The sequence below is a fragment of the Trifolium pratense genome, linkage group LG2 (assembly GCF_020283565.1).
Source record: "Trifolium pratense cultivar HEN17-A07 linkage group LG2, ARS_RC_1.1, whole genome shotgun sequence".
Lineage (NCBI taxonomy): Eukaryota > Viridiplantae > Streptophyta > Magnoliopsida > Fabales > Fabaceae > Trifolium > Trifolium pratense.
The window spans coordinates 525,570-813,927 of NC_060060.1; the positions used below are offsets into that span (position 1 = coordinate 525,570).

The following is a 288,358-nucleotide window of genomic DNA, read 5'->3' on the forward strand; positions in this document are numbered from 1 at the left end:
AAGGTGGACGACGTCGGCGATTATGGAGGACGATGTGAAGATGAGTGGCGGTGAAGAGGAAGAGAAAAAAATACGCTACTTTCTTTTGTTCTTTTATTCTGTTTGTCTTTTTTTTTTTTTTTTTAAGTTTTCTCTTTCCCTACTATATATATATATATATATATATATATATATATATATATATATATATATATATATATAGAGAGAGAGAGAGAGAGAGAGAGAGAGAGAGAGAGAGAGAGAGAGAGAGAGAGAGAGAGAGAGAGAGAGAGAATGTCTTTTATTTAGCTTAGATTTGATACTTCATACAATGCTTCACATGCCATATATGCATACCGTAGAGTCTTTCTTGGCAACAAATGAGAGTAATTAATCGTATTTTACAATGCACTTCTTTTAACTTTGGGTTTATAACTTGTTTTTAATAATATTTAAGCGAGCTAGAATTTGCATGGAAAAATCATTTTGGCGAGTTAGGATTGTATGCAATACAACCATGCATTTATATTTATTAAGATTAAGATAAGATTATGATATTGACTAATTTGAAAGGTGATAATTCTACTTAGCATAGATGATATTTTTAGGCACCAAATTCATTCCATATAAATAAGATTATGATATTCTACTTATAGTCGCATCTAATTTTATCTTAAAAATAAAAAAAGAGGATTATTATTCTAGTGTTGCACTTTTGCACTTCTACATTTTTTATTTCCCATAACTTTTATACGTCGAAAGTAATACGTGTGTCTTATAAAAAGAGACAATTTTTTTTGTCAAACTATATTTTATAAAAAGTGATGGAGGGAGTAATATAAACTAAAAAGAATTCTTCTAAAAACAATAGAATTGTAGTTTGAATATTTTGGTTTATTTTTTTTTAGGATTTAAAAATAAAATATATGTTTGGGGCCATACTACTATGTGCACCTTTTTTTTTTTTATAGTTTACATTTGCTATGTGTTGGGCCATACTACTTTTGCACACATTTTCATGGGTTTCTTTTTGCACCTTTGTTTCCTAGTATTTACTATTGCCCTTGCCCCTCTTCCAATTTTGTTTTTTTAGGAAGCTAAACGAAATATATATATTAAATGCTTAGAATGAGAAAAAATAATATATCCAGTTCAATTACAAGAAAAACAAGTAAAATGAAAATAGCACAACAACCGCATCACCAACATAAATTCCCAAAACATGCAAAAACGTTATTCCACCACAAAATAGGTTTAAACACAAATTCGGTTGTTTCACCTTAGGCTATCATCACACCATAATTTTTTGCGAAAATTACACTCACCTCCCCTGAAATCCTTTCGTATAACACTAACATTCCCTCTAATTTTTGACTCAACACCAACCTCCCTTATTATTTTTTAATAAAAGTGACAACCACCTCCCTTCTAGTATGAACCTTAAAATCTGATCACAATCTTTCATAGTTGATCTAAAAGAGAAGGCAATTCACCAATCTTGACTCAAAAAAATACTACAAAACCATTACATCGAAACTCCACACCTAGAGAACAACAAAATCCAATAAAAGTAATAAGAAAATCCTATTTTCGACTAGCATCCAAAATCATCTACGGACGTTATTATGAAGGTGTTTTCTCATGAGCATTCTCTATTTGATATTGGTGATGCTTTTGGTTGGTGTTGGAGTTGGTCTTTGGTGCACAAACGTAAGTTAACTAGGATTCTAACGGTGTTAAGGAGACGGGGGGGGGGGGGGGGGGGGTGAGTGTCTAGTAAAAAACGGTATTAGTGTTATATGAAAGGACCTCAGGGTAGGTCAGTGTAATTTGCCCTAATCTTCATCTTCTCCTTCAACTGAACCTGAGTTTATTCCTTAATTTTATTTATCAAAAACTCGAAAATTAGTCTCGTAAAGACCCAAAGGGTCTAAGCCGTGAGAATACTTAAGGATGTACTACTCATCTCTACCGTTGAAGGAACATAATATATGTAAATGTTTGTGTAGTCAGTTATTTTTAATTCTAATTTTTTTTTTTAATTTTAAAAAATGATATTTGCTTATGCGTCTATCTACTCAGAGCCGAACTCGACCTTGGTGGAGGAGTCTAAAGGGGTCTTACATGTCATTGACACTCCAAATCACCCCGACTAGATGCTCCTTGTCTCTATAAATGTTGATGGCGCACTCTCTTCCGCTCACAAGGAAGTTATATGTATCTAGATGCACCGATGAAGTAGTTGTAGCTCAAATCTTGCATTGAATAATCAATAATGAATGACATGTCTTGCATTTTTAAACATTATGAATGTTGTGAATTGTGAATTTATACATTAGGCTTGTGTGTGCATCATATTTGTTGATTCCTCTACCTATTATTTTTCTCAAATGGCTACCCATACACCTCGTGTATAGTTAGATGCAAACACTAAAAAATAGTGTTGCAGCTTCACATTAGATATAGATCAATGTTTTGACTCTAGACCTCTATCTTTTTTTTTTTTTTTTAAATTGACAAAAACTCTCCCAACCATTAACCAAAAAAAAACCTTTTTCTATGATTCATCTCTACCCCATAAAAATTCCTTTCTAATATTGATTCTTATTCTTTGATTAATTATATTCCCATTGGATAGGCATAGAAGTGAACCACTCAAAAATTGTGAATATCTTACTACCTAAGCTAAGAATAAGAATGAACTTTTTCTATAGTGATATTATTATTAACATTAATATTCTCAACGAATAAAAAAAGTTTATGATCAATTGGCAAGGACATTACATATAATATGTAGGGATTAAGGTTCGAACCCACTTATTCACCTTAAGAGTAAAATTCTAACTACTGGTTCGAACTCTAGTACTCCTACTTATTTGACTTAAGAGTGAAATTCTAACTACTGGACTAAAATAAAAAGTTCCTGATCAATCATGTATAGAAAGTTGAAAGAATGTATATTGAAATAAATACTCCAAACTTTATGCAAGTGACATAATAATTTAACAAAAATAGAACAAGTGCATATGTCCTATTTTCATTCATGTCCCTTTTTTTTATTTATTTATATAAAGTGAAAGAAACCTCACAAGAACCAAAGCAAAAATCATCATAATGCAACGGTTCAGCAACAGTGTAATAGGATTCTTAAACTTTTTCACACTCTTAGCATCAATACCAATAATAGGAGCAGGATTATGGCTTTCAAGAAGCACAACAACATGTGAAAATTTCTTCCAAACACCACTTTTAATCATAGGATTTATTGTTCTTGTGATTTCACTAATTGGTTTTATAGGAGCATGTTTTCATGTGGCATGGGCACTATGGGTGTATTTAGTAGTTATGTTGTTGCTAATAGCAGCAATTTTTGGTTTGACTATATTTGGATTTGTTGTGACTAGTCAAGGTGGGGGTGTAGAAGTACCTGGTAGAAATTATATGGAATTTCATCTTGAGAATTATTCAACATGGTTGAAGAATAAGATTAAGGAACCTCAATATTGGAGTACTATGAGGAGTTGTATTATAGGGTCTAATAGTTGTTCTAAACTTGCTTCTTGGACCTCTCTTGATGTTATGGAGAAGGATATGTCTCCAATTCAGGTACACCAATGATTGTTTTCCCTTCTCTATAAGTTTTTTTATTAATTGAAGTTATATTAATGACCATTTTACAATTATCTCCGATAATTTGACCTCGACACCTTGAGATAACAAGGCCAAATTCTTACCAATGAACTAGTACCTTAAGTGTAGATTCATATATATATCATTTGGGCTTTTCTTGTTTTTCTTTTTTTCACTTTGTGTGTTCTATGTATGGGAGCTTTTTTCTTGATACCATTAGTTATAGATCGGACGATCACTTTATACAATCTCAACCGTACAATTTAAATCGGACAATTTTGATCTAACACAGTGTAAAAACAGTATTAAAAACTACAACATGGAATCTGTTTCCCTGAAAAGTGGATAAGGCCCAACTAATAACACATTAAATTCACTAATCTCTCAATTAAAAATAACATTATAAACAAAAAGATAATTCTAATTCTAATACTTATAATTTATGAATCAACGTCACATACATGAACACCAGAAACAAAACGAACAGTGACAATTCGAAAAAAAACATAATTCAATGTAATTTATCAGACACGGGGATACGCTAACGTGAGTGTTTGTGCTTCATAATTAATTTGGTTTAATTTTTTTTATTAATTTAATTTGGTTTAATTTTTTGTTAATCAAATTGTTGAATAAATTTGCAGTCTGGATGTTGCAAACCACCAACAGCATGCAACTACAACATGGAAACAACATTAGTGACACAAGATAATGATTGCTACCGTTGGAACAATGCACCAAATTTACTATGCTATGACTGTAATTCATGCAAAGCTGGTGTTCTTGAAAACATAAGAAGAGATTGGCACAAAGTCTCTGTTCTTAGTGTTGTTGTTCTTGTTTTTCTTATAGGAATATATTCCATTGGATGTTGTGCTTTTAGGAATGCAAGAAGAGCTGATACTAATTATCAACATGGTGAAAATCGTATGAGTAAAATTAGACCAAGATGGGATTACCATTGGTGAGTTTAATTCTAATCTTATCAATTAGTAAATTACATTACACCCCTTTTAATTAAGGAATTGTATGCGGTAAAAACTGCATGCAGTCATCCTGATTAAGATCAAATATTTTAGACATAAAAAAATTATTTTATATTTAGATGGTCATATTTGTTCCGACTAGATAAATTCTTTACTTTATGGACTAAAATTAAATGTGTTTTTTAAGTTTTTTAATTATGATTCTTTGTTAATAAGTCTCACGTCAGAAGTGAGATGACATGTGTATAAATTTATAAAGTAGAAGCAATTCTCACCTTACAAGCTGATTTTGTAGAGTTGAGTTAAACTTAACTCTCGATTCTAAGATGGTATGAAAGTCTCCTCCACAATTTGTTGAACTGTCCGCTATCAGATTTCTGATCGGGCCATCTACTGTTATAATCGCCCCCCAAGCTCAATGTGTGTTAACAAGTCTCAGATCGATTGCGAGATGACATGAATATATGTTTATCAAGTAGAGACAATCCTCATCATACAAACTTGTAAGTGAGAATTGTCTCTACTTTATAAACTCATATACGGGACATCTTACATCTGATGCGAGACTTTTTAAGATTCTTAACTTAACTACTAGCACATTCATAATTTTTTTTTAAAATCTATAAAATATTTTGAAGTTGCCCATGTGAAAACCATATGAAGATGCCGAGGTCTTTTGACTGCTAACTAATGCTTTGATCTGCTTTTTTTTACTGCAGCTGGAGATGGTGGCATGACAAGAAGGAGCAGCTTTTTTAGAAAAAAGAAGAAGCAATGGTGTCTATCATGACATTGTGTGTGCTCTAAAGTTGTGACATTAATTAACTACTTTCTTGGTCCATATGTTCATCATGTAAAAGAAATTTAAGACCTTTTGTTTTAACTATGATTGTATATTGCTTTTGTACAAATCTTAATTTTGCTTTGTTTCAAGAATTATACTAGATCTATGCTTTTCCAGCTTTAATGTTTCTTTTCTTCCATGGGTTTTGTTTTATTTTTACTAAAGAATTCTTGAGTTCTCTTCACTTAATTTAGTGTTCATATTTGTTCTTTACTTTCAAAAAAATTAAATGAAAAATTTGAAACTTTACTTAAATTTGAAAATTTTGAAATTTGAAATTAAATGAAAGATTTCTTTGGAAACTTCACGATAATTAATTATTTATATTTGACATTTTAAGTAGATGATGCTTCAACACATAGGGACATGTTCTCTTTTCATATTGTTCTCTTTTGTTTATAAGATTATTATGTCTTTCCGAGTTACTTGGGAAATATATATCAAGCATACATAATAACTATTGTGTCATTCTTAATTGAATGGAAGTTGCGTCAACTCTCTCGTTCGGTCTGAATTTGGCGGTATTATTAGAAATGCCTTCGGCCATCTTGTAAGCTTCTCCGGCTTCATTCAAGGGTCATGTGACATTTTACTCGCTAAACTGTATGCTATCTATAAATGCCTCTTACTGGCCAAAGACATGAGTATTGATGAACTTGTCTGCTATTATGATTCTTTACAGTGTGTTGATCCAAGATATAAAAGAGTCACTCTCAAACCAATGTTTCTCTCTATTACACTTAGAGAAGGGAATCAATGTGCCGATTTTTTCACTAAACTTCTCCTCAAGAAGACATTTGTAATTTTCTTAAGAATGACGTAATAAGAACCTTCTTGCTTTGTGAAATGTTAAAAATAACAATATCTCACTAATATATATTGATAATATGTCACTAATAAATATATTGACACATTAAAAAAAATATTGACACATAAAAAAATGAATTTATTTCTTCATTAAATTATTCTAACGAAAATAATTTAACACCCAAATAATAATCTAAAAATTAATAAGATAATAACACATGGGATAGAAACAATTTACATATATAAACCTAGTGGCTTACATGTAAATATGTTTATATCTATGAAAAAAATATATTATCACATCACATATAACATAACACATGGGTACAAATATTTACATGAAAATATATTTAAATATTATATTTTTCCAACAAAATTATTTTTTTATGATATAAATTTTATTAAAATGCTTTCAAAAATTTTATGTCATAATAAAAAAAACAATATACATTTTAACCCATAAGTAGATTAAAATTTAACAATGAAACAAGGTACCCGGGCGGGGTGGGTAATAAGGTACTCGTACCCGCATACATACCCACTCATTTTATGGGTAATTACCCATACCCGTGCTCATACCTAAAATGTGGATTTTTATTCTACCCATTATGGGTATTTTTGTGGGTATTCAATGGGTATGAGTCAAATTGTCATCCCTAAAAACAACAATGTCATGCTTACATATACAAAATAAATGGTTGCGATCATATCAACAATAATGCACCGGATTCCATCAAAATTTTGCAATTAAGCATGCAAATTAATCTGGAATTATCGTAGGACGGGTGACATCTGGGAAGTTATTGTGTTTGTCTAGTGTTTGCATCAGTCCTAGGTTTGATCCTCGTTGACAATATCATAAACAAAGATAAATAATAAACACTAATAAGCCTTGCCATTAAAAAAAAAACACTAATAAGCCTTGTCTGTTATTAGGGTTTTATTATAATCCACCTTCCTTGCACACAAACAAACCCACCGTCAAAACAAAACATATTGACTCGCTTTCGCCTAAAGACATTCAATAAAATTATAGATAATTTTTCTCAAGTTTAGTGGATTTCAAATTATTCTTTATGGTGGATTCCGAAAATCTAATGAATTCTAAAATCTTATCTGACAGGTTTGTCGCTTACGAACCTACGTTCCAATAATAGGATTAGCGTTTATTATTCTTCATGCTTCCGTTCTGCGTGAAACTTGCCTCCCCAGCTGGACTAGAGTGACGCTGAGAACCAGATTTTCTTTACACAATGGCCCACGTAATTTACTACTATACTATTTTTCCACGTTTCTTTTTGTGAAATTTATGGTTTTCGCTTCTATACTGTTTTTCCATGTTTATTTTTGTGGAATAGGGTAGTATTGGAGTGATTGTGAATTTGTGATGTTCGATGTGTTAGTGTGAAAGCATTGTTTGTTTTTTCTCCCTTGGAGTTGCTTGTTTTTTAGTGGAATTGTTTTAAGATGGTAACATGTGTTTGTTTGGGCCAAATTAAGACCTTCCCGTGGTATCTGAGTAAACCATCAAATTAGTCTAACTCGCTCTCAGCTAGGCTCCTTACTCTTTCAATATCTCGAATTAGTCTATATATGTGAAATGTTTTTCAATATGGTCCCTCTGTTGACATCAGTTTTCTAACACTGTTAATTGTATTGATATGAAGTGTTAAAGTGTCACGCGGAGTCGCGGACAATAACAAAAGGGATAACTTGATAGACTATTTCATGCTTTTATTAACTTGATTCTGTTAACATTCTTGCTTCCATATTCTGAACAGATATGATCCGGCAAAGCCCCCAATGCAATGGATAGCTAAATTAAGTATCTGCGACACTCCAAACAATAGGTTCTCCTAAGTTATTTAGGGACATTGCCGCGAAGATACATGAAACAAGGCTGCTTCAAGCTGGAGACGTGGCTGAGGGTAATGGTAACCCTCAACCACCACGTAACTTACAAGAAAACTTTGGTGGAGAAAGTAAACCCCTCGTTGTTCAAACTGTTTATAATGTTGCAGCTAATTAATGATATGGCTGATGATGACACGAAAACCTGATTTTTCATCAGGTATACTTTTATTTAATTTTTTATCCGCTACTTAACTGGTGAACCAGCTAGGCCACTCCTGGTTCCGCCACCTCTGCTTCCTTCCCCTCTTAACTTTCGAATAAATACATAACAAATATCTAATTATTAGTTCATATAAATTTTTGTACACTTGTATAACATTTTTGCCTTATCTCATTGTCACCCTTAATCAGCATATTGGCTGGTTATGCATTTCATGATTATTCTTTTATTTGTTATTAAAAAGTGCACAAAACAGAGTCTGTGAATGATCATTCCCGAGGAAATTCAAATTTTATCTTTAAATAAATTAATTCACTTTTTTATTTTTATTTATTTTTTATTTTTTTATGTTTTAGTAATAAAGAACTTTACATGTTTTTATAAATTGGTCTTATATTTAGAGGTTTATTTTTTGGTTCTTCGGTTATGAAAATGATAAAGAGTGTCCCGAACACTAGTTAATGATATAAATATAAAAAATTTATCTCGTAAATTGTGTATTCAATATTTTAATAATATAAAAGTTATTCTCTCTCATTATTAATTTTTTCATTTGTTTTCTTTTATAGTATACAAATAAAAAGGTGTACGTCTTCATCAACAAAAATAAAAACCAAAATGGGACATATTCAGGGGGTGGATCTATGCCTAGGCCTAGTAGGGCCATGACCACACCAAAATTCTCAATTTTTTTTATGGCAAATGTTATCATGTGCACCTAAGGCACATGTTAAGAATACAAATATAGAAATATTTTCTCGAAACACGTGTATTATATCTTTTAAGCATTAAATTCGTTTATAATATTAAATGCAAATTTCTAATTATAGAAACCTTAACATGTGCCCTATATGCACATGTTAACAGCACCGTTTTTTTATACATACATACATTAGGTTTATATGTGTATAGAGTTAAATATGTTTTGTCTCCGTAAGTTTAACTCAGTTGGTTGAGACCATATATATTACTCAGAAGTTGAGGTTTAAACCCCGAACACTCCAGTTATTCACTTTTAAGGTGAAATTTCTATCCACTAGGCTACTAAACAAAAAAAAGGAGTTAAATATGTTTTTGATCTCTATAAAATAGTGACATTTTAAATTTAGTCTTTACTTAATTTTTATTAAATTTTTAATCCCTAAAAAATTATCATGCACTCAATTTTGATCTCTACTATTAAAAAACTTGAATTTTTGAATGATTAAAAGTATAGTATTTTGGGACCTTGGTGAGTCGCTGTGTGTTTTCTTTGGGATCATTTGTTTGTTTCTTGTGAGTTGGATTGTGAGTTTGTGGCTCCACATGGTATTTTAAGGCTTTTTGATAGCATTTTGGGGTTGTGTGTGTTGGTAACAAAGTTAGGTTAGGATGTTTGTTATTGTGTGTTCTATCAGAAACTCCCGTAGTTAGTTAATTTTTTTGGAGGGTATCTTCTCAGCCGATTTTCTAGTAGATAAGTTGAAATTTTTCTCGTAGAAGTGCTATCTAGGTAAAAATTATGGTATTTCCTGCTCCTTTTTTTTGGTATTCAAATTTTTCGATTTTAAGCTCAAACAAAATTGCTCAATTTAACAATTTTGACATTCATCTTACAAACTATCGGACACTACTTGACTCAAAAAATAATCTTATCGGTCGCTTTTTAATACACAAGCGGGTCAAGGCAATTTGTTTTCGTCAACAATTTGTTAGTTTTCATCACTTTCATCAATAATAATTTGTAAAGGGTCATGTTAACTTGTGTCTTAAAGACATATGTTAAACTACCTAAAAAATAGAAATATAACATTTAATTATATAAAGAATTTAATGTTTTCAATAATTATTTTCCATATTTATCTTGTTAACATTGTTGATTATACTCCTACTTTTCAAGACAAATACATATTCCTGAAGGATTGTACTTTTTAGAATTCAATTTATTTATCTGAATTTCTCAGACCGTTGAATGGAAATAAAATGAATAAAATGTGGGTTACTATAGATAGACTTTTCTATGGTCTTTTTAATTTAAAAGAAGTGCCATACATGACTTTGACATCATTGCTGGCCTATTTTTAGTTTTTATTTTTTATTTTTAAAGCAGACATTAGAATATCCAACCATTTTAACTATCGTGACACTAAAGCACCAAAAAAAATTACCCAAAATTACATGCATCACACCAATAATAATATTTGCCTATATTTGGTTTATGAAAAAAAATATATAGAGGAAGGAAAGTAAGCAAAAAGAGGATAAATGAATGGAAAATGAGAAAATTATTTTTTTGCTTGGTATCAAATGAAAAGAAAAGAGTGAAAAGAAAGAAAGAAGAATAAGTATAAAATGACTCTCTTGTGTGCCAACGAGAGTGAATCTGGTTACTCGACGGGTTTTATCTCTTACAGCTTACATGTGTGTTTTTGGATGTGGTGAGGCTGAGTCGGCCCATCACTTATTCATATCATGCGGTATTGTTGGTTCTCTTTGGGATTTAGTGCGTTCGTGGATTGACATTCTTTTGGTGGACTTCGCTTCTTTGCGTGATCACTTTATCCAGTTCACATCTTCAGTAGGTGGATCTCGAGCGTGTAGCTCATTTGGCTTGCTTGTGTTTGGGTTGTATGGACGAAGAGAAATCATCGATTGTTCAAAGGCTCGGCATATATGCCCCATATTTTGTTGGACAAGATCAAGCTGTTTTCATTTAGGTGGTCGAAGTCGACGAGTATTACGTCAACTTTAAACTACCATAGCTGGTGGTCTAGTCCTCTATTTTGTATATGTTTTTGATTGTTTGACTCTCTTGTAAACTTTTGTAGTCTACCTCGGTACGTCTTGTGCTAGAGAGGCTGATTTAGTTAATATATCTCATTTTGGTTTGTTAAAAAAAAAAAAAGTATAAAATGATCTAAATAACCCTAAGCAAAATTAAATTTGAAAAAGAAATAAAAAAAATGAGTTAGAATCAGTTAACATTTAATGTCAAAATAGGACTAGGTCATTTTTTTTTTCTTCCATATAATATGTTTTTTCAATTCTTCTCTACTATATTTTTCTTTGCTTCACCTAAAATTTGTAGGCTCTTCTAGTTCCTTCTAAATTTTTATTTGATGAATATATTTTTCTTCCGCAGCATCCCTTTTCATTCCCCTTTCTTTTTCATTTATTTACTCAATTTCTATTTTACATAGACTATGTAAATTTGTTGACTCTTTCAATTGCAAATTATTCTTCATTTGCATTATTGAATAGTATGCGATAACATCTTTATTTTCTTTAAAAAATTCTTAACAAATTGTGACGTGTTTTTTCTATGTCTTTTGCATTAAATATTTAATGGATTTTTGTACCGTAGTGGATTTGATTACTTGTTGTGGAAATTAATAGTGGAACAAATAATACGTGACAACTAAATTAAACATCAAAGTTTTCTAAAAAAAAAAATAAATTAAACATTAAACATTCAAAGTAAATATGAACTAGAACAAATTTAAAATTTATGGGAACGTATATTTTTATATTTCTTGAAATAAAATGATAAAAAAAAACATTTATGTGTTTGTTACAAGTTTATTAAATTTTATTCCCGTGTACTTATTTCTGAGAAAAAATCCCAATAAAAAATGGTGGTAAAAAATTCTTCACAAATATGAGAATAAATTCGTGTATAATCATCAACTAATATATCTATTATAAAGGTTCCCGAGAATATTTAAATGTTAACCAAACACTTTTTTTTTAAAATACCAAAGAAAAAAAATTTCATCCTTGTATTCTCGGAAAAGTTATTTCCAAGAATAAATTTAGTAAACTTGAGACAAACACCCCTTTGTGTAGATCAAACTACAAACAAATAATCAATTCAAAGAATAAAATAAAAAGAGCAGATGAACAAATACACCAAGATTGTTTACATAGTTTGGCCCAAATTAACCTCCATATGGGAGAGAGCAGCTCGTCAATCTACTATCAATGAGTCTTTTCACAGATGCAAAAGAGTTACAAAAATTTAGCTTCAAGAGATAATTAATAACTCAAAAAAGTTACAAGAAATTTTCTTTCTCTCGACCCTCGAAGATAATTACTCACAAAAATAAGAGAGACAACTTAGATCCGTTCTCCAATGAATCCTCGCTACCGAAAGTGTTAAAATGTGTTTATGAATCCTATAATCACTCACCAATCACCAAGATGCACATTTTTGATTTAGTGAAAAATTTACAGAGACATGAGATGAGCTTTGAATTGAACCATGAGTTTTACATTATCATGTATCATTCTTTTTTATAAAACATTATCATGAGAGAAATACTTTTGTAGGCACAACTACAAATCTTTTTTGTTTAGGCACACTCACATCATCTTAAAAAATTAAAAGATAAAAGAAATAATTAATATTAATTGATGTGACTATTTTATTTAACTTTTATTTTTTCTCATTTATGTATGTGTGCCTAAATGTATTTTATTTGGGTTTGTGCCCATCTAAGAGTTCCTCATCATTAGTCGATTAGTCTCATAAGATGGGAGTGAGATATTGTTATTTTAAAGAATCTCATAAAAATAGTCTCATAAGATGGGATTTTTTTTCTCTTACATCATGATTGTTTCATTTTCTGAGCAAACCTAGTCTTACATCACTTATTTATTTATTTATTTACACCCTATGAGGTTTTATCTCCTCATCATTGTGCACATGTAAGGAAAACATCCAACTTTCTATGACAAATTTGGCAACATCTCATTTTTGTCTTTCTAGGAATTGGGTTTTTCATCAACCAGCTAGGGCAAATTTTGTTTGTTCATGGTTCTTGTAGTTGTAATATAGCTATTTCCCTCCCATATATATATTCAACATTGGCTCTTGTTAGAACATCAACTAATAACAGAAGATATAAAAAATGAGTTTAAAGAAGGTCTGTCCAAATTAATTATCGTATGGACCTATTACTGGTATTTTCGCCATGTGTCTCACCTTGTAGCTCCGTTTTGAATAGTATTTACATGTCTGGAAAACTAATGAAATTATCCTTGTTGGCATTTCAATTTCATCGAATTTGGAGTTACGATGTGTTTGGTAGACGATGTTGAATTTGAAGGTCAGAAGCAGATTTCTGCAGCATTAGTAATTGGACATGTCTGCACTAAATCGATAAATACTCTCCCTCTGTAACTCCAAATTTAGTGGTGCCTAATTCTATGAAAAGCTAACTCGATTATGGTCATTTTAGTACCAATTTGGTGAATTATTAATCAAAATTGAGTTTTGTGCGAAGCTTTGAAGTTGAGCCTCAGAGTAGATTTTGTGTAGAATTTGGGAAGGGGGGGGGGGGGGGGGGGGGGGCAAAATCCAAAAAATTATAAAATAGGGGGGGTAAAATTCAGGATTTTAAAATAGGGGTAAAATTACGAATTATAAAATAGGGGTAAAATTTCGATTTATTCAAAATATGGGGTAAAACTGCGTTTAAGCCTAAATTTTTTAGAGTTTGCCTTAGATATCTTGTTTAATAAATTAAATAAGTTTGCAACCAAACAATTATTCATAATTGTTGTATGGAAAATATGTGTCTCCCTAATCTTGTAATAATCTTAATAAGTTGATTGTTGACTTATTTTGTAGCTATCCACGCAAGCAAATGTGGAAGTTTGACCAACCATTTATATATGAATATGTCAAATTATAGTTAAGTCTTCCATTCTCTTCATATATACTACAAACCAATGCATAATAAACAAAAATCATACCCTTAATTCATTTTCTTTAATACTACAATTCTACAAAAGAATTTGCATAACCATAGTCCTTAATTTTCTATAGATATATAGCTACACAATCTTTTCAAGTTTCTCCTTCTACCTTCTTTTGATTGTTGCAACAATTCCAAAAGGAAAAAAATGGCTTCAGAGAAAGTTAAAGAACGAACTTTGGAAGAAACACCAACTTGGGCTGTTGCAGTTGTGTGTTTTGTGTTACTTGCTATTTCAATCTTAATTGAATATATTATTCATGCTTTTGGCAAGGTAAGCTAAGCATGGTTCATTCTATACAAAAAATGCTCAAATTAATATTAACAATCTATGAAGTACTAATACAAACACGAACATAACACATACACATCGACACAGATAAAAATTTGAGAAATAGAAGTAAATGAATGAAATTATTTGTGTATGTGTCATGTTGTTGTTCATAATTTCATAATTATATTTTAAAAATCAAACATGTCTTTGATCTGAAGTGTTCGTGTCATAGTTAATGGTCTTGTTCTAATTGCAGTGGTTCAAGAAGAGAAATAAAAATGCTCTTTATGAAGCATTAGAAAAAGTCAAAGGAGGTACTTAATTATAATTGTATAATCCTTGTTAATTTTTCCATTTCAATGTTTGGATTTTGGAGTATAATTAAAATAACTATTTGTTCTTTTTCAGAGCTTATGCTAATGGGATTCATATCATTGCTTCTAACTGTGTTCCAAGATCCTATTTCCAAAATTTGCATATCAAAAGAAATCGGAGACTCTTGGCATCCTTGTTCCCCTTCAAAGTTAAAGACAACGACAAAGACTATACCTAATAATGAAATCAATGATAGAAAACTGTTGGAATATTTTGATCCAACACCGCGGCGAATTCTTGCAACAAAAGGAGAAGATAAATGTCATGATAAGGTACGATTGAAATCCTATAGTTTTGAACTAAAGTTGTTGTTAAGAAGTCTCACATCGAGTTAAAACCAATATGAGAGTTACTCTAGCTGAATTGGTTGTTCTAACAGCAAAAGACACTAGACTCTCCAATGTGGCGCCTGGCCTATATTTTAGCCACCAACTTTGCAGTAGTCCTTCCACGAGTTAAAACCAATATGAGAGCTTTGTAAGGCCGGTAAGGATTGTCTCTACTTCATAAACACATATTCTGGTTATTTTGGTATCAGAACCTCCTCCACGATCCGCCGGTCCGCCTACTATCAGGTTTCTGATTGGGTCATCCACCATTTATATCCGCGCCCCAAGCCCAACGGTGCTGTGCACGAGGGGGTGTGTTAAGAAGTTTCACATCGGTTGCGATATGGTCTGAATATGTATTTATAAAGTAGAGGCAATCCTCACCTTACAAGTCAGTTTTGTAGGGTTGAAGTCACATAGCTAGGTTGTATTTAATTGTCTCCGCAATATCAATGATCACTATATGACCCCATAACTGTTACTCGATAACTAGGGTCTTAAATCAAGATGGTAGTCGCAGTTGCAGTAGTTGCGATTACAACTATTATGTGTTGTAGTGGAAGTTTGTGTGTTACTTTTGAATGAATTTTGGTAATTTTGATGTAAGATTTTGCATTTTGTAGGGTAAAGTTGCTTTCATTTCTGCATATGGAATTCATGAACTCCATATATTCATTTTTGTGCTAGCAATATTTCATATACTACAATGTAATTAACACTAGCTTTTGGAAGAATAAAGGTAATTTCCATGCATTTCTTTTTCCAAATCTTCAAAAATATATTTATTCACTATAAAGTTTATTAATATATATTTACTATAAAGTATATTACGTACAAGACTCTTATTTGTTTGTTGTCTCTACCAAAATTAACTGTCTGCTTCAGATGAGGCGGTGGAAGACTTGGGAAGATGAGACAAGAACCGTTGAATATCAATTTTATAATGGTAACACTTCCAAATTTCTTAGCTCTTCATTAATTATTATTTTAATTAAGTTAATTAGAACGATTTTGTATCAACCACTAGCCAAAAAAATGTCAATGATGACATACTCTATGTTTATACTTTGAAAGCAATTAGGAAAAAATATATGTTATCATATAAAATCAAAATTGACTTGCGATTTATTTTTATTGGTCAAGTAGTTTAGTGGCTAAAAAATTCACCTTAAAGGTTAATAAGTGGAGCGTTCCGGGTTCGAACCCAAGCTCCTACACATATAGTGCAATATTCGTACCAACTGAGCTAAACTTATGAGACTTGCAATTCTATGTTATTATATGATTTAAATTTAATTGGTATGTATTGTCAATTTAAAATATTTTTTCATCTATGCATGCATGTAGTTGATGCGAAGGAAAAAAAGAACAAAACAAATGAAAACAAAAACTGAAGTTGACTTTTGAGTTAAAAAGAAAAATAAGAACACAACACATGGGAAAAAAATAGTCATAGGCTCATAGCAAAGAAAATTAATTTGATGTAAACAGAAAAAGAAAGGAAGAGAAAATTCTAGAGAAAAAACTGAAAATTTTATCATTCCAAGTGACCAATAATTAGATAGTTCAATAGTGATTTATGCTGGACTTAGTCAAGAGAATCACGTCGATTCCCGTAACTGTGATCGGAAGAAGGCTGGAACTACTTGATGTTAGAACTAACCTTGAACCAGATTAAACAGTTCAATTAGCCGAAGGTGACAAAAAATAAAATAAAATAAATCATAGGCAAGTTGATGATGGAAAAAAAATGTGAGAAACTCTGCACATATTAATTTGATGACGAGGCTGCGTTGTCACAATTTCACGTGCTTAAATTTTGACTTGTATTAACTACTGATTAATAATAAGAACTAATTAAGAAAAATTAACTAATCCGTACAAGAAAAATTTTAAACACTAATTAAGAAAACAAAATATAATAATACAGTTATAAAATTTATATGTTATCTTTTCAAAATATGAAGAATGTTATTTTTAATATAAAATTTATTTTTTAAATTGTTTTAATTAATGTCCCAGTAATACTAATTAGCAAGACTCCTAAGATAAACTAAAGGTTTTAAAAATAAAGTTGGATTTGTATGTAATTCAGTTAACGTGTGATTTTAATATTCTAATATATTTTTATTATCAAAAAAATTAGTTTTTATTTTTAAAATTGAAATAATGACTTAATTGAAACTAGTTTCACTAAATATAACAAAAAATAAAGATGTAACTCGTGATTTTTACTTTTTTAAAATATTATGAATTATCGTTAGAATTTATGATAATTTTAAATATTGATCCATAGTGGACATCTTCTTAGCAATAACATATTTTACATTATACAAAATTTGTGTTTGTGTACATGCAGATCCAGAGAGGTTCAGGTTTGCAAGGGACACAACATTTGGAAGAAGGCATATGAGCATGTGGACTCAGTCACCCATTTCATTATGGATTGTAAGGGAAAATTTGTTTATCACACAATATTAATTACAACATTAATTAAATGATGATTAACATAAACCCAGCAATTAGCTACAATCTTAATTCTCAAGTGGTTAATTAGTTATAGTTCTTATTAGTGACATGTATATATTTTGCTTTGATCAGGTTAGCTTCTTTAGACAGTTCATTGGATCTATTAGTAAAGTTGATTATTTGGCTCTACGTCATGGATTTATCATGGTAAGTTTCTTTCTTTACTAATAACTACATATATTAACTTTAATATTGAAATGTTTTTGTTAAAATTGTGTTGAGTCATCCACAAATCGTAGCTCAACTGAGAGGAATGTTGAAATTATTAGGTTGAACGTAATAACTGGGTTCGAATACCGGTCCCTCCACTTTGTGTCTGACTCAACTTTATAAAATCGGCATTTAAGATGAACAATGTATCTCACTTACAAACTCATATTTTAGTTCATAACCAATCTAATATGAAACTCTTAACTTGTCCCTCTCACGTTCAGAATTGAACATCTAGAGCGTGACTCTAGAGTGATCTAATATATAACGGGGCAGTTCAATGAATATTTAATAGGATTTGTAACTATTTTAAAATTTGAGTTCAACATAACTAAACTCTACGAACCGGCTTATAAAGTGAAGGATGACTTCCAATATATCTCATTTCATCTTTTGATGTGAGACTTTAACAATTTTTCTTAAAATATGATTAATTTATTAGACAACTATATTGGCTTTACCACAAAAACATAATTAAGCATTAATCATTAAAAATGTCTTCATGAGTCATCTTATATTTAAATTTCTACATTGGTTTTGACACATTTTTGTTGATATAAGACATATACCAAATTATAAGACTTTATATGTAATTTCAGGCACATCTTGCCCCAGGAAATGATGCACAATTTGATTTCCAAAAGTATATTAGTAGATCACTTGAAGATGATTTTAAAGTTGTAGTTGGAATAAGGTGTGATTTATGATCTTATATATTATCTACTTCTTTAATTTTTTTCAATAACTTAATTATAATCTAATAAAGTCTAAACTTAACAATTATTTGTAACTTGCAGTCCACTTATCTGGTTCTCCGCAGTGCTACTTCTGCTTACTAATACTCATGGTAAGCCATATTCATGTTTTATTGGTAAAATAAAAGTTTTATATATTCATGTGATTATTCATAGGTTCTAGAAGCTTGCTAGCTTTCCTCCTCTCTGCACTTTTTGGAAATTTTGTTAGAATGCATTTTTAGTTTAGAAGACTAATTATAGTTTAATTTTTTTTTGTTCTATTTGACAGGATGGTATTCTTATTATTGGATTCCATTTGTCCCATTAATTGTAAGCATAAACCATTAATTGTCTACATTTCCTACTTGATTAAGGGTTGAAAATAGAGATTTTCTTTTGCCGTCCTACCTGCTTCTCGCGCGCTCTACGCGTTTTCATTTTTACCCGTTCGTTACTTAAATAACAAATGTTATAAAAATTAGAATTTTTTGAAAAATATCGAATTTGTAGGATACACGAGAAAATGGCTAGAATGTCAAAAGAAAATCTCTTGAAAATATGGTTCTAAATTACAGCATCAGTTGCATTTTGCTGCAATATAGGGCAGAGCCTGTTTATTTCAGCTTTAAAAAAAAATGGATTTTTAAAAAAAAAAAATCTAAAGCTATTTGCCGTTTGTTTATAATTATAAAAATCTATTTTTTTTAAGATTGTGATGGATGATAATTGTCTAACTTTTTTAACAACAGCAATTTAAAACAATTGTCGAAATAACAAATAATAAGTTATATATTGTCAAATTTACAGATAATATTATTAGTAGGTGCAAAGCTACAAATGATCATATCAAAAATGGGACTAAGGATTCAAGATAGAGGGGAAGTAATCAAGGGTGCACCTTTGGTTGAGCCAGGAGATCATCTTTTCTGGTTCAATCGTCCCAAACTTCTTCTCTTTCTGATTCATCTTGTTCTCTTTCAGGTAATTTCACCATGGTTACCAGTATCTTACAATACATGTCAGTTTATTTCGATTAAATTGAACTTAGTTGATGCTAATCTTGTATATATTTGAACATGAATCTCATCTTGAATCATGATTCATTATGATGAATCTAAATTCACTCTAATGAATGATTACCTAAACTTAGGCTGTTTAGCGGATAGTTGATAAGTTAACTTACAGTGGATGAGCTTATAACTAATAGCTTATAAGTTAGCTTTTAGCTTATAGCGAATAAGTTAGCTGATTGAATTCGTAGTGTTTGGTAAAATTAGCGGTTTGACTAGCTTATAAGTATGAAATGGCATACAAAAGATATATTTAATTATTTCAAGTAAGATGGCAGGGGTATAATTGGAAGAAAAAATGATAAACTATAAGCTCATAAGCTTCTTAAAATAGCGTTTGAAAAATAAGTTATAAGCTAATAAAATAAGCTATAAGCTCTCTTTGAAAAACGTTTACCAAACAAGTATTTTTTGTCATATAAGCTATAAACTCAAAATCTGACCTTACCGAACAGAGTTTTAGTGTGTGGCCAACTTTTTTTTTTTTTGTCAACTTTGTATTATCAATCACTTTTCAAGCATGAGATCAGCTTATAAATTTGTTATTTCACTAGTAATTACTTAAAAAGTACATATTTTTAATGGCTATCTTACAATTCATAATAAGATTTGATTCATATTTTTTAAAAAAAGTCATTTGAATCTCAATTTGTTAACCATGATTTTCACTATTTTTTTTCATTGGATTATGGCATGAAAATAATTCTTGTTCAATGATAAAAAAAATTATGTTTGTTTCTATGATGCAGAATGCCTTTCAACTTGCATTTTTTTCTTGGAGTACAGTAAGTCTATCCATCTTTGATCAATTTTTCTGTTTTATTTTAGGAATCAAAATTAAAAATTCTAACTTTTCCATAATTTTCTGTTACAGTATGAATTCTCTATAAACTCTTGCTTCCACGAAACAACTACAGATACTGTGATTAGACTCGCACTAGGGTAAGTTTCATTTCTGTTACAAAATTACACATGCACTATATAGACTCACACTAGGGTAAGTTTCATTTTCTGTTTTAAGAATTATATATATATATATATATATATATATATATATATATATATATATATATATATATATATATATATATATATATATATATATATATATAACTGACCATGATGTGGCAATTTTAATTTGCAGGGTTGTAATACAAATTCTATGTAGCTATGTGACTTTGCCTCTTTATGCACTAGTCACACAGGTAATTCACTTAAGCATTTTTCTTTGCGTTGAATTTTATCAATTAGATACTAGTATTTCTATTTCAGAAAATAATATATTGTTTAAAACTATTTAACACTGTTAATGTATAGTTATTAGGCTAAATTACATTTTGATCCTCTAAATAATTTTTAGGTTTCACGTTGATCTCTTAAAAAACAAATTTGCTCAGTTTTGTTACTTTAAAGTTAAAAATGTTAAGACACTTTTGTCGGTTTTCCATTTGTGTTTGTCGGTTTTTCTATTTGTGTTTATCAAATATTTCTTACGTGACATTACATTTTGGTGATTAAGCGTCTAACATATTGCATAGAAAATATATGACAGGCTCAACGGAAAACTACCGGAATGTACTAAAGTGTCTAACATATGTAACTTAAGAACTAAAATGGAACGAAAAAAAACTCTGTTTTCGCAGGTATCGCCATGTGGCTTAATCCCGAATGGAACCAAAGTAAAACCTAAATAATTTAATAGACCAAAAATTGTAATTTAACCTAATATTGCATAATCAACAACTAATTTCATACTGTTTTTTCTTTGTCTGATATTGCAGATGGGTTCAACCATGAGACCTACCATTTTCAATGAAAAATTGGCAACAGCACTTAAGAGCTGGCACCGCACAGCCAAAAAGCGTGTAAAAGACAGCAGACATTCAAACAACAGTACACCATTCTCCAGCAGGCCATCAACCCCAACACATGGCATGTCACCGGTTTATCTGCTTCATAGACACGCCGCCGGCAACAGTGACAGTTTACAAACTTCTCCAAGGACTTCTAACTATGAAAATGAACAGTTGGATGTTGAAGGAGGATCAATTTCCCCAAGAAACAACCAAACTGGAGCACATGGGATCCAGATGCCGGTTGTTGAGTCGTTTTCGACAATGGAATTGCCGGTTATCACTAGACATGAAATCAGCATTGGTTCAAAAGATTTTTCTTTTGAGAAGCGACATGTCAGTAACGGTTAGAATTGTAGATATTGGTGCTAACAAGTTCAATGTACAGCTTCCATTGGTACCAAGTCAGTAGATTTATGCAGATGAACATAAACAAATTGATTTGAAGAATGGAGGGTAATTTTGTTGAGGTAGCATGATTTGTGAATGAAATTAATCATGAGTTTGTGAAAATGTATAACAATATATATTTATTTTTTTGGCTTTCACCACCAGTTTATTCTGGTTCGGGGTCAGTCATCAAGTGGTTTCAGTCCCTTCCCGATCGCAGTTGCAGGGGATCGAACTATAACAATATATTTTGTTAACTCTGTTTCTTGTGCAAATGATTAATACTTGGTTTAATAAATTCATAAGATGACAATGACCTACTTGCATGATACTTCAAATGTCAAGACTCTTCTTCAACCGTAAGGTGCGGTGCGTATAAGTGTTAACTAATTGATCGTATTAGTGGATTTGTATTCGACTAACGGTCATTCTAATGGTGACTGGTTTTCGTTAGATGAACTATATTAGTGATGACTTCTTTTCCTATTGGTGGTTGCTCTGATGGTGAGTTACGTTACACACCTTAAGCACTAGAAAGAATCCGGAAATAGGTTCACCCCTTAGATCGATCTTCCCCATGTTAGTTATGACTCGCGCTAGTCCAACACTTTGTCCCAAATGCTCTGGCCTCAGCCTACCTCCCTGCTGGCCTTATCTTCGTTCTAGATGCCTCGGCCTTGTCTGTCTCAGAAGCAGTTTAGTTTTACGATTAAATATTTTGGATCTCCAATATTATAGGTTTTAAGCTTCCAACTGTGGTTTTGAGAAGAAAAGACCTTACTTTGATTGCTAGCCAAGAAATTTCTATCAAGCTATTCTATCAAGCTATTGATCAATCCAGCTATCTGGCTAAACTATCTTGTATAGTTCTCTCTGACTTCTCCAACATCCTTAAGTTGCCTTCCCAAATAACTTCGATACTATGTTTGATTATCTTATTTTATCTCCCAAGATTAACTTCTAATTTTAGACTATCTTAAGATTATTTTGAAGAGAAGCAGAAGCTTTTGATCATAAACTAGAAGTCAGATTCTGGTTTGAAGTACTAAAATCTGAAGAAAGCCAGAAGCTAGAAGGCCAGATTCTAAAGAGTCAGAGTCTAAAGTGAAGCTTCTGATGATCTCAACTTCTAAAGGACACGTCAACATTTGAAGACTGTGAAAGGTCACTATCAAGCTCAAAGTCAACTTTGTCTTCTTCTGATCACGTGCAGAAACAAACAAAAACTTCACAGACAAATGGAATGATACGGTAAATTCCTAATTTTTTAGCAAAGGGATTTCAAATGTCTTTTCAACTGCATTAACCATGTCAAGGAAGATTCCAACGTCTATGATCAAACTTCTCAAAGGCTCGAATTTATCTTCTTGATAAGATCACCATCACCCCAAAACAATGAACATTGCTAGCACTTGTCTCAGTCTTTTTCAAAGACTGCTCCACCTGAACAATTTCCCTTAAAATTCCCATACATTCCACACTTCCAGCACGGAAGATTCTTTGCATGGATCTTCTTCCCATTAGCCCCACTTCTAGTTAGCAACATCGAGGTTGATGAAGTGTTTTCATCACTTTTCATCCGTCTTTCTTCAGAAATAATTTTAGTTGCAACTTCTTCAAAACTCAAACTTTCATTCTCATACATCAAAATATGTTTAAGATGGTGGAAGGGTCAAAATGAGCCTTAACGATTTATCTTCATCATCAATCTTAACTTTAATAAATTCCAGCTCATAAACAATGTAAACTATGATGATCAGAAATTTTTGTACCCATCGATGCCCAAATTGTGGAATTGCTCCTTCAGCAACAACCGATTTGAGATGTTATTTGCCTGATGCAATCCTTCGAGCTTTTTCTATAGTTCCTTGGCTGATGACAAATTCTGCACATTCGCAAGAACAGTCTATGCCAAACACGGACGAATTGCACTTGCAGCTCTCAAATCTAGTTCCTCCAACTTATTGACCTCCATGTTGGAAGTGTTTCCCGTGCCTTGTGTAATTCTGATTGTATCATCACATCCTTGATTTGTGCTTTCCACAAACCAAAGTTGATTCTTCTATCAAATTTCTCTATGTCAAACTTCATAACGCTTGAATAAGATATAGCAGAGCCCCTTCTTCAGCACCGTCAGAATGCCGAACCAAAGCTCCAAAACCAGAGAAAAAATAAAGCTAAAGAAGAAAAATAAACACAATCACAACACAAGAATATAATGTGGAAACTCTAAAACCAGAGGAAAAAACCACGACAGTTGTCTAAATCGACAACTAGAGAATTATCACCATGTGAACAAAATTACAACATATAGACTTCTCTCACTCTCACCCTAATGCTTCAATACAACCACACTCTCACAAAACAAATATTTAAAATATGTCAGATATAAGCTTAAATGTTGCTGACCAGTGCATCTAAAAACAAAGAACCTAGGTTAATATATAGCCTTGGTCTCCCCCTTGCTTCACCACACTAAGCGATGTGAGACTTCTCCAATAGTTAATTTTTTAACCTCCTTTTTTATTTAAGAAACTGCACAATATGAGGCTTGACAATCAACCTAACTATAATTAAAAAAGTTGAACAAAAATGAAGAATAGCTTTGGGAATTATCGAAAGAATAAAAAAGGCCTTTGGGAAGATGTAACACTTGAAATTAAATTGCATAATTCTTTCATCTACTTACTTGTTTGTATTGTTTGAAGCATAGTAACCATGTTTTATGATGAGGAAGTTGGTGAAATTTGGAAAATGATCATAAAAAATGAGTGTAGCTGTAAAATGTGTAAAAAATACATTGCAAACAAATAAGAATATTATATCATACTTGACCAAAAAAAAAAGAATATTATATTATTATGTATAACAATAAATCTATTTGTGTACAAAAAAAAACAATAAATTTATTTCTGCAAGACGTTTTTTTTCTCCTTTCCAAACTATAACTATTAATGTGATTCCATGAGCTTAATTTCAGGAACTGAATTATGACTGTTGAACTTCTGAGGTAAACCTTAAAATTAAGATATCATTGAAGAGACCCCAAATACATAACCGTAACTTTAAAATAGGGGGATAGAGGGACCAAAACTGTCAAATTTTAAAATAGGGGGACCAATTCTATAAAATGGAGAAAATAGGGAGATTAAAAATATAATTAAGCCTAAAAACTTTTATTAAACAGTGTTAAAAATCTTGTCATAAATAAACGAAATAATCAATTTCTGATTTAGTTAAAAATTTAGAGAGATATGTGTTAGAAATAATATAAAATCATTGATGTAGCTCTATCCTAATAGCTTAAGCTTTTGCGATAATCGGCTATCTGACATGGTATTAGAGCCACATCAATGGTTTTATATTATTATGGTATCAGAGCCTCTATGACTAAGTGGTCTAGAGTTCGATCCCTGCTCCCTCACTTTCTAATTAAAAAGTGGAATTTGCATATGGTAGGTGGGCTTATGCAAATTCCACGCTTCAAGCCCAAGTGGGCTCTTGCGTGAGGGACGTGTTAGAAATAATATAAAATCATTGATGTGGCTCTGTCCTAATTGTTTAACCTTTTGGGATAATCGGTTATCTGACAATATGGTATAAACTTTGAATTGAACCGGCACTTTTAATATCATGTATCATTAGTCTCATAAGATGGGATTTTTTTCTTCTCATCATTGTGCACATGTAAGGAGAACATCCAATTTTTGCAACTCTCCTTTGTTTGTTTTCCATGACAAATTTGGCAACTCTCCATTTTGTCTTTAGGAAGGAATTAGGTTTTTCATGAACTAGTGCAAAGTTTGTTTTCCATGACAAACTTGGCAACTCATTTTTGTCTTTATGAAGGAATTTTGGGTTTTACATCAACTAGGGCAAAGTTTGTTTTCCATGACAAATTTGGCAACTCCTTTTTGTCTTTAGGAAGGAATTGGATTGGATTTTTCATCAACTAGGGAAAAGTTTGTTTTCCATAGCAAATTACTTGGCAACTCTCCTTTAGGAAGGAATTGGATTTTTCATCAACTAGGGCAAAGTTTTTTTCCATGACAAATTTGGCAACTCCTTTTTGTCTTTAGGAAGGAATTGGATTGAATTTTTCATCAACTAGGGAAAAGTTTGTTTTCCATGGCAAATTACTTGGCAACTCTCCTTTAGGAAGGAATTGGATTTTTCATCAACTAGGGCAAAGTTTTTTTCCATGACAAATTTGGCAACTCTCTTTTTTGTCTTTAGGAAGAAAGTGTAATTATGGTCGTCAAAATCGCATGTTCACAAGTAATATCATCTGGTTTTATGAGTTTAGTTATGGAAATCGTGTTAAACCAGTGGTAAATAAATACTATGATCTAGATTACAACAATACTATTTCGCCTCGCTCACTCACCCTCTACCCACTTGTCACTGCCTATGACCCATACTCAACATTTTTTATTAGTCGTCTCAAGAATATGCATGCCTAGTCGCGACATAGTGTTTGATCAATTCATTAGTCTGCAACATCTGACTAATTAAACTAACTAACTTGAAAGCGTTTAAATAAGATGATACAATTTTTTTTCCCGGCTCATAAGTTCAACTTCAAATTCAAAATTGCGGATGTTTTAAATTTCTTAGAGAGAGTTCACATTCAATTTAATATGAGCTATGCTATTTTTTACTATGCATAGATACAAGAAACACAAGAATTACACCTAAGAAACAAAAAAACAAAAATAAAAGCATATAATGCTGGGATGTGGGAGAATCATGGAGTGAGTGGTTGGAGATAAATTCAATGGCAGTGATTTATTCTTGCATTTCGTTTAGCGCTGATTTGTAAAATGAAGTATTTTCCATTTAATATTCATATTTGCACTTAGATATCTTATTTAATAAAAAATAAATAAGTTTGCAAACAATTTTTGGAAATGTATAAAGAGGAAGAATAATCTTAATAAGTTGATAGTTGACTTGTTTTGTAGCAGTCTTCCATTCTCTTCCATATATATATATATATATATATATATATATATATATATATATATATATATATATATATATATATATATATATTCCCCTTTTATTTTACTTAGATTAGATACACACCAATGCATAATAATCAAAAGAAACTGCATAAACCATAGTCCTTTTTCTATATAGATAGCTTAGCTACACAATCATTTCAAGTTTGGCCTTCTTTTGATTGTTGCAACAATTCCAAAAGAAGAAAAAAAAAATGGCAAAAGGGGGAGTTGATGAACAACGAAGTTTGGAATATACATCAACTTGGGCTGTTGCAGTTGTGTGTTTTGTGTTGCTTGCTATTTCAATCTTAATTGAACACATTTTTCATGCTATTGGCAAGGTAAGCTAAGCATGGTTCATTCTATTCAAAAAAATGCTCAAATCTTAACAATCTATCAAGTACCGACACAAACACGACCATAAACACTGACATATCGACACTGATAAAAAATTTGAGAAAATATAAGTAATTGAGTATAAAAAAACTACATATACATATGTGTTGTGTTGTTCATTTCGTATCGGTGTCAGACACAATTATGTTTCAATTAATTTGTTATAATTATGTAGCTATAATTATGCTACTGTTCTATTAAACACATTTTCGATCTGAAGTGTTCATGTCATCTCACATATTATTCTCTCTTTGTTCCTTCCTAGTTAATGGTCTTGTTCTAATTGCAGTGGTTGAAGAAGAGAGACAAAATTGCTCTTTATGAAGCATTAGAAAAAGTCAAAGGAGGTACTTAATTAATTGTGTAATACTTTGTTAATTTTTCCATTTTAATGTTTGGACTTTGGAGTATAAAAATAACTATTTGTTCTTTTTCAGAGCTTATGTTGATGGGATTCATATCATTCCTCCTAACTGTGTTCCAAGATCCTATTTCCAACATTTGTATACCAAAAGAAATTGGAGATTCTTGGCTTCCTTGTTCCCATTTAAAGACAAAGACAAAGACTACATCTGATAATGAAATCAATGATAGAAAACTCATTGAATATTTTGATCCAACACCACGGAGAATTCTTGCAACAAAAGGAGAAGATAAATGTTATGCTAAGGTACGATTAAAACCCTATAGTTTTGAACTGAAGTTGTACTTATAGTCAAGTTTTAGAATAAAGTTCTTCGTTCGTCTACATGGGTTGTATTTAATTGTCTCCGCGATATCAATGATCACTGTATCACCCCAATAACCATTACTCGGTAACTAGGGTTTTAAATTGAAATCGTTGTTGCGGTTGCAGTAGTTGCGATTACAACTCTTGTATATTGTGGTTGTTGCAGTGTGACTATTTTATATTAGTATCAAATTTTATAATTTATATTTTATCTTATATCTCACATTTAAATCAACTATCCATATCTATATAATTTATATTTTTATCTAAAAAATTCACGTCTCTATTTCTTAATCAACTATCTGTCACTTCTTAGAATGGAGAGTTGTATCTAACTCAACCCTATAAAATCAGCTTGTAAGTTGAGATTGTCTGTTACTTATAAACTCATGTTCAGACAACTCACATCTGATGTCAGACTTCTTAACACACTCCTCACGCTCAACACTATTGGGTTGTTGTGTGGATATAAATGGTGGATAAATCAATAGAGGGTGAACCAATGAATTTTTGAGAGACTCTGATATTATCTTAGAATTATGAATTGAGTCTAATTCAACCCAATAAAACTGACTTTGTAGCGAAAGCTCGAATGAATATATTGGTAATTTTGATGTAAGGTTTTGCATTTTGTAGGGTAAAGTTGCTTTCGTTTCTGCATATGGAATTCACCAACTCCATATATTCATATTTGCGCTAGCAATATTTCATATACTACAATGTATATTAACACTAACTTTTGGAAGATTCAAGGTAATTCCATGCATTTCTTTTTCCAACTCTTCAAAGATATATTTATTTACTATAAAGTTTATTAAAAATATATATATTTACTATAAAGTGTATTTATTACGTGCAAAATTAACTGTCTGCTTCAGATGAGGCGGTGGAAGACTTGGGATGATGAGATAAGAACCGTTGATTATAATGGTAACACTTCAAAATTTCTTAGCTCCATTAATTATTTTAATTAAGTTAATTAGAACAATTTTGTATCAACCAAATGCCAAAAAAATGTGAATGATGACATACTCTGTGTTTACTTCAAAAGCAAATAGGAAAAAGCATATATATGTCATATAAAATAAAAATTGACTTTCGATTCTATGTTTTTTCGATTCTATATTATTTTGATTCTATGTTATATGATTAAAATTTAATTGGTATGTATTATCAATATAAAATATTTTTTCATATATGCATTTAGTTATTCTTTTTTACGGATATATGCAATTTAGTTAAATCGCATCATATTAATATTTATGGAGATCTTTTAGTAATTAACATAATAAAATAATAAGTCGGGATCCGTTGACACCTGATGTTAAAATTTAGTTTGACATCAAATCTCCACCCTTCATTCTATTTAATCTAAAAGCCTAAATCAATCATATATATATATATATATATATATTCAAGATATTACATATGATCGAAAGGTAGACGGACAACAAAATAATTGTTTCTTACACGATAATTTTTTTTTGGTTTTTAAACTTCTCGTTCCAGAGGAAGGAGGTCTGGTAATCTAGAGTTTGACCGCAAGGTAAGTAAAGTTTGACCAAGAATTATTTTCACAAGAAATCAAACTCAAGGAGCTCGTTAATCACTTCAGTCAAATGTCTTAATTTACATTTTGATTTGCATGTTTGTTTGGTTCAACTGGATGGAGAGGGGGAAAAATCTAATAGAGGGGAAGAGAGGAAAGGAGAGAGAAGATATTTTAATTAAATATTTGGCTCAAAAGAAGATAAGAAAAAGATAAAATTTTAATGGTTCACAAAACTCAAAAATCATGAAATTGATGTGAAGACATCTCTCTTTCAAAGAGGCCATGGGAATTCGACTTCTCCTGAGAGTAGGGTACTATGAAATGAAATGAATCAGAGATTATCAATAAAAACAAAAATAGAAAACAAAAACTGAAGTTGACTTGACTTTTACTTTGAGTTCAAAAGAAAAATAAAAACAAAACACATAAAAAAAAGGTCATAGTAATGAAGAATAATTTGATGTCAACAGAAAAAGAAAGGAAGAGAAAATTCTAAAGAAAAATAAAACTCCAACATAATAGAAAAAGAAAAGAACAATTAGAAAGAAAAGCTAAGATTGTCTAAAAATATATTTCAAAAAGATAATTTAAGATTATAACAAAAAAAAAGAAGATAATTTTATTAATATAACAAGTTATTTTCAAACAATTTTCCCATCCTTTCGAGTCCCTCCAATTTAAAAGAACCAAAAATTATTCCATGAAATGTTCGGATCCCTACTCTCTCTTAATGAGAGTCTAATACTCTAATTCTTTCTTAAAAAATTAAACCAAACAAAATTGATTTAAACAAAATGTCTTGCTAACAAGTGCTCTTAGAGCACTCTTTAAGTATTCTATTTAAAGAAATTACTCCCTCCATTTTAAATTACTTGTCGTTTTTGAAAAAAAATAAAAAATTAAGAAAGTGTATTTTTGCACCTTATTTTCCTATTATAACCTTATTTTAATTCACCAATAATTTCTTTTTTATAAGAATAATTTTTTTTTTGCACACACTTTCTCTTTTCAAAAAAAATTAATATGTTTTGGACCAAAAAAATAAAATAAAAAATAAAAAATTAGTTTTTCAAATATATATTACGGAGTATTATTTTAAAAAGTGAAACATTTCAATTCTGAAATGATTGACTTCATATATTTTCATAAAAATACCTCGTAAGCACTCATTAGTATTTTCCTTTAAAAAAAATCTTTTGATGATAAAAGAAAACTAAAGCCTAAAAAGAATAAAACATGCAGAGCTACATAAATATTTCTAGATATACAATCCACAAAAAAGTTATTAAAAAAGGAAACTTAAAATTTCACTCGAATGTATCTCCATAACATTTCCCTTAAATTAATTGTCGCCTTCCTCTCCTCCAAAAACACATCAACATACTTATGTGGATAATAATAGTAGTACGTAGATGTGTTGGTTACACGACATAGGAATTTTCGTTATATAAGGGCACATGTTAGCTTTCTCCAAAATTAATATTATAATATATATATATATATATATATATATATATATATATATATATATATATATATATATTCAAGATATTACATATGAACGAAAGGTAGACAGACAGCAAAATAATTGTTTGTTACATGACAATTTTGTTTTGATTTTTAAACTTCTAGTTCCCAGAGGAAGGAGATCTAGTAATCTAGAGTTTGACTGCAAGGTAAGTAAAGTCTGACCAAGAATTATTTCCACCAGAAATCAAATTCGGAGAGCTCAGCTCATTAACCACTTGAGTCAAATGTCTTAATTTGTTACACGACATTTTAATTTGCATGCCTGTTTGGTTCAATACGATGGAGAGGGGGAAAAAATTTAATAGAGGGGAAGAGAGGAAAGAAGAGAGAAGATATTTTAATTAAATATTTGGTTCAAAAGAAGATAAGAAAAGATAAAATTTTAATAGTTCACAAAACTCAAAAATCATGAAACTATGCGAAGACATCTCTCTTTCAAAGAGGCCATGGGGATTAGACATCTCCTAGAAGTAGGGTACTATGAAATGAAAATGGATCAGAGATTATTAATAAAAACAAAAATAAAAAACAAAAACTTCACTTTTAGTTCAAAAGAAAAATGAAAACAAAAACACGTAAAAAAGGGTCATAGTAAAGAAAAATAATTTGATGTCAACAGAAAAAGAAAGGAAGAGAAAATTCTAAAGAAAAATAAAACTCCAACATAATAGAAAAAGAAAACCGAAGATTGTCTAAAGAAATATTTCAAAAAGATAATTTAAGATTATAACAAAAAAAAATTAATATAACAAGTTATTTTCAAACAATTTTCCCATCATTTCGAGTCCCTCCAATTTAAAAGAACAAAAAATTATTCCATGAAATGTTCGGATCCCTACTATCTCATAATGAGAATCTAGTTCTTTCTTAAAAAATTATACCAAACAAAATTGATTTAAACAAAGAGTCTTGCTAACGAATAAGAGCACTTTTAAAGTATTCTATTTAAAGAAATTATTATTTTAAAAAGTGAAACATTTCAATTTCGAAATGATTGACTTTACATATTTTCATAAAAATACCCCGTAAGCACTCTTAGTATTTTCCTTAGAAAAAAAAAACTTCCAATGATAAAAGAGAACTAACGCCCAAAAAGAATAAAACATGGAGTTACATAAATATTTCTACACATATGATTCACGGAAAAATTATTAGAAAATGTGACTTAAAATTTCACTCGAATGTATCTCCATAGCATTTCCCTTAAATTAATTGTCGCCTTCCTCTCCTCCAAAAACCCATCAACATACTTATGTGGATAATAATAGTACGTAGATGAGTTGGTTAAATAGGACTTTTCGTTATTAATATTGTGATGAAAATAAATTTCTAATGTCAAATCATAGGCAAGTTGATGATGGAAAATAATCTGAGAAAATAGGCACTGCACATATTAATTTGATAACGAAGCTGCGTTGTCTCTATTAGCAATTACTTTTTTTTACACGTCCAAAACATTGAATCTCGTTTAAACTTAAAAAGAAATGGAGGGAGTACCTATTTGATTAAAAGAACGAAAAATAAAGATATTACTTGTTTAGACTGACATCAATTCTAATATAAAAATTTAGTCAAAAAAATTAGAAGAGTCATGAATTTTACTTTTTAAAAATATTATGAATCATCGTTAAATTTCTAATTTTGTAGCAATAACATAATTTACATTAATACAAAATTTGTGTTTTTGTACATGCAGATCCTGAGAGGCTCAGGTTTGCAAGGGAGACAACATTTGTAAGAAGGCATATGAACATGTGGACTCAGTCACCCATTTCATTATGGATTGTAAGGGAAAATTTGTTTAATTACACATTAATTAAATGATGATTAACATAAACCCAGCAATTAGCTACAATCTTAATTCTCAAGTGGTTAATTAGTTATAGTTCTTATTAGTGACATGTATATATTTTGCTTTGATCAGGTTAGCTTCTTTAGACAGTTCTTTGGATCTATTAGTAAAGTTGATTATTTGGCTCTACGGCATGGATTTATCATGGTAAGTTTCTTTCTTTACTAATAACTAAATTATTTTTAATATTGAAATGTTTTTGTTAAAATTTGGGTTAAGTCTTCCTCAAATAGTTATAGGTCGGACGTCAGAAATGGGGTTCAAATCCTGGTCCCTTCATTGTCATTTCGTTTATCTACCCAAAAAATCAAAATTGGTTTGAGTCTAACTCAATTTTTTAAAATCAGCATTTAACGTGACGATGTCTCTCACTTATAAACTCATTTTTAGGTCATAACTAATCTAACGTGAAACTCTTAACTCATCTCTCTCACGTTTAGGATTGAACGTCTAGAGTGTGACACAATGTTTTTAAAATCGGACCTAATTTGCCGGTTCGACCGTGAACTAGTCTTGTCACCAGTTAGGACTACCTTACAGAATCGTTAGTCCATTGAACCGGGGAAAAAACTGCCTGAACCGGTAAAAACCAGCCAAAACCGGAAAATTCAGAGAATTGGTAAACTAGCCGGTTCAGTTCTTTCTTTCTTCTTTTTTTTTTACCAAAACCTCATTTTATTTTATTTTTCCTTGAGACTTATTAATTTAAAAAGTTTAGATCCTTTTCCTTTCCTTATGCATATGGTTCTTGCATAAAAACTTTAGATCCAAAAAACCACCACTTTCATCCAAATGACTAAAACATGGCTTCCACCAACAATGATTTGCTTATTTGGACATTCAAAAATACCTTCTATTTTATGATCAATATTCTAACTTCTTCAACTGCCTTATGTTCTTCTGTCAACAACCACGCCTTAAGATTCTTAAGTTTTTTCCTTTGTATATTATAAGCAAGTCAAACAATAGATGAAGCATAAGTTTGAAGAAAAAAGAAGAAATGAAACACTAGGTTGATGAAGAATAGGATATGGGTGAAATTGAGGAGAGTGCCGTTGTGCACTTGCTTTTTTCCATTCCATTGGCATATGACAATGTGTATTTATATTTAGGGTTAGTGTAATGGTCTTGGACCATATTGTTTTGAAATGAGGATTAGTGTAGATAGACATTTGTATTTTTTTTTATTGAAATGTGAGTTTGGTGTTGAGATGTGTATCTTTTATTTTATGTTTTATTTATTTAATATCAGGTTCTATAACGGTTGAACCGGATAAACCGATTGAATCATGAACTAAATGTCACGCTGGTTCAATATTTGGTTCGGTTTTTAAAAGTGAAGGATAACTTCCACTTATAAACTTATTTGCGGGTTATATTTCATTTCATCAGACCTTTAACAATTTTTCTTAAAATACAATTAATTTGTTAGACAACTATATTGGCTTTACCACAAAAATATAAGTAAGCATTAATCATTGAAAGTGTCTTCATGAGTCATCTGATATTTGAATTTCTACATTGGTTTTGACACGTTTTTGTTGATATATGACATATACCAAAATATAAGACTTTATATGTAATTTCAGGCACATCTTGCCCCAGGAAATGGTGCAGAATTTGATTTCCACAAGTATATTAATAGAACACTTGAAGACGATTTTAAAGTTGTAGTTGGAATAAGGTATGATTCATGATCTTATATACAATATACTATCTGCTTTTGTTCAAAAAAACAATATACTATCTGCTTCTTTAATTTGTTTTCAATAACTTAATGATCAATCTAAACTTAACAATTATTTGTAACTTGCAGTCCACTTATCTGGTTATCCGCAGTGCTACTTCTGCTTACTAATACTCATGGTAAGCCATATTCATGTTTTATTGGTAAAATAAAATAGGATTAAATAGTATTTATCCCCCATAATATTAGCGAATTTTGATTTACCCCTTGTAATATATTGTTTCCCCCATAACAATAAGTTTTATGATCGTCTCGAAGGGGATTTGAATTCTATCCATTTAAATTATGAGATTTACTTTTACCATCATACCCAATCTCTCGTGCGCCTTACGAAATTACCAAAATACCTCCGTCCGCTAGTTAAGTAGCGGACACCCAAAAAACACCATACCTTTATAACGTCTGCTACTTAAGTAGTGGAAGGGTAAAACGGGAAACGCGTAAGGCTATGTGCGCTAAGAAGTAAGTACTGGATTGCTGACTTTTAGTTGTGTGATGACTCGTGTTATTATTCATAGGTTCTAGAAGCTTGCTAGCTTTTCTCCTTTCCGCACTTTTAGGAAAGGAAATTATGTTAGAATGCATTTTATTTTTGGTAAACCAAAGGTATCCTCCGCGCGTAACTGCAGAGACTAATCCCCTCAAGGTAACTGAGATTCATTTAAAGAATTAACTTCTCCCAACAAATGCTTCTGCATTCCGTTTGTACTACTTGCTTTTGGATTATTGATTGAATTAAACTCTCTTTCCTTATCTTAATTCTAGAGGAGGTTTCTCTGTCCTATAACAGATAATTCCATTATTATCACTTTTACTACTAAGTTAATGTTTGTGTATAAGACTTTGTATGATCTAATCAAACTTTTATGTTATTTTGCCTTAAATTGATAAAGTTCAGTTATTTTAAGAGGCATATTTGATCAGGTCATATAAATTCTTATTTTTAGTTTAGAAGACTAATTATAGTTTAAATTTTTTGTTCAATGTTGACAGGATGGTATTCTTATTATTGGGTTCCATTTATCCCATTAATTGTAAGCAGAAACTACCCATTTCCTACTTGAAAATATGGTTCTAAATTGCGGCATCAGTTGCATTTTGCTGCAATATAATGGTTTGCAGTGTAACAACAACCGCAATTTAAAACTATAACTGAAATAACAAATACTAATAAGTTCTACGATCAATTTTACAGATACTATTACTAGTAGGTGCTAAGCTACAAATGATCATAACAAAAATGGGATTAAGTATTCAAGACAAAGGGGAAATAATTCTGGGTGCACCTTTGGTTGAGCTAGGAGATCATCTTTTCTGGTTCAACAGTCCCAAGTTTCTTCTCTTTCTGATGCAGCTTCTACTCTTTCAGGTAATTTCACCATGGTTATCAGTATCTTACAATATGATGTATCTTACTAAGATTTGATTCACGATTAAAAAAGGTCTTTTGACTCATGATTTGAATCTCAATTTGATAACTATGAATTTCACTTTATTTTTTCATTAGATTATGGCATGAAAAGAATTCTTGTTCAATGATAAAAATTTATGTTTGCTTCAATGATGCAGAATGCCTTTGAACTTGCATTTTTTTCTTGGAGTACAGTAAGTCTATCCATCTTTGATCAATTTTTTGGTTTTAGGAATGGAAATTATTTTATTGGTTAACTTTCCATAATTTTTCTGTTACAGTATGAATTCTCTATAAAGTCTTGCTTCAACAAAACACGTGCAGATCCTGTCATTAGACTCATACTAGGGTAAGTTTTCATTACTTCTTTACTTGTATTTAGAAATTAGAATAGAAGACCATAGTATATTAAGAACCATATATTATATTTAACTGACCATGATGAAGTGGCAATTTTAATTTGCAGGGTTGGAATACAATTTCTGTGTAGCTATGTGACTTTGCCTCTTTATGCACTAGTCATACAGGTAAATTGTTTAACTAGATAATTCATTTAAGCATTTTTATTTGAGTTGAATGACTGAAATGACACTTAAATTTTTTTCCCACAAACCTGCAATCATATTTTATCAGGAGATACTCATATTTCTATTTCAGAGAATAATATATTATACAACATCATGGTAAGATATGAAAATGAACATTTTGGTCCCTTTAGTTATTTTTAGGTTTCACATTGATCCCATAAACTTATTTCTCTCAAATTTATTACTTTAAATTGTTTTTTTCGTTCTATTTTGGTCTCTTATAAAGTTAAAAATGTTAAGACAGTTTTGTCTTTTCGGCAAGAAGGAGAAGGAAACATGTAAAATATATGACTAACTCAACGAAAAACTATCGTAATGGACTAAAGAACTAAAGTGTCTAATGTTTATAGCATAAGAGACTAAATTGAAACGAAAAAAAAAACTTAAAAGTAACTTAATAGACCAAAAATGTAATTTCACCTAATTATTAAACTCTTGTACCACATACTGCACAGTCAACAACTGATTTGATACTTTTTTTTGTCTGATAATGCAGATGGGTTCAACCACGATGAGCCATAACATTTTCAATGAAGGATCGGCAACAGCCACAGCAAAAAAGCGTGTAAAACACAACAAGCATTCAAACAACGATGCACCATTCTCCAGCAGGCCATCAACCCCAACACATGGCATGACACCTGTTCATCTGCTCCATAGACACACAGCCGGCAACAGTGACAGTTTACAAACTTCTCCAAGGACTTCTAACTATGAAAATATACGGTTGGATGCTGAAGGAGGATTAACTTCCTCAAGAAACAACCAAACTGGAGCACATGAGATCCAGATGCCAGTTGTCGAGTCGTTTTCGACAACAGAATTACCGGAGCAACAGGTCGGTAGAAGTTAGAATTGTAGATATTGGTAATAACAAGTTCAATGGACAGCTTCCATTGGTACCAATTCAGTACATTTTTGCAGATGAACATAAACAAATTGATTTGAGGAATGGAGGGTAATTTTGTTGAGGTAGCATGATTTGTGGATGAATTTAATCATGGGTTTGTGAAAATGTATAACAATATATTTTGTTAATTCTGTTTCCTGTGTGTAAAAACTGAATATATTATTATACTAGTCTCACACCCGTGCGATGCACAGGTGTTATGTGGTATTTTATATTATAATGTTGAAAAATTATTCGTATAAATTGTAACAATAAGTATTGTGAAAATGAAAATAATAATAATAATAAAAGTGATGTACTTATCACTTCCTCCAACCAATATATTTTCAACCTTATATGTTGATACTTCTTCAACCAATTTTTTTATCTTTGAAACCAAACCCTTTCCCACAGTAGCAAGAATCTTATCACACTGGATGATCAAAGTAAAAAAAGGGAAAAAGTCAATAATAAAAAAAACATCAATAGAGATTTTGTGAAAATGTGAGAAGTATATCAAGATAGTACATCACTTTTTCATCAACAAACAACATATTCATAGACGTAACCTTGGTTTGTTTTTGTCTGTTACATTCCACATATGAACTATTCGAACTTTCAACTTTAGATTTGCTTTTCCAGCTACTATAACAGACACATGAGGGTAGATAGGAGCTATGGTTTGAAAGAGTGATTTTTTTTTAACTAAAAACTAAACTCAATAGAAATGTATGCATGGATAAAGAAGTAACTATTATACTAATTATATATACCTATATGTATAGAGAATGAGTAAGGACCATCAAAATTGAATGAAATATGATAATGATAATGGTTATATATTTCAATCTCATAACCTAACTTTTCGCATAACCTTCACTCTTCTCTACAATTATAATGTAATTAAGTCAATAATGTATACACACTTCGTATTTTTTTGTGTGACTAAATTATAAACTCTTTGTTGTTTCTATGAAAACGGTTGACATTTAAATGGGATAAATGTTGAAAGAGAATCGAACTATGCTCATCTTCATTGTCACTAAGGAATGTTATAATCTATATATAATGTGTGGTACTAATTATTATTATTATTATTATTGTTATTATTATTATTATTATTGTTTTGGGTTATTATCCATTTTAATTTTTTTTATTATTATTTTGTGTATTTTATTGTTTTTTGTTCAAAATAGTTAATGTTTTTGCTAATAATCTTTTGTCCATTCTTTATTTTATTGTTTTTTGTTAATCAAAACTGTAACATCTTGTGACATCAATTTTTGGATAATTAGAGAAGCATAATTCTTTATTATTTATTATGAGATTGATATAATATAAAAAAAAAAATAGAGATGAGAATGATATAATATAAGGAAGTGATGTGGCATTATTGTGTGATTTAATTGGATGTAAGTGAGTGATGTGGATTAGGGTTAAGATGGATAGTAGGATAACTATCTAGGAATTAACCTTTTGTCCATTCTTTATTTTATTGTTTTTTGTTAATCAAAACTGTAACATCTTGTGACATCAATTTTTGGATAATTAGAGAAACATAATTATTTATTATTTATTTTGAGATTGATATAATATAAAAAAAATAGAGATGAGAATAATATAATATAAGGAAGTGATGTGGCATTATTGTGTGATTTAATTGGATGTAAGTGGGTGATGTGGATTAGGATTAAGATGGATAGTGGGAGAACTATCTAGGAATTATATATATAGATTTCAAGTTATGAATAATGAATAATGTTCAATCGCTAATGTGTTTATATAGATTATTCTAACTTAATGGGCTCATGGGCCGAATACATATTACTAATAAAAATAAAAGATTGCTCCTAATAATAAAATATTTACTATTTATTTACAACATTGTGCAAATGATTAATACTTAGTTTGAGGGGATGTACTCTTTAAACTAGCCAAGCACAAAGGATACATTATTTTCCTTCCTTGAATTATGTGTGAGTTGTGAAATATACTTCAGTCTTTGTGCAAATGAAGAGTTTGATTATTCCACAATTATTTTATTATTTGTTTTGCTTGAAAGAAATTTTTTATTAATTTTTTCACCAGAGAACTACACTAAATGCAATGAGATTTAATAAATTCATAAAATGACAATGACCTACTTTGCATGATACTTCAGATGTCAAGACTCTTCTTCAACCGTAAGGTGCGGTGTGTAGAAGTATTAACTAATGGATCATATAAGTGGATTCGTATTCCACCGACGGTCATATTAGTGATTACTGATTACTTCTTTTCCTATTGATGGTTGTTCTGATGGTGAGTTATGTTGGTTATGACTCATGCTAGTCCAACACTTTGTCCCAAATGCTCTGGCTTCAGCCTAATTTGATTGCTAGCCAAGAAATTTCTATCAAGCTAATGATCATTCCAGCTATCTGGCTAAACTATCTTGTAGTTCTCTCTGACTTCTCCAGCATCCCTAAGTTGCCTTCCCAAATAACTTTGATACTATGTTAGAATATCTTATTTTATCTCCTGATATTAACTTCTAATTTTAGACTATGTTAAGATTATCTCTAATGATTATCTCTTAAGATTATTTAGGATTAGGAGTCTTATTATATAATATGTCTAATAAATTCAGCAGAAATAATTGTTTAGAGTTCAGAGCGAACTACGGACAGGAAAATAAATGTAAGTCTATGACTAATTGTGTTTACTCTTCCTAAAATAATAAAAGTCTTTTGTGTCTAATTGTGTCTTCTGAACCTTCCTAAATCAAATGATAAAAGTAAATAAATAGGTGTATTGACAAAAAAAAGTCCAATCTTTCATCCAGAAAGTTGCATGACATAAAGTCTTCATATGGGGACAGCAATTCTTTGGATTCTATGTATTTGGGTAATTACATCAGCAAGTCAATTATATTTTTCCAACAAAAGAAAGAGAAGGCTATTGTTTCCTAAGCATCATCGAAGTCCAAGTCAAAATACACATCAAAATCTTTCTTACCCTAGAAAAGAAAATTCTGAAATACTGTACGTTCGCAGAAAATTTCAATCTTAATAGTTTCATATTGACTGAACTAAATTGATCCAAATTTACAAAAGCTAAGGAATCATACATTTTCCTCAGCAGTACGTGCAGCAGCAGCAAGCCTCTCCGCAGCCAATCTTTCTTCCAGTGCTCGAGCACCTCTTTCTCTGCATCAACATTATCAGTAGTACTAGTAAGTTATTTTGTGCAAAACATTGGCTACAAGAAAAGATATCGCTGAGACAAATAAAATCTGGAAATAAATTTAGAAATGAATGATGGAGCATTACTATGTTGTTTGATCCATGTACCCAACCTCACCAAGTGCGATATAGCTTGGTTGGTGTTGTAAATGTACAAATGTAGCCAAGACATGAAAATAATAGGGAAAGTGCTTGTTGATACAAAAAATGATTCATAACTTCTGTACAAAAATAATTTAAACAAGATTAAAATCATTTCCCTCAACATGTCAACAACCCTTCTCCCTCTTTCTTTGATAAACAGGATTAAGGAAGAAAACTGTCACTCATCACTTTAATCAGATAAGGAGTAGTATTATAGCTTTAGAATCCAGAAGAAAAATTCAGGCAATAGTGCTCCGCTATTAGTCTGAAAATGCTTAATCCACATTTCATTGTAATTTTATGGTTGTCAAAGTTTTCTTGCAATAGCACAAGAAATGGTTTGAAGAGAATGCTTCTTAAATTGATAAACCCAACAAACAATATCAATTACATATCCAGATTCCCCTGCAACTTAGATCTAACTAGTTTGGCAAACCCAATGAATTTTGTTAATAAAAAACAGGTTTCATTTTAGGTAACATTATTTTTAGACTTTGACCAAACCCAACAGACATAATTGTGAGATAAACCCTAGGACCAGGGATGATAATTAGGAAAAGCCTTCACAAAGTGGTGATTCAAGGTTTTATGAAGTTTGTTTAGGATCGGTCTACATCCACTGCATCAAACTACTGTCATGTATTTTTTTTTTTTTGACAAACCACTGTCATGTATTTTAGATAACACAGAACAAGAAAAAGAAAAGACAGGGAACATATTCATTGGAACAACTTCACTTTTTTTCTTTTATCTAAATAATTTATCTTAAAGAAAGCCACTAGAAATTCTATTTGACAACATATAAGACTCAACTAAAACTTAACAATAGCTATGTTAAATTACCGTCTCCTAGATGCCTCGATTGAGTCAGAACCCGGTAATGGTTCACTTCCCAGAGTGTAATCTTGACCATCATCAGAAGTATCAGACCTTCCACAGAACAATCGATGAAATATTGATGCAATAGGGTCTATAACAGGCCTACAAGGCAGAAAACAACCAAATAAAGGTTAAATTATACAGTAACTCATAGATTAATTTTAAAAATAAAAAAATTGACAAATAATTTTTTTTAATTAAGTTCATCTAATTTAACTATTTTTAACAAAAAACTCATTTTTAAATAATTTTGATAAATGTTCATTATCAAAATAGAGATCTATCTGTAACCAAAAAATAGAGATCTATCATAATTTATCAGAATAGAGATGTATCGTAATTTAAAAACTGAGATAAATGTTCAGTATCTCTATATTAATAATATAGAGATCTATTTAAAAACTTAGATAAACTATAATAATTTTATTGAAGGATTACATAGCTGAATTACTCTTTAAACTTCACCCAAGGTTTTAGATATGTTCATATAATTTAGTATAAATTCACAAGAATTAATGATTAGGGATCTATTTAAAACTTCTCAGAAGTATGAATATTCCATCAAAAAAATTTAAACTTTAAGAACCTAATTGAAAATTTTAAAAAAATAATAAGGACTTAAACCATAAATAAACAGAAATTTCTTAAGTTTAGAAAGATTACAGGAACCTACAAATAATCAATTAGTTTAGCTGCAAACTAAAAACATAATTTACCTTAAAAATTCTGGGAAAAATGTAGAGAAAGCAAAATCCTCACTAGGGTCACCCCTAAGTTTTGTTTCTGGTTTCATCTGCCAGTATCTAAGGTAGATCCAGCTGATATATGCGCCAGATACAATGGTTGGAAGATATGTCGTAGCCTCTATTGTCCAGAAGCAAACAGCAAATGAAAGTAACAATGTCATAGATGGCAGCCACTGAAGAGATATGGAAAGGGAAACAACATTAGGGATCTGCGTATGATCTATTGTCATTGATAATAAAAAGTGAATTAGAAGAAACAGGGAACATGTGTCAAACCTTTGCTTTAATCTTGAGGAAAGGAAGCTCTTGATCGGGTATAATTTGCTTGATGCCAACCAAGAAACCAAATATAACTCCATGAAATCCAGAAAGTGGCATGTAACTACAACATAAAATAAGTATAAGCAGATGGAGGAAATTTGAATGTGGAAATGGAAAATATAATGTCTCTTAAGATTCAATAGATAGCATAGTAAACAAGTAAATTAAAAGCCTTTGGCAGCAAACATAACAGTCTCCTTCCAATTACTAATACATATGTTTTAGCCGAAACTCTGAACCAACAATGTGTTAGCGACGGGGATTTCCCAAATCCCGCATCGAGTATTATCATGGGATGTTTGGTGAAGTATTTAGTGGCTTGGCTCTTCTCCCTTGATATCTATCTTTTAAGGGATGGTATCCTAAGTGCGCACATACTTATGAATTGATATCAGAGCTGGTTGTTGGTGGCTCAGAAAAGGCTACTCACAGTGGGGCTGATCGAAAAGGCTAAGTAAAGCATTGTAGAGTGCAACCATCGGGACGTCGACTCTCAGAGGCTGTGCTATGATAGGGACTTGGGTATTCTAGGGTTGTCCAAGTCCCACATGGAGTAGTATGGGATGTTCCGTGAACTATTTAAGCAGTTTGGTTTTTCTCTCTTGATAGCTAGCATTTTAAGGGAGGGTTCCTAAAGTGCTTCGATACTTATCACAATGTTTGCATGTTAAAGACAAAAGAGCATAAGCAATCAAGCTTCAAGTGGGTCTCCAATCAGTTTTTCATTGAAGTTAAGATAATAGAGAGCCAAACTTCAATTCAAGGTAGAGAAAAGGGGAAATTTAATACACCTAAAGAAAAATACTACAGAAAACAGCATGAGCAATAGATGGAAAATATCATATCAGATAGTAATGGACTTACAGGTAATTCTCCTGCCTTGTAATGTAGTACAATGCAATAGCAGTGATGAATACACACACTGAAGTCAGAAAATTAACGACAAATATGAACTTGATGAATTCCCTAGAACCCCATACTGGTTCAAGCAGCTTCCCAATAAACAGGAGACTGAGTGTGCTGACCACTACCTATAAAATTGTACAAACTATAAAGCATGTTAAATGCAAATGTTCTTTTAAAGGACGGATACAGTTCGATTAATGTAAAGAATAGCGTACAGAAACACGAAGCGTACCCCATATACAGATTGTTCAACATAACCAGCCGTAATAAGATTCCAAGCAAAAGGGATTGTCCTGCAAAATGAACCCCATAGAATAATATGTTTGTAAACCAAAAATAAATAAATGCCAAGCTATTATGGAGCTAGACCACCGACTGTGGAAAGTAACCCACAACCTATTTGAATAGTTTTGACCTTAACTGACTATCATCCTCTACCACTTGACTCTCAATCCGTGTGTCATCAATTCAATCTAGTTTCTTTGTCAATCTCTGATCATCATCAGTCTCAGTACATTCTCGGTCTCACACAACACCTGTAACCCAGACCTCAATTCATCATTGATCTCTTTTACAGGGTTTGTATCCTAACTTACAGTATATCATCTATCTATAACACCCATGACTCACTTCTACTCCTTCTGGCTCTCTATTGCAGGGTGAATGCTTTGAGTTTGACCTCTATTGGGTGATAACGTCATACTAACCCATACTCATCACATTCACCCGGGTGAGTGGTTTGTGTTTTTTTTTTAGTTGTAATGACTTATTATTAGTTCCTTGATCTTATCTACTGTGAAAATTTAATCAAGTATAAGTACTACTAGTGCAGGTGCATTTGCTTCTCTTTCTTTCAGATTTCTTTTAGTTTTATTATTTGTAATTAAATAATGCATGTCAGTCATATCATATGAAGCACCAACACAAACACCGGACATGACACTAACACATCAGCACCAATAATACTTTAAGAAAATAAATTAATTAAATATAATCACATATGTCGGTATCTGGTGTCAGACACCAAGCAAACCTTCAATTTAAAGTGTCAGTACTACAAAGATCATATATTTGGCTTAAATTATGATTTAGACATAAAATATTCATAATAATTGTTGAGCACTAACACTTCATGTTAAAGACGTGTCTGGTGTCAGTGTCAGACGCCGACGAAATCACTACATTTTAACTTTCAAATTATTACCGCTGTCTAAATGTCTACGTTTCCAGTGTGTCTGAGTGAATGCTTCATAGCATTGTTGACATTGCAAAATGAATTCAACTTAATTTTGTAATATCATAAAAGTTCTAATCGAAAGGTTTATAGAAGAAAATCAAAAGTTACTATGATTATTATTATTATTATTATTACCTATGGAATCAATTGGGAGAAAGTAACTAATTCAGAAGCTGAAAAATGGAAAACCCTAATTTGAAGAAAAAAGGTACCAGGCGGGAATAAGGGCGAGGTAGTTAAGAGCTGAAGGGAAAAAGTTGATGAGAACGTGAACAGAAAGAAGCACCACAGCAAGGCCTTTGCAGAGGCGAGTGGTTCCGGAGAAGAGAGGAAGCGGTGGCGTACTCATGGACTCCGGTGATCGCAATCTGACAGAGAGAAAATGATGAAGGTTGATCGACTATGGTGGCTTTGTGAAAAACCTTGATTACAAAATTATAACTAACACCATCTCCGACGGTGTACTTATTAGGATACTTATTAATGTACTATTGGAACCATACTCATTATAATGATTATAATGATATATAGTTATTGGTGAGATGTGTTATTAGTAGTGTGAATTTTTTAAAAGATGTTGGGTTAGAAGTATCGAGTACTTATTAGATACTATTATTAAAAAATTATAAATGAGTGATGTGTAGACGTGAAGGCCAATTAAGTACTCAAAAATGAGTATCTCCATTGTGGATGTTGTAACAACGAGTTTAACGCAATTTATTTCTAAAGGGGCAAAAAAGTCATTGTAGTCTCTCAACAACGTAGAATTGTCCTCATCATTCATCTTTCTCTCTCTATCTCTTTTTTACCCTTCAATTTTCTGTTATCTCTCGTTCATGTCTTTGTAATGTGCAAGAGAGTATCGAGACACTTAAAATTGGGACCATGATTTGCTTCAATTTTCACGCATTCACGTTTTTTTTATGCATTCACGTATTTGAAAGATTTGTAATCGTTTAATTAATTGATTGGTTCAGATTTAAGATCGATATTTTAAATTAAAATTTGTTTTATATGAACCATTTGATCAATAAGAAAGACATTCTCATTCAACTTAAAACATTTTAAACACAAGTGATCAAATTGAAACGTTTAAAACATAAGAGACCAACTTAAACTTAAAATAAATATAAGAGAACAAATATACAATTAAATCTAAAACCTAAAATAAACATAAGAAAACAAATATACAATTAAACCTAAGAAAAATTATAGACAGTTATTTTAGCATAAAAAAGTTGTGAACAGTATTTTCATTCAACTTACACTTATAAGTTTCTTGCTCTTTATACTAAATAAATTATCATTTCTATTTTTAACTGCTGTTATAAAAAAAATTACCATTTCTATTTATTTTAATCTTTATTTAATCTAATTCTAGAATTACATGTGCATGCTAGCTATCCAATTGCAATGATAATCATGACTCATGATAACACCAGGAATTCACTTCATTTGTTCGGTATTTCTTTCCAAAAAAAAAAAGACTCTTAGTTTCTCTGTTTTTTTTTTACTCAAATATTCATTCATTCATTCATTCAAATTTATAGGGAATACATCAATCGAAATTATTATAAATTTAATTTCGCTAAAAACTAATAAGAATGAATCTGCAACCAGGCTCAGAGAAAAAAGAAATTTAGGGTCGGCTGGTGTTCTTTCCGATCGTTTGCAAGCAATAAACCACTTGATGTTTAGTATTAAAAAAAACTTGATTAGTTAAATGGTCTTTTAAAGACATTTTAGGTTTTACAATGGTCCCTTAAAAAAAATGTCTGGATTGATCCCTTAAAGACATCTTTGTTAGTCATTTTGATCCCTTCCGTTAGTTTTTGGCAAAAAAGTTAAGGGTGTGTTTGATTTGCAAAAATATAGTTACTGGACAGAACAGTACAGAAGAAGTGACTGAGTTACAAGACAACTTTTTGTACTGTACTCTGTTTGATGATCAGTGACATTAAATTTTGTACTATACCTTGTTTGATATGTTAAGCACCGGACAAAATAAATATAAATGGTGCATGTGTGTCCGCGCAGGATGGTTAAGTGTGGTCGGATCCCTGATGAAATATACAAAAGCAAGTATTTTCGTTATATCGTATCCACAAGGACTAGTGTGATATCGAACGATGATTCGCAATTTCCATGATTTTAAGTGCGGGTTTTTATAAGATTTGTTTTTAGAAACATAAAAGTGCGATCAATTAAAAGGATATAAAACTTTCGGATAAAAAGAAGTTGTCGGGACTAGACTCGTTATTTCGTTAACATGTATCAATCAACCATCAATACATATATTTCATTCACCAATCATTATTATCACATATCACGCATCGAACGTATCCGTGTCCGGATTACGCCGTGAAATCTATTATATCTATTAACGTTCGATGTCTCGAATCATTAATCGACATAATAGCATTAAGATCTGATATTTGAAGTGATTATTAAACTCAAAATCTATGTCTAAACCTTTAAGTTTAATAAGTGATTATCTTTACTCTTGATTTTAAACAATATATGTTTATACCATTCAAATCTAGAAATAAACAATTAAAACAAGATAACACTCATAATGATTGATAAATAAAACATATATATCAAGATTGAATCGAGTGCATGATCACAAAATAGCTACATCTAATCCCAACAACAAGGAAAATTAGCTAGACATGGTTGTAACCAACTTACAAGAATGAGGAGTAGAAGGGATGAAGAACATCTCTTGATTTCTCAAGTATTGTGATGAATCCACCTTAAAAACTCCTCTAGAACCCTAGACTAGTGTTTTTTCTCGTATTTGATCTATTACAAGTGAGATGATATATAGAAAATGACATCTGAATGTTATTTATAGATTTTCAAGACAGTGTAGTTCGCTGAGCGAAGTGTTGTTCGCTAAGCGAACAGGTTACTTAGGGAAGGGGTTTCTTGACACGTAGCAAAATAGCCTGACTCATCATTTGTTCGCTGAAGCTCGCCATTTCTCGCCATCAGATCATAACTCTCTACCTCTGTTCGCTGACTCTCGCTAACCTTCGCTGAGCGAACGTTCATTTGTTGCTCTGTTCGCTGAGGCTCGCTGATCTTCGCCAAGGACCCTTAACCCACTGGTTTTGTTCGCTGCAGCTCGCTGAGGCTTCGCTGAGCGAAGGCTTCAAAATCTTGCCTTTTCTAGCCATTCCTAACAAAATGTCTTGGGATTAATTCTTTCTTGATCATTACTATATTTACATAAAATAGGGGTTTTAATCACAAATTCTTAATAAATGAGTTGCTAAGTGCCCATAATTTATGATACTTTTTAACTCAAATTGGGCACTTATCAAATCTCCCCAACTTAGGACTTTGTTTGTCCTCAAACAAAAGGTAGTATCTCAAAATACAAGCTCAAAATCTTTAATCTCAGGAAAGGTTTGTAATCAATCAAAGTTTCTGAAATTTCTTTTCCAAGGCATGAGTAAAACAATGCCTACTCAAGACTACTCCTCAAAATATTCAAAAGAACAAAGCATGATCATGAATTGATTACTATGCCTAAGCAAGATTCTCAACATTCTTATCAAACAATCAAGATTCAAGTGTTATCATAAAATTCTCACAATTATATCACTCGAGGGTAAGTGTTTCACTCAATCCAAGCAATGTGCATGCAACAATTCAATTCAAACATTTATCCAAGCAATGTCACAAAACATGTTGTCAATCGTGGATCACTAAGGACTTTATTAAGCTTGTAACGGGGCTGGGCTACAAAAATTCATTGTTTTTCTTTGGAATTCAAATGGCCTCAAGGATAAGAGAGCAATAACAAAACTTAAAGAACTTCGAAAAATTTACATTCATTTACTCCCTTTCTTTTTCTTTTCTCCCCTATTTCATTGGTGATTATTTTCTTTCTTTTTTACAATGACACTTTTTTTCACAATTTTTTTTTCTTTCTTTTCTCTTTTCATTTGTGTCAAACTTTTATTTTTCTCACACATTTTAATCACCAAATCAACTACTTTTCCAAACCATTTTATTTTTGTAATTGTTGTAACCTACTTCTCCCCAACTTAAATCTTAACATAACCCTAATTGGAATACAATTGCTCTCCTATCCTAAGACAAGGGTAGAGTAGTTGTTTTTCTTTTCTTTCGGTTTCAGGGTTCACAAAACAAACAAATTTTCAAAGATTTAGGCTCAACAGGGGACGCAAAAGATCACTTATCTCACAAGGTAGGTTAAGTTTGGCCAAGTAGTTATCACTCAAAAAAAAAGAAACAGAGCCTTGATCATATCCACAACATCAAACACATTAGTGACAGCAAGATTAAGTTAAAATCAAATGAGCACACACAATTGCCGGCTCTCAAATATTTATGTAAACAATGGAAAGTTCACACATTCTCACCCGGCTAGGTTGATAACACAAGCTTCAATCATGTTCGACAAAAATATTGAAAATCATCTTAGAACAAGCAACACAATTCAAAACCATGTTGGGTTCCTAAGCCTATTTCAAAGACTAATCAAGAAGTTTTGACATAAAGTTCTACAAAACACAATTAGCATGCTTGATCATTGATTTACCACAAACCTAACTTTAGATTTTTCCTAAGCATGTGAGCTTGTTTGCAAAAAGCTATTCACAATATTCACACTACTAAAACTTATCACCAAATATCAAACATTAACATTAAAACTTAAAAAGAACATTGTCATAATACCACACCACATGTTCAGAATACAAAATACAAAATACTCAAAACAACACAAAACACGGATTGAAATTATTCACAAAATAACCAACTGATTAAACCAACTATTGAAAAAGAAATAAATGACTGAAAGCTTATAATTTTTTCACTCATTTAGGTGAGCTTTCAGTCATCATCTGAACCTGCTACATCTTCCTCCTCCTCCGCCATGCTTGCATCTGAACCACCCTCGCCACCATCACCTTCTTCTTTATCATCCTCATTACCAGCTTCTTCATTGTCACCAGCATCAGCATCTGGTGCCATCTCCCCTCTAAGAAAAGTAGGCCTGGCCTCAGGCCAATGAACATAAGTTTGGAAATCTTGAGGGTTCATCACCGGCTGCCCAGTATGTGTCCGATAGATGGAATCATGGATAGCCGTCATAGCTCTATAACCTGCATCATTCTGATCATATAAGTGAGTAAAGAAATTGTAAAAGTTCTGATCAGAAAATGCCGAGGTGGCTGGTTGAGTAGGTGGCTGTGGTGGTGGTGGTGGTGGTTGTTGTGCCCTCTTCTTCTTCTTTGGCTTGCAATAGCGGTCCACATAGTCATCATTAATTGTTGAAATTTCCTCATTCCCAATTTGAGGAACAGTTAGTCGGTTGGCCGAGCACAAACCCATAATAAGACACGGAAAACCCAGAGGACTCTGCGCCTTTACCTTGGCTGACTTAAGTTTCTTATCCATATGACCACTCAAAACAATCTCTTTCATCCACCTAGAGATTATTCTTGCCACATCAATCTCTAATCCTTCATTGATGTAATGGATAAGGCCCATGATGTTCATTGTGGCATCTGAAGGGTGGGAGTTAGGCTGTATGTTATACAAGACTAGGATAAACAGCAGCTGGGTAAAGGTTTTCATATCCTCTCTCATTGCCCTCAAGGGTGTTTGGGTTGCATTGTAAACAAAATCGGTGTTTGCCCTAAGTAACTTCCTCCTCATAGACTGAGCATCCCAGGTCCCTCTATTCCTTTGTTTTTGGAAGGCACAAAGTGTCTCATTGTTTGGCAATGTGAAGGGGTTTCCGAGGTAGGCATTGATGGAATCGCGGTCAAACCGAATTACTCGACCACGAACCATGGTGGTATATGAAAAAGGTTCATCACCCTCCGGGATGGCATTAGCATAAAACTCTCTTGCAGAGGCGATGTGTAAATACTATTAGATACTATTATTAAAAAATTATAAATGAGTGATGTGTAGACGTGAGGCCCAATTAAGTACTCAAAAATGAGTATCTCCATTATGGATGTTGTAACAAAGAGTTTAACGCAATTTATTTCTAAAGGGGCAAAAAAGTCATTGTAGTCTCTCAACAACGTAGAATTGTCCTCATCATTCATCTTTCTCTCTCTATCTCTTTTTTACCCTTCAATTTTCTGTTATCTCTCGTTCATGTCTTTGTAATGTGCAAGAGAGTATCGAGACACTTAAAATTGGGATCATGATTTGCTTCAATTCTCGCGCATTCACGTTTTTTTTTATGCATTCACGTATTTGAAAGGTTTGTAATCGTTTAATTAATTGAGTGGTTCAGATTTAATATCGATATTTTAAATTAAAATTTGCTTTTTATGAACCATTTAAATTAAAGGTTTGTAATCGTTCTAATTGACTGTAATCACGTATTAATTACGTTACTCGTGTGTTGTATTTTAAATTAAGTTAAGATGATTTGTACCATATAAATTATTTAAATAAATTTTGTTTTTATTATAAAAAATTAAAAAATAAATTGTTAAGTGTTTATTATTTTAATTTAATTTTAATCGATAATTGTAATTTTATGTAATCATAAAAACAAAAATATAAATTTAAATAAGAATATAAAATAAAAAGTGGTGGGGTAGAGTGTTGAATTATTAGGTGGAATAAAGAGAAAATAATATGGAGTGTTGGAGATTGAAAAAGTTGGTGTTCAATTATTTAACCATTGTAAATGGTCTTAGACACACTCACAATAAAGGTAAAAAAATTAAAGAAAAAATGATTATAGTAATGTGGATTGATGTTACTATTTTTTTTTAAAAAAAAATTATAAATTTATGTGTGCGCGCCTAAATTTATGTTTAAATCTCTTGTGCCTAGACAAGAATACCTCTTATTGTGCTAATTGAAACATCACCACCGGTCTCTAACTTGCGACAAGCAACACGAGCCATGCTTATAAAAAAATAAAAAAAAGCAACACGAGCCCTTAAAGAAGAATCTAAAATACTCATAAGCTTCATAATGGGAACAAATAAAGCTTTAAAATAATTTTTTAAAAATAATTAAGAAATCAATATAATTCATTTAATTAGAAGTTTTGCCGAGATAAAGATTAACACTGGAAAGAAAATTTTGGTATAAAAAAACATTGAAAAGAAAATTGATTCATATGATGTTTTTCTTCTTTTTCTTTGTTGATGAAATCCGGAACCACCAAAAATGAATTCTTTCTTACCACTTTTTCTCTCTCTCTCTCTACTTACATGGTTTTTTTGTGTTTTTTGTATTGCGCAATTTGGTGGAATATATTTTTATTTTTATTTTTGTTGTTCAAGGTAGTGTTTTTTTTTTGTTTTTGTTTTAATTTTTTTATAAACATAAGAAAATGGTAAATTACCTCCAAAATCACCCCGCCAAAATGACAACAATTTTAAATTCCCTCCGATTACACAAAATTCAAATTAAATTATTTACCTAAATAAACAAAACTAAACTAAATTCTCTTCATTGAATTAAAAAAAAATCTGAAATTTCCATGGCGGAATGTGAAGCTCCATCATTCTCTCTAGGGTTCGATCTCGATCTCCACAACACGCCTCCAAATTCTCCCAACCACAACATCACCAACCTAATCGTACCCGACTCCGAATCCGACCACGAAACCCGACCCGATCCCCATCGCCGTATCTTCAAACGTCTCCGTCAAGGTCTCCCTTCCCCTTCCGTTCAACACCGAACTGAACCGCCTTCGTTCATCGACGCCGCCGAGGATCATGATGATGATGATATCGAAGAGTTCTCCTCGCAAGATGAACCTGTTCAAGGTAGGTCAATTTTCTTTTTCTTTATTTTGGGAATTAATTTTTTTATTACTGTGTATTGTGTATTAATTAATTATTATTTTAGTGTTGTTGTTGGATGCTGAAAGAGGATATGCTTACTTATTGTAAAGTTTAAATTTTTATTACAAAAAATTATCTATTTCTTTATGTTGATGAATATAAATTATAAAGAAAATTCATTTTGATTCTAAAGAATTTGAGTTGAAGTTGGTTTTTAATAAAGAAACTTATTTCTAGTTTTGGTTAATTTGAGCTTAACTACTGACATAAGCACTTGTTGTGACATTGTTTGGGAGAATTTGTAAACATAACAGCGCGTGTTTGGTAGAGGTGATAAAAATTGAATTTGAGTGAATTGATTTTGACCAAAAGTCACTTGAATGTAAAATGGTTTATGTTTGGATACAAGGATGTAAAAGTGAGTTGAACGATAAATTTTAGTGTTAAAATTAATTCTAGAATCAAAAGCTCCAATTTTTAGCTTTCAGTTAAAATAAATTCTACTAGAGAGCAACTAGCCATGTCAAAATCAATTATACATTATCTCGAATCAACTTTGGCTCCTCCAAAGTGAAACAAACATACCCTTATACCATCTTCATAAGCTGTTTTTAGCTTATTTTCTACAGCCCTTCAGGATAATTTATGAAAATGGCTTATAGATATATGAAAGTAGTTTAAATTTATTTTTTCATTGTGTTATAGAAATAACTTATTCATAAGCGTTTATATGATAATTGCTTGTGATATGAGCTGCAAATTAATTTGTTTATTCAAAAAATATGGCCATCTGGAGTTATTTTGTATGTAGCAGCTCAAAAGATTTATAACATTGTCAAGTTTTATTTTTTTATTAAAAAAGTTATCCTTTTCTGCTCATGAATTTTAGGTAATTTGTTTACTGTTGATAATTTGTAATTTGTTTATTTTGATTGATTCTGAAGTAAGTGTGTTCATTTTGTGATATTAATTAGTATCTGCACCTTCCTCGGTTCGGAATCGTTCTGTATGTAGTAGCTCAAAAGTGTCATTGAAAGGTGTTGGAGTTTTAATTCCTCATTCATATACAAACCCTAGGAAGAAAACCAGAAAGCAGGATTTGGAAGTTCCAGCTTCTGTTGGGTTGGAGACCAGCCAAAGTGGGACGGTGTTTCGCAAGACAGCGGCTAGTCCTCTTCGCAAGTTTCAACTGATTGATTCTGATGACGATGATGATATTGTTGGTGAAGATGTTAATTGTGGAAATAAACCCAGCCCCTCCACGTCAATGGGGCCAATGTGCAACCGAAACACACCTGTGGCTTCTTTTGAACAAAATAACAAGACGCAAGTTGATGATTTGAACCGAAATCAGGAGGATTTATGGAAAAATCTTTCCCCGGTGAAGAATTTTTCCATTCCTATGGATATTCAAGCTTCTGCTGGGTTGAAAACGGAACAGAGTGAGTCGGTGTTTCCCAATCCTAAGTTAGAGGCCAGTCCTCTTCGCAAGTTTCAATTGATTGATTCTGATGATGATGATGATGTTATTGTTATTGGTGAAAATAAACTTGGCCCCTCCTCGTCAACAGGTAACCAAGCCACACGTTTGAGTTCTTTGAAACAGGATAGAAAGGTGCAGTTTGTTGATGTGAACCAAAACCAGAAACATCTTTCCCCAGTGAAGAATTTTTCCATTCCTACACCTGCCTTCAATGATGTGTGCGAAGAATACTTTCGTTCTGCCAACAACACACAAGTGCCAAAATCAAATAACAACGAGACACATCATGGGGTAAATTCTGAATGCCAAACGGATGAACAAGTATGGGAGGCGGCAGGTCCTCTTCCTCCTGCTCATCACTATTATTTCCATGACGATCCAAGAGTTCAAGAATTGGTTCTCAGTCGCCTATGTAACTTTTCTCTATTAGGCGTCAACAGACTTGATCAGCAACAAAATATTGATTACATGTAACCTATAAACAATCTTTCCATCACCATTTTTATCTTTTGATAATAGTTACAAAGTATCTCATGAACTTATGTTTTGATTTCAGGGGACAATTTGACAGTGGAGGTTCAACAAGCAGAAGAAGCAAATCAAAAAATTTGAATGGTTCAGAAGGTTGGGTAGATCCCAAAATCATTTCTAGTAGTAGTAGTAGAAAGAAAGCAACAAAGAGAAACAGCACTAAGAGCAGTGCGAAAAAAAGTAAAAAGAATGAAACAAGCAAATTAAACTCTTCAGATGCTTCTGCAAATTGGGTGGAACCAAAAGATGCAGGTCAAAGGCGTGTACATGCAAGTGATCAATCGACAGGTCATTGGTATACAGGGTCCGATGGAAGAAAGGTATGTTAATTTCTCAAGAATGTTTAATGTTATTAGCTTGTTCAATTTATGTTAATTTATTTTTATTTACTCTTGTTCAATTTTTTTTACTCTTATTTTGTTAAAGAAAAATGGTACAAAAACCACCCTAGTTTTTTTATAGTGCTATTTAAGTGTTTTATAGATGCAGATTAAATTTAAATTATGATACCCGTATGTTTTGCCATTTTTTCCCTTTTGAGGAAATTTGTCATATAATTCAATAGGTCCCCAGGTTTCCATCTTTCTAATGTCGCTCTTGATACTTACTTTTATGCCAAAATGAACATCACATGCCATCTAGATGCATAGTTAAGGTATTATATCAGATATTAGTCGTCACAATACAAACATCTGTCATATTACAACATTGCAACAACTTCTTAACACAGAAAATATCAGTGTTTTACATCTCGTGGTAGAAATCAAGGATTTAAAGCTGTTTTTGGTGTGCCTGGATTTTTAATTGACCAAGCAAATGGAAATTCAGTTTGCGAATCCTTTTATCTATGTCTAGCAATGAACATAGAATACCAATATTGCAAATAGCTGCTGGCATTTGCTCACCTTATTGTCATACATGCAATTCTCCATATGATTCACCCGGACCTTTTGTTATTTCGGCAAATTGTATCAATTGATCAGAACTTGAATCTTTATCTTCACATTGTAGGTTTATGTCGACAAAAATGGGAAGGAGTCGACTGGCCGGAGTGCTTATAGACTTTACCGGAAGGTACATTCACTTGCAAATCACTTTGGTGTTGTTTTATGCTCTTTCTGGATTGAATATATATGACACTGAATTCCCTTGACGGTTACAGGAGAGTGGAGCAACATTCAAGAAATCCAAAAAGAAAACAAGCGCGAAGAAGGGAAAGAACTAAACATTTGATGCAAGTATGCAACACATTGTTCCCTGCCAGGTCCACATTAAGTTACATTTTTGACAGGATACTGTAAATTACTTGTTGATACACTTATTAACATTACTAACATGTAAAGAGAGCATCAGAGAAAATGCGTCGTCTTGTAAATAAGATAGAGAAGACTCTTTTGTTCTGCACTTTTTTGAATGCGCAAAACATGATTATTCATACAATCTAATCCTTTTCTTGTCTTTTCAAGTTTCACTTCAGTTTCATCAACAGGCATGCAATGTTATCTATTTTGGTACTCTGCTAATCTTCGAATTTCCTCTATCAATTTCTTGACTGACATGCAACAACCAATTATAAGTTGGATCACTAGTGAGATAATTGAGAAATTAAGTTACATTATAAGCTTTACTAATGGAGGTGCAATATCTAACATTAGAAATTGAAGATCATGTATCAAAGCAAAAAATAAGTCACTAGCAAATTTAGCAGGCTTAATTATTTATTTTGTCCTTTCACTTTTTTTTGAGGTTTAAGCACATGGCTTAATTTATATAAAAAAGTATCACTTTACTCCTTTAACTCTTTTTTTTGTTGATAATTAGTCCTTTAACTTTACCTATTAACCCATATTGGTCATAAACACAAAAATCATGATATGTTACACACCTCGACAATATTATAAACTCAAGAGAAATGCACAAATGGTGGGGTGTAAGCCATTGAAAAGAAAGAAAAATCAAGAAAATTTAAAATCGGAGAGATTAATAAAAGAAACTACTGGATTACGAAAAAAAAATCCAAAAAGAAACTATTACGAAAACTTATAATGTTTTTCTTTTTTAGTAAAAAAAAAAGTTTTTCTTTTGTTTTCCTTTAGTCTTGTAACCAAAAAGGAAAAAAAATCCATACTAAACGATTAACGATGTATCTATATCACTATATGTATATATCAAAGGAATATTTAATTTTGGTGTAATATTTTTATTCTGATTATACCTTTTCATTTAAGCTATTTTATTTATTCGTTTTGTGATCTTATTTAAATCTTTAATTAAAAATATCAGTTTATTCTTATAGGTACAACTCAATATTCACTTCTTTATTGGTTAAATTCTATTTGAATAGAAACAGAAACAACCTCACTACAATAGAAAGAACTGGACAGTATAAATAGAGCTTATTTGTCAAAACTAATTAATAGTAGTATGTGGCAAAAAAAAAAAGTTACAATTAAGCGCAATAGGAAATATATAAAAAAAATTACAATGAAAAAAAAACTAATTAAATCTTTTAAAAGATTTTAAAGTGAAGATTTATTTTAGTCTTTTATAAATTTTTAGAAGGTTCAATTAGTCTTTCGGACATTGATAAAAATAAAATTTAAATTAGTGTTTGACAATACATTTTAATATCATGGACAAACTAGTCACTAGTTCATAATTAATTTTTTTCTATTATATAACTAATTTAAATTTTATTTTTGTCAGAGATTAAATTGAATCGTAAAAAAATTATTAAAAATCAGAATGAAAATTCACTCATTTTTTCACATCCACAAATTTTTGAATATACTATAAATTACTACCTTCCACAAAAAAGATTCTACCAAGTAATATCTTATTGATTTTTTATAGTAACATTATGACATGAAAGCTCCACCACAAACAAGGTTTGTAAGATGTCCACAAGTGATTCCAACTCAACATTGAAATTGGATGAAAAACTTCCAACGTGGACCAATAATAACTCATAAGCTAACATCATTACCCAATGGAAATCTAATTTTGGATTTGCTTATATCCACACCACTCTCCTATATTCTTTCCATTCATTTCATTTCATTCACATTCACAACATTCACAAAATAATAATAATAATATTATTGCAAGAAGTGCATTATTATACTATAGTCTTTCTTTGTGTGTGACAAAGAATGGCTTGTAACACATTGATGAGTTCAGCTATTTCAGCTTTTCCATCATTTCTTTCTTCATCAAAATCAAGATTTGTAACTTCAACTTCATTTTCAAATTTTGCTTCTTGCAATGCATCTTCTTCTAAATTCAGCATGACTGCTGATAATTGGATGCCTGGTCAGCCTAGACCACCTTATCTTGATGGTTCAGCTCCTGGGTATGCATTCATTTATTTCCTATTTTTTACAATTATCCTTGTAAAAATTAAATAAATACCCGCCCTGTTTCAAAATATAAGCAAAAATGAGTCGGCCAAAAGTTAATATATCTCGTCTAAATTTTACACTAAATTTTATTGATCAATTTTTAATTATATTTTAGGATGGAGGGAATAAAATATAAAATTGTATTATTTAGATTGATGAATTCAATAAGGTTTAAGAGAGTTCAAATGTTGTAGTGGCATTTTAGTTTTAGTGATTTTAATTTTGTTTGAGAAAATTGTACTCTTAAATATTCTAAAATGTCACACATGCAATTTATATATACTAGCATGCAAATATTCTAAAATATTATGATTTATGATTAAAGTTTTGAATGAAATTCTATTATTTAGTACTGTTATTTTAATTACTATATTTTTGTTTTAATTTGAATTATGATTAGTTTAGATTGGTTTAGTATTAGAGTTGATTTAAAATTTAATTGGGATTAGATCAAATTTGACTTGATTCAAAGCTAAAATTAGAATTAAGTTCAATTATTTGATTAATTGATGAAGGATAGAATTTTATATATAAGAATTTAAAAAGTGTAAAAATGATAGGACACTCCTTAGTTTAGACGTGTCTAGATGTTCGACATGTACATCCGTAAAAGTTTTTACCTTATTATATAGTCGAGGAGGTAACCTTAATATCTCCTTTTATGTTTTGGTGATTATGATTACATAAATGTTATTTGAACAACAAAATTATCGTCTGACTCTCTCGATCACATCAATAGTTATAAATAATGCATTTTTAAATAGTATCGAAATACGATTAATAAATGAACGTTGTTGTGGTTTTGTGTTTCAGTGACTTTGGATTCGATCCTCTTCGTCTTGGCGAAGTACCAGAGAATCTTGAGAGATTCAAAGAGTCTGAACTCATTCACTGCAGATGGGCAATGCTTGCTGTTGTAAGTATCGCTCAATCAATTAAGTTGTTTAGTGTTTTCTTCGCGCATGTTTAGATTGACAATAAATTAAGTCAAATAATGGTGACACAATAATCTTGTTGAAACTCCAAATAATACAAAATCGCGGTACCACTCTTAAGTCACTTATCTAGACACCCTATATGTTATTTTACTAGTATTGATTACCCGTGTGTGCATGGGGAGAAAATTAGACGAGTTTTACACGGATGTTCAAAGAGAATCTAATATTTTGCAGTTATTTTTAAAATACTAAGTTCTTATTAGATGTCAGTGTAAAACTAATTTACTGAGACGGTGCATACTATTATAATTTACTTAAATTTGTTATATTTTGCAGCCAGGGATTTTGATACCAGAGGCATTAGGATTAGGAAATTGGGTAAAAGCACAGGAATGGGCAGCACTTCCTGGAGGACAAGCAACCTACCTAGGCAACCCTGTTCCATGGGGTACCCTACCTACCATTTTGGTCATTGAATTCCTTTCTATTGCTTTTGTTGAGCACCAAAGGAGTATGGAGAAAGACCCTGAGAAGAAGAAATACCCTGGTGGTGCTTTTGATCCTTTGGGTTACTCTAAAGACCCTAAAAAGTTCCATGAATACAAAATCAAAGAAGTTAAGAATGGTAAGTAATTAAACTTGTTGTGACATAACATTTCTAAATTGCCCCAAGTTTAATTGTTCTAAATTGATGTTGAAATAACATTTCTGAGTATATAACCAAGACATTGAGCTCAAATGGTTAATGAGCTCTCCTTAGGACGAATTGTTCGGGAGAACCCGAGTCCGGTTCCTGATGAAAGCAATTCTTTGCCAGGATTGACTTACCTCACGGCCGAACTCTGGATTACCGGCCCCCCTTTCCCTGTGAACCAGAGGGTTAATTTATCGTGACAGTTGCATGTTATTGAATATAATTTGCATGTTCTAAATTGATCAAATGTGTTACTAATGACTTTGTGGAATGTTTGTATTATTAGGACGTCTTGCTTTGTTGGCTTTTGTTGGAATCTGTGTTCAACAATCAGCTTATCCAGGCACTGGACCTTTGGAGAATTTGGCTACTCACTTGGCTGATCCATGGCACAACAACATTGGAAATGTTCTTATTCCCCCTCAATAGATTTCTACCTCTATATATTAGCAGTTCTACTTGTGTAAAACTCCACCAAATACATTGTTTTGTAATGAATCATATCTATCTATGGTGTTGTTTTCCATGTCTTTGTAATTAATCTTTGTTGGTTTTTTTGGTATGCTAATATACCTGTTTTGGTATCAAATGAGTTAAACTTTCAAATATGTGATGGTTATTAGATTATTGTGGTATGAATGAATTTCAATGTATAATCCCTTTTTAGAAGCAAGTGGAAGTATGTTGAGAAATTAATATAGCAAGTATTCCAACCTATACACAAAATCTCAAAGCATTGGCAGCATTTTTTAGTCAGTGCAGTCAAGTTTCTGTTGATTGGACTAACAGAAATTCTAGTCAGCATTGTCATGTTAACGATTACGAGACAAGCTCGTTCATTGTCTTGGAAATTTTAACCGGTTCCTCGCTGATAGAGTTGTTTGCAAAAGCCACACTCACCCCTCTCGCACCACTTTGCCTAAGCTAAGGAAACCGGCATCACCCTCTTCCAAATCTTCTAACATATAGTTGACATATCTGTTTGTTTTATCAGCGAATATCCATTCAACTACTTACCTCGTATCTGTTACAGGTTTTATCCGTAGATATAGAATATTATTGCCGGCATCACCCTCTTCCAAATCTTCTAACATATAGTTGACATATCTGTTTGTTTTATCAGCGAATATCCATTCAACTACTTACCTCGTATCTGTTACAGGTTTTATCCGTAGATATAGAATATTATTGCCATCTTTACTTGTAATATAGAGCGCACATGTTTTCAGAAGTGTATTTTCAGACGAAATAAATTGTCTAAATGAACAACACAAAGGGGAAAGTTTACCAAAAACCCTACTAGATTGGTATCCTCTGTGAGAGGGATAAACAAGCAATATAAAAGGGAAATGTCCCAACATCATGCAATTCCTATAAATAGACACACACTAGTATGATAACATTTACCTTAAAAAGTTAAACCAAAACCATACATGATAGAAAATGAAACCATATCACAATAAGACTTGGTTTGAATTGCACAAGAATGTATTGTTTAAGAATTAATATATTCTACCGCAGAGAGAGAGAGCGGTAGCTACTTCAGTAGATGTAAAGGCCGGTTAATCATAAGGGCAATACAACATCAGGCAAAGGAAATACCAATCTCAGAACACCAAAACAATACCTTCCTAGAAGCCGATCGGCTAAAACAACACTAAGAAACACCCCGAAAAGCCTTTCATCGCCTCGCACGTGAAATACAATTAGTTTAGTTGTAGATTTAACATTTTTGAATTAGTGTCACGGCCAATCATTTCCGTGGCTATGAATGTCTGTTCTCTGTGCTCAAACTGCTGCTACTTCCACCAACACGATTCGGTTCTCCAACCCTGGCTGCCAAAGCAAGAACTTCGGGAGACATCTCCCAGCTTCCACTTTTTCTTCCCCAGCTAGATCTCCTAGGATGTACTCCAACACGCTCGCCGCTCGTCTCATCTACCGTTGTCCTAATTTCTGGTGACAAATCATCAAACTCCCCATCCTTTACAGCTGTACGATTGTGTAACTGACCTTCACATTGATCGATGCTGCTGCCCATTTCACTCCAGACTGTTTTCCTTCCCATCTCTATGTCGTCAACAGCTTTTCCCATACTTGGACTCATAAAGCCACCACCCACCGATCGAGCAGGTAATACTGGTTCAATTGGCACCTTTGCCCTGAAATTATTCTTTGATGAGGGAATGCTGGTGAAGAATATCTCTTTGAAATTATCGAACACTCCTTTGTTATAAGGGTTGGCCCGTCGATCATATCGGTATCTGAAGTTCTCATATGTAGTCTGCAAGAACAATGAACACAGATATGAACTTATAAGTACTTAGGATTGCTAGGTTATTTTTAAAGCATATATAACGGTGTTTTAAAAACCAAATCGGACGGTTCAACTGGTTGAACCATGGACATGCCATTATTACGGTTCAGTTATTTTGACTGTTCAATCGCAGTTTCATCTCAATTCGAGCGGTTTAAAGCAGTTGAACCATCCAGAGGTGTCGCCGATTTGATGTTCACTTTGATTTTTAAAACATCGATATAAACATTCAAATTGAATGAAGTAATTACCTGATTTGTACTTATGAGATATAAATGAAAGGCAGTAAGGCCGCCAACGAACCACATGCAGATGAAGGTGTAAATGATTAAGACTATCGAGGCTGGACTTTTGATCATTGCCTTCCAAATTGTTGTCTCCTCAGCCTTCATAATTCTTCTAATATAGACCCAACAAAATGCGAAAACATATATGCAAAGCAGTGTAGCTGAGAAGACAAACATGAAGAAGAAGCGATAGTTACGCTGCACAACAATTTGCACAGATTCAGATATACAGAAAATCAAGAGTGACATGTAACAAACGAAAACTGAAAAATCACCAGACCAGAAATACAAATAAAATTGAAAGGAGGACTAAATCATCATGAAAAAAATGCTGAAATGCAAACAGTGAAAAAAAACTTCAATTGAATTACTTTCTAACTTAAACTCGATGAATTTGCACTTGACTCAAGAAGCCTAACCTAAAGTTTAGAAATAATAAGTTGATTATTATCGAACTTTCGACATTTTTCAGCGGAGCCCTTGTATACAATACGAACCATTTCAACAAGTTTTATGCTGATTGCTGACAGAGAATCGACCATCGTTTTTCCTTACACAGCTAATAGAAACAACTCACCCTAGAGCCCTAGATACCATGCAAACTCATTATTGTCAAACAAAAGGTCCAACTTACCAGCCCAATGCACTGCCCAACCCAGGGGCAGTGATGATCAAACCTCTCTACACAGTTGTTGCAAATTGAGCAGTGAGAACATCGAGGAGGCCTGTAGAGCATGCACGTATCACAATACTTGACTTTAACAGAAATTCCATTGACCTCAACCTCCTTGATGCGAGGCAACCGCAATTGAGGAGTTTGACCAGCACCAACATCTACACTTCCTTCAAGACCTTCTGGCTCCGGAGGATGAGCATTGCGCGGGATTATGCCAGGGTCACGGCCAGATGTTGAGAAGAGAAGAATTAAGACCTGACAAAAGATTATAGCATCAGCATATGGTTGGATATAAATATTTAGAGCGCATAGTACAGAAGATGACCATAGCTCTCTCATACATTGGTATATTAGTGTCTCAACTTTACGACAAAATTGCCCAAATGATAATTAAACGGCATATAGAATGTCAATGGTCGTGAACCATATTTCTTGGAGCAGTTTATCTCAAATAAATCAAAAGGTTTTGACAATAAATTTTTATTTTGATTATAGAATTATGGATAATGTCTAATCCAATGTTAGGAAGCTGACTCAAATATCGGCATACTCAATACGTTGACAACTGTATCAACAGTTAGTTATTGGACTATTTGATCTCATTCCGAGGCACGGTTAGTAATCAGCAGTCTAAAAAACCCTAATGTTTATTGCAACATATACTATTTCAGGCGCTATACCAAACCGCTATGCTGCTATAATACACACACGCTATTTGACTATGCTATTTTTATGTTGATATAATGTTCAGGGCTGTTTCTGCAAAACAATCTATCCGTTTACCCTATTTCTGGTCTAGTTCTATCATCCACCTATCCATTGTAACTTTTGTTCCTTTAAAAAATTATTTTCTTTAATTTAATCTACACAAAATGACACATCCATATTTTTAGGATTTAAATTGTGTCACTCGCATAATCACATTAGTCCAACATATTAGTCTCACTATGATTATGGTTAGGTTTGTTTTAGTTATCCAGAAAAATAAAGGGCATGAGCCAAGTTGTAATTCGTTAAGAAGTTCATCAAATTCCAGCATATCTAGCTTGGACCAAACAAGTGTGTGTGTGTGTGTGTTTCAACATAGAGCAATGCTTCTCATGCTTATAAACAAAGTGTCTTATGAATGAATACAGTTGAAGAATGTAGGGTGAAAGGAATAAATTATATGTTTGTGCATGAGAGAGAGAGAGAGAGAGAGAGAGAAAGAGAGAGAGAGACTGACATAAATTGTGAAGACAATAGCAACTGCCATTATGGATACTCCCCAGTGATCAGAATAATCATCGAAAAATTTTCTGGCAACGTAGACGCAGAACACTACAACCGGAGCAACAATAAGAAAAATTGTCAGGCCCAACGATCTTGCATCTGGTCCAAATATGAACCGTCCTTGAAGAAAAAATTTCTGCAAGAAAGGGATTACAACAATTAATACGTAACAACATAATTATAAATTGACTAGAATAGTAACATATTCAAAGTAAAGTGCTAGTATTTATTTAACACAGGTTCAATTTTCAGATATTAGTCGGAAGACAATGCTGGCTCGAGAGAATACAAGGATGACATATTTCAGTTTTTATCAACTACCATTGTTTCAACTTTCACAGAAAGTATAGCTTTGAAAATTATTTTCCAGCAAAGACACATTCAAAGACCAAACTAACTAACAATATACACAGTTGAGGACCAAATTGACTAGAAAAAGACACATTCGGAGATATTTTGTAGTCTAAACATCCACTTTGGTCCTTCAAATTCAACGTGTGAGACTATAGTCCTTGAATCATGAATGTATCGAAATTGCAAACACATCCTCAAGTGTCTCTTTTGTTAGTAATTTTATGGACTAAATTGACTAACGAGAAACACATTCGATGACTAAACTAACTAAACACGCATTCAAGAACCAAAATGACAAACAAAAAACATATTTATGTATGTTTTTGTAATTTCGATACACTATTGTGACAACGCCTCACACATTCAACAACCCAAATAGTTGTTTACCCTATTTTCGTATTCGAACCCGCCTCACATATTCAAGGACCCAAATAGTTCTTTACTCCCTACAAATTCATACTCCAAATTCCAAAAGAAAAAAAAAAACTAAAAATAGTATCTTTATCTGAGTCTAAAAATAGTAGCTACTATAAGGGAAAAAAAAATCTAAAATCTAAAATAAACAGCATTATATAATCATCACTTAATTAATTCTTAACATAAACAAAAAAAATAAAAACCATCACTAATCCTTCTAAACCCATCTGAATTCTAAAACAAAACCCTAAAATCACTAATCCTTCTAAACCCATCTGAATTCTAGAACAAAACCCTACAAAATGTGAATTCTGAGATAAACCCATATTTCTTAACATAAATTAATATATAAAAAAAATAAAAAAATGCAAAAAATTGGAAAAGAGAATGAAAGTGTGTGACATACATTAGAACCCTTCCAAGCTTGATAAACACGCAAATCAGCAGATCCTGAACCCGGATCGGATCTCTGAGGTGGAGGAACAACGTACATATCTTGTAATCCTTAAAAATACAAACTTTTTCCCAAGTTATATCTATATATGTATCTATCTATTTGGAAGTTGAAGAAAACAAGACATGAAATGAAACCCAGCAAGGATTTAAGAATGGAAGTTTCAGGTGACAAGGTACGAGATGAGGGTTTGGTTTTTGAGAGTAAAAAGGTTGCTTTTTTTTTTTGTTGGTGCTGTGTTTTGGTTTTTTGGTTGCAAAGGAATTGATTCTCTTTTACTGTCACACACTGTAATCTATGTCTCTGCTTTACAGCATCTATACATGATGACATGGCATGTGTCCTTTATTTTTTTGTTTAAAAAAATTACAAAATTCTAATACAAAAAATAGACATGAATGGTCGCATACATGCCACTCAAAAAATGTATCTCTTTGTAATCAAAATTGATCGAACAATTATTAAGATGTAAATTAATTTTTTTTACTTCTCTCATTCTCGCTCAATCTCGTATATTTTGTTGATTTTATTCATCTTTAATATAGGAGAGAAATATTGACGAAGGAGATGCAAAATATATATTTATACTTTTCTTTTATTTGATCAATTATTTTCTTTAGATCTACAAATTTGAAACAATGTAACATCATCTCACCCTCTTTATTTTATTTTTAGTTCTTCTATATTTTGTTACATATTGTACAAGATATTGAACTATCTCGAAATTAGAAATTTTTGGATAATGGAGTTTTAGATGTAAACAAAGTTTCAATATAACTCGTAATGACCGACTCGTTCTACCCGCCACTAGTACGGCCCGCGACCTGAACAAACCGAATATGTATACGGTTGAAATTGGGTCAAAATTAAAAAGTTTTTTATGATTTTTGTGATTTTCGACCCGAACCCGACCGAAACCGACCGATGTTTAGGTCAACATTTGAGGAATGAACAACTTTTCATCTTATAATAAAGTCTATTTGATTTGCGAAAAATAACATCACATGAGAGTCATAACAACAATAAGCAAATTTTTAATGTTTGACCAATTATTTTATAATTCCACTCTTAAGGTGAATAAATTTGATGTTTGGAGTTCGATCACAAACCCCTACATATATAATGCGATGTTTATACCAACTGGGCTAAACTCACAAACTAGCTTTTTTTTTATTCTTATAAGATATTTAGTGGACACAAAGTTATTTTGATGGTTAAACAACTTTAACTTCGGACAAAAAGTTAGAGCCGTCAAAATCGGCTAGCCCGTATGGGTCGGCTTGTCAAGCCGGAATAAATGTAGGGTTTAGGCCTTAAAATATTAGCCTTATTTTAGGGATTTTTTAACCCGGCCCGAAAAAGTCCGAATTTAGATATGAACTTTTTGGCCCGGTCTGATAAATCTGAAACCCATATGGGCCGACCTGTTTAGGGTCGGGTAGCCAGTTTTGACAACTCTACAAAAAGTTATCATGTGGTTTAGTAATAGACAAATTTTTTTTAATATTTTTTTACTGACAATGAACTGGTACAAGTGGTAAGGGTCTTGGTCCCCTTAAGCATGTGACCAAGGGTTTGATTCCTGGCTCATGCGTATGGAGAAAATTCGGTTAGGAGGGGAGAACCCACCTTGTGTGCCCACAGGTTCCCTGACGGAGATTAATTATCGCTAACGCCGGTGAAAACTTCGTACTAATATGATGGTAATCCAAAAAAAAAAAAACATTTTTTTTTGTTTTTAGACTAAATTGTAGTTTTGGCACCCTTTCACAAATTTGTGATTTTGGCCCCTTAACTTTCAAAATATGATTTTTGACCCCATAATTTTCATAAACTTATGATTTTGACCCCATACTAAGTCAACACGCATGTGGCAAGTATATCTTATCACGTAGACAATGATTTACATGACACGTCATTATAGCGGCGAATACATATATTATTGTGATTGCTTTATGATAGCCCATGTTGTTTGCTTCAACATTTATAACTCCTCATTTTATTTTGCAATGTGTCCCATTAGTGCTAATGTATATATATATATATATAAAAGTAATGTTGGTGAACTTAGTTGAAATTGACATTACATTATATGTAGGGGATTGGGGTTTGAACCCAGTCATTCCATTTATCCATCTTAAGAGTGAAATTTCTAGTCACTAGGCTACTTGAAAAAAAAAAAACATAAGTAATATTATGTATATTTATAAATTAAAAATTTGTTTTTAGTACTTGTAATTCGATATCCTATCCGCCTGATTGCAATTGCATGAATAATTGCGCCACAATTATTTTAGAAAATTCTTTAAATTTTTGGCAGCTAAAAATACGTCACGATGTTGATGGATCGTGATACGTTTTTTCCAAAAATTTCACTTGTTTTTTTTTTCGTCAAACTCTTTGTGATATCTCAACTCTACTATAATCATCTCTAAACCATAAATTTATACCTAAAAACTTACTAAAATACTATAAATTTGTTATTAAAAACATAATATGATTGACCGTATGACTTAGATTAGCGAAAACGATATATTTTGACATTCAACATTATATAAAGTTTTAATAATTTTACTCATTTATCATTTGTAGACAATGTTACAACTTTTAGGCAATGAATCTGACTATTATGTGATGATACATATGATTTTTTTTATAGAGTGATGATACATATGTTCAATATTTTCTTTCCTAGCATTATCGATTCATGAATATTTCTTTCTTTAGTAAGTTAAACGCGATTCACACCATTAAGTTGCATCTCTACACAGTTGTTTCAAATTGAGCAGTAGTGAGTGCATCGAGGGGGCCTGTAGAGCATGCAAGTATCACAATACTTAACTTTATTGGACTATTTGATCTCATTTCAAGGTACTGTACAATCTTAATGGTTTTGTTGGACTATTTGATCTCATTTCGAGGTGCTGTACAATCTCGTCGCAACATATATTATTTAAGGCGCTATGCCAAACCAATATGCTGTTATAACGCGCACCCGCTATTTGGCTACGCTGCAGTACTATATTATTCTTATCCTCTAATTCTGTATTATGTTGATATATTGTTCAGGCCTGTTTCTAGTTCTATCATCTACCTACCTTTTGTAACTTTTGTTCCTTTAATAAAATATTTTCCTTAATCTACACAAAATGACACATCCATATTTTGCTAGGATTAAAATTGTGTCACTCATGTAATTAGATTAGTCCAACATATTAGTCTCACTAAATAAGTCTGTTACGTCGATGTAAAACATGTCCTAGATCTTTGTAAAAGAACTACTGGAAGTGAAATGTAATATATTACAAGCTAGTATAATATATTTCTCCGATACTAGTACTGGTTAATATGTTATGCGAATCAAGCGCACCCTTAGGTTTTCAAGGCAACAATTTGAGCACTGAATTAAGCTCAACAAAACAATGATCACAATTGTACTTTTGCATTTTGAAGCAAATAAAAAAGAACACAATAAATAATTCAAAGAAAAAATTATGATAAATTTGAAGTGATTGAATACAAGAGAGGAACTCGCCCTAAAAGCTAATAAATAAATTACATCCAAATGACAAAAATTCCCCCCAACCCTTTAGTTTCTTTTACAACAATTAATAATAATAACAAATATCAATCACTAGAGGAAATTAAACTTAATTCACACATGCAGAACCTACCTAATGTCATACATACAAATTCCAAATCACACACACACAAGTGTGTACTTGTTTGATATATCAGATGAAGTGTTTAGCATAAACCAGACGATAACACCGTTAAGGTTGTCTTGTCGATCTCATACTTTCTTCCTGACCATGGCTTGATGAGGATTCCCAGCAAACAAGTCATCAATATAATTCTCTATATCCTCAGCTTGAAACTTAATATACTTCTCAGTTTGTCTCCCGGGATCCAAATACTGCGAAAACCTCCCCAAAAATGATCTATAAGCAGGAATCACAAGTGCTGATATTGAAACTCTAAGCTCAGATTGAAGTTGTTCATCACTCACAACCCATGTGCTTTGTGTCTTATGTATCTCATCGAACAATGTGTTGAAATTCTTGAACCTTTCTTTCAACACTGGCTTCGGAACTTTCCCATTATCACTCAAACCTTTTGGACTTAAACAAGTCAATATCTTACTCCAGGTTTCTACTTGATAGTTTTTATGGTAAGTTCTCAACTCAGTTGATCGCTTACGACACCAAGTTTCGCCCATCACTTCGTAGATTTCAGCCGAGCCTTTGATTTTTTGAACAATGTACCTTCCATTGTTCATCATAAAGATGCAACTTAATGGTACTTCTTTGTAGAGTTTGGCTTTTCCTTCAAGATTTGCGTCGAGTAATTCCATTACACGTGTTAATTGTGCCGCAAATGGTGATGTGTTTTCTTTCTCTTTAGAATGTTGATTATCAGTTTCGTAATGTGGCCTGCTTGTTGAATCAGAACGCTCAATTTTGGAGTGCTCTCGAAAAACCTCTTCCAATGTGTCTTTATACTCGCATGCAAGTCTTAGATAGTTGACTATGTAGCGAGTTAATGGATGAACTGCGCCACCGGCGACTGGTGTTTTTCCACAATCAGATTTGATCGAGTTTTCAAGTTCACAAAATATCAATACAGCAACCTCCCCGAGCCTATTCTTGGCCGAAGTCATTTCAGCTTTGATATCATCAACAATGTTCTCCGGGTAGAGTTTCTCGAGATTTGTAATGGTATCTCTTATTGCCTCATACATGTCAAGATACTTGAAGAGCTTCTCTGCAGCTCGTTTTGTCATCGCGACACTTTCAGCAAAGTTGAGAAGCTGAAACACCACCACACGTGTGAGTTCTGTGTAGAGTGTGTCAGCATCTGATGGATGATCAGAGAAAATTGATGCAGCAAGCTTCCTTTCACCAGGGAACCACACGGTGGCGCATTCCTTGAAAGTATTGATCCACGATGGAATCTCTCTTTCCAATGATTCCCATTGCATTTTTTGTACCTCATCCATGCTAATCCTTTCGTACCCAAGCTTGTATAAACCGTCACTAAAACCGTGTTTTCTAGAAACTGTGTAGATGTGGTAGCACTCCGAATCATAACCCGCGAGTAACATCTCACATGCTATCTTATTCAAATTTGTAACTACCTCCTCTTTAAAACCCGGGAAATCCATAACCGTCTCTGTCGATTCATTTTCCGATGCCTCTGTTGTTGCCACTTGTTTCCCTTTCGACGAGTCATTGTTCTCTGTTTTGTTTTGGTTTCTAGATTCTTCCATTAACATACGAAACTCTTCCTCCAAATACGACATGGCCCGTTGTTGAATCGCGCTAATGCGGTTCACCAATGTTGATTTATCCTTTTTCTCGTCTTTTTCTTTTTCATTTTCCTTTTCTGCTGCATCTTCTTCTGCTTGTGCTTCTCCTTCTGCTTCTGTTACTTTTTCTCCAGATTGAAACTCTATGATCATCGTGCTCAACAATTTCATCATCTTCGTAACACGATTCACACCTTCCAACAACGATGAATCTTCCTCCACGACTTCACCCCATTTTGTTTCACCGGAATCATATTTCGCAATTTTCTCTTCCAGGAGATCCAAAAACTTGTCAACACATTCAGGAATCTTCTCTTCGTTGGGATTAACATTAACATTGTTGTTATTATTCTCATTTGTAGTTGCTAGGAATCGATCAATGTCTTCTAAAACCTTCTCCAAGTTAGGAGGAGGAGTTTCAGGTTGCGTAACCTCAACAGTTATGCCTTCCCGACTCTCCTCCTCCTCCTCCTCCTTCTCCTCTTTTGGCTCTCCCTCAACATGATCGACATCATCCACCTTTTTAGTTTCATCGTCGGGTTTGACGTCTTCGACATTATCTTTGGTCTCCGGCAACGACGATTTAGAGGTATCATCAATATTAGTGTTGTTTCCCTCATCTTCATGAGGGATGGATTGTTCATCAAGATTCTTCTCCATTGTTGTTGTGGTTGTTTGTAATTATGGTTATGGTTTCCCAACTAGAAAACAAAAGGGCACAAAATATGTTTCACACTGTTAAATGGTGAGACAACATTGGAGAATTATCCGCTTTATTTTTTCTTTTAATTTTTTCTTATTTGTTTTCTTATGTGTTCTATTTTTGTTTCTATGGTTATTATCAATTATTTTTTCTATAATCTCTTTTTTAGAAATATTTTTAGAGGTTGGTATTGATCTTATCCTTATTTGAGGAAGAGAATGAGAGAGAGATGAATGGATAGAAAACTCCAAAAAAAAAAATTACGCATAAAAGAAAATATGTCGTTTACAAATTTAGCAATGGAAACAAATCTATTAAAAGATTAGTTGACCGTTGACTTTGATTTTCTAAAACCATCTAGTATTTGTTTTCTTTTTGTGTGTATTGCACCTTATTTAGGCACACTAACATTATATCTTGCTTATGGTATATTCTTAAATTTTTTAACTTTATAATAAAATTTTATTTGAAAATTTATGAAAAATAACATTTGAAGTGATTTTGATAAATATAAATACAAAACATTTTCTTTATAGAATTTAATTTATTATGTAGATACTAATTCATTGAGTTGGCTAGGATCCAATGGATAAGAATCTAAATTAGTTCATTGATTTAGTTTCAAATATCGGTCGAAGATTCAGTCTCTAAAATCGGTCACAAATTCGGTTACTAATTTTTGGTCATTGATTCCACTGTCAATAGCTAGCGACTAGTGGATCATCAACTAATAAAAATTGGTCTTCAATTTGACCGCTAAGGGTCTGTTTGGTTCAAAATAGGAGGAGGGGAGGTGAGGTATTTTTACAGAGGGGAGGGGAGGGAAGGGAAGGGGAGGGAAATTTTTTAATTACATATGTGTTTGGTTCAAAAGAAAGAAGAGGAGGGGAGGTGAGGTATTTTAATTAAATATATGTTTAAAAACAATTTACTTTTTTACCCTTAAAATCTTATAACACTCATATTTTTAAAAGTAATAGTTTCACAATTACTAATTCGATACATTATTTCTTCACGCACCCTTTCTCTCTCAGAGCTCATACTATAACTTAATTTTCTCTTACGAGACATCCGAACATAATAATAAACAATTGCACACATAAGTTGAGCTACAGCTCTTCGGCGCAAATCAAACCATCTATTAATAGCAATTTCTCGTTCTTGATGATCCATCTAATTCAATAAAATATTTTTAAAAAAATAAATTTCACATATAATAATTTAACAAACTATCAATACTCCAAATTGACAAATTGACATATGTATATATTTTTTTCTCAAAAAAGAGAAAAGCAATACACACATATATAAAGGCAAATTTGAGTACGTGATATATATGTATGTACAGCAAAATATAATATATATGTATGTATCACACGAAAAGCAATAATGTATGTACAGGAAAACATAATATATATGTATGTATCACACGAAAAGCAATAACAGATAGAAACATCTTATATATGTATGTGACGAGCAGCGACGGCCGGCAAGTAATCATAAAAAACAAACAAATACATACTTGATTAACGAGCAGCAATGGCACCACACAAACAAAAAGAGGTAGACAAGGAGTATGGGCAATACAGAGTACAGACAACAAAAACCTAATAATAAAAATAGTAATAAGGATAATATTGGAATTCTAAAATATATTGAGGATAATTTTGTCAGTTTAATAAACTTTAAAAAAACTTCCCTCCCCTCCCCTCCAAATCCCCCCAATTTGGGGGGAAGCAAAAATTGAGTTTAGGAGGGATTCTGCTCACCTCCCCTCCCCTCATATCTCCTCCTAAAAATTGAACCAAACACAAAAAAATTAAAATATTACCTCCCCTCCCCTCACCTCCCCTCCAAAACCCCCGAACCAAACAGACCCTAAAGCAAATAGGGAGAGATTTTCATGCTATAGTAGTGACGAGATTTTTAATAGTTGGCGGCAAAGCTCACCCTCAAAATATTAAGGCGGTTGCATTTTATTTTTTTGGATAATAAAATGGTCGAAGCCCCAAAAAAAAAAATTATCGTATCACAATTCGCGGAATCGAAATACCAATATGATCAACTAGCTATATTTGCCAACGCGTCAGCACAACTATTAGATTCTCTAAAATGCTCATCCATGCTTTTGTGCCCCCTTTGTCGTAGTGATAAAAGGCTGTTGCATTTCTAAAAGAAGTAATCATACAACTTTTAAATCATGAAAAGATAATATTCAATCCAAATATTGATCATTGATTAATTTTAATTAATGGTTGTGGTTAATTACTAATAACTCTAGGGTAAAATTTGTCTACTACTTCTCACCGAATAACTTCTGTGAGAGAAAATCAATGATACCTACAAACAATGGCAATACGGTGTGATACGGTAGAGAAAACAATTGATACCTACACTAATCAATCATATGCTTTCAATAGTTAAACATATAAATAAAGAAATTATATCTTGAAATTTGTGCATTTAATATCGATATTGTAAAAACTTATCTTATCAACATTAATTTTTACTTTCATTTCTATTTTTTGTATGTTTAACAAGTGTCCTAAGAACACTGTTTAGCATGACCCTTTTTTTAAATCCTACAAATCACTTTGTGCCCACAAAAAGTAACTTAGTTTATCCACTTAAAGATGCTCTAAGGATGACTATTAAAATCTTATCATGAGAAGTATTAGTAACTAATCACAACCATTAAGCATCCACAATGGAGCTACTCATTTTTTAGCACTTAAGTGGGCCCCACATTTACACATCATTTATTTATCATTTTTTTAATAATAGTACATAATAAGTACATAATCTCTCCAACTCAAAACCTCTTCAAAAGTTCTAAATTGGTCCCACTAGTAACACATCTATCCAATAACTCAACATCATTTTAAATGGGTCCCACAAAAATTATTTAGGTACTATGTCTTATTGTAGAACTAGTACCTATTAGGTACAATTTTGCTTTTGCTCCAATGGGAGTACCTATTAGGTACTAGTACTTAAAAATATAAGTACCACCATTGGAGGTGGTCTAAATCTTTTCATGAGAAGTATTAGTAAGTAATCACAATCATTAATTAATATTAAAATCAATGGTCAAAATTTGGAGTAACTCAGTCCCATAAGTCATAATTTAACTGACAAAAAATGTCGAAATTGTTAGGCCGGACGTCGTGACCCAGGTTCGAACCCGGAATCTCACAATTTTGTGAGTTTAATTTCAGTGGATTTACCACTTCATCTATGTACCGGGCCATGGACCAGGGTGTGATTTGTTAAGGCCCAATACGAAAAAGCCCAATGGGAGCATCTAAAGGAGAAGCGTGAAAACAACCATGAAAAACACATGATAAGCATGATCCACCATGACTTGGAGAAGAAGGAAGAAACTTGGAGAAGAAGGAAGAAGCTTGGAGAAGAAGGAAAAAGCTTGAAGAAGAAGGAAAAGTAACCGCCCACTACCCATGAATTCCTCTCCAAGCAAGGCGGTTATCAAGCAACAAGAGGGAGATGTTTTGTCTATAAATAGGATCTTCTTCAAGAGAACAAGAGAGGCTCTCATTCTGAGAAACCACCATACTTTCATTCTTGTAAAGACACAATTCTTTCAATCTTGTAAAGAGAAAATATTTTTTCCTCTAATCATACTTGTATCCATTATCAATCTTGAATAATACAAACCCCCTATGTTTTTTACCAGAACATTTTGGCGCCCACCGTGGGGCTGCGGTAAAATCATTTGATCCCAGCCTACCACAGCAAACTAGACAAAAATCAAACATCTCCACATGGCTGGAGAACACGGAAATACACGACAGAGAAGAAAAAACCAAAGAAAACGGTGTTACTGACGCAGAGAGAAACAGTCGGTTGACAAGAGGTGATGCGAACCAATTCCGCCCAGGTGCTTCCAATCCTTTATTTTTGTTTGCAATGTCTTAAAACTATACTATTCTGACAAATGTTTGGATTTATTTGGCTTCAATTTACTATCACCGATTAAAAGTTCTGTCTTCATCCTTGAGTAATTTGAAGTAATTTAAGCCACATGAAATTAATTATATGGAGGCCAATGAGAAGACAAGATTAGATTTACATGCTGATGTTATAGCTTTCATCTTGATAAAGGCTAGTTCTACGCTTGTTATCAGGATACTGATTTGGATGTTTTAAAACAAAAATAAAAACATAAGAGATTTAACATACTTGGTTTGATTCTATGGTGGTTTCTAATTCAATTCAGTTCATTCATTTGTTGCCTCTATTTTTAATTTGATTCATTCATGTTTAATTTTGGGTGATCAATGGCGTGGATTTGAGTCTGCCGTCTCGCCGAACTGTTGTCGCAATCCAACGTCGTCGTCTCGCTGCCAAATTGTCGGTGGCGCAACTTCACTCATCATTGTTTCAAATATGGACGTCACTATCAGCGAAATTATGCAACTATGAGAATTGAACACATAAATAAAAACAACATCAGTTCATTATCCAAGTGATATCCATACAAGCTCTGCACCTAGTTATTGTACAAGCTGATTATATTTTATCTGTGGACAAATACTATTTGATAAAGCTTGGAATAAGAAAAGGTCAAATACAACTTCGAAGATCAGATCCGTCACGTTTGAAGTGAAATGATGTCGCCGTAGTCGATGTGAATCTAAATTCTCCAACTCGCCGAACTGGCGCCACAACGACTTACCGTCCAACATCGTCATCTCGCCGTAGAATTGTTTTTCTTGCTAGGCGACTCCCGATCCAGGTGTTAACGTTCTTTTCCTCTAACTTACAATTTAATCATATAGTTCTCGCTCTCTCTATTGTGATAATATATTATTTGTGTATATATATGTTATCAGTTTTATTAACATAGTTAATTTATAGTTCATGAATCACATTCTATCGCCATCTATAATAATAATAATAATAATCTCATCAATGAGTAAAAGAAAAGAACATCGGTACTTATGTATTTCAAGGTTAACAATCACTAGAATGAGACTTGTTTTTCTTTTGGTGTGCCACTTTACAAGATCTAAATTCAAGAATCGCTGTTCTATTTGGTTCAAAACTGTTTGTGCTTATTTGATATGTGATATCTTTAATCCTGCTATAAATTATTCTAGCACACGATAAAATATTTTGTGTGATTGTATGAACTAACTTTCTTAAGACCTCATGTAAACATTTCCAACATGAAAGAACTTTTGCATGAAAGAACTTCAACTCTGATAAGTAAGTCAACACTTTAAATTAAAATGACCAAGACAAATATAACCAACAGAGAAAGTATAAAAATTTTCATATGTTTATAACATTTTTTCGGTTAAGAACTAAATCAGTATTCTTCTTACAAAGTATTTTGCTTTTTACTTATAACTAACATGAATATGCTTTCTCTACATATCACATTTTTATTTGTTTCGTTTATCGATTAATTAAAATTAGTCATACATGCAAAACTAATGGAATATATGAGACTTATTAGCCGACCTGTTTTTAGTGCAGATACTTGAAGCACTTGCTATAATGTCACCTTCTTTGAAATTTATTCTTTTGAAATCTTGATTAGGAAATTTAGTTTATTCATCTATGATTTCTATTTTGATTCATTGATGTTAATCATAGTGCAGGACAACGAACAAATGTGGAAAATTAACATGAAAATTCAATAATTATCACTCGGCGAGATAGAAGCCGCCAACTAATATTTCAGGTTGAAGCATATTCTGCGATGACTACCGCAAAGGAACTCAGTCTCGCCACGCCAAAACATAATTATTTTTTCTTACTAGGCGAGGAACGCCGCAACAAACCGCCCATAGCGGTATCATTTTCGTTTGTTTTATTTTTCTTATATTATTATTGTTGAACTTCTAATGTATCAAAGCTTATTTGCAGCAACCTGATTAAGTCACGGGCTCTGAATAAAAAGAAGAAACAAGGTTGCAAGGCCTTGGCGTTACCTGTAAGTCTTACGAGTTGGGTACGTCAGAAAAAGAAAAATCAAACAAGGTTGCAAGGCCTTGGCGTTACCTGTAAGTCTTACGAGTTGGGTACGTCAGAAAAAGAAAAATTAAACAAGGTTGCAAGGCCTTGGCGTTACCTGTAAGTCTTACGAGTTGGGTACGTCAGAAAAAGAAAAATCAAACAAGGTTGCAAGGCCTTGGCGTTACCTGTAAGTCTTACGAGTTGGGTACGTCAGAAAAAGAAAAATTAAACAAGGTTGCGAGGCCTTGGCGTTACCTGTAAGTCTTACGAGTTGGGTGCGTCAGAAAAAGATACAGCAAAGAAAGGCGAGATTATCAACACCGCCAGAAGAAGCTTACACACAGTCAAAACAAGGCGATTCATTATAACGTCAAGTCATAAAATGTTAAAGGCGAGGAGGACACAACCAAATCGTTTGTAACGCCAGCAGAAACAGTCTGCATGCAGCGAGACAAGGCGACATATCGCCATATTAGTTACAATCGCCAAAAAGGCAACAGGTATAAAGTTATTCATAAATAATATATAATTATATTCAAAGAGCTAAAGACATTGCAGGTGCAAAGTTAAAATTTTTCAAAGGCGAGATTATTTTCAACACCAGACACAAAGTATAGTGGAAGGGCGACTCCGAGCAGCGCCAATTCTTTTTAAATCGCCAAGAAGTTACAAAATAAGGCGTGCAAGCCTGGCAGTACGAAAATCAACTACAACAAAGAAGTGGCGAGACAGATTACGCCAGAATACTTACAATCCTCAAATATAGAGTGTCAAAGAAAATAAGAAACTCATGTTGAGTAGAAGAAGCAGAAGTACAGACCAACAAAGCTACTAGCCTCAAAGTTTCAATTTGATTTCAAGAAGACAAGGAGGGACGAATCACGAAAGATGAAGAGGCGAGATTGGTGACAACGCTAGCTTGAAAATGCAAATACAATGAAAAAAGAGGAAGGGCGAAGTTGCCAAGAAACAATGACAACAATATTCAAAGCCACAAATGGCGTACATCAAGATATTCAAAAGTCATAGAAGGGCGCACAAATTATCTAAGAAATATCAACAACAAAAGGAAGGACAAGACGACAAGCACACAAATAGTATGAGTCAGCAACAAATAGGCGACATAGAACCACGCCGAGACATAATAATCGCCAAGTTACTTCATTCAAAAGCACTTCGCCTTCTTGAAGCCTCGTGCTTGGGGGGCTGTGTACCGGGCCATGGACCAGGGTGTGATTTGTTAAGGCCCAATACGAAAAAGCCCAATGGGAGCATCTAAAGGAGAAGCGTGAAAACAACCATGAAAAACACATGATAAGCATGATCCACCATGACTTGGAGAAGAAGGAAGAAACTTGGAGAAGAAGGAAGAAGCTTGGAGAAGAAGGAAAAAGCTTGAAGAAGAAGGAAAAGTAACCGCCCACTACCCATGAATTCCTCTCCAAGCAAGGCGGTTATCAAGCAACAAGAGGGAGATGTTTTGTCTATAAATAGGATCTTCTTCAAGAGAACAAGAGAGGCTCTCATTCTGAGAAACCACCATACTTTCATTCTTGTAAAGACACAATTCTTTCAATCTTGTAAAGAGAAAATATTTTTTCCTCTAATCATACTTGTATCCATTATCAATCTTGAATAATACAAACCCCCTATGTTTTTTACCAGAACAATCTAAAAAAAAAAAAATTGGAGTACCTCTTGGAGTCAACCGATCTCCTCTCTATGTATAAATAAAAAATAAAAAAAAAGGAAAATGTTAAATAGTGCACCCGGTGCATTAATTAAATACATAAATAAGATAATTTTGTCTTGAAACTCGTGCATTCAATGCATTGAAAGTGTAAAAAATTATTTTTATTGACATTAACTTTATGTTTAATTTCTATTTTTGGTATGCTTAACAAGTACACCGGATGCACTGTTTAACATGACTCATTGGGTCTTGCTAACGAGTGCCCTGCACTCTTTAAATATTCCATTTAAAGAAATTTTTTATTCAAAAAATTAAACACTACAATTTTCAATACATTGACTTTATACATTCCCATAAAAAATTTGTAAAAAACTTACTATTTAAATTCTTAAAAAGTACTTCCGTCAAAAAAAATTCTTAAAGAGTACTTGGAGCACTTGTTAACATTTGTAAAATAACATATAGAATTGTTCATCCTATTTTTATAACAATATTGTTCATCCTATTTTTTTAACAATTTAAGCCTAGTATATTTACAATTTTTTAATTTGGTAGTTATCGCACATTTTCTCCAATTTTACAATGACGTGATTAAATTGAATGACATAATATCTCTACTTTTGCCAGAATGTATATTAGCAATTTTAAAAAATAAGAAAAATAAAAGAGCACATGATCCATTGACTTTCCTTCTCTTTATTTTCTTATCAATTTCCCCAATTCTAAAGAAAGACTTACGGTCCGTTTGGTTTGAGGATAGAAAATAGGAGGAAAGAAAATTACGTAAATCAATAAATGAATTTGAACTAAAGTTAGTCCAAATTCTTTCATTGGTTTGCGTAATTTTTTTTCCTCCCACTTTCTCTCCCTCAAACCAAACGAACCCTTAATTGCCGTTTAGTTAAGTGAAAAGAAAGAATGAAAAAAGAAAATTACGAAAAGAAATTAATGAATGAATTTGGAGGTTTCTGTAATTTTTTTTCTCACTCTTTCTTTTCACTCAACCAAACGGACCCTAAGAGAAACAAGAAAAACAATACATTGAATTCAAATCTCTAATTTGTAGAAGAATATGGAAACTGAGATTTATAAGATGGACGCTGAGAGAGAAAGAGCTTTTGATAAGATGCAGCCATGTGGCTGGTTGCGATTGGTTGACTGGATTTTTATCCATTTAATACTTTGAACTCAATTATTTCGTTGTAAATTAATTTTTTTTATTTATTTTTTTTAACCAAAATTCATGATTTTTTTTTGTCTATAAATAGAGACTTGGTTCATTTAATTTGGACACAGAAAAAAAATCAAGTTTTTCACTATCTTAATAATAATTTCAACACCCAAAATGAATTCCAATAATAATTTCAACACCCAAAATTCTTCTAATCCCAACAATTATCAAAATCCCAACAAGTTTCAAAATCCCAATAATTTTCAAATTATTTGTATCGTATTAATTACGTTACTTGTGTGTTGTATTTTAAATTAAGTTAAAATGATTTGTATCGTATAAATTATTTAAATAAATTTTGTTTTTATTAAAAAAACTAAAAAATAAATTGTTAAGTGTTTATTATTTTAATTTAATTTTAATCGATAATTATAATTTTATATAATCATAAAAACAAAAATTTAAATTTAAATATGAATATGAAATAAAAAGTGGCGGGGTAGAGAAAGTGGTGGGGTAGAGTGTTGAATGAAAAAACCATTGGAGAGGGTAAAAGTTGAATAAGTGTTTAATGAATTGGTGGAAGAAAGAGAAAATGATATGAAATATTGGGAGTTGAAAAAGTAAGTATTGAGTGTTTAAATCAATGCAGATGGTCGTAGAAGTAAATGGATAATGAATATGAATAGGAAATGGATGTACATGAAGCTTAACGATTAAGAAACCTACCTGCCCCACTCTCTCTTTCTTTCTTTGTCTTCTTCACAACAATAACATGTCCCACAATTTACCTCCATATTCACTTCTCTCATGGTATTTAATAATGTAATAAATAATAGATAATTGTTGATTTTGATTTTTGAATGTATGAGAGATATATCTTTTTTTTATTGCCATGATAATTGTATAAAATTTCTACTTTATTGACTATAATTAATTTTTGTTGAGGAATTTGTAGGACATGTAAGCTGAACTCTTATCTTCAAATTAAATTTTTTCATATACATTTGTCAGAAATTAAACAAGTGACCACATATATTTAAGAAGATTAATACTCTTATCACTTGAATTAATTTATTGAAATTAATGTATAAGAGATTATTATCTAGTTACTTGAGAGGTTATCATTATAGTTATAGCCACTAAAATGTACTAAAATTTTGTATAAAAAATAATAATTTAAATTCATTTATTAAATTTCGTGCATATAACTTGATTAATAGAGATAAATAGATAATACATGCAATATGTAAAGATTAAAATTCGAACTCTAATATCAACAAAAAAAAAAGTTCGAACTCTAATACATCTATTTTTTTTTTGTTACGACGAAGTTTTCACCGTCGTTAGTAATACCTAATCTTCATCGAGGAACCTATAGGATATACGAGGTGGATTCTCTCATCCCAACCGAATTTTTTCATACACATTAGTCACGAATGAAACCTTAACTACATGCTTAAGAGAAAGAAGATCCTTACACTTTGGATTAATTCATTGTTGGTCTCTAGTATATCCATTTATTTATCTTAAAATATAAAATTCTAGTTACTATACAGTAACTTATACAGACAAAATAAAATTTAATTTGCTTATGATTAATAAGTAAGAAATTGATTATTTATTTAGGTAGATTCTAATATGGACCACTTCATCAAGTGGTTTATGGTGGACCAGTCATGAATAACATTATAACGAATACAAATTTTATAAAATCTACTGTTGGATTGAAAGTTTATATCATATAGATCATCCATAGAAAAATTTGGAAAAATTGAAAATCATTTGATATGTTATTGATTTTCAAAATTTTTTTAAAAATTTATGGATGATCTATACGATATAAACTTTCAATTCAATAATAAATTTCGTAAAATTCATATTCGGTAAATCACTTGTCCACGATAAATCACGAAGATAAAATAATAAAACAATTGAGTTACACGTTATAGTCGCGGTTTGTGAAGTCTTCAAACTACTAGAAGAAACCACCATCATCGCATTCAATTTCTCTCTCAACACATCACTCACACAGAACAGATAGAACAATTCTCTCAAATTCAATCCAATCCAATGAGCAATTACCCTCCACCAGGTACTTATATATTTTTTCTCTCTTCAATTCTTCATTTTCTTTAACAAATTTCTAACAATTTCATTCAAAATTTGAGTTTAATTTATTGAATTTGATTTAATTTAATTCTTGAAGGGTTCGGATCTCCGTATCCACAACCAGGACCACCGCCATCTCACCACCACCACCACGAAGGCGGTTTCCCTCCACCGGGACATCCGGGAGGATATCCTCCTCCACCACCACCGCCATCTCACCACCATCATGTTCATCATCAGCACAATTCTCCACCGTATGATTCCTACCAGGGCTATTTTGACAACACTTATCCACCACCGCCTCCTGCTGCTCCTCAGTATCATTACCAGCATATTGATCATCACCGCTATGATGATGCTGGTTGCTTTTCGTTCTTCCGTGGCTGGTATGCTTTTTTTTTTTTTGTTTACTTCAATCTTACTTTAAGTCAAGTGTGTTTAGGGTTTCACTATTGGTTACTAAGAGATTGATCGGGACAACTCGAGTTGTACTGTGTTTGAGTTTTACCTCGACCGGACAAATTGAGGGCAAAAAACTGGACAAAAACTGAAATCACATAACTTTTTTGTTCTAAGTATAAGTTGTGTGAAATATTAACATAACCTTTTCCCACTAAATATTGTACTTCCTCCGTTTTATATTTTAGATGACTTGTATTTGATACTTCTTTGACCATTTCACATAGTTTAAGAAAAACTTAATAATTAAAGAGAGAGAATGTGATTTTTACTTAGTTGTGTTTAAAATATATTGACGACTTATTTGAGACTTGAGAGTTGTGATAGTAGTAATGATGATTAGAGAGTATACTTGTAAAATATTGCATCGAAAATTGAATAAGTCAACTATTTTGAGACAAATTTTTATTCAATTTGGGTCATCTATTTTGGGACTAAGGGAGTACAAGACAAAAAGTTGTTCAATACTTTAAAAATTTTATGTCATGTGTTGTTCTGTCGTGTACTTATCTTTTGCAAATCAAACGAACCCTATATAAGTCAATTTAAAGCTTGTTTCCTAACTTTGATTTGACTCAAAATTTGGGTAATAATCGCTATAGTTTTAAATTGTGGTGCATAATTGGACTGTAAAGGTTTTAGAGATCTCTACAACAACATTTTAATTGTAATTTTGATTGTATCAGACATATTTATCCTTAGGGTTTCACCCAAAATCTTATGACTTAGGGAATATGGATCCCCACAATGCGCGGCACTTGTTAGGGAGTTCAGGAGGGTGCTGCAATATAAACAAAACTAAGAACTAATTATTAGGACCGCCAAGAAACTTTGGCACCAGATATCTACCCAAGATATTAAGGCTTTATTTGCAAATTGGATTTTAGAGGGTTCTGTAGGGCCAAGTCTATATTTTGATATATAGTTAATATTTTAAAATAATTGAAATAAGAACATAATAAATGATCATATAATATTTCAATCAAACTTAAATCATTTTATAGGTGTTCTTATACCCTGCTCCCCCCCCCAACAAAAAAACAACCTGCAAACGAAGCCCAAAAGCCTTGGGTATACGAGTCCTCTTATATATCTTTCATTCATTTGTACATATTCTGTCTGCCACAATATCAAGGTTTGTAGGGTATTTGCAACTTTAATTCGAAACCATGAGAGGCACAATGCACGAGACTCTCCCCAGATAGGTTCTGGGAAGGTGTGTGCAGCCTTACTCCTACAAGCAGTCATGTTTGTTTTCAAGATTTGAACATGCGACCTCCGGGTTACATGGCAATAACCATATTGTTGTGCCAGACTTGCCTACTCCTTTTTTTTTTACTACAAATGGTTTGAAAATTTTATGCATTTTACATGAAATTGAGTTAACAGAGTAAAACATCCAAACATTATCTGCCTAATCAGACTTTCTCTGCTTCTAGTAGAATCGAAATTATAAGTGCCTGCGAGAGGCTCGTACATCGAATGATTAAATATATATTTGTGGCATGTCGCAGAATGGTACTTTTAACATAAGAAGTGGACTAGAAACTAGAGACACCTTTAAGTTTAACATATCAAGTTCAAGTTACTAAGTTAGCTTTTGATAGACAGAACATGATAAGAGAATTTATAAGTTCTGTATATTTGGAGCATGTTAAAATATAAATGCTAACCAGTGAATAAGCAGAAGGATGCAATTCAGTCCCATAACAAAATGTTTTGGTTTTCGTTGTCCTCCTAATTTGGAGAGATTCTGTCTTATACAAGGTGCGCAACTAAGTTATGTGTTGGACCACCTAAGAGCGCTTAGATGAGATGGTACAGGTCTCTTCTAGTTTAAACAAGGTCCTGAGTTCGATCAGTGACTTGGGCATGCAACAACGTTAAAACTCTTAGGGAGAGTTTGCCGTCCATTTGGGTCCTACAAAGGCATGAGGGATTAGTCTCTGCAGTTGCGCGGAGATGATATCCGGTTTACACTAAGAAAATAAGTTATGTGTCGGACCTAATCGACCAATAGTAGGTTTAATACTCACTAATTTCAAATGCAAGATTATGACAGAAATTACTTGTTTCAACTGTCAAATCAAATATACAGCTAAAGAACCTTGCATATTACTATAATTTGTATATATGCTCTTTACTTTCAAATTCACTATGTTTTCAATCATGAACCGAAGACATTAAATAATTGATTCCTTAGTTAAATTTATCAATCCTGCACTAAACTTGTTTACATTTACATTGCAGCTTGGCGGCACTTTGTTGCTGTTGTGTGCTAGAGGAGTGCTGTTGCTTTTTCTGATAATCACGCCAAAACAAAAGTTGCTTCTTTCGTTCGGAGAACTTGGTTATGTCCCTATGTAAAAAATGTTGCTTCAATTCTTGATTTATAGTGTTTGATATGGTAAGTGTTTGTAATATTTGTTACTTGTTCTTCTCAAGCTACATACAAGTCCTGGTTTGTACACAAGTTATGTCAATGTGTGAATTTATTTGTACCAATACTATATTAGAATTTGTAAACCATTTCTTATATGGTTTAACATATAATAATATGGTTAAAATAAATATCAAATTACTTAGCATATGAATTCATCCTATAGTTGCATTTTTATTTTAGTCGTCTCATTCCATTGAAGTGAGTACTTTTTAACTCCATTTTTTTAAGCTTATTTAACATTTTTTCTTATAAATTTTTTTAGTTAATCTTATTTTTATCTGTTTTTGTCTTATACTAAGTGGTAAACACCACTGAAAATTACACATATAACTATGAAGTCTCTGGTGAAGTCGTCCCGACACTTGTCAATTGAGTTAAGATTTGTGACCATGTTATAATTTTTTTTTTTGTTATAATTAAAAAAAATTTGGTTTTTATTTATTATTTTTGTCTTTTATCTCTCACACGTTACCCAAATGTTCATTTTTGTCAATTCCGTTAAATCTAGTATGTAGCAGGTATTCATTTTCAGGATCCACTCTGGTTCATTATTTTTATTTTATTTGCATAATTCATTTGAGTATTTTATCTATTATAAGATTATCTTATCACCACAAAAAAATCTATTGAAAGACTATTTTAATCATTTATCTTTCAAACGTTACACAAATTGTTTTGTAAAAGATGTTCACAGCCCTTGTAATAGTCAAAGAAGTGTGAGGTAAGCTCTTAAACAACAATCAACAATGGTTGTAAACACATACGTAGTTAAATGAATCCCACTTTTGGCCCCGGCATACTTGCGCACTCCTTGATATTCCGAATTTACCCCTCTCGCTATTTAGAAAGCGAGTGTGTAAATAGCAAAAATTAGGGGGGGTGTTGACAAGTTCGTTTTTTAGAATGCAAATTCCTTTTTCATGATTTATTTTCATTCTAGGGTAGGGGTGGATACGTTGGGTTTGAGCTAAAAATATTGACACTCGATATCCTTGAAAGCGAAAGGTCAGTTTGGTCATTTCAGGGGTGACTGAGGTTTTCTAGGGATGCGAAAAGTTGGATTTTAGTTAAATACTCTCGGGTCCTATAGTTGATCAAATTTTTCTCCTCATTACAAACTTTTCCTCTCATTTAGAGTATTTAAAGTTAAATAATTTTTAAGAAATTAAATTTTGAAGGTCGATCTTGATCACAATCCTAGTTACACGTGAAAAAATACATGAAGTTACGTATTCAAATTCGCTAAAAACTAAAAAATACGGATTTACAAATAAACTCAACATTTAAGTTAATAGTATAAAACAACTTTTTGTTTAAGCCTACAATTGATATGACAAATTCAAATATCTGGAATAATTGAGCATCAAGCCTCTAAATCTACAACACCCGACGAAAAATAATAAAGACAACAATTCAAATTAATCTTAAAAATATGTAAAAAACTTATTTAAATATAAAAATAATAAAAAAGATACTGGTCATTCTCAATCAAAATTGATCCTAAAAAAGAATTATTATTTTCTTTCCAAGTGGCAGTTCCACTACGGTTTGGTAATTTAGTTCTTCTTTTACCCCAAGTCTAGGATGAATAAACCAATGATTAATTTGTGTCAAAAAAAACCAATGATTAATTGAATTAATTTAGTAAAATCATAGTAATTCTTTTGTCGCATCATTTGTATTTTATAGAAGAAATTTATCATTATAATTTCTTTATAAAAAATAAAAGAAAGAAGAAATTTCTAATTTTTTGCTGATGTTTTACTAAGTAAAAATATTCATTCATTCAAATTGATAAGAGTACGTCGATGCAATACAAATTCAAAATCGCTAAAAACAAAAAGGATGAATCTGCGAACAAACACACAACATCCGTGTTAATCGCATAAAACGCCATATTGAATAAGCCTCCATATTTGACTATATTGAAGTTTTCGAAATATCCATGTCTTCAGATTTATAGCGTTGATGACACAAAAATGATTGATTAGATCTGCACTAAATCAATCTTAATCGTTCCCCCTTAAATTTCTAATTTTTTGCTGATAAACAATAAAATATCCATGCAATAATGAAAGTAATCTTGACCAAGAAAAAAATGAAAGTAATAAATCACTCACATGATGAAAGTACAATCACGTCTCACATGAAATGGAAACAACAGAATAAACCAACCCAACCCTCTTTCAGCATCCAACGTGGACTTTTCATTTCTTCATCATATATTCTACGGTCCTATTTGAATCTTCATTTCAACCATACACAAAAAATTTAAAAAAAACTTCACAATTCATTCATATTTTTTTTTTGAAACAACGTTTCTCTCTCTAAATCTTCTTCTTCATCACCTTCATCAAGAGAGAGAAAGAGAGAACGAATCCGCGAACGTGATTCGGGTTCGGATCTCTAATCCCTCACCGTTCCGTTCCCTACATCTTTCTCTCGCCGCCACCATCGCCGTCGCCGAAGATGATAGCGATTCCGTATTTGACTGCACTTACAACGTATTTTAGCTACGGTTTGCTTTTTGCTTTCGGTCAATTTAGAGATTTCTTCAGAAAAATCTTCGACTGGTGTAGCTCCAATAATCTTCAGGTTCATTTCTGTTTTTTTTTTTTGGATTTTTGTTGTTTATGTGTTTAGATTCAACTTATTAAGCGTGATTTTCAGGGTTATGCACCGATCTGTTTAGGACTTGAAGATTTTTATATTCGCCGGTTATACCTTCGAATTCAGGTAACGGTTATTCAACGGCGCATTGATTTGTGTTTCTTAATTAAGCATTTATGTAGGTGCTTATGTATTAGCTATTTCTGTTATAAAAGATAAAGTAAAGGTTTAAGTGTTTTCATAAGCTATCCTGGAGAGTTGATGGAAATAAGGTAAAAACATCTTCGGCGACGGCGATGGTGGCGGCGAGAGAAATAGGTCTTGTTTGGAAATAAGGTTTAGAGTGTATTGCTGCGATTCACGTGTTTTCATTAGCTTATACATGTTATAAGTTTTTACCATAAGCTTTCCAAAATAGGTCTTGTTTGGATACACAATTTATTTATATCTTATAGCATAAGTGCTTATGTATAAGTTATTTTTATAGCAAAAGATAAAATAAAGTTAAATTGTTTTTGCATAAGCTATAAGATGTTTTCATAAGCTATCTTGAAGAACTTATGAAAATAAGGTGAAAACATCTTATGACCATGCTGTTTTCACGAGTTCTGCCAAATAGTCTCACAAAACTTATATTAGTAGATAAGCTTAAATAAGTAATCTATACAGGCCCATAGTCTTGCAAGTGCTTATGCCAATAGAAAAGCTCAAATAAGCAAATCCAAACAGTTCCCTAGCAAACACAAATTTGCGCTTATGATTATTTTATTTTACTTTAATAATTAATGATAGGAAAAAGCTAACATATGCCCTAAGGGCACATTTTAAGGCATTCATATAGAAAATTAGTCTCAAAAGTTGTGCATTAAACTTTTACAAAGTCAAAATCTTGTTTTTTTCAATACAAAACTTCCATTTTAAGCTCTTTAACATATGCCCTTAGGGCACATGTTAGCATGACCCTTAATGATATTATGATATATAGTATTTGTTTAACCAAGAGGTTTGACTCAAGTGGTTATTACCTTCAGTCCAGGTCAAATCATTTGGGTGGTAGCCAAGTTCAATACCTAACTAGAACAATTTTTAGTCAAATTATACTTACCTTTTTGTTGAACAATAGATTAGCTAGACGCCTTTCATCTGAGGAACTTTGGAGAGTTAACACCATGGGGAAAATATATGTATATGTTTTTAAGTGATTATTTTTTATGTTTTGAATTTTTGGCAGGACTGTTTTGGGAGACCAATATCAAGTGCTCCTGATGCTTGGTTTGATGTAGTCGAACGTCACTCCAATGATAATAACAAAACACTAAAGTAATTTTGCTTCTTTTTAGAGATTTAGCATAAAATAATTTATGTGAAGTATTATTTTCTTATACTGGTTCCGTTAATGCAGACGAACCAGTAAAGTAAGTAGATGTCTTAATTTGGGATCATACAACTATCTTGGTTTTGCTGCGGCTGATGAATATTGTACTCCTCGAGTAATTGATACGCTTAAGAAATATTCTCCAAGCACTTGCAGTACTCGGGTGGATGGGGGTAGGTGTTTTAGCCATTGAAACAAACTTCTTTGTTTGCTTGTTTGTCGATGCATGTGTCTTATCAATTTTCCTTAATTTTGGATTTTCCAATAGGCACGACTGCACTTCACAATGAATTGGAGGAGTGTGTTGCTAGTTTTGTTAGAAAGCCAGCTGCTTTGGTTTTTGGAATGGGCTATGTGACAAACTCTGCTATTCTTCCAGTCTTGATGGGGAAGGTTGGTAAAATTTGGTGGTTTTTTCTTTGTTGATAGATACTAATATTTGTGCGATTATTCATTAATTTAGTACTTTTACAGGGAAGTTTGATTATTAGTGATTCACTAAACCACAACTCAATTGTTAATGGTGCTCGGGGATCAGGAGCAACTATTCGTGTTTTTCAACACAACAGTGAGTACCTATGCTGTTTGCCAGAATAAGTTTTATGAGTTAGTTATTGAGGGGTCAACTTTCGATTTCCAGATACCGTTATTAAAAGAAAGGTTAAATATTAGAATTTAACTTATATACACCAACAGTATAAAACGTTTTTACACACATCCAATCCAATTACTCCACCATGTTGCCACTTTTTTAGGTTAGTTCCTTAAATATCCCTACAAATATCTACATGTTGGATGCATGTGTAAAAATGTTTTACACTGTCAATGTATAAAAATTTATATATTATTAAATTAAGTTTTTTTAAGATCTCAACAATGTCACATCATAAAAAAAGTCATGTGGCACCTGCTACATGGACTTTCGTTAGAGATGTGCCACTAGTTAAAAGGTGATGACTAAAATTGATAATGGGAAATATGTGGGTGACAAAAGTTTGATGGAAATTTTGTAGGAATTAAAAACGAAAGTTGATATATTTATATGGATGAAAAACACATTTAACCCTAAAAGGAAAGGTTTTTATTTCAATAAATGGGCTGTAGGTGTTGGTGGCAGCTATTTTGCAAGGCATTATTTATTTACTAAATATGTATAGGACAGTCAACTTTTACACTATGACTTCGTTTCTGCAGACAAATAGAATCAATATGAAGGAAAGCGTAACTGAACTTACATTTGATTACTTTATGTATATATGAATTTTGAATGCTTGGTGTCCGTGACGTACTTCACTACCTACTGGATTGCATTTTTTCAGTTTTTCTATCTGTTGGTGTGGACATGATGTTGCTCCCAGAGCTCATAGCATTTTTTATTAATTTTTTCGTTGGCTATCTACTTGCAGTGCCAGCACATTTAGAAGAAGTTTTACGAGAACAAATTGCTGAGGGACAGCCAAGGACACATAGGCCTTGGAAGAAGATCATGGTTATTGTGGAGGGGATATACAGCATGGAAGGAGAGCTTTGCAAACTTCCAGAGGTCATAGCTATATGCAAAAAATATAAGGTTGGTTAATATGGTAATTCTAAAACGCTACTTATTTATTCCCACATGAATTTTTTCTTTTCTTTCTCCATATTTTTGGTTGTCGAGGAGGGGGGAGTGTTTAAGTTGAGTTCAAAGTTGTAAATATTTAGAGAAACCATAACTACTTCTGTGACTAACTTTCTCTGTTTAGTATATTCTGCTTTCATTGCTTTCAATAGAGTACAATTACATCCTTATATAGCTTTGCTTAACCTACACTCTTGGTGTAGGATAGCACTAACTGCGTAACTAACTGTTAACCTACACCCAGTGGGTGTAGTATAACAACAACTAACTGATCTGATTATTCTTAGAACTAGCTACAACTACAGCAGTCACATGACAGTTGGTACAACTTCCTATACACTCTTATAAAAGCTCATAGCCTGTGAATAGTCTATACAAGTGAGGTTTCCTGAAAATTTGCCAAATGAACTCTTGTAACCTGTAAATGGTTCGAGTCCAGGAACATTATGTATTCGCATTTTATTTGCTTAAGCTAATGACTCACATGGGACCCATCATGTAAAAGAAATACTAAAATGTTTCACCTCTAAAAGGGATTTTTTATGGAATGGTCGTGGATAGTCTGCTGTAACAAATTTTAATGGTGCTACATTTAAAAAAATAAAAGTCTTGTTGAGAGAGGGGGAATGAGAGGGCCACAATACTGGAGGTATTCCTTCATTTAATGGTCCATTTCCCTTCTGAACAAGCACTAAATTGGATATTTTTATTAACTTCTTACTATCAGGTTTTCTTTTGCCATTTTACTTTTCTGAATTCTTCCATATCTCTATAGGCATATACATATTTGGATGAAGCACACAGCATTGGAGCCGTGGGCAAGTCAGGAAGGGGTGTTTGTGAGCTCTTGGGTGTGGATACTGCGGATATTGATATTATGATGGGAACATTCACCAAATCATTTGGGTCATGTGGAGGTTATATTGCAGGATCTAAGGTATGAACATTTAAATATGAAGCACCATTCTTTCGGCATGTCTTCTTTCATTGCTGAAATTTCCGTGTAGCCCCTTCTACTTAGTCATTCTTATATCTTCTGACTGGTCATGGGCTTTCCTTTCTTAACTTAAACGTTCTTAGTTTAAGACCAATGACGGATCTAGGTGTGTGTGGTGGTGGGGGTATTTGCCTCCACAAACTTTTCAAAATAGTACTAATACATATATTATTATATAAAATTATTCAAGTTGGTTATCTAATATATCTCAGTGATTATAATTTACATCATTTTTAAGTTTATTCATTAACAAATGCAAGAGTTGGTTTTCTTTGTCTAGCATATGTAAACTCAAGATATTCATTTTCTGAACTTGATAAGTTGATTCATTTTGCTAAATTTTTTCTGTTGAACTTTTGGCATTAGATAGTGATGGGTTTGTTATTGTTAGTTAAGAAGTTGTGTTAGTTAGTTAATGGGTGTATTGAGATATAGTTAGGCCAAATAAGACATGCGGCTCAATGTTGGTAGTTTTGCTAAATTTCTACTTGTAGATTGCTTTTTGTTTCACATTTGTAAGTACACTCTATTAGATTTAGATGTAGGGCTCTACCAGTTTGCGTTTGCCATAAAAAAATCTATCATATCTGGGTATTGGTTGATTGAAACTCAGTTTCTTATGTTGAACTTTTTGATTTACTATCAGGAGCTTATCGAATACTTGAAGTACACTTGCCCAGCACATCTTTATGCAACTTCAATTTCACCCCCAGCTGCACAACAAATAATATCATCCATAAAAGTTCTTCTTGGAGAGGATGGTTCAAGTCGAGGTTTGGCTGGCACTTGATCACCTTTTTGCATAGCATCACTTGCATCAATCAAAAATAACATTTATAAACTTAATATACTTTGGACTGAATAAAATTGTTTCTATGTAGGTGCCCAGAAACTTGCAAAAATTCGAGAGAATAGCAATTATTTCAGGTCAGAACTACAGAAGATGGGATTTGAGGTTCTTGGGGATAATGATTCTCCTGTAATGCCAATCATGCTTTACAACCCTGCCAAAATCCCTGCCTTTTCAAGGGAGTGCCTCAGACAGAATGTGAGAGCATCAATATTTTACTATTTATGCTCTTTGTTGATGCCCTACATCGTAGACATGAATAAATTTCTCAGTTAATGTTTACATTTTTTTTTGTTTCTGTACTTTTTTTAGATTGCTGTTGTGACTGTTGCATTTCCAGCAACCCCATTGCTACTGGCTAGAGCACGTATATGCATATCAGCTTCTCATTCAAGAGAAGACCTTACCCATGCTTTGCAGGTGTGTATTTTGTTCAATCATTATTTTCTCAAAACGCATGATTTAGTGGTTAAGTAGATGTAGAATTTTGTGCAACATTGTTGCAATGTGTTTTCAATTGCTACTAAGAAAATGATTATTTTCTATTCTACCCCCCCCCCCAGCTTGTATCAGATATCCAGGTTAATATATGTCTTGTCTTTTTGTTTGTACCAATATCCTTTTCTTTTTTGTTTGTATCAATATCTTTTTGGGTTTTTTGACAATATCTTTTTGGTTTTTTTTGTTTGTACCAATATCTTTTCGGGTTAAATGCTTTTAGTCCCTACAAAATTACAACCTTCAATTTCATTTCTCAAAAAAAAATTATTCACCTTTAGTCTCCATTTTGGTTTCTATAGGGACTATATTTTCTTTTGGACACAATACGGACTATATTGAGGGTTTTAAAACATCCATTTTTTGTAATTTTTTTTTGAAAATAGGGACTAGAAATGAATGTAAATTCTTTAGGAACTAAACTTGAAAGGTCGTGTTTTTTTAAGGATTAGAATCATATTTAACCGTATCCTTTTTGCATGATGTTTTTAAAAGTTCACTTCCACGTATGATTTATGTCTAAACTTGCTGTGATTGTGCTCCTTTTGTAGGTTATTAGCAATGTAGGTGATCTAGTTGGTATAAAATACTTCCCTGCTGAACCAACGAAGCAGCAACAAGATGGTAAAACTGTGAAGTTTGAATGAAAGAATCAAACAAGAAAGAAAAATGACGAACAAAAACTATTGGAGATAGAGCTGTAGTTATTGTAAGGCATTTTTGTTTCGATGGTGGTTTCAAACTAACTGGCATGTATAAATTTGTTGCCATCTTCAAAAGTGAGGTCTTGGCTTAAAACATCAGATTCAGATCCATACAATCTTTTGTTTTCAGATACAAGTCATGTCTCAAGGAGGAGGGAAGTCTCTATTTACTTATTTTTCCCGGTCATTAGATGATGTGTATAGTCGCAGTTTGGTTATTACTTATTTTGAAACTGTTGTCTTTTGTTTGAAATTATAATCAAATTGTAAAATTGAATTGTCAAAAAAAAGTTGAGCATTTTATATTGTTTGAAATTATAGGCTGGATACAAGATGATGGACAAGGATCATTTATGTTTAGAGTGGAAAACAAGTTTAAAGATCATTGTTATGAAACTAGTTGGGTTATGATGCATTTGGGAGAAAAATGAGTTTACACCTAGGCTTAAATTTGATTGGTTTTCATTTTGATAGCTATAATATATTCTGTTAGAAACCAATCACAGTAAAACAGAATTTGGAAATAACAGGGCAAAATAACAGAGTTTTATTGATTCAAATGGAATGGAGTGTTACAGATTATAGGAAATGCGAATGTAATATGAACTACCAGAGCCAAGCTCAGTAAAGCAAGCACTATGCTTGCTTCCACATTCTCAACAGAAGAATAATCAAAAGTACCTTCCCTTTTCCTACACCTTCTCCTTATAATTTGGAAACTAACTCACCTGCCCCCTTTCTCTCTCTCCCACGTCATGAGAGTCTAACTAACTTTTGGCATCTTCCCTCTTCTAGAATATACCTTCCAAACTCTAGGGCCCACTGATGATTGCACTAATGATGAGTCATTATTATTGTTGCTAACAGACTGAGTTCTATCAATACTCCCTCCTGTTTGAACTGCCTTGTCCTCAAGGCTCAATTGAGGAAACTGACTTTTCATCATGACACTATCTTCCCATGTAGCTTCCTCAATATTCTGCCCTTTCCATTGAACCAAAACCTGCTCAATGGCTTCATTCTGCACTTGCACAATTCTTCTAGCCAACACCACTTCAGGTTCAATGACAATCCCACTTTCCCCCTCTAAATCTGGTAGCTTATCTTCTCCATGGTAGTTGCCCACAGCTTTCTTCAATAGTGACACATGGAACACAGGATGAACCTTAGAACCTTCTGGTAATTCAAGTTTATAGGCTACTGCTCCCACACGAGCTACCACTGGGTAAGGACCAAAATATCTTGCTGCTAGCTTAGCATTTATCCTGCAGACAACAGATTGTTGTCTATGTGCCCTTAACTTCACAAAAACCCACTCACCCACTTCAAAGGACCTGTCACATCTTTTCTTGTCAGCAAAATGTTTCATCCTATCTTGTGCCCTTACTAGCTGCTCTCTGAGCTGTCTGAGAGCCTCATCTCTGTCTCCTAACTCTCTTTGCACAGCAGCTACCCTTGTCTCTCCTTGAACCCATCGTGTAATGACTGGTGGACTCCTTCCATACACAATTTCATAAGGTGTTTTTCCTGTAGCTGCACTATAACTGGTATTAAACCAATATTCACTCCAAGACAACCAATTAGACCATGTCTTTGGTTGATCAGAAATGAAACATCTTAAATAAGTTTCCAAGCAACGATTGACCACTTCTGTTTGACCATCAGACTCAGGATGGTAAGAAGTACTCATTTTTAACTTAGTGCCCTGTAACTTGAATAATTCCTGCCAAAAATTACTCATAAATATGGGATCCCTATCACTGACAATTGATAATGGAATTCCATGTAAACGAACCACCTCTCTGACAAAAACTTCTGCAATAGATCTAGCTGTATAAGGGTGCTTTAAGGGTGTAAAATGAGCATATTTTGATAATCTATCAACAATCACCAATATAGCTTCATATCCTTTGGATCTCGGAAGATTTGTAATGAAATCCATGGATATATCCTCCCAAATTCTCTCAGGAATGGGGAGAGGTTGTAATAACCCTCCAGGAGAACTAGTTAGGTACTTCTGCCTCTGACAAATGTCACAAGCCTTCACATATTCCTGCACAGTGTTTTTCATACCCACCCAGTACAGGTTTGCAGCCAACCTTCTATATGTTCTATAGAATCCAGAATGACCTCCTTGAGGGGTGGAGTGAAATTCAGACAACATAACAGGAATTAGAACAGATTTTGCAGACAGAACTAACCTGCCTTCATAAAGTAGCACTCCTTGCTTATATTCATATCCTGGTCTAGAATGAATATCAGCTTGTAAGTCTCTAATGATTTGTTGTAATTGCTCATCTTTTTGATTTTCAACTTTTACTATCAACTCATCTTTCCACTGAATACAACTGATTCCTTGACATAGTTCTCCTCCTTCATCAATTCTAGAGAGAGCATCTGCTCCCCTATTAAGCTTGCCTGGTTTATACACAATTTCAAAGTCATAACCAAGTAGCTTAGCAGCCCAGTTCTGTTGATCAGCTGTCACCATTCTCTGCTGTAGCAACTGCTTTAGACTCTTCTGATCTGTAGAGACAGTGAATTTCCTCCCAATGAGGTATGGTCTCCAATGTTGAATAGCTAACACCACTGCCATTAGCTCTTTCTCATAAGCAGACTTAGCAAGATTTCTGACCCCTAGAGCTTTACTGAAATAAGCAATGGGTCTCTTTGACTGCATCAGAATAGCTCCAATTCCACCTCCAGAAGCATCACATTCAATAATAAACTCCTTACTAAAGTCAGGAAGTGCCAAAACTGGAGCAGTAGTAAGGCTCTTTTTTAAAGATTCAAAAGCCTTGTATGCTTCATCACTCCACACAAAAGCATCTTTCTTTGTAAGTTCTGTCAGAGGCTTAGCTATCTTCCCATAATTTCTGATGAATTTTCTATAATAACCTGTGAGTCCCAAGAACCCTCTCACACCTTTCACATTCTTTGGAATGGGCCAATTAGTCACACTCACCACTTTATTAGGGTCTACTGCTACTCCTGTACCATTAATCAAATGACCCAAATATTGTATTGATTGTTGACCAAATTGACACTTCTTTTTGTTAGCCACCAGTCCATGCTTCTGTAAAATCAGTAATACCTGCTCCAGGTGCATCACATGTTCTTGCCATGATTCACTATATACCAATATGTCATCAAAAAAGACCAAAACAGTCTTTCTCAATAAAGGTTTGAAAACTTCATTCATTAAACTTTGAAAAGTAGATGGTGCATTCATGAGACCAAAAGGCATTACCATAAACTCATAATGACCTTCATGTGTGCGAAAAGCTGTCTTGTGCACATCTTCCTCCTTCACTCTCACTTGATGATAGCCTGACTTTAAATCAAGCTTGGAAAAGTATTTGGCTCCATGTAATTCATCAAGTAATTCCTCTATAACAGGAATAGGAAATTTGTCAGGTACAGTAGCTTTGTTCAATGCCCTGTAATCTACACACATCCTCCAGCTCCCATCTTTCTTTTTGACTAGAATGACAGGACTTGAGAAAGAACTAGTGCTAGGCCTTATGATCCCTGTAGTTAACATTTCCTTCACTTGTTTTTCAATTTCATTCTTGTGATGGTGGGGATATCTATATGGCCTAACATTGACAGCTTCATGTCCATCTTTCAAGGCAATCTCATGTTCTTTCAACCTTTTGGGAGGCAATCCTTTAGGTTCCTGAAACACCCCTGCACACATACTCAACAGTTGTTCCAGTTCCCTTGATTGCTCCTCATCTAAGGAATGAAAGACACCTCTATTTACCTTGTTCATTTTCCAATCCACAACCTCATTCCTCCATGGCTTACACACCACACTATGTAATGTCTCCATATTGCTCAACTGACTATCCACCCCCTTCATAGTGATCCATTGTTTATTGTACCAAAAGCTCATAGTTTGCTTTTGCCAGTTTACTATCATGTCTCCAAGGGTACGGAGCCATTCAATTCCTAACACCACATCAACACAACCCAAGTCAAAAATCTGTGCATCCACCCTAATTTGCAGCTCATCCATCGCAATTTCCAACTGGGTGCATACCCCATTAGTTTTGGCACATGAGCCATCACCTAATTTGATACTCATTGCAGGACCATCAATTCTTTCCCAATTCATTTTTTGAACTAATTGTTGAGAAATAAAGTTGTGTGAAGCTCCACTGTCAATTAATATCACCACTGGAACTTCGTGAATGGAACCTCTAACCTTTATCACTTGCGGTTTCGAGCTTGGTTGATGGTTAATTTGGTGCAGTTGTCTCAACTCCAGTACACTCATCTCACCATGAGCTTCTTCTTCTTCACTGTCTACTTCGACAGCTATTAGCTTCCCTTCTGATTCATCCTCATCATCATCAATCACCAACACCTTGAGATGACGTTCAGGGCATTGATGCTTGAGGTGATTCGCTCCACCGCATCGGAAGCAGAGTCCTTTCTTTCGCCGTTCCATGATTTCATTATACGAAAGAGAAGAGTATCCTCTGTCGCGATTTTGGCTGCGTCGTGGATCATTTGAATTGGGCCGGTCTTGCTTAGGCCCACCTCCTCCTTCCTTAGATCCATCACCCGATCCATTTTTAACAAAGACCCAATCAGACCGGTCCTTTTGCGAACCACTAATTCCGGTTCGGTTGGACCCATGAACCGGTTTATGTGGTCTATTAAACCCTGGTCCGTCTTTCTTCGTCTCCCTTTCAACGGCACGTGCAACTTGCAGAACCTTCGATCTCGTTAATTCTCCCACAACCGATAAACTACGCACCTTCCCTCTAATTTCTTCCTTCAATCCATGTAGAAAATAGCCCAGAAATTGTTTATCTGGTAATCTCGGAATCTGAGCGGTGAGATACTCAAAGTCGTTGATATAATCATCAACGCTCCCTTTCTGACGGAGCTCTGTCAACTGTTCGTAAACGTCACCTTCTCCTTGTCCACCATATCTCTCCAACAACTCCTGCTTCAACGTCTCCCAATCCAATTTTTCATTTTCATTAATCAATGAATTGAAGAAGTGAATCGTTCCTCCTTCCATACATAACTGCGCCAAGTTCACCTTTATCTCCGGTCGAGTGTTCTGAACACGGAAATACACTTCTGCTCTTGAGATCCACCCAGCTGGATCCTCACCGTTGAACATCGGTAACTCAACCTTCTTCACCGATCGACGAAATTCAGCTAAAGAATCGTCATCGAGATGATTACTGCCCGAGTGAGATTGGCGTCGCATCGATCCCTCAATGGATTTCTTTGCTGGATCTACTGCGATTTCATCTTCGACAGCAATCGATTTTCCAATACTCTTCTCAAACAGCGCTATGAGTCGCGCTTGATTCTGCTCCATATTGTGTAGAGTTGTTTTCACTCCACTCAACTCTGCTTCTAACGAAGCGATCTTCTCATCCATGTTTCGAATCAATTGAATCTGGGTTGTATTCTTAGGCATTCACTGATCCTCTTATCACGATCCGGTAGGTCGGACCAATTTGTTAGAAACCAATCACAGTAAAACAGAATTTGGAAATAACAGGGCAAAATAACAGAGTTTTATTAATTCAAATGGAATGGAGTGTTACAGATTATAGGAAATGCGAATGTAATATGAACTACCAGAGCCAAGCTCAGTAAAGCAAGCACTATGCTTGCTTCCACATTCTCAACAGAAGAATAATCAAAAGTACCTTCCCTTTTCCTACACCTTCTCCTTATAATTTGGAAACTAACTCACCTGCCCCCTTTCTCTCTCTCCCACGTCATGAGAGTCTAACTAACTTTTGGCATCTTCCCTCTTCTAGAATATACCTTCCAAACTCTAGGGCCCACTGATGATTGCACTAATGATGAGTCATTATTATTGTTGCTAACAGATTGAGTTCTATCATATTCAATTTTTATTTTAATCCAAGAAAATATTTTTGTTTCATTTTGGTATGCGATCGGTCCTTTGAAAATAAAAGAAATTGGTTTATATGAAATTTTGATTTTAATTGTGTTTGGTGTCTATAACATGACTATTTTATTGCAAATTGGATCCTTGTCTCCAATTCTCTACATCTCTCTCTTTCTCCTCTCTCTCTCTCTCTCTCTCTCTCTCTCTCTCTCTCTTAAAATCACTCTCTCTTGGTTTGTTTATTGTTTTTTGTTGATGAGAGAGATTGAAATTAAGAGAGAGATAGAGAGAGGAAGGAGAGAGATGTAGAGAATTGGGAAGGAAAAGATTCAAGGAGGAGTTTACGGGAACAACATAAGGACAAGGATAATAATGTAACAAAATATATTTAGTTACAGTCTACGTACATTTTTTTGTTGGTAAATATAGATATATTCTGAGCGCAACTGCAAAACCCACAATAGTCTTGCTTACAAAATGGCTGCTGATATTGCTATCGAGGGAACCTATGCTACATCCTTTTATTTTTTATGTTTTTGTTTTCCTCTGCTTGAGAAATTGAGACACCGGTCGCTAAACCTCAAGGAAGAGGATACTTCTACATGCTAAAAGAGAGAAAGGATCAGGATCCTCTCCCGTCCTTCTTCTCAAGTTTTGTCTCCAATAGTTGACTGGCAAAACATAATTTGTCTTAATTCTCAATCACAAATTAATTGAAAGGCAAAGATTGCGCAGAATAGAAAACATGAGACAATAGATTGGAGAGGATATATATGCAGACAGAATTTGATTATATTTTAAATTGATTTTAATTATGAGGTCATACAATACTTATATAAGCTACTGCATATACATATATAATAAGACAACTACACAACTACGCAATAGCACTCCTCAATATCTAACTAATAGAATATATCTAAAAGACTCCTTGAATAAATTAAAAGAGTCATTATTCTCTTAGCCTCCATGATCCTATCAATTTTCCAACATTGGGATTGAATACTTATCTAGGATGTAGGATTTATTTAAAGTATGGCAATCTGCAAAAAAAATGCAAAAAATACTTACCTAGTGTTGGAAATATAGTATAATTATTTGTTATATTTTATTCAGTTTATTTAATCTATTAATTAGGCCCGTTAGATATAGCATGATCATATTTATAGTTTTATACACTTCAGTAATTGTACTCAAATTAGTTTTCAAATATATTCAGAAATTATTCCACAATTCTACACCTAGGATCTTTTTTATGATACTTTTTGCAAGATGCAAATCACACTATTCATTCTATATCCCTGACATCATTTTTTGTGGAATTTGGTTGGAATTTTTCCTGGATGACTGCTGATTAAAAATAACATGTATTTCTTATATTTGTTATGGTATTAAATTATTTGACTATGATCCAAAATCCATGGAATTTACTTAATATCTGATCAGAATGAGAGTTTTGGTTGAACTTGCTTATATTTTGAAAGCATGGAGGCCTATTTTTTCCCCTTTAGATTGAACTATCTGTTTTGCCGCTAAAACTTTGTATTTCATGTCAGGTTCGTGTTTCCGAGTTTAACAATATCCAGTCAGCTTAATACCATCAACTGAACTCACTACAAGAAATTTGATAGTTAGCGACGGTTCTGAAAGGCATTAGCGACGGTTTTGAACCGTCGCAAACCGATATTACGACAGTTGGCAAACGGCCGCAAAACCTGGCGTCGTCGCTATCTATTGCGACGGTTTTAAGAACCGCCACACAAACTGTCGTGACAAAGTTAGCGTCAGTTTAAAACCGTCGGGAAATGGAAACTAGCAAGGAATCTATTTCTGCATTTGCGACGGTTTAAAACTGTCGCTCTATCATTATTTTTTTACTTTACCGGCAGTTTGAAACCGCCGCAATCTCTATTTTTTTGGAAAAAAAATTCAGTGTTTTTTTTCCTGCAATTAATAGTTCTTTTCTTTTTGTTTTTTTTCTACTTAATGACTAAAGATTCTGCTATTCCAGTCCTAAACCTCACCCTTCTTAACTCTAGTATAACTAAAATTCAAAGGGATATGAAGCATGATAGTTTTAAACCGCAAGAAGAGCTTAACATACCTTTTGAACCCGAGCTGTCAGCCTTGTCATTGCACTCTTCAGTCTACGAACTCTGTCCAAATTACAACTACTAATCTGCAGTTTAATGTAACTCAAAGTTCATAACAATTGAACAAAATAAAGTCAAGAATTTCAAAAACATAAATGAAACAGATTCCTCAAAAAGGTCAAACATGGAACTAGAACATCCACGTTTCAAGCCAAACAATAGAAATCATGTAAGTGAAAGCATTCATGATCAGAATTAACATCTCAATGATGATAAGTACAAGGAGTAAAAAGCATAAGATATCTGAACTAAAGGAAAGAAAAATCTCCTAAACCACTTTTAACGAAACTCAAACGGTGACTCTACATTGCATAATTTAGACCATTCAGATACAGGAAGAAAAACAATGTTTGATTAGAGAGGAAAGGATGCAATCAACTATTTTTTTACATAGTTCATATTTAATCTAACATACCATCTTCAGCAGCTTCAGCATCCTGTTGACCACCAAGATACTCTTTACCATCTCCTTGTTGTTGACGGATGTCACTCAGTTTAGGCAATCGCCTCTGCAGTTCCTCAACAACAGGAACCGCGTGTTCATCTGTTGGATCTCGCAGCAATACCTATACCACAACTTAGTTACAGTTATAATGCAGAAGTAAAAGCCATCTCAATCTCTATGAACAAATATGCATTCCAAAGGTTTGATACAGGGATTCACAAACAAATATATAAACCGGGATAAACAACAGAGTAAAACCTATTGAGGCATGCTCTAAAGTATCCTAGGTCTATCAAAATCTATCCATTGTCACTAAATTAATAAACAAAATCATGTAGTTATATTATTGTACAAGGTAGTGATGATTTATGCTATCACATTAAGTAAAAACTTTAATACTATAACAGAAAAATCAATCCAACAAGTAGGTTATTTGTCCTTGTACTCATTTCTTACTATGAACAAGATATCATAATTATAATATTCGTTCTAATAATCCAATTATATGTGTTGTTAACTGCGTGGATCAAATAAGTTACTAAAAGCATTCCAAATCTACCATTCCTCTGGTCCTCACACCTCATTGCTCAATTAGTCTAAGCTTTTCAAACAAAAAAAATTGAAAAGGTAAGCTTTTCAACTATTAGTAACCAAAAGGTAAAAACTAGAAGCTTGTTGCTTGTTAAATTCATGTTGTTTCAAAGTTTTTTCTTTCCAACATATATAGGATACGATGTTATAGTGTTTCAAATCCTGCTCATTCAAAAGTGGAGACAGTGACATTATGCATTAACAAAGTGCTTTTCAACCTATTGTTCTTCATTGTTACATGCTAACAAGTGCCTTCAAATAAAAGTTTTGTACTATTGAAAAGAACAATAATTGAATACAGAAATTTCAAGGCAATATTTTATATTTGATTCTTTAAACATGTGTCCTTGAGGACACTGACACTTGTTAGCATCTACCTTAAAAAAATAGAAAAGGGAACATGCACTGCAATTATGTATTCTAAAATGCAGATACAAAGTGAGTTTATGCATGAAGTCTCATTGGACGGTTAGTAGTAAACACCAAAGCAAGCACCAAAACTCAGGGATCAATCAGCACAAACAAACACAGTTTCCACCATGCAAAAATTCAAGGTTTAAATAAATATCCGTAGCTGCAATCTACGACACGACCTCAAGGTTTTCAATGTATCCGCAACTGCAAATGTCACCATGATTTAGGTCACATTCGACCACAATTATCAAGGATCCAGGTTCACTTCAATAAAAAAACACAAACCTACACACAGATTACACCTTCACCAAATTATCTTTAAATTAGATACAACATTATTTGAGAATGAACAAAGATCAATAACTGTAGATGCAACAATGGCAGTTTCCCAGTTCTGAAAATTAATCAAGAACACATACCTTGTTAACAAATATATCCCAGAAAAGGGATCCAGCAATGGAAGTTTCCCAGTTATGTAGATGCAGTAAGTCAGGCTGCTTCCCACATTTTACTATATAATCCAATGAGGCACGATAAAAGTAAGAGAACCTGACGGAAGAAGATTTCACATCAAGATTGTATACATAATAGAGGCAAAAAACCTTAATTTGATCACACTTTATTTTCCACTTAATGATACGTAAAATGTAAGGTTAACAAAAATGAAAAAAAAAAGTCCAACCGGTTCCCAATTTCACACCTACCGAAGAAGTCAAATCATCTGCTTTTAGTGTCTTAGCAAGTCTAAAATCCCCTATATAAATATCAGGAAGTTACAGACAAATTAAGGATGGCGAATTAATCAATCATCTATCTCCAATGTAATTAAAAAAAGGTATATGAACTCACCCAAGCGAACATCCTGATCCTTTGCAAGAAAGATGTTAGAACACTGTCAGCAGAATTTGTCAAAATACTATCTTATTCTTCTTCCTATCTAGTAAGTTTGTATAGCCTCATAATATCCATAAGTTTGATCTTTGTATTAAATGACACATGCTAGTATTAAGTATTAACAGATGAAAGTATGAAACATGTTATACTTCTCTTTTATAATTCATTCACATTCATATAATCAAAACTTCAAAACATCAAAATCCTAATTTCTTGCAACATGACAGAGTTTCAAAAAATTATGTGGATTCTTTATAACATATCATTCATTTTAGTAAATAATAAACAATGATCAAAAGAAGGTAAATATTCTATATCATCAAACTGAGATCAAAACTAGGTTTATCAAATTCACTATGTTTAAACAGTACCTTACTCTTGTCACTTCTTATCTCATAAAAATCTAGACTGATAAATCTCAATAATGACAGTAAAAGAGTAAACACAGTTTCTGAAGCTCAAGGATGCATCTCTGTTTCTATATATATTCCACCTTGAGGGGAGTGTTAGAGTTCCAATTATTGGACCCTAAACCCATTATTAGTGTATATATGTATATACATTCTTGTAATCTAATCTGTAAGTAAGTAATTTTAAAAATTTCTACATAAAATATCAATAACCTAATGAAGGAGGGATTGAACCTGTTAACCTATTATTGAAGAGTTGAACTCCTCTAAGATTGATTAAAAGTCCTAATGATGAAGGGATTGAACCACTAATTTGATTATTATGAAGACTAAGCTTTCTAAGACCTTCAAGACACCATAATCATTTTGAAATAGAACTGAATAACAGTCACAAACTAGCAAAACATAACAGAACAATCACATAACTAAATACCACTTCACAGAACAATTATAAAACTCTTCAAATAAACCTTCTCTTCTTTTGAATCATATATGAACAAAGGTATGAATATCAAAAAGGATTTGAATAAGCCTTTTCTTATCTACTCATTGGAGAGTTACAATACAAAGAAATGATGATCAATAACTAGTTTAAAATACCTAATTACCAATTTATGAAACAAAATGATGAAAAAATTGGGAAAAATAACTAAAAAATTTAACAATTAAAATTTTTAACAAATGATAAATTGAACCTGGATTGAAGGATGGACAAAACTGAATTGAAGCTTGAGAGATTATGAATCGAAGCTTTTCTTGAGAAGCTGAGAAGGATTTCATGGCTTTGCTGAGAGAACGATTCTGATGTTGAACGAGGGTTGAACGATTCTGAAAGAGAATTGAACTGAATCGAAGTTGAATGATTCTCAAGTTGAACAATTTTCACAATGAGAGAACGAATAGGAGAACATTCTGAATCGAAGTTGAAACTAGGGTTGAACGATATAGAGAACGATTTTCAGAAATTACAAATAGGAGATTTTCATTGTTCTAAGAAAATGATTCTGAAATGTGTATCGAAGATTGAAATCTGTGAGTGGAAAATAAGAAGAGGGAAAAAAGAAATGGGTAGCGCGTTTTCTTCTAGATCAGAGCCACGACCGTTTAGATAGAACAGCCACAATGTCATCTAGTATAAACAGCGGCGACCGTTTAAAAGAAACAGCCGCTATCAATCCGTCGCTATTTCCAAATTATCTTGTAGTGACTTTCTGTTTTGCCGCTAAAACTTTCTGTATGCCATAAAGTTGTTTATTGACTGATCATTGCTCATCGATATATATTGTTGTACGATATTTCTTAGTGTCGACATCAATATGCACAGATTTGGTTCGACATTATTGAGATATGCTTTCCCTTGAATATGAGTATTTTCATGTATATATTTCTGATGTAGTTAGAATTGAACATTGATTTTTCCATGTATATATGATTGGTAATATCCATATTTGTGTCTCAATTTTCACCCTGTTACTTGTTTATGGAAACACGTTGGAATGCATTAGACATGTTACACATTCAGGTTTGTGATTTTGAATATTGTCCCGACGGAATCACAGGAGAGTCAGAAGCAAGAGTTAGAGAAATTGGTGGCAGATCAGAAAAGATTGAGGAGTTCTCTATTACAATGGTCAAATTAATGATGAAACAAAGAATGCAAGTGAGATGTAGTATCAAGATTGTTAAGGATAAAAGTTGAATATCCGCCTTGGCCGATATTTTGATATGCTCACATGATCATTTCATCCCGCTTCATATATAGCGAACAAATTTCTTCAAATGTTATTATCATTTGGTATGGTTCATCCATCCATAATCATTAGAATAAATCAAAAGTTGAGTTACTTCAGTACTTTTAGTAATGTAAAGACAGACTCATATTACAAGATATACAAAAATTCTGCAAAACCTTACAAATCATAACTATAGCAATAACTATAAAAGAATACACTAACTAGTAACTAATACTCACTCAGACTACTTTTTAGGTTCATTGAATAACTGATGTATGATGTATCAGTACACTCCAGATATTCAATGAATCTAAAAAGTAAATTTTTGCTTATAAGTGACCAGAGTAACAAAAATTCCCATTAGCTTTGGCAATTCTTTCTTTATTTAAGTTCTCTTTTCCTTGGTTTTTCTATGGTTTCTGAAGCAAACTTTCAAATGTTGTGTCTTGCTTCAACATTGGACATTTTACACCTTTGCAAAGCTAAGAAGCAGAAACTGGAGCAGGAGTAACACCACCAGTTGTTGGCCTGATAAAGGAAAAACAATTATCAGTTCCATAAGATTTTGATACAAAAACTAACACAATTAATATCATATATTGAAGCAACAAATTAGCATAGAGAAAAGAGAAAAAAATTGAACAAGATCTCAAAATTGAAAGTGAACTTGTTAATCAATTATGCAGTTACAATTTGCTTATATACAAGATCATGGAATAGAGAAAATAGGCGGGAAAAAACAGTTATGCAACTAACAAACTGAAAGTAGTTATAACTAACTACTTGGTTACTTCCTCCACAAGTAACTGAGGTTTTTCTTCATCCTTTGATTTTAACATCATGTTTCAACAAAAATTTTGTATACTTTACTAAAGGACTATTTACTCTGTAATATTAATTACAGTAATTAAAAATGAAACATTAATAATGATTAAAGATATAGTAATATGAAAAATATTATGATTTCATTGATATGGTACAATGACGTATAAAATGAGAAAAATAAACTTACAGGCCCACAGAAACTTTGAATGCATCGTAAATTCCCCACTGAGCTCCAGTTAGAGTTCCCACCATAAGAATACGAAGAGGGAGACCGCGTGTACACATACCCCATAATCCCAACTTCTTCACAGCCTGCATTACAAAGTATATATAGTGAATAACAACGATGAATTAGTCCGACTCACGTGAATTTCATCCAATAATCGAGAATATGCTAAAGGGAATATTGCTCGCATTAATCAATCAAGTAAATTCCACAGACATCTTCCTGTAAGATTTGCACTATCAGGAGATATCTCCCGGTAGATGAGAGGAATAAGAGAAAGTGTGTGTGAAAATTTAGAGACTGAATTAAAGATTTATATACTTAGATCTAAGTAAAAATTAATGTGGCACTCACATCAGCAGCAGTTGCTCCTTTGGAACTGTTGAGGAAAGAGACAAGATTGTCTGCAGGATGAGAGACAACAGCACATAGTATACCAGCTAAATATCCACCAACAACACTCACACCAAGTTGTACGGTTTTAGTGGTTTCATCTTTTGGTGTGGGAATGGCATGCTTGTAGATCATCTCAACAATGTTTTCATAAGAAGCAAATTTCATCATTGTATCTGCAACAAACAACATCATGTTCATTATTTTGTTCAAATATTAGACCAGTCTATTCAACCGGTTGAACGAGCCAATCTGCTGATTGGTTCTTAATCTCGTACAATCGGATCCAACTGAATTGAACTGCAGTTTGTTTAAAAAAAATTAAAAAGTATTCATTAGTCATCCGGTTCAATCAATTGAACAAAAATCCGGAGGTCTCACTCGTCGATTCCAATCTAGTTTTGAAAAAATTGTTCAAATTGATTTTCCAATTCCTAACTTCCTATTAGTATTATGTACTTAAATGCATCCAAAATCTACAAAAAGTACTATTGCATGATTGCATCTTAATTTCAGATGTATTAGGAGGAAACAGAGTCTAGCAAGCAAAACTCTGCAAGAAGACACTTTTATTGTTGAAAGTGCAAAGAATAAATAAGTGTGGAAACTTACATGGAACCTGTCTTCCCCAAAGAGGCACAATTCCCTTGTACAACCTGAAATCATTGTACATTTCATTAAATGCTTATCCTAATATGTAAAACAAGTACCATGTAAAATTTCAAACAATGGATAACTTAAAAGAATAAGTCATTATCTTGCTCCTTAAATGTGTAACACATTGTCATTATAGTCTTAAAATTACAACAATATAAGTAAATGTGATTTTTGTTATGCATTTTAGTTCTTGAATGTGTCTTCCGTTAATTAAATTAGTATTCAAATGTGTCTTCCGTTTGTCAATTTAGTCCAAAAAATAAATAAAAAGACATTTGAAAATATGTTTGTAATTCTGATACATTTAGAGATTATAGTGACATTGTTTCACACATTTAAAGACCAAAATGACATTTACTCAAGACTTAATTAACAACAATTACTACACATCCTTTGGTAAAAAAAAATAAATTCACTACACATTCTAAACTTTTTATAAATCTGTATGAACATTACTAAAATACCCTTTTGCATATAGCCAAACTTTTCATTTTTTAGGACAAGTAACGAGGTCATGAAAGGGAAACGGTTAAAAAAAATTGACTACATATTATTTTTAAAGTCAAAATTTCTATATTATTTCTTGAGGTGTTTTTAAGCACTCTTTAGCATTTTTCATACCGCTATAATCCGAAAAGTTGACTACATATCATTTTTAAAGTCAAAATTTCTATATTATTTCTTCATGTGTTTTTAAGGCACTCTTTAGTATAAAATTATAAAGTTAACATACCCTGAGACTCCTTCAGATCTGAGCAATTTAGGTAACCCATCAGAAAGACCTCTAGCAAAACCAGGCTGAGTTTGAACTCTAACCTTAATTGCTTCAAATGGACAAAGTGCAACATCAGCAATAACCTCAGAAGATGCTGATCCAGCAAGGTAGATTAATGTCTTATACTTTGTAGCATAATCTGGACCAACAGCATCTGAATAGTATTTCTTGAAATATTCATAGAGTCCATATTTGAAAGCACCTTGTGCACTATAACCAAGAAATGTAGGTGCCCATCCTCTAAAAAATCCTCTAAATCCTTGTTCCTTTAGCATTACTCCAAATCCAGAAGAGATGCTCTTATACTTTGCAGGGTCAATCTGAAACTCATAATTTTAGTTAAGTAATGCAATTTGTTATGAAAGATTTAGAACACATAAAAATATGATATTTGACCAATCAAATTATGACCGACGATACATAGGAGAATGATAATTATTATTTGTAAGTGTTACATGTTGTCATGTAAGATTATTGCGTTTCTTGCAAAGCTTCACTCATATAAGCATTTTTCTTGTATGAGCCGGGGTTCACATTTTATGTGCAGGAGCCGGGGTTCGAACCCTGGACACTCCACTTATTCATCTTGGTGAATTTTCTAGCCACCAGACTACTTTTTAAAAAAAATAATAAGCATTTTTCTTGTTAGTTTGTAATTGTACATGTTTTGAAAAATGACTTAATTAAATATTTATTAAAAAAATATTAATAATATAAGCATTTAATAAATAAATTAATAAAAAATGTCTATTAATAGAGGGAAAAAATGAAGACCAAGGATTTAATATGATTATTTTTACGTATGCTTTCAATTACATCTTAGATAGATATTTGGATAGCAAATGAAAACGTTTCACAAATTAACATATAGAAAGTTATTTAGATGCATCATGCATGCATAAAAATGTTTTAACTATATAGCAAACATATAATAATTAATATTTTTAAATAATGAAAAAGTCATGGAAGTCTTCAATATAAAGGGAAAGAGACCAACCTGCATATTACATTTGACAAGATCAAGAGGTGTAACCGCCATGTGAGTGAAACCACAACATATGCTTCCACCAACGGCACAGGCGAGATAATAATCACGAGAGAACAACTTTATATTCCTTCTTCCAGACTCACTGGGAGAAGGAATCATAAATTTCGAAGATTCCATTGTCGTATGATGGATGGTGGAAACATCATCTACGATCTTTTTCTGCGGCGATGAGGTAGAGGAGTAAAGGAAGCTTGGGATGAGAGAATGATCCATGAATGAAAAGATGAAGAAAAATATGGGAAGATGCAAAGGGTGAATTAGTTTGGGAGAAAGCAAAGGAATACAACTTTGTTTATTCTCTCTCCCAATTCCTTGGATTATGTTGGAGACAAATTAGCTTCTTTGTTTCCTTTTATATGGCTTTTTTTTGAAACAATTTTTATCTCTTGGGTTTTATATAATATATGGGAATTGTAAAACATGAAGCAAACAAAATGTCAAATAATTTGGTATTGCTTGAGAATCTTCTAAGGTCATGGCGGCTTTGACCATTTCCCTCTAAAACTATTAATATGGCATCAAACATGATTTTTTTTTTATGAGATTAAACTTGATAAGAGAGTAATAAAGAATTAAAACATTAATTGTCCTTTTATTTTTATTTTTTTATAGAGAATTATTTTTTATTTTAAACATGAACTTATAATATGTTTGAAACAATTAATATTTTAAAATAAATTTTATAACAAGCTTATATTTAGGTCCCGTTTGGATTAACTTATTTTTGAGCTTATCCAAACAGCTTATGCAATATAAATTAGATTTTATGCTATTTTATAAGTTCGCACTAGTAAAAATTGAATTTTTATAAGCTATTTTATAATAAACTACCTTGACATTCTTATAATAATACATAAAAATTACATAAACTGTTTGCATAAGCTCAAAAATAAGCTAATCCAAACAAGGGCCTTAGAGTATAACTTTTTTTTTTTACTAGAGCCCCTTTTCATAGGAACCGGAGAATTAAGGTAAAAAAAATAAAAAGTAGAATTTTGATTTTCTGAAAAATAGAGTAAAATTACTCAAGCATCAATAATTTTTCTTCGAATTCAACTTTAACTAAATAAATTTTATAAAATATTCCAATTTTATTAAAAGAAACATTTATAATGGTCACCCGTCGTCCAAACACATTTAAGTATTTTTTTTAAGGACTTGACAATTATTTGTAGACCAAGCAATAAAAATAGGAGTATTAATTTATTTATTTTTGATAAAAGTAGGAGTATTAATTTAGAAAATAACTGTAAAAAAAAAAAGATAGAAATTGGTCAAAAAAAGAACATGTCGTGTAAAAAAAAGTACAGTACTCCCTGTCAACACGACAACACCGACATGCTCAATAATGTTGCATTGCATCCGTAATTGGATATGTCATCATCATTTTTATTGATGTCACAAGTCAATACTATTCAATTGCCATTTTTGAAGTTTGAACAATCAACTTTTGTGCATCCACTCAACATTAGAATTTTCTTTGAGTTTGGTTCTGACCTGCAATTTCAGGTACCAATACCATGAATATTATTACGAGAATATTTTTTAAACTAGGGGTATTGCGGTAAAAAAAATAAAATTGGGGGGTACTGGAAAAAAAAATCATGAATATAGTTACAATTTATTATTATTTTTTTAAAAAAAATTTAAACATAGTATTACTAATTCTGTAATTCAAGTCAACATTATAAATAAATTTAAGATATACTCCGGTCATTTATAAATGAACCTAAAAAATCAAGTGTTTCTTATAAAAGGACCAAAGATAATATTTATGATAAATTCTCTTGTTTAGTCTTATTCATAATGTGAACAATAGAGCCAATGGTCAATGGAGAAGCTAATTGTTCTCGTCCGAATATGAGTCAACCTCGGAATCTATGGTATGGATGACCTCTATGTTGATGATGCCATCCAAGAGGAAGGTACTTACAAAAGACTTTAATTGCAGATTTAACAGTGATTATAATAATAGGATAGTGAATGGAGAACTACCTTTGATTAGGGGGCTCCCTTGTGCTTTAGATAGATGATATTTTTGGTGAAGGCTAACTCCATCGAGAATGAACTGATACTCTGGTATGATATATACATCCCTCTAAGCAAAGAGTTTGAAAGTCAAAAACATTTGCCAACTCTAACCAAGTATATCGGAAGACCGAGCATATTGAGATAGATTGTCACTTTGTTAGAGTACAATTATAGCAATGCAAAATAATTCATACTGAATATGAAGGTGTTTTGAGTATACAATTTTAACAAAATTTCAAACTCCTTTCTCAGAGAAGGAGAATAAAATACTATATTGGCAAAGCTATTGAATTCTGAAACAATTATATCCTTAGGAGTACATGGATACACTGGCATGTATAAATATTTATAGTAGCAACAACTTTAGTAATACTTCAAGCCAAAAAAGAATTGATACAACAATCCAACTACTGCATCATTCCACTTTCGGAATCGACCAGTGCAGAAATAAATTAAGGTGACAAATTACAATCAAAAGGTGTAATAACTTGAGAACTGGTGAATATCAACAGCCACACGAAATTTATAATCCAAAACAATGCCAAAACTTACGATGTCTGTGTGCAGCTTTTAATTAGAGATTAGAGAAGCCTAAGATGAGCTGTATCATTAAGCTTTTTTATCTGCCAACCAGTTCTTAGAGAATGCTGCAACACCGTCACTGAAGAGTCTTCGACACAGAACTTATGTGACATTAGAGGGCTACATCCAAGAAGACCCGTAAGGAGACATTTGATTGGTACAGAATGAGTAAATATTCCTATACAAGAAACAGATGATGAAAATCTGTTGTAATTAGAATTATGCAGGGAATTTTGGTGGTTTGTGTTGCTAGAAGGAATGTCGTCTTCGATCTCGTCTCCAGTAGTTGTCACAAATTGTAGCCTGCTCTTTCCAGATTTTTTCCTTGAGAATGCAGGTCGATTCCTGCTGAGAGAATCCCATTGGTTTGAATGGAGAGAAGTTCCGTCTTGGTCATGAATTGAGTTTGTGAGAGTATGGGAATTGTGCTGAGAAAATGTGTGGCTGTCATTTTGATTTGACGAGAAAACTAATCTCAATTTTTCATGTAATCCCAGGACAGTCTCGTTTAAAAAACGAATCATCCGGAATTCTACTTGTCTAAGTGATTCTCCAGAAGGTGCAGTGAAATCTGGTTGAAACCTGTCAATGTAGCTCATAACTTCAGGTGTGTATGTTTCTGATCGAAGACAGCCCTCCCAATTTCCTTGGCTAATCTCGGAAAGAGCATCTGAGGATTGTATTTGTTCCTCTGAAAAATTGATTTCCTGTCCATCGGAACATTAGTCATGCGGGTCAGATTTATTGCACAAAGTTCTGAGATGTAATAAATCTATTTGTCATAAGCAGTTAATGCAACCATTAGAAGTGAAATTCTGAAGAAACATGAAGTTCAGCGTAAGACAATCACGCTACTACTTTCTACAAATATAAACACATTTCTGGCTTTATCTATACCATATTTTATTGTGCTTTGAACTAGAAGGAAAATGAAGGGTTCTCTATTTACTATATTGAAGGAGATGCTACTGTGCTAAATTCCCTTCATATCATTTACAATAGAGAGGTCAAAGGAAAATGAAGGGTTCTCTATTTCATAAATGAAATTACTCATTCAATCTATTAATTACTCTATTTCATATCATTAATGAACAAAATTGATAGTGTATTAATTAATATATTAAAATGTACTATGTACCCATAGCATACCGACAATGTATAGCCTACATAATATTTGTAGGGTAGGGTACTGCAAACCCGTACCAAATAGAAAATTGCGAATATGGAGGTAGCTATGGTTGGAATTTCATTTGTGTGATATTCTCTAGCCCTAGTCCAATGGACAATCCAGGTTAAGCAGAGAAAAAATGACTGCAGAACTGTATCCACCGGACTCGAGAACTTGTATCTCCCTCAACGAGTCAATAACCAACTAACTCCCTCCATCTATTTTCTCTCTACATCTAATTATAATAGCCTAACAAATAAATTAGTATAGAATTACAAGGATAGCACACAACTAACAAGGACTACGTAAAGGTTAACACACTTGATCCATTGGGCACACCTTACTCCTCCTGTTGTAAACCTTCCTAATTGAGGCTTTTCTGCTAAGAATATAGCCCCAAAAATTTCCGCACAAGACAAAGAGTTGGGTAAAAGCTACTGACTCCGTAGAGTTGTTGAAAATTTATACCATCCACTTGATGTCTCAATCAGCACTGCAATAGTGTTAATAGGTTCTCCACCAATGTCTAAACCAAGAAAGCTAAAAACACCCCACCTGCATCTCGTGGCTGAAAGCATAAAGACAAATCACCCGACTCTGCCTTGAATGCCTGTGCAGATTGCATCCCACACTCTGTCAGCAACCATTTAGCTGTTTGCCCCCAGCCAACATACATGGAGTTGAGTCTGATGTTTATGGCAGTGCTTGCTTCTTTTAGCCTCTATTCCTTAAAATCATATCCACCCACATGAGCAACAAAGAGATCTAAAGTTGCTTCCCTTATACTAATCGCCCTGTGTGTCCTTTAAACACAACCTTCTTGATTTATGCCAAGATTTGAAGCCTTCTGATAAACCAAGGCATCTTCAATTGAACTTTGAACTCATTTTCCTAGTCTTTGATTTCTACTTCACCGGTTATTCTTGGTTGGCTTCTATACAGCAATGGCTATTTCAATCCATTTACATTCCACCATCGCCAAAACACATGGACCCTTTCCTGCACCATCCTTTTTGTTTTGTTAAACGAATATGGTCTTCCTATCCCTATTCTGCACTTTTCTCCCTCGTGTACCAATTGTGTTTACTTATCCATCTCAATGTTCGTTTTACTCACTGTGTTTGCTACCATAAAATCAGATTTTTATCTATGCTTATCCTTCAAACCTTCATCTTTCATCCTATTTTCTAGTTCCAAAATCAAAATCCTGCATCACTGACCAAACTGGCAGGTCCAGTACCTACTTGAGTTTAAACTTCTGTTTGAGCACTACCTTTCGAAAGCTTTCCCACATTGCATAAGGACTGTTATCATCCAGTTTTGGAAAGAAGATAAGGAATATGAAAAATAAAGGAAATGTGTATTATTGGTACAATTCAGAAAAAAAAAATGTGAACTTACACCTTAAGAACCTTAAGAAGGTGAACACACTTTACACAGTGACTTCTCAGATCCAGAAAATTGATAACACGATCATGAACCAGCCCAATTCCTATTTTTATTACTCTCTTTCCAACTGTGTCTCCTAAATTTTTGGTTGGGCCTTCACCTGCTTCTTTTGATGCGCCAGTGATCCTAATTACTAACTGGTACCGATGGCTAGCACATGCTTCCAGTGCTTCTGCTGCCAGCTGCAACTTCCTTCCGTCACTTCTCCATGTCAAACTCCAGCTCGAATCGAATGAACAGCACAAATGTAATATCTCCTTCAAAATACAAGAATCCCTTAAGTTTCCTCTCTGAATGCATTCTTGACCTTGGAAGTTGGAAGCTCTATCTGAAATTATTCAAGCAATTGTTTTGCTTCTCAATTCCTATTTTTATTGTCTTGCAAACTATGAGAAACTCTCTGGAGTTGGGAGTTCTCATACCCGTAGATAAAATTGGTTTCGAGATTAGGAAACAATTAGTAAGAGAGTTGTCGAGTTTTATTTGTGTTCTCTGGAACAACTGAGAACCCAAATTAGGAGAAGTAATTACTTAATGCTGTATATGCAGGATTCGAGAACCTGGTCTCCTTCACAAATATCACTACCCACTACCTAATTCCCTATACCTTCACTGCATCACTACTCACTACCTAATTCCCTCTACCTTCACTGCTCTAGCTTAACCAATTAACTTCAGTAATAGCTTACAAGGTCTGCCTCTGAACTAGCAAGGCCAGATTAACTGGGCTGGCCCATTTGATTCCTTGGACTCACTTGTATCCTTATTTATCCTGTTTTAAGTCTTTCAAAGGATTCTATAAATTCCTTCCCACAATTTTATAGTCTATACCATCATCAACAATTTTCTATGAAGCTTTTAATCATTAAGTCAGCATTCAATGCAAACCAACAATATCAGTCAGATGTGGCAACTGGTTTATTTTGCACAATTTAAAACTACAAAGCTAATGTGGATGCATTAGTGTTTTCAGCTCAATATCAAAAAGCAATAAGATAAATGAATTTTGTAAGTATAAAAAATCACTTCCAGCCATTACTATTAGAACAATCACATTAAGCAAACATCTTGAAGATAAGGTCTGCTAACCTACTTGTATGTTTACAATCTCAGGTTTAGCCTACCAAACTATCTGGTAGCTATAAACCGATGTAAAAATACATCAACAAATCATGTAAATTCAAAGGAAAAATTTGAATTTTATAGACTGCCAAACTTTTCTTTTTGTTATTTTTCAACTCTAGTTTTATCTACTGTTCATTAAGAAATAAAGTTACCAAAAATTCCGAATCCCAACAATGGACATGAGATCTATGCTAAATTTCATGTAATAATCGATTTTTAGGTAATATAAATTTGATAAATGTTAGCGGTGAAAACTAATAAAATTGGGGCCAGAGAATATGCTCAACAGATAACTTCTTCCATCATCCTAAAAGTTAGCACAGTTCCATGGAACATACTAGCATGAATAATAATCAAAACCAGTACTGATAAAAAGCAGAGGCGGCCAATCGCTCCCAATTAAAAAAGTACAGATGAATGACATGTAAATGTAATCATCAATGATAAGATTCCATTCATCATGAGAAAGGAATCGTAAGAAAATAAATCATGTTAATATAGGAAAACAACAAACTAGTACAATCATTGTTAAACTAAAAATGGATTCAAAGAGCAATAATAACAACACGGTTCACTTTAAAAGAGCCATAAGTTTAAGAGGAAACAACATTGACATATTTCAAATTTTGACAACCAGAACCTAAGTTGCTATCAACATTTATGATCAGTCAAGGAATCAGATCTACTATTTTCCATCTCAACTATACTTATATTTGTAAATAAAACAGCATCACCTCGGTTTCAACTTCTACCATTCAACAGAGTATCAAAGTTTTAAATTGCAGTTAACGACCAACCACAATTAGGACCACAACATCGATGTTTTAGAAGTTTCCTCAACTGCATATCCATTACACTCACAGTTATCCCTACCTTCTCACGATATTATGAAACGTAGCACAACCACAATAACAATTTAACAAATCTGACAATTCAGAAAGTGAACAACTTTCTTTAGAGTGTTATATAAGTCATATCAACTATTAATAAATAAATAAATAAATAAATCATTGGTTGATATTACATTACATGCATACGCAAAACAAATCATGGTTGCATTCAGTGGCTATAGCATAGTGGAATTTGAACAAATCGCTATTATTCTGCAATACACTTAGTACAAAATAGCAAATTATAGCAATATTAAGTATCGGAATTTGAACAAACTGTTATTTTTTGTTTGTGATCAGTGACCAACAACACTCATTGCATTAAATTACAAATCCTCAATTTTCTCATTACTAGTTGAGATTACTTAACTCTACTCAGTACTCACTCACGACAAGTCCGTTTTAGTGCAAATTTGGAATTGCAGTGAGTTTAACAAAATCATGGCGACACCGAGATTTTGTTGAAACTTTCAAATGTAGTTTTTTTAGTCAAAGTCACGTTATATCATTATCACTCCATAATTACACCTAGCTCACCGTCGTATAAAGCACAGACACGACACTAATAATAATATGAGAAACTAACATAATTCAATGTAATTATATGTGTCGATCACCCGAACACGCCTAGTCCGAAGAGTGTCTGTGCTTCATAGTCGTCGTCAATCCAAACATTCACTTAATTTAATACATTTCATAACACAATTGAACTCGCACAAACCAAATCACATAGAACTTAGTTCTTCCAATTCATATATAGTGCCCGTTTGGATTTGACTTATTTTTTAGCTTATGAAAATAGTTTATGTAAGTAAATAAATAAACTTTTATGTTAATTCATAAGTTTTCACCTACAAACATTGCATCTTTATAAGATGTTTCGCATAAACTACCTTAAAAAACTTGTAATAATACATAAAAGCTTATTTATTTGTATAAGTGTTTTCTCATAAGCTCAAAAATAAGTCATTCCAAACGGACCCAAAATCTACAACAAAAAATCATGGAAACTGAGCAGAATTGAGAAAACTACCTTACACACCGAAACCGCGGTCGACCTAGCTCGATCCAACTGCGAACAATAAACAGCATTAAACCTCACACCTTGAGATTTCAAAAACACAGCCAAAGCCCTAGCTTGCCGTTTCCCATTCGGCGTCAACTCCGCCGCAGAACATCTCCCACCAACCAACTCCGGCGCCAAATTCAACTCACACTCACCATGACAAATCAAAAAAACCTCAACAACCTCATCATCACCACTAACTCCACTCACCGACGAAAAACTCCTCGAAAACATCATCCCAGACGGCGGTGACTGCAACGGCGGAGATTGCAACGGAGTCGGCGGAGCCAAAACATTATACGGATCCCATACTTTAATCGACGGACCTAATCTCGGCGTACCGAGAGATGACAGTTGAGGAGAAAGCGGAGATGCTGACGCGTGGCATGGTAGCATTTCTGGTTCTTGTTCTAGAACCTTCTTTGCCACGTGATGATGATGATGGTGATTACGTAATTGAGTTCTTCCGTTTATGTTAATGTTTCTTTCTTCTTCTTCTTCTTCTTCTTCTTCGTCGCTATCTTCAATACCTTGTGATGAATGATTTGCACCCATTAAAACGACGTCGTTTGGTGAGATTTGAAATGTGTTTTGAGAGATCTAAGTTAATGAATTGAAGTGAAGAGAAGTAGATCTGGATTTTGATAATTAATTAATTAAGTAATTATTTTGTAACGTATTTTGGAGAAATGAATGTGTATGTGTTTGTGTGTAAACGGAGAAGAAGATGAAGAGAGTTGAAGACAATACACTCAAAGTTTTTAAGATTGTTTTTGGATTTTTTAAGGAAATTGATAATTCTTCGACAGTAAAATAACTAAAATTTAACCAACAATAAATTGGTACTATAGGTTCTATTTTTGGCTCTAGAAAGAATTTAATAGAGAGAAGAGAATTTATTCTGTGTGTCAACATGTTCTTTGATTGACGTTAATTTTTATTAATAGAGATAAAAACTTCATACTTATATAATAATAACTTAAAAAAAATTGATAAAAAGTTGAACTCGGGTTCTCACAATATAACTTACAATTTGTGTCTCTATAAAATTGTCTTTTTTTTTTGATACAAAAGGGGCTAAAGCCCAAAAGAAAAGAAACTACAGCGAGATGACTCTAGGGGTAGTTATCCCCATAACATCAGCTAACAACAATGAGCTCAGACTCACATTACCCTATTCTCTTAAGTTAACATGTAATTTTTGAATTTTTTTTTGAATTGTTAGGTAACAGTACCCCGGATACTAGTTAAACATATAAAAAAATGAAATCAATAATAAAATTAATGATGAGAGATGATATTTTTTTTTACATCTTTAAGATATTAAATGCACAATTTACAAGATAAAATTTTCATTTTGATATCCTTAACCAGACAAAAGTTATGGTGCATAAGTAACAAACTTATGCATGGTGCATAAGTGAATGTCCACCATCAGATCAAATAACACGTGTAATAATCCCCCCCCCTCTCAGCTCACACTCTCTCAGGTCTAAGCATCACGCATCATCTCGCCAAATTCATTGCTACTTGTTTATGCAATTCATCATCCATTTCCCCAAATTCTAGGTTTGCGATTTCAATTTCAAATCTGAACCCTTTTTTTCCATCTTTGAACGAAGGAACTCGATTGCGACTGATTTAGGTGTAGATTGGTGAAATCGGAGCACTTAGATAAGAAACAAGTGACGGCGATAACATCATTGAGCTGAGAATGTGAAATCCTAGACGATCCGGCAGAGAGATACTCCGGTTATGGTGCATAAGGCATGTTTATGCACCATGCATAAAATCCCAACATAATTGCTTCGTACACCCCAGCCCATTTTGTCATACACCCCAACATAATTGTTTCGCACACCCCAACTCATTTTGTCATACGCCTCCCCCCCTCAACATAATTGCTTCGTACACCCCATCTCATTTCATCATACACCCCCCAACATAATTGCTTCATACACCCCATTCCATTTCGTCATACACCCCCCAAGCCCATCTCCAAACTAGTTGCAACTAACGATTATCATTTCTAATTCACTTTTCTGTCCAAAACCAAACCAACACAAACAACAACACGAAATCATCATTCATCACCATCACAAAAATCATCATCATCACCGTCATCGAAATCATCATTTATCACCAAGTTTGAGATTAGTGATTGAAAATGGTTTCTTAATAGTATATCAATTCTTAATAATCTATATATATAAATCCTAAATAGTTCTCCTACCACTAATCTTAACCCTAATTATATTAACCAATCATAGCTTTTAAATCATTTTCTTTAAAAAATAAATAATAAAAAAATTAACAATTGTAATTAATTGTTTATTTAGCCACATGCCACATTATTTCTAATGATTTGTCATATGTCACATTTAATTTGAAGCATTCATATGTCTTTTCATTTCTATTCATACACCATTATCCTTTTCATATGCCCATTTTAATTACCAAGAAATCTAATGGTTTCCGATGAAAAGTTTTTTTAAGCAATGAAAAGTTGTAAAAATTTAATTTCATATAAGCACCTATCTTTTCGTTGGACATTATAAATACTTTTTTATTTCTTTGTTTGTTTTTCAATTCTTTCCACCACCTTAGTCATTTGAAAATAATTGATTTTCTTCTTTACCTATGTTTTTTTTATCTTCCTTTCACATTCACCTCTTCATCCTTCTTATTTTTTCATGTTGTTCCTTTTTTTTTTTTGGTACAATCATGTTGTTCCTTTTTAATGTGCTTGCTCATGGTATTAGGTAATAGTTCGTCATTTTAACTATTTTCGTTTCCTCCCTTAATTACTTGCATTCAAGATATTTACAGCGGTAGTTTTAATTCATATGCTTTGAATATCTATAAAATCTTTTGTTTTGTAGATATACTAATTTACATTGGTTGATCTAACAAATACTTTATTTTAATTTTTGTCCAGGTAGATATTACTATCATCATGGAAGTAGGACTTGGTGTGGTTGCTTATATATTTATAATGTAATACTACTATTATGCAATTGCATATATATATATATATATATATATATATATATATATATATATATATATATATATATATATATATATATCCTACCACTAATCTTAACCCTAATTATATTAACCAATCATAGCTTTTAAATCATTTTCTTTAAAAAATAAATAATAAAAAAATTAACAATTGTAATTAATTGTTTATTTAGCCACATGCCACATTATTTCTAATGATTTGTCATATGTCACATTTAATTTGAAGCATTCATATGTCTTTTCATTTCTATTCATACACCATTATCCTTTTCATATGCCCATTTTAATTACCAAGAAATCTAATGGTTTCCGATGAAAAGTTTTTTTAAGCAATGAAAAGTTGTAAAAATTTAATTTCATATAAGCACCTATCTTTTCGTTGGACATTATAAATACTTTTTTATTTCTTTGTTTGTTTTTCAATTCTTTCCACCACCTTAGTCATTTGAAAATAATTGATTTTCTTCTTTACCTATGTTTTTTTTATCTTCCTTTCACATTCACCTCTTCATCCTTCTTATTTTTTCATGTTGTTCCTTTTTTTTTTGGTACAATCATGTTGTTCCTTTTTAATGTGCTTGCTCATGGTATTAGGTAATAGTTCGTCATTTTAACTATTTTCGTTTCCTCCCTTAATTACTTGCATTCAAGATATTTACAGCGGTAGTTTTAATTCATATGCTTTGAATATCTATAAAATCTTTTGTTTTGTAGATATACTAATTTACATTGGTTGATCTAACAAATACTTTATTTTAATTTTTGTCCAGGTAGATATTACTATCATCATGGAAGTAGGACTTGGTGTGGTTGCTTATATATTTATAATGTAATACTACTATTATGCAATTGCATATATATATATATATATATATATATATATATATATATATATATATATATATATTGTTTTTTATTTATTTATACTTTTTTATGTTTGCATTATATATATTTTGCTTTTAATTTAGAGATTGATGTACTTTATCTATATGTATAATTGTGTTTCTCCGAGTAATTGACAATGTTTATGCTTAATAATTGATTTGTTTGTTTGATTTTTGGTTACAAAGTTGGAAGAACTTGAAGAATTATGTTTGTACCAAAAAAACAACTTATGAACTATGTATGTCATTGCCTAAAAAAAATGTATGTTCATGATTTTTTTTTAATTTCAAGTTTCAACTATAGGTCATTCCTCCTTCAATTATTTAAATTTTTTAGTTGACGTTATATTATAAACAACAAATAACACCCGTGGACGGGTAAGGGTCTAGTATATGATCAAAAACCATATATTGCTTGCTTCATGTAAAAGAAAATATTCTATTTGAGCTATGTTTTGAAGGGCTTGTGTTATTTATTAATTTTTGAAAACTTGATATCCGGCCTTATCAATTCCACCGCTTACTTGCGGGGCCCTATTTAAAGCCAGAGTTTTTTTGCTCTGTATGGACTTAGGCCACCGAAATTGGCACCAGTGAGAATCGAACCTGAGACCTTGAGAGGAGCATACTTCAAGGACCCAAGCCAACACCACTAGACCAAACCCAAGTGGGTTGGCTTGTGTTATTTATTGATGTGTTCTCGTTTTTTTCCTAGCCATAAGCTAATTAGAACTTAGGCTTTGTTTTGAATGACCATGGAAAAGCCACCGCGTCTCCACCTTAAATGGTGGCTGTGATCCAATCAGAAGCATCTTTTCAAATCCATACTTACAATCCGATTCCATCTTCTGAAGAGATCCACAAACCTTTTTCCAAGCTTTATGAGGAATCAGTGTTCTCGTCATTGTATTTGTTGTCACAGAATTAGAGAGTATTTCTCTTGATCATACATGTCCCAGAATCCTGTAAGTCAAAAGGTGGTGGATTTAAATTAACAAGATATCATAATCTTGTTTTATGGAATCCTGACATTGTTTGCAACAAATTTCATAGTAAGATTGGAAACAACTCAGGTCCAATTATCCTATAGAATTTTACATACAAGATTGTCAGATACATATATGATTGTTAGAATTGGTTCAAACATCATATGCAGTTAGGGAGTGAAACTCTTACAATTAAGGTGGAGATTGTTGGGGTTGATAGATAAGTTTCACATTGTCCAATCTCTTAAATAGAGAAGTTAAATATAAGCTATGGGAGAAGTCTTACATTGCTTAGTGTGGCGAAGCAAAGGAGAGACCAAAACTATATAGTACCAGTTTCACTAGCAGGGATACCGTCCCCCCTAAAACACAACATGTTTTGGCGAATGCTATGTTTAGTAAAATTGTTAAGGACATGAAAGTTAACTTTCAATTGACTACCAGACAGAAAGCAGTTTTTGGATGTTTGTAGGCTGCCCATGCTCAGGATTTTCTTCTACTTATCTCAATCGAGGGATTAGACCAACATATGTCCCCGATAGAGTATCGCACTGTCCCCAAATATCGTTTGATGATTCCTTTATTTCCTGTTGATGAGGTATGCCATATCTATCGTAAAGCGTGTTTGAATAGATTTGGGGAGCATCCAGTCCATTGTCGAGAGCTTCCAGACTTCAAATACAAACACGACTTTGTTCGGGATGTTCTTTTTGATGTTTTTACATGTGCAGGAGTATTTGTGAAGAAAGAAGCGCTTGTGAACTTCTTGACGGACCCATTAGTCCTTTCGGTGATGCCAGAAGTCGTTTCGATATACGATTTTATCTAGTTTCTATTTTATTTATTATTCCTGATCCGGAAGTAACCTTTTCCTTTCCTTGGGCGGGGAGATCTACATTGAGGTCAGCCGATGTTCTGGTGTATGGATGGGTAGGAGGAAAACATGCATGTGTGGACTTGATTGGAGTTTCCCCACTTGTGGGATTGACGACTGAGAATTTTACTGTAGGACAGACGACTCTAAAAGTTGCTTCAAGCAAAGTGACCAAACATGAGAGAGCGTGTTCTGACAATCAACATACATTTATACCATTTGCATTTGACACTTTTGGTTTACTAGCACCAGAGGCTGTGAATATTTTAAAAAGAGTTCAAAAAGTCATGCATATCAATATGGTATCTCATATGTCTCTAGATGTAGTATTTAAGAAGATTGGTTTTGCCATCCAAAAATGATTACAGACACAACTTGTTGCCCGTTGGCATTCCATTCAAGTATAATTATCTTATATATATAATATCTCCATCTTCTTCCTCTTCAAATTGAATTTTTTCAATCATCGTCTAGAGATTAATGAGATTGCAGCTACTGAATGCTATTAGATATCAACTAAAACTAATTATGTGCCATATGATATTGATGATGGAGGGAAGGGGCTTTTACTTATGTCTCAGTGAAAAACTTGCTTTGGCTTTTGGACTATTAAGTACACATGTTTGGTTCCACTATAATGATGAAGAACCCTTAGAGTTTTAATTTTAGTTTGGGGATGATTTTGATGTTTTTATCTTTTTTTTGTCGTTTTAGTTCCTCGATTTTTTTTTTCACTTTGATTCCTAACTACGTGGCATGAGTTTTTAATGTCAAATAACACGTCATGGTCAACATAGTCAAGCAATGGTTCACGTCAGCAACAATAAATCGTTTTCTGTTTCAAGTTAACATTAGGGGACTTCAATGATTAACGAAAAATAAATTTAGAGACTTTAAAATATTTTTTTTAATGATATGGCGATTATTATGACAACGAGTGACACTTTCAAGCACTAACATGATTGTTTACTCGACTAATTTGTTTTATTGTTTTGTTTTTTTTATTTCCATTTGATAAAAAAAATCAATACCGATTGTATTTGTTGTCAAAATATATAATAAAAAATCATACATACCACATGGTAAATATAATAGTCCTTGCAATATAATAGTCCTTGCCTTAAAATATGTACTATGTAATAGCTCAGCACTGCATGATTAACCTATAATATAATAATAATAATAACGTATTTTATAAAAATAAAAACGTACAATAATGTAACTCGCGAATGGAATTGGAGAATATTTTAATTTTTTTTTGAGCAATATTTTAATTTTTTTGATGAACCGGGGAATATTTTAATTGACTTTTTTTTTTATCTATATTTATCTATATATTTTTTTTGGTTACATAAGAGAAAAAAGAAAAGAAAAAAAGAAAAGAAAAAGAAAGACAACAATGGGATTACTCCCTAATAAACTCTATACCCCAAGCATCCTCCAAAAGAGGTCTCAACAGATCATTAGGCGGAGTAGAGATCTTCATCAAAGGCGAGTTTGAGATATCACCCATTTTTGCCAAAATATCCGCACAAACATTTTCCTCACGTAGCGTGTGAATAATAACCACCTCCCAGTTATTTTCTAGCATCCTTGGGATACTATGAATCTCATTAGCAAAACAGTGATGCGCTGTGACCCCTTGCTTGATTAAATTAACTGCGAGCAACGAATCCGAGCAACAGAGAACTTTACGGTAACCATTCTCCCAACACAACTTTAATCCTTGCCATATAGCCATGATTTCAGCACATAAAATATTTTTTTACTGTTGCAGCTCCATGATAACCCCAAATAAAATCACCATGGTTGTCTCTTAGCAACCCGCTATAACCTGCAGAATTTATCAAATATATAATATAATATAAGTTCCTCACTAAAAAAAACTCTTAATTGACTTTGCTCTCTCATAAGAATAATAGTTTCTCTCTCATAAGAATGAGTCTGACACTTTTCTCTTAACTTATAATTTCCTTATCATTTCTAATGTTAATTATAACATAATTTTTGTTAGAGCTGCTATAAAAAATTTGCTGTTGAGCCAGGTCAATTAACCACGGTTGAACCATGGCTACCTTATAAAGGACCTATCGTAACACACACTTTTAGAGTTTTAGTGATGCCTTTGTCACTGGATATCACTTTTACCTACAGTTATCTTTAGCTATCACTTTTCATATTTTTGGAAAAAAAAGAAAAACATGAATAGTTTTTGGATCTTGCTTCATGAAACTAAAAAGTTAAGAACTAAAAAAGAAAGAAAAGAAAAAAATATGCATTAAAAATACCAAAATTTATACTTTTAAGATGTTAATGCACAAGTTTTAAGATAATTTTATTATTTTTAGTTACTTTAACTAGTGTCCCGAAGGCACTAGTTAGCATTTGCCATAGTTTTTTACTCTTTCTAGAAAATAAATTACTTTCTTACCAAAAAATATAAAAATAAATTACTCACTAACAAAAAAAAACTCTCAGGTCAACTGACAGAAATGCTGAAATTAATAGTGTCGGACGTCAGGACCGGGGTTCGAACTCCGGTCACTTCATTTTGTGTGAGTTTTCAAGGACTTTGTCATTTCGTCTATCAACAACAACAAAAAAAAAAAAACTCGAGCAGAATCGCATTTCTCTTCAAATCGCTTCCATCTTCAAACCACCGATTATCACTTCTTCTCCAACTACCGATAAACACTTTCTCTTCAAGCGCCAATAATCGTTTTCCTTCCACACTGATCGAAAATCATTTTCCTTTAAATGGCTAAAAACTATTTATCATTTTGATCATCTATTGAAACTTGTTAATCGTTTGCTGCAGAGGGAATTTTGTTTTCGTCACAAAAATCGGTTGTTTTTTCTTAAATCAGGTACATATATGCTACCAACGCTTTCTTAAAGGTTGGAGTTATTTTCTTGACTTTCTTTTGTTTTTTTATTCTTATACTTTAGGATTGAAATTTGAAGAGAGCACTTTATTTTGGTACAAGAGAGCACTTATAAATTCTAATAATATATTTTTTTCTCAAGTAATTTAATAATTAAAATTACACTTAAAAAAAAAATTTAATAATTAAAATTTTATCTTTAAATATGAATAATTGAAATGTTCGAAATTAAAATTTCAACTTTTATATGTAAAATATGATATCGTTGAACTTAAATCTCGTGAACACTTTTTTTAATTGAACATTCTGTGATCAGTTTTCTTCCAATACCAATTGCTACCCAAAATGTCATAATCCGTAGTCAATTTCAAATTTTCCTTTTGTTGATATATTGTCAATATCAAATTCTTAATGTGTGTAGTTGGACTTGGTTCCACTCATTCAATTAAATTCATTCACTAAAAATATAAAAACCTTGGGACCATACCAATATACCATCAACCACAAAAAGGATATTTTTCTTAAAATAATTTAGTGGCTAAATTTATACACCATATTATAAAAAAATACATAAAAAAAACTCTACCTTTAAGTGAATAATACAATCATGCCTATACAATACAATATCTATACCAATTAAATTAAGTTCACACTACACTATTTATGATTTTTTTTTAACTATCAGTTTAATCGAGTTCGGAGTCAGTTTTTGCTTCAGGTGGTTCTAGCCTCCTCCCAATCGCAGCTACAGAGGATTGAATCGCGATCCTCCTTACTGAATTTAGCCGATCACCATTAAATCGACTAAAGATTGATATAGACTATTTATGTTTTTGTTTTTGAAGCAAACACAATCAACTCATTTCATTAATAATAAAAGGTTCAATACAACGAGGAACATAGTTAAAGAACATTCGACTAGACCATGAAATGACCGCCATAGCTAAAGTGTGAGCCGCCACGTTCACTTGTCGCTTAGTGAACTTGATCTCAAAGTTCGAATTACATTGTAACAATAGCTTAATAGATAAAATAATAGAACTCAACTCCGAAATACCATGATGATTGGCTTGTATTGCACCAACCACAACTTTGGAGTCGCTTTCGAACACAATGTTGGACCAACCTCTTGAAGTGGCATGACGCATAGCCTTCAAGATAGTCATGGCTTCACCTTCAACTACAACAAGTTTATGCATACTCATATTTGTACTTGATGCAACAAACACACCTTGTGAATTGCGGATACACCAACCCCATCCCGTTTGAATGGAGGCTTGTGAAAAATTTGCATAGACTATTTATGTTTATGAATTAATAAAAATTGTAATGAATCCTAAATGTAAAAAAAATGTAAAATGTGCTTTTATTGATTTATTGACTATCACTATAAGAAAACATTTTAGAAGAGTGTGCCGCCGCGTCTCTCAAATCACAACAACTCTTTCATTAATATCACTGTCACACCTCTCTCTCTCTCTCTCTCTCTCTCTCTCTCTCTCTCTCTCATTTCCATTTCCACCTTCTTCTGAAGCTCTTCCTCTCCCAGGTTCTCTCAATCATTCCTTCATTCATTTCACTTTTTTTCTTCATTCTTCCCTAATTACCCCTCTTTCATTTCAATTTTAATCATAATCATAATCATAACATTTTCTCTATTTTTCGCAGATCGAGCTTCGGAAGCAAAAAAAAAAAAAAATCAAAAACAAAAAATAATTTAGATTTGATTTTTCAATTTCTTCATTCATTCATGGCAACATCATCATTAAATCTTCATTACAATGTTTTCAATGCGAAACTGAATCTGAGAAACACTTTCAGTTATGAAATTCCGAAACGATTTCTTTCAACAGAAAACGGTTACAATAAAACGACGTCGTCGTTATTGAAGGTCACGTGTAAGTTAACGAGTGATGTGTTGGAGAAGCACGTGATTGAGAATGGAAGAAACGTGATTAGTGAAGTTGAAAATGATGATGAAAAAATTAGTTATACTTGTGTGATGAAATTTGGTGGTTCTTCAGTTGCTTCTGCTGAGAGAATGATGGAAGTTGCTAGTCTTGTTTTGAGTTTTCCTGAAGAAAGGCCTATTGTTGTTCTTTCTGCTATGGGGAAAACTACTAACAAGCTTTTGCTGGTATTCATATCTTTAAACTTTTCTTTTTATTATTACTAGTGGCCGAGTTCCATGTCTGTCTATGTGATCCATATCTTCTATTACACAAACTTATTTGGTGAGTTTGTTAATAAAAGATTTTTGCGCTAAAAAAAGCAGCGGAATTAGTCTCTGACTTTGTATGACACTCTCGAATAGGTCTATGAGACTATGAACTATGAATCACGGATACACACATATAGGTCGACACTGATAATATTATGAGAAAATGACATAATTCAGTGCAATCATAAGTGTCGGTGCACGTGTCCTGGTGTGAATTTCAATTTGATCCATATATTTAACAATTTATTGTTAATTTAGTCCCTAACAACTTACTGTCAATTTGTAGCCTATATTTGACCACTTATTGTCAATTTAGTCCCTGATATATTTTCTGCAGGACTAGTATGAGTAAAATTTGACAAAGTTAGAGACCTTTTTGAAATATTTTTAATTTAAGGGATCTATTTGAGAGTGTTCCGATAAAGTCATGAACGAAATTGGTAGTTTACTCATTATTATATTTGTATCTATGTAGCGCTGAGACTTCAGATTGAAGGCATGTCTAGTGTCAGATATGTGTCGTCTTTTGAAATTGACACGACATTGATACGTTTGGTTACATTAAATCACTTCAATTTGTTTATGGATGTCTACGTGTCAATGTCAGTATCTTCTTAAATGTATTCCAACATAAACCATTTCACATCCAAATAGTGTCTCATAGAGACAGAGATTTATTCAAATTCTGCTATGATATAGCGCTGATATTTGACAATACTGATCCTAAATAAAGATTACATTTTTCAATGATTTTATGTTATTGATTCTTTGTTTTCTCATGTTAAAGTATTCTTCTCAAAGAAATTATGTTGGTTTTGTTGTGTTATTAGGCTGGAGAAAAAGCTGTGAGTTGCGGTGTTACTAATGTCTCTTGTATTGAAGAGCTTAGCTTTATAAAAGATCTGCATTTCAGGTGAGAGCAATGAGGTTCATTTATCCTGTTTTATCTTTTACAATTATGACAAAAATGAAGTATGGAAGAAAATCAATGAAAGTTCATATTTTTTTTGAAAAATATGAAGTTATAGTATTTTCACTTGATGTTATGTTCCTACCTTCATCTCAGGACTGTGGATCAGCTTGGAGTTGACAGATCTGTTGTTGAAAGTGAGTCATTTCCTCAGTTCACAGTATAATTCATTTGATTGTTACATTGAATATGAGTTGAGTATTTGTTAGATTAAAATGTTCTTTTCAGATCATATCAACTGGTATGTTCTATTGTGTGTAGCAATAGTACTTGTAGGCTCATGGCTGCAGAAAATGTATTTGATATTTTTCTTTGTTAAAAAGTAGTTGTATATTTGTTAATATTGTGTTCACTTCTTTAATTTTGTCGAGGGTCTCAAATTGGATGAAATATGTCATGATAATGTTTTTGTATGTGGGGGGCATTCCTCGCCTTCCAAACTGATTTTACAGGGTTAAGTTAGGCCAAATCCAAATTTTAAGATAGTATAAGAGTCTATCCAAGATCCACTCGGCCACCCGCTGTTGAGGCAATTGAGTGACACTCCAGATGTATTGTGCTAGGCATGAAGGGTGTGTGTTGAAAGTCCCACATTGATATAGTATGTCCTTAACATGTGTTCATAAGTGGGAGGCATCCCTTATCTTACAAATCGGTTTTGTAGATTAGAGTTAGGTCCTACTCAAATTTTAAGAAATTTAATAATTGTCTTGTTTTAAAATTATGATACCAACAATAAAGTCATATCACTGTAGCCAGAAATTTGTAAATTGAAGAGTTTATCTTGTGTGTCTGATATGATTGCTTGGTATCTAATATGTCAGCCCGTATGAATGCTTATATTCATATGTTATTTTTACAACCTAAAGCAGCAGCTACATTTCTATATGCACTAGTTTGCATGATGAGTTTCACCATGGCATGAGTGACATGAAACTATATACCATAATTCTGTTTGCTGTCTCAGAAGTAGAAGTAGAAGTTAGAAGTGTATAGTATGAGCTTGTGATGTCATACAATTTCAAGATGGACTATGGATATTTAAATGGTCCAGACAACTTTTTATTGTTGATGGTTGATACAATAGATCATAGAAATAGAATTGCTTATGTTAGTTTACCTGGATGAGTCAAAAGGTGTCAACTATCAAATTACAGGTTTTAATTGTATAAATCCAATTATTGGCTTATACGATTTATAATCTGCTGAATTTTATCCATAACTCATGGAAGATTGTGGAGTTAATGAAATTTGCAATTGATATAGAAAGAAATCACATGGACATCTGGGAATCCATCTATCATTATGTATGATCTCAAACTAAGAAAAATCATACACCCAGTTTTTTATTATAATTGTAACATTAACAAGTTGCTGAATGTTTTTCATTTTGTTTTTATTATATATTTCTACTCATTTTTGTTGTTAACTTGGTTTATGTATGTCGAAATATTTCCAGAGCATCTGGTAGAATTGGAGCAACTTTTGAATGGGATAGCAATGATGAAAGAGCTAACTAAACGAACTCAAGACTATTTAGTTTCTTTTGGAGAATGCATGTCCACTAGGATCTTTGCTGCATATCTTAATAAATTGGGTGTCAAGGCCCGCCAAGTACGTGTTCTTGTTGTTTATTTAAATCTAGTACATGCTGTAACTAAAAGGCTGTTAGTTTTTTTTTGCTAATCATATAGTTCAACTCTGACTAAAGTCACCAGTTTTTGATTTGTTGTTCCTGATTATAGTTTGTTGCTAATTTATTGGTCTGGCAGTACGATGCATTTGAGATGGGTTTTATAACAACTGATGACTTCACAAATGCGGATATTTTAGAAGCAACTTATCCGGCTGTTGCAAAGAGATTGCATGGAGATTGGCTTGCTGATCCTGCAATTGCAATTGTTACTGGCTTCCTTGGAAAGGTAATCGCGCTATCATGGTTTTCCAACCCTTCTTATATTTTCTTCAGGATTTTGTGTAACTAAAATAATAATTTTCTGATGAAAAAAAATGGAACTTGTTTTTCTTCTTGAAGGCCCGAAAATCATGTGCAGTGACAACACTAGGTAGAGGTGGCAGTGATTTGACAGCTACAACAATCGGGAAAGCACTTGGGTTGCCCGAGATCCAGGTTTGTGCATAATAACACAGTTGGGCATTTCAAATTGGAGACAAAAAAGAAAACAATTAATTTCAATCACGTACACAGGTATGGAAGGATGTTGATGGTGTCTTAACCTGTGATCCGAATATATACCCGAAAGCAGAACCTGTCCCTTTTTTGACATTCGACGAGGCTGCTGAGCTAGCTTACTTTGGTGCTCAGGTATTATAACATTCACTGATTCACTTATCTAGCTCTTATGACAAAGTACTATACAATATCTCTCTTATGGTTTGAAAAATAACCTTTGATTTACTGGAGATACGTGTTGGAATTGCATGGGATTAGATGCTTCATCCCTGGAGAGTTGTTGAATATCGATCTCCGATCATAATTGGATATTGTTAAAAATGCTAGCTGTACCTCTTTTTTGGTATGCAGTTATATTGACAAAAAGATATTATTTTGGGCTAATATAAGCTCTTCAAGTAATAAAGAATTTTTTTATGTTAATAATCTTGTATATATCAATATTTCTATGTTATTATCAAATTTATTAGCGAGTGACCCCAGTACAAGGGATGTTATCTTTTATTATCACCTGTTATTATCAGAATTATCTCAATTAGGGTGACTCATTTATTCCCTGATTCACAGGTTCTGCATCCACAGTCTATGAGACCTGCTAGAGAAAGTGATATTCCGGTTAGAGTTAAAAATTCCTACAACCCTAAAGCTCCCGGTACTCTCATCACCAAGGAAAGAGATATGAGCAAGGTTCGTAGATTTTGTTTTGTAATAAAAAAATTTAAGAGTTGGACAATATTTAAGTTCTCCATTTTCATCTTGCAGGCAGTATTAACAAGTATTGTTTTGAAACGTAATGTGACCATGTTGGATATAGTGAGCACTCGCATGCTTGGTCAGTATGGTTTCCTTGCTAAGGTGAGCGTTAATGTCTGTCAGATCTGTCATAGTTGTGGTTGAATGCCCCTTCCGGTTTTCATACTTTTACATATATATATACAGGTGTTTTCAATCTTTGAAGATTTAGGCATATCAGTTGATGTTGTTGCTACAAGCGAAGTAAGTGTTTCCTTGACGTTGGATCCATCAAAGCTATGGAGCAGAGAGCTTATACAACAGGCAAGTGTAAGGCATTTCTATATCGTCGATCAGTTTGTTGATGAGTGAAAATGTTGTGGTATCTTAGGGCCAGTTCACCTTCTAAAAACACTTTCAATTTTCATTTTCAATTTTTACCTTGTATGTTGGTGGCTATAATGACATTTTGTTATGAGTAGACAAATGCCTGGCCGATCAGGTATTAGGCGCAATATAGTGAATAAACATAAATTTAATTGTATATCTTCCTTTGTTTTTAAGCAGGAACTTGACCATGTTGTTGAAGAACTAGAGAAAATTGCTGTGGTGAATCTTCTACAAAATAGATCCATCATCTCTCTCATTGGAAATGTTCAGAAATCATCATTGATTTTGGAAAAGGTTTTGTACTATGCTCTCTTATTTAAATTTAATTCCCACCCTTAACTTTTGTTTATTGATATTTTTAGACTTAATTGCTTTTTTATAGTATCATAATCATCTGGTCCTTTTTGTCTCTACCTTTTGCTCTATGTGGGGAATGTCATTTTGTTTTTGCCCTGGGTCCCTTGAGGCACCGTTGATCTTGGAATAAAATCCACAACTTGAATAATCTGTTTTTCTTGAAAAAGTTTATTCATGTTAACATCCAAGATTAAGTTCTTCTGCAATCAATCTGTTACAGGCATTTCGTTTAACTATTTTTGTTTGGTCACATAAGAAAACCACTGATTAACATTCTTTTACAGGCTTTTCGTGTTCTTCGAACCCTTGGTGTCACCGTTCAAATGATCTCACAGGGTGCATCTAAGGTATCTACTTAATCAACTCTATATTATTCTTCCTAATATTTGTTATACCGAACTATATCCTTAGACACAAAGAGATTCTGTGTATACTTGTACGGATCTAGGAAGATTTTATTTTATTTTGTTATGTGATTTGTTCCCTAGTACTTGATTTGTATTTGTATTTGTTTCCTTTCATTATTAGTCCCAATTATTGGACTGGAATTATTATAATCTCTCTGATATAAATAGTCATAGACAGTAATAGAAAACATGAAAGTATTTTTCCTATTACTTTCTGCACCGTATTAAAATCTCTAGGCTCTACAATTTATAGGATTCAAGACTGGGGTTGATCGAACTGTAAGGGATAATACATCTTAATCATTCTCAATTAAATGAAAATAATTTCAATTTCAAAATCATTCTCGTTGTTCGTAATATTCAGGCTGAGTATAAAGTAGACTTTTACATACAAGACTTCAAAATAGTTTCGTTTTCTCACATTCTTTATGTTCTCTGTTTTCTTTTTGCCAGGTGAACATCTCATTGGTTGTAAACGATAGTGAAGCAGATCAATGTGTCAGGGCTCTCCATGAAGCTTTCTTCGAAAGCGAGTACTCCAATTTACATAAGGAATACACAAGTGGAAACGGTTCAGTTGCTAAATCATCTTAAATGAACAATTGTGAGCCTCAATTCTTTGATCTGGAATATATATTCCAATCTTAAAATGCTATTGTCAACCAAGCAATTTTCATCTCCTCCTAAGTTTTAACCTTGTGTGATTGAGATGTAGTAATGGCAAAGCATAAGTGCATACTAGTCTAGTATTGCTAGAGAGTAGACATGTTAATCAGATAATTAATAAAGTTTAATCAGCTGAAATCACATTACTATTTATTATATTTTTCTGAAACCATGGTTTGCAAGAAGCTCCAGAAGTTGCCTTCACGTCGCCTGCATGAGAATGTATTATAAGGTTCTATTTTTGCAGATATTAACATTATTGATGTAACTTATGTTATTGAGTTGATAGAGTTTGGGTCTATGAATCTTGTAGTTTGAAATGGCCTTCTTTTTTTTTTTTAATCTTTTGTTCACCATTGCCTGCTGCTACTATGTGAAGAAGAAAAAATTGAGTTGAAGATTGAAATCGTGCTCAGGTTTTTAATGGGAAAATTTGATCTTGAAAATATCAATCCATGCATTGTGGAAATATTAAATCTTTATGAATTGGGTCTATAAGCTTGGTCTAAAATTCCAGAAAAATTATTTTTTATGATTACATCGGCAATAATGTGGCAAAAGGGGATTGTTTAGAGCGGGCTCAATGGACACTGATGATGGAATAGCAGTTGATTAGTTTTTTGAAACATTTCCTAGATAGAATTGACCTATTATTATTATTATTATTATTATTATTATTATTATTATTATTATTATTATTATTTTTTCCTTTCTTTCATTCACCATTTTTTTTTTTGAAATACTACACCATTGTTGAAGTCTTGAAGAAGAAGGAAAAAAAAGTAACTCTTAATTTATTTATATAAAAAGAAAGTGAGAATCATGTGGAGTACGTATTATACATTTTCGAAATTTTTTAAAAGAACACTGATTCTGATTGTACTTGATCTCATTGAACAGTTAAAGTACCCATTATACATTTTCTAATTTTATTTTGTAAAGTACTAATTGTACTTCATCTCATTGGTCGGTTGTACCTATTATACATTTTCTAAATTTTTAGATAGAGTACTACCAGTACTGATAAAGGAGTACAAGTACAAACTATGACACACCACTTGGGATTAGTTGCCAGTTCCAAAATTTAAATTTGAGGAAGTGATGCACAAATGATGAAAAGGTGGACAAGCTAGTGAGAGAGAATCATGAGTGATGATGATACTCATACAGCCGCAAATGTTGAAGCATCACGTATTTGAGGATGCAGCCTAAAGCATATGATACTCCTTTTAGCAACAATTTTTTGTTCAAAAACATTAAGAAACTTTTAATAAAACTTACAAATATTAAGAAAATTGTTTGAATAATAATGTTTTTTTTTTAGTTTTCACCGATATCCGGCCCACTAGACCGCCTAATCTAGTTCAGTCCCTCTCGATCGCAATTGCGGAGATTGAACTGTGGTACTCCCTATTAAGTACAACGTTAAACACCATTGAATTAGGTTAGTTAGTGTTTGAATACATAAATTTGTTTTAAAAATGTGTGACTATTACTAAATTATTCATAGAAACTAATGAGTTAAGATTTTTACTAAATTATCTATAAAAACCAATGGCTTAAGATTTTGGCTAAAAATATGGTGTATAACTCATTTGTATGATTGATTTTAAGTCTGATGTAGATGATTCTCAGAATGACAAGATAAGATGTCAGCACACGAATTGATCTCGCGATAAGAATGACAAATCTTCGCTTCCCAATCTAACTCGAGCAACCCTCTAATTCTTCGAATCAACATCATACCACCACTAACATACTTCACCACTACTATTGGGCGTTGTTGTAGAACTAAAATGTTGTAGTTCAGATAGTAGTACTTTCTCGTGAGCATTATATTTCTTGTCTTTTTTTATTATAAAAAATGATGAATGGTACGACAATCTTCTGTCGCCAAAATTGCACGAACGAGTTTATGCTAGCTTTTTTATTTTCATCTTAATTTTCATTTGACTCAAAATGCTGAATTTTGTCACTAACAAACTTTGAATGAGAAATCTGCAACCCATTCTCACCATTGATTGTAGAACGGTAAATATCATTACTAGTAATATTTCTTTGGATATTATATATATATATATATATATATATATATATATATATATATATATATATATATATATATATATATATATATATGTATATATATATATATATATATGTTGGAACAAAATTGATTTAAAAATGTTTGCCCCTAAATCTATAAAGGTTTTGATGATAACAAAGTATTAATAAACAATTGGAAGGACTAAAAATTTATTTTAAGTGCGCAGATATAAGCATCATATAAGCTCTGAGTGAAGTTCAGAGGATGTGAATTCAGAAGTTCACAAGCGCTCAGAAGATGTTGGACTTCAGAGGTTACAACGTTCAGAGGATGAAGACTTCAGAACTTCTTGTCTGTCTACAAGCTTCATCAAACTCTGAAGATCTCTTTGAAAGCTGTGAAGATTCTCTTTACTAGTCAACTCTTCTTCCAATGAAGAAAAGGACCTTTCAAGTCTGATCAGCTCAGCTACCTCTGTTTTGTCTGTCCTATCTTGAGAACGTGGGTCTTCAGTTTTGTTAGCTGAATAAGGAAAGTCCACTCTGCAGTAGTCAAAGTAACTGAAACTCTTTCTTAGTTTTGGATACAACCAAACTGCATCAAGACAGACTGCTTGAAGACAAAAGGTTATCAACTCCAACGGCTCCTTTGCAACGACTCTTTTCTAGTGGTATATATACTTGAAGGATCAGCTGCAACAATATAACAATTATCAAGAATTGAACGTGCGCTGAACAAACTCTGAACTCTGTGATATACAAGCTCTGAACCTTTCTCAAGTGTTTTTGCACTTTAGCCAAATACTCTGTACTATTTGTATTTGCTCACCTTAGGTTCATCTAAGAGCATTTGTATATTTTTATATACTTTACCATTACTTGAGGAAACTTAAGCTTGTGTGCTTAAGTGTGTAACTTAAACTTGTGTGTTTAAGTGTGAAGTCTTAAGCTTGTGTGCTTGAGCATAGTTGTGAAGTCTCTTGCTTGTGTGCTTGAGCAGGTGTAATCTTGTGTGATTATAGTGAACTCCCTTGGAAGTGCAAGGGGACTGGACTACTCTCGTTTTGTGAGAGGAACCAGTATAAATTGCTTGTGTGATCTCTCTCTCTATCTCCTTAACTTGTTATTTATTGTGTTACTTTTCCGCTGCTAACGTAGTTGAGTTAAGAACTTGAAAAAGTTTTAACTTAGCTAAAACACAATTCAACCCCCCCCTTCTTGTGTTTTCACACCTTCAATTGGCATCAGAGCACCTGGTCTGTTACTTTCACTTAACAGTGAGACAGTAAAGATCTTGTGAGAACACTATGTCTGGAGGAGATGATAGTAGTACTAGAACTACTAGTGAAGGTGAGGCCAGTGGTGCTGGTGGTGGTCCTAGAAATGCTTTTGGTTATGACTACTTAAGTAATGAATCACATGAACATAGTGGCAATAGAAAAGCCCCTATATTCAATGGTGATACTTCATTATTTGAGTGGTGGAAAGAGAGACTGTATAGCAATATTACTGCTATTGATCATGAGTTGTGGGATTTGGTTGAGTTGGGAGTAACTTTTGAAAACTTGAATGAACATGGTAGGTTGTCCATGGAGAATAGAAAGTTACTCACACCAGCTAACCTAAAAATCTACACAAAACATCATAGAGTAAAGGACATTGTTGTTGGTGCTATTAGACATGAGGACTATGTCAGAATAGAGAACAAGTCTACTGCTAAATCTATCTTTGATTCTATGTGTGCTACCTATGATGGTAATGAAAAGGTTCAAGAGGCTAAAGCTAGTCTTTTGATAAGACAATATGAACTTTTCACTATGCAACAAGATGAAAACATTGAGACTATGTTTACAAGGTTTCAAATCCTTGTATCTGGTCTTAAAGCTCTTAAGAGAAGTTATTCTACCTATGACCATGTTCAGAAGATTCTGAGAAGTCTTCCTATTGCTTGGAGACCCAAGGTCACTGCAATAGAGGAAGCTCAAAATCTCAAGACTCTGAGTCTTGAAGCTCTGATAAGCAATCTCAGAAGCCATGAGATGGTTCTGGATGCTGACTCAGAAACTAAGAAGAAGTCTAAGTCAGTGGCTTTACAGTCAACTAAGACTACTTCTAAGGCTCTTAAGACTCAGCTTCTTGATATTGAAGAAGAATCTTCTGCTGATGGTCAAGAGGATGAGATGAATGAGGATGAGTTTGCGTTATTCACCAAGTTTCAGCAATGGAACAGATTTAACAAAAGAAATTTCAGAGGAGGTAACAGCTCCAGAAATTTTGTCAGCAAAAAGGATGATCAGAAGAACTGCTTCAACTGTAAGAAGCCAGGACACTTTATTGCTGATTGTCCAGAAATGTCTGCTAAAGACAAAAGCAAAAGATACAGCTCAAAGAAGCAACAATTCAAGAGTAAATTGAGAAAGAGTCTGATGGCTACTTTTGAAGAGCTATCATCTGAGGAAGAAGTTGAGGAAGAAGAAGAAGCAAATCTAGCCCTGATGGCTTCAACTGACTCAGATGTAGACTCAGACGATGAATCAGAATCAGATTCAGAAGTAACTGATGAGGTATTTTCTGACTGTTCTAAATCTCAACTTATAACTGCACTTAACAAGGTCATTGAGAAACATCTCAGAGTGTTAAGTAAACAAAAAGTTTTACAAGAAAACCTTAACACTCTGACTGAACAAGCAGAACATTTTCAAGGTCTATATCAAGAAACTCTGAATAGAGTAAATGATCTTGAAAAGGGTTGTGCTGTGTGTCACAAACCTACTGATGAGCAAGAAATGGCTCTTCAACAGTTTGTGCATCTCAACCTTGGTAAGAGCAAAGCTGCTAATCTTGTTTATAATGTCATGAGACATAGAGGAGAGGGACTTGGCTATGAATATGGTAGAACATATTCAAAGCTAAAGACCTATCCCAAAAAGGTTGGAAAATCTTGGGTTTACTATGTTGTACCTCAGAGTGAAGAAGGAAAGAAATTTGGTACTCTGAAAGATGAGGATAATAATCTGAGAGATTTGGGAAATGACAACTCAGAGGAACCAAGTTCCTCAGGATCTGGGAAGAAAAGCTCAGAAGATAAAAGCTATTCAGAACTTGACAGTATCAGTTCAGATGTTCTGAAAGTTTCAAAATCTGAGGCTTCAACTTCTGGAACCAGAGGAACTCCAGTTCATGAGAAAAGTCAACCTAAAGACTCAGAAGTTTTTAAAAGAAAGTCAAACCTCAAACCTCAGAGGCAACATAGGACTAAGGTTATTTATGATTCTAGAGTCAGTAAGTATAACCAGTCAAATCAATGGACTGGTGATAAATACAAATTCTGGGAGCATAAACAATCCAAGTCCTGGAATAATAACAGAACTCAAACTAAGAAATATTTTCAAAAGAGTTATTATTCCAAACCAAAATCTTTCTCTCACACTCAACAACACAGTAATCATTTGTGGACTAACAAGCGTGGACCCAGAAGATGGGTACCAAAAGCTGAAATTATGTATCATTCAGATTTACCAACTAGGAAAGGATATGTCCTACCTAGAGTTTGGAAACAAGTTCTATGCAAAGGAAGAAGGGCTTATGTCCTTGACCAATGGCTGACAAGTTCTCAAGTGAACAATCAGAACTTGATCAATGAAGAGGAAGAATATTGGGATGACTTTATCATTAACTGTGATAAAGAGTTCCATTGTAGTGATTAAAGTTGTTTCTCATACAGCCTATCACTCAAAGAAGTATCATGAATCATTCATGGTATCTGGATAGTGGGTGTTCAAGGCACATGACTGGTGACAAACAACTGTTTTCCAAGCTAACCATGAAAGAAGGAGGTTCTGTTGGCTTTGGAGGTAATCAGAAAGGAAAGATAATAGGTACAGGTACAGTAGGTAATTCCTCCCTATCTATTAATGATGTTTGGTTAGTTGATGGACTTAAGCATAATCTATTGAGCATAAGTCAATTTTGCGACAATGGTTATGTAGTTGTCTTTAATAAGGAATCATGTACTGTGTCTAAACAATCTGATAACACCATGATTTTCAAAGGTCTGAGAAAGAACAATGTTTATAAAATTAATCTTTCTGATTTGAATGAACAAAAAGTGATGTGTCTTTTGACCTTGAGTGAAGAAAAATGGATCTGGCATAAGAGGTTAGGCCATGCTAACTGGAGGTTAATCTCTAAGCTTAGTAAGCTTGACCTTGTCAGAGGTTTACCTAAAATTAAATATCACTCAAACACACTTTGTGGTTCATGCCAAAAAGGAAAGATTACAAAGTCATCTTTTAAACCTAAGAACATTGTCTCTACCTCAAGACCATTGGAACTTCTTCACATTGATCTTTTTGGACCAGTTAACACTGCTTCAATCAATGGAAAGAAATATGGATTAGTGATTGTTGATGATTACAGTAGATGGACTTGGGTAAAATTCCTAAGAACAAAAGATGAAGCTTATGATGAGTTTAGCATCTTCTGCAAACAAATTCAAAATGAAAAAGGCTACACTATTTTAAAAGTTAGAAGTGATCATGGTGGAGAATTTGAAAATGAACCTTTTGAAAACTTTTGTGAAAAATTTGGCATTCTGCATGAATTCTCTTCTCCTAGAACTCCTCAACAAAATGGGGTTGTAGAAAGGAAGAATAGAACTCTGCAAGAAATGGCCAGAACCATGATGCATGAAACAAATGTAGCAAAGTTTTTATGGGCAGAAGCTGTAAACACAGCATGTTATGTTCAAAATAGAATCTATATCAGATCTAAGTTGAACAAAACTGCTTATGAATTGTTCAAAGGAAGAAAACCTGATATTTCTTATTTTCATCAGTTTGGATGTACGTGTTACATCTTAAATAACAAAGTCCATCTAAAGAAATTTGATGCTAGGGGTTATAAGGGTATCTTTATAGGATATTCTGAACGCTCAAAAGCATACAGACTATATATTTCTGAAACACACACTGTGGAAGAAAGTATGCATGTCAAATTTGATGACAAAGAGCCTGACCAAGTGTCAGAGCTTGTGGAAGGTTTATCTAGATTTCAGGTATCAGAGGATCAATATTCAGATATTCCAAACTACTCAGAACATCCATTCTCTGAAGTACCTCTGAACACAATAGTTCCTACAGACTCTGAACAACCAAGAACAGAAGCATCTGCTGAACCTGATGTTGATGAGTCTGAAGATGATGAGCCCCCAAGAAATACTTTCAAATACAAGTCATCACATCCAGAGGAACTGATCTTAGGCAACAAGGATAGTCCAAGAAAGACAAGATCTCAACTGAGAAATGAGGAATCATTAGTTGGTCTTATCTCAATGATGGAACCTTCAAAGATTGATGAAGCTCTGAAGGATGATGCTTGGATTGTAGCAATGCAAGAAGAGCTGAATCAATTCCAAAGGAATGATGTATGGACTCTAGTGCCTAAACCTTCACACAAGAACATTATTGGAACAAAATGGGTATTCAGAAACAAGCTGAATGAACAAGGTGAAGTGGTAAGGAACAAGGCTAGATTGGTTGCACAAGGTTATAGTCAACAAGAGGGGATTGACTATACTGAAACCTTTGCACCAGTTGCTAGACTTGAAGCTATCAGGTTACTTCTATCTTATGCTGTTAATCATGGAATAACCTTATATCAAATGGATGTTAAAAGTGCCTTCTTAAATGGTTTTATTTCTGAAGAAGTGTATGTTAAGCAACCTCCTGGTTTTGAAGATGTCTCAAACCCTGAACATGTTTTTAAACTGAAGAAATCACTGTATGGTCTGAAACAAGCTCCAAGAGCTTGGTATGACAGACTCAGTAATTTCCTTCTTGAAAAAGGTTTTGAGAAAGGAAAGGTTGACTGCACACTCTTTAGAAAGACAACCAAAGAAGACATCTTAATCATTCAAATTTATGTTGATGATATTATTTTTGGTTCAACTAATGCTGCTTTGTGCAAGAATTTTTCTAAGATAATGCAGGATGAATTTGAAATGAGCATGATGGGAGAGTTGAAGTTCTTTCTTGGAATTCAAATCAATCAGAAGAAGGAAGGAACTTATGTTCATCAATCTAAATACACTAAAGAACTTCTGAAGAAATTCAATCTAGATGACTGCAAGATAATGAATACTCCTATGCATCCAACTACCAACATGGGCAAGTCAGATGATGAAGGAAAGGTAGATCAAAAGGTCTACAGAGGTATGATTGGTTCCTTACTCTATCTGACAGCCTCTAGACCAGATATTCTATTCAGTGTTTGCTTATGTGCAAGATTCCAGTCAGATCCCAGAGAATCTCATCTTACTGCTGTAAAGAGAATCTTTAGGTATCTGAAAGGAACAACTAATCTTGGACTTCTCTATAAGAAATCCAATGATTATGTGCTAAATGGATTCTGTGATGCTGACTATGCTGGAGATAAAATTGAAAGAAAATCCACAAGTGGCAATTGTCAATTTGTTGGTGAAAACCTTATCTCCTGGGCTAGTAAGAGACAAACTACTATAGCTTTGTCTACAGCAGAAGCAGAATACATTTCAGCAGCTAAGTGTTGCACACAACTACTCTGGCTAAAATATCAGTTAGAAGATTATCAGGTAAGCAGTAACAATATTCCTTTATATTGTGATAATACTGCAGCCATTCATTTATCTAAAAATCCTATTCTACACTCTAGAGCCAAACATATTGAAATTAAACACCATTTTATCAGAGATTATGTTCAGAGAGGCATTATAGATATTCAGTTTGTTGATACTGAAAATCAATGGGCTGATATATTTACTAAAGCTTTATCTGTTGAAAGATTTGATTTTATAAAGAAACATCTGAACATGTTTTCAATCTCTGAATGAAAAATTGTTTTTGGCAATTAAAGTGTAAGAGGTTATGTATATCAGAACTTATGATTCAGAACATCTGAAACACAAGCTCTGAAGTACTTGACTCTGATAGAGAATTTTAAATAACTCAGAGGCTCTGAATTATTTTAGTGGGAAACGTTCAGTATTCACTGCTGAACAGTTGTCCATTAAAATAGCAGTTACCGAGTAAATTTTCTGCACGTGGTCTACATGTGTCAGGTAGTGGGTGGTTAATGATGATTTTTGGTATTCAACTTTCTGTCAATTAGCGTAACTTCCCAAATTTGCTATTTTCGTGTTAACTGTACTCATTTAAATAAACTTACACAATACACTTGCACACTATTCACTTTCACAACCTACACTTTCATATTCTCTCTAAACCTCCAACACAATTTCTTTCTCTCTCGTTAGTCTTCCAAACCTTACCCTAATCTCCAACAATGGCTGGTGCTTCGTCTTCTTCTTCAAAAAGGATTCCACCGTTCATATTCAAGAATCTTCAGATTGTTGGGAATGAGATGGAATTCCCAGAATCTGAACTTACTTTTCTTTCAGAAAAGATGGTTGATTTCGATGATCTACAAGCGAATGGGTTTGATGTTAAAAAGTACTTTATCGCTCAGGGATGGGATAAGTACTTCGACATGCTTAATGGTCCCATTTATCCAGATTTGTTGAAGAAATTTTGGATGAAAGCAAAGGTATTTGATAAGCATGAAGCTAAGAAGGAAGAGCTTGCTGCAATAGAAAGAGATCCTAGTCTGAAAGGTAAAACTAGGAAGGAAATGGGTTTGCTGGATTATACAGGTGTACAGATTAGGTCAAATATCTGTGGGATGAACATGGCAATCTCGCCTATTCATTTCAATGCTCTTCTTGGTCTACCTAACTCTGGGATAGAGTTAGATGTGTTTGAAAAGGATACAAGATACAGGGATGATCTTCTGCATCTCATCTGCACAGATTTCTCTTTAAAAGGGAAAGTAAAGGGTCTGACTGATGAATGTAGAGTTCTTTTCAAGATCATCCTAGCAGCTATCAGTCCAAGGGTTGGTGGGACTGATACTATCTCCTGGACTCATCGTCATCTGCTGTATTTTCTTCTGACTGAAAAGAAGGTTAATCTAGGAGATTACTTTTTTGAACGTATTTGTGAAGCCATTTTTGCAAGTAAATCTCAGAGGAAAACTACTATAGTTTATCCTAGGCTGTTGTCTGACCTTCTGCATCAAGGTCATGTTGTTCAGAACTTGAGGAAATTCCACCCTGAATTAGTTGAGAAGAGGTTCTATCCAGAAATTCTGAACGCTAACTTTCTGTCCAAGATGCGTTTGATTGCATCTAAGCCTGTTGCTCCCCCACAAGAGTTCACTGTTAGGCTTGAGGATCGTCTGTATGTCGCAGGCTATCCACTTATATCTGAAGCTGATGCTGAGCATGTAATTCAAGGCTACTTGGAAGTGCTCAGACAAGAAGGTTTTGTTGTTGATAGGAGTATGATTCCTCCTGCTCCTGTCAATCTGTATAACCCTAAGAGGAAACCAAAGAGAAAAGCTGATTCTCAGGATGAGCAAGTTAAGCCAGATCTTCTTGCTCAGAAGAAGGTTAAGGTTGAGCAATCTATGGCTGAACAGAGAACTAAGAGGAAGCATGAAGAAACTGCAAACAAGGCTGCTGAGGGAGCTTCTAAAAAGCCTATTGTTATTGAGGAAGATAGTTCAGACAGTTCATCTGAAGGATCTACGTCAGAAGATGAGACTGAATCTGATGAGGAGACTCTTGCTACTCGTTTGAGGAAAAGACCTGCTCCTACTCCTAAAGATAAAGGTAAGTCTTCTAAGTATGTCTTTAATGAAAAAGAGATTGGATTAGGTTACACCAAACCTCTCAAAACCATCTTACCAACCTCTGATATTTCAACCTCTGATAACCCCCTATCTGAACTTGACAAACATCTGAGCCCTGACCCTCTTAATAATCACCCTTTTTCTCATGAAACTCAACACAAATCTAGCTCACCTCCAAAACCTACATCACCTCAACCTGCACCTCAACCTGACATTCCACCATCTGAACCTCAACCAGATATTCCTGTCACTAAACCAACCTCTCCCACAAAACAATCCTCTCCACCTCCTGAACCAACCCCTGCACACAAATCTCCTGAACCAACCCCTGAACAAATTGCTCCTAAACCAACTTCTGAACATAAATCTCCTGAACCATCTCCTGAACATGTTCACCCTGAATCCACTTCTGACATCTCATCATCTGAACCAACCCCTGAACCCCATCCTAACCCAAGTGCTGAACATGCTTCTCCTGAGCGTATTCACACTTGTGCTCCCAAGCCTTCAGAGGTAGAAGTTGTGATTATTGACAACCCTACTCCTGAAATACCTACTCTCTCTACCATTCCCAATCCTTCACCATCATCATCCAACACTTTTAGAAATCTATCCACTCAATTTCATGAAGACTTGCTTAGATTATCTACAATAAAGGACAGGTTCTTAGTTTGTCCTTCTGATGTGGATCTTGAAGTATCAAGCATTAAGGCAAGGATTTGCAATGCTTTGGATGTTGCTGCTGCAAAGGTTAAGGCTGTTATTGGTAAGCGGGATCTGGAAGGTATAAGCTTCATGAGGGACAGTCTGGCTAGGGCTGAGTTGAAAAGGTTAACGCCATTCAATCATGAAGAGCATGAGCGTGCTAAGCTTGTTGCTATAGCTGCTGCTGTGAGGCGTATGTCTGAATTCAAAGATTGCTGGGTTGATTCTACTCTTATGCAACGTCTTGAGGATCAAAGGATTGAGACTGCACGTCTGGACGAAGCTGCTGCTAGAGTTGCTGAGTTAGCAAATGAGCTACATAATGAAGATGCCACAGAAGAGGATGTACTGGATGTGCTTGCTTCTCAGGATCAAGAGGATGTGCTGATGATAGACTATCCAGAGGAAGGTGAACCCTCTGATAAAGGCAAGGCACCTTTGATTGAAGAACCAGAACCTGTGATTGAAGATCAAGCTCCTGCTATGGCAGATCAGTTGCAGATTTTTCAAGAAGCCCTGAGGGAACAGCAAGAAGGTCTAGAACGTCAAAGAGCTGCTCAAGAGACATTGGAAACCAAGGTGGATGGTTTAGTTTCCAATGTGGGATCATTGAATGATAAATTTGACCAACTCTTAGCCTTTCTTAAGAAACCCTAGGATTCTCTGCACATGTTTTATGCATTCTTTTTATTCTCTGTTTTATCCTCTGAACAATTTTCTTTCTTATTATGTGGTTTATTATATGTTTTGTTTGTTTTGCTTGTGATTCTTTTCTTTGTTAAATTAGAACATAAGAACACAAGATGCTTTTAAAAACGAAAATTTTTATTAATGATCTGATAATGTAGAGTACATTGGTAAACAGAAAAAGAAAAAGACAACCTAATCCTAATCAGATGGATAAAACTCAGAAGAAATCTCTGATTTCTCCTCAGCATCCTCTGATGATATTTCAATGGGATCTGGGTTTTGCTCTTGTTCTTCTTCTTCTTGTTCCTCTTCTGGAACATAGCTAGCCAAGAACTCCACATAGTCAGCATCATCTTCATTCTCTTCAGCTTCAGAGTCTGATGAGATGATTATTATCTCAGCATCTTGTGGTTTCTTGTTATCTTTTTTATCCTTCTCTTCGTCTTCGCGTTTCTCTTCGTTCTTCTTTCTCTTAAACTCTGCGATGCGTAAACTAAATCTTTTAATTATTCCTACCTTCTCTTGCTTCACTTGTTTCTTCTTGTTTTTACGTGAAGCAGGCATGTTAACTTGTTCCTTTTTATAAACCCTTGAGCGCGTTGGTTTTTGTTTTTGAAATTAATTCACCTTTGTAACAACCACTCTTTCTTCTTTGACTGTCTTGGTTTTATAACTTTGTTTTACTTTTTGATAATGACAAAAGGGGGAGTAGTTACGCATTAATTGATATACTCCAAAACTGAAACCACGCCTTTTATCTCGCTTTTATCTGTTAAATTAAAAGTTGTTTCTTTTAAGTTGTCTTACGTATTTCAATGCGGAGACTAAGTTAGTTGAAACTGAAATAAATTTCATAAGTAAGGATAAGTTAAGAGTGCAATTTTAACTTAGCCTTATGAGACTTAGGGGGAGAGCTTGCAAACCTCTCACTCTGAAGAAAGATATGAAATTTGTTTTATTTCAAAACATCTTAATCTTATACTAAATTAAAATATCATGGATAAAACATAAAGTTCAGACTTTATGGAGTATCAATCTTAGGGGGAGCTTGCAAACCTCATAAACCTAAGAGAAACATGATAAGTTAATTTAACAACAATTGTCAATTAATACTTATGTTTGTCATCATCAAAAAGGGGGAGATTGTTGGAACAAAATTGATTTAAAAATGTTTGCCCCTAAATCTATAAAGGTTTTGATGATAACAAAGTATTAATAAACAATTGGAAGGACTAAAAATTTATTTTAAGTGCGCAGATATAAGCATCATATAAGCTCTGAGTGAAGTTCAGAGGATGTGAATTCAGAAGTTCACAAGCGCTCAGAAGATGTTGGACTTCAGAGGTTACAACGTTCAGAGGATGAAGACTTCAGAACTTCTTGTCTGTCTACAAGCTTCATCAAACTCTGAAGATCTCTTTGAAAGCTGTGAAGATTCTCTTTACTAGTCAACTCTTCTTCCAATGAAGAAAAGGACCTTTCAAGTCTGATCAGCTCAGCTACCTCTGTTTTGTCTGTCCTATCTTGAGAACGTGGGTCTTCAGTTTTGTTAGCTGAATAAGGAAAGTCCACTCTGCAGTAGTCAAAGTAACTGAAACTCTTTCTTAGTTTTGGATACAACCAAACTGCATCAAGACAGACTGCTTGAAGACAAAAGGTTATCAACTCCAACGGCTCCTTTGCAACGACTCTTTTCTAGTGGTATATATACTTGAAGGATCAGCTGCAACAATATAACAATTATCAAGAATTGAACGTGCGCTGAACAAACTCTGAACTCTGTGATATACAAGCTCTGAACCTTTCTCAAGTGTTTTTGCACTTTAGCCAAATACTCTGTACTATTTGTATTTGCTCACCTTAGGTTCATCTAAGAGCATTTGTATATTTTTATATACTTTACCATTACTTGAGGAAACTTAAGCTTGTGTGCTTAAGTGTGTAACTTAAACTTGTGTGTTTAAGTGTGAAGTCTTAAGCTTGTGTGCTTGAGCATAGTTGTGAAGTCTCTTGCTTGTGTGCTTGAGCAGGTGTAATCTTGTGTGATTATAGTGAACTCCCTTGGAAGTGCAAGGGGACTGGACTACTCTCGTTTTGTGAGAGGAACCAGTATAAATTGCTTGTGTGATCTCTCTCTCTATCTCCTTAACTTGTTATTTATTGTGTTACTTTTCCGCTGCTAACGTAGTTGAGTTAAGAACTTGAAAAAGTTTTAACTTAGCTAAAACACAATTCAACCCCCCCCTTCTTGTGTTTTCACACCTTCAATATATATATATATATATATATATTTGACAAAACTAGTGATAAGCTACCAAAAATTCTAATAACAAATCAAATTGCGTGATCATGCGCAAAATCACTTGTGCCATATATAGCACTACTCTTTTATTATAAAGCAAACAATAACACCCATTTAGCATTCATTAGAGACAATGCTTGTATAATATAACCATCATATCTTAGTAGCAATCTCTCTTATTTTTTTAATAGAGATAGATAATAAGCACTACATGCTATTAAACAAAAAACTCCTATTGAGGATGCTTTTAAAGAGCGCATGTTAAAATAAAAATCTACGTATAATAAATTTATCTTAAAATTTATATAGTCAATTTTTTAAAAACTTAGCACAATAAGATTAATTTTTTTTTTTTTTACAGTCATAAGATTAATTTTCTAAACAATAGGTTATATCATGCTATAATTTTTGGAATATAAATAGGATATTATATGTCACAAGTAATAATAGTGCTGAAACCTTGACCCAAAAAAAATTAAAATGATAGTGCTGCAACTTGATAGGTTTTGTATTCATTTCGGTATCTTTCTTCTCAACATCTAATTGGTTTTGTATTCATCTTCAGTTCTCTAAAACCCCACCTAAACCCTTAATTAAAAACACAGAAATTTAATTAATTTATGATAAATAAAAAATTATATAAATTTGATATTTTTTTTTTATGTTTAGTCAAATTAGCTATTTTAAGAATAAATTAATTTTATGGGCATTAATATATTCTGGTTCCAATTATTTGACCAATAATATTCAAGATTACTAGTATTAAATATATTGAAATGTGTTTTTATTTGTTAGTTTAACAATCAAATGAGTTGAGTCAAGAAAAAGATCATTAAAAAATATTCTACTCTAATGATAAATTTTCTGTGAATTGTTATATTTTTTTTGTTACCGTATTATTGGCATGAAGTATCTAAGTAGATTTTTTTCTCCTAACCCAATTTTTTCATTAAAATTTGAAATACATGAAAAGGATAGAAAAATGTGACTAGAAATTTGACATACTTTATAATAAAAAATAACACATGGCATATATACTCACCCTCTCCCGGCTATTGGTTAAATATCGGACGAATTTATTTAATTTTGAATTCTCTTTAAAAATCAATTTGTAAAAAATATAATATGAATTGTCTAATCTCTTTATAACTGCTGAGATTTATTGACCGTAATATTTGATATTGAGAGTTCGAGTCATGTAGAAACTATAATCCTCTCACGTTCCTTTCATCAAAACCACGACGATCTCCAACTCTAGGCACAACATCATTAGAAGTAGACGACGGAGACATTGTTGATGGTGTTGAGAAGAATGGCGGCAAATTATAATAACGAAATTGCTCATTATTGTTATTGTTGTGATGGTGAAAACTATTATTGTAAAGACTTGAAGCAGCACGTCGAAGATCTTCGTCGTCCTTACTACAAAGTACTTGAGCATATTGCATTAGGTTTGGGAACACTTCTTCCGTTGTTGACAACGGAAAATGAGATTTTGGTGGAGCAAACTGCGAAGAAGAAGATGAAGCAGTATTGTTTTTACGCGGTGGCGATGGATTTGAAGGCGAATGAGAAACGGGTTGAGGGAAATTTGTTTTGGCTTTGTTTCCTTTGAACTTTATGGCAGCTTCATCATAAGCTCTTGCTGCACCTTCAGCTGTATCAAAGGTGCCAAGCCAAACTCTTGCTCCTTTGTTAGGATCTCTTATTTCAGCTGCCCATTTACCCCATGGTCTCTGCCTCACACCTCTATAATGTTTTTTCTTTTCATTACCTTCAAATCAATTTTTATATATAATTGGTTAGCACATTTTTGTCCACTTACTTATACATAAATTGTTATATAAAATAAAAATAAAATACTGGGATTCGAATCCAAATATATCTATTTATTCATCTTAAAAGGTGAAATTATATTTACGTACTGTACTACTTAAAAAAAAAAACAAAAAAAAAAAATTCAATGGAAATCACACACTCAAACACTAGACACATCTTTTCAAAAAAGAAAAATGTCAACATCATACAAATAAGATAAAGATATAGGATAACATAAAAGCATAAAATTGTACATAAGAACCAATAATACACACACACACACACTAAATGGGGATTTTTGTGAAGGAGAAAAAAAATAATCTTCAAATTTGTTGCTTTTTTTCTATTGAAGAGATTAAATATCTTTATCAATATATGAAAAGAAACTTTGAGCAAACTTTGATCAAGAAATATCCTAATTATGTAAATAGACTAAATATGAATTTAAAAACTGAAGAAATATATAAAATTATAAGAACTTGATCAATTCAAGATTATTATGAGTGGATAGTATATAACAAATCAACAACATCTTCCAAATTGATAAAGGAATGGAAGAGAATAAATGAAAATTGTAACTATTTACCTTGATTTGTAGGTTGAGATGGTTCTTGTTTCTCCATAAACAAAGGTGATTGTGAAGCTTCTTCCTTTTGATCTCTCTCTCTAGTACCTTTGATTTTTCTACTCTTATATATGTTTATATATTTATATACTTACTATGTTGATGAGCTTTGAAAAACCTTGATAAAAGCAGATCTAAGATTTCTCAAAACAGTGGATCATTGATTTGAAGATGAATGAATGAAAATAAAACACCAAGATCAAAAGAGAGGATTCTGTTTTGCTTCTTTTTTAAATAAGAAAGAGAATGACAATAATAAAAAAAAGAGGATTATAATTAAATTAATTAAAGAACAAGATAACATTAACTTGGACTTTAACTTATGAAGATGTCTCTCATTTCGGTGCTATAATATTAAGAAAAGAATAATTATAAAAAAAATATTAAGAAAAGAATAAGAAAATTAATTGTACATCATTAAATTTCTTAATATGGTGAAAAGCAAATTAATTTTTTTTCATATATATAACATGGACTTGTAGAGTTGTCAATGTTTGCTATAGGATAAATTTGTTGAATATCAAAGTACCCAAGCTGATTGAACTCACGTGGTATGAGAATAAGAGAAACTCTTGTGTTCAATTTAGTCATTCTCACAAAATTGATAAAAAGTTGAAAGGAAAAAAATTAAATAATATATCTTTTTTAAATAATTAAATATTATGTTTGTCAAAAAAAAAATAAATATTATATATTTTTTTGTGAGTGCGACATCAAAATCCCATAATCAAACACTTGTGACTATTCAAATATTTTTTATGAGGACAGTTGAAACTTTTTAATCGATCCGAGTTGAATTTCTTATTGAAACGAGTATTAATCATATTTTATTTATCTCTATATTTATTTTGAATTATCAAGACTGTTTTCTTCTAAAATCAGAAAATTAATTAGAAAAAACAAAGTATTTATTTTATTCATGGGCATTGGGCAGCATATATCTATATATATAATTCCTAAATAGTTCTCCTAACCCTAATCCACTTAGACCAATCAAATTGTTTTATTTAGCCACATCATCTATTTAAATTCAATTAATCACTCTACAATGCCACATCATTTCTACTTATATTATTATTATTATTATTATTATTATTATTATTATTATTATTATTATTATTATTATTATTATTATTATTATCATCTCTATACTTTTCATATTCTACATTTATATATTTATGGCTTTTTAATATGCGCTCACTCAAACCTTTACGTAGCCTTTACTTTTTTTTTTGTCTAATATAATAATTTTTGCTTACTTAATAAAGAGAATACAAAAATACACACTAATTAACTTTGTAACTCCCGGTAATATATTTTTCATCTCTTAAATCACCATTCAATTTTCATCTCTTGGACTCTTCTACCAATATTTTAATATATATGTTACAATTGTTTTAATTTATATCCTATTCATATTTTCCTAACTAACCATTACGAATGTTAGAAACAAATATTTTCATCCCTTAATGCTCAATCATGTGCTTAACAAGATTACCATTTGTTTTTTCGGTTGAATGTGAGAATAGATTTTTTCATATCTTATATGTGCAATTTCTTTTTCGATTATCTTGCCTCTTCATCTTTTGTGCATCAGGTATAAATACTTATGTTATTTTCTAAAACCATGATTTGTTGTAGTTATTTTATTTTTTGCAAAAATTAACTTTTTGCATAACAAATAAAATTAAGAGAAATTGACATTTTTTGTTTGTTGCAGATCATACATTCAACTTTTGTGTTACACATCATTTATAGGTTTAGTTAAGTGTTACTGTGTACTCATATTCTATTATGATACAAATTAAATAATATATACTTTATTTTTAATTGAATTATGTAATAGTTGTTTTACTTTCCTTTCCTTTACTTTTTTTTTTTTATTTTTTTATTGATATACTTATTTTTATAATTTTTTATTTTAGGATTTATGTCATCATCTCTTACTCAAACGAACTGAACTGTGAGGTTGATGCTCTTCACATATGTCCCTTTGGAATATTTTTAAAAGGTATGTACCCTTTAATTTTATTTGTTTTATTTGAGTTTTTCTAATTCTGTCACTATTTATATGTCAATTGTGTGACTTAGATTTTGTCACATCTCTTTTCATCTAATCATTTGTGTGTTTTGAAATAGATTTATATGTTGTGCGGAGATATATCATATTACTCCTGTATATATAAATTTTAGATAGTTATTCTGTTACTCATGTAAAGTAAACCATAATCCTTAAACCAATAATATTTCTTCATTTAACCACTCACTTACAATGCCACACCACTTCTCCTTAGAAAATAAATCTTTTGAATATTGGATTATCTATTTTATTATTATTATTTTGATAATATTTAATGTTTCAGTTTTATGCAATTGTAAAATAAAAACAATCGCATCACACCCGTGCATCGCACGGGTAAGGGTCTAGTTTTAACAGGTGACAATCCAGTTAGGAAAAAGTAGGTTTGGCATATATAGATTTTACATGTGGTTGCTTATGTCTTGTGTGGCTTTCTTGGTATTCTATAACTTGTTGGGATTATAATATTGTATACTACTTCCTCCGTCCCAAAATATAAGTATTAGTTTGAATAATGTATATATGGTAACGTACAATTTTGATCACTAATATTTTTAATTCTCTATTAGCAAAGATTAAAAAAACTTAATATTTTGAAAATACTCATAAAAACAAATCAAACAAGATCTTATATGCTAATATTTATATTTGTATTGTATATTATTAAAAAAAATATGGTCAAAATAACATAAATGAGTAATGTCATTTTGTCAAAGTAGCTCTTATATTTTGGGACGAAGAGAATATTATAATATATAATATTTAATTGTTTGGATCGCGTAAAGTAAGTGGTGTGGGGTATAATACACTGAATCTATACATACATTTTTGTTTTCCGGAGAGTTCCATTTTTGGACTCAATTGTGTTTGCTTCATACTTTTTAGTTTGCATCTTATATCATGGAGAAATTGATTATACCTCTTTATGAAGTTAGTTGTAGGCATGGCTATGGGAAGAAGCGGGGGGATTTTACCATTTCTAAATACAAACTTATAAAATTCGAGTTTTTCTAAATCCGTCCTAATTTTTAGCGGGTATAAAAAGTTGAACCTCTCAAACCAATATAAGTGTTGTTTGATGTTGTTTTGCATATATTAACCTTTTATATTTTTTTCTTTATAATCGCTTTATTCTGTCTCCTTTGATTGGTTTGAGTTCATCTGAGACAATTGCTAAAGTGTGGGATAGTTGGGCACCGACAAAGGTTATTGTTTTTTCTTGGCAAGCTCTTTTGGGAAGGATTCCTACGCGGGTGAATCTAGCTCGTCGAGGAGTAATTCCTTTGGACGAGCCTTTATCTTGTATTTGGTGTGACTTCGTCGAGGAATCGGAGAATCATCTTTTTGCTTCTTGCTCTTTGGTGTGGGCGGTGTGGTCGAAGGTATTTAGATGGTTTGGGGTTTCTACGGCTTTACCCCACTCCATGCTTTCAATATTTGAGACTTTTAGTGGCTTATGTTGGAAAAAGAAACATGGTAGAAAAGGTGTTCTTATGGTTTGACATGCGGTCATTTGGACTTTATGGCGCTCTCGGAATGATAGGATTTTTTTGGGGAGAATTGTAGAGTTACAAGAGATGGTGGATATAATTAAACTTGTTTCTTGGAAAGATTGGTACACCTTGCTTGTTTTATGAGTGGTGTACGAATCATTTTGATTGTATAGCTAGATAGTTTTGGGTATGATTTTTTCGGATTGGGTGGAGTACTATTTGTACTTTTTCTTTAGAAGTGGATTGAGTACCACTTGTACTTTTTTCCAATTCGTTTTTTATATATAAGTATCATTTTGCCGTTAAAAAAAAAAAAATTGTAACAATTTTACAAAATTGTTTCTAATAATTATTTACTGTTGGAAATTTTGAATATTTCAAAAGTTTATTGTAGTCCAAATCTATTTTACATTTTATTGTGATCTATATAATTAATTTTAATTTGAGTAACTCTTTAAATGACTAATAACTAAAGGGGCAAGGCAACTGATTTTCACATGTTTTATTTTAATTATGCTTTAGCTTGACTTGGTCTTGAAATTGCATCACACGTTTTTCTTTTATTGCTATTTTAACTCAAATGAATTGTAGCTATTTACTTGTGCTTACTGTTTTTACCGTTTTCTAATGCTAATTAATAGGGATGGTATTGTTTTAATTGAGAATAAATAGCTTACATAATGACTAATTCATTGACAATATATAAATGGGAATTAGTGTGTTACAACCAGTTTTTTAACAGAAGAAAAATAACTTTACTTCCATGGCTATGGTTTTCTTGTGAACAAAAATAGAAAAATAATTTCACTAAGTGTCTGAGTTACCTACCTTGTGACATTCTCGTGTCTTGATAGCCTCGGTATGCTTATCACCGAGAAGAACCGGTTGTATTCTGGGGGAGTTGCGCAATATCTTGGGGATAATTCCTTAGTTCAGTGACTACACGCCTCCGGTTATTTGTATTTCAGCCATCCGCGCCAACATTTACTACTAATAATCAGGTAATATGTGATTTTAGTCCCCGTAATGTGAACAAATTTGAGTTTTAGTTCCTAAAAAATCTGTCTGTTTTGCCCATGTAAAATTTAATTTCATAAGTTTTAGTTCTTAATGAGATATGTCATAATTTTAGACCGTGACATAGTATGAGTTCAGTGACTTGGCATGACACGTGGATTAGTGTCTTGGCCAGGACACAAAATATATATATATATATATATATATATATATATATATAGGGTTTTGCTAATGTACACCCACTTGTTTTTTAGAAGGTGTGTATTAGCAAGTCATAACTAAAAAGTGGTAACATACACCTTGAGGTGCATGTTGCTAAAACACTCCTTCTAAAAAATAAGTGGGTGTACGTTAGCAACTCCTATAAGCATTTGCTAGAATACACCCACTAATTTTTTAGAAGGTGTGTTTTAGCAACTAATAACTAAAAAGTGATTAAATACACCCTAAGGTGTACGCTGTTAATGCACACCTTCATAAAAATGGGTGGGTGTGTTATACCAAATCCAATATATATATATATATATATATATATATATATATATATATATATATATATATATATATATATATATATATATATATAAAAGTTAAGATCAAATGACACCAACTAGTTTGACACTAAATATTACACCTCTCAATAACTTTTTAACCGATATAAATTTTATAAAATCCACCGCTGGATTGAAAGTTTATATCATATATCATTTGTGTAAAACTTCAGACAAATCCAAAATCATGCTAATGCGACACATAAAAATTAACGGCATAATACTTTTATTAGTTGTAAAGACTATTTTTCACGTATGTGATCTTATATTACATTAGTTCACGTAAAAACATTTAACTTATATTACATTCACGAACTATTGAAATCACATGGAAACATGAAATCGCATGGAAAAAAAAATGTCATAGAATTGAAAAAGTATAATATAAATTCACTGACTTATACAATAAAATGATGAAAAACAGTTTTTAGAAATAGAAGGACAATTTTGTTATTATTATTAAATTTTAATGAAAATTGGGTGTAACTAGATTTTTTTTGGTGTGTGACTAGAAAATTTCATTTATTTTTTAATTTTTTAATTTCTGGCCCAAATTTCATTTATTGTTGTTGAACTCTTATGTAGGGTTTAGGGTTTACCTATTCTCAAAATTCCTTTTCAACAATGGGAACGACTTTTATTTTTTCATTGATGGTAACCTCATCTTCTTCATCGAAGTATTCTTCGTCGCAAACCTCATATTCTTCCTCGAAGTATTCTTCGTCGCAAACCTCATCTTCTTCATCGAAGTATTCTTCGTCGCAAACCTCATATTCTTCGTCACAATATGGAAAAAAGCGATCCCTCAAGAACACCAACCCTAAACCAGCCATGAAGAAGAAGAAGAAAACAAAGATGAACCAAACGGCCCTAACATTGTTCAAACCCAAAGAAGAAGACGACAATGACTATGACTATGACTATGAAGAAGAAGAAGATTATGACTATGATGACTATGATGCAACTAGGGCAAATTTGAAGGAATATCGAGATTCGTACGTGTTGGATATGGACATGGCAGGATTGAAATCTAGGGACATAAAGGTTGAGATTGAAGACGATAACGTCCTTGTGATAAGCGGAGAGAGGAGGAGGGAAGAAGGTGTCAAGTATGTAAGGATGGAGAGAAAGGTTGGTAACTTCATGCGCAAGTTTGTTCTTCCTCATAATGCTAATACTTACGCTGTTTCTGCTGTGTGTAAAGCTGGGTTGCTTAGTGTTACTGTTCAGAAGAAATTGCCTCATTCTAAGCCTAAGAACCCTAATAGAAGAACTATTAAGGTTAGGATTGCTTGAATAATTATGGAGTGTGTGGGTGAATGTGATAATGATCTTTGGTATGGAGGTTAAATATTGTTTTTATTTTTATTTTTTTATCTTTGTTGAGGTAGTTTTGTTTTGATACATTGAGAATTGATTTGTGTTACTATATTTGTTGAGGTATAGTTTTTGTGTACCTGTTGAACTTTGTGAGTTGGTAAATCACATTTTTATAGATACACCCAAGAGCACTAAAATGAGATGATAGGAGTCTCTTCTAACTTAACTAAGGTCTTGAGCATGCAGCAACGCTAAAACTCTTAGGGAACCTTTGCGGTCATTGAGTGAAATCATTTTGAAATTTCACAAAATATATAAAATGGCACAACTTCGTCACGGCACTGTTAGAGTATTAGTTTACTCCCATAAACACGCCGATTCAAATGTGTTTAAAATACACAATTCAGAGATTGTTAAAAGTAAGATTTTTCATTAATTTGATGCAAATTATAATTGCTGTTTGTAAATTTTATTTTTTGGTGAAAAAATTTGAACAAACATGACCGAAATCGTCTGATGTAGCTTCTGATACAGTTACGATGTAGTTGTACATGTGAATGAAAATCACACCACAATTGCAGTACGATGCGATTGCGAAGGCTACCACATCAGCAATACTACAACCAAAATTGCAAATGCAAGCCGCAATTTAAAACCTTGGCAAACAACGGCATACTCTGCTTTAGAAAACCTGCCTCTCTGTTGCTTAGGCCGCAGTTTTCGATTCGTTGTCATCTAAACTAATTTTTGTTGTAGTGCTTATAAGCAAGCTAATCCAATGGCTTATATTTTCATGATAAATAGGGTTGATCCTCCTTGTACCAATAGTCCAATACTGATTTGAACATTTGATGAGTTCATTGAGTTTTTAAAGGTTTTATATATGAAAGAAATTATATATGAACATATACATATTAACAAGTATTATTATTTTTACAAAACAACAAGCATCAAGGAGTTCTTTTGAATGGAACAAGCATCAAGGAGTAGTGATGTTTCCTTGTTTTGCCTTAATTACAAGCTCTTCAGTGGTAACACCAATTATCTCATTAGCTCTTTTCAATCCAACACATTGATATCGTCCTATAGGATCCTGTATTCAAACAAAAACTTCAATTCACTAACAAAAATCAAAATCTTCAAAACAAAATGCTATGTCTTGGATATAATATTAATTGAATTTAATGCAACATTATATTGTTGACAAAAAAATATGGGAAATGTAACTAAACATTGACTCAAGTTGTTAATAAGTTCCCCGTAAGACGAATCGTTCGAGAGAAATCGAGTTCAATTTCTGGTAGGATTAATCTTGGCCAAACTGTACTTACCTCCGTCGAAACTTTGGATTACCATACCCCGTTCTCTGAGAACCATTTAAAAATAAATATGTAAAAATTTATCTTCTCAACACCCTTTTTTTTTATGCTTAACAAGTGCGCCGAGGCTCGGGGGCACTCGTTTGCATGATCCTAAGAATATATACAATGAACACTTTATTACAAGGAAATATCATTTGCCCCTGCAAACATAACTCAGTTGATAGAAATATTATAATACGTAGGTATGGAGTTTGAACTCAGAATTATCTACTTATATATTCACGGATGAAATTCTGGTTACCGGACTACTTGAAAGAAAAAAAGAAAAATGGAAGGAAATATCACTCACCCGAGTGACAATTCCTAACTTCTCAAGTTTGTGAACAGCGTCATCTACATCAAAATTGCATGTCTCATTGAACTCTTCTCTGATTAGTTCTTCACACCCTTGATCCAGTTCCTTAGTTCATATCGTACAAATTCCAATACAAACTTATAATTTTAAACTTCTTAACATATGTAAATTTGTACATGATAGAAAAACTCATAATTTAAATGCTAGGAAACTTGACAAAAAAAATGCTAGGTAAAAGGAAATATTTACCTGTCTTGTAGCTTTTCCCTGTTCCATTAGAATAAAGAATGCAATCATTACCTCTTTCACCTGCACATTATGAATTTTAAATCAGCAAAAAAAAAATTACATGTTTACCTTTTTGCAAAAGTTGTTTTTCCAACAATCTAATCACTAACACTTCTGATCGAAGGTGTGTTCGAGGTTTTTATTACATGTTTGGCTTGAGCAAAATTTGCTTAGCGAAAAATCTAATCACAAATTACTTTAATCTTACAAATTATAAAGAACCTCTATAATGCTAAAACTTCTTTGATCAAAAGTGTTTCTGGTGTTCGATATTTGACACATTAATTACATTCAAGTAATGCATTTTTTCAAATTATTGCTAGTGTTTGACGTGTCAATGTCGTGTCAAATGCATCTGTATCGGTGCTATAGTAAATATAAGTACTAGCTAGTAATAATGGAACAAATCATATGAATCTAGCTAGCACTTACTTCTTGTTGAATGACATCATCACATAAATGGAGAAGTGTACCCTTTCCACTGTCTAGTTGTTTGTCATACATTGACTGTGTTATCATATTCTGATATGCAGCCAAGTTTTGTTGGAACCTATATATAAGAAGTTAAAGAAAATATAAGTCTAGTTATTTTGTTGGTTAAATAGATTCATCAGACACAATTAGTTGCAGAACCCAAAATATTTTGAGAAAAACATCAAAAACATGTTGAATGTGGCAATTAATAATGAATTGGGTATTTTGATTTGCCTAGGTCTCACATCGAGTAGTATGAAATGTTCAATAGAGAAGTGGTTTGGTTCTTCCTCCCTGATAGAGATGTGGTTTGTCGATTATTCAGAAAGGGATACTTACAAAAGGACTAATTGGAAAAGTCGATTAATGTGTTGTAGAGTGCAACCACCGAGTAGGCGGCTCTTCAAAGGCGATGTTTTGGTATGGAGTTGGTAATTATGGGAGTCCAAGTCCCACATCGAGTAGTATAGGGTGCTCGTTGGAGTAATTTAATGGGTTTGGTTCTTCAAGTGCTTGAATACTTACCAATTAGTATCAAGGTCGGCCCAACATATTTAGAGGTCTAAAGCAACTACTTACCGATCGGTATCAAGGATGGTTGCCGATGGCTTGATGAAGTATACTTAGATACTACTTATGATCACAATACTAAATTTTCAATATGATTATTAGAAATTGCAATTCTCAATTGAAATGCAACAAATAATTAACATGCTTACGTGAAATATGTTTTAACACAATAACCACCTATTGTAGAGAGAATAGCACCAATAACCCTCAAATCAGTTGTAGCTGCTTGAAGGGAACTAAGAACAGCTACCTATGAAGGAAAAATTAAACATGTTTAATGAATGAATTAGTTAAGATAAAGTTAGGAAAGAAACAAGAACACTTTGGTTAATAAACTCATTTAGTGTTTGAGAAAACTAACCAACCCAACAATAGCAGTTCCAAGAAACTTCACCCAATCCATTGGTGTCAATCCAGGATTTTTCTTTTCTGGCTGTCAAGTAACAACTAATTATGATCATTCATCGGAGGATAGCTATAATTCCTAATTCGAAATTGCAGTCTGCAATTGAAATTGCTGCCACAATATATATCTTAGAATTGAGCGTTAGGTTAACTCATCCTCTCACGCCCAACACTATTGAGTTTGGGGTGCGAATATAAATGGTGGCCGATGGCCCGACGGTCCAACAAACCGTGAAGGAGACTCTGATACTATCTTAAAATTGAGAGTTAGGTATAACACAACCTTACAAAACCGGCTTATATGATGAGGATTGTCTCTGCTTTATAAACATCTATTCAGATTATTTCTCAACGGATGTGTACTTTTTAACAATAAACAATTTAGAGGTTTCTGCAACCGCAATATTGCGGCCGCATAGACATCATTTTTTGTATTTTGTCTTAATATCAATGTTTGTAGCGTAACGGCAACCACAATTTAGAACCGTGTTATATTAATTAATAAAAGTAAACACAACACAAACATTAGAAATATTTTTGAAGTAACTCACAAGAACTATTTCCATATCAGCCATTGGGATGTTTCTGAAATGCTTCACAAAAATTCCTCTTTCTTGTTTTGAATAGGAACTAGCTCGCCTAAACAAGCAATTATGTTAAACTTAAAGCATTACTTAGATAAGATTAACCTTATGAAGATAAATTAATTAAGCTAATATGGTATTCTATAAATGATGTACCTATAAACAACAATGATCCTATCAAATGTAGGTTCTTGAATTAAGGTCTTGCTTAGCAAAGTACCAGAACTGAAAATTACAACAAATAACCTCTCATTAGTGACAAGTGTGTGTACAATATATTTGGTTATTTTCTTATAAAAAAAAAGAAAAGTGAAGAACCAATTGAACATGAACTAATTAAAGAAACTACAACAAACCATATAGATAGAAATAGGAAGACCTCAATGGCATATTTTCAAGACGTATCCGTTCGTATACATCATCTTGACAATCTTCCGACTTTATGTCATCGTCCTTCTTTGGATCTAACTTCTTACCATGTCTTTTTGATCGTTTCGAAATCAGTTTGTCCAACCTGCAAACACCATATTATGCAAATATTAAGTTTAGTTTATGTAAATGTTTCATATATTTTCAATTGCTAGAGTGATAATACACACACACAAATACACACACAGACAGATAGATAGACAGATAGACAGATAGATCGATAAAGTTCGTTAATTATATAGTATTACCTGAGTTTTTTTAATAGATATGCCCAGAAACGTGCGATGAGCATGTCTACTTTCTCCATTATAAAGTAATCCGTCGTTCGATCAATGCCAATGCCGCGCCGAAATATGACATACTAAAATAATAATTTACTAATTGTAAGAAAACATGTTATTCATAGAAGGAGAAGAGAGAAAGTATACAAGTGTATTTTATTGATGAGTTTAAAATGATACAGGTGAGAAAAGTTAATACAAGTGATTACATCAAGCCTATTTATAAAGTTCTCTTTAGAATTGAGTAAATGGTCTAACTCCACCCTACAAAATTGGCTTGTAAGGTGATGATTGCCTCTACTTTATAAATATATATTCAGGTCATCTCGCAACCGATGTGGGACTTCTTACCACACCCCTCGCATTCAGCACTATTGGGTTTGGGGCGCAGATATAAATGGTGGATGGCCCGATCAGAAACCTTATAGTAGACTGTCCATCGGGTCGTGAAGGAGGCGCTAATGCCATCTTATAATTGAGAGTTAGGCTTAACTCAACCCTACAAACTAGGATCTGATACCAGTTCTGTTTTTTTGCTGTTATCAATGGTATAGTCTTTGTTTTGTTCTTCATGTGCAAGAAGAATAGGTTTATGAAACTCTAGAAAGCAAGCATTTTAATATTGCAATTCTTTGTTGCAAGTGTGTGATTGGATCTTTGTATAATAGGGGGATTTTTAATCCTGTAATTAGAGATTCATGAAGTTGTTATAGTCAAACAAATTGGTTCCTCGATTTTGATCGGAAAAAGCACATTTCAACGTTGTATTTTGGGCCGATTTTCTAAAGTCAAAATGTGAGTCATCTAATCTTGATCTAGCTAATTTCTACAAGTGACTCTTGTATTGGTAAATCTCCATTTTCTTTTATGTTTTTTAACGAGAGTCATTTTGGTCTATAAATATATTAAAGACATTGTCACTATAATCTTCGAATGTTTTAAAATAAAATAAAAAATACACTGAGTGTGTCTTTTATGAGATGGTCATGGTCCATTTTAACTAACAAAAAACACATTAAAGGATAAATTAACTAACTAATAAAAGATATATTCAAGTATCAAACTAATAAAGAAAAGACATATTTGAAGATTTTACAATTTTTATACAATCAAGACTAAAGTAACAGCTACTCAAGTAGTCTGAGTAGTTATTTGTTTGTTAGACTTGATGTATAAGTTAGTTATAGTTGATCTAACTTGGATCAACTAGCTCTATAGATACTCTCAGTGTATTTTTTTTTCTCCACTTTGCATCATTGATTTACTACTATCATCAGATCTTATCTATTTCAACGTGAGACTCTTAACACACCCCTCACGTTTATGATTGGACATCTGAAGCATGATCTGAGTGATCCGATGGTAGTCATGTGGTCCAGCAGGTCTTAGACAAACTCTGATACCACAATAAAATATGGATTGAGTGTAACTCAATCCTTATAAAATTGACTTATAAGGTAAGAATTATCTCTTCTTATAAATTTATGATCAAGTTTATTTTATCTAATGTGAGAGTGTTAAGAATAATAAAAACTATGTATTGAAAAAACTAAGTTCCTAAAACAAAGAGTTAATGAACACTGGCACCAAAAAATCCTTAGCATTCCTAATATTAGATTAGATTTAAAGTATTACCTTATCATGGAAATCTGGAAGGTCATTAAACGGATGTGCTTCAAAATATTTTTTCAAAAGCTTATTGTCAAGCTACATTCAACAAAAATAGAAAACACAAATATTAGCAACTTATAAAAGCACATTAATCAAGCATCAAATTACCTTACATTAATATTACATAACAAAACATAAAAAAAAATTAAAAAAATTGCAAACCTTAGATTCATTAACAGTAATGGGAAGATTCAGAAGATATTGTCCAGAAAGTGCAACATTAATTTCATCATCAGTTGCAATCTTGAAGTTGCTCTTTTTCATGACCTAAGTAAAGAATCAAATGATCTTAAAGCCTTCAATAATGATTTTTTTCTTTCAATCAAGCTCTCAACATTTTGTTCATGTAATCATTAACGTACATTTAATCAAATAATTCTTTGAGTACTTATGGTTTTGTCAATCATAAGTACTCAACAATTTTTAAAATTTTGAAAAATAATTAACCGGAACTAAAACTACGTGGATAATTTGTATGGACCAAAACATGTCAGATTCTAAAATAAATTTGGTAATTTTATAGGGACTGAAAGCATATTTAACCCTGTAAATAAATTTTACAATGGTTATGCATACAAATTGAATTCATTAAATAAACTATAGAAGTATCTCAAATATACCTCAAAAAGGTATCTCAAGAAGTTTTGTTCAAGTACATCAATTTCATGAGAAGTTAAGCCTTGTTGTTCCAACTTTTGGGCCCCAGAAACAGGATCAAACAGTGAATATAGTTGCTGTAGACACAAAAATTCATCAAGTGATTAATTCCAAACATATTTTTCTAGCTATATATGGTAAAGAAAATAATACATACCATCATATCCTCAAACTGTAGAAGGTACCAAGCTCTAATTGTATACTCTATTCTCTTGCAAAGCTTCAAAAACTCTGCTCGATCAGAACTATGCTCTGAAATATATTTCTACTTCTGTTACCAATTTATTGAAAATATATTTGATTGATACAATGTTTTTGTTATAATTTTTTTTTCCACACAAAATTAACTAGATTTTTTTTTTGTTGTCAAGTAGGCTAGTAACTAGAATTTCATTTTGTAGGATGAAATAATGAGAGTACGAGGGTTCGAACTCCGGTTCCTACATATTACATGCAATGTTCCTACCAACGAGTTAGCTATGGTCACAGGGACAAAACTATAGTATTTCTTAATTTGTGTTTAATGTGCTAAATTGACATATATTTTGAGATGGAATGAGTAAAATTCTCAGTAGCATAGACACTTCTTATCAAAGGTATATATCCTATCTGACACCGACACGACATTGGTATATGTGATTATATTCAATAATGTCATATTTGGTTTACTTGCATGTGCCAATGTGTAATATCCAACATGTCAGTATTCGACACCGACACAAACATTACATAAATTAATTTTTGTCAAATTATTACCGGTATTGACATGCCGGTGTCGTGTCCAGATTCTGTGAATGTGTTTGTGCTTGCAAAATGTAATATCTAGAGGAAAAAAAGAAGTATAGATCAGAGACATACTAATAAGATTGGCCAATGTCATGAAGAGCTTAGGTTTCAAAATTGGTATGACGGATTCACGTTCTATTCGAATCACTTCTTTATTTCTGTCTTCTGCACTTTTTTTGGCAACTTCTTCAAAATTTGAATGTTCCATTTTTCTTTCAACTCCAATGATTTGTCTCAAAATGTGAAAGATGAATTAATGATATAGCTTAAGGTATAGAATTATATGCTTAAGATATAGGATCTATGTAACTTGAATGAAATAAAGTGGTTATTCACAAACAAGTTACAACAAACAACACATCATGGAATTAGATTCTTGCTTTGCGGAAAATGAACAAAAGATGCCTCACCACATGCAAAAGAAAATATGGTTTGATTTATTCAAAGTTATTTTTATATTCTTAAAATAGATTGATTAATGTTTGATAGTGTTTTTTTGATATTTTAGAAACAATAATAAGCTGCCTTCTAAGACAAACCATGCATAAATGTTAGACGGATCCAGAAACTTATCACACATGAGCCAAAAAATAGTAAACAATAAAATAAATATATTTACTCATAGAGATTATTTTTGTTTACATTGTCCATATAATGGTTTGATAATTCAACACCCACCTTTTTCCTTTTTTATACTCCACATTATCCTCTCTCTCTTCCATCTAATAATTCAATATTCATTCAACTTTTGTTCACTACAATATTTTTGTTTAATAAAATTCAACACCCTACCACACCACTTTTATTTCATATTCTTATTTTCTTTTATTTTTTTTGTTTTTGTGATTATATATTAATAACAATTATCGATTGAAATTAAAATAAAATAATTAATTTTATTTTTTTCCTAATTTAATAATTTATTCGAATTTATAGTTTTCCTAATTAATAATAATTATCTTGCGACACATAAAGATTAACGACATATAAAAAAGACACAAACTGTTAATTTTGATGTATCTCAATAGCATATCAAATGATTTTGGATTTGTATGAAATTTTACAGAGATAATCTATATGATATAAACTTTCAATCCAACGGTGAATTTTATAAAATTTATATCGGTTAAAACGTTATTGATATGTGTAACATGTAATGAAGACAATTAGTGAGGGTATTCTAGAAGCTTGTGAGTCAGCAAATCAGATGGAGGACTACAAAGTACTCCCTCTTGTCTCGAATATAAGCAACAAAACAAAAAAAATTGAAAGTCTCAAATATAAGCAAAAGTCTACCACATTTATTATGTTTATTATCAATATTTCATGTTTACCCTTAATGATTACAGCGTTTTCACAGTTTTCAACAAAAGATAAGGATAAAAGTGGAAATGTGGTAGTTTTTTCTCATGATTCAATGCATTTTATCCACTTTCTTAAAATGTGTTTTTTTTTTTTTTGCTTATATACAAGACTAGAGGGAGTACGCATGAAAGCAATACCGTTAGCAATAACACGGATATGATTGGGCCACGCAAAGGAGTGAGGTCACACAGGCCCAATTGCATGTTGAAGGACTTGTGAAGAAATTAACAGCTATATAATAAGTGTTAGGGGTATTTTTGTTGGTTATGTGTAATTTGAGTAAAGTTGTAACTTATTCTCCCTCAAAACTCTCTTATTTTGCACATGTATGATTGTGTGATCGTTTTCTCTAACCGTTCATCTTGGTTGGAGATTCCGGATCTACAATCCTTGCTTATCGTTTAATACAATATGCTATTTCTTTTCTTCATCCTTACTTAGTTCGTTTCATAACATTTGGTATCAAACTAGTTGGAGTTGCTAACTTACTCACACCTAAAAACATGTGGGAGTAAGTTAGCAAGCCTACTTCCACTATATATCGACCAAAAAACCAATTCAATCTATTAAGATATGTTTTAAATAAAAAGATAAATTTGTAAATTCTATTTCATTCTATTTTTTAAACAAAATATTAGGAACATATGTTTCCTTAATTTTAGTAAATGTGTCACATACAATTCCTTATTTTTAGTAAATATCATCACCATCTTCCACCACATGCTCCTTTCTGATTTTTTTCAAAGGTATCTCCTCACATTAACAACATTACAACAATGTTGTTTCTGCCATTGTTAATGCTTGGTGACATACACAAAATCTTGTGTTAGCATGTTTATAGAAGCTACCACGTCCACCAAATCCTGCGTTAACTTGCTTATACTAATTTCACCAAAATGGAAAAATGAAAAATTAATTAACCAACATTGTATTGGGAAAAAAAATCCAGTAAATAAAATGATAAAGCTATAAAACAAAGACGAGTAGAAAATAAGGTTTCAGATTAGATTTTCAAACTAACATGGTACAAACTAACATGTCTAGAAACAATTTCGTAATTTTGTTTTATTTTAAAAAAACAAATTTGTTCAAATTTACCACAATCTCCTTTATTTAAAGTAGTCATTTTTAAAAAAAATTGGATTTTTGGTAAAAAAAAAAACAAGTGGGAGTAGGCTTGCTAACTTACTCCCACATGTTTTTAGGTGGAAGTAAGTTAGCAACCCTCATATATATATATATATATATATATATATATATATATATATTAAAGTGTCTTTCATTTGAGGTATTAAATTCGTCATTTATATTTTAAAACTTTAACATTTTAAGTAAAACAATACAGTTTTAATTTTTCCTTACCAAAAAAAAAATACAGTTTTAATTTTCTTTTTTTTTTTTTTTGTAATAAAAGGGGCCTAAGCCCAACTAAAAGAAAATTACAGGGTGATTAAACGGGGGAAAGATACACCCCGACAATCATCAGCAAGAACCTGAATCAACTCTGGAGGAGGATGATCATAAACTATCGAGTCCACGAGGGACATACAACCTATATTCGCTAAAATATCCGCACACCGATTTGCTTCTCGATATACATGAATAATCTTAACATTCCACGAGTAGTTCAACAATTCTTTAATCTTCTTAATTAAACTCCAACCAGCAGCACTGCCTAATTTTCCTTCTTGTAAACTACACACCACTACTTTTGAATCTAATTGAACCTCCAAGTGAATACAGTTTTAATTTTTACCAAGTAACTAAATGTTAAACCATTTAATTTGTGACTCGAGTTAACCTTTTAAGTATTAAATAGTGTGAAGTTAAACCCTTGAGAATAAAGAAAGTTAATGAAATAGATTAATATATAAAAAAAAAAGTTAATTAAATCAGCACTGCTATTTGGTATGGACGGTCAACAAACGAAATGCAAGAATGCGTGAGTTGCAACTTGCACGCGCCCTGTCCCACATAATTACTAAATCATGCTTTTTAGGTTTTTGTAAATAATAAATAAAATAAAATAAAAGTTACTCCTTGAAAAGAAAGTAAGAAACCGCCCCACCAATTCTTAAGCTTCCACACAATTCTTAAACTTCCACACATAATCTTCTCTACTATTTCTGTAAGTTGTATATGAATCAATAATTTCAGCAAAATTTTGCATTATGAATCACTAATTTCAGCATCTCTCTTTTACTTGTTCAACAATCATAGTGTCAGATTCCGTCTCCACCGGGGAAATTGGTCACCAGAATTCAAAATTGCATCGTTGAGAAAGTCTACAGTATCTCCCTTCTCCACAAACGAAGACAACAAGACCAAGCAAGGAGTTTGTCTTTTGAGTGAAGCTCCACACTTGAAAGCTTTAACAGGTAGATATTGAAACCAGAAAATCAAAATAAAATAAAATAAATGGATAGATTGTTAAGAGTGAAATTCCAGAAACATGAAATTGATATCTCACAATTATGGAACTACTCAGAATAATTTTGATATGTTGTATCGGCAGAGAGAAGGAGTTACTTGTTTTCCCAATTTCTTGCGTTAAAGATGGGAGCCGAAATTCAATGGGAACCAAAAAATCGTTAAGTGCCACATCATTCTCACTTTTCTTGCATTGACTATTTCGTACAAACAAGCATTTTCCTAATTAAATAGATAAAGAGAAAATCCTAACAAAAAGCCAATTCACATACTTGTTAAATTAAATGACCAACTTTAAAAACAAATGACATACGTGAAATTTAAATCAAAATTAAAGAACATCTGAAATCTAATTGAGAAAACTTTGATAACATGTCATTGATAAAATGCCAAAAGTTCTAAAACTCAATTTCGTTGCTACCAATACCATCAATCACAACTAAAGTCGAATTTTCGGAAAAATAAAGATAACTCAAAATAGAGGCACCGGCCTCCAGAATTTCTTAACTTCCAAAATTATTAAGGAATGTCTCTCTGAAAACAGGGAAAATAAATAAAAAAATAAGAATAAAATATGTAATTGACTAACAACCTGAAATTCTTGAAGCTTATCTTAATCCCTTCTCTTGGCTTCTTTCCTTCCTATCTAATATCTAGATAGATTTGTACATGGTGTTGTTGGTATAGGTATGTACAGAAACCTTCTCATCTAAGGGTATGTAATACCCGGGTTTCGCATAATGCGAAAATTTTGCATTCATTACCGGTTCCATGACGACCTTATATACGGCTTTCCCATTGGATCATGTAATGCAGAATTCGGATGTTGCAAATTCACCCATGTCATGTCATCAGGCACCAGTCCACTAGACGCCGCCTCGCGTCCAGTGAAGTAATCTAATGGATTGGAAGCCTGCGGTGGTAAAGCAGCTGCAGGATTCATCCTGATAGTGCCTGCATCTACTCCAAAAGTTCTTGGTGCAAGAAACTGGTCAGGATTTCTGATTGAATCATAAGAGCTACCAGGACGTAATTGGTTATGCTGTGATAGGATATTAAATAAGCCTTGATCAGTGTTAGCTCCGGTGCCAACACTTTGACTTGAAAGACTGCTGCCAACAGGTCCATTCCAGCCACCGCGAACTTGGTGGTTAGATGGGGGCCAATGATGACCAATAAAATTACCGGTATTCAAGTGAGATTGGGATGGCGCTGCCATGTAACCAGTATTAGCAGCCCAATCAGTTACATTTACTGCAGCCAATGAATCTGGCCTAGGAATGAATGGATCTTGCCGAGGGATGAATGGATCTTGCCGGGGGATGAATGGATCTTGGCTGGGGATTAAGTACCTTCCTCCTGCATTGGAATGAATATTCTGTGACATACTATCTGGCATGTAAACCTCAGTAGCTCTACTCTGTCCCGGGTCCAATGTCAACGACATTTGCAAGGGCTCCTTGAAATGACCAGAACATTGACCATCGCTCATCATAACATTGTTTGAAGTCTGGAAATCCAACGGGGCTCCTTTTTGTTCATGATATGGTAACAACCCTTCTCCATTGAATAGAGAGTGAATTAAGGCACCTCGATCCTGGCTTTCGTAAGAACTGAAGGAGGTCCCATTGTCCAAATGCTCATGTAACAACTCTTTACCTGTCTCTTCTTGATGCAAATCATCAGCTTCAAGATCGATCACATGGTTTAAATGATCTTCGTTCACTTGAGAGTTAGAGAGTGATAATCGATTGGCTGTGTACTTGTGAGTCACAGCAGTGTCATAGTATGAATGTGGCATTTCAACTGATTGCCAGACATCACTTCCAGAAGTGAAAGGCACTCCTTCATCAGTAGAAACATCCTGAGTGTTCATATTCTTTGGATACTTGTCTTTATCCGGTGAGGTATCATCCGATTTTGTTAAAACAATATTCTTTTCTGAATCCGCTTTCATTCGATTGAAACCATCGTCACAATCACAACTAGAGAAAGAATTATGTGAGGGCCGGATCTCTGGAGCCCTAACAACAGAATCCTCATAAACTTTCAAGTTAGATTGATCATTTAGACCACTTACATCCTCCACCACATTCTGAAACTCATCCCCCAAGCTCATGTTATGCTCATCTTGATCCTGAAGTCCGCTCCCTGAGCTCACATCTTCATTCTGATTCTCTAATGGGCCTATGTTATCCTCATCTTGATCTTGAAGTTCGCTCCCTGAGCTCACATCTTCATTCTGATCCTCTATTGGGCCTATGTTATACTTATCTTGATCTTGAAGTTCGCTCCCTAAGCTCACATCTTCATTCTGATCCTCTATTGGGCTTATATTATCCTTATCTTGATCCTGAAGTTCGGTCCCTGAGCTCACATCTTCATTCTGATCCTCTATTGGGCTCATATTATCCTTATCATGATCCTGAAGTTCGCTCCTTGAGCTCACATCTTCATTCTGATCCTCTATTGGGCCTATATTATCCTCATCTTGATCATGAAGTTCGCGCCCTGGGCACACATCGTCATTCTGATCCTCTGCGGGGCTTAGATTATCCTCATTCTGATCCCTAGGTTCGCCCCCCAAGCTCATGGCCTCGTCCTGATCCTGAAGCTCCCTCCCCAAGCTCACATTACCCTCTTCCTGAAGGACAAAATATAATATGAGATGTTTTAACAGAACCATTATGAGAAAATGCCTATTATTATGTGAGCAAGGATCTTTTAGGAATTCGAGAAACAGATTAAGGGTATGCAATTCAATCCTAGGAAATTATGAAGGACTGTCAGAAGGAAACGCCACTACAAACCTCAAAGATTGGAGCTGATTTGCCCTTCATCTCTTCCACCAAAGAATTCCTCATTGCATCTCTTTGTATCTGTCTCTGCATCCAGTTCGCATATGCCACAGGGAGGTCTTTGATCACCAATTGCAACCTACAAAAATAAAATATGAATGAGCAATGATGATGATAAGTTTAAGAACGTAAAGTGTTCAATGATAACAATATAACAAAAAGATAGCGCTGAAAATCTCACTAACCAATGCTCGTGCAATTTCTTCTGTTCTTCTTTGACAAACACTTTGTATGGCTGGACATGAATGTTATTGAGGTTGCCCAAAACACGGTTAAGAGACTTAGATTGGATGCTTTTACCAGACTGCTTCATATTCTTAACAAGTTCATGCTGCTGCCTGCTAATCTGATATGCATAAAGGAAACAATTAGCAAATGCCCTAGCAAAATATTAAAGATTTTACCAGACTGCTTCATATTCTTAACAAGTTCAAGTTATGTGCTTAGATGGAAGAACTGGTGAAAACAATATTGTTTTATCAAAATCTGGTGAAATTTCAGTGAATAAATACTAATGATGTTTTTTGGTCAAAAATAAATAAATACTCGGGATGTTTTTATCGGCGTAGCATTCAAAGTACGGGAAACCCTAGTATCAGTTATATCAGCGTACCATTGTCACGTAGAAGATCACTCACATGATCACGGAGATGCCATAGAACACAGAAATTTTCTGTTTTTCTCATTAAATTTATATAAACATGAGGGTATTATAATAGCCTATGGCCTAGAAGGAAAATGAATTTTTTTAAAACACTAGTTATCTGGTTATATAAATCCATATATGTAGTGGTTTCATTTCAGGGCTGACTCTCCAATATGTCAGCTGAAGTCTAGCAAAATATTTCTATTTTTCAACATTAATTTCCAATTATTGAGAATCAACCATTATCCCTCTATAATTACTACCACGGATATCAGTTCCAGCTACCATACTTTTATTTTTTTTTGCAAACTCTGCCATAATATTTCTCCCAGCCAATTCAGAATTACTCAGATACAAGGGGGAATGCCTGACCTTGATACATGACATGTATTTGTCGCCATCGATAAAATGAATGTTACGCTTGAGTACTTTGTCTGCTTTCTTGGGCTTTCCTCCCTTAATGTGCATACCATCTGAAGCAAGCATCAAATTTCTGGATTTACATTTCACGATGCCTTTTTCAACCACCCTGCCAAAAATTATTTCATTAACAGTAATATTAAACATTAAAAAGTTAAATGTTGATTATAGTATGCAAGAGAAATATAGTTTATAACACAGTTAAGCACCAAGAACGAGATATAAATCAAAATAACACGAAAAAAGACATTCAACAAGAAATATAAATTCGGCCAAGATTACATTATGCCTGCCATGTAAACCAAGTTATCACAGCAAAAAAATTTTAATTGACCACAGTAACCAGTTTCAAGATCTTCAGAGGTGAGAGTTTCGGGAACCAACTTGAAAAAGTGGAAAGTTTTCCCCTGCAAAGTTCAATTATATAAGCAAAAATTCTACTAATCTTATTAAGCAATCTTTATCCAAGTATAGATATCTCGAATTTCTATATCACGGCTTCACCAGAAAGATTTTTACCACTGCTTGAGATATTTGAAATAAAAGTAATGAGAAACTAAAAACAACTATGATGACAAAAACATGTAAATTTCACCAGGTTCATAGTTTAACCCTCAACGATATAGCTGACTAAGAAACTATAAATAAATAATCTTGCAGGTTACAAAATCACTACTTACTTTCTCTGAAGTTTATCATCCTTTCTCAATGAAGAAATTAGGTAGTCACTACTACATGTTTTCTCCTCTGTATCCCACGAACATGACTCAGATGTCACTGTGACATTCCCATCATGATCATAAACTTTAGATGCATTCACATTTAAGGGCATTCTCTTCTGAGCATGCTTTGGTCTGCACAACCCAAACAACATATGACATTAACGACTGCCACTAAAATTCAAGTTAAATTTGCAGAACCTAATTCAATTTCAATAGTCAACGTCAATTAAGTTTGTGCATTGCTTGCATTGCTATAACATAATTTCTTATATACTAGCAATAACTACATATTTTTATTTTTAGAACTGAGAAACAGTTTAATACCAAAATTGAAAGAAAGTATATACTTACGTTTAAACAGTTATATAGGTTTCTATCAGTAGAAATATGCAATGCACTTTAGCAGACTCATTATCAACTTATTGAGATAGTAGTCAAGCAGAAAACGTAATGGAAAAGTCCCATTTGATCAGAGACATCAGAGATAATATTTCTAGGATTTCACTGTCTCAGATTTGAAGTAATATGACGGCATGAGTTATTATGCATAAGGAATAAATTATGCATGGTGCATAAACAAATCTCCACCATCAAATTGAATCTAACAAATCTCCAAACGCACCATTTCCCACCCCCAAATCAACAACAGCAACCCCTGAACGTCATCAAATTGCTTCGTAGTTAGTTTTAAACTAAAATCATGCCAAAACCATTTTTTCTGTGGAATGGTTTCACATTAGATGTATTTAATCATGCCAAAACCATTTTTACTGTGGAATGGTTTCAGAGGGTTGTAATCCAAAACCATTTTGTTGTGGAATGGTTTTGTGTGTTATTTATGCATGGTGCATCAGGAATTCATCTATGCACCATAACCGCTCCCTAATATGACATACCAAAATATCAACAAAATTAATCATATGGTGTCTATCATATATCCCAGTTGTGTTCTCCCTAGCTTGTATAACGGTTAGCTTTCATTTATATTGAAGAAGTGCAAGTAGTGGAAGAACAAAGTAAAGGCATCATTTTAATGAAAAGAATTATTGAATATGCCCTGTCCTAAAAAATTTATGTGTTGTGCACACTATGTAGATTGCAAGTCGTCCAGGGTACAACCTCCACATCTTCTGCAAAAGTTCCTTTTCTGGATCTCTGCAGCTTTGCCACCTCTCCTTCAGCTTAGATAGAAATCCTATCATACTGCAAAATAAAACAATGGCTGTTATTATGATATAAAAATATTGGATAATTAGAGTAGTTAAGAGTTAGCAAGTTGATATGTTTGTGTTAGTAAGCCGCCTATTAAACATGTATATGTCAGGCGCCGTCCCAAATTTAATTAGGCCCAATTGTAAATATTAGTATGTGTTGTGTTTAAATAAAATAAGGATGACTGATATTAAACATCAGGTGTCATTTGGTGTGGTTTGGGAGAGACTAGGCTCTCGAATTCATAGAGGCGTGGTTATTTATGTTTGTTTCTGTGTTTGTCTGTAACTGTAAGGCAGTTTGTAACTTGAGTAACTACCCTGTTGGAGTTAATAACAGCAGGCTATCAATGAAGAGTGCAGAATTCATATTCACTCTTATCCCTATTTATCCCGTGTATATTCTGCCTCTTAACAGTTTGTTAGGTAGTTGTTAAGGTTGTTAATTTGGTTATTCTTAGGAAGTCTTTAAATAGCCCTCAATTGGTAGAGGGGAAAGATAGTTTTGAATAATTAAATTGTGACTAGAGAATTATCTAGTAGGAAATGAGAGTGATCCTTTGGGGTAGCCTTGAGTGCAAGGTTATCATCTTCATTGTATACCTTTCGAATTCTTCTTGTCTCAACTTTGTTGATCAATATTTATTCTAGTTAAAAACATTCTCTTGTTTATTCAATTATGCCTAATTTTGGGAATTCTTTCCATATACCAAAAGAAAGGTTCTTAACAATGACAATACTACATTGTAAGTACAATGCAAAAAATATACAAGTTGGGGATGTACAGTGCTTACTCATTATGATAATTATGCAACTGTGTGTAGTATGCTCTCTTCTCAGACTTCAGATGCTGTTCACGGTCAACAATTATATCTGGATGAAGATTGCCGGAACAAACTGAAGCACCCCTGCAATTGTATAAATTATATAAATACATTTATGATTCTGATAAAGATAAGATTTCAAAGAATAATCAGCAAACTGTGCAAATTATGATGCGTTTTCGATAATGCTTTGATAACACTAAAGGCGAAAGAAAAGACTATTGCTGAGATTGAGATATGATATAACCATAACATAAAATATTGATAGGTAATCATAATCCAGAGGAGCATATAACTAGTAGATAAATAAACATAAGCCGTAATTTGCAAGAATAGAAACTAAGAAAATGAACAGTTGAGATTTCAACCAAATTAGGCCCTTCCTTCATGTTAGGAAGTCGAGAAATTTTTATATGCAACAAAAAGAGGACTAGATAACTGGTCAATGGGTTGTAAGATATGATTAAAACAAGATTGAATTTCCAATATTATGCAGCAGAATTAGTGGGTGATCAATAAATGCAATTAGTAATGCTTTCCAACTCAACCCAAAAGCTAATCACGAGCAGTTAACTCAACACAACATGAAATCAATAACTACTTAGCAGTAATCTAATATAAGAAATAGTCACATCAAGAGTAGTAAGCACACAATGTCCATAATGAGAAAAATAAAGGAATGATATCTTGCCAATTCAAAAAGGGGTTTCCAAAGTCAAAGTCAGTCCCAGCTAGCAAATCTTCCACGACTTTATGTGGCTCTATGCCTTGAGGGAGAAAATTCATAAGAAGGTTTCTCTCATTTTCTGAAAGATGGGTAGTCCAAACCTGCCAATTTCCGAAAGTTTTATAAGAGATGGTTTAGGCATAAATCCAGGACCAAATAAAAAAATTGAGCTTGCAAACAACAGTCTGTGACCACTATTCTATCTACCTCACACGAAAGCACTTCACTTAAATTATCCAAGTCAAAAATTTCTTGAGGCACTGTAAACACGTCTGCTAAGACTTTATGATCTTTAGAAACATAATTGACAAACGGTTTCATTTGTCTCCAACTGATACCAATTTGTTCCCGCTTGGCAACAACTGTTTTCCGGTTGTTATCCCATTCAACAGAGATGTGGGATCTCATGCCATTTTGAACTAGACCCGGATTCATTCTTTTAGTTCTGTGTTGCTCTTTAGAACCATAACCGACAATGCTTGCCCCATTTACTCGTTTCCTCCTCTGATCAGCAGCCATTGACACGAGGCAATAACGTTTCAACAGAACATTACACAAATATGAAGAAAAACAATATCTTCTTCACTTCCAACGAAAATCTTTGATACATATGCAACCTGCCAAGCACCGTACAAAAACAATGTCAATGCTACCCTAAAATTTCAAATCCAAGTTCCAATGTCCAGATAAGTTGAATATGACTTTCACTACACAAATTGTATCTTCATTCTTTAACAAATATAATAGCTTCACTAAAGGTCTGATCAAGTAGATCACAGAGCTTACATCAGACAACAGTAAACAACAACAACCCAATTGATTGTATTTCTATTTTCGGGTTAAACGCACAACATTTGTGAGTGTCTCTAAACAGAAGCAATGAAATCCAGTTATCAGTTATTTTAACATCCCATACGTATGAAAGATAAAAAAACCAACATAAAAAATAAACAATTTCATCATACATACATGCAACCATTTAAAAAAGTTTCTAAATTTATTTCTTTTACTTTTAGTTTCCCATAGATTCCGTCCATCTGTAATCCTATTCAAGACGTGTCGAGCACTAAATGTGGATCCCTCATATACCAGCTGAAATTCAAACATTGATTCATCATGTTGTGGGAGTCTAACCCCTTCTCCTAAACCAAACCCCGTCGATAAAGTTTCTACATTATTATTTTTTTTTTTTGTTACAAGGCTAAAAGAAAACAAAACAAAAACAAAAGAAAGTTTCTACATTTATAGCTATAAGTACTTAAACATACACATCAAAAACCAAATCCCTCATACACATCAAAAATTAAACATAAACTTAAAAATATTCCTTTTAATCACACGTTTCCACAGTAATAAGTATAAGTACTATTAGAGAAAAAATTAACCAAGTAAATTATAATTCATTAACAATTTCAACTCAAAAGTCAAAACAGCACTATTCAAACATTCAAATAAGTGAATAACCATATGAAACAAAATCATTACTCAATAATACTACCATAAGAAGATTTTTAAAAAAAAAAAAAAAACTCAAATACGAAATTTAAATTTAAAATTACAATTACAACGAATAATTGACAATAAAAAAAATAAAATACAAAATCAAGACTTGGACAATAAATTTTGACTCTAAGGATTTGGAGCAATGAAACCCTAAATTAAAAATAAAAATAATTACCTATAAATTTGTTAATTTAGCAACTTGAGAGTGAAACAAGAAGTTTAATCTGTGGAATTAATCGAATAAAATGAAATTAATAAGAAAAATAATAATGAAAATAATTAGGAGAAAAATTGGAAAATTAAGAATAAACCTTGAAAAGAAGAGTGCGATGATGGATAAGAGAGAAAGCGTTGCGTTGAGAAGAAGACGAAGACGAAGAAATGGAATCAAGAGAGAGAATGAATGGATGAATCGGACGACTGTGGTTTCTTCTACAAACCGTTATTTTTGCCATTGATTATTACAAATAAGCTTCGGCTTGTTTGGCTTGGCTTGGCTTGGCGGCTGAAGCTTTCACACGTGTGACTGTGTGTGTGTACTTTGTTCAAGTGGTAAGAGAAGAAGATTATGTGGTTAACGTTATTTATAAAAATTTATTTCTTTTTTGTCAAAAAAAAGTTATTTCTTTTATTTTTATTTTTTGTTTATTTGTGTGATGATGAATTTAGATAGAGCAATTTAAATTATTATTGTTGTTTATTATTTATGTGAGACTTTAACATTTCTGGTCAACTGGTTTGAATCTAGTAAGGTGGGGTTAGTAGTGGTGGTATAGTTGTTGATAAATATAGAAAGATAGATGTTGATTTATGTGAATAGGATGAGAGAAGGTGGAAAAAAATTAAGAGAGAAATGTGGAATTTTAAAGAGTTGTAAAATATTTTTAAATAATTATTTAATAAAAATTTATTAATTTGTCATGTCATGTTAAGAAATGAGAGGTGAAGTGGTATGACGTCACAGAAAACATATTTGATATTGGTTAACGGTGTAAAATTATTTTACATCAATGTATATTCATTTTTCTCAATGTTAAAATGAGTAAAAGACGATACTTGGAATTTGAGAGAAAAAAATAGTAAAATTAGTTAAGGGTTAGGAGGTAAAAATCAAGAAAAATTTAGAGGATCTCTTATCGAACGGGGTGGAATAGATAGCAAAATGTATGGTATTATAATACATTTTTAAAATCTATAGTTTAAAAAAAATATTGTATTCAGATAAGTATACAGTAACAATCTTTATTTATATGTATAGAGTGAGATTTTATCTTACTTATCATGGATATCATTTACGGTGTTTGTTAGATGAGTCTAATTGGCATCCATAATCAAGTATCTTATGGTGCAACTGTTGAAACTAATAACTCGATGCGACCTCAATAGGTGACAAAAGATGTTGACAACGGTAATAGAGTTGTGTAAAAAACAAATGTGATGGAGTTAGACTAAAAAATTTGGTGGGTAATATAAAAATTATAATTTTTAAGTTAAATAAAAATATTGAATTGTAATAAGCAAATATTTGATCATCAAAAATTAAAACTACAAACTTAAAATATCATAAAATGATGCATTATGAGTTGAGTGCGATTTAAAATGACATAAGTTCGGCTACCTGGTAAAATGACATAAGTTCAAGAAATCAATACTAACACAGTAGAGAAATCAATGAATAAAGAAATCAACAAACAAAAAATCAATATTCAAAAACCTAAAGATTAACAACAATAAATCAAGAATCAATTTTAATTTTGCTCGCAAAAAAAAACAAGACAACGCAATCAGAATCCATAACTTTATCCTCACAATCAAAGAACCACATAAGCTGAATTCATAAATCAATGTCCTCACAATCACAAATTAATAACCTCACAATAAATCAAATCAAATCAAGAACCTAACCTGTTGTCGAACTTGAAGTGAATCAACGACAATCAGCAATAGATTGAGGATAGACGCATGAGACAGGAAGATCCAATGACGCCACGAGGTGAGATGGTGAAAGAGAACCAACAAAAGTGGGGTGGTGTAGTGAGGAAAGATGCGAGACTAAGAAAGAAGAATCAATGACGATGGGTGTCGACAAGGAGAAGAGAATTCGATGGATTTTAGGGTTTTTTGTCTTAAGGGTATACAAGTAATTTCCTCAATAAAAATATTGTTTTTCTTTTACCGAGTCAGGTCGCGGCCCTGTCCAGCCTACGTGCAGCTTTGTTCCTGAACATTTGCAAATGTATACTTTTATTTTTATTAATGTTGAATTAATGTTCAGTTTTTATATATTTTATCAATTTAAATTTATGAATATTTGTTGTTGAATAGTATAAATTGCATTAGTCAAAATTAAAAATTATACTATGAATTATTGTGTATAGTTAACTAGACGCTTACTCGTGCGATGCACGAGTTTTATACGCTGTTTTATATTATAACGTCAAAAAATTATTTGTATATGTAGTAAATTTAAAATTAAAACAATAAGTTTTATCAACGATGTGACTCTAGTTAATGGTGCTTCAACTAACAGAACGCTGTTCTCATTCCTACCGCCAGCTACGCCAAACAATTTCCTGACATCACAAAAATTGAAGAATTCGATGGTCAGAATTTCCACAGGTGGTGGCAGGAGTGTGTCCACTCCATCCTAGACATGTATTTAGTTGTTAATGCCCTTACTATATCAAAGCCAACTTCAACTGCAACTGAAAAAGTTACTAAACAATGGGCACATGCAAACAAGGCATGTCGATGCACAATTCTGAGTACACTCTTTAATGACTTGTTTGATTTCTACTGTTCATATAAGGAATCTTCTTGATGAGCTCGTTGCTGAAGTCGAAGGAGGTGACATAATTGATGTTATGTTGTTGTATCTCGAGTGAATATGGTGACTAATGTGACTAAATCACTACAACATTTTCGCTTTTAGACAACAATTCAAAAATGTAGCCTAAACCATGAAAATGGTTGCCTAAAGGTATAGGGAACAGTTTTCGACTGTTTTATAAGCGAGCGTTACCTAATATCTATGGTTACAGTTTTTTCGCTTTTTGGGCACACTCTTTAAAACTGTCGCCTAAGCTATCGGGAAAAGGGGACAGTTTCGGTGCAAACTTTAGGCAACAGTTTTTACATGTTGCCATATTTATTTACAGTTTATACCTGTCGCCTAAAGATTCAGCAAAGGGTACAGTTTCTAGTGATCCCACTATGTATAGGCAACAGTTTCTAATAAAAACAATAATTTTGAAAATAATTTGACCAAATTTAATATTCAAATTATATATTTGAAATAAAAGTGAGGCAAATACATGATCCTTTATTCAAATTTATAGTTTTACATAAATGCATAGTGGATTACATCCATTCTATGGATACTAAAAAGTACTACCTCCTACTATAAAAACCTAAAGACATGATTACGCTCCCATGACGTCTCAGATACAAGTTAAGACAATATTTACTCAACCATAAATACAACTAAAATTGGACATAATCCCTTTATTAATTTCAATGATCATAATCAATTCCATCCTTTCTTTGATCATAATCCCTTTTCATCGTAGATAATGTTCGTACTCCCCCCGACATGGTTGGCCTTGTACAGCTTCTCCATAGTCCATATGTTGGTGTCTCTGCGTTGCAACTTCATCAATAATTACAATGAACTCTCATAACCGCTTCCGCTGAATTGTTTTCATCAAACCTGGCAAACAAGTATATAAAATTATATCATAAAGTGAAAAATACTATTATTATTGCATAATGTAACTGAATCTAAACCATCAAGTTAATACAACATTCACATAAATGAGAAGGAAAACATCAAGCTTGATAGCACTGAAGATACAATAATAATTCAGTTAAAAGGAAATAGAAGAAACAAATATAAGTAGAAACAGAAGTACCAAAATCTAATTAATGTTATGTGCATATGTAACGCCCCAACTAAATTGTCTAGAATATTTAGTCGAGACATATATAATTGAATCTGAGTACATTAAAATTACAGAATAATTAGTTGAACTATGAGATATCACAAGAACAATGTGATAATCCAGTACAATACAGCGGAAAGAGAATTAAATTCTACATGAACAGATTAACATAAAAACAAAGAAGAAGACGAAGTCTTCTAATCCGATAATCCAAGCTCGGCCTCGATCATCGGTTCCTGCCCGGTCCTTGCTCCGGTTAACAAGTCTACCTAAAAAAATTGAAAGGCGTGGGATGAGACTACTAAGCCTCAGTGAGTCCTACTACCCAACTAATGGTGACTACACCAGGGTACCTAAACTGATAGTTTCTAATCATGAATTAATTCTGACATAATCTTCATTATATTACATGAAAGCATAAAGGTGTATCACAAAGTATTATCTGAGTTCATTTTAAAACATCACGGTCACCCGAGGTGAGTGTCTCGGAGAGCCGGCCTACCCGCATTGCGATAATAATATACGTCGCTACGGTCATACCTCACATTTATTATTAATTTTTCATTAGTGGATTTCTAATGAATCATCTGACATGGCACATTAAGCCCACGCATAACTGACATGGCACACTAAGTCCACGCATTTCTGATTTACATAACTTGATTAGTATTTTCTGAGTTGTTATCCTAACCATGTTGTCCCGACCCGGGGAACCTACAGGATCACAAATCCACATAACATATATCTAGGTTGTCCATAAATCCTATTTTAAATTCCTTGCAATTATATGAATGCCAAGTGACAAAACATTATTCCACAATTGCTCATTATCAGTGTATATGGTAGGGATCATATAGAATTACAAACAAAAGATGTTCTTCCAACTTTCAGTTAGCATACATCAAAACAAATGAGTCTAGAACCAATTCATTCTAGAATAATAAAGCTTCCAACAATTCAGGCATATATGAACCGATGTAAAGTGCCCCATGAACCGATACATGTTGAAAACTGGGTTTTTGCAAAACTGGGCTCATGTATCGATTCTGGAACTATATGCATCGATGCATACTGCTGAAACTGGGGTTTTGTGAAGTTCTGGGTACGTGTATCAATACATAGACCTGTATGTATCGATGCATGCTGCGTGAAAGTCAGATTTCTTGCAAAAATTGAGTTTAGAATACAAGTTTTATTACATTCCAATGATCCCTATCATACATTAAACAATTCCACAACCAGAAATAACATTTTAATCACAGAATCAAGCATAAACCATAAATGCATCATATAATTTAGCAAGAAAAGGGGCACCTAATGTTATCATACATATTTCATTGTTTTTGGGCAACTAAGTTATCTAATCCTAAGGAACCCACCTGATGTTGATGAACAAGAACTAATGGTGATACTTGAACTTGACACATTACTTCAGACTATCCTTCAAGCCTCCAAATCCATGTTCTGATGTTTAGTGTCCTTCAAAATCCATTTTTTTGACAGCTTCAGTAACTCTACTTTAGAAGCGTCCCCTGACTTCATCTCTTAATTATAAATCATGGAATTGGTGTCAAAACGACCGGAATCGAGTTAGCTAACCACAGAATTAAACGGAATCTCAATCAGAGTTACGAGGAGTGAAAAATTACCTTTTTAGTGAGGTTGTGTCTAAGAATATGGGTTTGACGAATCTTCTTCAAATCTTCCTTATCCTTAATAATCCCTCAAGACCTTCATGGTGGGTTAAAACACATGCAAGGAATTCAGATTTAGGCTTGATAGAAGGAAACAAAATTGAGAGAGAGCAGGGTGATTAGAGTGATTCTTACCTTGTTAGAAAGCCTAAAACATAAGGGTCCTAAAATAGTGATTGCATTTGGACTTAGACACCTTCCTCTATGAAAAACAACGGTAAAAACAATAGTGTCAAGTGTAAGATTCAAATAAGCTACTCCACTACACTTAAAAAGAACCCTATTTTGTGGATAACTAATATATGCAATGAAAGCTTTTGTGGATAACTATTTTGTGGATAACTAATATAACTTGTTGTCGAATAAAATGCATACCTAACACTTGAAGGGCAGGCACAACTACTTATGTCTGCTCATTAAAAACAAAACGAAATTAAGAAAGAACCAACAAGGAATTAGCTACTATTATTTTCAAAGGAAATTATTTTCAAAGGAAAACAAGAAAAACAAAGAGAAATAGGATTTACTTTGGTCATATGGAGTAACAATAGTTGTTCTTGTTAAGATTCAAAAGCTTAACTTTGGCACCTGAAACACACCAAGTCCTAAAATAACAGAAATAGCTTTGGTACCTGAACCACGCCAAAACCTAAAAATGAACTGAAGTGTGGCATCTTGCTCCAATTTTGATTCCTTTTTGTAGGTTTTGTTGCAACCCAATTCATTCTTATGCAGAACATCTACTTTGGTCAAAGTAACACCATTGCTCTTCTACCCGCTGCAAATAATATGTTTGAATCCAATCAGGTGAACTAAAAGCTAGAGAACAATCAATAAACTTAACTATAAAATGAGATTAGATTGACAGATTTCAGTACAACTCACAAACCCTATGTGCTATTCTAATTATAAAAAAAAAGGGGAAATCACGATTCAAGAAAAGGGGGAATTCACCTCTTATCTAAGAAGAAGAGCCCACGATGAGAAGAAGAACGAAAAATAGGAGAAACATGGCGCCGATGGTTAGCAAAGAGAACTTGAACAGGGAACAACGCTACGACATGTGGAGAACGAAGAGATAGAGAGATCTGAAATCTGCCGTGCGGGGAGGACGAAGAATGAATCAAAGAGTAAACGGGCCAGCAGAAAGGAGAAGAACCCCATTTCGTTATCTCTCGCTGTTGTCGTAGTTGCGGGAGAAAATGCAGAAGAAGACCTTGTGAAAAAATTGGAATTGGAATACAAAAGGGTTTTCTACTTTAATTTTTGACGATAAAGGGTTTTTTTTTTATATTTATCTCAGTCTACCCTTTTTATATTTCAATCTGATTACTTAGTTTTTTTTTTTTTGTTACAATACTTAGTTTCTATTTTATATATCTATAAAAATAAAAAATATAGATTAGTAATAAAAATATATATAATTTTTCTTTTATATTATCATTATTCTCTCGGGAGAGAAACCAACAAATTAATAAAAATTCCTTAAAAAAAAACAAATTAATAAAATTATACTGCCACATTTTTTTTTTCAAGTTCTGCAGCTAGATTTTATAAAATAAAAAATTCTAGGCTGGAAAATTCCTTACTGTTGAATTTTATAAGCAACCATTCCTAAATGTAGCTTTTTTGTTACAAATAATGTGACATTTGAAAAATGTTCCCAGATATATTTAAGGGAACAATTATCAACTATTCCCAAAATACTTTGTAGTTACATCTTAAAACTGTCCCCTATTTTGGTTCAGGGAACAGTTTTACAGTGTTACGGAAACATAACTGGCAACAGGCCCAAAGCGTTGCCTATGCTACTTTTAGGTTACAATTTACACATGTTGTATAAAAAAGTGTTGCCAGAGACAGTAAATGTTGTAGTGAATGGATGGTAAACTCTAGGGCTACTAGACACATATGTGCAAATATAGATATACCTTTATCTCCGACATTTTTGTGGGGGATGATAAAGATCAAGTATATCTTGGTGACTCTAGAATTGCTACGGTTAACAAGAAAGACAAAGTATTTCTGAAGTTCACTTCTGGAAAACATTGGCTTTAAGTGATGTGCTACATGTACCTACTATTAGGAACAATTTGATTTCGGTAACCCCGTTGAATAAAGTAGGAGTTAAAGTATCATTTGAATTTGATAAGATAGTAATGACAAAGAATGATGTATTTGTTGGGAAGGGGTACTGTAATACGAGACTCTTTGTCCTTAGTACGTTTCGGATTAGTTTGTTTTTGTTCCTTTATGTTTAAGTTTAGTATATTTTGTTTCCTTTATGCTTCATACTAGTTATGTTTTCATTCCTTAATTCACAGCTTAGTTAAGTTTTCACGGTTATTTGAATATTATGTCGTCTTTGGTATTTAATCTCTTTAATGACAGTTCATTTGAAATTTGTTGATTTTTCGGCAATAACATATATCTATATGTGTGTGTCTCAGTGTGTGTTTGGCTTTACTTATTTTCTACTTCTCTACTTCTTTTAAGGAGAAGTGGGGCTGATGACAGTCAATTATATGATGTTTTTAGTAGTAATTTAGGTAGTTTTAATAGCAGTTGAAGCCCAAAAGCAAGCAAATACTTGGAAAAGTGGAAAAAATAGCAAAAAAGGGTAAAAACGTAATAAACAACGCGCACCATCGTATCTACGATGAGGTCCGGCGTGGCGCGATGAGAAGACAATTAAATTGAATAAAATCTGCAACAAATCTTTCCCATCGTACCACGATGACTTGTCATCGTGGCACGATGATGACTTCAAAAGAACGCGGAAAATCCTGAGAAGATCTTCCATCATACTACGATATGATCCACCATGGCCACGATGAGGCGAAAATACACGCCATCGTGGCCATGATGGGTGCGATGGACGCGCATAAAAGCCTAGAACCCAGCTGAAAAACTATAAATAGAGCTTTCCTCCTCCACTATTATTCATTCCAAAAAACATTGAGAATATTCAATATTCACTCTAGAGTTATGAGAACTCTAAGGAGGAGGCAAGGAGGCCAAGGAACTCCAAGGCCAATAAGGTTCTTTTCCTTCTGTCTTTGTAATTTATTTTTCCTAGGTTAGGTGGAGTCGAGGAACTCCCTTACGAATGCTTGGTTTTGTATAATTTGGGTATAAATTCAATTGTTTCTACTTTCAAACTCTTTTATCGTTTGGTTTATATTTATTTTAATACTGATCACATTAGAATAAAATGTAAGGACCTAGTGGATATCGCATAGTAGTAATCCCGAACGAAGGACGGTGTGCTATGGCCAAGATGAGACCATTAAATTCAATATCTGAGGTCTTAGTATAGGGTTAGAACGAACGATAATTTCTACCTGAGGCAGAGTTAGGACTAGTTAGAGGCACACATGATAGCTTGTGACACATGGAGCCACTAAGGTAAATGATACCAACGTTTGTAACAAAAAAGTGGAACCTGGGGCGATGATACTTAAACAGAGTAAGGGTAACCACTAACTAGTCTCTGAACAGTTTGTAATAGAAATAGGGAACGGGTGCTTCTAAATCTATTTTTAATAGTCTAATTCTTGATAGAGAGAAACAAGGGAATAACCACCAAGCAGGAGTAAGGGAGGGATCCGACCACACTTAGCCACCCTGTGTGGTCACACACATAATATTTATTTTTCTGTCATTTAATTTCTGTCTTTAATTTCCTGTCATTTACTATTACCCGCAAAGATACCTTTCAAACAAACAAAGCGAAGGCAACTACCCATATTCCTAAGCGAAACTAGTAATTTTAGCACAACCCCAGTGGAGAACGATAAACTTATCACTTTATTACTTGGTAGCGATTCTGTGCACTTGCAGAACCACCGCGCCATGAGCAGACCTTCTACGCCATGGCGCAGCTGACAGAGTTTTTATCCCTTGAAATTTGCTTAATTGCGCCATGCGCAATGCCTCCTGCGCCACGGCGCAAGTTTGTACCAAAACTCCAACTTTGCTTGCACAACACTCCAACTTCAATATGGCTCTTTATCCACCGATTCTGATCAAGTTTCTTACATTATTACCTAGATTTCGCCTTAAATTGCTCAAATAACATGTAAAGATGAGGATTCATCAGTTGCTCCTGGAATTAACAACATCTAAGTGTGGGGTGGTGTACAAGAGAACTATCACAAAGAAGAAAAAAATATAAAATAAAAAAGAGACGGAATACATCAAAAAATTCATAAAAAATAGTCTCTTAAAAAAACAGAAAATAGTGATAAAATAAGGAACACACAAAGACACATCCGGTCCTCAAAAGAAAATTTTCTCTTGTATTTCATAAAAAAAAAAGGTCTACAAGGTAACAGGTTGCACCTAAATAAGGACAAGTAGTTATACTTAACTCCAATTTTTAAGCCTACTTTCTCAAAAATATCTCACCTTTACCTAAGCCACATTACAACCCATAAAGACCTCTAATAATGCGTATCTGTTCGAACTTTGATTGATTGCTTAGAGTCGTTGCAAGCCTATGGTAAAATGGCAAGTCTCACGTTGATTGAGAGATACCCTTTCAACATTGAGTGAAAATGTGAGAAGAGAGAAAAAACTGAACATGGACTCTTGTGGACAACTGTTGCACTTGCTAATATTGACGTCTCTTGGATCAAGTGTTGATTTAGCATGATCGCTGCAGTGAAGATCGGTGGTACCACTGCCGACAAAATATAAAGGTTGTGAATTACCTGTCATCTAAGTTATCTGTTGTTTCACTGACGATTTTGTTTGGCGGACATGTTATTCAAGGACGAGCAAAAGTTTAAGTGTGGGGTTGTGATGACAGTCAATTATATGATGTTTTTAGTAGTAATTTAGGTAGTTTTAATAGCAGTTGAAGCCCAAAAGCAAGCAAATAACTAGAAAAGTGAAGTTACTTGGCCCGAAAGCAAGAAATGTGGAAAAAGCAGCAAAAAAGGGCAAAAACGTAATAAACAACGCGCACCATCGTACCTACGATGAGGTCCGACGTGGCGCGATGAGAAGGCGGTTAAATTGAAGAAAATCTGCAACAAATCTTTCCCATCATACCACGATGACTTGTCATCGTAACATGATGATGACTTCAAAAGAACACAGAAAATCCTGAGAAAGAAATTTAACCTTTTTTATAAAAAAAATAACTATTTAACCTATATTTATTTAACTATTTTAAAATATATTTAAACCTATTTTTTTCTTAACTTTTTAATTAATTTACATTTTCTTTCTTATGTATTCTACTAAAAAAAAATCCATAAGTACTATTATTCTAAAATATTCATAGAATTTAACTATTTTACCTATTTTAAAATAACATTTTCTTTCTTAATTGACAATTATTAATTAACATTTTTTGGTCAGGTAGCCTAGTTGTTAGAAATTTCACCCTTAAAGTGGATAAGTGAAGTGTCCGAGATCCAAACTCTAATCCATGCATATAAAATGCGATGTTCCTACCAATTGAGCTACGCTCATGAGAACACCCATTTCTATTTTTTTTTGTTTATATAATTTAGTGGATCTATATAAATTTAGTTTCGTGGAATGTGTGTGATTAAAAAAAACACACACATATTCCATAAAATTAAATTTATGAAAAATTCTAATATGAACTGCTTCTACAAGTGATCCATCGTAGACCCGTTCTTAAAAAATATTTAAAATTTCAACCACGATATATATATATATATATATATATATATATATATATATATATATATATATATATATATATATATATATATATATATATATATATATATATATATATATATATATATATATATATATATATATATATATATATATATATAGGGAGTGTATCCGGTGAGAACTGATAAATATTATGAGAAATGAGAACTATTGATAATAACCATTAGATTTAACTAACGTATCAGATTAAAATTATCTCACTCACATAAAACCTCACGTGATCATACTTGTGTAGATTGAAAAATCTTCTTAGATATAATATTTCCTAATTTATTCCTATAATCTTTCTTAATTTAATTTATTATTAACTCAGAAACTGTTCACTAATTCTATTCTAACACTTGAACATTCATTCGGCTTGTTCAATTCCCTCTAAGAAAATATTGGATATTTGTCTTTCTAGTTTTTTTTCTTGGCTTTTTTGTGTTCATGTTTGAGGTTTTTGAGATAGAAAATGGACAATAATTCTTTTTTTGAAAAAGCTAAAATGATATATATTACCACAACAGCCTCCCCAGCACAAGACGTACCAAGATAGACTGCAAAAGTTTACAAAGAGTCATAGAACCAGAATCATAAACAAATCATACAAAACCCAAACAAATCATAGGACTAGACCACCAGCTATGGTAGTTATAAGCTAACGTAACACTCGTCGACTTCAACCACCTAAAAGAGAAAAGCTTGATCTTGTCCAACAAAATATAGGATGTATCTGCTGAACCTATGAATAATCGATGATTTCGCTCCGTCCATACAACCCAAACACAAGTGAGCCAAATGAGCTGTAAAAAAAATCGACGCGCTCGGGAGCCACCTGCTGAAGAAGTAAACTGAACAAGATGGTCGCGCAGTGTAGTGAAACCCACCACAGGAATACCAATCCACAAGCGCACTAAATCCCAAAGAGAACCAACAGTACTGCAGGAGATAAATAAGTGATAGGCTGACTCAGCCTCTCCACATCCAAACACGCAAGAATGAGCTGTAGAAGATAAAACACCTCGAGTAACCAGGTTTACTTTTGTGGGCAACCTGTCACGCAATAAACGCCACGCGAAGATGGAAACCTTCAGAGGAACCTGAGGATGCCAAATGAGGTTATCCGCATCATCCATAGTAACTGAAACATGAGAAGTAAGAAGCTGATATGCGCCTCTAACAGAGTAACCCGTGGCAGGATCAGGGCGCCACTGCCAACTATCAGTAGAATGAGCCTGCATGAAAATGTTAAGAAGTAAAGACTGACACTCCCCCAACATCTCCTCCTCCCATGCCCTCAATTGTCGCCTCCACTCCCACGCCTCGCCTCCCTCACCCCACCCTAAAGCAAACATCTCTGCCACCGTGCGCGATTTGGTCTCTGCCAACTCAAACAAGCGCCCAAATCGCTGACACAAAGGAATCTCATCCACCCAGGGATCGGTCCAGAAAAAAGTATCTGACCCGTCCCCCACCCTCTTCACAACCTGCTCCTGAAACCACCTGCCCCCTGTCTCACTCCCTCCATCCCTAATACGCGCTAACTCCCTCCACCACGACGACCCTCTCCAGCCTCCATCTCGAAGTCTACCCCCCTCAAGCCCATAACGAGTTGCCAACACTCTGAACCACAACCCCTCTTTGTCCACTAGCATCCTCCAACACCATTTTCCTAAAAGAGCCTGGTTAAACTCCCTCAAACGCCTGACCCCCAAACCTCCACTCTCCTTACTTATGCAAATAGAGTTCCAACTAACCCAAGGAATTTTCCTAGAATCCTCACAACCCTCCCAAAAAAATTTAATGAAAAGAGATTCAATAGAGGAAATAGTACTTGAGGGAGCTTTGAAGAAGGAAAGAGTGTAGACAGGTAGAGATGTCAAGACAGACTTTAGCAGAACCAGACGACCACCAAAGGACAAGAAACGACTCTTCCACCCGGATAATCTATTCTTTATACGAATCAACATCGGTTCCCAAAAACTCAAACGTCTCGGATCGCCCCCAATCTGAAGACCCAGATAAAGGAAAGGAATCTTTCCCACTTTACAACCTAGAGCAGACGCAGCTTCGCCCAACCAGGAATCAGGAATATTAACCCCAACCAACATACTTTTATTAAAATTAACTTTCAGGCCTGACATAGTCTCAAAAAGCACAAGAACAGCTCGCAAAGCCCGAACATTTGCCCAACTTTTGACCCCCAACAAAAGAGTGTCATCTGCAAACTGAAGGTGTGACACCGTCATCGAACCCTGCTCTCTAATACTGTAACCCGTGAACAAATTTTGCGCTATCATCGCCTCCATAAGCACATTTAATCCCTCAGCAGCCAGCAAAAAGAGAAAAGGGGACAGCGGGTCACCTTGCCTAAGACCGCGCTGGAGAGGGAATTCATCAGTCGGACTACCATTAACTAACACAGACGCCGAAGCCGTACTGACACACTCACGAATCCACTTCCTCCATAGAGTTGGAAAAGACATTCTCCCCATAACATCATCCAGATACCCCAAGTCCACTGAGTCGTAGGCCTTCTCAAAATCTACCTTAAACAACATTAGATCCTTCTTAAACTTCCGCGCCTCATCCACCACCTCATTTGCAATAAGAATACCGTCGAGGATTTGTCTATCCTTCACAAACGCCGACTGAGATTCGGAAATCACGCTACCAATCACTGTACGCAACCTATTCGCTAAAACCTTCGCCAAAATTTTATACAGGCTTCCCACAAGTGAAATAGGGCGAAAGTCGTTTAACCTTTGAGGACTATCAATTTTAGGGATCAAAACAATAAAAGTAGAATTTAAACCCTTTGTCAACTTGCCATTACGGTGAAAATCCGAAAGAAAACGCATTATGTCACCCCGTAGCTCAGCCCAAAAATCTTTAATAAAACCTAGATTAATCCCGTCTGGGCCAGGACTTTTATAACTGTCACAATCCCACACAGCTGATTTCACCTCATCCTCTGTGAACGGTTTGGTTAAACCAGCACTCTCTGCCTGATTTAGCTTTTTAAACAGGAGGTCATCAACCCCAGGCCTATCCACGTTAGGTGCCTTAAAGTGCGACTCAAAATGTGAAAACACGGCCTGTCTAATAGGGATCACGCCCTCAACATTAACCCCATTCACCTGAATAACGGACATAACATTCCTACGACGACGCCCCGCCAAAACCGAATGGAAAAACTTCGAATTGGCATCACCCTCCTTAAGCCACAACGAACGGGATTGCTGCCAACTAATGCTGGCATGCAACCGCGACAACGAGTGAATGTCAGACGAGACCCCATGAATTTCCACTAACTCCTCCTCAGAAAGATCATCTTCCTCCCCTTTCTCGTCAAGAGCCAAAAGCCTGCCTTTCAGGGTCTCAATACGGCCGGGAAGGTTTTGAGTATGAGTCTTATGCCACTCTTTTAGGCATGCCTTAATCATCTTAAGTTTTTCCTTGAGCACATATCCTCCCCAACCATCAATCTGGAACGACATCAACTTATCTCTGACGAACAAGTTATTGCCGGGGATGTCCTTCCAACACTTAAGCATTCTCGACGGGCAAGGTCCCCAGTCTTCCTCATTCGCAGACAAGACCAGGGGACAGTGGTCAGATAACCCTCTCATCCTAGCCACCTGCCTACAATTAGGCCAGGCCAAGCACCACTCCTCAGAAAGAAGGAACCTATCAAGACGACTCATCGAAGATCCATCCCCTTTAAACCAAGTAAACTTACGACCAATTAAAGGAAGATCAATAAGGGTATTATCTTCGATGAAGCGAGCGAAAGGAACATAATCCAAACCCAAGATGTGTGCATTTGTTCAGCTAAACAAAATGAAAAATTACCATAACAATTAATTAAATACAGCAACACATAAGTCATGTTGGTGCTTTCTTGAGGAGAGGCATCGAGTCAAGTACTTGTGAATTTTTAATTTGTGACAAAGTTGTTGACGGTATGGAATTGATTAATTGGTTGCATGTTGTTTGATTTGCACTCCTAGCTTGATGTTTTGTGTTTCTAAATAATTTTTTGCAAAAGAACCAGTGGTATATATATTAAGCGTAATGCTTTTGGTTATATAAAAAAAAAAACTATATTCGTGAAATTAAGAGAAAATTGTATCACGACATTGTTGTGTTAAAAAATTGAACAGAGAAGTAAAAATTTATTTAGGTAAGTTTTGAATGAGCTGCAAATGAATTAGGAAAGATTATATATAAGAAGATTTTTTAATCTGCACAAATAAAATCACATGAGATTTTAAGCGAGTGAGAAGATTTTAATCTGATACGTCAATTAAATCTAATGGTTACTATTAATAGTTCTCATTTCTCACAATAATTACCAGTTCTCACCAGATACACTCCCTATATATATATATATATATATATATATATATATATATATATATATATATATATATATATATATATATTATTGTTTGAAAGTATAATTAATGACCATCCTCATTTTTACGACTAAAATAATGATTTAATTGATACCGGTTTAATTAAAACATCGAAAAATAAAAATATAACATGTATTGAACTAACTTAAATTATGTCATTGTTTTATCCGTAAAAACTAGAAGAGTTGTAGTTTTTTATCTTAATGAATATTGTCGACATTCGTTAAAATTTAGTCCACAATGGACCACTTATAAAAATGGTCCACGATAACACTAACCTTCTAAAATTTATATAGTTCCACTAAATTATATATATAAAATGGTCCCGTGAGCTTTGCTCAGTTAGCAGAGATTCGAACTCTGATCATCTCACTTATCGATCTTAAGAGTGGAATTTTGAGTCACTAAACTATTTGATAAAAAAAAATGAAAATAAAATAAAAATAAGTTTTTTATGAGAAAAATTAGCAAATCTCAAACACATAAAAGACAAGTTTACGAGACATGAGGAGAGTGTATGAGTTGAGAGTTGAGAGTTAAGATTAGAAGATTAGATAGTTGTGTCCTTTTGTAATAATAGAGACAAGAGAATAATACTAAGATATAGTGTGTGTGACACTTACTATTGCATTTGGTTTTTCCCAAAAATAAAACACTAAAGTCTTCACTTCACATCACATAATAATTCATTCATTCATATGGAACCCGAATCCATACCTTCGTCTTCTCGAAATCCCTCTCAGGTATAAACTATTTCTTATCACTTCTACATATTTTCATCCTGTGTTTTTTTTTCTTCTTTCATTTACTGTATCTTGTGATTCATGTTTCTGTTTTACTTCACTTCAATAGTTTCTGTTGTTGTTGTTGATGATGATGTTTTTTTTTATTTATTATTTATTTTTTTAATTTTACATCTGTTGTTGTTTTTTCTGAAGAGTTAGTATTTTATTATCTATAATTTTGCTTCAAATCTTACACTATTCTATTGAATTTTTCAGTTCCTAATTTTTTTAAAAATTTTAGTTCATAGTTTGAGATTTGAGGGATTCCTATAATTTAGCATAAGAACGCACATATTTGTAGTCGTAAAAAATTTAGCATATTTTATGTGTTTTAAATTTTAACATAATACCTTTTATGGGTCAATTGAAACCAGAAAGTGGTAGTAGATACTTTTGTTGTAAATATTCTGTTCACTTTTTATTTTTTATTAATTTGTAATTTTTTATTGACAGATATGATTCAATTGTTCTTATTTAGTGGACTTTTTTTATTCAAGCTAAGCTAAGCAAATAGTCTTTAGTGTATTTTTTATAGATTTGAAAAATTGTGGTTGGAAGGGGATACAAATTTGGATTGTCTGTAGTTGGTAATCTGACACACTCATGCAGTCGATAGGGTTTCCTTGAACACTGAACCTTTCAAGCGCGGGGATGACTAGAACCTTTCTGATCAGCTATTGAGCCGGTACTATTAGCTTCTTGCCTGCATCCCTTCGTAAGCCCTTTTCACCCTCACAGCTGATTGGGATGCGGATTCTCGAACAAGAACACATGTAGCTCCTTCTCAAAGACCGGATTCTCAAGCAGGGGTTTTGAAGCTTCTTCTATCATTCTCGGTATCAACAAATTACCTCCTCGTATCATGTATTAGGAAAAAAGGTAACCAGATCTCCTCACTGGAGTTCTTTGCATTGGGCTCGGTTCGTCTGCCTTGGGACCGGCCTTCAAAGAAAGATCTGAACATTTGCGTAGATGAGATCACGAGACCAAGCCAGTTCACATAAGGCCTGTCCTCTCTACTTCCAATTTCTGAGATACCGGATCCACCTCCAACAACGAACGCCTAAAACTGCTTCTGCAGCGTGGCCGTTGGACTAGATTGAGATCAGACAGTCCAGATTTCAATCTCGGTAATTTAGTTTAAAAGAAAAATCAATTAAAATCTTCATTGAAATCTGGATATGATCTTGACCCAATGACCACTGACGCACCGGCTACGTGAATGACGTGGATTGCCGACAAAAAGCAATGTTAATTCAAGAGAAGATCCCGCCAAAAGTGATCAGTCAGGTTCCCTGATGAAGATTATTATCAGCAAAGCCGGCGCATATATACTTCGCACCAATAACATGTTTATAAGAAAAAAATCCCAATATTACTTCGTTTTGATTTCAACTATTTTTGGTTTCTAGGTGCAATAATTTTTTATGGTATTGTCTACATATTGCTTTTTCCAAGTATTACTATTCAGTTAAATAATGAAAATTTATGGACGTTTTTGTGGTTTTTTGCAGTTGTCGTGGATTAACTTGTCTAGGAATTTATTATTAGCATATCAAAGCTTTGGTGTAGTATATGGAGATCTAAGCACATCACCTCTCTATGTGTATACAAGTACATTTAAAGGAAAGTTGAAGGACCATCATGATGAAGAAACTATCTTTGGTGTTTTTTCATTGATTTTTTGGACTCTTACATTAATACCGTTGCTTAAATACGTATTCATCCTATTGAGTGCCGATGATAATGGGGAAGGTATTCAAACGAGTAACTTTGCTCTTGATTTGTTTTTCTAGTGGAAAGGTTATGAACTTATGTTTTGATTATGATGTAACTATTGGCAGGTGGGACCTTTGCTCTCTATTCACTGCTCTGTAGGCATGCCAAATTTAATTTGCTTCCAAATCAACAAGCAGCCGATGAGGAGCTGTCATCGTACAAATACGGTCCTTCGTCACAGGCTGGAGCCTCGTCTCCGTTGAAGTTGTTTTTGGAGAAGCACAGACGGTTAAGAACAGTCCTTCTTGTTGTCGTGCTATTTGGTGCTTGCATGGTCATAGGTGATGGTGTACTTTCTCCGGCCATTTCAGGTAAGATTGTCTTGTAATCAAAAAATTTGGAGTGTCTGGCCCTTTTTAGCACGTCATTTTTGTATAATCCCTGTTTGGGCACACAGCTTAATTAAGCCCTTATAGCATACTCCCTCCGTGACACTTTATAAGCAAAAATCTACTTTCTAGGTTCATTGTATATTTAATGAATCTGGTCTAATTCATTAAATATACAATGAATCTAGAAAGTAGATTTTTGCTTATAAAGTGTCACGGAGGGAGTAAGTGTTCATCATATACTCCTTCCAGTCACTATTATAAGCAAAAATTCACTGGTCAGTTATTCAATGAGCCTATAAAGTGATTTTTTGCTTGTAATAGTGACCGGAGGGAGTAAGTGCTTATGTATAAGCTCTTTCTTTAGCAAAAAATAAAATAAAAATAAAGTCAAACTATTTTCATATAAGCTATAAGCTTTTTTCATTTTTTTTTGAACAAGCCTATAAGCTTTTTTCATAAGCAATATTGTAGAGCTTTTTGAAATAAGCTGAAAACAGTTTATAGACATGTCATAAGCTATTTCCATAAGGTCTCTCAAACATTCTCATACGTGCTTATGTCAGTAGATAAACTAAAATCAGCTAATCCAAACAAGCCCTTAGAAGTTGTCCTAGGGAAATTGAAGTTTGATTTGTTTTCACGCAGTGTATTACTCTTTCACTTGTTGATTTTGTGAAAGAATCAACAGCTAAGCTAGTAAAATTGATTTACGAGATTTTCATAATGTTCAAATTTCCGTACAGTAGTTTAGTAGATTAATACACAATTCAACTCCTTTGACTTGTTCATCACTGTTAAACTGAATTAAATCTCGGTTAATAACATTCATTGTTAAACTTTACATAACAATTATCACAATTCTAAAAAGAAATTAACTGTTACTTTGCCTTTTACCCTACAGTTCTGGCATCGGTATCAGGATTAAAATATACACAAGCGAAATTCAATGACGGTGAACTTGTCATACTCGCATGTGTCATACTGGTTGGCCTGTTTGCTCTACAACATTGTGGCACACATAGAGTTGCATTTATGTTTGCACCAATTGTAATCGTATGGCTTCTATCGATTTTAATTGTCGGGATCTATAATATAATACACTGGAATCCAAAAATAATCTTTGCTATCTCCCCTCAATATATCGTTAAGTTCTTCATCAAGACTGGAACTGAGGGTTGGATTTCTCTCGGAGGGATACTTCTCTGTATCACTGGTATGTTAGTTCTTGACCTACAAGAAGTTAATCTTTAAGCTGAGATGTTGAAGTTGAGATACTAATTTGAATGATTATGTCATTTGTGTCTCACCAGGAGCCGAAGCTATGTTTGCAGATCTTGGTCATTTTACTGCTTCGTCAATAAGGGTGAGCTTTGTAGCTTGACTGAATTTTATGCATCAAATTTATCTTCGTCAAGAGATACCGTAACATTCTTTTTTGTTGTACGCAGATTGCATTTGGTTTTGTTATATATCCATGTTTGGTAATGCAATACATGGGCCAAGCAGCTTTTTTGTCTAAAAACGTTGAGTCTGTTCATAATAGTTTTTACGACTCAATTCCCGGTTAGTTATTCCAAGTTTCTCACTTGAAGCCACTTGATACTGATGCCATAGTTTTTTTTAATGAAATCAATTTGTTTTTATTTTCTAATTAATGTTTTGTCTTGTGTGGCAGGACCTGTATTTTGGCCTGTTTTTGTTATTGCTACAATGGCAGCTATTGTTGGGAGTCAAGCTACTATCACTGCCACTTTCTCCATCATCAAGCAGTGTCATGCACTTGGTTGTTTTCCCCGCGTCAAAGTTGTACACACCTCAAAACACATATTTGGACAGATCTACATCCCAGAAATAAACTGGATTCTTATGATCCTGACCCTTGCTGTAACCATTGGATTTCAGGACACAACCTTAATTGGAAATGCTTATGGTAATTTATTTAGTTTTGAAACATTTTATGTGTTTTGTGTTTAAATCAAAACTATAGGGAGACTGCATTAATCAGAATGCTCCTAGCCACGTACAAAACTCTCCCTATGCCCTAACTTAAATATATGAAAATATTTTCTGAACCGAATGAGTCGAACTATACATAACTCAAGTTCAACTCGTTTTTTTAACGAGTTCAATTTTCAGGTCAAGTTCGACTCATTTGGTTCATGAACCAAGTTCAGCGAGTTAATTACCGAGTCGAGTCTCGAACTATTTTTGAGTTGGTTTGATTCATTGCCGGCCCTAACCCCTCCCCCTAACTATAAGCTGAAAAGTGTAACTATCGTGACTCCCTCCTAATGGAAACATTTCACTTTAATCAGTTCTATTTTCTGTCACATCAAATTTTTCCCACTCTTGCATGAAAAAAAAAAAAAAAAACCGTTTAAGTATAGTTTAATTTATATTAATACTTATGCCGTTTTGATGAGTCCAACATTTGTTATGCTTTTTTTATGTCTGCTACCGATTATGAAAAGAAATAGCAGTTAGTTTTGCATTGATATGTGCACAATGAACATGCATGTTTTCAAATAAGATCCATAATAAGTTTTTCGGGTATTTGGTTGCAGGACTTGCTTGTATGACAGTAATGTTCGTAACTACATTTCTGATGGCACTAGTCATAATCTTCGTCTGGCAGAAAAGCATCCTCGTTGCTTCAATATTCCTTTTGTTCTTTTGGGTGATAGAAGGCGTGTATCTATCAGCGGCGTTCCTAAAAGTGCACCAGGGAGGATGGGTTCCTCTTGTCTTGTCCTTCTTCTTTTTGATTGTTATGTATGTATGGCATTACGGTATTCGTAGGAAGTACAAATATGATCTACACAACAAAGTTTCATTGAAGTGGTTACTAGGTTTAGGCCCTAGTCTCGGAATTGTCCGTGTCCCAGGGATAGGTCTCATCTACTCTGAACTTGCAACAGGAATACCAGCGATATTCACTCACTTTGTAACTAACCTCCCTGCATTTCACAAGGTGTTGGTTTTTGTTTGCGTGAAATCAGTTCCTGTTCCACATGTCTCACCAGAAGAACGTTTTCTGATTGGCCGAGCTTGTCCTAGACCATATCGAATGTATAGGTGCATTGTTAGATACGGTTACAAAGACATTAAAAAGGATGACGGGGAGTTTGAGAACCATCTCATACAAAGTATAATGGAGTTTATCCAGATGGAGGCAGTGGAACCCCAACTCTCAAGTTCCGAAGCTTCTTCATTTGATGGGAGGATGGCTGTTATAGGTACCAGAAGCTTAGCATCAACGCCAAGCATGATAGCGTCCGAGCAAGAATATGCTGATGTGGATGAAAGCATCCCTAGTAGCAGATCTATAACACTGCGACGCTTGCAATCCACTTTTGATGATGAAAACCCGCAAGTCAGAAGGCGTCGAGTAAGATTTCAAGTGCCTAACAGTCCTGGATTGGATAATGCTGCTAGAGAAGAGCTTTTAGAATTAATCCAAGCCAAAGAGGCTGGAGTCGCGTATATAATGGGACACTCGTATGTAAAGGCAAGGAAATCATCGTCATTCTTGAAAAAGCTTGTGATTGATATGGGATACTCGATTCTGCGGAAGAATTGCAGAGGTCCAGCTGTGGCACTCAACATTCCTCACATCAGTCTTATCGAAGTCGGAATGATATATTATGTCTAGATTGTGGAATTTTATCATTTAGGTTAGGTACTCCTAGTAGTTACATATAGTCATTACAAACAAATTTCAAGATGGGATTTGGTGATTTATATATTTGCTTCTGCTGCTATACTTGGATTTTGTAAATTTAACATCCTTTTCGCCTTGGTTTTTCAACTTCTGTTTTTATCAATGTTGCTTTACATTTTTTTTTTTTTACTTTATAAAAGGAAGCTTAGTAGCTCCTAGGCAATGCTTTTATTTACTTTGTTTTTATTTTTTTGACACATGCTTTACTTTGTTTGTTTTTTTTTTTTTTGAAGGAATGCTTTACTTTGTTATACATGAACACATAAAAATTAATAATAATAATAATAATAATAATAATAATAATAATAATAATAATAATCTATGTCATATTCATATGGGCAATGCTATACCATTGAAATTTATATTTTACTTCCTACCCCTCCAGCTTTTTATAATTAAGGATGAATACATGTTAACAACCACAAAAGGGTCGTAAACTGTTGTTCAAATATTAATAATTCACTAAAACACCCAAAACCACCCACATTAATCAAAGACTTAACCACCCAAAACCACACTCAGTAATCAAACACTTAACATTTAACCAAATAGTCCCTCTTCTCTTCTTCCACTTGCCAATACTTGGTAGCCCCTTGTCAAAATATCATCGTAGACCACATTATTAACTTATTTCATCATCATGGCATAAGCGACCGGAGAGCTTTCCTATCTCTAATTACATTTGTAGTTGATTTTACCAAAACCTCATCACTACAAAGAAAGTTAAACTACATAATAGGTACTACACTATTGGAGATGGTCTTATTAATCAAAGGTTACGTGCACCAAATCTGCAACATGATGAACAACCAAATCATCATCAACAATATCACCGGATCTTCGAAGGTTACGTGATATATTAAAAAAACATAGTCAAATAAAATAAATAGATGAATGCAACAAATGAACACAATAGAACTATAGAAGTGAGTTGTGGAATCATATCTCTCATAAACAAGTGAAAAATGCAGGGATATATATACCTTTAGTTGAACCAAGCATATATCAAACATGTGAGTTGTGATTTTTTTTTGAAGGTGATGAAGTTTTCAGATTTAAGTGGTGATGAATGTATACGGTGGAGAGGAAGCTCTTTTTGTAGATGAATGAATGACCCCTCCCTCCTTTAAATTAAGTGAAGAACAAAATAGTGACAACTGAAGTGAGACTACTCAAAGTAGTGAGCAGAGTAGTGACTAATTTAATATTAATTAAACATATTTTATTTTATGTCATTTCATCATTTTTATAAGCTAGTTCAACCGTTAATTTTATCAAACATAGCAATTCTATCAGCTAGCTTATAAGCTACTTTGCTATCAGCTCATCCACTATAAACTTAGGCTCTTTTTGATAAAAAAAATAGCGGATAGCGGATACCTTATAAGCTAGCATTTAGTTTATAGCGAATAAGCTAACTGATTGAATTTATAGTGTTTAGTAAAATTAACGGTTAAACTAGCTTATAAGTATAAACTGACATAAAAAAAATTTGTTTAATTAATATTAATTTTTTTCAAGTAAGATGATAGGGATAAAAACTATAAGCTATAAACTCATAAGCTACTTAAAATATCGTTTGAAAAATGTTTGGCAAAATTACTCTATTAGTTATTTATCTTAATTTCAGTTAACAATTTAATATTTTATCTTTTCTTTTTTCAGAGACGTTCTAATCATTTTCTCATGTTCGGATATGGATTTCAATCTTCAAATATATGATTTTCTTTCTCTAAATTAATTTTTTTTTTGGTACAAGTCTAAATTAAATTCATTAATTAATTTGCGTAATTTTCTTTCATCTCACTTTTTTTCTACCATTCCAAACAAAAAGATAGAATCGAACTTTAGACAACAAGATTTACTTGCATGCAGAAGAGTTGCTTACACACATCAAAGAATAGTGAAAGAGAACAAAACCGTACTGTGGAAATACAAATACAGTAAGATGGAAGTGATTAAAAATAGCAATTTAATAAAGGATTTTTTTGTATAGACGATACGGAAAAAAAAAAATCTTTAAGTTGTTTATTTTAATTAATTGGATGAGACATCAAAGCAGAAGGAAAAGACATCACAAGAGAAAAAAAAAGTGCTCCTTCCTCCCGACACAAATATAAGGAAAAAACATTTCAAATTTTGAACACAAATATAAGCAAAAGTCAACTACTTTTAAACTAATTAATACTACTATTCTTAATAAACCTTATTTAATTATTTCACTTTTCAAAAATTTATGTGATTTCCAAGGCATAAATCACTTTTCAAAGGGTAATATAGTAAACTTAACCCATGTTTTGCATTAAATCAAGAAAAATTAACTACATTTAACTAAAATTTTTAAACACCACGTAAACGGTTGTTTTTTCTTATATTTGTGTCCGAAGGGAGTATACGGTAAAAGTGAGATAGTAATATTGCATTAGTATTATTAATCATGCTATGGTGGATCACTTTTATAAGTTGATCCACCACCGACAAGTGATCAATACTATTATAACGAATATGAATTTTATAAAATTCACTATTGGATTGAAAGTTTATATCATATAAATTATTCATAAATTATTTTTTTAAAAATTGAAAATAATTTGATATGTTATTGAGACCTATAAAGAATAACATTATTTAATAAAAACTCACATAAACCGTTAATCTTAATGAATCTCAATAACATATCAAATAATTTTCAATTTTTTCAATTTTTTTACGAATAATCTATATAATAGTATAAACTTTCAATCGATCGGTAAATTTTGTAAATTACCCCGAAACCCGACATAACCCACCCGCATCACCCAAACATCTTTTGGGTTTTCGGGCGGGTCATCATATTCTGCCATAAGGCTCAATTAAGGAAGGGAGTAAAAATGCATGATAAAGAAAGGATACTCACATTATATTAAGCTAAACAATCATATATTACAAGCATTGTTGTGTACATATATACCAAAGACACCTTTTCTTTCTATATATATCTTTCAAAATGTTGGATCTTGCACCAAATACAAAATTGATATATCTAAAAAACTATACCATATAATCTCAAAACCTCTCTCAACTTTTACAAGAAAGAATAAACAAATGAATATATATTAACTAATATAAATCACAATAAACAATAGGTAAGTGTCGTGCGTGGTAACCCTCGAAGCATGCCGATCCTAGTCTCGACTGCTTTCTTAACCATATTATGTACAATCAAAATTCATTACTAGGTCTCAACTGCCATGCCTGATAATTACCCTTTCCTTGTTGATTGGCCATAGACATAGATCTTAACCTGCTTGTTATCTCGGTGAATGATGGTCGACATTCGGGGTCACGTGACCAACATTCTTCCATAAGCTTCCTCCATTCAGGATCACATCGTTCTGGAATTGGTGGTCGGAGTGTGTTCTTTACAATTCCGCCTAAATGAACATGTCAACAAAAGCAAAGCAAGTAAGTAGTTGTAGCATATAAAGACCCTATAAAAATACTTGCAACAATGTTTATTTGACTTTAACCTCTCCTCCACACATGCAAGATTCTTTATACTAAGGTAGAATTTCACGGAACCCTAATGCTTATCTTAATCTTTCACTTTCAATTTGTTTTTACTTTTTTCCCGATTAGACACAATTCAAAATTCAGACCATAACAGCTTTCAAAAACAAGAAACATTTGATTAGACATTAAGAAGTAAAACTAGCATTATGTTGAACCGACAGTTCTGACTTAAGGTGTGTCCGGTGTCTGACACCGACACATGTAATTAAATTCCATTAATTTATTTTCTCAAATTATTATCAATGACGACGTGTCAGTGCAATGTCCGATGTCTGCGCTCTGTCAGTGCTTCAAGGGATAAGAGCAGACCCTCAAAACTCCATCAAGCGACAAATGTTTTACAGTTACAATGCAAAGAGAGCAAGCACATAATATGCTATCAAGGAAACAAGAACCTACACATTCTATACCTTATGATATCGGTCAGTCACAGTTAAGAGCCTAAAGCCAAATAGAGCGATAAAAATATTTTAGCTTTCTTTTAAGGCACATGTTCTTACCAATAATGGCACCACAATGCATATCTGCATAAGGTTCCTCTCCTGTCAATAGCTCCCACATTGAGATGCCAAACGAGAAAACATCAACCTGTCAAAGTCATTCCACAAACTAAATGCCAGCCGAAAGATCCATTGATAATATTGTGAAACTACATATGAACGGTTCTATTACCTTTTCGGAAACTCGACTGCTATTACCATTCAACAGCTCTGGTGCCATCCATGGAAGGGTTCCTCGCACACCCCCAGATACAAGGGTATTGCGTTTAATTCTTGATAATCCAAAATCTCCAACCTAGGAAAAAATAAGCAACAAACTGTTACAGGCTTGACATGCACAAAAAGACCACTGACCTCTGTTGAACCTATTGAACACAGATTATTTCAACATAATATCTTACGGTTTAGAAATCTCTTGTATCATTTCTAACCAACCACATTACTACGCTTGGTTTATGATTCTATTCCAGTTTCAAAATAAGTCTTCACTGTTTTATGAAAGCCTTTTAAAGTTCATTTTCATAAGAAACATTGAGTATAATTAAAACACTATGCCAAGGTTTATCATCTCGTGTATTTTTACGTGAAACAAGATGAAACTTGACTTGTGGAACTATAACCTTGCATATGGGTCGTTGTGGATCCCTTAGATTGACAAGTAAATTGTCACACTTCAAATCGAAATGGACAATATTCTTCGAATGCAAATATTCCATACCAAAAGCTGCATCCATGGCAATTATAAGCTTTTTACGACGATCTAGTAATCTGTGTAAGAGTTGAGATTCAGTACGTGAATTTATTCAAAATGATATTCACAAAAAAAGGGCTACCTGTTGTTCTTGACAAGGACATGCCTAAGGGAACCATTAACCATATATTCTGTTACAGTTGCTAAGGTTCCACCATCTCCGTCCGGTACGATTCCATAAAATGCGAGCACATTGGGATGGTGAAGATTTGACAGGATCTGTGCCTCTCTCCAGAAATCTTTTGCCTACTCAAGCCAGCATCCATTGTCAGATTCATGTGCATATTTTATTTATTTTGTTTCAGAAAGTGACTACTTTTTAATATTTTAACAGAAAGATACACCCCTTCTTATGGTCTGAATTTTAACAACTAATGTTCTAATTCATATCGCTGAAACAATCTTAATTAAGCGCTTATAAATAATCATTTATCATATTAGTGGTTATGTATAAGCTATTTATCTATAAAAAAAAGATAAAATAAAGTAAAACTGTTTTCATATAAGCTTTAAGCTGTTTTCATAAACTATCCCGGAGAGGTTATGGATGTCAGCTGAAAATAGCTTATGAACATGTTAACAAGCTGTTTCCATAAAACTCTCAAAACAGTCTCACAAGTGCCTATGTCAATATAAAAACTCAAATAAGAAAATCCAAACAGACCCTCAATCATTAGCGCACAATAATTGACATGCATACAGATGTAGTCTGCTTGATAACAGCTATAATTAGGAAAGAACGGGTGCAAAATTATTTAATGGCGGTTATTAGGAAGTTTAATAGCTGTGATTAGACAGTTATTATGATCAGAAAATAAATTCTGCATTTATAATAGTATATATGATAGTAGGTTCATCAATAAATTGAGAAGAAAAGTGTACTGAAGACTCACCAACCGTTCTTGTTCAGAAGATCTCCCTGCAAAGCAGCTCTTTTTAATTCTCTTGATTGCAACATCTGTTCCTCGCCATTTTCCATGATAAACAGTTCCATAGGTACCAGATCCTAACTCCATAAGTTCTTCAAGATCAACATTCTTAATTATCTGAATGACAACATAAAATGTACCTTATAAGGATCATCAATAACAGATAGATACAGTTGAATTCACTGTGCATATACGGATTATTGCATCATATCATTTGAATTCAACCGAGCCATACAAAATTGTTATCACATACTGGTACATTTCTTGTTTCTTGCAATGCAATTTAGAGAGAAATAAGGTTGTGTATTAAACTACATAAAATGATGATTATACCCTGGCTATAAAACATAAGTGCATTTATAGCAATTGCTTCAAGTTGCTATTGAGTAAAACTACTCAACACAGTAACCAAGTAATTGGACTCAAGTGGTTAATGAGCTCTTCCTAGGACGAATCGTTCAGGATAACTCGAGTTCGATTCCTGGTGGGAACAATTCTTGGCCAGACTTTACTTACCATGCGGCCGAACTTTTGAATACCAGGGCCCCCTTCCACTGGGAACCACAGGGTTAATGCCAAAAAAACAGTGACACACACCCTACTTAAGTTTAATTCTCAATGTCATTCGCAATTATTGGACAGTGCCAACACTACAGACCTGTTTCTTCCTATCTGAACACCTTTGTTAATTCCGTTGGGTATGAAATGCATTAAGTGACTATGACTTGACACACACAGACACACACACACCCTACCACACCCTTCAAGTATGTATTACACTTTTAATTTGCTCCATATAGCTAGGATAAACACCTTGCGCCGTTTACCATAGCCATAAAAACAAGCACCCTCTTCTTGAATCGTTAACTAGGCCTTGTGATATAACTGTTAAATGAATTTGGATCTCACTCTTAAAAGTGAGTTCAAAGAAAGAGGGTGCCCAAGCATATATAAAATTGCACAGCCTTCAAATTTTGGCAGTGTGGGGAAAAATGGAAATCTCAAAATCCACCCTCACGAAAAGTGTGGCCCTAGGTCCAATTCTCACATTGCCGGTAAAAACCAGCTCTAATACCATGTTAAATGGACTTGGATTTCATGCCCAAAAGCTAGCTCAAAGAATAGGGGTTTAAAACCATTCATCTACATATGTATTTGATGCCAAAAAAAAAGAAAAGCGAGTCTTCTACAAAAGACAGAATAGAACATTCTATCAAGATATCTGGATGTATATTATAGGACATAAAAATCCAAATGGAGTTCTAATCACAAAGCATGTAAAAACCAGAACCATAAAATTTCAGTAATTGTCTACCTGCAAACCATATATGCTCGCCTCCATTTCTGCTATCATTACATCAGAAAGGAAGTCATTCATTTCGGTTTGGTCGTCTTTAAAATCCTATGAAATGAAAATAAAATATTCAGAAAGCATAAAATTTATTTATCATAAATAAACTCAAGTCTAATCCAGTTTATCGTACCTCGAGATCAGACTCTAGAATGGTGCTCTCTACTTCCGTATGAGATGGAGATACATCACTTTCACCTTCATCAAAATTATGCGGGGTGTGTACTATTGAAGACTTTTGATGTGAAGGAACAACACCAGTCACATCTTCATTACACCTTTCTGAATTTTTCGATTGTCCTAAAATTACATCTTCAACTTTTGACAGTCCGGAGGCAGAATGTTCGTGTTTAAACTGAACAGCCATTTGATCAGTGCTTGTAAGCCAGTCATCGAGAAAAGAAGGCGCCTTCATAAAAGAAATATTGTTGCTTGCATTATCCAGGTCACTAACCGGCAAGTTTAAGCTTGGAGGGACATCATCATGAACTACAGCAGGATACAAACTTTCCGAGTTTATTGTTGGATTATCATGAAAAACTTTAGTGGTCTGATTATGAGAAGGCTGAATTTGTGCCGATTTAAGAGAATGTGGATCAAAGGAAAAATTGAACATATGATCCCTTTCAGAACTTTTGCCACACGAGCTTTCTGGATGTATTAAGATCGGAGCATTTAAATCAATGTTTCTGGCTGAAAAATCATTTCCTTGTTTACGATTCAGATCAGACGGGGTCTTGTCCACAAGGTTATTTAGAGAGAGTCCCATCATGCCTGATGTCGAAGGATGCATGTCCTCACAAGGTTGTTCCCGATTATTTTGCATACCAATCTTAGCACATATATCATTAGTAGGGAATGTATCCAAAAGATGCAATTCACTCATATAATTGACAGTTGAATTTCCCTCGTAAACCTTGTTATCCTTCTTCGGAATATGATTATTTTCTTCATTTCTCATCATCCTTTCTGATTTAAAAGAATGTTCCTGGATGTTCTTTTCTACAAAGCCGGATCCACTTAAGTCAGTTTGAGCATTAAGGTACTTTTTGTCAGTTAAAATGCTATCCTTATTAATACGATCATTCATTCCTACTGATTCCGAGTAGGGAGATGAAGATGCCATAACTTGCCGTCTATGCATCTCAGCTGACTCCACATTTGGTATCTTACTTTGTATTTGAGGATCATGGAGGAAGGGATCATGTTGACCCTCCATATGGTTCACTTGTGAGATACCTAACATCGAAGATAATTGGGACTTATCAAGGTTCAAGGAGAAAGACGGGGCAATTCCTTCTTGTGAGCGGTAACCAGACCTTGCTCCACTCTCATGCAACTGCGAATCAGAAAAAGCATGAGGCATCCCATGAGGCGGATCATTATTAATTCCATATGATTCGGCCGGTTGAGCAATCGGATTTCCAGAGCGGAGTATTCTATCGTTATGCAAGGTTCCACCAAAAACTTCATCACTGTAACCATTGCCTGGATTGTAGTTGTCAAAATACTGTCCATTGAGATTCTTCGGCTGACCAACGTCACCATGTTGACGAGGATGACCGTCACTTAACAAGGTAACAGATTCTTGTTGAGGGTATCGGCAATCAGCAGCGTTTATGCTCGAGTTTCCGGAGTCTACCTGAGCGGTAACATATGATGCATTGCTGTCAATACTTCCCTGGCATGAGTTGTTACCAAGCAATTGAACATAACCTGTACTAGAACCTGCAACTTGAACCGGAGTAGGAGAAATTCGCAATGCACTTTGAAGATTTAAGGGATCATTCAAAATTCCATCTGGATTTAAAGCATGAATACGTTTATTACCGTCCCTGGTCTCCAAAGTAGAAGCCACAATTATTGGAGTAAAATTGAAAGTTGTCACTGGCTGATTTGCTTCGTTTATCAAACTCTGTCCACCGGTGTTTTTCTTAGGACTAGGGTCTATTACGCCGTTTAAAGCAACAACGTATTGGTAATCAGGATCATTCTGCAGAACGGTGTTTGCCTCGGTAGATGATGTCTCTTCAGATTCACCCAAAGGAACTAAAAATATTCGAAGTTTCTGAGAACCTTCGTGACTTTCAAGTCCATGATATTCCTCTATCATATTTTGAAGATCTTCATCAGAGGAAACCGATATTAGAGCATCAAGATCCTCCCCCGGAAGCTGGTATTTGATCGTGTGAGGTTGACTGCAAATACCTAAAGTCTTGTTCATAAGCTCTTCCCATAAAATATCCTTTCGGATAGATATAATGTGGGTTTCTCCGCCAACATATCTGAGTTTACTATCACCGGGCCTTGGTAATATTTTTCCACCAAAGCTGCAAAGAAACTTTATTTTCCCAGAAGATAAAGTATCGTCTAAAAGTCCAGAACCAGAAAATCCATTGGAATGAGATCTTTCATGTCTGCAAATAGGCGGTGATACAGGTGGCCTAGTACCATGTTGGTCACTAAATTTTTCGCTAAAGCTCTTCTTCAACGCACCACGGCCACTGTTGTCGCCATCTCCCTTTTGAGTTTTGCAAAAAATGTTAGGAGAAACGCCGTTTTCAATCTCTTGTGCTGCTGGCTGTCTTTTAGGGATAAAATCACCTATCTCAGAAGAAGTCTCAGAGTCCATTCTCTTCAACCCTAAAATATTGGTGAGGTCTTCGTATCTAACACGGCCGTTCTCCTTATTCAATCCAAACCTATTCTCGCGATTTTGAGGTATATCGGGTGAAACAGAAACTCTTCCATCATGAACAAAATTCACCGCATTTTTCCCCCCAACATGTTTAGGGATATTATTATGATGTACATTTGTAATACCGCTGTGTAACTCTTGTTGGTTGTATTGAGGAAACAAGCCATGCTCGTCTCCGGCATTGGTACCTAACAAGTTTCCTGTCTTATTTAAGGCCATAATCACCGCTGCAAATTCTTTCCACAATTTACACTGCTAAATATCCAGGCGTTCCTCTTCCCTTCAGAACCGGAGGGTTAAGACAAAAAAAATCACGGTGCTAAAACCAGAAGTATAAACAGAAGAATAATAACCCACAAACTCACATCGAATTCATTGTCCCTAATGACACCTAGGGTTTGAACATGAATTCAACATCAACATGCTCAACATCCAATAGCAACTTCACTATAACTAAAACAAGGAAGATAAATCTATAGATACTTACAGCAGCAACAAATCTTGTACACAGTTTCAAATCCAACTTAATCTCGACGAGTCTCAAATTATTTACAAAATGCAAAAGTAACTATGATAACACTAATAAGCAATTCTAACCAACAAGCCAAATGAACCAAACTCCGCAGCACCTACATCAACATTTCACAACCAAATTATGCAAATCAAAAGCAAAAACACAACAGATATCAATATAAACACAAAATCATCCGTATTGAAGAAAATGGACACCCCAAAGCAACAAAGAAAAAGCAGCGATTTTCTCATAAATAATCCAAATTAAAAAAATCCATAAAAAATGAACATTTTCAAGAAGTACATACATAAATTCAACATGGGTATCAATCAAAATCCAAAATTTTCCAGATTCAAGAAGTGGGCACCCAATAAAAACATTAAAAAATAAAAAATAAAAAATAAAAAACACAGAAAAAACATGGGTATAAAATCAAATAATCAGAGTAGAGAAAGATAAAAATTAAAATTAAATTACAAAAAGAAAAAGAAAAAGTGGGGTTGGATCAAAGATTTGAATTGATGAAGGAGAAAAAAAAGGGTGAAAATGGCTTACACATGAAGGTTCAATTATGGCCTTTGGGAAAACAACATTGGAGCAACATCAAGACATGAATTCAAGGTTGGATCTCACAAACAAAGAAAATTTGTATAATGTTTCTCTTTGTTTTGTTGCATTTTTGTTCTTCTTCATGTTTCAATGTTCCTACGTGGACACATTGTTTTTTGGTTCTAAAATTTAAGGATGAAGACAAACAATCATCACAAAATAATATAATAATAATATTTTCAAAATGAATGGAAAGAAAAATATAAAATATAAAATAAAATAAATTTGAAACCTTAAGGGTCCGTTTGGTGCACAGGATAAGAGACAGGATAGGATAACTGTATCATATCCTGCCGCAATCCAGTGTTTGGTGATACAGCAGGATATGATAAGTTAATCTTGAAGTTTATCCTATCCTGTCTCTCTAGTTATAATTCTTATCCTGAATTTGAGCTGGGTTACCAGCAGGATAGGATAAGAAGAAAAAAAAATTAATGACTTATTTTATAAAATATATTTGAAAATACATAAAATAAAATTAATAAAATATAAATAATAAAATAATTAATTTTTAAATATATATGTGATTTTCTCACAGGGGTAATTTTGTAATTTACATATTCTAAAAAATTAAAATTTTACTAAAATTACAATATTTTAAAGTAAAATGATTATTAAAAATTGACAAATAGGGATATTAATTTAAATTTTATAAAAAATTAAATATAATTCTTTTGCAATAGTAGTTTTATTATTTACGTATGAGATATATCAAATATTTATTTGGCTTATCTAACATGTATATATTATTGAGTTATTTATTTGATCATGATTCATATAAAAAATTAAACTTGATTATTTTCTCATGATTTTTATTTTAAATTATATAAAATTATTTTATTACTTATTTATATTTTTTATTTATAAAATTCAAAGTATTACAAAATAATTTTTAAAAAATAACAATTGTTTTACAAGAGTAATTTTGTCAATTAATATGTTATATATCTTATCATATTATTATGAGCAAGTATGTATTAAAAACAAAATATAATAGTTATCATGTTTGTTATCCTGTGTGCACCAAACATAGGATATGATAACTGAGTATAACTGTTATCTTGCTGTTATCATATCCTATCCTTATCCTGTTTTATATCATATCCTGTTACTATGCTATCCTGCGCACCAAACGGGCCATAAGGTTCCGTTTGGTTGATCGGAAGGGAAGACGAAGGAAAGAAAATTACGGATTCCAATGAATGAATTTGGATTAAAATTCATAATTTTCTTTCCTTTCTATTTCTTTTCACTCAAGCAAACGGAATCTAAAATACACTTTATGGCCCCTTCAACCTTACTTCTCACAAATAAACTATTCTTTAATAATTAAGTTTCTTTAATGAAAGTGGAAAATAGGATATTTATATATTAATATTGTGGAAATTTGAACTTTGTATTTTAAGTTTACAAATTAATTTTTTTTTATCACTAAATTGACACCTCTTAAACATTTAACTTTATTTTTAATTGTTATTTTAGCCTTATTTACATGTACTAAAAAATTAATACGTAAATTGTATAATTTTTAAGAGATTACTTATCTTTTAATGAGTTCTTTAGTACTCCAAAATTTTGTTAGATAACCGTAACATTTAGGTAAATTGAATTTAAAATTAAAAATCATTTCAAAATAATTAAATATAAAAAAAATGACATGTTACTTAGATAAATTAATATATACTCAATAAAATTCTAGAACAGTCCCGTGAGATTAGCTCAGTAGTAGAGACGTCGCATTTTATGTATAAGAGTTGAGATTCGAACCCCATACATCCCACTTTTTAACCATAAAAATGGAATTTCTAGCCACTAAACTACCTTAAAAAAAATAAATATTCTAGAATAAAAAAGTATCTATAGGAGTTGTAAAAATTAAATATATACTCAATAAATATTCTAGCCCTATATTTTTTCTGTTCTTCATACTTAAATTTGTATGTAAAGTCGAGTTGTTAGACTACTTGAAAGAAAAGAAATACTTAAATATATTTTATATTCTTTCTTAAACTTTTTTTTTTAAAAAAAAGAAAAGGTTTTAGTGTGCCAATTTAATCTTATTTTTGAGAAAATTATTTGTCCAATCTTATACTCCCTCCTTCCCAATTTATTTATAAGGAACAAAAAAATAGTTTCACACTTATTAACAAAAATATGAGAAAGTACCTTGAAAGATGAGAAAGTGAAAATTTAAGTTTTATGAGAAGATGTAAAAATGATTTTTATGGGACATTAGTTATGAATAAAATATGAGAGAAAGCAAATTAAATTTTTTTTTTGTTACTTTTGTTAAATTAAATGTAAGGAATAAGTAAGAATAATTTTTGAAAAAGATAAAAAAAATTTATCTTTTTTGCTTATAATTTGGGAAAAATGAGTTTTTTTTTTTTACTTATAAATTGGAATATATATGAACTAATTCTAACATCGGACCTTCACCTCTCAATCCATCAAAAGATGTCTAAGATTATGTATAACTAGACCCTTACCCGTGCGATGCACGGATGTGATGCGTTGTTTTATATTATAACATGGAAAATACAATAGTAACAAAATACAATAGTAACAATTTTATAAATAATTTTACCATTCTTTACATGGCATGTACACCGACTTATCCACCAAATCATTAAAATTCCTTCATAAAGAAATGATAAACTAAAGTGTTAAAAACCAATTTCCAAATAAAAGAAAACTACTACAGTAAAATAGATATAAAATTGCGGCTCACAATAAAAATGAAAATACTTCACATTATCTTTATATGAATCTCTCAAAATAATCTATTCAAAAGTTTGTATAAAATAATCTTAAAATCACTTAAAAAGATGACAAAATATACTTACATGAGCCACCATTTTTCATAAGTAAGGATGTAACAAAAGTGAAAATAGAAGCGTTTATCCTCTTCTCCTAAGTCATATATATATATAAGACAATACGTTAAGAATTCACATGAATTTTTATTTTTATATCAGCCTTTAGAGGAACATTGTCGTAGCTACCCGAACCAAAAAGACGGCAATACTTATACGACAAAAATTAAAATAAAGTATTTGCTAGATCAACCAATCTAAATTGGTATATCTACAAAACAAAAGATTTTATAGATATTCAAAGCATATGAATTAAAACTACTGCTGTAAATATCTTGAATGCAAGTAATTATGGGAGGAAACAAAAATTGTTAAAATGACGAACTATTTTCTAATACCATGAGCAAGCACATTAAAAAGGAACAACATGAAAAAATAATAAGGATGAAGAGGTGAATGTGAAAGGAAGATAAAAAAACACATAGGTAAAGAAGAAAATCAATTAATTCCAAATGACTAAGGTGGTGGAAAGAATTGAAAAACAAACAAAGAAATAAAAACTTATTTATAATGTCCACCGAAAAGATAAGTGCTTATATGAAATTAAATTTTTACAACTTTTCATTGCTTAAAAAAACTTTTCATTGGAAACCATTAGATTTCTTGGTAATTAAAATGGGCATATGAAAAGGATAATGGTGTATGAATAGAAATGAAATGAAAAGACATATGAATGCTTCAAATTAAATGTGGCATATGACAAATCATTAGAAATAATGTGGCATGTGGCTAAATAAACAATTAATTATAATTGTTAATTTTTTTATTATTTATTTTTAAAAGAAAATGATTTAAAAGCTATGATTGGTTAATATAATTAGGGTTATAGGATTAGTGGTAGGAGAACTATTTAGGATTTATATATATAGATAGTGTTGGATAATTTTGGGATATTTCAAAAGTTAATTGTTATTCTTTTTAATTAAAATTTAATAATCATTTTCTATATTTACTTAATATTTTGATCTAAATTGGCTTGGTCTTTTTACATGGGATTCCATATTATTTAAGTATTGAAACGTTTTTAAAACATGTTCTTTATTGTAGTAACCGCCCTTTAAACTCTCTTTAATAATCATTATTATTTTCTATAATGAAAATATGTGGCCATAAAGTGTGGAAGGGCTTCTAGGCAACATGGCTATTAAAATCTATATAAGTCATTCGTGTAATGTTTTTTAGAGACGCAGATATAAAAACTACCATGAGAGTGGTTGCTTTGGAGATATAAGTTTTTCTTTGAAAAATACATACTTATATACACATAAGTTATTTTCTAAAGTGTGTCTGAGTTACCAACCTTGTTGATATTCTCGTGTCTTGATAGCCTCGGCATGTTTATCGTTGAGAAGAACCGGTTGTATTCTGGGGGAGTTGCGCAATATTTGTGGATAATTCCTTAGTTCAGTGATTACACGCCTCCGGTTAAATTGTTTCCAGCCATCCGCGACAACAATATCTAAGGAATTATGGCTGATGATTCTGACGATGACAACATGGTTGATGGTTTTACTTCTTTTGTAGCTACGGCAACTCCAATTCATGGTTGAAGAACTTGTTGCTGATTTCGCTCTCATGTCTCTCGGATGAAGCACTCAGAACCAATGTTGGGAGGGAATACTATCGGCTAATGTGAGGGTATGTCTTTGTTTGCTTGCTAGGAGCCAGGTAAGTCTCTCTAATATTATTTTATGACACCAAAATGTGGGGGTTAGCCTGATAAAAGAACGGGAGCATGGTGTGATAGACCTTCTATGTAAGTGTAACATTTTTCTCCCTTTGAAATCATCCACAAGGGGTCAGGTACATATTCTAACCTTCAAAGTTTTGAATTTTATATTGATTCTGTGAATGTGTTGAACTTGTCTAGAAATTAACATTAATGAGTAGTTTATTTAACAATGATAAGCTAATTTGTTCTATCGTAGTGGAATATTTTTGCGATTAGATATAGTGATTGAATTAATTTATCCATGTATTTTAGAATATTTTCGGTTGCCGACTATATCTATATATTTAACTGATTTTCTGTACTATGTGAATTAAATGAGGAATTGAAAATCTTTGTGTGGATTAATTTAAAATTTGTATAAGAATATAATGTTGTGTTCAATGTGTAGAATTGAGATATGCCTTCTATAGTAAAGCTGAAAATTTTGTGAGTATAAATTAAATTGGCATGGTCACTTTAGTTTGTGTGAATCAGATTTTGCTGTGAGAACATCTATCTTGTGAGAATTTACTTTGACGTGTATACGTTATATTTGAGCCTTATATAGTGATTTGCTCATATGAAATTTAAAGTTGCTCAAAGTGCATATATATATATATATATATATATATATATATATATATATATATATAAGCAGATGTGTTACGAGAATTAATCTTAATATGAAATTGAATTTGTTGAGATGAGAAAGGACATGTTAAAAGTGATTGAATCTAACTCTCGTTTTAATTTCAAGAAGTACAGTGAATTGTTACAAGATATGGCAGTTTTATTTTGGGAAAAAGATGATAATTTTAATATATATTCACTTGAAGTTTTATACTAGTTCAGTTTTAAAATTTGGATAGTCTTTTGTCTAGTAGCTTCTATATGGTAGTGATTGCAGTTGTAGTCACGTTTGTGGTAATGTAATTGGTGTGACATTATTATCTTCAAAAAGTTTGGTTGGTGATTTTAGTTGCAGTAGTGGCTAACTTTAAGAGAATTTTATGATTATTTAGTATGAAATTTGAGGCTAAATTGTTGAGCATTTCCTATGATGCTAGAAGATATATTCAAACTGATGTGAATTAAAGCATAAGAGGATCAAGTGTATGAATTGTAGCGCAATATTATAAGGATGTGCGACAGATATAATTCTATCATAAATATCGTATGTTGAGAAATTTTTTAGGAAGTTCAACTATATTGGAATTAAAATATTGAGCATCCCTGGTGATCCTAATGTTACTTGAGTAAATATATTCGAGATATATCATAAATGATATAATGGATTAGCCATTGTATTAGAACAATACAATGATGTATCATGATATTTATTTGTCTAAAAATATATACTTGAGATTTATTTCTCTACTGTGAGAGTGTTATCACTTGAAAATTATTCAAATGAAGTCACATTTATCCAATGTGGGGGTGTCGCTTAGATAATAATATTCTAAGTAGACTTGAATAACAAATTTATAATTGGGTATAACTTTCTCTTTTGAGAAGATGTACGCTTAGAATTTATCTAGGCATATTTGTTGAAGTATGTTATACGAATATGTGAGATATTATTTAGAGTAATGATCCATTGTATAATACAATGATGATGTTAATTGGATATGAGCCAATGAGATAAACCTATAAGTAGATTTATTTTATTGATGAATAAGTTGTCGCTTAGAAGCCATCTAAGTAGACTAGTATAAACTTATTGTGAAAACCAAGTTTATTTTATAAACTTGTGAAAATATGAGATTGATTGACTTTGAGACGTCTTAGTCAATATTAGTGAATTGATCGGATCCGTTGACTTAACCCCTGGGAAGAAAATTGATAGGAATGAACTATGCCACTGAAAAACGACAAGTAATGGGAACCCAACCTTTGTGATTGGAGATCCCATGAAGAAGGTTCATATGGGTAAAAACAAGTTACTTGTTAGTTATGTTAGCACTAAAATTTTGTTCATTTCCTATGTGTTATGATAATGGCTATGAGAAGTGCTAAATTAAAATTAATTTGAGGGGTAAGCTTAAGGCTTTTAATGATTACCATAAGCCCTTGTGGGTGGTGTATGGTTGTAGCATACACTAGATGGAATCACCTATATGAGTGTCAGGTGGAGCCGCTTGCATGAGACTGTGGCGGGTCTCTAGAGCACTCATGAAAACCAGACACGCGCACGGCCTAAATGCGCAACACCGCGTAACACGAGAATTGTGGGGGTGTGATGCGGGTGGTAGACCGCTAACACACGTCAAGTGTCTTTGGTTCATATAGCTTGCTACACCAATTTCACTGTGTGTTAAGTTTATCATCCTAGCACTGGTTCATATAGCTTGCTACACCAGTTTGATGCATCACACTCAAAAGCAACTCAGACAATGTTTTAAAACAATTCTAATTTATTATTCTTTAATTTAAACTTTTGAAATATGTGGGGGATTGTTGGATAATTTTGGGATATTTCAAAAGTTAATTGTTATTCTTTTTAATTAAAATTTAATAATCATTTTCTATATTTACTTAATATATTGATCTAAATTGGCTTGGTCTTTTTACATGGGATTCCATATTATTTAAGTATTGAAACGTTTTTAAAACATGTTCTTTATTGTAGTAACCGCCCTTTAAACTCTCTTCAATAATCATTATTATCTATAACAATATATAAAGGGGATAAGGGAGTTTGAGCTGGATTTTTTTTTGTCCATTTTGCCCTTAACTTCCTTTATGATTTTTTAATTATTCCATAATTGCCCTTAACTTCCTCTTTTTTTTTTTATGGTTTTTTCATCTATATCTATTCTATACTATAATATATAAAAAGAATACATGAGTTTTGGGGTAGAATTTTCATAATACCAATATTACCCTTGTTTTTTTTTAGTAGCAACAAAAAAAATTTATTAACAAACTCACCATAATATAAGGCGTATCTTTTTTTTTGGGTACATAAGTTAGACACAGGCAGCTGGCCCGCTAGTTTTCTATAATGAAAATATGTGGCCATAAAGTGTGGAAGGGCTTCTAGGCAACATGGCTATTAAAATCTATATAAGTCATTCGTGTAATGTTTTTTAGAGACGCAGATATAAAAACTACCATGAGAGTGGTTGCTTTGGAGATATAAGTTTTTCTTTGAAAAATACATACTTATATACACATAAGTTATTTTCTAAAGTGTGTCTGAGTTACCAACCTTGTTGATATTCTCGTGTCTTGATAGCCTCGGCATATTTATCGTCGAGAAGAACCGGTTGTATTCTGGGGGAGTTGCGCAATATTTGCGGATAATTCCTTAGTTCAGTGATTACACGCCTCCAGTTAAATTGTTTCCAGCCATCCGCGACAACAAATAGCTTGATCACTAACCTTAATGTGCCATCAAGTGTCACCCAATGACTAAGATTTTTAGCTATTATTCCAATTTGGATTTTCAAATATTCAATTCTAATTGTCACCACCATAAAAGTGAAATTTCTAGCCACAAAACTATCTTAAAAAAAAAAAACAAATATTCTAGAATAAAAAAATATCTACGTTCTAAACCTATATTTTTTAGTTCTTCACACTTAAATTTGTATGTAAAGTCGAGTTGTTAGACTACTAGCGAGAAAATAAATACTTAAATATATTTTATATTCTTTCTTAAACTTTTTTTTTAAAAAAAGTTTTAGTGTGCCAATTTTATCTTATTTTTGACAAAATTATTGTCTCCCATTTTAAAAACTAACTTCACCTCTTGGTCCTTCTTTGATGTCTAAGGATGAAATAATTGCAAACCTATGATACATAGTAAACCTCACTAAGATTGAATAAGATATTGTTTAGAAATTTTATCGACTAATAAAATATAAAAGAATAGAATTATGGAAAGTATAACTTTGAATTACTTTCTATAATCCTAAAATGAAGAGATAGACTCACACATGTAGTGACATGGTGACTGGTGAGTATGCAGAAAATAAATAAAATCAAAAAATAAATAACAAAGAAAGTTAATAAAACTTAACTAAAATTGACGAGAGTTTTGTTATCAAATTACAAAGTGATTGTGGATTTTTACAATGAGCACAATGAACACCGATGAATTATGACAGATAAATTACATCAATGCATTAAATTTTCACTTTCTCATATTTCAAGATACTTTAAAATGCATCAATTACACTTCATTCTTTAAATTCTCTTCATTTATTCCTATTAAACGAAAATAAATAAAAACAAATAAAATATTCTAAAAAATTAAATAAAAAATACTACTAAAAATCATACATATTTGCATGTCATCCATGATTCTTTGTTTAAAGGATCCTACACTTTGTGTTATTTGTACAAATTTTCCTTTACTTATTGTTGTATTTTTATCATCAAGAGACAATAAATTTTCCTTTTCATTTTCTAAAACTCATAATGAAAGGCCGAGTGATTAATTCCATCAACTAAAGAGACAAACTCATATAGATAAATCTAAGAGACAATAATTTTTTTTGTCAAAAAATAAAAAAAGGATTTTTTCACATTATAAAGTGATCAAGCAAATTTCATTTTTTTAAGCTCAAAGAAGACAAAATATGGCTACAACTTCAAAGTTTGTTTATTCTATGATTATCCTTCTTTGCATATTTTTTTATGTAACAAACTGTTGTAAGTACTTTTGTCTGCATTTCTAGTTTTTTTTCTTCTTTATCTTATTCTGTTTAATAACATTCTTTAATTTTTATTTGACATCACAGCAATCCTTCTTTGCGATCACGATCAAGATTGTCCGAAATATTTGTGCATCCCTCCTCAATTTCCGAAGTGCGTATTAGATTGTCAATGTTTGTAGCCTTAAAAAATATAACTTAATAAATAGTATTTTCTTTGAGTGTTTCTATATGTAATTTCTTGTTGTTACCACGTTTGTAGTGGTTTGTTACCTTGTTTACACAAACACATCTTGTGTTTTGGTGACTGTTTTACTTAATAACAATGGTTTCAATGTATAACATCTTGGCACTAATGATTTCAGTGTATAACATCTTGAAACCAAATAACAAGACTAATGGTTTCAGTGTATAACGCTATGAAACCATTTAACTAGAATAATGGTTTCAGTGTATAACAGTATGAAACCATTTAACTAGACAAATTGTTTCAGTGTATAACATTTTGAAACCAATTAACAAGACTAATGGTTTCAGTGTATAACATCTTGACACTAATGCTCATATAAAACTATTTAACTATAATAATGGTTTCGGTGTATAACGCCATGAAACCATTTAACTAGACTAATGGTTTCAGTGTATAACGGTATGAAACCATTTTTGCTGTGGAATGGTTTCAAAGAGTTGTTCTCCAAAAACATATTTAACCCTTAATAAAAATTGTGAAATAAATTTAAATTTTTAAGACGATATAAAACCGAAGAGAGTGAGGTATCCCCAACCGTTCCAAATAATTCAAAATATCCTAAATAAAATTTTGGGAAAATTTTATTAATATCTTATATTTATAAAAGCATATTTACCTCATTTAATTAACTAAAAATAGTTCCAGGTCTCAGAAAAATACCAAACTGGTCCCAAAATTCTCAGGAAATTATTTACTATTTTTATGTAAAAAAAAAATAAAAATTGGAGTCTCCTTGGCACTGCACGCGCCCCCACGCGCCGCCAGTGAGAGTGGGCGTGGACGCACGTCACTGTTCATCATCTTCCTCACCCATTTTCTGCAGAAACGGGTCACGACGACACGGTTTGTTGACCCGGTTCGTTCTCCCTCAATAATCAACGAAACTCGACGTTCTTTATATCGTTTTGATCGTCGTTCGATTTTATGAATGTTTTCGGTATTAATTTTCGAAATCGGTGATCGAATCGCATGTAAAATGTGGCCGAAATTGAGCAAGCAAAAATATAAAGTTCTTTAGTTATGATTATTACATGTGTAAAATCATCTGATGGCTGTGAATGACTTATGCACCATACATAAGAAAAGGCTTATGCATATTAACTATTGCCCTTGCGAGAAAAGAAATACTTAAATATATTTTATATTCTTTCTTAAACTTTTTTTTAAAAGTTTTAGTGTGCCAATTTTATCTTATTTTTGACAAAATTATTGTCTCCCATTTTAAAAACTAACTTCACCTCTTGGCGGGGGCGGATCTGTTCAAGGCTTGGTGTGGCTATAGCCACACCAACCCAGCCCAAATTTTTCTAAAAATAAAAAATAAAAATTTTATAAATAATTTTAAGTCATTTTGTATACATATTCGTACAAATATCAATGTAAATATTAGTTTAGAGTTTATTATTGATAACTGTAAGTCTCTCGTGTACATATTAGTTTAAGTATTAGTGCAAAGAATAATGCTAGCAACACACTCTTTAACAAACACACTCCAACACACTCTCTTTTATTGGTTGAAATTCACATAGGTCCCATAAAAAAATGTGGACCCGTATAACTTTTATGGGACCCATATAAATTTTAACCAATAGAAAAGAGTGTGTTAGAGTGTGTTTGTTAAATAGTGTGTTGCTAGCACTCCTCGCAAAGAATAATGTTAGCATCACACTCTTTAGCACGAGTCTGGTTATGGTGCATAAGCCTAAACTTATGCATCATGCATAAACTTGCTTCTTACACCCACCATATTTGCTTCCTACACCAAAAGTCAATCAAAGGTCAGTCTAAGCCCAAAATTAGGCAATCCATTACTCACGCGCCCCCTATATACTACCCCATTACTTGCACACCCCCTTTTGCTTAGCGCACCCCCCATTTTTTTTTTCTTTTTTCTCCTAAATTTCTTGTGAGCCCCCCAATTTTTTTTCCTCCCATAGATTTCTAGCGCGCCCCCAATTTTTTTCCCTCCTCCAAACTTCTAGCGCACCCCTCCCCCAAATTTCTAGCGCGCCCCCCGTTTCTAATTAAATAATAATTTTTGTTTCTTTGAAGTATATATCATAAAAATCCATTTTTAATTAATTTTCGTCATACACCCCCTCGAAGCCCAACATAATAATGAATGGTTCATGTATATATAAAACATACTTGTCAAACATACAATTTAATTTTAAGTTTTATCAATCATAATCACAATATAAAGAAAATTTCATACATTAATTACACACACACACACACACACACATATATATATATATATATATATATATATATATATATATATATATATATATATATATATATATATATATATATATATATATATATATATATCGATTTTTCTTTACAATAAAAAAATGATCGAATCCAATATCTCATGCATACTATCCAAATTTTTTTCAACTAAACTAACCCTAATTGCTTTATATGATTTTTTGTTTTATGTAGCATGGTTATGTGATGTTTTACTTAATAACAATGGTTTCAGTGTATAATATCTTTGCACTAATGCCCATATGAAACCATTTAACTAAAATAATGGTTTCAGTGTATAACGCTATGAAACCATTTAACTAGACTAATGGTTTCAGTGTATAACATCTTGAAACCAAATAACAAGACTAATGGTTTCAGTGTATAACGCTATGAAACCATTTAACTAGAATAATGGTTTCAGTGTATAACAGTATGAAACCATTTAACTAGACAAATGGTTTCAGTGTATAACATCTTGAAAACCAATTAAAAGGACTAATGGTTTCAATGTAAAACATTTTGGCACTAATGCTCATATAAAATCATTTAACTATAATAATGGTTTCAGTGTATAACAGTATCAAACCATTTAACTAGACAAATGGTTTCAGTGTATAACATCTTGAAACCAATTAACAAGACTAATTGTTTCAGTGTATAACATCTTGACACTAATGCTCATATAAAACCATTTAACTATAATAATGGTTTCGGTGTATAACGCCATGAAACCATTTAACTAGACTAATGGTTTCAGTGTATAACGATATGAAACCATTTTTGCTGTGGAATGGTTTCAAAGAGTTGTTCTCCAAAAACATATTTAACCCTTAATAAAAATTGTGAAATAAATTTAAATTTTTAAGACGATATAAAACCGAAGAGAGTGAGGTATCCCCAACCGTTCCAAATAATTCAAAATACCCTAAATAAAATTTTGGGAAAATTTTATTAATATCTTATATTTATAAAAGCATATTTACCTCATTTAATTAACTAAAAATAGTGTCAGGTCTCAGAAAAATACCAAACTGGTCCCAAAATTCTCAGAAAATTATTTACTATTTTTATGTTAAAATAATAAAAAAAATTGGAGTCTCCTTGGCACCGCACGCGCCCCCACGCGCCGTCAGTGAGAGTGGCCGTGGACGCGCGTCACTGTTCATCATCTTCCTCACCCATTTTATGCAGAAACGGGTCACGACGACCCGGTTCGTCGACCCGGTTCGTTCTCCCTCAATAATCAACGAAACTCGACGTTCTTTATACCTTTTTGATCGTCGTTCGATTATATGAATGTTTCCGGTATTAATTTTCGAAATCGGTGATCGAATCGCATGTAAAATGTGGCCGAAATTGAGCAAGTAAAAATATAAAGTTCTTTAGTTATGATTATTACATGTGTAAAATCATCTGATGGCTGTGAATGACTTATGCACCACACATAAGAAAAGGCTTATGCATATTAACTATTGCCCTTTAGCACTCCTCTTAGTGCAAATATTAGTTCATAGTCTATTATTGATGATTATATTTCAAGTCTTTCGTTATACATGGAGTATTATTTTAAGTTACATAGTTTAATTTTATAATAATCAACTTGACTTTATTTGTCAAAAAAACAGAGGACAACTAATTGAATTCATAGTATTGGATAAAATTAGCAATTGAACTAGCATATAAATATGATATGACATAAAAAATAATAATTAATATTTAATTTTTTCAAGTAAGATAATACGGGTAAAATTGGAATAAAAATTAATAAGTTATAAACTAATTGAATTAAACAAGTGATATGTATGATTTAACAGATATTCATAAATTTTAGTCCTTTCTTTTTTTCCGAATAGAAATTTGGTGGTGTTTTAGATATAGTTTGTTGGTTTCTTTTTTTGAATAAATATTTTCTAGTTTGTTGGTTTGTTGTTTTTTTTTCCGATATATATGTTGTATTAGTGGTAATTTCATATATTGTTTGTTGTTTAATTAAATTATCAGGATGAAAAAAATTCCGTAGTGCCTAAATTTTTTTAGCCACACTAGAAATTTTTATTTTTTTTTTGAAGAAGCCAAAATGAAATATATTAACACAAACAGCCTCCTCAGCACAAGACGTGCTAAGATAGACTAAAAAAGTTTACAATAGAGTCAAATCATACAATCAAATCATACAATCACAATCAAATCATACAATACCCAAACACAACAATGGATTAGACCACCAGCTAGGGTAGTTCAAAGCTAACGTAATACTCGTCGACTTCAACCACCTAAATGAGAAAAGTTTGATCTTATCCAACAAAAGATGAGGTGTGCCTGTTGAGCCTTTGAACAAACGATGATTTCTCTCTGACCATATCACCCAAACACAACTAGCCAAAGAAGCTGTAGAAAAGACCGTCGCGCTCGAGATACCCCTGCCGAAGCTGTAAAGTGGACAAAATGATCACGCAAAGTAATGCAAACCATCGGAGAAATGCCAACCCACGCATAGACTAAGTCCCAAAGAGAGCCAGCAATGCTACAAGATAAAAATAAGTGATGGACCGGCTCAGTCACTCCACAACCAAACACACAAGAATCAATGGTAGAAGACAGAACTCCACGAGTGACCAGGTTGGCTCTCGTGGGCAACCTATCCCGTAATAAACGCCACGCGAAGATGGAAACCTTCAACGGAACCTGAGGGTGCCAAATAAGATTATCCGCATCATGTAAGGCAACATAAACCTGATGAGTCAGAATCTGATAACCTCCCGCAACAGTATACCCTGCATCAGGATCTGGGCGCCACTGCCACCTGTCCAAAGTCTGATCCTGCAAAGAAATGTCAAGAAGTAACAACTGACACTCCCTCAACGACTCCTCCTCCCACGCCCTCAATCGCCTCCGCCACACCCACGCCTCTCCACCCGCCCCCACCCTGAATCAAACATCTCTGCGACCGAGCGCGATTTGGTCTCAGCCAATGAAAAAAGGCGACCAAACCGCTCCCTCAACGGAATCCCATCCAACCATGGATCGGTCCAAAAAAGAGTATCTGAACCGTCCCCTACCCTCCTCACCACATGCTCCCCAAACCACGTCCCACCTAACTCACCCTCACCCTCTCTAATACGCACTATATCCCTCCACCACACCGAGCCTCGCTGACCTCCCTCACAAAGTCTACCATCCTCAACCCCATACCGAGCTGTCAAAACTCTAAACCACAAACCCTCTCTATCCACCAACATCCTCCAGCACCACTTACCCAGCAACGCTAGGTTAAACTCACGCAACTGTCTAACCCCCAAACCTCCATACTCCTTACGCGAACAAATGTCTTTCCAACTCACCCAAGAGATTTTCCTAGAATCCTCACACCCCCCCCAAAAAAAAAATTTAATAAAAAGAGATTCAATAGAGGAAATGATACCTGAGGGAACCTTGAAAAAAGAAAGAGCATAGACAGGTAAAGATGTCAAGACAGACTTCACACTAAAAAGTTATGACTAGGTCCGCCCCTGCCTTGGTCCTTCTTTGATGTCTAAGGATGGAATAATTGCAAACCTATGATACATAGTAAACCTCACTAAGATTGAATAAGATATTGTTTAGAAATTTTATCGACTAATAAAATATAAAAGAATAGAATTATGGAAAGTATAACTTTGAATTACTTTCTATAATCCTAAAATGAAGAGATAGACTCACACATGCAGTGACATGGTGACTGGTGAGTATACAGAAAATAAATAAAATAAATAAATAAATAACAAAGAAAGTTAATAAAACTTAACTAAAATTGACGAGAGTTTTGTTATCAAATTACAAAGTGATCATGGATTTTTACAATGAGTACAATGAACACCGAAGAATTATGACAGATAAATTACATCAATGCATTAAATTTTCACTTTCTCATATTTCAAGATACTTTAAAATGCATCAATTACACTTCATTCTTTAAATTCTCTTCATTTATTCCTATTAAACGAAAATAAATAAAAACAAATAAAATATTCTAAAAAATTAAATAAAAAATACTACTAAAAATCATACATATTTGCATGTCATCCATGATTCTTTGTTTAAAGGATCCTACACTTTGTGTTATTTGTACAAATTTTCCTTTACTTATTGTTGTATTTTTATCATCAAGAGACAATAAATTTTCCTTTTCATTTTCTAAAACTCATAATGAAAGGCCGAGTGATTAATTCCATCAACTAAAGAGACAAACTCATATAGATAAATCTAAGAGACAATAATTTTTTTTGTCAAAAAATAAAAAAAGGATTTTTTCACATTATAAAGTGATCAAGCAAATTTCATTTTTTTAAGCTCAAAGAAGACAAAATATGGCTACAACTTCAAAGTTTGTTTATTCTATGATTATCCTTCTTTCCATATTTTTTTATGTAACAAACTGTTGTAAGTACTTTTGTCTGCATTTCTAGTTTTTTTTCTTCTTTATCTTATTCTGTTTAATAACATTCTTTAATTTTTATTTGACATCACAGCAATCCTTCTTTGCGATCACGATCAAGATTGTCCGAAATATTTGTGCATCCCTCCTCAATTTCCGAAGTGCGTATTAGATTGTCAATGTTTGTAGCCTTAAAAAATATAACTTAATAAATAGTATTTTCTTTGAGTGTTTCTATATGTAATTTCTTGTTGTTACCACGTTTGTAGTGGTTTGTTACCTTGTTTACACAAACACATCTTGTGTTTTGGTGACTGTTTTACTTAATAACAATGGTTTCAATGTATAACATCTTGGCACTAATGATTTCAGTGTATAACATCTTGAAACCAAATAACAAAACTAATGGTTTCAGTGTATAACGCTATGAAACCATTTAACTAGAATAATGGTTTCAGTGTATAACAGTATGAAACCATTTAACTAGACAAATTGTTTCAGTGTATAACATTTTGAAACCAATTAACAAGACTAATGGTTTCAGTGTATAACATCTTGACACTAATGCTCATATAAAACTATTTAACTATAATAATGGTTTCGGTGTATAACGCCATGAAACCATTTAACTAGACTAATGGTTTCAGTGTATAACGGTATGAAACCATTTTTGCTGTGGAATGGTTTCAAAGAGTTGTTCTCCAAAAACATATTTAACCCTTAATAAAAATTGTGAAATAAATTTAAATTTTTAAGACGATATAAAACCGAAGAGAGTGAGGTATCCCCAACCGTTCCAAATAATTCAAAATATCCTAAATAAAATTTTGGGAAAATTTTATTAATATCTTATATTTATAAAAGCATATTTACCTCATTTAATTAACTAAAAATAGTTCCAGGTCTCAGAAAAATACCAAACTGGTCCCAAAATTCTCAGGAAATTATTTACTATTTTTATGTAAAAAAAAAATAAAAATTGGAGTCTCCTTGGCACTGCACGCGCCCCCACGCGCCGCCAGTGAGAGTGGGCGTGGACACACGTCACTGTTCATCATCTTCCTCACCCATTTTCTGCAGAAACGGGTCACGACGACACGGTTTGTTGACCCGGTTCGTCCTCCCTCAATAATCAACGAAACTCGACGTTCTTTATATCGTTTTGATCGTCGTTCGATTTTATGAATGTTTTCGGTATTAATTTTCGAAATCGGTGATCGAATCGCATGTAAAATGTGGCCGAAATTGAGCAAGCAAAAATATAAAGTTCTTTAGTTATGATTATTACATGTGTAAAATCATCTGATGGCTGTGAATGACTTATGCACCATACATAAGAAAAGGCTTATGCATATTAACTATTGCCCTTGCGAGAAAAGAAATACTTAAATATATTTTATATTCTTTCTTAAACTTTTTTTTAAAAGTTTTAGTGTGCCAATTTTATCTTATTTTTGACAAAATTATTGTCTCCCATTTTAAAAACTAACTTCACCTCTTGGCGGGGGCGGATCTGTTCAAGGCTTGGTGTGGCTATAGCCACACCAACCCAGCCCAAATTTTTCTAAAAATAAAAAATAAAAATTTTATAAATAATTTTAAGTCATTTTGTATACATATTCGTACAAATATCAATGTAAATATTAGTTTAGAGTTTATTATTGATAACTGTAAGTCTCTCGTGTACATATTAGTTTAAGTATTAGTGCAAAGAATAATGCTAGCAACACACTCTTTAACAAACACACTCCAACACACTCTCTTTTATTGGTTGAAATTCACATAGGTCCCATAAAAAAATGTGGACCCGTATAACTTTTATGGGACCCATATAAATTTTAACCAATAGAAAAGAGTGTGTTAGAGTGTGTTTGTTAAATAGTGTGTTGCTAGCACTCCTCGCAAAGAATAATGCTAGCATCACACTCTTTAGCACGGGTCTGGTTATGGTGCATAAGCCTAAACTTATGCATCATGCATAAACTTGCTTCTTACACCCACCATATTTGCTTCCTACACCAAAAGTCAATCAAAGGTCAGTCTAAGCCCAAAATTAGGCAATCCATTACTCACGCGCCCCCTATATACTACCCCATTACTTGCACACCCCCCTTTTGCTTAGCGCACCCCCCAGTTTTTTGTCTTTTTTCTCCTAAATTTCTTGTGAGCCCCCCAATTTTTTTTCCTCCCATAGATTTCTAGCGCGCCCCCAATTTTTTTCCCTCCTCCAAACTTCTAGCGCACCCCTCCCCCAAATTTCTAGCGCGCCCCCCGTTTCTAATTAAATAATAATTTTTGTTTCTTTGAAGTATATATCATAAAAATCCATTTTTAATTAATTTTCGTCATACACCCCCTCGAAGCCCAACATAATAATGAATGGTTCATGTATATATAAAGCATACTTGTCAAACATACAATTTAATTTTAAGTTTTATCAATCATAATCACAATATAAAGAAAATTTCATACATTAATTACACACACACACACACACATATATATATATATATATATATATATATATATATATATATATATATATATATATATATATATATATATCGATTTTTCTTTACAATAAAAAAATGATCGAATCCAATATCTCATGCATACTATCCAAATTTTTTTCAACTAAACTAACCCTAATTGCTTTATATGATTTTTTGTTTTATGTAGCATGGTTATGTGATGTTTTACTTAATAACAATGGATTCAGTGTATAATATCTTTGCACTAATGCCCATATGAAACCATTTAACTAAAATAATGGTTTCAGTGTATAACGCTATGAAACCATTTAACTAGACTAATGGTTTCAGTGTATAACATCTTGAAACCAAATAACAAGACTAATGGTTTCAGTGTATAACGCTATGAAACCATTTAACTAGAATAATGGTTTCAGTGTATAACAGTATGAAACCATTTAACTAGACAAATGGTTTCAGTGTATAACATCTTGAAAACCAATTAAAAGGACTAATGGTTTCAATGTAAAACATTTTGGCACTAATGCTCATATAAAATCATTTAACTATAATAATGGTTTCAGTGTATAACAGTATCAAACCATTTAACTAGACAAATGGTTTCAGTGTATAACATCTTGAAACCAATTAACAAGACTAATTGTTTCAGTGTATAACATCTTGACACTAATGCTCATATAAAACCATTTAACTATAATAATGGTTTCGGTGTATAACGCCATGAAACCATTTAACTAGACTAATGGTTTCAGTGTATAACGATATGAAACCATTTTTGCTGTGGAATGGTTTCAAAGAGTTGTTCTCCAAAAACATATTTAACCCTTAATAAAAATTGTGAAATAAATTTAAATTTTTAAGACGATATAAAACCGAAGAGAGTGAGGTATCCCCAACCGTTCCAAATAATTCAAAATACCCTAAATAAAATTTTGGGAAAATTTTATTAATATCTTATATTTATAAAAGCATATTTACCTCATTTAATTAACTAAAAATAGTGTCAGGTCTCAGAAAAATACCAAACTGGTCCCAAAATTCTCAGAAAATTATTTACTATTTTTATGTTAAAATAATAAAAAAAATTGGAGTCTCCTTGGCACCGCACGCGCCCCCACGCGCCGTCAGTGAGAGTGGCCGTGGACGCGCGTCACTGTTCATCATCTTCCTCACCCATTTTATGCAGAAACGGGTCACGACGACCCGGTTCGTCGACCCGGTTCGTTCTCCCTCAATAATCAACGAAACTCGACGTTCTTTATACCTTTTTGATCGTCGTTCGATTATATGAATGTTTCCGGTATTAATTTTCGAAATCGGTGATCGAATCGCATGTAAAATGTGGCCGAAATTGAGCAAGTAAAAATATAAAGTTCTTTAGTTATGATTATTACATGTGTAAAATCATCTGATGGCTGTGAATGACTTATGCACCACACATAAGAAAAGGCTTATGCATATTAACTATTGCCCTTTAGCACTCCTCTTAGTGCAAATATTAGTTCATAGTCTATTATTGATGATTATATTTCAAGTCTTTCGTTATACATGGAGTATTATTTTAAGTTACATAGTTTAATTTTATAATAATCAACTTGACTTTATTTGTCAAAAAAACAGAGGACAACTAATTGAATTCATAGTATTGGATAAAATTAGCAATTGAACTAGCATATAAATATGATATGACATAAAAAAAAATAATTAATATTTAATTTTTTCAAGTAAGATAATACGGGTAAAATTGGAATAAAAATTAATAAGTTATAAACTAATTGAATTAAACAAGTGATATGTATGATTTAACAGATATTCATAAATTTTAGTCCTTTCTTTTTTTCCGAATAGAAATTTGGTGGTGTTTTAGATATAGTTTGTTGGTTTCTTTTTTTGAATAAATATTTTCTAGTTTGTTGGTTTGTTGTTTTTTTTTCCGATATATATGTTGTATTAGTGGTAATTTCATATATTGTTTGTTGTTTAATTAAATTATCAGGATGAAAAAAATTCCGTAGTGCCTAAATTTTTTTAGCCACACTAGAAAGTTTTTTTTTTTTTTTTTGAAGAAGCCAAAATGAAATATATTAACACAAACAGCCTCCTCAGCACAAGACGTGCTAAGATAGACTAAAAAAGTTTACAATAGAGTCAAATCATACAATCAAATCATACAATCACAATCAAATCATACAATACCCAAACACAACAATGGATTAGACCACCAGCTAGGGTAGTTCAAAGCTAACGTAATACTCGTCGACTTCAACCACCTAAATGAGAAAAGTTTGATCTTATCCAACAAAAGATGAGGTGTGCCTGTTGAGCCTTTGAACAAACGATGATTTCTCTCTGACCATATCACCCAAACACAACTAGCCAAAGAAGCTGTAGAAAAGACCGTCGCGCTCGAGATACCCCTGCCGAAGCTGTAAAGTGGACAAAATGATCACGCAAAGTAATGCAAACCATCGGAGAAATGCCAACCCACGCATAGACTAAGTCCCAAAGAGAGCCAGCAATGCTACAAGATAAAAATAAGTGATGGACCGGCTCAGTCACTCCACAACCAAACACACAAGAATCAATGGTAGAAGACAGAACTCCACGAGTGACCAGGTTGGCTCTCGTGGGCAACCTATCCCGTAATAAACGCCACGCGAAGATGGAAACCTTCAACGGAACCTGAGGGTGCCAAATAAGATTATCCGCATCATGTAAGGCAACATAAACCTGATGAGTCAGAATCTGATAACCTCCCGCAACAGTATACCCTGCATCAGGATCTGGGCGCCACTGCCACCTGTCCAAAGTCTGATCCTGCAAAGAAATGTCAAGAAGTAACAACTGACACTCCCTCAACGACTCCTCCTCCCACGCCCTCAATCGCCTCCGCCACACCCACGCCTCTCCACCCGCCCCCACCCTGAATCAAACATCTCTGCGACCGAGCGCGATTTGGTCTCAGCCAATGAAAAAAGGCGACCAAACCGCTCCCTCAACGGAATCCCATCCAACCATGGATCGGTCCAAAAAAGAGTATCTGAACCGTCCCCTACCCTCCTCACCACATGCTCCCCAAACCACGTCCCACCTAACTCACCCTCACCCTCTCTAATACGCACTATATCCCTCCACCACACCGAGCCTCGCTGACCTCCCTCACAAAGTCTACCATCCTCAACCCCATACCGAGCTGTCAAAACTCTAAACCACAAACCCTCTCTATCCACCAACATCCTCCAGCACCACTTACCCAGCAACGCTAGGTTAAACTCACGCAACTGTCTAACCCCCAAACCTCCATACTCCTTACGCGAACAAATGTCTTTCCAACTCACCCAAGAGATTTTCCTAGAATCCTCACACCCCCCCCAAAAAAAAAATTTAATAAAAAGAGATTCAATAGAGGAAATGATACCTGAGGGAACCTTGAAAAAAGAAAGAGCATAGACAGGTAAAGATGTCAAGACAGACTTCACACTAAAAAGTTATGACTAGGTCCGCCCCTGCCTTGGTCCTTCTTTGATGTCTAAGGATGGAATAATTGCAAACCTATGATACATAGTAAACCTCACTAAGATTGAATAAGATATTGTTTAGAAATTTTATCGACTAATAAAATATAAAAGAATAGAATTATGGAAAGTATAACTTTGAATTACTTTCTATAATCCTAAAATGAAGAGATAGACTCACACATGCAGTGACATGGTGACTGGTGAGTATACAGAAAATAAATAAAATAAATAAATAAATAACAAAGAAAGTTAATAAAACTTAACTAAAATTGACGAGAGTTTTGTTATCAAATTACAAAGTGATCATGGATTTTTACAATGAGTACAATGAACACCGAAGAATTATGACAGATAAATTACATCAATGCATTAAATTTTCACTTTCTCATATTTCAAGATACTTTAAAATGCATCAATTACACTTCATTCTTTAAATTCTCTTCATTTATTCCTATTAAACGAAAATAAATAAAAACAAATAAAATATTCTAAAAAATTAAATAAAAAATACTACTAAAAATCATACATATTTGCATGTCATCCATGATTCTTTGTTTAAAGGATCCTACACTTTGTGTTATTTGTACAAATTTTCCTTTACTTATTGTTGTATTTTTATCATCAAGAGACAATAAATTTTCCTTTTCATTTTCTAAAACTCATAATGAAAGGCCGAGTGATTAATTCCATCAACTAAAGAGACAAACTCATATAGATAAATCTAAGAGACAATAATTTTTTTTGTCAAAAAATAAAAAAAGGATTTTTTCACATTATAAAGTGATCAAGCAAATTTCATTTTTTTAAGCTCAAAGAAGACAAAATATGGCTACAACTTCAAAGTTTGTTTATTCTATGATTATCCTTCTTTCCATATTTTTTTATGTAACAAACTGTTGTAAGTACTTTTGTCTGCATTTCTAGTTTTTTTTCTTCTTTATCTTATTCTGTTTAATAACATTCTTTAATTTTTATTTGACATCACAGCAATCCTTCTTTGCGATCACGATCAAGATTGTCCGAAATATTTGTGCATCCCTCCTCAATTTCCGAAGTGCGTATTAGATTGTCAATGTTTGTAGCCTTAAAAAATATAACTTAATAAATAGTATTTTCTTTGAGTGTTTCTATATGTAATTTCTTGTTGTTCTGATGTTCATTTGTGGTTCTGTTTTGTTCCTGAGATAAGCAGTGTAGGAACTTTTATTTTTGCTGGGTTTGTTACCACATTTATAGTGGTTTGTTACCTTGTTTACACAAACACATCTTGTGTTTTGGTTACTGTTTTTAATAAAATTATTGCTGATTCAAAAAAAAAAAGTATTTTTTTAATTTTTAATATAAGAAAGAATTTACTTTTAAAATTTATAGAATGATCGATATATTTGACCTATAAATAAATAGATCAATCATTCCATAAATTTGAAAAACAAAAATTTTCTTATATAAAGAACCAGAGGAAGTATTATTTTATTTTTAAGATTATAGTTTTATTCACATGTGATAATTGGTGCTTTTACTATTTCTGTCATATTTATTTTTGTGATCTTTAAACAAAGTATGATGGGCTCAAAAGTGTATTCGTATATAAATTGAGATTTACTTTTGCCACCCTACTTCCTACTCACGCGCCCTACGCATTTCTAATTTTATTCTTTCGATATTTAAGTAGTGGATGTTATAAAAATTTCTCATTTTGTAATACTAGGGATAAACTCGTGCGTTGCACGAGTTCGATTAAAATATATAATTAAAATATTTTTATAAATCAAAAAATAATAATTGTTGATAAATATATTCACATATTGTTAAATGATAGATACTATTTTAAAATATGATCTATTTTTTTTTTTAAATATGACTATATTTAACATTATTAATTTAGTATATATGTATAAAAATAAAATAAAAAGTTATTTAGAAATATAATTTTTTATTGATGTATATCGTAGTGGAATTTTTGAGAATTTAAAATAATTTATGCTACTATTAATTCTTCGGTTCTTTGGAATTTTTGAGAAGATTTAACATTGAGTAAAAATATGGGGCTTGTTAGTGGTGCTTCGAGTACAGACATTGAACAAAAGAGATTGTTTTCTGAATGAGTTTTGAGTGTTGGCGATGGAGAAATTGGATATGACAACGATGGTGATTTAGAACTTGACATTCCATCAGATTTACTGATTCCAAATTCAGGTGATCCTCTTGCTTCTATCGTTGAAAGCACATATCCACATCTTTTACAAAACATGAAAGATATAACATATTTCCAAAATAGAGCTATATTAGCTCCTAAAAATTCCATAGTCGACACAATAAATGATTATATGTTGGATTTAATTCATGGTGAAGAAAAAACATATTTGAGTTATGATACTTCACTGGCACACAATATAGATGATCATGCATATAGCGGATGATGTCCACACTCCAGGGACGGATCCATACCTGATATATTGGTGTGGCTAAAAAAATTATGTTCACAAACTTTATAGTTAAAAAAAAAAAATCACGCTTGCAGATTAGTTGAAGAAATAATTTTATCTCTAGAAAGCACATTAAAAAATAACAAAATAACAAAAAAAAAAAAAATCATATTTGTAGTTGTAGAGTTGAGAGGAAAGTAAAAGAATAAAATTTAATGTGTTATTGAGATCAATTAAAGTGTATAAACCTTTAATGATAAATTTTAAATTATCCGATAAATTTAAAATTAAACCTTTAATGTTGGTGAATTTCAATAACATATCAAATTATTTTAAATTTCGGTAAAATTTTACATGAATTATTTAGATATGAATTTTAAATTTAACGATAAATTTTATACTCGTTAAAATGTTACCGGTATAATTTAATTTTATCACTTATTTATAAAAAAAATTACCACAACTATTATTCTTGATTCTTTGTACGTAGTTAACTAGCAACAAAGCAATTTCTATGTAAGAAAAAGAAATTAAAGCCAAAAAGCAACCTATATAGGACTTGAACTTAGGATCCTTGAGTAAATGGGGGGATACATAACCACTAAGCCAAAAAAATAATTGTGATAATATTAGTAGTTATACATATATATACAATAATTCTTGTGTGGCTATAGCCACACTCAGCCCCTACATGCATCCGTCCTTGCCACACTCCCGAATTTTTGAACACGATTTCTACGTTAGGGCTTCCAAATCACAAGTTAAGACTTAAAGTTAGAGGTCCAGTTATGCTATTAATGAATTCAAATAAAAAATTTGGATTATGCAATGAACAAGACTTACAAGAATGAGAAAACGTGTTTTTGAAGGAAGAATGGGAAGAATGGACAATCTCTTAAGCACGTTGGAATATATCTTCCATCTCCAGTGTTTTCACATGGTCAAATATATGTTGCGATTAGAGAAGGATTGAAAATATTAATTATCGACGATGATGGTGAAGATACGAATAAGATTTCCAATGTAGTTTATAAAAAAGTATTTTGTAATATACCATAATTTCTGTTGTATGAACATTTTTTTAAATTTATTGTTGAACTAATTTTTAATGTTACTCATCTTTTTTTAAAATACCTTTCAATATTACAATTATTTTTTTATTACATGTTAGGCTAATTAAACTCGTGCACCGCACGGATCAACGTTCTAGTAATATGATAAAATTGTGACCGGAATATCCATCCTTTTAAACTCGCAAACAAAGTCATAGGAACGTTCTTAAAAGCCACCATCATTTTTTTGTTTTGTTTTTGGAAATTATGTACGCGGGAATTGGTAGGAAAGGGAAGAATATGAGAATAGAGACAACTTCCATTTTCACATTTCAAAGTCTTCTGCGGACCATTTCCAAATATTGACCCAACAACTCTTTCACAATTAAATTAAACAAAAATAACACTTAGTCGCTCCTCTTTTAATTAAATTGGGTTATTAATATATCTCAAATCCTCTATATATAATCAACCGATACATAAGGTACCTTCAAATTCAATTCAAGCATATCTAATTCTTTTCATAAACACAACTATTTTACATAGATCAAACAGGGGCAACCTGATCAACACAACACAAGAACAATAAAAAGATGTCTCAATTAAAGAATATGTCAATTCTTTTAGTAATTGCTTTTGCTACAACAATACTACAAAACACAGAAGCTGTAGATCATTTGGTTGGAGGCTCCCCCGGTTGGTTTTCTACACCCCCGGGTGGCGCTAAGTTTTACTCTGATTGGGCTTCCAATGCCACATTCAAAGTAAACGATGTATTAGGTGAGTTTGTGTATACGCTTTTAAATTGAACAAACTCGCAAATTCGATTCAAATCTTATGTTAAATAGATTTTTTGTGAATAATATACAATTGATTTTTTTCAAAGCCAAATTCTAATGTCTCAATTTTTATTACAGTTTTCCACTTTGCCACGGGAGCCCACACTGTTGCCGAAATTAGCAAGGCGGACTTTGACAATTGCAACGTCAATCAAAATACTCAAGCCATAACAACATCGCCCGCAAGAGTCACCCTTAACAAAACTGGGGATTTCTATTTTACATGTACTATCCAAGACCATTGTAACAATGGTCAAAAGCTAAGTGTTAAGGTCGTTTCCGCTTCTTCATCACCTGCTCCAGCTCAAGGTCCTTCTCCTCCTTCTTCGACTACTCCTTCACCTACTCCTCCTTCATCAGGAACCACACCTACTCCTCCTTCTCCTACTCCACCTGTCAGTGGAGATACACCATCCCCATCATCTCCAGCTCAGCCAGGCGCGACTCCTCCATCACCTGGCTCAGCCACTTCTCTCGTTGCTACTTTCTCTATTTTCTTTGCAGTTGTCATAAATTTATTGTTTTAGACTTCAAATTTTTTGACAGGATTTCTATTGTTTAGGTTGAGGGCAGGGTTTGCTATTGTGGTATGGGTTTTTTTTTTTTTTTGGTTGTTTAAATAATTTCTCCTTTTGATGTTCTTTACTTTAGTATTCGATATGCATATTGGGTGGCTTCATTGTTATTCTTGGTTTTGTATTGGAATAAATAAATTTGTTTCATGTTGTGGTAATTCATAGCTCTAAATACATAATAAAAAAAATTGGCAACGTCAATCCAAACTTTGTCAATACCAAATTTCATACTAGCTTAGTACTTGTTGGTACCAAAATTAAGTGTGCCATAATAAACTTAAAAAAAATCAACCAAGAGAAATTGTCCAGAGCACATCAGAGCATAAAACTTGCTAATGTTTTTTTTAGAGTAAAGATTTAATTGGATCTCTTACAATTTTTTGTGTCCCAATTTAGTTTTTGGCAAAATAATTTATCCTTCCTATAAAAAATTTATAGGCAAAATTGAACCACATAAAAATTGTGAAAGACCAAATCAAATCTTTACTAATTTTGCTTATAAAAAAAAATCTTTACTAATTTTTTTTTTCATTTACTAAAATAGCACACATTAGCATATTAAAGCAAAGTAAAAAAAATCCATATACAGCAAAATAAACATGCCAAAGTTTAATCAGTAAAAAAAAATGCAATTTTTTGTTTAAAATAAAAAAGAGAACTAAGAAAATCATAGCAAAATGAAAAAAACGTAGAGCAAGAAGAAAAAAAGCATTGATGGGCTACATGATGGTGATTGGTGATGAAGCAAGAGGATTGATGTGAAGAAACACACTAGGGAGACAGATGAAGAATTATGCACATGATAGGAGTATACTAGTAATAATTTAACCATAAAGTTTACATTCCATACACTCTAAATTAGGAGGAAAAGAAAATAGAAGGATTGAATAGGTTCCATTATATGCGTTTCATTTCAGGCGGATTCTAGGGTGGGAGACCATGATATCTCACCGATGAGTCATGTGTTATGTGGTCTGGATTGAATGTGTACATGATATTATGATGTACTATCAGTATTAAATTTTTTTTTTTTTGAAAAAAAAGTTTTTGATATTTTTTCGGGAAAAAATTATCAATTTTTTTTCCCGAAAAAAGTTCCCGATTTTTTAGGGGAAAAGTTTCGATTTCAGATAAAAACAATTCCGGAGTTTTTCTGGAAAAAAAAGTCCGTTCTTTTTTCGGGAAAAAAGTTTCGGATTTTTTCCGAAAAAAAGATTTCGATTTTTTCTGGAAAAAGTTCCGATGTTTTCCGGAAAAAAGTTCCCGATTTTTTGGGGAAAATAGTTTCGAAATGTTCATCTGAAAAAGTATTGCTGATACAAAAAAGAGTGAAAAAACAGAAAATATTTAAAACTTTTTTTTCGAATAAAATATTAGAAATTTTCCAGAAAAATATCGGAAACTTTTTTTCCAGAAAATATCCGAAACTTTTTTCCGAATAAAATATCGGAACTTTTTTCCCGAAAAAAAGAACGGAATCTTTTTTGTTCAGACAAAACCTCCGAAATTGTTTTTATCTAAAATAAAAAATTTTCTCCCGAAAATCGGAAACTTTTTTCCGAAAAAAAATCGAAAATTTTTTCCACAAAAAAGATCGAAAACTTTTTTCCAAAAAAATCTGGAACTTTTTTTCAAAAATAGAAAATAATATAACACTGACAGTACACCATAATATCACGTACACATTCAATCTGATCCACATAACACATGACTTATTGGTGGGAGATGTAACGACCCAAAATTTAGTATTCGTTATTTAATTATTTTATTATGCGAGGGCGTGATTTATAATTAAATTATTAAGCGGCGAATAATCATTTAGCGAGAACGTAAGTTAATGAGCGAGAAGTTATGTTGTTTGGGCCTTTGGGCGTGGAATAGGCATTGGGCCTAAGCCAAGTGGGCTTTGATCCATGAGAATAGAGAGAGCTATAAGTAGCAAGTCAAACCAATGAATAGTCCCGTAAGTTGCAATTCTTGAGAAAGAGCAAGAGGAGGAGCTCATGAGGGAGAGGGAGAGCTCGTGGGAGAGAAAGAGAAGAGCAAGCTTGTGGATTCGTCGAGCTAAGGTACGAGAGTTAGATTACATATTCGTGAGTGATTCGGAAGAGGGGAGGATGTCGATTCCTCCATTCCCAAACTCTTTCCACTCTATTTTCTTGTGGGTTTTGTGGGTGATTTTCTTAATGGAAAATGGATTCTTTTGATCCTAACATGTGTAGTGAACTCATGGTAGATGAGGTAAACAACTTTGGGGAGTTGAAAATGGGAATATGTAGGTGTTTGATCAATGATTTGCATGTTTATGCAACTTTGCTTATTTTGCAAGAAATTGGCATGATTTTGATTGTTTGATGTATTTGGATGTTTGGAAGGGATGATTAATGTTCCTTGATACCATATATGCTTGAATTAGCTGTTTATAAGAATTTATAACATGTTTAGATGGATTTTTGAGTGGATTCAAGGTTAAACCGCCTTAGAAACTCAAGAACAGATATTTCTGGTGTAGTTCGCTACGGGTTCGCTACGGCTTCGCTTAGCGAATAAGTTCGCTACCTGTTCGCTACGGCTTCGCTTAGCGAATAAGTTCGCTACCTGTTCGCTACGGCTTCGCTTAGCGAATAAGTTCGCTACCTGTTCGCTACAAGCTCGCTACCTGTTCGCCATGTACCTGCAACCCTCTGATGTAGTTCGCTACGGGTTCGCTACGGGTTCGCTACGGATTCGCTACGGGTTCGCTACGGATTCGCTTAGCGAACAGCACTGTGACAGCAACTTTTTGATAATTGTTTTAAGTGCAATTAGGCACTTGTAACATGGTTTAAGGGTATCCTTACATGTTTGTTGATACATGTTGATGTTGTTAATGCTTATTGTTAATCGTTATATGATTCACACGCGTATGCAATGACTTGTAGTTCAAGTGACTATGTTTATGTTTTAGCATTAATTTGCAATGTTAAGGAAATGATGTGTGTTTTATGACATAAGTGTAAATGAAACTTTATGTGTATAAAAATGGTTATGCAGATAATTATCATGTGAATAATTATGATTTGAGTGATAGGATATTGTGTTATCCTAATGTGTTAGATGTTGGAATTGTGTTTCCGCATCAGTGAATGAATAGCTTCGAGCTAGATAGCGTCATGTATTTGATGTGTTTAAAAGTAATCATGCATTCATGAATAATTGTGTTATGGGAATCATGTGAATTCCAATAATTGATGAAAATGGACTATGTTTATGAAAAGTGGCCGAAGATGGGATTATGTTATCCGAGATCTGGAGCCCATATCCAAACATGATATAAAACTGTGTGACTCCTCTTTATGGGAGAGATGGTTGATGATAACCATATCCTACATGATATAAAATTGTTATTGAGCTTATCCAAGGGAGATAAGGTGGTTCGGTAAGTTCCGACGCATCCAACAAGATGTAAAACTGGGTTCATCTTAAATGGGGTGAATAGCAGCATCCAACAAGATGTAAAACTGGGTTCATCTTAAATGGGGTGAATAGCAGCATCCAACATGATGTAAAACTGGTTTGGTCCACCATTGGTGAGACGCTTATCCTGCATGATGTAAAACTGCAGATGTAGAGTCCGTGCATGACTATAATCTGAACAGTCCGTACATGACTATAATCTGAACAGTCCGTCATGACTGAAATCTGAACAACGTGGAAATGGTACCACATGCATTAGTCGTGTCTAGGGATGACATGACATTGGATAATTGGCATTAGATGCATTAGGGTAAATGCACATGTATTTGATAATTGTTATGTGACATTATCTGATTGGATTGTAATGTGTTTTCCGTATGTGTTAAGCTTTGGTATTTACTAATTGTTTAATACTGTGATTGTTGCCATGTCTTGGTATATGAGTAGAGTCCGTCATGACTATAAAATGAACAAGTGTAGAGTCCGTCATGACTATAAAATGAACAAGTGTAGAGTCCGTCATGACTATAAAATGTACACTTTGGTAGTGTCCGAGAAGACGTGAAACTATATGATTGGTGTGTTTGTAAATGAATGATTAATTGGTAGTCGTATTCGACGATGTATGTGCGTGAGTTAGAAATGTATGATAGCGTGTGAAGTGTGTAGTATACTACTCACACTTATATTTATGTTTATGTTTTCTAACTCTCTGCTTTGTGTTAATTGCTGGACCTTTGGGGGTCCAGGTTGACAGGTTATGTGTTAGCCTCGTCCGAGTGCAATGGTGAAGCTCTGCTCTGATTGAGACACGGGAAAAAGGGGTTTTTATATGTATATGCATGTAGTCCTCTTAGTATACTCTGTTGGTCTTAAGCTTTCATTTGAAAAGTATCCGTTTTGTATAACTAATAACGTATCGTTCGATGCGAGGTTTTGTTTTTAGTTCATTCGAATATTCTACTAGATAAATGTATTAGTATTATCTTTGAATGAAGTTTGTGATATTCAAACCAGCGCTTTATAAATCAGATTTTCAATTTTTCCGCTGCGTATTTTCGAAAAAGATTTTATAAAGGCAGAGTTAATTAAATAACGGGTTTGGGTGTTACAAAGTGGTATCAGAGCAGGTCGTCTTCGGACTGTGAGGTTACGTGTCAATCAGAGCCGGTCTGTGCAGTCAGATCGAGTGAGCGTGTGTGCCAGTTGTGTCTGTCTTTTCTTGTTGTGTGTACTTGATGCGATTGATACTTATCATTGTTATAAGTTATCAAGTCAAGTAGTGGTTGAGTATTTTTATGCTTAAGTTTTAAAAATTTGTGTGGTTTGAACTTTTGGTTTGTAGATGCTTATTGCTAACAGTTGATGATCCAGCATGATGTAAAACTGCATGTGATGAAGATTTTGTTGAAAATATAAGATTATTTTCTTTTGAGTAAGTGAAAATGAATTTTTCACTAGAGTGAGAAAGGAGTAGGATGTAAGTAGATCCTAATGTGTGTTGTCATATGTTTGTTTATAACATGTGGTAGATTGATTACTAGTACTTAGTGTGGTTCTTTAATTGAACTATGTGAATGTATTCTCATGATGAGAACTTGTTTGAGAACATGCTATGTTTTATACATGTTTGAGTAGATGTTGTAAGTATGCGGACAAACGAAATGTAATGCATGTACTTGACTCGATGTCTTGTGTACATGGATGTTTCATTGTCTTACATATAGTTTAGTTATAAATATATGTATAGACATGTGGTAGTAATTATGTATGCTAGTTGTTACGTAGGTTGTTACGTTAGCATAGACGGGAATAGTGTGTTTATGTATTTTGCAGTGGTGTGTATGTCAAGAGGACTGCACCGGGGTTTTGAGTAGATGCTTAGATATCTTACCTTATGTTTACCCTTTGCATACGACATGTATGTGAATGCTGTCGGTATTAGATTTCTCTTGAGAGGAATATATTTGGAATCGATAGGACGGTTAGGTGCTTACACCGGATGTTCTAGTGGAAGTGTAAAGGTGGGTTTGAGATAAGTGGGGGAGAAGATTTTGTCTCTCCAAGATGTTTCGAACGCGAGAAGTAAGGACGAATAGAGATGTTCTTGAAGTGGATTGTTTAAGATTGAGTAGCATTGTTCGAAGTGGAATTCTTATTTGGAGAATATTTTGGAGGAAGTATCAGATGATCATTTCGGAGTGAGTCGGAATGAAGTTGTTTAGCCGTAGGGAGAATGTGGCCATTGGGGAACGATGGAGCAGATTGAATGTTAAGTGAACACCGTTGCTGGGAAACGGAGAAGACGTGTGCGTCGAGGGTAAGAAAACCCGATTACAATAAGTGGGACTGGTGGTGTTTCTAGCGGAACTCGTAGCAAGAATGTTCCATTGTTTGGTTGTCTTTCACTTGATGGTTCATCCTCAAAGAGGAGGAAGAGTGATAAAGATGGAAGCTTTGTTGATGAAAAGTTTTCAGAGGAATCTGATGAGAGTTGTGTTGGAATCAACAAGACGGAGATCATGGTTGTTTGGAAATCAACTTTTGATAGTAGCTGAGATTTAAATACAGAATTACTAGGTGATCAAGAAGAGCCTAGGAAGGATTTATAAAGGTTGAGTATGTTTGAACCGAGTGGTCATTTCTTGGAAAGATTTGAGAAACTAAGTGCGAAGTGTTACCTTTGGATGTTTGGGGATAAGAAAGTTAGCCTTTGGAAACGTGTCAAGCACGAGTATTAGAGAGACGTAAGAAAGTGACTTATGTCAAGTAAGAATTGCGGAAAGGACTATCTCACACATAAGTGATTGTTGTGTTTGGAAAATGTGTATTAAGAATTTGGAAGCAATGCTCAAAGTAAGTGTCAAATGATGTTTTGTAGCAATTGGAAAAAGTTAACTATGAAATGGAAAAGTCGGTGGAGATTAGAGATGTCGGACACATCGTATCTATGGGAATAGTATAGTAATACCATGTGGGAAGGAAATAAATGATTATGGATATTTTCGTCGTGAACGGTGGGATGATAGTGAGTCGACGAGTGACTTAAGGTAATATTTTGGATAAGAATATTTCGACAGGAAATGCTATCGGGAAGGTCATGTTAAGGAAGTCAGAAATTGGATAAGAGATTATTTGGAAAATAAAACAGTTATGTTGAATGTTCGACGCAATGATTTGGGGAATTGCAAGGAAAAAGAATTTGACGGTTGGATAGTATATTTTTGGCATGTGTTAAGAAATTTGAGAAGTTAGACAGCAGATGAGCGTAGGAGTTGTGCTACCGAATGAATGGTTGGAGTGAGATTCGACGCAGTTAAGAACTTATGGAATTTGAAAAGTTGTGAAGTGTGCAACGGAAGGGTCTTTCGGAGTATTTTGGGTTAAGTGGTTTTGTTTTGGAGTGGTGCTGCGAGTACCGTAAGATGTTAAGAGAAAGTTTTAAGTAGTTTGATGAGAATGGTTTATGCCATCATCACGATTGTTGACTATCTATCGACAAATCAAGGGATTAGCTGTCCTTGATCTATTGTTGATGAGTAGACGAGATTGTGTCGATTGGGATTGACTGATTTTGTCAAACTTGGTTTGGTTTGGAGTTTGTATGTTTTGTTGGTACGAATCCGGAAGAAGTGTGAATTTGAATCGGAGTTTGTGTAAGAGACCGTATCGGCTAAGGTATTATGACTAGAAAACCCGTTGGATTGAATGCAAGTTGGGAATTAGAAAATCGGATGAGGGAATTTATCCGGAGTTGTGTTTTAGTCGGGTAATTTTCGAGGGCGAAAATCTTTTAAGGGGGGTAGAGTTGTAACGACCCAAAATTTAGTATTCGTTATTTAATTATTTTATTATGCGAGGGCGTGATTTATAATTAAATTATTAAGCGGCGAATAATCATTTAGCGAGAACGTAAGTTAATGAGCGAGAAGTTATGTTGTTTGGGCCTTTGGGCGTGGAATAGGCATTGGGCCTAAGCCAAGTGGGCTTTGATCCATGAGAATAGAGAGAGCTATAAGTAGCAAGTCAAACCAATGAATAGTCCCGTAAGTTGCAATTCTTGAGAAAGAGCAAGAGGAGGAGCTCATGAGGGAGAGGGAGAGCTCGTGGGAGAGAAAGAGAAGAGCAAGCTTGTGGATTCGTCGAGCTAAGGTACGAGAGTTAGATTACATATTCGTGAGTGATTCGGAAGAGGGGAGGATGTCGATTCCTCCATTCCCAAACTCTTTCCACTCTATTTTCTTGTGGGTTTTGTGGGTGATTTTCTTAATGGAAAATGGATTCTTTTGATCCTAACATGTGTAGTGAACTCATGGTAGATGAGGTAAACAACTTTGGGGAGTTGAAAATGGGAATATGTAGGTGTTTGATCAATGATTTGCATGTTTATGCAACTTTGCTTATTTTGCAAGAAATTGGCATGATTTTGATTGTTTGATGTATTTGGATGTTTGGAAGGGATGATTAATGTTCCTTGATACCATATATGCTTGAATTAGCTGTTTATAAGAATTTATAACATGTTTAGATGGATTTTTGAGTGGATTCAAGGTTAAACCGCCTTAGAAACTCAAGAACAGATATTTCTGGTGTAGTTCGCTACGGGTTCGCTACGGCTTCGCTTAGCGAATAAGTTCGCTACCTGTTCGCTACGGCTTCGCTTAGCGAATAAGTTCGCTACCTGTTCGCTACGGCTTCGCTTAGCGAATAAGTTCGCTACCTGTTCGCTACAAGCTCGCTACCTGTTCGCCATGTACCTGCAACCCTCTGATGTAGTTCGCTACGGGTTCGCTACGGGTTCGCTACGGATTCGCTACGGGTTCGCTACGGATTCGCTTAGCGAACAGCACTGTGACAGCAACTTTTTGATAATTGTTTTAAGTGCAATTAGGCACTTGTAACATGGTTTAAGGGTATCCTTACATGTTTGTTGATACATGTTGATGTTGTTAATGCTTATTGTTAATCGTTATATGATTCACACGCGTATGCAATGACTTGTAGTTCAAGTGACTATGTTTATGTTTTAGCATTAATTTGCAATGTTAAGGAAATGATGTGTGTTTTATGACATAAGTGTAAATGAAACTTTATGTGTATAAAAATGGTTATGCAGATAATTATCATGTGAATAATTATGATTTGAGTGATAGGATATTGTGTTATCCTAATGTGTTAGATGTTGGAATTGTGTTTCCGCATCAGTGAATGAATAGCTTCGAGCTAGATAGCGTCATGTATTTGATGTGTTTAAAAGTAATCATGCATTCATGAATAATTGTGTTATGGGAATCATGTGAATTCCAATAATTGATGAAAATGGACTATGTTTATGAAAAGTGGCCGAAGATGGGATTATGTTATCCGAGATCTGGAGCCCATATCCAAACATGATATAAAACTGTGTGACTCCTCTTTATGGGAGAGATGGTTGATGATAACCATATCCTACATGATATAAAACTGTTATTGAGCTTATCCAAGGGAGATAAGGTGGTTCGGTAAGTTCCGACGCATCCAACAAGATGTAAAACTGGGTTCATCTTAAATGGGGTGAATAGCAGCATCCAACAAGATGTAAAACTGGGTTCATCTTAAATGGGGTGAATAGCAGCATCCAACATGATGTAAAACTGGTTTGGTCCACCATTGGTGAGACGCTTATCCTGCATGATGTAAAACTGCAGATGTAGAGTCCGTGCATGACTATAATCTGAACAGTCCGTACATGACTATAATCTGAACAGTCCGTCATGACTGAAATCTGAACAACGTGGAAATGGTACCACATGCATTAGTCGTGTCTAGGGATGACATGACATTGGATAATTGGCATTAGATGCATTAGGGTAAATGCACATGTATTTGATAATTGTTATGTGACATTATCTGATTGGATTGTAATGTGTTTTCCGTATGTGTTAAGCTTTGGTATTTACTAATTGTTTAATACTGTGATTGTTGCCATGTCTTGGTATATGAGTAGAGTCCGTCATGACTATAAAATGAACAAGTGTAGAGTCCGTCATGACTATAAAATGAACAAGTGTAGAGTCCGTCATGACTATAAAATGTACACTTTGGTAGTGTCCGAGAAGACGTGAAACTATATGATTGGTGTGTTTGTAAATGAATGATTAATTGGTAGTCGTATTCGACGATGTATGTGCGTGAGTTAGAAATGTATGATAGCGTGTGAAGTGTGTAGTATACTACTCACACTTATATTTATGTTTATGTTTTCTAACTCTCTGCTTTGTGTTAATTGCTGGACCTTTGGGGGTCCAGGTTGACAGGTTATGTGTTAGCCTCGTCCGAGTGCAATGGTGAAGCTCTGCTCTGATTGAGACACGGGAAAAAGGGGTTTTTATATGTATATGCATGTAGTCCTCTTAGTATACTCTGTTGGTCTTAAGCTTTCATTTGAAAAGTATCCGTTTTGTATAACTAATAACGTATCGTTCGATGCGAGGTTTTGTTTTTAGTTCATTCGAATATTCTACTAGATAAATGTATTAGTATTATCTTTGAATGAAGTTTGTGATATTCAAACCAGCGCTTTATAAATCAGATTTTCAATTTTTCCGCTGCGTATTTTCGAAAAAGATTTTATAAAGGCAGAGTTAATTAAATAACGGGTTTGGGTGTTACAGGAGACATGTTCTACTAACTCACGCTAGCATCCGCCTTCATTTCACTCCATTTTATTATAAATCTAAACAATATAATTTCATTATTTAATATTCTATTACATTTCATCACTTCCCATCAATCCAATAATCATAAGAAAATTTAAAATGTATTTAAACTTACGAAAAAATCTATGTTGCAAATAATCCTTCTATGATAAAATATAAGCAAAATTAATTTTTTTAAATTTATTGCATAATAAATATATCGAGACTATAATATAAATAAAATATATTAATTATATAATAAACTTAAAAAAGTAAATTTTGTTTATACTTTGTAAATTATGTACATGCATACGGATGTTTTGGAGTGAAAACATTTAAACTTCCAATTTTTTGTGTATTATTTTGTTGTTTTTTCTTTCCAGTCAAGTAGTCTATGAGTTAAAAATTCTACTCTTAAGGTGGATAAGTAGGATGAACGAGATTCAAACAACACCTCACTATATATATAATATAATGTTCCTGTCAACTGAGCTAACTCACGATACTATTTTGTTGTTATCTATAATAATAAAAAAATTGCTTGTTGAATAATAATAGTTGATTAATTATTTTGATTATAATTGGACGGCCTTGATTTAAAAATATAAAAAGACACGGTCACAAACAAATGTCATCACCGAGGGAAATGGCTGCTATTGTCCTATCTAGACTATAGCAAATTAAGTAGATTAATATTAAGGAAAAAAATTGGTTTTATGTTAAATTTTTATTTATATGTACATCAATTCAAATTAGAGTTGGTTGTACAGATTATTTTAAGTATAGTAACACGGTTCACAGATTAATTCTTCTATATCTTCATTACAATATCTCCACTATACCAAAGAAAAAGTCTAAATTTTGTAATAAAAATAACAAAAAATCTAAACTTTAAATATTAAATATAAAAGGACACGTGTTTAGTCAAAACAATAAACATATAAAAAGACATGAAAATCTAAACTTTACAGCATTAAGTGATTAAATTTTTTGTACATTTTTTATATTTTTTAAACACCAGGATTTTATAATATAAGTATATTTTCATGGTACAAGCTTGAATCCATTTATCCATAAATTAATGAGCAATGCTAATGTCAAACTCTCAATCACACTCCTCTAACACACTCCAATAGTAATTAGCCACATCATCCCACTATCTATGCTTATGTACTTGTTACCGGTTCTATGTATAACCACTTATTTATTTATTAATTAATATTTGGATGTTAGCTTTTCATCTTCTTCATTTCCACTATAATGTATCTTGAACTTCTGTGATTCAACCATTCAACCTATAAACCTGCAAGTCATCTTAATCATCTTCCCAATTACCTTGGCACAAAATTAGTCCTTCATCAAATCCAGATCCATCTTTACATAGAAACGATTAGTTCGATGTTGAGAAAAATAAATCATTCACTATACCCAGATTTATCTTTGTGCAAGAATGATGGGTAAAAACTTGAAAGTTTGTGTAGAAATAGAGAAAAGCAAAGAAAATGGATTTTTTACAAAAGTAATTGTGTGGAAATTGTGATGGACATAGAGAATGATGTTGAAAGAGAATTAAATCAAATCACAAGAAAATAAAAAACTTTTTCACAATTAATAGTTCACAAATTTTAAATTTTAGTTGAGAAAAATCTATCTTCTATTTTTTGTCGTTGTTTTCAAATTTTAGATCTATTCCTAATTTGTGTGTTGGAGACATGGAGCTCTGCAACCATGGGAGTGTTAGAGAAGATGACGTCACATTTGAGTGCTAAATAAAATAAAAATATTAAAAAAATAGAAAGTGGTGTTGTGTTTATAACCTCTAGAACCGGTAAACAGGTAACAACATAAAATATGAGGATGACGTGACCTTATTTGATAGGAGTGTGTTAAAAGAGTGTGTTTAAGAGTGTGTCCTTAGCATTACTCTAAATTAATATATCACGCCTCATTATCATTAATAGACGGTTGACTCAACCCATATAATCCATAGGTTTAGATAGACAAGGTTAAACCCTAGAAGGTGTGGTTATCTCAAGTGGATTCTATCTTTTTTAGTAGATGAGCGGATGCAGTACTACACGGACGTACTTCTTTCTTTTTGTTGTTGTCAGTGCTTTCCAGGGTCGAGATATAAAATGTAGGCAACGAAGGCAGTTATCCTAATAGGCTTTGCGGGCGGAACAAGGAGACTTCCTTTCTGTTGTTGCCAGCGCTTTCCAAGGTCGAGATATAAAATGTAGGCAACGAAGGTAGCTATCCTAATAGGCTTGCGGGCGGAACAAGAAGAGGGCATGTCAATCAAATAAATCATACCACCGCGGTTGTAAAAGCGTGTTCCCTTCAAATAACATGCATCATAGGTCGATTGAGATTTCTTGCTGTAGAAAACAACACAGTTTCACGCTGCATTTTAAGATCACAAACATTAATTGCACATCAGATGATTCAGTAATACAACTTTAAAATTACTATAAAGATCTCAGTCGCACGTTTTAGGTCTGACGGTCCTAACGTATAACAGCAGAAAATCAAATCACTTAATTTGTGCTCGCAAACCCAAACAACTTTATTAATCAACAAACCAAATTGAATTAATGAAAATAAAGACGGTGATAACTTATTTTAATTAATTCAATAACAACTCTTTCACTATAGAGACAACTTCCATTTCCACATTGCTTCTGGACCATTTCCATGCATTTATCGGATTCTAATCATTGACCCAACAACTTTTTCACAATTTAATTAAACAAAAAAAAAATTACTTAGTCTTGCTCTAAAAAAGTTCTTTTTATATTCAAGTTGGGTTAATTAGACTCTATATAATCAATCAAATTAGAAGGTACCTACAAATTCAATTCAAGCACTTCTAATTATTCTCATTAACATAATTACACAAAGGTGTAAAAGATAGATAGATAAAACAGAGGAAACTTGATACACACACAACGAAAGAACAATACAAAGATGTCTCAATTAAAGAATATGTCTATTCTTTTATTAATTGCTTTTGCTGCAACAATACTACAAAATATCGAAGCCACAGATCATATTGTTGGAGGCTCCACCGGTTGGACCGCTACTCCTCCAGGTGGCGCTTCGTTTTACTCTGACTGGGCCTCCAACATCACATTCAAAGAAAATGATGTCTTAGGTGAGTTTTTTAAATTGAGTATGTAGACTCTCAAATTCGATTCAAATCTTAGGCCAATTAAATTATTTGTGAATTATATTTTTTTCAATGCGAAATTCTAATTAATGTCTCAATTTTTATTACAGTTTTCAACTTTGTCACCGGAGCTCACACAGTTGCCGAAATTAGCAAGGCAAACTTTGACAACTGCAACGTCAATCAAAATACTCAAGCCATAACAACATCGCCAGCAAGAGTAACCCTTGACAAAACTGGGGATTTCTATTTTACATGTACTTTTCAAGGCCATTGTAACAATGGCCAAAAGCTAAGTGTTAAAGTTTCCGCTTCTTCGCCTGCTCCAGCTCAAGGTCCTTCTCCTCCTTCTCCGACTCCTCCTTCATCAGGAACCACTCCTCCTTCACCTATTCCTCCATCAGGAACCACTCCTACTCCTCCTTCTCCAACTCCACCTGTCAACGGAGATTCACCATCCCCTTCATCTCCAACTCAACCAGGCGCAACTCCTCCATCACCGGGCTCAGCCACTTCTCTCGTTGCTACTTTCTCTATTTTCACCGTCGTTGTTGTAAACTTATTGTTTTAGAATACAACTTTTTTGGTTGGGTTGGGGGTAGGGTTTGCTATTGTCATATAGTTGATCTCGGTATACATGGTTTTTTCAATTTCTCTGTTTGATGTTCGTTACATGATTATTATTGGTTTTGTATCACAATAAATAAATTTGTTTCATTCCTAGAAATTTGATTGTTTGTATTATTATAAATATCCTGACTAGTAAATGAAAGTATAATCATTAATGAAAAATGTAGCAAGTAGTATTATAGTTGTACACATATGAGCACACTCTAACTAATAATGAGCTAGAAAAGTGAGTAGCATATTTAACCTTAAAAAATGAATTAACATAGTATTAACAAATAAAAGGACAGGTGTTTTGGTGCATTGAATCTAATTATCTAAATGTCTTTGAATAAATATATATATATATATAAGACTCATTGAAGTTTACAAGTTGCTGCCCCTAATGCACGCTTCAGCTTTTGGTGATGATCTAAACACTGTTAGTTGTTTCTTAATTAGTCCTCCAAGAAATCAAGAATTTGCCAATTAAGAAAGATTGACTTGAGATTTGTTACGAATATCGAGACCTAACTCATCCTTATAAAACCGGCTTGTAAGGTGAGGATTGTCTCCTCTTTATAAACTCTTCTCAAGAGTCCTATCTATCCGATGTGGGACTAAATCCCACCGAGTGTTGGTCGCTAACACACCCCCTCACGCTTCAGCCCGGCCCAATGGGCTTGAAGCGTGAACGATGTCGGAAGCCCAACGATAGACCCGATAGGCTCTGATACCAGGTCACGAATATCGAGACCTAACTCATCCTTACAAAACCGGCTTGTAAGGTGAGGATTGCCTCCTCTTTATAAACTCTTCTCAAGAGTCCTATCTATCCGATGTGGGACTAAATCCCACCGAGTGTTGGCCGCTAACAAGATTGATCTTCTAGAATGAGCAGTAGTAGGGTTGGATAAGAATTGGCTTTAAGTGTGAGACAGAAGTGATGTCAAGTGTTACCTATCTAAAAGAGTTATTTTAATTTTAAGCATCAATTTACTAGTAGAATAAAAGCTTCATTGTATTCGGTACTTTTAATATTTAGGGTATTTTAGTAATTTTTGTCATTTTATAATTTTAGGAGTAAAACAATTAATTAGGAGATTTTAGAGGTGATTGAGTGTGTTGTATTAGAAGTGTGCTGGTTTGGAATTGAAATTGTAAGTCTGAGTAAAATGTTACAACAATGTTGTAGGAAATGCTACAACATTATTTGGGCAGTCTACAAAGATATCAAAGAATCTGCTCAAATGATTCCACCTTAAAATCGCCAAGGGACGCCTCATAATTGAGGTGGTGCAAACAAATTGTGATAAAGAAATATTCGAGAAAAATAACAACATATTACATTGGAAATGAAGATCATAAATTAAAAACATAAATTTAACGCAAACAAGACTAAGGATCAATAATTTTTTATGTTTTGTTTCAATTTCATATTTTGCCTTTACTATTATCATTTTTGTTTCTTTTCACAGACTGATCCGCTAGCTACTATTATCATTTTTGTTTCTTTTCATCAGAACGTAGACAATTACGATAAAGATATATTTGATAAAAACAACAATATATTACTTATTAAACCACTAGGTTTGGTCTAGTGGTGAGGGGTTTGGGTAATACGTTATAGGTCCTGGGTTCGATCCCCAGCTCATTGTAAACAAAAAAAAAAACAATATATTACTTATTATAAATGAAGACCATAAATTTAAAACATAAATTTAACACAAACAATATCAAAGATCAGATAAATTATCTGCTTCTACTTCATATTCAAACATGTAAGCAGCGATTTCATCGAACGTCCTCGGACGGATCAAGCTTGAACATATAGCCTTCTTGCATCGCCGAAGTGGGGATTGAAATCTGGCACGCAGTGAACACAAGATGCTATAGCATACGTTGCAGCAAGACAGTCGCAGAACACAGGAAATAAATAAATAAATTGCAGAATAATAAATAAGACAGATAGTTGTTAACCCAGTTCAGTGCAACGTCACCTACTCTGGGGGATACCAATCCAGGAATGAATCCACTATAATAGCTCTAGTTCAAAGCCCTCGACCAACACCCGGTACTTGACTCATCACCTAGACACTACCCGTGCAATCCTACCTAAGAACCTCTTAGATAATGAGACCCCGTCCCAAATTCCCTCTAACAACACGTACTATGTTGCTGTCAATAATAATAATCAGGATGGAGACACTCTCCTAGAAACTAGACCACACTCTTGCTTAAAAGCTTATGAGTGAATCACACACACTAACTCCGTGCTTAAAAGCTTAGGAGTAGCTTACAATTAACAATAAAACACAGTCCTAAACTTGCATCAAAGTGACACAAGAAAGGCTGACAAAAGACACACACTCTAAACCTTAAAAACTCACACTTTGTAAAAACACGGTTTAGAATACATGAGTAGAATAGCTTGAGGCTTCACATATTTATAGTCTTCAATTGTCTTGATGGGCAAGCTAGGTCTTCAGACAAATACAGCTGTAGGAATTGTGGCCAACCCTAAATTATTTCTAGAAATATAATTCATGTTGTACCAAACAAAAAAAACGCTAAAAATATAATATAATTATATTTTTGTTTTAAATAACATTCCTTCAACCGACTTCAATAAAACTTGCTGAGCAAGGCTCGTTTTGCCCAGACGCACGTGCCTGAATATATAATTGAAGCAAATCTTGACCAAGATTTGAAATAAAAATTCTGCACGAAAAACAGAGCATCAGGATGCTGTACTATAATGCTACAGCACCTCAGTCCAACATCTGGCTGGTTGGCTTTTGCAAAATGTAGCCAATCAAAACACCAACAATCTCCCCCTTTGGCAAATTTTGGCTAAAACAACCTTAGGCCAGTGCATATGGAGATACAGTCTAAACTTTCCTTCGAGTCAACATAAGCACACAACTAGGAAAGAAAGTAGAACGATGCTAAGCTATTTGAACTTTCCTTCGAGTCAACATACACACACAACTAGGAAAGAAAGTAAGGAAATCCATCAGATGAAGAGAAAGGAATTCATCAGATGAAAAGATAGCTAGCACGTAAGCATCAGAGGCATGCAACAGCGGAACATAACACATCTTAGCCTCAAAGTACAGAGAAATAAACTCTCACATAGTGGATTCAAGATCGGAGAAATAAACTCCTTAAAATTTAAGCAACGCCACAGAGAATAGGAAAAATAAATTCCTATATGAACACTTCAGACATGCATATCATAAGTAGTAGAAAAATAAATTCTACCTACTCCCCCTCAATATATGCATAAACTTCACTCCCCCTCAAAACATGCATATCACATAAAACCAACAACATGCTATACTAGATGCTATAGCATTTTTCATCACAGATATTACTGCCCCTTTTTAGCCATAAATTCTGACAACTAAAGTCATTACCATAGAATAGGAGCAAAGTACAGACTTCCACAGAGTTATCAGAGCATAGAGAAACATAGAGTGCAGAGAGTATCAGAGCATAAGAGATCATAAAGTGCATATTACAGACCATCATGGCAAAGAACCTGGAGTGTCGGAGCCAAAAGACATGGATTGTGCATGTTACAATCCAGAGAGCATCAGGGCGTAGCCCACAAAATTAAAATCCAAAAGGACATGCAAATAAAGCATAAGCAGGGCACATAGAAGGACTTGCGTCAGAGTCCTCCTCCTCTACCTTAGTATCACCACCTGCATTATCATCAAGAACACCAGGATTGACATTGGAAAACACCTTGAGGTCAACAATCATTTGCTTCCTAGGCAAAACATCAGTTGACTGATTGACAGATGATGCAGCACAGTCTGCAGCATGTGTACCCTCAAACAATCATGCAGAACAGTTTCATCAAGAATATAAGAACCAAAGGCAAAAGGTGATCTGGTCCCTACAACATATATAAACCTAGTTGGAGCCCAGTTGCAGTTTTCATCAATCCAGCTGCATTAATCAAATCAACAAGCTTCACTTAAATTCCTTTCCACAGCAAGCTCCTCAAAAGCTTCTTCTTTGGCTCAGAGGGCCCAGTAATCTTACTCCACTGTCTTTTAAGACCATAGATTTTCTTTTCCTTGGCAGTCTTGACAAGAACATTAGAAACAACTACACCTTTACCAGCATTGCTCCTTAACTTCCTAGTACTAGAAGCAGGAGTCCTCTCAGTAAGGTTGAGATTGTCCACATAAATAACATTTGAATCTTTCTCAGCAGATTCATCAACATTCAAAGGAACAAACATAGTTTTACCACTATCATCAACATAAGGGATCACATAGATATCATGAACAAAAACATTATCAGTAGTAGTTGCTTCAGAACCCTTTTCTTTGTCAGGAACAATAACATCATCTGGAGACTCGGGTATCACGATGTTATCCAAATTTTCCCGTGCTGCAGATGTTGTAGCATCATGTGCAGCATCTTTCTCAGGAACACTCTTCTTGACATGTTCCAACACAAAGTCATCTTTGACCTCAGTTGGAGCGCTAATATCATTACCAACAAATGTTAAACACAGCAGGGGAGAACACCACATAACTTTCTCTGACAAATACTTTCTCACCACAAGAAACATCCTTATCATCAACAAACACACAATTCTTACCAATTCTTCAGATTTTTCAACATTACCCATAACAGCGTGCATTACTAAATAAGTTGAAGAGAAAACTGCACGCCACACTTGCAATAATTGCTATAACTCTTCAGATAGGCAAATCCCAAGTTTGCCTCACAATTTTTCAAATTGGACCGCATCTAGAGCCTTAGTAAAAATATCAGCCAATTGTTCTTCAGTTGAAATATGCTCAAGAGTCACAATACCTTCTTCAACTAGGTCTCTAATAAAGTGGTGCCTAATATCAATATGCTTCGTCCTGCTATGTTGGATAGGATTCTTTGAAATATTGATGGCACTAAGATTGTCACAGTACAATGCCATAGCATCTTGTACCACATTGTACTCCAGCAACATTTGTTTCATCCATAATAGCTGGGAGCAGCTACTACCAGCAGCTATGTACTCAGCTTCAGCTGTAGATAAAGAAAGATACACAGTTCTGTTTCTTGCTGAACCAAGATATAAGATTATTGCCTAAAAAGAAACAAGCTCCTGAGGTGCTTTTTCTATCATCTGCACAACCTGCCCAATCAGCATCACAATACCCTACTAGCATAGAATTCTCACCATGAGTATACAGGATTCCATAGTCACATGTACCATTCACATACTTCAAAATTCTTTTCACTTGAGCAAGATGACTCATCTTTGGCTCAGCTTGGTACCTAGCACATACTCCTACAGCAAAGGTAATATCAGGCCTGCTGGCTGTAAGATACAGTAAGCTTCCTATCATGCTTCTATAAAGACTTTGATCAACATCAACTCCCTTTTCATCTTTGGTAAGCTTTAAATGGGTTGCTGCAGGTGTTCTTTTATGAGCAGCACTTTCCATACCAAACTTCTTCACTATATTTCTTGCATACTTGCTTTGGGAGATAAAAATAGTATCTTCCATCTGCTTTACCTGGAGTCCAAGAAAGTAGGTTAGTTCACCTACAAGACTCATCTCAAATTCAGACTGCATTTGCTGCACGAAATGCTGTACCATCTCACTAGACATTCCTCCAAAGACAATGTCATCAACATAGATTTGTGCTATCAAAAATTTGCCTTGATCTTCTTTCACAAATAGAGTCTTGTCATTTCCTCCCTTCTTGTAGCCTTGACTAATAAGGAACTCAGTCAATCTTTCATACCATGCTCGAGGTGCTTGTTTTAATCCATATAGAGCTTTCTTTAATTTGTAAACATGATTTGGAAAGCTTGGATCAACAAACCTCTTTGGTTGTTCCACATACACTTCTTCATTTAAGTACCCATTGAGGAAAGCACTTTTCACATCCATTTGGAATAACTTGAATTTTAGAATGCATGCCACTCCTAGAAGTAATCTAATGGATTCAAGACGAGCAACCGGAGCAAAAGTCTCATCAAAATATATCCCTTCAATCTGTGAGTATCCTTGTGCAACCAGTCTTGCCTTGTTTCTGGTCACAGTTCCACTTTCATCAGACTTGTTCTTGTAGACCCATTTGGTACCAATTACATTTGCATTTTCTGGTCTAGGAACCAAGTCCCAAACTTCATTCCTCTTGAACTGATTTACCTCTTCTTGCATAGCATTTATCCAGAACTCATCAGTGAGAACTTCCTTCACATTTTTTGGCTCAAACTTAGACACAAAACAAGCATTAGAAACTAAGTCAAGTGTCCTTCTAGTAGTAATTCCTTGATTGGGATTACCAATAATCAGGTCTGTAGGGTGATTCTTCTGAGTACGAGTAGAAGGGCCTTTCTTTGGAGTAGCAGAGATTTGTTCAGATGCAGTAACCTCTGTATCATTCTTGGATTCATTAATAGTTTCACAATCTACACCACCTGTTATAGATGCTATAGCATCTTCTGTATCATCTTCAGCAGTTTCACTTGAGGTGTCATCTATTACCACATTTATAGACTCCATCATGGTTTTGGTTCTATTATTATATACTCTGTAGGCTCTGCTATTTGTTGAGTATCCCAAGAATATGCCCTCATCACTTTTAGGGTCCATTTTGGTTCTTGGTTCTCTATCAGACAAGATGTAGCATTTACTACCAAACACATGGAAGTGCTTAACAGTAGGTTTCCTCTCTTTCCATAATTCGTACAGAGTAGTTGTAGTTCCAGATCTCAGGGTGACACAATTATGGATATAACAGGCAGTATTCATAGCTTCTGCCCAAAAACCATGTGAAAGCTTCTTTGCATGTAACATTACCCTTGCAGACTCTTGTATAGTTCTATTTTTCCTTTCTACTACACCATTTTGTTGTGGTGTAATGGGAGATGAGAATTCATGTATGATGCCTTCAGAGGCACAGAAGTCAGAGAACCTGGAGTTTTCAAACTCCTTACCATGATCACTCCTGATCCTTAATACAACATTGTTTTTCTCCCTTTGAAGTTGAATACATAGATCTTTGAACACATCAAAGGTTTCTGATTTCTTTCTAATAAAATTTATCCAGGTGTATCTAGAAAAGTCATCAACAATAACATATGCGTACCTTTTACCTCCTAAGCTTTCAGTTTGCATAGGACCCATCAAGTCCATGTGTAGAAGTTCAAGAACTCTAGTGGTGGTAAGATGCTGCAGCTTTGGATGTGGCATCTTGGTTTGTTTTCCAATTTGACAGTCTCCACATATGCTACCTTCTTTAATTTTGAGATTTGGCAGTCCTCTGATGGCTTCTTTAGATATTTCTTTCTTCATGCTTCTTAGATTAAGATGACCAAGCTTTTGGTGCCATAGTTTTACTTCATCTTCTTTAGTGATTAAGCATGTTGACATATTTGCTTCTTCTTGGGGAACCCATAGATAGCAGTTGTCTTTTGATCTGACACCTTTCATCAAAATCTCACCTTCGTTATTTGTAACCAAACATTTAGACTTGGTGAAGTTTACTTTCATTCCTTGGTCGCATAGTTGACTAATACTTATCAAATTTGCAGTCAATCCTCTTACTAACAGCACATTGTTTAGTTTAGGCAAGCTATTACTTCTGAGCTCCCCTATCCCAACAATTTCTCCTTTTGCACCATCACCAAAGGTTACAAAGCTGGTTGAATAAGACTTTATACCGACAAGAAATTTACTTATTCCGGTCATGTGTCTTGAACAGCCACTATCGAAGTACCAGTCTTCCCTTGATGAAGCTCTAAGTGATGTGTGAGCAATCAGAGCAGTAATCTCTTCTTCAGGTTGAGTTGTATCACTTTTCTTCTCATTTTCACCTTTAGGTTTCCATTCTTGTTGAGTAGAGGCAGTTGTGGAAACAGGTTTATGCTGAGGACGTCTGTTAGGGTACCCAAATAGTTTGTAGCAGTAAGGCCTTGTGTGCCCTTTTCTACCACAGTAATGACATCTCCAAGCATGGTGTTTTCTTCTATTTCTTGACATGGGATGCTGCTGATGATGCTGCGGCTTCTGGTAAGGCATCCTTTGCTTCTGAGTTTCTCTAGGATCCATGTACATGAGGTCAGGACTGTATTTTTTGAATTTGTTGACATTCTCATAGCTAAGCCCAATATTCCTAGGCTTTCGAACATTTTTCTCTAAGATTTCCTCCAGTTGACCATCAGCCTTATGAAGTTTGTCAAGATGCTCATCATCTTTATACAACATGTCAGAGAATTTTTTCAGCCGCCAAATGTCAGCATTTAATTTTTCAATGACTTCCTTAGCTTCTTCAAGATCAGAGGATAGATAATTTACCTTCTTTTGAAGTTCCTCCATCTTTGAGATATTCTCAAATTTTTCTGCTTTTAACTCATTGATGGTTACCTTTTGTTTCTCAATAACCCTGCAGATTTCAAGATCAGAGGATAGATAATTTACCTTCTTTTGAAGTTCCTCCATCTTTGAGATATTCTCAAATTTTTCTACTTTTAACTCATTGATGGTTACCTTTTGTTTCTCAATAACCCTGCAGATTTCTTCACTCTTAAGACAAAGTTCCTTGTAGGATTCAGCAAGCTCTTCATAGGTTACCTCTCCATCATCAGATTCTGTATCAGATGTAACAATACCTGTTAAGACTGAGATATGTTTAGCAGTTACAGATGCTGTATCATCTTCTGAGTCATCATCCTCAGACCAACTGACAGTTAGCCCTTTCTTTGTTCTCTTCTGATATGTTGGACACTCAGGTCTGATGTGACCATATCCCTCACATTCATGACATCGAATGTTTCTGTTTAAGTTTGATTTTTCATCACTTTTTGGTTTTCCTTGATTTTCATTGCTGCGCATAATGCCTGGAGCATTGTTTTTGAAATTTGATCTGGGTCTCTTATCCATTCGTTTCAGAACTTTGTTGAATTGTTTTCCCAATAACACCATGGCCTCAGAAATGCTCTCATTAGATTCTTCTTCATCCTCCAGTTCTTCTTCATTATTTTTAGATGAGAAGGCAATGCTCTTATTTTTCTTTTCACTTCTTCCATTTGCAACACTTTCATAAGTTTGGAGTGATCCAACCAGTTCATCCAGCTTCATCTGAGATATGTTTTTGGCTTCTTCCATAGCTGTGACTTTCATATCAAATTTCTTTGGAAGAGATCTGAGCATTTTTCTTACTAACTTTTCTTCGGGAATTTTCTCCCCCAAAGCATCAAATTGATTATCATAATCTAGAATAGTCATATGAAAATCTTGAATTGTTTCCTCATCCTTCATACGCAAATTTTCTAACTGAGTAGTAAGGATCTGTAATTTGGACATTTTTACCTGAGGAGTACCTTCATGAACAGTTTCAAGAATCTTCCAAGCTTCCTTTGCTGAGACACATTTTTTGATCAGTTTGAAAATGTGTTTGTCTACCCCATTGTATAATGCATATAATGCTTTTGAGTTTCCCAAAGCAAGCTCATCTTCTTCTTTAGACCAGTCCTCCTCAGCTTTTAGTTCAAGTGTTGGCTTTCCATCCTTGTCCATGACCACAGGGGGGTCCCATCCTTTCAGAACAGCTTTCCAAGTTTTGCTATCCATAGATTTTAGGAAAGCAATCATGCGTGATTTCCAATAATCATAGTTGGAGACACCAACGAGAAGCGGTGGTCTGCTTACAAGCCCTCCTTCTTTGTCCATGTTGCCAGACATTCTCCCTGGAGCTCACCCTATAACCAGAAAGGGTGCCTGCTCTGATGCCAATTAAAATCTGGCACGCAGTGAACACAATGCTGCACAAGATGCTATAGCATACGTTGCAGCAAGACAGTCGCAGAACACAAGAAATAAATAAATAAATTGCAGAATAATAAATAAGACAGATAGTTGTTAACCCAGTTCAGTGCAACGTCACCTACTCTGGGGGATACCAATCCAGGAATGAATCCACTATAATAGCTCTAGTTCAAAGCCCTCGACCAACACCCGGTATTTGACTCATCACCTAGACACTACCCGTGCAATCCTACCTAAGAACCTCTTAGATAATGAGACCCCGTCCCAAATTCCCTCTAACAACACGTACTATGTTGCTGTCAATAATAATAATCAGGATGGAGACACTCTCCTAGAAACTAGACCACACTCTTGCTTAAAAGCTTATGAGTGAATCACACACACTAACTCCGTGCTTAAAAGCTTAGGAGTAGCTTACAATTAACAATAAAACACAGTCCTAAACTTGCATCAAAGTGACACAAGAAAGGCTGACAAAAGACACACACTCTAAACCTTAAAAACTCACACTTTGTAAAAACACGGTTTAGAATACATGAGTAGAATAGCTTGAGGCTTCACATATTTATAGTCTTCAATTGTCTTGATGGGCAAGCTAGGTCTTCAGACAAATACAGCTGTAGGAATTGTGGCCAACCCTAAATTATTTCTAGAAATATAATTCATGTTGTACCAAACAAAAAAAATGCTAAAAATATAATATAATTATATTTTTGTTTTAAATAACATTCCTTCAATCGACTTCAATAAAACTTGCTGAGCAAGGCTCGTTTTGCCCAGACGCACGTGCCTGAATATATAATTGAAGCAAATCTTGACCAAGATTTGAAATAAAAATTCTGCACGAAAAATAGAGCATCAGGATGCTGTACTATAATGCTACAGCACCTCAGTCCAGCATCTGGCTGGTTGGCTTTTGCAAAATGTAGCCAATCAAAACACCAACAGGGATGACAATTGAGTTGGCTTAGTAGACTGCAACTAGGTGTGTGTTCTTTTACAATTCTAAAATTTCTATTTTTTGAGTTGTGAATGAATGAAAAATGAAACAAAACAACCCCTATTTATATAGGTTATAATGCTTTTTGTAATTTGGACCACAGAATCTTGTACTTATTTAGTCCACAAAATCCTATATTAATTTTGATATATTTTTTCTGTCTAATGTAGTTCGTTAGTAGTTTGTTTTATGTTATAATAAACATTGTTCAATGTAATGAAACCAATAAAATTAGGGAAATTCTATGGTACATCTATCAAATTTCAATGTACCGGTACATTAGATCAAATAATAACTAAATAAATGAATATTTTTTCGAAAGAAATCATTTTTCTATTATTTAAAATATTATAATAACTAAATACTATTCATCAAAATTGTAAAAAGAATAAAATTTTATATTCTTTTGAATTTTTTATCACTCATAATAGTTATTATTGAATTTTTTTATGAAAAAAATGTAAAAATGTTATCATAATGCTTATAAAACAATGAAAATGTGTTTTTTTTATTATGAAATCATCATTTATGAAATACAATAATCGACAAATAGTATTTTGATACATAAAATAATCGTTAATTTAATAATTATTTGATCTAATGTACCGGTAGATTGAAATTTGATAGATGTACCGTAGAAGCTCGGTATTTTTCTATTAAAAAACGATTTATGTACTTTTGTGTTTTTTTTTTCCGGTTTTCACCACCAGTTTAATCTTGTCCGGGGATTAGTTATGACATCAAGTGGTTTCAGCTCCCTCCCGATCGCAGTTGCGGGGATCGACCTGTCAAATGCAGCGTCAATCACCACTAAACCAACGAACGATTGGTTGCACTTTTGTGTTTTTAAGTCTTACAACAAGGCAGCTTTGATAACAACAATTATGACAATTCGGATTTTCAGTCTGTTTGATAAAATTAAATTATAAGTTAGCTAATAGCTGAAAAGTTATTAGAGTGAAATAAAAATGTTTGGTAAATGTAATTCTTGTAAGTACAAAATAATATAAAAGTATATAGAGTTATTTTATGTGAGTGATTAGTTATTTTTGTGAGTGCGTAGAAATAAAGAAATTAAAATAATATAGTTAAAATTGGAATGAAAGGTAAAAAATTATAAGTTTTAAGCTAGTGAACAAAAACTTATCACCAAATACCTCTAATTTTATGAAACAAGCTTATAAACTAATATAATAAACTATAAGTCAGTTTATTTGGGTGCGTTTGATCTGCTAAAAAATAGGGGACTGGACTGGACAAATTTTGTTGTACTCTGTTTGATTTGAAACTGATTATGGGACTGGACAAATTAGGTAGCAAGGGACAGGACAAGAACAAGATTTTTTGTCCCTCACTAAACCACATGACAACTTTTTGTCCACAGTACAACTATAAAAAAATACGAAAGTACCCATTTTATTATCGAATATAAAAATATTATCGCACTATATCTCTCCGGTACAGTTTTGTCCTGTCCTGTATTATCTTGTTCTGTCCTGTACTGTTCTGTCCAGTTCTTACTGTTTTACGAATCAAACGCACCCTTTGTATTACAAAATAAACATTTTAAGACTTACCAAGAAATGCGTCAAAAAAAGACTTACCAAAACAATAGACATTTTAAGTTTTTTTTTTTTGGTATAGGACATTTTAAGATTTTTTTTTTGAATTACTTCGCAATCCAACAATTAAATCAAAGCTTCCTATATCATATATGTTCTCAAGAAAATAAAAAAATTAAAACAAAAGCTAAGCTACTGTCGTGCAATATGACGAAGCGGTACTGTCATACACTTTAACATTATCCTATTTTTATGTATGATGTATCTACTTCTTAAATAGCAGATACGGCTTAAAATTTAAAGTTTTTCCGAAGGGCTTAAAATCTTAAAACATTTTAAAACGTCTTAAAACACTTTAGCATCATCCTCTATTTATGTGACAAATATTGTTTTTTAGTTAACTAACGGAGAGGACACTTTCCTTCAAAAAAAAAAAGAAAAACGGAGAGGACACTTGGTGACCCAATAGTAAAAGAAAAGAAAAGAAAAGTTATGTCTGCGGTCTGCCTTTCATTAAGACTTTCTTGCACCATTTAACTCACTATTTCATAGTCTTCCATTGGAATTTATAATTTGTCTAAAACAAATAATTGAACGTTACATTAGATTATAATTTATTCTTCTAGACTATTTCAATTTATTTACCGGACCCCAACATTGACTCAACCAATTTTCACAATTTAATTAAACAAAATATAACTCAGTCTATGCACCAAAAAAAATATATATAACTCAGTCTTGCTCTGACGAAGTTCCTCTTATAATCAAGTTGGGTTAATTAAGCCTCTTAATTCTCTATATATATTCAACTAATACAGAAGCTACCTTCAAATTCAATTCAAGCATTTCTAATTCTTTTCTTCTTTTCATAAACACATTTTTTTAAATATATCAAACAGGGGAAAATTGATACACACATGTCTCAATTAAAGAATATGTCAATTCTTTTAGTAATAGCTTTTGCTTCAACAATACTACAAAACACAGAAGCTGTAGATCATTTGGTTGGAGGCTCCCCCGGTTGGTTTGCTACACCACCGGGTGGCGCTAAGTTTTACTCTGACTGGGCCTCCAATACCACATTCAAAGTAAACGATGTATTAGGTGAGTTTGTGTATACGCTTTTAAATTTAACAAACTCTCAAATTTGATTCAAATCTTATGTTAAATAGATTTTTTGTGATTAATATACAATTGATTTTTTTTCAAAGCCAAATTCTAATATCTCAATTTTTATTACAGTTTTCAACTTTGCCACGGGAGCCCATACTGTTGCCGAAATTAGCAAGGCGGACTTTGACAATTGCAACGTCAATCAAAATACTCAAGCCATAACAACATCGCCCGCAAGAGTCACCCTTAACAAAACTGGGGATTTCTATTTTACATGTACTATCCAAGGCCATTGTGACAATGGTCAAAAGCTAAGCGTTAAGGTCTCCGCTTCTTCATCACCTGCTCCAGCTCAAGGTCCTTCTCCTCCTTCTCCTACTCCTCCTTCAGCTACTCCTCCTTCATCAGGAACCACTCCTACTCCTCCTTCTCCTACTCCACCTGTCAACGGAGATTCACCATCCCCGTCATCTCCAGCTCAGCCAGGCGCGACTCCCCCATCACCGGGCTCAGCCATTTCTCTCGTTGCCACTTTCTCGATTCTCATTGCTGTTGTCATAAATTTATTGTTTTAGACTTCAGCTTTTATGCAAGTGTTGCTATTGTGGTATAGTTATTTTCAGTTACATGGTTTCATCAATTTCTAGTTTGATGTTCTTTACTTTATTATTTGATATACATATTGAGTGGCTTCATTGCTATTCTTAGTTTTGTATTCATAAATTTGTTTCATTCCTAGAGACTTGATTTTTTTTGTTTTTGTTTGAATATGAATTAATAAAATATTGTCCCAGGGTACAATATATGTTTCAGTTATACCAAAGTTGTTATTTTCTTTTAAAGTTACTATAATATATGTAAGTATAACATTTTCATTTCTGTTAATAATGACTAATTTTTGTCGAAGTACATACCTATAAGATATACAAGATGAGTTATCTCCTCCAAACCAAAATATTATTTATTTTTTGCTAATTATTATCATTAATTATTATTGTTATTATTCATAAAGTCATACTAATAATAAATTAAAACGAGTGGTCAAGAAACAATTATATTGATGCTGGAATCTAGAAATTTGGTATCATGTAAGATATTATTCTTGTTCATATGTAACTAACCTTATATTATCGAAGTTTTTTTAGTTAAAAATTGAAAGTGATGAGAAAAGTGACATTCTAACTTGCCATTTCAACGACCAATATTATATGTAGCACCCTACATAAATATAATAATAATAAGAAAAAAAAAAAACAATTGAAGCTCTCTTGTACGAGAGTAGATTTCCTCCCGTCCACTTTTACTCCGGTGACATTCCAGCCATTCATTCATTTTTTCTAAATTACGGTTTGTTCTCGTATGAGAATATTAAGTGAATACAACAGGCGAGCTGCCCTCTTATTTCAAGAGCACTACCAAGTTTAAGTACACTATTTACAATATATCAATCATCCCTATCTTTTTCCTAAGTGCTTCCTTTTATAGTTCAATGTTTCTTGACCTAATGGGCTTTCGTTAGATTTGGGTGTCAAGCACAATAAGCTATGACTCAAATTTCATATGCAACTCGTCCGTACAGGACATGTGGAGTTGGCGCGCGTAGCTCACGTGGAGCTGAAGCACGCTTTGCTCACGTCATCCGTCTGCGCGAATCACGTGGAGTTGAGGCACACGTAGCTTACGTCACTGTTTCTTCGTACAAGATGCGTGGCAGGCCAAGACTAAGTTGTGATGAGCTTGATGTGTAGAAGGTGTAGCTCGTGGTTGAGATGAGCTGGGCTAACAATGGTTGTGGACGAGCTGAGATGGAGCCCGTAAATATGCCCCCATACTTTGAGGCCTTGTACAACAAGCCTAGGTGCATCTGCACAAGGCAAGCCCTGACTACTACCATTTAATTGCATTTGTGTTATTTAAACAATATACAAATATACAAAAATCATATATATTTATTTTCATCTACTACACTTTTTTACGATAAAACACTATTTCCATTTTAATTTTTATATCATCACCTTGCATTTGTTTTTGGTTTTGTAGATAGAATGGTGAACACCTATGTGCCAAAAAAATAAATAATAAAAAGAACAGATCCCTATTTTATCTAATGTTCAACAACATTGAATAATGTTTTGTTGGATTGGAGAGATCACATACCGTTGAGTTTTCTTGATTTAGTTTGAGTCAATTGATTTAGGGCCTGGTTAATGGCATAACCATCGATCTAATTTTCTGAATAGAATGTTATAGGTGTGGTGCCCGATTAAACCAGTCGACCAATCTACTCGAATTTTAAAAGATACTTCTAAGTATGATCTATCATGCATGTCTTATATACCCTCATCAACTACCGAAGAATAACCAAGTTAGAGAGATAATAATCTACCTTGCCACTTTTTAGATAGTCAAATTTCTATAATAGCTAATTTATAGTAGTTTTAAATTGTGATCAACTATGTTACTTACAACGGTAAATAAAGGTTTTAAATATCTCCATAATGGAATCACTCCATTTGTCATAGTTTCACCATTTACTACAAAAGACGACGCGGTTGTATCATACCGAAATTTTAAAACCATAAACTTACCGTAGTACAAATATAAGAAAATGCTCATGTCAATTCATGACAAGAAAAAACAACAAAAAAACTCGAGCCAACATGTTTCATGACAAGTAAAACCCTAAAATAAAGTCATATATTATAAGTAGACAAAATGATTAAGCCAACATGTTTATCAAAAGGTCATTAAGTTTTGAGGTCACTTTTCAACCTTTAACTTTGAGGTACTCCGTTCGAGACTTAACATCTAGATTAAATGATTAAGCGAAAAAATAGACTAAAAGAAGAACAAGAAAAATATACAGTATGTTATTATGTGAACTCAACTAATACAATGCATTTTCTAGGTAGTACTATTTGCTAGTTAATTAATTATTAATCAAGTTCTCCCTTCTTCAATGATCAAAACGCAGCGTTTCAGGCACAGCTTGCCAAGCCGAAGCCGCAATGAGAGGACGGCTATGCCAACCCAAAGTCAAGCTCCCTTGATTCTCTTCAACACAGTAACCCTCCGCAGAAAACAGAGTCAATAACATACTCGCTTGTTTAAAAGCATTCGAACCCAAATGTAACGGTCTGAACCCGGTTTTCCCAAGCCGTTCCCTCCACTTAATAAGCGGTTCATGTCTCTCCACTCGAGCCGGTCCCTCACAACACACCACGTTGCAAATCTCCCTCTGTAAATAAATCTCAGCCATTGCTTTATCCGGTTCAACCGGACACGCTTCCAGCGAGTCAAAAACGGTCGAGTAATAATGTAATGCCTCAGTGAACCGGTCCATAAACCCATCCTCGTTATGATTCGCTTCTTGTTCCACAACCGTCATGATTTTCGGGTTCAAACTTCGGATCCAGCCCAAAACCGTTTCAATAGCGGATGGATTATTCGGGTCGGGTTCAGATCCAAGAAGACGATGAAGCTGCATAATAGAATTAACCGCCACAGCTTCTTTAGAACTCACCTGAAGCATCCACGGCTTCACATCTTCAAGCCGCCACGCCGCGACTCCACGAAAAGCGAATCTAACGTTAACGGAGCGAGCTAGTTCGGCAAGACGGAGTCCAATTTCACGGAGGTTGTCACGGTCATCATGCGACGGCGGACCAATGCCGGTGAGGCGGAGAAACGGAGGTCCACCAGGACGAAGCGCTAAAGCTTGAATTAGCGCCGGCCATTGAAGACCATGCATGAGGTTGAAATCAATGACGTGGACACAATCGTGACCGTTGAAAGCTTCCAGTATAGCTTGATTTGCTGTGAAGTGAGCGAATTTGAGATATGGACAAGCTTCGTAGTAGTGATGGTAAAGAACATCGTTCTCGATATGGATGATATTGTTTTGACCGAAGATTCGACGGTTTAAAGCGTCGATGAAGTATCCGGCGACTTTTCCGATGCCGGAGTTGGTGTTCATGTTTGTTAACAAACCTTGCATGCCTTCGATTAACGAGCCAGCCAATTGTATGTTGCCACGTTGCAAGGAATCAGCACACGTCATCAGCATGTGAATAAGCTTTATCGCTGAGTCTTCTTCAACGGTGGTAACAACCTTTAATTGGTGGTTCTGGTGGTGGTGGTGGTGGTGGTGGTGGTGTTGATCTTGTGCGAGATCCGACAGTTGAGAGAAATCATAAGGTAAAGAATTGGTGTGGTCGAACTCCGAGAGGAGATTGTCCACCCAATTGCCAATGTCGGAGGGATCGTAGTGAATTGTATCGGAAGCGAATTGAGAAATGTCGCTTGACGATGAATTCACGATTACGTTCTCCAACCGTTCGATGTTCTGAGCTACTTGATGCAGCTCAGATGACTTAACTTTGTAACCGACGTCCGCTAGGAGGCCGTCGATTTCTTTAACTTTGGAAGGTGAAGAAACTGAATCTATTTCTATCTCCATATAGTATATGAAATTAAAATGATGATAATTCAAAATTTATCACTTAATTTTCTTAGCAAAGTTGAAGAAGTTTGATAAAACATATAAAGAAGTGAGTGAGTGTTAGGTATATGAGAGAGTGTGTAGAGTGGTAGGGTTGGGAGTGAGAAAGAAAGAAAGAAATAAAGAAAGTGATGTGTGAGGAAATTAAGGGAGAAGCTAAGTTGTAAAATGTATGACCATGATGGGTTACTAATTTGTGTTGTGTAGCTATCTGCAGTGCTAGCACATCATATTTGATTGATACTACTACTTATATAAATTTCTACTTTTTTTAAAGTTACCCTAATGTCCCGGGTAGTGTGCCTTTAATATTTAGTAGCCTAAAGATAGCAAAGCTGACCTTTGATAAATTAGATGCTGTTATTCCAATATAGGTATATTGGGTTCAACAAGCGGTTCCTCCCGATCTGGTTTTACTGTCGTAGAAAAAGCACGCGGTAGTAATAGTTTAATCGATCTTGACTATAATTTTGACCAATCATTGAAATTAGATGTTTGATAACGTAACTGAGTTGACGCTGTTACAACAGGTGTTATGTTTCTTAGTTTTTCCCAATTCTAGTACAATCATTATATCGCACAATAATTGATCTGGATCATGTGATTAGAAATGAACGGTTAAAATCTTATATTATGTAAAATTATCAAAATCTGATAGTGTATTTGATCTTACCTAATCAGAGAGGACGACCGTGCCGACGTTTGCTCGTGTAAGTCCCTGTTGAAGTGGAGGGGGGTTGTGTACCTGCAGACACTCCAACGCTCAAATCAGTAAGAGTGGAGTGAAGGTTTTCGTGTGCTAATGATACGGACCTTGAGAAATGGCAAGGAGTCTTGTATATATAGCCTCCAGCGCTGGACCAGGGCCTTTGATGGCATTAATGACCATCAAGTGGCTGCCAGAAAACGGCCGGAAAGCCTTGATGACCAATTAATGCTCATCATTCCGGGGGAATAGCCGTTACGATACGCATGGGTATCTTGACCGTTGGTTTGCCGAGCAGCCTCTTACTGTGCCTTGCTCGACAGCTTTTACTCATGATTCCTTAGTACTTGGGCTTCTAGACCCAGTCCAGAACAGTATTTAAAACCGTTTAATTGCATATTGATGCTACTGTTGCAACAAACTGTGTAAGTTTACTATAGCGGTGAATCCAGCTCCGATCAACAAGTGGTTTCTCCTGGGTCTATTACTCTCATTATACAGTATACAGTACCACCATTAACTATTTTGATTTGTTATGATTTTCAGGGGCCAGAAGCCACAGTACAATTGTACTAATACCCGAAACTGTAAAAAAAAAATTAACAGATTAAAGTAGTACTGTACTACTACTGTTGTTTATAGTTTAACTGACCAAACAAATTCCAAATAAATACTAGTAATAAACAGGAATGTGATAACTGATAACATGTTGATTCAAATTTACTCCAATTCCGGGTATACTGTGATTTCACATGCTATGTTACTTACCCTTAAATTTGTTTTTGAATTTATTTTCTTTCTTATACACTGCTAAGCTATAGAAGATAATAGTAATAATTTATATTCAATGCAAAGATGAGAAAAAACCCTGACACACTTGACAGCACCTTGCTTTCACGAACTTATTATTTACTTACTTTCTTCATTTAGCACCCACGGTATACTGCTCATAAACTGTACTTCATAGTCTTTACATAGATAAAATTAGCTTACATCAACTCAACTTAAATTTCAATTTTAGGTTAATGCTACGGTCACCATGGACAAGTGATCTACTGAATATGAATTTTACGAAATTCATTGTCGGATTGAAAGTTTATATCGTATAGATCATTCATAAAATTTTTAAAATTTTTTGAAAATCATTTGATCTGTTATTGAGACCCATCAAGATTTACGTTATTTAATAAACCGTTAATCTTGATGTGTCTCAATAACATATCAAATGATTTTCATTTTTTCTAAATTTTTCTATGGATGATCTATATAATATAAACTTTGAATCCAACGGTAGATTTTGTAAAATTCGTATTCGTTATAATATTATTCATGACTGGTCCACCATGGACCACTTGATGAAGTGGTCCATATTAGAATTTACCTTCAATTTTAACTTGTGATTTTCATTATTACCGAGAGAGGTTGCTGATCAGTAAATTCTTATGGTTGTGGTAGATAGCAGAGCATGTCGATAAAAATGTTTAAAATGTCAACCATGATAATTGATAAATGTTGTCTTTTGAATTTTGAGCATAATCGTGTTTATAATTTTTATAATTGAAAAAATGACTTAATTAATATCAATTTGATTAAAATAACGAAAAATAAACATGCTTTTGATATTGAGCCGTCATTATATTAGGTTATCATTTAAACTGTGAAAAATATTAGAATTATAAATTTTTATTTCTTAAGAATATCGTCGACATTTATTAGAATTTTTGATAATTTTTTAATATTGATCCACGGTAGACCATTAAATGGTCCATGTTAGCATTGTTGTTGATGATAGGTCATATTTAATTTTCCTAGTTTCTACATTATCTATTTGTTATGCTAATTCTTTGAGGTTTACTAATTAGAGAATGCTAAACTTTTTAGATGAGAATATTAGTAGTATTATCACTTTCTTTTGCCTCAAATAATTAAGATTTTAAGTTAAGTGGTAAAATTAGTACAAATATATCACATGCCTAAATCTTGAAAACCTTTCTTGAGTGTAATGAACTCAATGTTAAGTTGTCATTATCCAAGAGCTTATTTATAATTAGTGTCACAATTAATCTCATTCAAAAAGCTTGTAAAGTTATAATATGCTGTTGTGTAAAGTTACTTTGTGTATCACTCTTAAAGGGAAAAGTTTTTAGTGAATCTCTCTTTATATGCTTGTGACTTGTCTTATTTATCTTAGCCTATGTTGCTAATAATTTGTAATGGCTCTTTTAATCTGATCAAATTTTCTACAACTTAATTGTAGGTAGCTTTTTTTCTTTTTGTGTTCTATTGCAAGTGGCCCTTTGATTCTGTCTCTGTTAAGCACCTACTTGCTTAATTAAGTACATACTACTTTTTTTATTAAGAAAATTAGTTTAATTAATATGCATTATTAGGTACCTAAAAGTACAGTTTTTCCTTCAAGTAGAACGTCATTGTAACTAGAATATTCCTGTAGTAACCATGTGTTACAGAAAGCATCTAAGGTATAATTGCTGATAAATCATTTTAAAAGCATATTAAGATCCATTGTGATTTATATGAAGTTACATCTAACAGCACAATAAGAATATTTTTGTTTCTCGCTTAATCTAGTTCGAGGTCAGTTCTAGTATCAAGTTGTTTCAGCCCTCTCCTGATCGCATGCAGTTGTAAAGGCTCGAATCGTAATCCTTTCTTCCAAGTCCAGTATCAATTATCACTGGATCAACTAACGATTAGTTGAAAGGTAGGATTCTAACTGCTATACTACTTGGTGAAACTTTTTTTTGGTTAGTATTTTTCTTCTTTATCATGATTTGAACTTTGATCATTTTACAATTTAACTCTTTTAATCTTTAATTCAAATTAGTTGAGATAGTCATCACCCGATAAACAATGTGTTTATACAATCAAGTGGTTTACTTAAAGTGATTTATTAGTTCCTTCAATGACAAATTCTTCAAATGAGTCAAGTTAAATTTTTTAGAAAAATAATTTTATATGGAATTTTACTTATTTTTCTGTTGATCGAACTCCAGCTTTTCTCCCAAAAATCATATGATTAACATAGGAAATAAAATAAATTATTTTAATGTAATGAGGACAAGGGTTTAATAAGATACTAATTAAATGCGATATTCACAACTTAGCTACTTAAATAATTTAGGCACCCTGCCTGCATTGGCACTATATAAGAACATGTCTTATTATGAGATTGAGAAGACTAATTCAACTTAATTTAAACAAAGAAACCAATTATCTATACCCTCCATCGTTCTCACAAAGACGTACAGATTCAGGCATTATGTTATTAAGTGTTGTGAAGAGTTACGGATTAATTAATTCGATGTGACAATTTAAACAAGGTTTTTGCTTATATTATAATGTCCCGCTTGCTGCTACATGTACTAATATGTTTTGAGAACCTTTTAAGGTAGTAATTTTTTGTGTATTCCCAAGCAATTATTTTAAGTTTAAGGGTTTATCATATGAAAAATTATATTTTAACACACAATCATGCATCAAATATTAAAACCTATACAGTGAACAGTGGTTTCTTTTGGTCATTGTTTATTTTAGTTTTGATGTAGAGGAGATATTTTGTAACACAAAAAATTGAGTTGTTTTATTAATAAATTCATTTCTCAAAAATATACCTACACTGTTAACCATTTTTAAAAAATATATCTCATTAAGCATTTTAACTATATTTTATTAAACAAAAAAATGCAAGTCACAATAACATATTTTACGTTATGTAGTGTCATATTTTAATTAAACTAATTAATAAAGTGGTTAATGATTTGTATTTTTTTTATTAATAAAAAAATATATATTAAAAATATGGTTAAGATTATTCACTTTTAGAGTTAATGAAGTATAGTAAACTTGATTAATGGCGGTATGCAACTCAATTTTTCAATTATAAAAAACTTCCAAATATTAATATTTTATTTTTTAAGAGATGTTGAAAAAAGAAAGTACTATTTCATCTTGTAATAATAATACCTTGGGAATGGTAAAAACATGAATGTTTATTTAAGCTTAAAATATATGCAATTATTGAGTAAATGTTTTTGCAATTATTCTCTAATACGATCAAAGTTAGTAATAAGTTGTTAGATTAATATTTTTCTCCTTCGTACTATAACTTGAATCCGATTCTTCAACCCCATTAGTAATATCGATCAAATTAGTTGAGCTATATTTTGGGACAATCTGGTATTCGATCTTTTGCTTTTTAATATCCTTAAATTAAAAAAATTATTTTTCATCCTTATTAATTTATTTAATATCAAAATAACATAACTTGTTGATATTTTTGTCCCTAGACATGAATCTCATGTGATGATCAAGATCCCTATTCTTTTAATAAAAATCCCTAAATCATAAAATTGTATCTTCCTTCTCTTTCTCTTGCTCTTACTTCAAAAATAAAAGTAGGAAGTCAAAGTTACAATACAACTAGCAAAAACAACTTGTTAGAGAACAAACTATGTGATTTTGACATTCTTGTTAAATAAGAAGAAGAAAGGAATAAAGATGAATTATATGAAATAGGGATAAATTTTGTCCAAATAGTTTTTGTTAGAGATTTAAATGTCTCTTATGTGTCCTAGTGAGCATAACTTGTGTGTGTAGGGATTAGAGTTCGAATGAGTCGAGTTGCTCTATTCGAGCTGTGAAATTGGTCTGGTGACGTATTGGAAGTGTTCAACGAATATAGATAAAGAAACTAAAAAAGAGCACCATGCTGGCATGTAGGTGATGAATCGGGTTTAAAGTTAAAGTCGCCAAAAATTGGTGCAATGCTTACAATTGTACTCCAAATTCACTTTAAAAAAATGAAATTTTATCCACTAATTTACTTGACAAAAAACAGTTCTATTATATTCGTTTTAAATACTTGTGATATAAGACATGTTAATCTTGTCACGGTTAAACAATATTATTGAAAATAAATTATGAAAAGACTAATATGTTCTATTTTATTTCTGAAAAAATAAAAAATACTATTTTTTTCTTTAGTACTAAACTAAATTCACAAATATGAGATCAAAATAAAACTTAACTCTTTTATATCTCTAATTATTTAAAAGGAGTATATTTTCTTGGGATTAAAGTGGCGAGTATATTTAGTATAAGTCTCAATAGACAGGCTTAGACCATCTCCAATGGTGGTTCTTATTTTTTTTAAGTACTAGTACTTAATAGATACTTTCATTGGAGCAAAATCAAAATAGTACATAATATGTACTTGTTCTAAAATAAGATTTGGTACCTATATCATTTTTTGTGGGACCCATTTATAATGATATAAAGTTATTGGTTAGAAGTGTTATTGGTGGGACATATTTAAAACTTTTTAAGAATTGTTGGGTTTGATGGATCAAATACTTATTAGGTACTACTATTAAAAAAATATAAATGAGTAATATGTACACATGTGACCCAATTAAATACCAAAAAATTGGGAGCTCCATCGTGGATACGTGAGTTCTCCCTTAAACAAAAAAGCTTATGCAAATTCACTTGTAATAAATAAATAAAAACTTATGGAAATCCGAAACTATAAAAAAACATCTCCTGGTCCTGTCCTGGTGTGCTTGGCCAACTTAATTGGTCCACATTTTAGGGACCATTTCATAAGCCCAAAATGCTAGTCATACTGAAAAAGTTGAAAGTGAAAAGTGAAATTCATCTTTATAAATGTTATGTTTGTCCCTATAAGTTTAAGTCGGTTAATAGAATCATCATATTATATTATATATATATATAGGGGAATGCTATAACACACCCACCACTTTTTGTGAAGGTGTGCTTTAGCATTCTACACCTTGTCACATTAGATCAAAAACTCCCCACTAGTTCTTTTAAAAATGAGTTAAAGTGAGGGATAATAATGTAATTTAAAATTTATTAATTTTCTTCAATTCTTTTTGTCCCAATACATCTCCCTCTTCTTCTAGATGATGCATCTGCCATTCTAAAACATGAAGAAAAATTATCTCTTGCCATGGCTTTCTTTATGCTTTACATCTCTCTCAATTAATCAAATTTTGTTGAAAGAAAAAAGAAAAAATTCACAAATGTTAGTTGCACATTTTTACTTTATTTTATTTATTTTTTTGCTAAACTTCTATTAATCTAATTTTGAATATTCCCCATTAAGTAGACAAACCATAATGTCAATTTAACTTGTTGGATAAATTTTAGAAATGATGTGTGGGATAAATTATCAGTAAACTACTCACTTATTTAGAAGGTGTGGGATAAATTTTAGAAATGATGTGTGGGATAAATTGTCACATTAGACCAAAAACTCCCCACTATAAGCATTTGCTAGAATACACCCACTAATTTTTTAGAAGGTGTGTTTTAGCAAGTAATAACTAAAAAGTGATTAAATACACCCTAAGGTGTACGTTGCTAATGCACACCTTCATAAAAATGAGTGGGTGTGTTATAGCAAATCCTTATATATATATATATATATATATATATATATATATATATATATATATATATATATATATATATATATATATATATATATATATATATATATATGTAGAATTGGGGTTTAAATTTGGACAGTTCACTTATTCATCATTGAATTATTTAAAATATGTTATACCTTCTGCCTAAAAAAATTACTTAGATGAAAAAAATATTCTTCAAAAATATTTGACATGCTCAATTTTTAATATAATATTTTACAAATATACACTTTAATTATATGACTATCATGATAAATCATCAGTAATTTTAACAACAATTAAATAAAAGTTACATTTTTTTAAACCTATACAATGTTCAAACATGTCAATCTAATATGAGACAAACATATATTATTTATGTAGAATATTTTTTTACGAAATTATTTATATAAACCTAATAGCATAGATTATATAAATAAAGTAAGCTAGCTGAAAGTGGTTCATTTTTCACTATCAGAGTTGTTGTCTAGCACAATGTTTTGGGGGCTTAAAGTTAATTGAAGCTCCTCAAATAGGGAGTGTTAAAGAACTGTAAAAAAGTGGTCCAGAAAGTAAATTAAACATGGAATTTGTTGGGACCATTTACGAAGCTCAGAGTGCACGGACTCATTCATGACATCGAGAATGAGGTCCCTGTCCTTGCTGTAAATCTGGGGAAATAGAATTATGCCACGTCCGGATTTTTAGGGAATCAATAACATTGTCAATTTTTTTTTTTCTACATCAGTTCATAACCTCAGATATACTAGCTATCCAAATCTCGCATCACTAAGATACTGTTTGGTAAGTCCAATAAGCTAACTTATAGTTTACTTCCTCCGTCTCAAATTATAAGGGAAAAAAGTCCATTTTTTTGTTCCAAATTATAAGAGAAATTTTTTTTTTCAAAAATGTTTTTTTCTTTATTTTCATAAAATTAAATGCAAATTGCATTTAATTTCTTTTCTCTCTCATTTTCTCGATAAACAACAACCAATAAAAATTGTTTTTACATCTTCCTAAGCAACTTATTCCAAGGAAAACCCACAAAAACATACTTCAAATTCTCATGTTTTACTTTTTCTTAATAAGTGTGATTTTTTTATTTTCCTTTATAATTTGGGACGGAGGGAGTATTGAACTAGCTTATAAGTTTGTTTGAAAAAAATGTGAAGTGTTTGGTAACGAGCTTCTCTAACTAGCTTATAACGTTTTTTGAGATGTTATTTCAAGTAGCGTATGAGCTTATAACTTATAGCTTTTTCATTTTATTCCATATTTATCCCCATTAATTTTATTTATTTATTTTTAAAAAAATTATAATAACTACCCACTAACACTTACAAAAAAAAAAAACTACCCACTAATCATATATTTTTATGTCATTTTGTAGTTATTACAACAACTAAATTTGTCAAACACTTTAATTTTATTCTACTAGCTTTTCAGCTATAAGCTACCAACCATCAACTATAAGCTATAAGCTAGCTTATCAGCTAGCTTATAGCTTATTTTTACCAAACAGAACCTAAATAAAATTCCATGGTTTCATAACATTGTCAATTTATTAGTAAAAAAAATTGTCAATTTAGATCGTTAAATGAATGACAAAGGCTACCAACCATCAACTATAAGCTATAAGCTAGCTTATCAGCTAGCTTATAGCTTATTTTTACCAAACAGAACCTAAATAAAATTCCATGGTTTCATAACATTGTCAATTTATTAGTAAAAAAAATTGTCAATTTAGATCGTTAAATGAATGACAAAGGCTCCAACATATCCCTCATCGGTTGACCACTACGAAAAACAATTGATAGCCTTTAGATTAATCAAGCACATAGACACTAATATATGTCAGATACACTAGATTTTCTTCTCCCCCCACATATTCTCGCATCGCCTCTTCCAATTTTACCTCCACATTTCAAGATTTGGATCCTCTCTAATTTTTTTCTCTCATATTTTCCCTTATTTTCTTAATCCAGTGGTTTATAAATCATAAAAAAAAAAAAAAATTAAGAAGAAAGAGAGAAAAAAAGTGAATCAATTTATTTGGCCAAGAAGGTTCTTCAAGCATGGTGTTATTAGGGCATGATGGTTCGTGATGTAAAGTAGTTTGTGAAGAAATGCTAGTAATGTCATAAGCAAGTTGACATCACAATGTTGACGACCTCATGACCCTTATCAAAATTGGGCATGGACATACTAGGACCCTTGCCACTGGCTAGGTCAGCTCAAATTCATCATAATTTGTATTGATTAATTCACAAAATGGATAGATGTTGAAGCTCTAGCAAAGATCACAACAATGTGTTCAAGTTTTTTTTTTAAAAAAAGGTCTTGGTCCATTATGACAACATAATCCAATTCACAGGCAAAAAACTAATGTACTCCTTGAAAACTTGGGGTAACCCCAAACGAACATACACACGGAGCCCACCAACAAAGTCCTACTAAGAGAGAAGATTATAATTTATAAGGCTTCAGGGGCAACTGGGCAGAGGAACTTCCATCCGTTCTTTAACTATAATTTTTTTTGGTACATAACTATAATTAATTAGTATAAACTCAAAATGAATGAATGTCGGGATGATCTATTTTAGAATAATAAAAGTCCTAATTAATTAGCCATCACATTATATATAGCCCATAGTCTCCAATATACTCGACACAACTTATTTCTTCTTCTACTCATATGAAATTGTTGTTGTTGTTGTTTACCCTAAAATTTGGTAAACAAACAGTTTAAATTTAATTATTCGAAAGATCAATTAGTAAATCCTAACACATTTTGTGCATTGTTTTCTAGAATGTTCATCATTTTACTCAATAACTTGTGATTTTGAAAGCATTAAATGTGTAAAACTTGTTAAACAAATAATGTAAAAGTACTTTTGAAAGCAAAGTTGCAGAAAACTTTAAATCGACAAAGATGATACACCTAAAAATATGCTACTTATTTAGTTAATTTACTACTATATTTTATATGTTTTTATTTCGATTCCGAAGTTTTATTATATAAATAGTTACTTATTTCTCATATTTTAAATAAACAGATAAAAAGTGTACGAGTTGAAGAAAGGAGCGAAAACGGACCGAAAAGAAGCAAAAATGGACAAAAAGGCCACACATGTGCAGCCAATTGGGCCACACATGTGCAGCCCACAACTCAGCTCGCCAGCCCACATGGAAACAGGCTTGCCGGTCACCAACAAGCCAAGATTGGCGCCCGCCAACTGGCCAATAATGGCGCCCGCCAGCTTCCTTTTCATCATGGCCATCCATGTGATCAAACGGACACGCGATATTTTCACTAAGTCCCACATCGGCCAGAATTCGTTCCCCTCCTCTTGTATTTTAGTATAAATAGGCTAGTTCTCTTCACTCAAAAACATAACACTTGACTTTGAGAATTGAGAACTAGGCTTAGTACCACAAGGTTTTTTTTTTCTAAAGTTGAGAGTTTAGTATTATTTTATTCTCCGTTGAGAATTTAATAAGTTTTTTTTTTCCTGCCGTTACGCTGTCGGAATCCGTACTCGAGATTTCTTTTATATTTCAGGTTCTTATTTTATTCTATGGTCTTATTTATTTCTTGTCTTTATTTTATTGCTTTTATTTTATGCTTTTAATTTTTGTTTTCATTTTTATTATGTCTTTTTATTTATTTGCTTATTTTATTTTTATGTCTTTAGTTTTAGTTATGTCTAGCTAAATTTAGCGTTGCTAGGATGTGTAGTTAGTAGCTAATAGGGGTTCGGTAGTTAATTCGTGCTTAATAGTTTTCAACCACCAGTTTTAAATAAATACGTTTTCAAATAATTCGTCACGAGAGTGAGGATTGTTTTAAAGGCAATAAACCAACATTGACGAGAGTTGAGGTTTAGGGTCGGATAGTTAAAACTGACCGTTAGTTCTAAAGTCCGCGAGAGCTATTTAGGATTAATGAGTTTTATATTGGTTTTCAAAGGTACTTATATAGGTAAGTGAGCGTGTGAGAGCTGAGCATTTATTTTATCTAAGTATAACGCTAGTCAAGATATGCGAGAGCTGAGATTAGTGTTTTTAAAATCAAATATAATTCTTGAAAACTGGCGACTGTTTTATTTTCTTAAGCAGTTTTTAATTAAACGTTGACTATAATTCGTCACGAGAGTGAGAATTAATTAAAGTAAAAATCAATAGAGCGAGAGCGTGAGATTTCTACTAGATAGTAAAAACTGAACATTAAATCTAATTCGCAACGAGAGTTGGGATTAGAGTTAATTAAATTATATTGTTTTTCAAAGAGTATTTTATTAGCGGGTGTGAGGACGAGAGTTAAGCACCACCTTTATAATTTATAATACTAGTCAAGATTTGCGAGAGCTGAGATTGGTATTTTTAAATCAATATAGTTTCGAAAATTTAATAGTTTGTCTAGCACGAATTAAGCATTGAACCCTCTGAAGCAACTAATAGCACGTCCTAGCAATATTTTATTTACATATTAAAAATCTAAAAAATATTTATTTCTCTTATTTTAATTATTCAATTAATCAAAACCCTTTAAATCATTAGCCTTAGATTTACAAAGCAACACTAGAATACGGTAGGTCGATTATTGGTCCTTTGGGTTCGATATCTTTTAAAACTACACGACACGACTGTATACTTGCAGTCACGTTGTCGCCTCCGATCAAAAGATAAAGGACAAATTCATTCGACAGAATGAACCAAATTAAAGGCATAAACGTAAATTGAAAGCAATTAAATTTACTGGAAGGATAAATTGCATTGAATTGTAAAGGTTTTACAATAAAAAGTGGTTCACAGAGTCATACATGTTTTCTTCGACACTCGTTTCTCGCTTTGACATGGGTACTTTGAGTTTACAAGGTTTTCTGTATGTGAATTGTGACACTATTTTCGACTAAAAAACTAGTATATATAGCCTACATACACATAACTGATATTTAACATCTATAAACTAAGCCTTTGACGTGTGCCTTGCCACGTATCTTCAGTGATTGAATTGCTTCCTCAAGGAATGTGTTGCATTTCTCGAAGTCGAAGCAGAGTTTGAAATACATGAGAAAATATTCTAAGTCCACAAACTAAAACCACACCCTTGACTAAACCACAACCATGGTCGAATAACAGTGAATCTGAAGGCAAACTTGATAGAAACATAAGAAAACTTCAGATAAGGTTTCTCTCTTGCCTTCTCAACTACAATAAGTGAGATATAATCTCTCATGTCTTCTCAGCTTCTGTTAATGTTGAGATAATGAGATAAACTGAAAGGACTTTTCATTATTAATCTAAAAAGCAAATTGTTTGTTATGTAGAGGAGGAGCAAGTGCTCATATATATATATATATATATATATATATATATATATATATATATATATCTTCTATGAATACAAATAACTGCATATTGACAGTTTCCTAAAGATAACTGCTTGACAGTTTTACAATATAATTATCTACATTAATATCTCCCCTCAAGTTGGACTATGGATTGAACATAGATTCAACTTGGACAACAAATCAAAGAAAGCCGGAAAATGCAAAGGCTTGGTGAACATGTCAGCTATTTGAGAATTGCTTAGTATAGGCAGTAAGAGATGGAGGTTTCTTGTAAAGTAATTCATAAGGACATTTAAGATTGAGAAGTGGACTAGGAAGTCTATTGATGATGTGAACAGCATGTTGAACACTGAAATTCCACATGGTTAAAGGGAGATTTGAATGAAAAGAAAGAGACCTAGCCACATTAAGGATATGTTGATGTATTCTTTCGACACAAGACTTTTGATGAATGATGCCTTTAGAAGATAAAAAATCTCCCATGGCAAATTCAGTGCCATTATCTGACCTAAGACATTTTAAAGTAGTATGAAATTGATTTTCAATAAAGGCAATGAAGTTAATAAGACTCCGTTTAGTTTCATCTTTTGTTTTAAGAAAAATAACCCAAGTAAAACGTGAGTAATCATCAACCAAAGTAAGAAAATATTTATGGCCTAGTAGAGAAATAGTAGAATATGGACCCCATAAATCAGCATGTAAAATATCAAAAGGTGCAAGAGATTTTGAGATACTTTATGAAAAAGGTAATTTCTTTTGTTTGGCAAAATGACAAGCATCACAAGGTGGCATATTATTCTTACTTGGTACAAAAGGGAAATTTTTAGAAATAACTTGTAAACCACTATCTGAAATGTGACCTAATCTTAAATGCCATAAAAGAAAAGAATCACTAGAAGTAGAATTACAAACAGGAACATTAGAACCAGTTGGATCTTCATGACCTATGACATATAATCCTCTTTGAAGCCTAGCTATACCAATCACTGCCTTAGTACAATTCTGCAAAATTTCACAGGAATGAGATGTGAAATTCACAACACAGTTATTCGTAGTAGCTATCTTACTAACAGAAATTAAGTTCACATGAAAAGATGGTATATAAAGAACATTAAGTAATGTAAGAAAATGTGAAATAATGACTGTGCCTGCTATGGAAGCTAATATTTGTGTTCCATTTGGTAAAGAAACAGGCATAAGAATGATGTTCTGATATGTGCTAAAACAACTAAGATCAAAAGTGAAATGATCAGTGGCACCGGTGTCTAAAATCCAAAGATTAGAACACTTACCATTACCATTAGAAGACTGGGAATTGAATACAAGAGGGGAGGTTGAAACAGAGTTAGAAGCAGGTGAAGGTTGAGATTGTAATTGTTGGAAAAGACCAAGGATGCCATGATATTGCTCTTGAGTGAAGCCAAAAAGTGGTTTTGTAGATGATGTAGTAGAATCTAACTGTAGAGAAGAATTAGGAACCACGCCATTGGGTGCTGCAACACTGTTTACTTGTGTTGATTGAGACAAATTCTTTCCTTTACCCTTAGACTACATACAATGGTTTCAACACCAAAAAATATTCAACACCCACTTTTTCACTCCACGTCATTTTCTCTTTCTTCCACCTAATCATTCAACACACATTCAACTTTTACCCTCTCCAATGGTTTTTATATTCAACACCATACCCCACCACTTTCTCTACCCCACCACTTTCTATTTCATATTCTTATTTAAATTTTAATTTTTGTTTTTATGATTAAATAACATTATAATTATCGATTAAAATTAAATTAAAATAATTAGGGGGTTTTGATAATTGTTGGAGTTTTGATAATTGTTGGGATTTTGAGAATTGTTGGGATAATTAGAAGAATTGTTGGGATCCATTTCACTAAAAAAAGATTAAAACTTCAAAAGAAAGACTAATTAGAAAGTTAATAATAGATTAAGATAGTGAAAAATTTGGTTTTTTTTTTTCTGTGTCCAAATGAAATGAACCAAGTCTCTATTTGTAGAGAAAAAAAAATCACGAATTTTGGTATAAAAATTAAAAATTAAAAAATTAATTTTCAATGAAATAATTGAGTTCAAAGTTTTGATAAGATAAAAATCGAAGCAACCAATCACAATCTGCCACTTGTCCCACTCATTCTTCTCTCTCCGCGTGATTCAATGGCCATTCTCACCTGTCGGCGCGTGCATCACACGCGCTACGCTGGACCAACAGCAAGGCCGCACGTGTCCCTCCTGCGTCAGATTTTTTCAGGCTTCAACATGTTGAACTTGTTCAACATCTCTTTCTTCCACATCAGATTCAACAAGGCACATGCAATGGTTTAAACACTTGTTTTGCTGTTGAATCTCATATTCAACACCCCATTGTATGTAGTCTTATAGCCAATAGGATAACCATGTTTAATCCAACAATTTTCAACTATGTGATTTGTGCCTTTGCAATATGTACAAAAACGATTACCCCTTTTGAACCAGAATTTTGGCCTTTACCTTTGGAATTGTATTTACCATAATAAGAATTGGCCAAAAGAACATTAGAAGAATTCCTATCAGGAGCATCATTGACAATGGAATCAATCACAAAATTCCCAATTTCCCTCTCTTGTTGAATTAACATAGAGAAAACAGTATCTATGTCAGGTAAATGATTCATCAACATTATTTGAGATTTGGTATGAGAAAACCTGTCATTTAATCCCTTAAGAAATCTAATGACATAATCTTGTTGACGATAAATGTTGATTGAATCAATTGCTCCACAAGTACATGCAATTGAACACTTACAGTGAGGAATGGGTCTATAATTTTCCAATTCATCCCATAAAACCTTCAATTGAGTAAAGTAATCAGAAATATCAAGAGTACCTTGACGAAATTTATAAAGTTCTTCCTGAATATCAGAAATACGAAAAATGTCTCCTTGCGAAAACCTAATTTTGAGATTTTTCCAAACTCCGGCAGCCATATCGATCCATAAAACCGAGCGTGCAATAGAATCAGAGATAGATCGATGAATCCAAGCCAAAACCATAGTGTTGCAGCGAATCCATGGACCATAGAGAGGATCGGTGATCGAAGGTTTGGGAAAACTACCATCGATGAACTTATCCTTGTTCTTCGAAATCACTGCAATGTTCATGGATCTCGCCCATGTATGATAGTTCTTGTGATCCAGAGGCGGAGAGACAAGAATCAGAGCCGGATTTTCGTTTGGATGCAAATAGTAAGGGTTTGCGGAATTTGTTGAGAAATCAGAATAATTTGTCGTAGCCATAATTGAAGGAAGATATATATCGCACGAATTCTATTAGAGAAGAAAAGAAGCAGGAAGAACAATGGCTACCAGAGCTTTAATGCTCTAATACCATGTTAATGTTGACATAATGAGATAAACTGAAAGGACTTTTCATTATTAATCAAAAAAGCAAATTGATTGTTATGTAGAGGAGGAGCAAGTGCACATATATATATATATATATATATATATATATATATATATATATATATATATATCTTCTATGAATAAAAATAACTGCATATTAACAGTTTACTAAAGATAACTGCTTGACAGTTTTACAGTAATTATCTACATTAATAGCTTCATACTTGTGAGTTTGCTTTAGAACAGTCAACTTGTGAATACTTTCCATTAGATCAATAAATACTCTTTACATTAGACTTATTTATCTCATTTATTATGTTTTAATAAATGCCATGTTAGGGCGCCAATTCTCCATTAAATATTCCTTATAAAAAATATGAGTAACAGTCGTACACGATCAACATAATTGAAAAATTTAAATTTAGTACAAGATTGTTAAACCTTGGTCTTTCTCAAGGATCTCTAAATTAACCATAACGACATATATATAAGAACTATGAACAATAACCAAAATATAAAGTGGGGGATGTTGGGGTTGATTGCAATGTAAGTCCCACATTGCTAATGAAGGGAAAAAAAAGGTCAAAGAAATTATATTGAAGAAGTCTCACATCGCTTAGAATGATGAAGCAATGGGGGAATCAAGGCTATATAATGGACCTAAGTTCTTTGTTTATAATTGCACCAGTCAATAGCACTTTAAGCTTATATCTGACTTTTCTTTGTTTTTTTCTTGTACTCTTGTATTAGAGGGTTGAGAGATGTAGTTAGGTATTTGCTTTGGAGAGTGTGGG

At 33.1% G+C, this 288,358-nt stretch overlaps 25 protein-coding genes and 4 long non-coding RNA genes across 34 annotated transcripts; 16 read left to right on the forward strand and 13 right to left on the reverse strand.

The window, feature by feature from the left end:
- The first annotated feature begins 2,983 nt into the window (after nucleotides 1–2,983).
- Nucleotides 2,984–5,578, forward strand: LOC123910293 (tetraspanin-6-like). The gene is made up of 3 exons (XM_045961391.1): nucleotides 2,984–3,585; nucleotides 4,254–4,573; nucleotides 5,315–5,578. Exons 1-3 carry the CDS (start codon nucleotides 3,094–3,096, stop codon nucleotides 5,352–5,354), a joined length of 852 nt encoding a protein of 283 aa, XP_045817347.1. The 5' UTR covers nucleotides 2,984–3,093; the 3' UTR covers nucleotides 5,355–5,578.
- Nucleotides 5,579–13,995: 8,417 nt separating this feature from the next.
- Nucleotides 13,996–37,696, forward strand: LOC123906938 (MLO-like protein 12). Its single transcript, XM_045956974.1, has 16 exons — nucleotides 13,996–14,013; nucleotides 26,952–27,172; nucleotides 27,517–27,574; nucleotides 27,665–27,897; nucleotides 28,594–28,710; nucleotides 28,836–28,887; nucleotides 32,736–32,824; nucleotides 32,964–33,038; nucleotides 34,481–34,575; nucleotides 34,708–34,757; nucleotides 35,632–35,672; nucleotides 35,834–36,007; nucleotides 36,208–36,243; nucleotides 36,331–36,398; nucleotides 36,516–36,576; nucleotides 37,133–37,696. Exons 2-16 carry the CDS (start codon nucleotides 27,044–27,046, stop codon nucleotides 37,487–37,489), a joined length of 1,635 nt encoding a protein of 544 aa, XP_045812930.1. The 5' UTR covers nucleotides 13,996–14,013; nucleotides 26,952–27,043; the 3' UTR covers nucleotides 37,490–37,696.
- LOC123906937 (MLO-like protein 6) lies at nucleotides 14,022–22,138 on the forward strand. Its single transcript, XM_045956973.1, is given in 16 exon segments — nucleotides 14,022–14,332; nucleotides 14,589–14,646; nucleotides 14,741–14,979; nucleotides 15,660–15,744; nucleotides 15,747–15,775; nucleotides 15,922–15,982; nucleotides 17,396–17,484; nucleotides 17,638–17,712; nucleotides 18,375–18,469; nucleotides 18,573–18,622; nucleotides 18,802–18,842; nucleotides 19,320–19,493; nucleotides 20,332–20,367; nucleotides 20,457–20,524; nucleotides 20,727–20,787; nucleotides 21,364–22,138. Coding segments are annotated over 16 exon segments (1,710 nt in total). The 5' UTR covers nucleotides 14,022–14,206; the 3' UTR covers nucleotides 21,787–22,138.
- A 2,622-nt stretch (nucleotides 37,697–40,318) lies between the features above and the next one.
- LOC123906939 (rhomboid-like protein 19) lies at nucleotides 40,319–45,670 on the reverse strand. Its single transcript, XM_045956975.1, has 7 exons — nucleotides 45,195–45,670; nucleotides 43,978–44,038; nucleotides 43,704–43,870; nucleotides 42,795–42,900; nucleotides 42,489–42,691; nucleotides 41,737–41,874; nucleotides 40,319–40,713 (listed from the first exon to the last, which is right to left on the reverse strand). The coding sequence occupies exons 1-7, from the start codon at nucleotides 45,329–45,331 to the stop codon at nucleotides 40,629–40,631; spliced, it is 897 nt and encodes a 298-aa protein (XP_045812931.1). The 5' UTR covers nucleotides 45,332–45,670; the 3' UTR covers nucleotides 40,319–40,628.
- Nucleotides 45,671–52,442: 6,772 nt separating this feature from the next.
- On the forward strand, nucleotides 52,443–56,303 carry LOC123911315. The gene is made up of 5 exons (XM_045962718.1): nucleotides 52,443–52,772; nucleotides 53,765–54,743; nucleotides 54,830–55,124; nucleotides 55,816–55,878; nucleotides 55,967–56,303. Exons 1-5 carry the CDS (start codon nucleotides 52,484–52,486, stop codon nucleotides 56,027–56,029), a joined length of 1,689 nt encoding a protein of 562 aa, XP_045818674.1. The 5' UTR covers nucleotides 52,443–52,483; the 3' UTR covers nucleotides 56,030–56,303.
- Nucleotides 56,304–57,683: 1,380 nt separating this feature from the next.
- On the forward strand, nucleotides 57,684–60,363 carry LOC123904007 (chlorophyll a-b binding protein 6, chloroplastic). The gene is made up of 4 exons (XM_045953708.1): nucleotides 57,684–58,156; nucleotides 59,019–59,121; nucleotides 59,480–59,768; nucleotides 60,124–60,363. Exons 1-4 carry the CDS (start codon nucleotides 57,957–57,959, stop codon nucleotides 60,264–60,266), a joined length of 735 nt encoding a protein of 244 aa, XP_045809664.1. The 5' UTR covers nucleotides 57,684–57,956; the 3' UTR covers nucleotides 60,267–60,363.
- Nucleotides 60,364–61,289: 926 nt separating this feature from the next.
- On the reverse strand, nucleotides 61,290–65,948 carry LOC123904006 (probable protein S-acyltransferase 7). The gene is made up of 5 exons (XM_045953707.1): nucleotides 65,567–65,948; nucleotides 64,343–64,525; nucleotides 63,076–63,372; nucleotides 62,406–62,639; nucleotides 61,290–62,121 (listed from the first exon to the last, which is right to left on the reverse strand). The coding sequence occupies exons 1-5, from the start codon at nucleotides 65,651–65,653 to the stop codon at nucleotides 61,603–61,605; spliced, it is 1,320 nt and encodes a 439-aa protein (XP_045809663.1). The 5' UTR covers nucleotides 65,654–65,948; the 3' UTR covers nucleotides 61,290–61,602.
- A 3,146-nt stretch (nucleotides 65,949–69,094) lies between these two features.
- On the reverse strand, nucleotides 69,095–71,887 carry LOC123908593 (exocyst complex component EXO70B1-like). Its single transcript, XM_045959275.1, has one exon. The coding sequence runs from the start codon at nucleotides 71,580–71,582 to the stop codon at nucleotides 69,408–69,410; it is 2,175 nt and encodes a 724-aa protein (XP_045815231.1). The 5' UTR covers nucleotides 71,583–71,887; the 3' UTR covers nucleotides 69,095–69,407.
- A 10,498-nt stretch (nucleotides 71,888–82,385) lies between these two features.
- On the forward strand, nucleotides 82,386–85,639 carry LOC123910098 (cysteine-rich and transmembrane domain-containing protein WIH2-like). Of its 2 annotated transcripts, none has more exons than XM_045961145.1 (3): nucleotides 82,386–82,569; nucleotides 82,684–82,972; nucleotides 85,296–85,639. In XM_045961145.1, exons 1-3 carry the CDS (start codon nucleotides 82,548–82,550, stop codon nucleotides 85,348–85,350), a joined length of 366 nt encoding a protein of 121 aa, XP_045817101.1. In that variant the 5' UTR covers nucleotides 82,386–82,547; the 3' UTR covers nucleotides 85,351–85,639. The 2 variants fall into 2 exon arrangements, with proteins under 2 accessions (XP_045817101.1, XP_045817102.1); XM_045961146.1 differs by having other exon boundaries at nucleotides 82,416–82,569; nucleotides 82,711–82,972.
- A 1,928-nt stretch (nucleotides 85,640–87,567) lies between these two features.
- LOC123905968 (long chain base biosynthesis protein 2a) lies at nucleotides 87,568–94,590 on the forward strand. Its single transcript, XM_045955776.1, has 12 exons — nucleotides 87,568–88,083; nucleotides 88,159–88,224; nucleotides 89,330–89,418; nucleotides 89,501–89,646; nucleotides 89,742–89,866; nucleotides 89,948–90,041; nucleotides 90,880–91,043; nucleotides 91,867–92,028; nucleotides 92,735–92,861; nucleotides 92,970–93,136; nucleotides 93,251–93,358; nucleotides 93,988–94,590. Exons 1-12 carry the CDS (start codon nucleotides 87,958–87,960, stop codon nucleotides 94,081–94,083), a joined length of 1,470 nt encoding a protein of 489 aa, XP_045811732.1. The 5' UTR covers nucleotides 87,568–87,957; the 3' UTR covers nucleotides 94,084–94,590.
- A 7,467-nt stretch (nucleotides 94,591–102,057) lies between these two features.
- LOC123904965 lies at nucleotides 102,058–106,141 on the reverse strand. 3 transcript variants are annotated; one of them, XR_006808289.1, is made up of 4 exons: nucleotides 105,636–106,141; nucleotides 104,056–104,185; nucleotides 102,602–102,752; nucleotides 102,058–102,212 (listed from the first exon to the last, which is right to left on the reverse strand). XR_006808289.1 is itself a non-coding variant. In XM_045954568.1 (4 exons), exons 1-4 carry the CDS (start codon nucleotides 105,718–105,720, stop codon nucleotides 102,208–102,210), a joined length of 333 nt encoding a protein of 110 aa, XP_045810524.1. In that variant the 5' UTR covers nucleotides 105,721–106,141; the 3' UTR covers nucleotides 102,058–102,207. The 3 variants fall into 3 exon arrangements, 2 of the variants coding, with proteins under 2 accessions (XP_045810524.1, XP_045810523.1); XM_045954568.1 differs by having other exon boundaries at nucleotides 104,056–104,147; XM_045954567.1 differs by lacking the exon at nucleotides 102,058–102,212 and having other exon boundaries at nucleotides 102,495–102,752; nucleotides 104,056–104,147.
- Nucleotides 106,142–106,532: 391 nt separating this feature from the next.
- LOC123911001 (mitochondrial phosphate carrier protein 3, mitochondrial-like) lies at nucleotides 106,533–111,031 on the reverse strand. The gene is made up of 6 exons (XM_045962314.1): nucleotides 110,547–111,031; nucleotides 109,508–109,869; nucleotides 108,730–108,773; nucleotides 108,079–108,293; nucleotides 107,686–107,810; nucleotides 106,533–107,201 (listed from the first exon to the last, which is right to left on the reverse strand). The coding sequence occupies exons 1-6, from the start codon at nucleotides 110,808–110,810 to the stop codon at nucleotides 107,156–107,158; spliced, it is 1,056 nt and encodes a 351-aa protein (XP_045818270.1). The 5' UTR covers nucleotides 110,811–111,031; the 3' UTR covers nucleotides 106,533–107,155.
- A 1,883-nt stretch (nucleotides 111,032–112,914) lies between these two features.
- LOC123908899 lies at nucleotides 112,915–119,712 on the reverse strand. Its single transcript, XM_045959627.1, has 2 exons — nucleotides 118,876–119,712; nucleotides 112,915–113,917 (listed from the first exon to the last, which is right to left on the reverse strand). Exons 1-2 carry the CDS (start codon nucleotides 119,461–119,463, stop codon nucleotides 113,210–113,212), a joined length of 1,296 nt encoding a protein of 431 aa, XP_045815583.1. The 5' UTR covers nucleotides 119,464–119,712; the 3' UTR covers nucleotides 112,915–113,209.
- Nucleotides 119,713–128,895: 9,183 nt separating this feature from the next.
- Nucleotides 128,896–135,907, forward strand: LOC123907371 (aspartokinase 2, chloroplastic-like). 2 transcript variants are annotated; one of them, XM_045957597.1, is made up of 14 exons: nucleotides 128,896–129,113; nucleotides 129,233–129,701; nucleotides 130,616–130,698; nucleotides 130,852–130,892; nucleotides 132,215–132,369; nucleotides 132,528–132,677; nucleotides 132,791–132,886; nucleotides 132,965–133,081; nucleotides 133,517–133,636; nucleotides 133,712–133,804; nucleotides 133,889–134,005; nucleotides 134,249–134,365; nucleotides 134,713–134,775; nucleotides 135,289–135,907. In XM_045957597.1, the coding sequence occupies exons 2-14, from the start codon at nucleotides 129,315–129,317 to the stop codon at nucleotides 135,427–135,429; spliced, it is 1,680 nt and encodes a 559-aa protein (XP_045813553.1). In that variant the 5' UTR covers nucleotides 128,896–129,113; nucleotides 129,233–129,314; the 3' UTR covers nucleotides 135,430–135,907. The 2 variants fall into 2 exon arrangements, with proteins under 2 accessions (XP_045813553.1, XP_045813552.1); XM_045957596.1 differs by having other exon boundaries at nucleotides 128,967–129,113; nucleotides 133,889–134,011.
- A 15,060-nt stretch (nucleotides 135,908–150,967) lies between these two features.
- On the reverse strand, nucleotides 150,968–152,960 carry LOC123908943 (ethylene-responsive transcription factor ERF113-like). The gene is made up of 2 exons (XM_045959690.1): nucleotides 152,376–152,960; nucleotides 150,968–151,745 (listed from the first exon to the last, which is right to left on the reverse strand). The coding sequence occupies exons 1-2, from the start codon at nucleotides 152,410–152,412 to the stop codon at nucleotides 151,177–151,179; spliced, it is 606 nt and encodes a 201-aa protein (XP_045815646.1). The 5' UTR covers nucleotides 152,413–152,960; the 3' UTR covers nucleotides 150,968–151,176.
- A 5,426-nt stretch (nucleotides 152,961–158,386) lies between these two features.
- LOC123908924 (17.9 kDa class II heat shock protein-like) lies at nucleotides 158,387–158,851 on the forward strand. Its single transcript, XM_045959663.1, has one exon. The coding sequence runs from the start codon at nucleotides 158,387–158,389 to the stop codon at nucleotides 158,849–158,851; it is 465 nt and encodes a 154-aa protein (XP_045815619.1).
- Nucleotides 158,852–159,808: 957 nt separating this feature from the next.
- On the reverse strand, nucleotides 159,809–179,957 carry LOC123908934. The gene is made up of 26 exons (XM_045959677.1): nucleotides 179,715–179,957; nucleotides 179,579–179,627; nucleotides 178,108–178,517; nucleotides 177,865–178,001; nucleotides 177,144–177,257; nucleotides 176,258–176,341; nucleotides 175,097–175,270; nucleotides 174,369–174,525; nucleotides 173,536–173,696; nucleotides 173,303–173,429; nucleotides 171,256–173,136; nucleotides 166,770–166,950; nucleotides 166,069–166,163; nucleotides 165,875–165,988; nucleotides 165,417–165,521; nucleotides 165,219–165,290; nucleotides 163,551–163,663; nucleotides 163,253–163,387; nucleotides 163,030–163,098; nucleotides 162,841–162,928; nucleotides 162,246–162,317; nucleotides 162,034–162,134; nucleotides 161,273–161,390; nucleotides 160,802–160,861; nucleotides 160,547–160,657; nucleotides 159,809–159,968 (listed from the first exon to the last, which is right to left on the reverse strand). The coding sequence occupies exons 3-26, from the start codon at nucleotides 178,417–178,419 to the stop codon at nucleotides 159,855–159,857; spliced, it is 4,695 nt and encodes a 1,564-aa protein (XP_045815633.1). The 5' UTR covers nucleotides 178,420–178,517; nucleotides 179,579–179,627; nucleotides 179,715–179,957; the 3' UTR covers nucleotides 159,809–159,854.
- Nucleotides 179,958–182,705: 2,748 nt separating this feature from the next.
- On the reverse strand, nucleotides 182,706–186,305 carry LOC123909470. Its single transcript, XR_006809929.1, has 7 exons — nucleotides 185,993–186,305; nucleotides 185,566–185,816; nucleotides 185,414–185,447; nucleotides 185,174–185,240; nucleotides 184,994–185,075; nucleotides 184,724–184,888; nucleotides 182,706–183,112 (listed from the first exon to the last, which is right to left on the reverse strand). It is a non-coding gene; the product is annotated as an uncharacterized LOC123909470 (long non-coding RNA).
- Nucleotides 186,306–195,642: 9,337 nt separating this feature from the next.
- On the forward strand, nucleotides 195,643–201,866 carry LOC123909594 (potassium transporter 4). The gene is made up of 8 exons (XM_045960459.1): nucleotides 195,643–195,905; nucleotides 197,462–197,702; nucleotides 197,792–198,037; nucleotides 198,960–199,271; nucleotides 199,369–199,421; nucleotides 199,507–199,621; nucleotides 199,734–199,988; nucleotides 200,623–201,866. Exons 1-8 carry the CDS (start codon nucleotides 195,861–195,863, stop codon nucleotides 201,708–201,710), a joined length of 2,355 nt encoding a protein of 784 aa, XP_045816415.1. The 5' UTR covers nucleotides 195,643–195,860; the 3' UTR covers nucleotides 201,711–201,866.
- Nucleotides 201,867–204,650: 2,784 nt separating this feature from the next.
- On the reverse strand, nucleotides 204,651–212,915 carry LOC123909595. Of its 2 annotated transcripts, XM_045960461.1 has the most exons (10): nucleotides 212,630–212,796; nucleotides 212,048–212,189; nucleotides 208,996–211,951; nucleotides 208,827–208,913; nucleotides 207,476–207,628; nucleotides 206,665–206,828; nucleotides 206,452–206,599; nucleotides 206,004–206,126; nucleotides 205,832–205,919; nucleotides 204,651–205,192 (listed from the first exon to the last, which is right to left on the reverse strand). In XM_045960461.1, exons 3-10 carry the CDS (start codon nucleotides 211,777–211,779, stop codon nucleotides 204,981–204,983), a joined length of 3,759 nt encoding a protein of 1,252 aa, XP_045816417.1. In that variant the 5' UTR covers nucleotides 211,780–211,951; nucleotides 212,048–212,189; nucleotides 212,630–212,796; the 3' UTR covers nucleotides 204,651–204,980. The 2 variants fall into 2 exon arrangements, with proteins under 2 accessions (XP_045816417.1, XP_045816416.1); XM_045960460.1 differs by having other exon boundaries at nucleotides 208,996–212,189; nucleotides 212,630–212,915.
- Nucleotides 212,916–221,021: 8,106 nt separating this feature from the next.
- Nucleotides 221,022–222,273, forward strand: LOC123910010. The gene is made up of 2 exons (XR_006810111.1): nucleotides 221,022–221,929; nucleotides 222,019–222,273. It is a non-coding gene; the product is annotated as an uncharacterized LOC123910010 (long non-coding RNA).
- A 4,525-nt stretch (nucleotides 222,274–226,798) lies between these two features.
- LOC123908948 lies at nucleotides 226,799–227,676 on the reverse strand. Its single transcript, XM_045959698.1, has 2 exons — nucleotides 227,353–227,676; nucleotides 226,799–227,257 (listed from the first exon to the last, which is right to left on the reverse strand). The coding sequence occupies exons 1-2, from the start codon at nucleotides 227,674–227,676 to the stop codon at nucleotides 226,799–226,801; spliced, it is 783 nt and encodes a 260-aa protein (XP_045815654.1).
- A 193-nt stretch (nucleotides 227,677–227,869) lies between these two features.
- Nucleotides 227,870–229,090, forward strand: LOC123909108. The gene is made up of 2 exons (XR_006809819.1): nucleotides 227,870–228,856; nucleotides 228,946–229,090. It is a non-coding gene; the product is annotated as an uncharacterized LOC123909108 (long non-coding RNA).
- Nucleotides 229,091–233,701: 4,611 nt separating this feature from the next.
- On the reverse strand, nucleotides 233,702–234,579 carry LOC123908955. Its single transcript, XM_045959707.1, has 2 exons — nucleotides 234,256–234,579; nucleotides 233,702–234,160 (listed from the first exon to the last, which is right to left on the reverse strand). The coding sequence occupies exons 1-2, from the start codon at nucleotides 234,577–234,579 to the stop codon at nucleotides 233,702–233,704; spliced, it is 783 nt and encodes a 260-aa protein (XP_045815663.1).
- A 193-nt stretch (nucleotides 234,580–234,772) lies between these two features.
- Nucleotides 234,773–236,187, forward strand: LOC123909107. Its single transcript, XR_006809818.1, has 2 exons — nucleotides 234,773–235,759; nucleotides 235,849–236,187. It is a non-coding gene; the product is annotated as an uncharacterized LOC123909107 (long non-coding RNA).
- Nucleotides 236,188–238,772: 2,585 nt separating this feature from the next.
- On the forward strand, nucleotides 238,773–239,911 carry LOC123910072 (umecyanin-like). The gene is made up of 2 exons (XM_045961108.1): nucleotides 238,773–239,119; nucleotides 239,257–239,911. Exons 1-2 carry the CDS (start codon nucleotides 238,933–238,935, stop codon nucleotides 239,703–239,705), a joined length of 636 nt encoding a protein of 211 aa, XP_045817064.1. The 5' UTR covers nucleotides 238,773–238,932; the 3' UTR covers nucleotides 239,706–239,911.
- Nucleotides 239,912–252,754: 12,843 nt separating this feature from the next.
- On the forward strand, nucleotides 252,755–253,761 carry LOC123909620 (cucumber peeling cupredoxin-like). Its single transcript, XM_045960491.1, has 2 exons — nucleotides 252,755–253,040; nucleotides 253,166–253,761. Exons 1-2 carry the CDS (start codon nucleotides 252,854–252,856, stop codon nucleotides 253,624–253,626), a joined length of 648 nt encoding a protein of 215 aa, XP_045816447.1. The 5' UTR covers nucleotides 252,755–252,853; the 3' UTR covers nucleotides 253,627–253,761.
- A 13,073-nt stretch (nucleotides 253,762–266,834) lies between these two features.
- LOC123908713 (cucumber peeling cupredoxin-like) lies at nucleotides 266,835–267,963 on the forward strand. Its single transcript, XM_045959432.1, has 2 exons — nucleotides 266,835–267,136; nucleotides 267,275–267,963. Exons 1-2 carry the CDS (start codon nucleotides 266,950–266,952, stop codon nucleotides 267,718–267,720), a joined length of 633 nt encoding a protein of 210 aa, XP_045815388.1. The 5' UTR covers nucleotides 266,835–266,949; the 3' UTR covers nucleotides 267,721–267,963.
- A 2,030-nt stretch (nucleotides 267,964–269,993) lies between these two features.
- LOC123910245 (DELLA protein RGA-like) lies at nucleotides 269,994–271,987 on the reverse strand. The gene has a single exon (XM_045961333.1). The coding sequence runs from the start codon at nucleotides 271,602–271,604 to the stop codon at nucleotides 270,102–270,104; it is 1,503 nt and encodes a 500-aa protein (XP_045817289.1). The 5' UTR covers nucleotides 271,605–271,987; the 3' UTR covers nucleotides 269,994–270,101.
- Nucleotides 271,988–288,358: the final 16,371 nt, after the last annotated feature.

Coding starts and splice junctions, on each gene's coding strand:
- LOC123909595 (XM_045960460.1), bottom strand. CDS start 211,779: ATGGCCTTAAATAAGACAGGAAACTTGTTAGGTACCAATGCCGGAGAC. Junction 206,829..207,475: donor CTTCTGAACAAGAACGGTTG/GTGAGTCTTCAG, acceptor TGGCTTGAGTAG/GCAAAAGATTTCTGGAGAGA. Junction 206,600..206,664: donor GTCCTTGTCAAGAACAACAG/GTAGCCCTTTTT, acceptor ACTCTTACACAG/ATTACTAGATCGTCGTAAAA.
- LOC123908924 (XM_045959663.1), top strand. CDS start 158,387: ATGAAGAAGAAGAAGAAAACAAAGATGAACCAAACGGCCCTAACATTG.
- LOC123904007 (XM_045953708.1), top strand. CDS start 57,957: ATGGCTTGTAACACATTGATGAGTTCAGCTATTTCAGCTTTTCCATCA. Junction 58,157..59,018: donor CTTGATGGTTCAGCTCCTGG/GTATGCATTCAT, acceptor TTTGTGTTTCAG/TGACTTTGGATTCGATCCTC. Junction 59,122..59,479: donor GATGGGCAATGCTTGCTGTT/GTAAGTATCGCT, acceptor TATATTTTGCAG/CCAGGGATTTTGATACCAGA.
- LOC123909620 (XM_045960491.1), top strand. CDS start 252,854: ATGTCTCAATTAAAGAATATGTCTATTCTTTTATTAATTGCTTTTGCT. Junction 253,041..253,165: donor CAAAGAAAATGATGTCTTAG/GTGAGTTTTTTA, acceptor TTTTTATTACAG/TTTTCAACTTTGTCACCGGA.
- LOC123908934 (XM_045959677.1), bottom strand. CDS start 178,419: ATGGCTGCTGATCAGAGGAGGAAACGAGTAAATGGGGCAAGCATTGTC. Junction 173,697..174,368: donor AATACATGTCATGTATCAAG/GTCAGGCATTCC, acceptor TATGCATATCAG/ATTAGCAGGCAGCAGCATGA. Junction 162,929..163,029: donor AGGATCATTGTTGTTTATAG/GTACATCATTTA, acceptor TTGCTTGTTTAG/GCGAGCTAGTTCCTATTCAA.
- LOC123907371 (XM_045957596.1), top strand. CDS start 129,315: ATGGCAACATCATCATTAAATCTTCATTACAATGTTTTCAATGCGAAA. Junction 132,370..132,527: donor TGGGTGTCAAGGCCCGCCAA/GTACGTGTTCTT, acceptor TTGGTCTGGCAG/TACGATGCATTTGAGATGGG. Junction 134,012..134,248: donor AGCTTATACAACAGGCAAGT/GTAAGGCATTTC, acceptor GTTTTTAAGCAG/GAACTTGACCATGTTGTTGA.
- LOC123908955 (XM_045959707.1), bottom strand. CDS start 234,579: ATGTTGGTGGATAGAGAGGGTTTGTGGTTTAGAGTTTTGACAGCTCGG. Junction 234,161..234,255: donor TTGATTCAGGGTGGGGGCGG/GTGGAGAGGCGT, acceptor ATTTCTTTGCAG/GATCAGACTTTGGACAGGTG.
- LOC123906939 (XM_045956975.1), bottom strand. CDS start 45,331: ATGAGTACGCCACCGCTTCCTCTCTTCTCCGGAACCACTCGCCTCTGC. Junction 43,871..43,977: donor TTGAACAATCTGTATATGGG/GTACGCTTCGTG, acceptor ACAATTTTATAG/GTAGTGGTCAGCACACTCAG. Junction 41,875..42,488: donor TTTTTCCCAGAATTTTTAAG/GTAAATTATGTT, acceptor TCTGCCTTGTAG/GCCTGTTATAGACCCTATTG.
- LOC123908713 (XM_045959432.1), top strand. CDS start 266,950: ATGTCTCAATTAAAGAATATGTCAATTCTTTTAGTAATAGCTTTTGCT. Junction 267,137..267,274: donor CAAAGTAAACGATGTATTAG/GTGAGTTTGTGT, acceptor TTTTTATTACAG/TTTTCAACTTTGCCACGGGA.
- LOC123904965 (XM_045954567.1), bottom strand. CDS start 105,720: ATGAAATCCTTCTCAGCTTCTCAAGAAAAGCTTCGATTCATAATCTCT. Junction 104,148..105,635: donor TTGTCCATCCTTCAATCCAG/GTTCAATTTATC, acceptor TGGATTATATAG/TAAAATGTGGGAAGCAGCCT. Junction 102,753..104,055: donor GGGATATATTTGTTAACAAG/GTATGTGTTCTT, acceptor GTTGTGGTATAG/GTATTGCTGCGAGATCCAAC.
- LOC123908593 (XM_045959275.1), bottom strand. CDS start 71,582: ATGGAGAAGAATCTTGATGAACAATCCATCCCTCATGAAGATGAGGGA.
- LOC123906938 (XM_045956974.1), top strand. CDS start 27,044: ATGGCAAAAGGGGGAGTTGATGAACAACGAAGTTTGGAATATACATCA. Junction 28,711..28,835: donor TAACTTTTGGAAGATTCAAG/GTAATTCCATGC, acceptor TGTCTGCTTCAG/ATGAGGCGGTGGAAGACTTG. Junction 28,888..32,735: donor AAGAACCGTTGATTATAATG/GTAACACTTCAA, acceptor TTGTACATGCAG/ATCCTGAGAGGCTCAGGTTT.
- LOC123908948 (XM_045959698.1), bottom strand. CDS start 227,676: ATGTTGGTGGATAGAGAGGGTTTGTGGTTTAGAGTTTTGACAGCTCGG. Junction 227,258..227,352: donor TTGATTCAGGGTGGGGGCGG/GTGGAGAGGCGT, acceptor ATTTCTTTGCAG/GATCAGACTTTGGACAGGTG.
- LOC123905968 (XM_045955776.1), top strand. CDS start 87,958: ATGATAGCGATTCCGTATTTGACTGCACTTACAACGTATTTTAGCTAC. Junction 93,137..93,250: donor GGGAGTGCCTCAGACAGAAT/GTGAGAGCATCA, acceptor TACTTTTTTTAG/ATTGCTGTTGTGACTGTTGC. Junction 93,359..93,987: donor ACCTTACCCATGCTTTGCAG/GTGTGTATTTTG, acceptor CTCCTTTTGTAG/GTTATTAGCAATGTAGGTGA.
- LOC123910293 (XM_045961391.1), top strand. CDS start 3,094: ATGCAACGGTTCAGCAACAGTGTAATAGGATTCTTAAACTTTTTCACA. Junction 3,586..4,253: donor AGGATATGTCTCCAATTCAG/GTACACCAATGA, acceptor ATAAATTTGCAG/TCTGGATGTTGCAAACCACC. Junction 4,574..5,314: donor CCAAGATGGGATTACCATTG/GTGAGTTTAATT, acceptor TTTTTACTGCAG/CTGGAGATGGTGGCATGACA.
- LOC123908899 (XM_045959627.1), bottom strand. CDS start 119,463: ATGGGTGCAAATCATTCATCACAAGGTATTGAAGATAGCGACGAAGAA. Junction 113,918..118,875: donor CCGCGGTTTCGGTGTGTAAG/GTAGTTTTCTCA, acceptor TCCGATGGACAG/GAAATCAATTTTTCAGAGGA.
- LOC123908943 (XM_045959690.1), bottom strand. CDS start 152,412: ATGGAGAAACAAGAACCATCTCAACCTACAAATCAAG. Junction 151,746..152,375: donor ATCTCAACCTACAAATCAAG/GTAAATAGTTAC, acceptor ATTGATTTGAAG/GTAATGAAAAGAAAAAACAT.
- LOC123910072 (XM_045961108.1), top strand. CDS start 238,933: ATGTCTCAATTAAAGAATATGTCAATTCTTTTAGTAATTGCTTTTGCT. Junction 239,120..239,256: donor CAAAGTAAACGATGTATTAG/GTGAGTTTGTGT, acceptor TTTTTATTACAG/TTTTCCACTTTGCCACGGGA.
- LOC123910245 (XM_045961333.1), bottom strand. CDS start 271,604: ATGGAGATAGAAATAGATTCAGTTTCTTCACCTTCCAAAGTTAAAGAA.
- LOC123911001 (XM_045962314.1), bottom strand. CDS start 110,810: ATGGATCATTCTCTCATCCCAAGCTTCCTTTACTCCTCTACCTCATCG. Junction 109,870..110,546: donor TTGTCAAATGTAATATGCAG/GTTGGTCTCTTT, acceptor TATGAGTTTCAG/ATTGACCCTGCAAAGTATAA. Junction 108,774..109,507: donor AGATCTGAAGGAGTCTCAGG/GTATGTTAACTT, acceptor CAATGATTTCAG/GTTGTACAAGGGAATTGTGC.
- LOC123909594 (XM_045960459.1), top strand. CDS start 195,861: ATGGAACCCGAATCCATACCTTCGTCTTCTCGAAATCCCTCTCAG. Junction 198,038..198,959: donor ACTTTCTCCGGCCATTTCAG/GTAAGATTGTCT, acceptor TTTACCCTACAG/TTCTGGCATCGGTATCAGGA. Junction 199,422..199,506: donor TTACTGCTTCGTCAATAAGG/GTGAGCTTTGTA, acceptor TGTTGTACGCAG/ATTGCATTTGGTTTTGTTAT.
- LOC123911315 (XM_045962718.1), top strand. CDS start 52,484: ATGGCGGAATGTGAAGCTCCATCATTCTCTCTAGGGTTCGATCTCGAT. Junction 52,773..53,764: donor GCAAGATGAACCTGTTCAAG/GTAGGTCAATTT, acceptor GATATTAATTAG/TATCTGCACCTTCCTCGGTT. Junction 54,744..54,829: donor CAACAAAATATTGATTACAT/GTAACCTATAAA, acceptor TTTTGATTTCAG/GGGACAATTTGACAGTGGAG.
- LOC123910098 (XM_045961145.1), top strand. CDS start 82,548: ATGAGCAATTACCCTCCACCAG. Junction 82,570..82,683: donor GAGCAATTACCCTCCACCAG/GTACTTATATAT, acceptor TAATTCTTGAAG/GGTTCGGATCTCCGTATCCA. Junction 82,973..85,295: donor TTTTCGTTCTTCCGTGGCTG/GTATGCTTTTTT, acceptor TTTACATTGCAG/CTTGGCGGCACTTTGTTGCT.
- LOC123904006 (XM_045953707.1), bottom strand. CDS start 65,653: ATGTACGTTGTTCCTCCACCTCAGAGATCCGATCCGGGTTCAGGATCT. Junction 64,526..65,566: donor AAGCTTGGAAGGGTTCTAAT/GTATGTCACACA, acceptor CCTTTCTTGCAG/AAATTTTTTCTTCAAGGACG. Junction 62,640..63,075: donor TTGGGCAGTGCATTGGGCTG/GTAAGTTGGACC, acceptor ATTGTTGTGCAG/CGTAACTATCGCTTCTTCTT.